General features: G+C 36.2%; 13 protein-coding genes, 1 long non-coding RNA gene and 2 other non-coding genes across 27 annotated transcripts; 6 read left to right on the forward strand and 10 right to left on the reverse strand.

Moving 5' to 3' along the window:
• Positions 1–13,320: 13,320 nt before the first annotated feature.
• On the reverse strand, positions 13,321–15,817 carry Pgk (phosphoglycerate kinase). The gene is made up of 5 exons (XM_083102581.1): positions 15,510–15,817; positions 15,081–15,429; positions 14,637–14,975; positions 14,327–14,546; positions 13,321–14,164 (listed from the first exon to the last, which is right to left on the reverse strand). The coding sequence occupies exons 1-5, from the start codon at positions 15,569–15,571 to the stop codon at positions 13,887–13,889; spliced, it is 1,248 nt and encodes a 415-aa protein (XP_082958707.1). The 5' UTR covers positions 15,572–15,817; the 3' UTR covers positions 13,321–13,886.
• Positions 15,818–16,361: 544 nt separating this feature from the next.
• LOC145973305 (cell division cycle 7-related protein kinase) lies at positions 16,362–19,072 on the forward strand. Of its 3 annotated transcripts, none has more exons than XR_014439397.1 (9): positions 16,362–16,594; positions 16,830–17,043; positions 17,148–17,241; positions 17,322–17,464; positions 17,545–17,671; positions 17,771–17,939; positions 18,018–18,167; positions 18,303–18,399; positions 18,719–18,856. XR_014439397.1 is itself a non-coding variant. In XM_083102583.1 (9 exons), the coding sequence occupies exons 1-9, from the start codon at positions 16,549–16,551 to the stop codon at positions 18,839–18,841; spliced, it is 1,182 nt and encodes a 393-aa protein (XP_082958709.1). In that variant the 5' UTR covers positions 16,362–16,548; the 3' UTR covers positions 18,842–19,071. The 3 variants fall into 3 exon arrangements, 2 of the variants coding, with proteins under 2 accessions (XP_082958709.1, XP_082958710.1); XM_083102583.1 differs by having other exon boundaries at positions 18,284–18,399; positions 18,719–19,071; XM_083102584.1 differs by lacking the exon at positions 18,303–18,399 and having other exon boundaries at positions 18,719–19,072.
• On the reverse strand, positions 16,641–19,824 carry LOC145973308 (uncharacterized). The gene is made up of 3 exons (XR_014439399.1): positions 19,742–19,824; positions 19,456–19,576; positions 16,641–17,000 (listed from the first exon to the last, which is right to left on the reverse strand). It is a non-coding gene; the product is annotated as an uncharacterized LOC145973308 (long non-coding RNA).
• On the forward strand, positions 19,784–167,593 carry LOC145973300 (pseudouridylate synthase RPUSD2). Of its 4 annotated transcripts, XM_083102578.1 has the most exons (9): positions 19,784–20,045; positions 21,287–21,399; positions 32,311–32,573; positions 116,041–116,145; positions 125,910–125,997; positions 142,012–142,234; positions 158,132–158,219; positions 162,102–162,278; positions 162,399–167,593. In XM_083102578.1, the coding sequence occupies exons 3-9, from the start codon at positions 32,433–32,435 to the stop codon at positions 163,173–163,175; spliced, it is 1,599 nt and encodes a 532-aa protein (XP_082958704.1). In that variant the 5' UTR covers positions 19,784–20,045; positions 21,287–21,399; positions 32,311–32,432; the 3' UTR covers positions 163,176–167,593. The 4 variants fall into 4 exon arrangements, with proteins under 4 accessions (XP_082958704.1, XP_082958702.1, XP_082958701.1 ...); XM_083102576.1 differs by lacking the exons at positions 19,784–20,045; positions 21,287–21,399 and adding an exon at positions 26,580–26,640; XM_083102575.1 differs by lacking the exons at positions 19,784–20,045; positions 21,287–21,399 and adding an exon at positions 29,969–30,233.
• Positions 21,372–26,293, reverse strand: Unc-45 (unc-45 myosin chaperone). The gene is made up of 5 exons (XM_083102574.1): positions 25,805–26,293; positions 25,034–25,473; positions 24,401–24,730; positions 23,844–24,284; positions 21,372–23,382 (listed from the first exon to the last, which is right to left on the reverse strand). Exons 2-5 carry the CDS (start codon positions 25,451–25,453, stop codon positions 21,754–21,756), a joined length of 2,820 nt encoding a protein of 939 aa, XP_082958700.1. The 5' UTR covers positions 25,454–25,473; positions 25,805–26,293; the 3' UTR covers positions 21,372–21,753.
• Nesd (SHC binding and spindle associated nessun dorma) lies at positions 27,525–29,734 on the forward strand. The gene is made up of 4 exons (XM_083102579.1): positions 27,525–28,593; positions 28,667–28,871; positions 28,956–29,225; positions 29,300–29,734. Exons 1-4 carry the CDS (start codon positions 27,683–27,685, stop codon positions 29,591–29,593), a joined length of 1,680 nt encoding a protein of 559 aa, XP_082958705.1. The 5' UTR covers positions 27,525–27,682; the 3' UTR covers positions 29,594–29,734.
• Positions 167,453–169,758, reverse strand: Nd-51 (NADH dehydrogenase (ubiquinone) 51 kDa subunit). Its single transcript, XM_083102582.1, has 6 exons — positions 169,613–169,758; positions 169,392–169,456; positions 168,532–169,200; positions 168,203–168,435; positions 167,941–168,144; positions 167,453–167,854 (listed from the first exon to the last, which is right to left on the reverse strand). The coding sequence occupies exons 1-6, from the start codon at positions 169,659–169,661 to the stop codon at positions 167,668–167,670; spliced, it is 1,407 nt and encodes a 468-aa protein (XP_082958708.1). The 5' UTR covers positions 169,662–169,758; the 3' UTR covers positions 167,453–167,667.
• Positions 169,759–173,249: 3,491 nt separating this feature from the next.
• Positions 173,250–185,386, reverse strand: LOC145973306 (putative G-protein coupled receptor Mth-like 1). Of its 2 annotated transcripts, none has more exons than XM_083102586.1 (5): positions 184,882–185,386; positions 177,632–177,710; positions 176,527–176,711; positions 176,218–176,383; positions 173,250–175,783 (listed from the first exon to the last, which is right to left on the reverse strand). In XM_083102586.1, the coding sequence occupies exons 2-5, from the start codon at positions 177,658–177,660 to the stop codon at positions 175,531–175,533; spliced, it is 633 nt and encodes a 210-aa protein (XP_082958712.1). In that variant the 5' UTR covers positions 177,661–177,710; positions 184,882–185,386; the 3' UTR covers positions 173,250–175,530. The 2 variants fall into 2 exon arrangements, with proteins under 2 accessions (XP_082958712.1, XP_082958711.1); XM_083102585.1 differs by lacking the exon at positions 184,882–185,386 and adding an exon at positions 178,220–179,184.
• Positions 180,966–183,794, reverse strand: LOC145973307 (putative G-protein coupled receptor Mth-like 10). The gene is made up of 4 exons (XM_083102587.1): positions 183,722–183,794; positions 182,524–182,714; positions 182,217–182,382; positions 180,966–181,797 (listed from the first exon to the last, which is right to left on the reverse strand). The coding sequence occupies exons 1-4, from the start codon at positions 183,775–183,777 to the stop codon at positions 181,527–181,529; spliced, it is 684 nt and encodes a 227-aa protein (XP_082958713.1). The 5' UTR covers positions 183,778–183,794; the 3' UTR covers positions 180,966–181,526.
• Positions 185,387–187,562: 2,176 nt separating the features above from the next.
• On the reverse strand, positions 187,563–189,282 carry LOC145973117 (G-protein coupled receptor Mth-like). Its single transcript, XM_083102314.1, has 4 exons — positions 189,210–189,282; positions 188,899–189,064; positions 188,344–188,473; positions 187,563–187,902 (listed from the first exon to the last, which is right to left on the reverse strand). The coding sequence occupies exons 1-4, from the start codon at positions 189,280–189,282 to the stop codon at positions 187,765–187,767; spliced, it is 507 nt and encodes a 168-aa protein (XP_082958440.1). The 3' UTR covers positions 187,563–187,764.
• A 5,372-nt stretch (positions 189,283–194,654) lies between these two features.
• Positions 194,655–199,142, forward strand: LOC145972662 (guanine nucleotide-exchange factor SEC12). 3 transcript variants are annotated; one of them, XM_083101429.1, is made up of 5 exons: positions 194,655–194,886; positions 194,958–195,158; positions 195,374–195,735; positions 195,814–196,508; positions 196,602–199,142. In XM_083101429.1, the coding sequence occupies exons 2-5, from the start codon at positions 195,021–195,023 to the stop codon at positions 196,685–196,687; spliced, it is 1,281 nt and encodes a 426-aa protein (XP_082957555.1). In that variant the 5' UTR covers positions 194,655–194,886; positions 194,958–195,020; the 3' UTR covers positions 196,688–199,142. The 3 variants fall into 3 exon arrangements, with proteins under 3 accessions (XP_082957555.1, XP_082957557.1, XP_082957554.1); XM_083101431.1 differs by having other exon boundaries at positions 194,655–194,825; XM_083101428.1 differs by having other exon boundaries at positions 194,655–195,158.
• Verm (LDLa and CE4_CDA_like_1 domain-containing protein vermiform) lies at positions 198,896–209,558 on the reverse strand. Of its 2 annotated transcripts, none has more exons than XM_083101427.1 (6): positions 209,441–209,558; positions 208,414–208,546; positions 206,575–206,687; positions 202,409–202,558; positions 200,101–201,023; positions 198,896–200,020 (listed from the first exon to the last, which is right to left on the reverse strand). In XM_083101427.1, exons 1-6 carry the CDS (start codon positions 209,490–209,492, stop codon positions 199,787–199,789), a joined length of 1,605 nt encoding a protein of 534 aa, XP_082957553.1. In that variant the 5' UTR covers positions 209,493–209,558; the 3' UTR covers positions 198,896–199,786. The 2 variants fall into 2 exon arrangements, with proteins under 2 accessions (XP_082957553.1, XP_082957552.1); XM_083101426.1 differs by lacking the exon at positions 206,575–206,687 and adding an exon at positions 206,760–206,890.
• Positions 209,559–227,878: 18,320 nt separating this feature from the next.
• On the forward strand, positions 227,879–227,979 carry Trnay-gua (transfer RNA tyrosine (anticodon GUA)). Its single transcript has 2 exons — positions 227,879–227,915; positions 227,944–227,979. It is a non-coding gene; the product is annotated as a tRNA-Tyr (tRNA).
• Positions 227,980–228,999: 1,020 nt separating this feature from the next.
• On the forward strand, positions 229,000–229,094 carry Trnay-gua (transfer RNA tyrosine (anticodon GUA)). The gene is made up of 2 exons: positions 229,000–229,036; positions 229,059–229,094. It is a non-coding gene; the product is annotated as a tRNA-Tyr (tRNA).
• Positions 229,095–231,852: 2,758 nt separating this feature from the next.
• On the reverse strand, positions 231,853–233,517 carry LOC145973392 (uncharacterized). 3 transcript variants are annotated; one of them, XM_083102729.1, is made up of 4 exons: positions 233,396–233,517; positions 232,991–233,063; positions 232,565–232,849; positions 231,853–232,449 (listed from the first exon to the last, which is right to left on the reverse strand). In XM_083102729.1, exons 1-4 carry the CDS (start codon positions 233,411–233,413, stop codon positions 232,418–232,420), a joined length of 408 nt encoding a protein of 135 aa, XP_082958855.1. In that variant the 5' UTR covers positions 233,414–233,517; the 3' UTR covers positions 231,853–232,417. The 3 variants fall into 3 exon arrangements, 1 of the variants encoding a protein (XP_082958855.1); XR_014439424.1 differs by having other exon boundaries at positions 231,853–232,849; positions 233,364–233,517; XR_014439423.1 differs by having other exon boundaries at positions 231,853–232,849; positions 233,310–233,517.
• Positions 233,518–237,552: 4,035 nt separating this feature from the next.
• Positions 237,553–242,874, reverse strand: Serp (chitin deacetylase-like protein serp). Its single transcript, XM_083101852.1, has 5 exons — positions 242,465–242,874; positions 240,224–240,622; positions 239,794–240,115; positions 239,232–239,531; positions 237,553–239,141 (listed from the first exon to the last, which is right to left on the reverse strand). Exons 1-5 carry the CDS (start codon positions 242,511–242,513, stop codon positions 238,613–238,615), a joined length of 1,599 nt encoding a protein of 532 aa, XP_082957978.1. The 5' UTR covers positions 242,514–242,874; the 3' UTR covers positions 237,553–238,612.
• Positions 242,875–253,458: the final 10,584 nt, after the last annotated feature.

Consider the following 253,458-nt stretch of genomic DNA (forward strand, 5'->3'; position numbering starts at 1 on the left):
TAATTAACGTAACGAAATGCTCCGTGATAAATTGTTTAATTAATAATCAATAAATTAAAGTATTTCTGTTATTTAATATATTTCGCGTTAGTGTATATTTTATAATATATAAAATATTTCAACGAATTGTCGATAACACGGTGTTCGACTTTGGCAATATAAAATATAAACAGTAGCACACTATACGTTACGGCTTTGTCATCATTCGCGCGGTGACTCTCGAGTAGTAAGGTAGTGGTGAGAAACGCTTCGTATATTGTAATTTTTCTACTAAATACGATTACGATTAGTATCGAAACATAATTTGCTATAAATATTAATAATTAAAAATTAATTAACTTTTGATAAACGACATGAAACTGTATCGCAACGATAAATATTTATCGAATCGTAATCAATCATTACTGCGAATAAAAATTGAAATAGGGGATACATGAAAGATGACAAGAGAATTAAATATATTATGATCTTTTGATCATCGATGCTTATTATAATATTTCTTTAACAATATTAGAATTAAATATATTTCTTGTTTAATTAACCAGGATTGAGAAAATTTAAAGCATTGGTCGAAATATATTTAATTCTAATATTGTTAAAGAAATATTATAATAAGCATTGATGATCAAAAGATCATAATATATTTAATTCTCTTGTCCCCTTTCATGTATTCCCTGTTTTAATTTTTATTCGCAGTAATGAATGATTACGATTCGATAAATATTTATCGTTGCGATACAGTTTCATGTTTATCAAAAGTTAATTAATTTTTAATTATTAATATTTATAGCAAATTATGTTTCGATACTAATCATAATCGTGTTTAGTACAAAAATTACAATATACGAAGCGTTTCTCATCACTACTTTATTACTCGAGAGTCACCGTGCGAATGATGACAAAGCCGTGATATGTATAGCGCGCTTACTATACGTCGCCAAGGCCAAACATGATATTATTGATAATTCTCTGCCGAAATATTTTACGTACTACATAAACACGCGGAATTTTAAATTATAGAGGTATTTTATTTTAAATTAATTATTAAACGATTGATATATCACGGAACCTTTTGTTATGCTAATGATTTGAATTTATTCGATTGTTTTACCGCGTTTTTCCGAAGTCAAATTTTATAATATTTAGTTTTGCATTTTAAAAGACTGACTTAGAGCGAACTAAATAAATAAATAAATGATGTTGAGAAAAAGAAAGAGAAGACACATAAATAAATAAATAAATAATAGCGTGAAAAGAGAGAACATACTAATATTGTTATATAATAAATTATTATTAATTAAATTATTTATATTTTTATTTATATTATTTATATTATCAGAGGGACATATGTGTTACCCTCTGAGAACATTCGTGGACATTGGTTTTGTAGTTCATGTCCACGTTTTTAGTGTCCACAGAGGGAGTATCGCTTCCAGGGATCATCTAAAAACGGGTCATGACATCTCTCAGTCTTCTCTCTGGCAGAAAATCTATAGCTTACGTTACGTACATTCAGAGAGAAGACTGAGAGATGTCATGACCCGTTTTTAGATGATCCCTGGAAGCGATACTCCCTCTGTGGACACTAAAAACGTGGACATGAACTACAAAACCAATGTCCACGAATGTTCTCAGAGGGTAACACATATGTCCCTCTGATAATATAAATAATATAAATAAAAATATAAATAATTTAATTAATAATAATTTATTATATAACAATATTAGTATGTTCTCTCTTTTCACGCTATTATTTATTTATTTATTTATGTGTCTTCTCTTTCTTTTTCTCAACATCATTTATTTATTTATTTAGTTCGCTCTAAGTCAGTCTTTTAAAATGCAAAACTAAATATTATAAAATTTGACTTCGGAAAAACGCGGTAAAACAATCGAATAAATTCAAATCATTAGCATAACAAAAGGTTCCGTGATATATCAATCGTTTAATAATTAATTTAAAATAAAATACCTCTATAATTTAAAATTCCGCGTGTTTATGTAGTACGTAAAATATTTCGGCAGAGAATTATCAATAATATCATGTTTGGCCTTGGCGACGTATAGCAAGCGCGCTATACATATCACGGCTTTGTCATCATTCGCACGGTGACTCTCGAGTAATAAAGTAGTGATGAGAAACGCTTCGTATATTGTAATTTTTGTACTAAACACGATTATGATTAGTATCGAAACATAATTTGCTATAAATATTAATAATTAAAAATTAATTAACTTTTGATAAACATGAAACTGTATCGCAACGATAAATATTTATCGAATCGTAATCATTCATTACTGCGAATAAAAATTGAAACAGGGAATACATGAAAGGGGACAAGAGAATTAAATATATTATGATCTTTTGATCATCAATGCTTATTATAATATTTCTTTAACAATATTAGAATTAAATATATTTCGACCAATGCTTTAAATTTTCTCAATCCTGGTTAATTAAACAAGAAATATATTTAATTCTAATATTGTTAAAGAAATATTATAATAAGCATCGATGATCAAAAGATCATAATATATTTAATTCTCTTGTCATCTTTCATGTATCCCCTATTTCAATTTTTATTCGCAGTAATGATTGATTACGATTCGATAAATATTTATCGTTGCGATACAGTTTCATGTCGTTTATCAAAAGTTAATTAATTTTTAATTATTAATATTTATAGCAAATTATGTTTCGATACTAATCGTAATCGTATTTAGTAGAAAAATTACAATATACGAAGCGTTTCTCACCACTACCTTACTACTCGAGAGTCACCGCGCGAATGATGACAAAGCCGTAACGTATAGTGTGCTACTGTTTATATTTTATATTGCCAAAGTCGAACACCGTGTTATCGACAATTCGTTGAAATATTTTATATATTATAAAATATACACTAACGCGAAATATATTAAATAACAGAAATACTTTAATTTATTGATTATTAATTAAACAATTTATCACGGAGCATTTCGTTACGTTAATTATTTGCATCTGTAATTCGATTGTTTTACTTCGTGTTTTCTCAGAATCCCTCCCCCCCCCAAATTATATTTAGATTGTCAAGTAGAGTGATAAAGTAACACGGATGGAATATATTTGTGACGCTAAGTATTAAAATAATAATTATTGTCCGTAAAGATCACAATGATCGAAGTGATTATTTAATATTTTGTATGCCTATCATTTTATCGATTCTCGATTAAATTGTATATTAATATACAATTTAATCGAGAATCGATTTAATGTGATAGGAATCCAACATATTAAATAATCACATCGATGTTTGCAATCTTTACGGACAATAATTATTATTTTAATACTTAGAGTCACAAATATATTCCATCCGTGTTACTTTATCATTTTACTTGACAATCTAAATATAATTTGGGGGGGGATTGTGAAAGAACACGAAGTAAAACAATCGAATTATAGATGCAAATAATTAGTATAACGAAAGACTTCATGATGAATAGTTTAATAAATAATCAATTAATTTTAATCAATAAATTAAAATGCTTCTATAATTTAATATTCCGCGCACGAATATTTTATATTACAGAAAATATTTCGGCAACGAGAGAATTATCAATAACACCGTGTTCGACCTTGATAAACAGTATCGCGCTATTGTTAATATGTTACACGGCTTTATTATCATTCGCACAGTGATCTTGAGTAGTGACGTGAGAGACGTTTCACATATTATCAAATTCTTTCTTTACATAGTCAACCTTGGCGATATAAACAGTACCGCGGTAATGTTTCTGACTTACGATCATTCGCTCAGTGGCTCTTGAGCAGTGAATATCTTGAGTAGTGATGTGAGACGTATCATATATTATCAAATTCTTTCTCTGAACACAATTGCAAGTGCAACGAGGAACTTTTCGTGAATGAATGTAAGTGCAACGAGGAATTCAAATGAGTGCAACGAGGATTCAAGTGCCACGAGGAAAAAGCGAAGAAAGCAAAAAAAAAGGAGATTTTGGAAATGGATGGACCAATGAAATATGATGTAAGTCATTAATATAAATTATTTATCACATTCATTATTTGTTATATTGTTGCGTCCCCGCGTCCCGTCCCGCTGTATTCGTCACCCGTTGAATTCTTTCGAAGAAGGTCGTTTCCGCGCGCGATGTCAAGATATTCTTATAAACAACGACTGTCAAAGAATCTGAGCCCAGCTGTCAAGCTGTGCGGACGCGCGTCTATTTGTGATCCATTTTACGATTATTCTGAATTCTTGTATGTTACTCGCGGTTTATTAAAATTCTTGTGCACCTTAAATCGCGTTATTATTTACGAGTGCACGAACGTCAGCGTATGCCGAAAAAAATATTCCATTTTATTTTAAAATATTTATAAAACATTTATAAAATTTTTTATTAATTAATATTTTCAGTTACTTCTTATATTTTATAAAACATTTCATATTAATATATTTCTTTAATTATTTCATGTATAAAAAAAATAGAAATTTTTTTATTTATCATATTTCTAAAAGTTTATATCTAAGAAATATAAATTATTTTGTAATTACGAAATTTATAATATTAAAATATAATAATTAGTTTTAAAAATAATTAGTTTTAAAATCAATTATTTTGAACATTGCTTTATATAATAGATTTTCTTTTATCTTTTATATTTTTATTTATTATTTATATTTGCGAATTTAAATTTATGTACTATATTACAAAATAAATTTCAAATTATGTATTATATTATATATAAAATTATATATAATATAACCCTCCCATGGGGTACACCTTGTCGCGGTGGGAGGGCTTAGTACTTGGATGGTGCCTTGAGGTTTATCTTAAATTTTTCTATTTATGATAAATTTTAAGGTGCCTGAATGGGAAGCTAAGTACCCTTTCGCGTCGTCGGTGCCGTCAACGTGCCGCGGACGGCAAGCGCTTCGTTACCGCGTTTTCGCGTTGCAGTATTCTCGCGTTGTCGCGTTTTCGCGGAACTTTTGGACTTTTTCATATAAAATCCCAATTTCATTTATTGTCACGAGTCTCTACTTCCGATGCCAACTAACTGGGATGTTTCGAGTTTGCACACGTTACTATACAACGTACACTCGCGCTTCGTGCTTCGTGCTTCGTCAAGTGATTCGGCCCGAATTAGTTAGAACTTGATCGATTGCTCGGAATGGTCGTCAATGGGTCCCTTCTCTTTGCTCGTCTACAGCCATACGCACTGCGTGTGTTAACCCTGTCGAGGAGTCGAGTGGATTCCCCTAAGCACGATTTTCGCTCGGTAAAAGGGGTTGCCTCCCCATTTTCTAAATTGCTGAATGTTAGCATTTAAAAAATGTGGGTATCCTCTTCTTTTGCCGTCTACTAGCCTGGTGTAGCATATAGCAACCGCGGGAGGCATAATATGTCCGGGCGGAGCACCTGAAATCGTGCTTAGCGGGTCCAGGTTCGATACGAGATAGGATAATTATGCGCGAAAAAGAGTTGGTGAACTTCATTTTCCTCTATTTCCGTTAATCGCTTCGTCTTTTTTCCGGTTTGGGCTTAGTCCTTGCTCGTTGTATCGTTGCATTCCCGACCTGTTGACTCGAAGCTGATTCTCGTAAGTGAAATGGGATTTTCGCTCGTACCGAAACCGGGAGTGCCGTTCAAAGTATATACATATTAAGTATATACATCGCGCGATCAAATAGAAAATTTTTTATTGTACCGAAATAGTGCGGACACCGTTAAGTATCGCGCGTAAAATAGCGGAAATAGCGATATAAAAATATCGCTCGCGAGTGCGGGAGTGTCGTTATCGCGCGCCAACAACATGAGAGGAGGAGGAGGCCTGGGAGAGGCATCTTACATCGGCGGAGCAACCTGATGGTGAATATCTATTATTTATATGTTAATTGTTATAAATCGTTAACTTGTTATAAACGAACAATAATTCGATCTTATTATTTAAATGAATTAAAGAGAAAGATTTTTATAAAAGTCATATAAAATTTTCTATTTAAAAAACGGTTTCAAAAATTTATAAAATTTTTCCATACGTGTTTATCTGCTTATTATTTTACATTTTTTGGGATATAAAATTCCGCGCGATAAAAATTTTTTTAAATATTAATTGCATTTTGTGAGCATTATTATAAATGAATTTTATATTTGTATGTTACAGACAACTAGCTTCGATAACAACAACTCCGCTGTTGCGCATCAGTGCCGGTGAGTGAAAAAAACTTTTATTTAACTTTAAGGTAACAGATTCGTAAAGATTGCAGATGTAGATGTAGATGTAGATGTAGATTGTAGATTGTAGATAAATCCGTTGCCTTAAAATGGATGAGCTAGGATGGATTAAATTAAATAAATTAAATTAAATAATTAAATTAAATTAATTCAATTAAATTAAATAATTTTAATAAGTTCTTTCGAACTTATGCTTTGCATCTATTGCGAAAATATATTGAAATATTAATTAAAAAAAGAAGAGATTAAGAAAAGATTTTTTTGTAAAGATTTTGTCTAATTTATTAAATAAAGGACACGCATTAACAATTACCAATTTTATCAATTTTTGATGCTAATTTATTCTTATAATACGCACTTATCTTCTAATTGCTCATAGCTCATCCATCGTAGAATTTGTTTGTAGATATTGTTTTTAAACTTTACTTTAACTTAATATAAAGCCAAATGATTAATTAATTAAATAATTTGTAATATGATAAATACACATATTAATTTTATATTTTACTATAAAATATAATTTATAGAAATTTGTAGTAATTTGGCTTTATTTCAGTTAAAATAAAGTTATATTCAATATTTAACGAACGATCGTGAAATCGAACGATCGTTACTAAATGAGCGTAAATATTTCACGCTCTTTTGCCGGTAATTATCCGGCAAAAGAAGGAGTAATTATCTCCTTCTTCGATCTCTGATTAGAGATCGAGAAAGAAAGTGGCCAGGATCAACGAAAGGTAGGTTCAACTGGCCTGAAGAGTACGGTTAGGGTACGCGGTTAGGGCACGTGACTAAAATATATACATGATTAGGTGAGGTGATGATTAGAGATAGGTTCCTCAAATCTCGAATAATTTTAGTTAATCAGGAAGTAGGGTTGTTAAGGCTATTAAGTAAAATCATTAGAATTCTTCTATTAATATTAGGGTTGTTAGGGCTCTTAAGATCATTAGAATTCTGTTATAGTAGGATTGTTGGAGCTATTAAAATTATTAGAATCCTTTAATAGTAGGGTTGTTAGGGCTATTAAGTAAGATTCATTCTTTCTTTTAATATTCCAATAATCCTAGGGGTAAATTAAAATTATTTTAATTAAGTTGAATTTATTTTTAAAAACGTAAAAATGAATATAACATGTTTTAAAAATGTTTTAAAAGGGAAATTTAAATTATCAAAATTATCTTCAGAAATATTAAAGAAATTGCATAATTATTAACGTTTAAGAAATCTTAACATGTTATATTTTATTTTAAAACTTAAAAATGTATGTGTATTAAATCGAATATAATATTAAATCCAAATGTTAATGCTATCAATATCAAATTATTATATCAATGTTATTAAATATTTGAATAAATGGAATTATTATTTGATATTGATAGCATCATAAATTTGTAAATTGTAAATTGTAAATTATAAATAGTTATAATTGTATTTTAATTATAATATCTAACATTGATATTTTAATTGTAAAATACAATACAATTATGACTATAATTATATTATATGAAATTGTATTTATGATTGTAAATTCTTATGTAAATTACACGAAAAATTATCGAAAGTATACGTATAATGATTACATAATAGTAATTAACATAATAGTAATTCATTAAATTAAAGTATTTGTTTCTGTAGTATATATTTTTGGAATATTCATAAAAGAGTAACTGTTTGTATTTTCATGTCAAAGAGGAACTGAATATTCTTACAATAAATTATTAAATTATGATTGCGAAAATACCGTGTTCTTTCCGCGTTCTCTTCGCGTTCTTATACAAGATTATCATTTTAACAGAAGAATTTTATCGCTGTCCCTCTCGTCAGATAATATTCCTAAATATTGCTAATTAAATATAAAGAAATGTCGAATAAGAGAGTGAAGATTCGATAAGATTTGTGATAAGTCAACGATTAAATATTAACTTCACAAAATTTAACGATCACCTTCGATATTATAGAATCGCGAGTTAATTATTATGAATTTAATAATTTATTTTTTTTGGTTATATTTGTATTTACGAATTTTTTTTTTCATATCGGAAAATATTCATAAATAAATTAATAAATTACCGTTGCGAAAACACCGTGTTCTTTTCGCGTCCTTTTTCGCATTCTTTTTCGCGTTCTTAGACGAGATTGTCGTTTTAATAAAAGAGTTACCATTGTTCCTTCCGTTAAATAAACTTTAATGAAAGTTGCGTGGCTCGTACCGCCAAGGAGTCAAAACGATTTTCATCATGGAGAATTATTTTTCATCGGTTCTTGTGAGATCCATTCGCGACGTCTAGTTCGGTGCCCTGTTAAAAATTGGGAATTTTTATTGTAAGATTGAAGGAACTAATCTCAGGTTTTCCTGGCAATTTCCGAAAGCAATGATTTCGGTAGTAATTCAACGATGATACGCTTCTTTAACGTCGAATTAATTTAAATAATATATATTTAGATGAGAGAAATGTATCTTTTCTTTTCTTCGTTAAAAATGTTCTATCATTATTAGGATTGGTATTATTATTGTCTATATATATAATGCTAGAAAGATTTAATAGTAGATTAAATATGGATATAGCGTTGTGTATAAATTTTAGGTTTTCAAGTAATTTCATATTGTAATTAATTTGTATAAATTTTTTGATAAAAATAATTACGAACGAATATATTTTTAATTAATATAATTTGTCTCTTTTGAAAAATTATTTTTAGATGCTGGGGATATTAACATTAATTTTTAGTTTCTTTTAAGAAACTATTTGCAGGTATTGGACATCCATCGGCATTTTGAAATATTAGTTTTTAGATATATACCATTTTATATATATGTATAATAAAATACATGCACAAATTTACGTATCCAAAATATTTTTATAATTTTTAATAATGTTATATATTATATATACGCGAAATTATACATGTATATTATATAAAATGTGCGAATACTTAAAAATTTCGAGACAAATCGAATGGGTACCTATATCAGTAAGATATTGATTAAAAGAAAAGAAATTATTAATTTAAACGTTATAAGAATAAGAATCTAGAGAATTAATCTAGAATTAATTGTTTAAAATTATTTTATTTATTTTATTTTGCACACTGTTCGAATTGAAATTTTTTAAATCTTGCTGATATCGGGTTCGATTCGTCTCGCGCGCGCGAACCGTACCCCAAATTATGTGTTCGCACATTTAACACAAACTCCAATAATGCATGTATTTTATTATTTATAAATATAATCGTTCGTAATCACATTTCAATAAAATAGGTCGTTATATCCATTTAATTTTCAATAAAGAAATATATTTCTTAATAATGGAAGAACATGTTTTCTAATGTGCATATCAATTTCGTGAATTGGAGATAATGACGAGGGATAATTGTGGTTGATTTATTACTGAAATCATTGCTATCGGGAATAGTCCGGAAGATCCAGGATTCGTTCCCTCCTACAGTGAAGTTCCCGACATTCAATGGATTACTTAACTTTTCTTCGCAGATTGATGTTGCGAAATCTAATGTAGACACAAGATGTTAATCGTTCTCCATTTTTAAGATCGCTCCTCTTTTTATCGGATATTACTGATATATCATTCGCGTATCTGCAATTGAATATTTTGAATATTATCGATTTATTTATTCGTCGCGTTTTATCGCGAATTTTAAATCGCGATTTATCTTATAAAAATTCGCAAGTAAATCGGTCGGTGAATTGTATATTCGCAAACATTACAGACCTCAAATGATTGTCGAAATATTTTTGATTTTCTATACTTACGTGATAGCAATTATATCGCGCTCGTGTCTATTGAGAGCTTCGATTATTATATTATAAAAATTACGTATCGCGATCAAATATTCCGCATATTATGGACTTATTTATTCGTCGCGTTTTCCCGTGAATTCGAGTCGCGATTTATCTTATAAAGATTCGCAATTGACTCAGACAATGAGTACTGTATTCGTAAATATTACAGACATCAAATTGTCTGTCCAAATATCTTCGCATTTATGTGATAATTATATCGCGCGCGATTATAATGTCTATTGAGACGCTTCGATTATTATATTATAAAAGGTACATATCACAATCGGATATTCCGAATATTATCGATTTATTTATTCGTCGCATTTTCTCTGGAATTTTAAATCGCGATTTATCTTATAATTTAATCGTTGACTTATGCCTGTTTCTACCAACGTCGTTTAACTTTAATCTTAGCTTAACTCACTCTTTGTCTCCTTCTAACTGTTCTTTTAATTTGCAATTAACAATTACATATTTTTTCTTCGAAACAACTATGTTTTCTTTACACCAATTGATTCCTCTCATTATTTTGTACATAAAAGTATTAAGGTAAGATAATCGAAAAATGAATATTTTACAAGATATTTTACGGTTTATGTAAAATTAAGAAATGATTTCAAGCCTCATAACTCGGAAAGTACTTAATTAAAACTAACTTAATTATAGTATTTTGGAAAGCTCTTGAGATGAGCTACAAGAATATGTAATAAAAATAGCGAGTTCCATTTAAAAAATCCAAAGTGATTTTGCCCTGATCTTGACAACACTCTTCAAGGTCATACTGATATCACCATGTAATGCGTTACTTGAAACCTTACAACTTTTGTTTGAAATATTTTTGTCTGCCGCGCTCAGTTTTTGAGATATTCGGCTGAAACGGGTGATCTGCGACACCCTGTATATACATATATATATATAATAAATTAAAATAAATTGTTTCACTGCACAATATATAGACCATTTAATATTAATTATATTGAACATATTTAGACCAGGAGACGTCATGTGAACACCACAATTGATAACATTGAAAATGTATTAGAAACTAAAATTTTTATATTACTTAATTTATCTTACTGAACATAATTTTAAAATTAATATGATTTTTACGACTAATTGTAAAATCACATTAAACCCAACATTTTATTCAAATAATTTTCAATTAGAAACATTCTTTTACTTATATAACAATAAGTAAAAGTTATCCGAATTATATTGTGTTCGATGTCATTTTAAACACAAGAATTTCATTAATCCCTTTTAATCAAAAAAGATCAAACAAAATATAAAAGCTTTAGTTTTTATTTTATGGCAATTTAAAGTCATATATTATTATAAATAACGAAAAAATTCCCGATGCCGCAGATTCCGAAATTTCTTACACGAGACTTCATTTATAATATTCACGAATATATGTCAAAAAATAAAATGCATTTTTTATTCATTGGAAAGTAATTTTAATAGAATAATGAGAATTTTGCGATTAAAATAATACCAAACACGATATAAATCGCATAAATTTAATTAAATATATAATTATAATGAAATATTTATTATCAGATTAATTAAAAATTACCCGATTTACGTCATGTTTGATATCATTTTAATCGCCAAAATCTCATTAATTCATTAAAATTACTTTCAAACCGATAAAATTAAAAATAAAAGTTTCAATTTTTATTTTATAAGATGTTTACATTTTCGTGAATTGCGAATGGATAGAGGAAGCGAAGAAACCGATTGTAAGAGACTTCGGAACTCTTTGATGATAGGTCATCTCGCTCGCTCTCTACTCATGGTCTTACTTTCTTTGTCACACTTGACAATCGTGATAGATAGCTCGGAAAGATAAGCGGACCCAAGAATCGAGAGCGAGCGAAACAGTAACAAGAACGAGCGAGACAATAATAGGAGCGAGCGAGACAGTAATAGGAGCGAGCGAGACAGTAATAGGTGCGAGCGAGAGGAAAATAATAGCGCGCAAGAAAAATCCGATTCTCGAGCTCAAGTCTCGTTGCTCGTGCTATTTCTATCTCGTTCGCTCTTATTGTTATTTTACTTGTCCTTCTCGCTTCCTCACGTAACTTTCGCATTGCTTTTATACATACATACGTACATACATACGTATATACCACACACACACACACACACACACGCGCGCGCGCGTGTGTATATATATACATATATATATATATATATATATATATATATATATATATATATATATATATATATATATATATATACATCTTTATTATTTAGAACTTTTATTCTTAAGAAATGTGTAGGATCTATATTGAAAATAATATCAAACTTTCTCTCTCTTTAAATATATAAATTATTTATTAATAGTCTGGTAAAAAATATCTTATTTTCAAGTATAGTCATATTATGAATAAATTTCTATATATTGTATATAGCTATTTTTAGTATAAATCTCGATATATATATATATATATATGGAGAAAGAGAGACCACAAATCTTATTTACATTAAAGATGTATACATAACTTGTCTTGCATTCATATTTTTGCAGTCATATTGCCGGCACTTTGTGCATATAGCACGGAACAGAACCACAAATCGTGGACATAGCATGTTACCCTTTGAAAAGTTTCATGGACATGGCTATGTAGTTCAATGTCCACGTTTTATGGACATAGAGGCGCTTCAAATACGGGTTCCACCTAAATCAGGGGCATGGCCGCTCTCAGACTTCTCTCTGATTATGGCAATATCACATTATTGCGCGACCTCTAAGTCCATAGAATATTAATTACATAGGGTCTGTTCTTTTTAGCTGCACTGCTACACTAGTGCAATAAGTTGGAAAGAGACAAACATACTTTCTTTCACTCTAACTAATTGCACTAGTGCAGCAGTGCAGCTAAAAAGAACAGGCCCATTGTCACACTTCTTGGAAAGATTTCTTTGTTTTGATTGGTCGATATTACTCTACCTCACGGCTGTTCTGTTCCGTGCTATTTTTCTACAAAATGTCGATAATAAAAATTTACAATGTGTTATGTCAATATTAATTAATTTCTTATGTTTTTTTTATAAAAATTATGCAATACATTTTAATTGCAAAAAATGCATTTATACATCTAGAAACATGTAAGGCGTCGTGTGCATTTTTCTTTAAGTATAAATTTATATTTGACGAGTCAGAGATGCAATAAAGATCGATCTTATTTTTAAATTCACTTAATTTTTGAGAAAATTTGCTGTAAAATTAATATAATTAAATGTCACACAAGTCATTAATAAGAGATACAACATAAGATTTTGGAATTTATTTTTGACACATTATATAAGTGATCAAAAATATATAATCACATTAATATTTAAATGAAACATAACATATTTACAATTTATACGATGCAATCTGAAATTTGTGTTGAAACTATGAGTGAACATTTTACCGTGCACAGACGATTATATTTAATAGCGGCGACTGTTCCATCTTACAATTATTTCTCCTTAATAATTAATATATAACATCAATTCAATATTTTTCTAATGTATTATACATTATAATGCATATATGATTGCATTGTATATCTATACTGTACACTAATATAATTGTAATATGGAAACCTAAATATCTGAAAAGATATATTTTTAACATTTCTTATCAAGGGACTCTGAAAACGAAACGATTGATAATTATGTTGATAGTTTAGAGAATGAATGTTTTTTTTATTTCTTACAATAATCCTATCAACATTAAATCTAACGAATAGTTTTATTCCTCAACAACTACTCGTTAAACTTCTATGAAAATGATTAATGTCGTAATTGTACATTTTCTTTGATAAGTTGTCCTTTCATTGGCATTATAAATTTATGACGGAGAAAGGGCAGCAACTCCAGGTAATACTTTACCCTCCAAAAGTTCCAGACTTGCACCACCACCAGTGCTTACATGACTCACTTTATCTTCTGTTTTCCATTTGGCTGCACACGTCGCCGTGTCTCCGCCTCCGATGATAGTGATCGTTCCTCGAGTTGTAGCTTCAACGACATTGTCCATCAAGCTCTTTGTGCCTTTGCTGAAGTTCTCAAACTCAAATACTCCTGCTGGGCCATTCCATACTATAACTTTTGCTCTCTTGATTGGTTCTATATCAAAATAATATAATCAATGATACTAATATGGATAAACATTTGTATTATATTTATAATGTCAGATATATATTTTATTTTTTTTTCTCATATATGTTTTTTAAAGTATTATATATATTGAATATATGAATTGTTATGAATGTAAAAAAACTTTATCACCTGCAAATAAATCCCTTGATTTTGGGCCAATATCTAAACCCATCCATCCATCAGGAATACCATTTTCTATATCTGCAGCTCCTACTGTTGCATCTTCCGCAAACTTATCAGCAGTTACAAAATCTACTGGCAAGTGAATTTGGACATTGTTTTTTTTTGCTTTGTCTAATAAATCATTGACGATTTTTGCTCCCTCTTCATCAAATAACGAATTTCCAATCTAGAATCATAAAGATATAAAAATTATAAATATATTGAATTACAACTATCGCTATAATGCTTATAATTCTTTTTGTTAAATGTTACATACTTTCATATCTTTGGATATTTTTAAAAATGTGTAGGCCATACCACCTCCAATGATCATTTCATTTACTTTGTCTAGCAAATTGTTAATTAATTGAATTTTATCAGCAATTTTGGCTCCTCCAAGTATAGCCAAAAATGGTCTTTCTGGATTATCTAAAGCCTTTGCAAAGTATTCCAGTTCTTTTTTCAATAGAAAACCACTTGCTCTTATGTCAAATCCATCCCCCATCATGGAACTATGAGCACGATGAGCAGTTCCAAAGGCATCATTTATATATACATCTCCTAGTTTTCTCAAAGATGCTCTAAATTCTGTAACCTTGTCTTTGTCAGCTTTAATCTACAATTGATTAGTTTATTAAGCTCTATATTTTCATTAGCATATTTAAAAATTGTCAATTGGATTAAAGTGAAAAATTTAAATTAAGAGAAAAATCTTATATACCTTACTTCCATCGGGACCTACTCCTTTACCTTCCTCTTCAATGTGAAATCTCAAGTTTTCTAATAAAATAATAGTACCAGGTGTTGGATTGGCACAAGCAGCTTCTACTTCAGGTCCAACACAATCATTCAAGAATAAAATGTCTTTTCCTAACAAAGTTTTGAGTTCCTCAGCCACAGGTTTCAGTGTATATTTCTCGTCCCTCTTTCCATCAGGTCGACCTAAATGGGACATTAGAACGATCGACTTGGCTTTCTTGTCACTGGCATATTTCACAGTATCTAATGCAGCGACGATTCTCTGATTATTTGTTATCTTTCCTTCTTTTAGCGGTACATTGAAGTCGACTCTGAAAAATCAATTTGTTATATTATTGTAAATATTACTTCTCTCCTTTTTCTCGAACTTTTCCTCGTGGAAAATACGTACCGTATAAGCACCCTTTTATCTGTCAATTCAACTTTATCGATACTGAGCTTGTTGAGCGCCATAACGACGATGTTTCTCTTTGTAGTCCTACTTGCCGCAAGATTTCTAAAGAGAAGACGAATATTGCCGGATATAACGAGACTCGTTAAGTCTTTATTGATGAGATAAGTAACGTCACGTAATTGAGTCCTGTTCGATAAATCCAATCGTGGGGAGGAGATGAAATCGCGACGAATCTGTGTTCCAAAGTCAAAGCAAGGTCGTCGAACGTGGCGACCCCCCGTAATTTTTCGCAATACACGACATATTCGATCTGATCGAATCGAAATCACCAACGTTGACATAGAATTACCGCAATTTGCGATAAGTTGACGTGCACGTCTTTTGAAATCTTTACATTAATTATATTATTCTTTTATTTTTATCGTATAAAAGAATTAAATAAAATATTACGATACATCTGTATTACATTTATTTAATTATGAAATAATTTTATAAAGTTTTATATTATGTCACACACAAGTAAAGTTGACTGATCGTCAATTGGAATATATTCTGCTTTTCAAGTTTTTTCTTATAAATTTTATAAAAATTTATAAGCTCAGATTTTTAAATAACCGCGTATCGAAGTTAACCAATCACGTGTATTATATAAACAAAAATATGATGCAGCTAAAAAAAGAACAAACTCGTATCATGAAAATCAGTCTTTGGCTGCGGTCAAAGTGACGCTGAGGATGCTTTGAAGCGTTTGATTGACCAATCAGGTTAAAGAAATCTTTACTCCTTTTACCCTGATTGGTCAATCAAACGCTTCAAAGCATCTTCAGCGTCCCCTTGACCGCAGCCTTTATTTCACTAGAAAATTGGCGCGAAATAGCGCCAATTTCTAAAGGTTATGTTCGTTATATTATATTAGTGATCACACTAATGATTCAATCAGTAATCGTCGATAATGAATGACAATGCTCAAAAAGTTGATACGTCGGTGTAATAATTACACGAGTGATTGAAAAAGATTCAGGAAAAATTTGACAGGATGGAAATTAACGACTTATCTCGAAAAGATAAAACTGACAATGATGGTATTCACACTTAAATATTTATATAGTATATTTTAATAGTAAATAAAATAATTGTAGATTTAACAAATGTAAATAAAATAATTTGTAGATTTAAATATATAGATAAAAATTGTACATTTTTATTTTAATAATTCAAAATATATTAAAGTACCACATCCTATCTGTGCATAGATATTTTAATTTTATTTCACAATGTTTCTATATACAAGTGACATGTATACTTATGTTGTTCTAGCAAAAGATAGCTGTTCAAATCTGAAAAAATCGATCCCACTTCTAAATGAGCTATTCCATATACATTGTAAAGTTGGAGAAGGTACATTTAGCTCTGTCTTTTTGGCTACTATGAAGTCTTCTAATAGACATAAAAAGTTTGCATTAAAACACTTAATTCCTACTTGTCATCCTGAAAGAATTGAACGTGAATTACAATGCTTGCAACAAATGGGGTATGATGAAATTGATAAAATTTCATTGATGAAATTTTATTCTAAGAAAAGAGGTGTATCATAGTTTTACATTAATTAACAAAAACAAATATAATTTATTTCAGAGGTAAAGATCATATTGTTAGCATAGACTTATGTTTAAGAAATCAGGGTTCTGTAGTGTTTGTAATGCCATATATGAAGCATGATAAATTTTCAGTAAGTTATAATTTGCATTTAAATTTGTAAAGTCTCAATTAGATTAATAAAATTAAAAATATAATAATGGTCATAATTAGGAATATGTCAAGGATATGACTGTAGAAGAAACAAAGGATTATATGAGAGCTTTATTAAGTGCTGTGCGAAGAGTTCATCAGTTTAACATCATACATAGAGATGTGAAACCCAGTAATTTTCTCTACAATCGTGCTAATAGAAAGTAAATTTGTATATCAGAATTTTTTTTTCTTAATTAAAAAAAATTACAATAATACGTAATTTAATTTTTTTTTTTTATAGATATTTATTGGTAGACTTTGGGCTTGCTCAGCAGTGCACTGAATATAATGCAAAGAATTTGAAAACAATAAAAACAAATGTAGGAACAACTGAAATACAAAGCATAAAGCGGAAGAGATCTGACGAAGTAATGTTTCATACAAATGCAATATCTAACAACATTTGATATTGTTTCTGATATTGTTTATTCCTTGTTGTAATGTTTTAAAATAATTTAAATTTGCAGTTTAATTCAAATGTAACAAAGAAGGATGCAGATAATAAATGTAACTGTTTTGGGAAACCTAAAGTGTGCGTATTATGTTTAACAAGACCACAGCAAACGGCGCCTCGTGCAGGCACACCTGGATTTCGTGCTCCAGAAGTTTTATTGAAACATCCATCACAAACTCCAGGTACTAATAATAATGATTTGATAAAGAACATAAAACAATTTTATATTTGTAATGAATGAAAAAAAAACAAAATTTCAGCAATTGATATTTGGGCTTGTGGTGTGATGATGTTATGTATACTTAGTGGTACACAAGTGTTTTTTCGTTCGCCTGATGACTGCACAGCTTTAGCGGAAATAACAACGATATTTGGCTCTTGCAAAGTACAACAATGTGCAGAAAAATTAGGTATGTTTTATTACCATGTTTATGATCAATAATTTATTTAAATTGTTCTTTTTCATTTCATTAATTTCTGTTACATGGATTAAGTTCATTATTTATTTTTATTTTATTTGAATTAGGTAAAAAAATTATTTTTAGTGAAAATTTACCAGGCATTGATATTATGTCTTTATGCTTAAAATTACGAAAAAGAAACAGAAGCATGATGCATAATAGAGAGAATAGTACATGCAAGGTATTGTTTTTATATTTTAAACGATTTTTATTTAAAATTATATAATATTGCAAAAATAGAAAGTATAATCAGACACAACGAAAAATATAAAATAAAATATAAAATAAAATTGTTTACTTTTATATGTTAAAATGCATCTAAATCATCTCAAATAATAGATTAGCTGTTCATTAATATGATTTAATCTCTTTATTTCAAAATTGTTTAGAATAATTACTTGTGAAAATAGAATGCTCAATTATATCAAATTCTTTTCTCTTTATTACAATAATGTATTTCTATTTTGCAACATTTGCAAATTATTCTAAAATTTTTTAAGGTATCGCCAAATATCGAGTATCCCAAGGAAGCATACCAACTTTTGATAAAACTTTTAAATCTAGATTATGAAACACGTATCACTGCTGAACAGGCATTATCTCATCCATTTCTAAATTTGTGATATATTGGTTTTTTTTATAAAGCATGTGTCTAAAGGTATTTAAAATTAAAGAGAGGAGAGTAAGTCTTCTATGCATTGGCTATATATATATAAAGCTAAATTATATTTTAATATCTATATGTGTTTATAATGATGTCCTTAAAATGGCAACTTTAATTATGTTATATTTTTGTTGAAGTTACTTTTTGATGGACTAATAAATTCTTCAAATTGTTGAAAATAAAAAATTTTTTCATGATTATTTCAAAGCATAATGATTTTTAATAAATATCTATATAACTTGATCTATAGTTATATAACTTGGTATTTCATATTATTATTAAGATTTATTTATTAATTTTATGTTATCATATATATTTCATCATGAGATATCCTAATAAGATATCACTCTCCAATTACAAATAATATGAAGCAATCTCAACATATAATGAAAATTCGAATATGTTCGAACAATGAATGAAAAAAAGCAAGAAGAATTCTTTCATTTGAGTATTAATATTAAAGTAAAGTATATAGATAAAATTGTTTTCATTTACATATGTGTATGAATGTACGAGACAAATATGATATAGGTTATTCATGATCTCGATGATCTTAATCTATTTATCAAGTACCTTTCAACCTTGCTATTGTGAATGAAATATTTAGATTTAATTTGTCACTCATTGAACACAGTCCTCGCGATTTTGTCACTTTTCAGCTGTTTCCTGTTAGAAATATTTGCAGCAACCATGACTAAGGGAGAGAGGTTATTGTTCTTTATATCGTGATACGAGACAATTGGAAATAGAGATATCGCTAAAATTCAAATGTGTATAATTATATTAAATGTTTTTACGTAATTTTGAAAGAAAGATATTAATTTTCGATATTTCATATTACATCAATTTGCATAATTACTTCAAATGGTTTTGAATTTTCGCGCCAAATTCTTCGTGGATCGCTCGGCGATTTTCGGTAGATTTTGTACGACTTCTTCAAACTGATTGGCTGAAATTAAAAATTTCGATTTCATGAATACGCGCGTCGATAAATTGATTGACCGAATCAATGAGACAGTTAATTTCGCGAATTACTACTGCAAAGCCTGATCAATTTTCTTGAGCAATCAAGACAAGGAATTTTGACGCCTTTAATCCCGATTGATTCAAGATCCTATGATTTCTTCTTTCTCTTTCGCGGATTCTGATAATTATCCGCATAGGTAAGCCAACAGAGATAATCGATAGGTGCAATTAATCAACATTGTCTTTTGAATAAGTTGTAATTAGCTTGTAGTTTTATGGTATATTAAACGAGAATTTTAAGAAAAAAAAATCAAGTGTCTTTTTCGGTTTAGATATATAGTCATTACGAATGCTTTTTCTTATTGGTCTTTCGATTATTTATGCATTTAGAGATGCGAGTTTAAACTTGTACATATATTATAATCGAATTTACACTATATCTAGTATCATTCTCGAACGAAGAAGCTAATTGAAAAATCTATTCTAACAATATTTTGGTTTTACATTATTCATATCTCATTTTTAATACAATATAATTGTACTTAAATTGTTACTTTTATACAAGTTGAAATATCAAAGTGATAAAGTAGAATTAATATAAATATTTATTTAAATTATTACAATATTTTACTAGAAATTTTATTGAATAAGCTTACATTTACATCATATTTAAATCAATATCCCTCTTGAAATTATTAAAAATTGAAAACAATATTAGAAATTCTATATGGGTGTATCTATATAGAAGCACGAAAAATTCTCTCTAAATTAAATAATCATATAGAAATATATTATAGATATTTTTATACATTTTTTATTAGACACACATACATAACTTCAAAAATAAATTTATATAATTTATAAAAGTTCTTGATTCTTTAAGTTTTGAAATTTGCTTTAATAATGCAGAATTTAATAGTTATCTTCAATGTTTAGTATTATTATTTTAACTTTTATCACAATATTGATTATAAATTAACAAAATTATTACATATAATGAAATAAAAAATATAATATAAATATATAAATCTTAATTTATTTTTAATATATTTATTTTTAAAAAATATATATTTTAATAAATGAAATGTTTTTATATTAAAGACTTTATAGACTTTTGATAAATACGATAGATATTTATTTTTCACAAAATTGCATGTATTTTACTTTGATTTCATTAAAACACATATTCATATTTTAATAAGGATAGTGTTTAGTCTTTCTTTTCCTACTCTCATTCTCTTAGAATATTTTGATAATTTTTGCTCATACTTGAAATGTAAAACTTAGATAATTTTTATGTGAGAAGTAAAGATAGCTTAATAATATATAAAATATCTTCACTTTATTTCATCAATATATGTACCAAGTAATAAGAAATCTATATTTTTGAAAATAATTTTCGACAAAAATTAATTTTAATGTATATATATGTATACAGATATGACAATTATGGAGAGTGCAGATATTTAGTGAGGATGCTACATATGACTTAGAGGTCTTTCTACAAACATTATCGTACATCATTCATTGCCAGAACAATTTATTATACAAGTAAGTTTAGAATATTTTAGGTTCTTTTATTCTATGAATTTTAATAATATAAATATAATTCTATGAATTTTAGTATATGATTTTTAAAATATATAATAATTTAAAATATATAATATATATATATAGTTTTTATAATATATACAGTAATTTATATTGTATAAAATTGACATAATTAATTTTTTATTAGTTACACTTTGATATTAAAATTTTTTTAATAATCTTTATCTTACGATATAATGAGCAAATTTAAAATTTATCAAATCTTTGATTGCATATAAATCATAAATCTTCAATAATAAACATAAATGTCACTTGACTTAATAAGTATATGCAACATGTTCATATATGATTTACTTAATCAACATGTTCAATATTACTAGTGCTTTCTGTTGATTCGTTTTCATCGTCGTTTTTCTTGATCAATTTCCATTCGGCAGCAGCATCTAAAGCAGTGGATGCTAATTCTTTAATTTTTTTGTTTTCCACGATATCATTTTTACTCAATGCCATCAGTATTTCCATTATATCTGTTTCGATGAGTTTTGCAGCGACATCTTTTGTGCTTCTTATCATGTTTAGTACGATTACAATACCCCTATGTTGTACATCGCAGTTTGGATTGGCAAGTAAAAAATGTAGAGACTCCAACCAATTTTTTGAATCAAAGATCTTTTCGCAAGCCTTTTTGCTAACTGATGTTAGCATCGCCAGAGCTCCAGCAGCTGCAATACTAGTATCTTGATCTTCATCTTCACAGAGTATTACTAGATACTTGATTCGGTCATTTTCTTGTTCGTAATATTGGATTGTTTGCTCACACATTACCAAGTTATTCATAACTTGCGTGGCTGCGCGTCTCAGCATATCATGATCCCCGTACATATAGGCCTCGATCTTGTGAAATCCTCCTTCTTCCAATATCCGTTTTCGCACGCTGTCGTTAATGCCAGCTAGATTGCACAGAGCCATTAGACTTTCGAAATTTTCGAGAGCAGAACATTCTGGATTTAGGAGATTTATGAATGGTCGAACAACCTCCATCATTCTCTGACCGGGAAATGCCACTTCGGGATTTATTGTGATTCCCAAACGAGCTAGAGCTTGCGAGGCTTGTTTCTTTCCTTTGTCCGTGCCATCCAGCGCTAGCGGTAATAGCGCTTTTGCAGCACCCTGTTGAACGATTATTCCTCTCACTTCCTGTTGACTGCATATCGCATTAAAGACGCGCGCTATCAACTCTCTGCTATTGTGACTGTCTGTTTTAGCAAGGCTGACTAGAGCACTAGTTACACCAGCCTTAGTTAACACGCACAATCTCTTATTCACAAATTCGACATCATCTAGTTCGTGTTCTTCAGGAATATGATGTTTTGCGAATTTCGCCAATTCAATCATTTCGGGTATGATTTCTTGCTTGTCGTAAGCATTGCACAAATTCACCAGTGTTGTGACCACGCCATAGAGAACAGACTGATCGCCAGTTTTGGCGAGCTCGATCATAGCTTGAATGGCCTGTTGATCTTCTACTAATGTCTCTTTAACTTCGGCGTCAAAAGTGAGATAAGATAGACCCTCTATAGCCCATTTTCTCATATCCTTTTGCTTCTTCGGGTTAATCAAGAATCGTCTACAGGCCTCGGCTAATTTTTTTGTTGCTCCATCCGCAAACGGCCTGATAGTTGCATCTGTGCCTCCTGAGCTTCCTAACTTACATAATCCCACTAATGCCCGAACGCGGATTGAGTCATCGTTAGACTGGTATAACTTTTTCAATATGTTTACACCTTGATTTATGATCGCGGTGGCCTTATCTTTTTTGGACGCTACGGCAACAATACATTCGCAAGCGACTTTTTGCTGTAATAAATCATCTGTTCCTGCCATAACGAGAATCATTTCCAAAATTCCTTCTTTAGCTACAATTGCATTCCCAACATCTAATGGACCCAATAATAAAGTTGTTATTGAAACTACTATGCGAACCTATAAAACAGTCAATTAATAATCCATGAATATTTTTGCACATTATATATTATGCAAGATAGAATATATAACTTTTTCAGAAATATTAAGATAGAGATTATTATCTTCAATATTAAGATAGTTATTATTTTCAAATATTTAATGATTAAAAATAGGAAATCTTTGATAAAATCTAAATTTTAATACAGATGATAGTCACATACAACATTGAAATTAAAATAGAATTTACTAGTAATAATAGGATTTCAATTTGAAAATTGCAAAGATACAATGTTAGGAGAAAATTGAATTAAAACAATCTTTCATTATTTCTGTAAAAAAATCAGTTTCAAATTGGTCATAGAAATTGTGGTTAAAATGATATGCAGTGATTTTATAAATATTCTATTATATAATTTAAATATTTATAGAAAATTATTTACATACACAAGTTATAGAATACAATGTTATAAAATGCATACCTTAGATTCTATATCAGGTGTAAGTAATTTATCTTTAATAAATTCATCAATAGCATTTCTAAATCGTTCCTTAGCAGCATCATAGTACATGTTCTCGTATATTCTAGCCAAGCATACACTGGTTATAGTCCGTGTGGAAGATGTAATGTCCATTGAGGATTCATATTTGTATTCTTCCATTTCACTGGCTACTTCCATCAATCTTTGCAAACCGCGAAGTTCGACCAATCGCTCGGCCCAGTCTAATGCAGTGTAATGAATATTACGCGTAATGAGTTCTATTATTGCATCTCTCGCAAGACCTGATATTGTTCTATTTGTTATGCTGTACAACAGACACGATAGAATTGTGTCTATTTCTTTTTTATACGTCTCGCATAAAGTCTTGTCAGGTTTTGAATCAGGCTTATTGTCCATTCCACTATAAGTATTTAATATGATCTAAAAAAAGAAAAAAAGAAGAAGATAAAATACATGTTTCAATGTATGCATAAATTCACATGTTAAGGCATTGCTGTCTCTGTGTGTAAAATAATATGTTTGATTAGTGTAATCACCTGTAAGCAGTATTGAGATGCATTGACTCTCTCTGCAAGTTTACTGTTTATCATTTCCAAAAACCAAGGCACACCGATATCTCTTATAATAGACTCAGTTTGACTAATATTATTTTTACATAATTCGCCTATAATCCGGATCGCATTGCAGATTACTTCCTCGTTCTTTTCAACTTTGACGAATTTTGTTATTTTAGATACACCTTTTTGTTTGAAGATCTCTTCTGCACCAGCTCTCTCACGTGCAAGCACAAGTAAATTATTCATAGCAGTTTCACGCTTTTCTTTATCCATGTTTATATCAAAGGCTAGGTCTAGCATTTGTGATACCTATAATATAGTATATAAATTAATTACACAAATTAATAATAGAATATATAAAATAATTATACAAATTAGACAAATTATATTTATATAACTATTTCTCATACAATATATCCATCAAAGAAAAAACGTTGAAAAATGTAACAAAAATAACAGGAAGTTTAAATCACATGTATTGACTAAACTAAAATTCTTATTAGAAAAAAATTATATAAAGTAGTTAGAAAATATTATGTGTTATAATTTGTATTAATTGGACAAATTATTAAGTGGGTGAAATTAAATTTCTTAACAATCATATATACTTACTTTAGCACTAATGCGTGACATTTCTTTATGTCGTTCTTGTACAATTTCGTGTAATCGTGCTGCTATAGGTTGAATAGATTTATTATTAGGGTCAGATAAAATAATATTTCTCGCATCTCGATATGCCTCCTCAAATCTCTCCAATGCTTCAAGTGCCAGACATCTACGAAATAAGGCCTTGGGATCATTCGAACATATCTTTAATGCATTATCACAGTCCTTGATCACTTTCTCATAATCAAGTAATTTTAAATAAGCAGCAGCTCGATTTTTATAGTATATCGCCTTCTCGGCATTATCTTCTTTTACTAATTTCAATGCATTTGTATAGCAATTTAAAGCCTCTGACCAGTTGCCTTTGTTAAACTCTTCATTACCTTTTTCCTTCCACTCTTGTGCAGTCATATCTGACTTCGTCATGGTGTAATTACAAGATAACTCTGTAAAACATAATATTATATTAAATATTTGAACATGAAAAGATTCTCTTATCTATAAAAGTACAATATATTATATATATTTTTTGGGTATGTGCAAAGTATAGATGTATGATACTAATGGATCAAATACATAGTTGAAAGAATAACAAATATAAAAATAACAATACAATTTCTAGAATACTATTGACACAAATCTGTACATAAATCAATTACGATAGTAATCTTATCAATTACGATAGTAATCTTTGTTATAAAAAGTTTATATCATTTTTGTCAAACATTAAGAAGCAACAGGTAACATAAAATATAATTCTAATATAAAACGTTTTACCTTTAAGTAAAAAAATTTCAGGAAGAACGAGATTTTAAGAGCACAATACAGTGTATGATTCACTTTATCACTTTCTCTAAATTTTACAACTGCAATTTAAAAAGGATAATCAGGTCATCCTCAGAATAAATGACGTTAGATTTAGTGCCGCTCGTATATATAAACGACGTAGAACTATCCAGACGCTATGACACATTCGTGAAGATTTATTTTTGGTAAAATGCCTTTTCAACATATGTAAGTGGGAGCATTAGAGTTAAAAATAGACCGAATGATGCTTCCGGTCTGCCGGCGTAATTTAATTATATTGCCAATCGAAAATTCTAGTTTGATGCGACGACTTGTAGCGATATGTACTTGTATATTTTTCATAATGTTTCGTTGTATCAATCATCTCTTCGATGTGTTTATCAAGACATACATTTCGAACTTTATGTTAAATAATTGCTTTATTTTTGTTCGTTTTATACAATTACACTTTTTGTATTTTCATATCTCAACCGAGTGCAACAAGTGCAAGTGAAACGAGCAGAATGTCATTGTGTCCTGTGATTGGCCGTCTCGATATTTTCGAGATATATCGTTAGCGGCAATTGCGATTCTCGAACGCAGTCGTAAGCGAAACATGAAACGCGCGCGTGTTGTTTTTCTCGTGATTGTAATACTGTGTAAAAATTCATTTTAGACAATAATCTGCGATAAAATACGGGACAGAAATTCTGTTTAAATAATTTTACGCGTCGTGTAATACATGTGTTTTATATAAAACACTTTTAGAGAAGTAATCTCTATGCATGCACAGAGATATATCGAGAAACATCGAACATATCAGATACGTATGTATATTTTAGAATATTAATTTTATAATAATTAATATAAAATTGTAAATGGAATTTTGTCGCGGATCATCCAAGGCGAGTTTTAGAAGTGAATCTTGTGCGCGAAAAATTATCGCGAGTATCTTTAAAGTGTCAGAGTTTTGTTTATCATTGTTAAAATCGCGTAGAATTATTAGTATTGCAACTTCAGCATCTGTTTTTGTGTGTCCGGAATCGGTTAAAGTTATCTCTTTTTATTTCTAACTCATGTTATTTTCTCATCAAAGTGCATTAAAAGGACACAGACTTGCAATCATCGCTAGGTATGTACATACAAACACAAATGTGTACACATATTGTCGTTCTTCTCTTTAATTAGCTATATAAATTATACTTTTGCAATAATATTTGAGCAGCGGTAAATAAAGAAGCGTTGTTTTCTAGTCACGTTATTTTCTGATTTTGCATAGTAATTTAAATATGTAATATATATAATATAATAGTAAAAAGATATTACATTAAAATAATTACAATAAAATTATATGTTATATTAAAAGGATCATAATTATAATAATTAAAATTAGAAGAACTTTTGTTACATTACAATTGTTTTTATTTTCTATAGAGCTTCCAGGATTGATATTAAAATTAAATTTAAAGGTAGACAAAATTGTCACTAATACTGCACTTAAAAGTCGAAATTTTTTATAAGCCTTAAAAAAGATTATTTATAACTAAAATTATGACAAAAATAATTCAATATGTGTTAGTGCAATATAATTGAATATTAATTAATGTGTTCAAATCTGCAATTCTATATATTACTTTATTGTGATAAATTTAATTATCGACGATCGATCATATCAGCGTTTGCAATTATCTCCAGATCCTACATTTGTTAGGCACGAAAATTTATTTTTAACGATACCTCCTTGGTGTCGCTTTTCTCTGATTTAAAAGTTGCATTTTGAATAATTTTAAATACTTTTGAAACGGACAGTGCGTGGTGTGGTTGGAATTTCACGTCTGCACGTGCTTGAGAACGAGTTTGTAAAGAAAAATGTGCGAGTACATGGACATATATATCTTTCACAAGACTTACACTGAAAGATTATTCGAGTATAAATGCATCCTGGGCGAACCGAGAAGAGTATTTCCTCCGAATATTCGTGCAGAATGGGCTTACGACTTGGAAACCGTTATGGAAGAGGCTGGTTGGGAAGCGTTATGGAAAATATCCCGTTCCAAGTGCGAAGCTTTTAACATTCCTTACCCGATAATAGTCCTCGTCAAGGTATTAGGGATGGATTTTCCCAAGTTAAATGCCCTGGTGAAAATTAAGGCTGTTCTGGATGAAAATATTCATTTGCCTGAAAAACATGAAGTACCATTAATTGAACTATATCCTACACTCAATCAAAAAGATGATACTTTGGATATAGAAGGCACTGCACATTGCATAGATCGAGTTCGGTTTTTCTATAATTATTTATGGATGCCGTGGGATGAAGATGAAGATGACGATACTATTTGGGTGAAACAGCACTTAGAATCAAGGCTCAAGTTGTATTATGATATGAAACAGAGAATTATTAATGAAGAAACATGTGAAATTATTAGATCATTAATTAAAGAGGCAAGGGAAATAAAGAAAAAGATTTCACAATATGAAGCTTTATTGCCCGAAGACATGCACGAAGAAGAAACACCTGAAGAGTTAGCAAAAGAAGCGTACGAATTGGTGAAGCTTCATTTTCGGCTTCAGCAAATTAAAGCAGAAATGGATCTTTTAGAAAACCCTTCATTGAGAAAGTTACTTGGGCAACAATCTTCTAAAAAAAAAGAAAAGCACAGTGATTGCAAGGATAGAAAAAATATATATTACTTTGTGTGGCTTGGTGGTATCGTGAAACAATTGCAGGAACTTTTTATTAAAATTCAAACAATGTTACCTGAAGATACATTTATTAAGTATGTTTTAATTTTTTTCTTTTTGAAGGGAAATAAATGAAATTATAACTTTTATATATTGTATATATTTCAGAATTTCTGGATGTCTTAGTGATGCTTTGGATATAGTTGAAATAGGTGATACTATCTTATTAAGTGAAGGACATCATTTTGTCAAGCATTATAATGAATTACAAAAAGGAGGATCAATTATAGGAATTTGCAATATAGAAGATACTGTTCTCTATCCAACAGAATCAGAAGCATCATCAGCTTTATTTGATTTTTCTGGCACAGAGGTATAATAATATAATACAGTTAAAATTTTTCTATTATTTAGTTTATAATTTTCTTTTTTATATTTAATTTATAAAACTTAACAGGTTTTGTTGAAAAATATCTGTATTGATTTGGGAACGCTTCAAGCAGGCATAATTGTCAGAAAAGATTGTACTGTCATTATAACTGATTGTAGAATACGTGTCTCTGATATTCCAAGTAATACTAAATGGGGTGCAATTGTTATGCCAGGAGGAAAGTTAATATTCGAGAACACGGTTTTCCAAGGATTAGGAACCGCTGCAATTATTTATGCGACCGGTGAAGTTACCATGAATAAATGCAGTTTTGAAGACTGTTATGAGGGTATACGGGTAAAATCACATTTCACAATTTTGAAGCTTGTGCTTTTAAAATATATGTATATATGAGTACGTTTTCTTTTCAGCTCAATGATAATGCTACTTTTACTGCCACCGAATGTTCTTTTAAGAATATTAAACATGGGTATGCTCTAGTGATGGAAACCGAAAAAGTAACCAGTCCAAAAAGCGTAAAAGTAAAAAGTGAATTGACTGACATATCTTCAAATAAAGTAATTTTAAATGAATGTAAATTTCCCAACGATGATGAGGAAGTTGTTACATTAAAACCAAAAGGCATTGCAGCTTTCGCGTGTACTTTTGCTCAGGACAGAGAAACAGAAGAGAATGTCCCCCAGAAAGAAAATTCTGAACAATGAATTCTGTATTATTTGTATAAATTAATCTGTTATCTTTGTCTTTTTGATTCAAAGTGCTTGATCTCTCGATGTACATTTGTATAAGAATGCATTTTCTAAACTTTTTCTATTTCTATCGAAATACAGTTTGCATAAAAACTTGCATAGTGTTTTACTTGTGAATAATTTTATTGCATTTTGCTTGCGTACTTTCGCAAAGATAATTTTAATTAAATTTTATTTAAATTAAAAAATTTTATTTAAAATAAGCTCCATCTCTGAATGACGTGATGTATCGACTAATACGTCGTTATGTTATCGAGCTATTCAAAAACGTTAGTAACTATGCTCTTTCCCATCAGATGTCGCAGTCGTTACGACCGCCGATCCGAGTCTGTCTGTCTGTCTCGGTTCATCAGTGCTGGACGCGTTGAGATATATCGTGCTTTCTTGTATATTGATATGACAATTCAAAGATTACGAATATCGATAAGAAAAGTGTCAGCTTATTTTATTCATCACGGAGTGCGTATTACATCCGCATTAACGTATTTCCGTCCATTCGTTTGGAGACACAACGTGACAATTAAAGCGTGCTTCGATTTGTTCCACAATCATCTCACTCGCAAATCGTCTAATCGGTCGCTTTTCGTGGACAAACGTAAGTAACTCTTCACTCGAGCCTCGCTCAGGCCCAGAGTATTAATTATCGAGTATTATAGATTTGCGAGTCGCCCAGATACGAGGTTTCGCGCAAGCCTAACCTAACTTAACCGGCCGCGAGTGTAATCGGAGTCACTGTCGTCGCATGCGCGTGTTGCGTTTCGTATATACGTACTCGAAGAAAAAAAAAGATCACGTGCATACAAATCTAATCACGATGCGATTCATTATAAGCGCTGTATTCTTCTGATTCTGGCCCGCTCGTATCTTGAACGGTACCACAAGTGCTCTCCCTCCCTTGCCTCCCACCCTCTTCTCTCGCTGCACGAGAGCCATGTGATCGGACACGTGCGCCCGTCACGTATGAATGAAACGTCATTCGCGCGAGCTTGTCCCGGGTCTCATCATCCCCATCGATCGAGATAGAAAGAGAGAGAGAGAGCTCGCGGCGATTCCGCGTGGTTCGTCTCGCGCCGAAATGATTAATCGCACGTTCCGTCGTCGAGCGAGATAAAACCGCGGCGGCCGTCACGCTTTGATATTGAGGCGCAGTGATTAATCGCGGGGGTGGGTAGCGAGGAGTCGGAGGGGCAGGAGAGCGAATTGTTGTTGGCAGTAGGGTGTATATGGTACATATATATACATACATATACAGGGTGGGCCATTTTAATCTATGCACCCAAATTTCTTTGTACCTAAGACAGATACGGAAAAATGATTCAGACAAAAGTTGTTTGGTTTCGAGGGGGCCATAAGATGGTATCATTGGTTTGACCTTGAAGAGTTATTTGAAGATCACATGAAGGTCACCTTCAATTTCTTAAATGGAACCTACTATTTATCATTGCATATTCTTGTAGCTTATCTCGAGAGCTTTCCAAAACACTATAATTAAGTACTTTTTTGTTAAGTACTTTTTGAGTTATGAGGCTTGAAATAATTTCTTAATTTTACATAAACCGTAAAATATCTTGTAAAATATTCATTTTTCGATTATCTTACCTTAATACTTTTATGTACAAAATAATGAGAGGAATCAATTGGTGTAAAGAAAACACATAGTTGTTTTTAAGAAAAAATATGGAATTGTTAATTGCAAATTACATATTTTTTCTTCAAAACAACTATGTGTTTTTTTTACACCAGTTGATTCCTCTCATTATTTTGTACGTAAAAGTATTAAGGTAAGATAATCGAAAAATGAATATTTTACAAGATATTTTACGGTTTATGTAAAATTAAGAAATTATTTCAAGCCTCATAAAGTACTTAACAAAAAAGTACTTAATTATAGTGTTTTGGAAAGCTCTCGAGATAAGCTACAAGAATATGCAATGACAAATAGTAGGTTCCATTTAAGAAATTGAAGGTGACCTTCATGTGACCTTCAAATAACTCTTCAAGGTCAAACCAATGATACCATCTTATGGCCCCCTCGAAACCAAACAACTTTTGTCTGAATCATTTTTCCGTATCTGTCTTAGGTACAAAGAAATTTGGGTGCATAGATTAAAATGGCCCACCCTGTATATATATATATTTGTGATGTATCGCGTGGTGCACGGACGTGATGCATATTCATGATGTAAAGGCATTCCGGTGGGGGCGGTATAACAAGGATGACGAATCCCGTACCTTGTACACGCCAACGTATATTCGGCGTTTTAAAACATTCGCGTCTGTTACATCGCGATAACGTTTTTACCATCCCATTCTCAACTCGTCCTTCTTCATTTCCCTTTCCGTTTCTAACACGTCGTACGAATTCCCATCTACTTTGCAAAGCTTAAATTGAGATTGTAAATACATTGATTTTCACTCAATTTTTTACAAGAATGAAGGATATTTCCTACAAATAACTCGTTACCTATTTAAAAGTATTGATCCTTAAATAGAAGTAACGTACACTACCGTTGTTGCAATCTCGCTTGTCAGCTTGTCAATATTTGCTAGTAAAAGAAATAACACTCTTAAGCCACAAAGTGTCACTGAAAATATTTGAAAAATAGAGAGAAAAAATTTCGAAAAAGAGAGAAATACTCTCCCTTTAAATAATTTCTCGTTTCTCTTTACAGCTTCCTGTAGCAAACGTGCATCCGAGTTGTCTCGACAAGTCAACGATCGCGTTGACGCGATTATCAAGATTGAGTGGACGCGCACAGCAGTGTCGGACACATTGACGGACACATCTATCGACATGGTGGAGACAACCGCGCCGACTCAGGCTGCCGATGGACAAACGCAATTCGGTAACGCACGTCACCTCGATCCGTCCGACTGCATCTTCGTCTTCAAAAGTACATTGTCGGATTACGAGGAACCGCCGTCTGACGAGGAGGTGAGTACATCATCTCGATTTTTGCCGCTTTGCAAATTGATGATCGCTTGCCGCAAACTTGATGAGAGAGATGTCAGGGCAAAATCGAAATGCCAATATATTTTTTTTCATATTGCAATTGCATTTGACATTTCCTGGCGTCAATTAAATAATATTTTCGTAAGAGAAACTTGACGTATGTATTTCGTATCCTTCTGATATTGCGAGATACATTGATATATTATTTATTTTCCGACACATGTGAGGAAAGGTTTCCGCATAACAATATGTGAAATTTTCAAACGAGGTAGAATGTACGGTTTTAATTTGTCGATTAGTAAATACCGTATTAATTCATTTCTCTCATCGCACTTGGATTAAATTAACTAGTTATTTATTAATTTCCGAACTAACGACGTCCAAATATTTGATATACCACTGCCCAATCAGGGTTGCAGTTTTATTTCTTTGCATATTACGAGATAAATATTAAATAAATTATGAATATATAAATAATTTTAATATATATATATATATATATGAATTATTTTATTATATTCGATTATATTTTAAGACAATAGTGAAATTAGAAATTAGCTCGGATAGAAAGAATTAGTTTTGATTGAGAGAGATCTTGAGCAACTATTAGAAACGCGCGTGTACATTAGTTCTTTTTAATCAAAAGTATTCGTTTTTTACGGGATAATTAAGCCTTCAACATAGCTGAAACGTGTATATTAATTGAATTTTCTGAACACGTTTGTTGCATTTATCTCTCTCTCTCTCTCTCTGATCTAATTCATACATTGGGACGCTGTGCATGACGTAAAAGTCACACGACAAGTGCGAAAGCCGCATGATGCTATAACATATTTAACAAATAATGGCCTATGTGTACGATATGTACGATGTGTTGGCGATTGTTGTGGGGCTGTGAAGAAGCCTTGGAGACTAGCTTTGGATCGATGTTGGGCCGCCGTTACAAAACGAGGAACGATAAAAATACGGGGGACGATTTTTAAAGCACGACTTTACGGTCGATCACATGGCGGCGAATTAAATTATTCCGCTCCACATTTTTTTTCCAGTCGCAGGGGACACTCGTGCGTTCTCTCTCCCTTCTTTTTCCTCTTTTTGATGCAGTAAAGTTACCGTTACCGCGTGATGCAAACCCTTTAATACCTGATTGCTTTTCGTCCTGCGTGCGAGACGTATCTCTCGTTTTCTGGAAAACCTTTGACAAAATATATATTATTCAAAGCTATCTCACACACATAATCGTTCTTTTTTGAAATATGTCTCCGGTACAGAGCGCTAAATCATGACTGAATTATCACCGCGATAAATTGCTCTTTCTGTTTGTATAACAGCGATGCACAAATGATTAAATTGTCATGTAACGTACTAAAATTATCGCGAATTATCCATTTATTCCGCTTTCCGAAGCGGATATAACGCATACAATGAAATTTATACTTTATATAGATAAAATATATTACAGTGGTTAATTTCGTACATTCGGTGTTAAATATGCATATCGTTAAAAGATCGTTAAACAAATCGTTTAAAATAATATTCGCCAATAATATTCGCTCGGGTATTTTCTCGAAAAAAGGCTCGCGATGTGGCCGACAGACAAGGATCTTATAAATCATTTCGTTACATTGTCGATTATGAGCGATTCGTGCATAATGCATAACGCTTTCGTCGGGTCACGATCGTGCACCAGGAATACTTATAGAATATCCATAGTGTATCTCGGCATTTGTCGCTTGTTCGCACCATCGCGCCTAGAGCCAAGATAAAATGCAGCAGCTGGACGCATGCAATGTGTCGCAATGTGGTGTTATTTCCGAAAATATTCTGCTCGAGTTGCGAGTTGTGCGAAAAAAAAAGCGAAATAACCGTTCGAGATAGTGGTCGGTTCGTGCGCGTGGGAATTGAGTATAAGTCTGATAAGAGTAGTCAGGCAGGTATGTATGTGTGTGCGAAACTGTTCAAGAATATTCAGGAAAATTATGCGGAGAGGGTTGGCCGCGCTAACAGCCTCGCGCGTTTAATTAACGTTGAATTAAAATCGAGATTAACGAAATGTTGAAATTAAACGGTGAAGATTTTGCTTTCGTAGACTATAATAACTGTTGATTTTAATAACGAATACTCATTACGAGGGTACAAATTCTGACGTTCACACGTTGACACGTTAAAATATAGAAAATAATTAATATCGCGTCATCTAATTAACGTGTACGTAGGAGTGGCAGGAGAGGCAAGATTGGATAATTGTAAGAGCGCCGAGGAACGAGGTGAAATTACGACGTGGGGTCGAAGAGAGGGACGAAACGTTGAAATGGAAAATGAAAGACGGAAAGAGATGTATAACGGTGAAAACGATCAATCACTCGAGAGGACCAGAATGGTTGTGCCACACGGCTGCAAATAACACCTCGTGTGTATGCGTGTGCGCCGGTCAAAAGCATCGGCGGGACGTATTACGAGTTACCGCTCTCGGCTGTTTCTCGTCGCTGCACCGAACGTGAAATGTACTGTTTCTTTCTTTTCATTTTTCCTCCCTTTAACAGCTCTTTAAATTTTCTCATTAAGCTTAACGCACACGCGAGCGCTTTTTTCACCGCAGCAAAAGATCGTCATCTTAACTAGAATGATGGACTTGCTATAATATATTGCATTAGAAGTTATTTTAAAATAATTATAGAGTAAAATATAAATTATATAAAATATTATTATACGTATTTAAAAACATTATATAAAATTATTATATGTATATAAAAAGTTGATTTATATACAGGATTATCTGATGCTATATTATTATTGAAATGAATTTTTTTTTCAAGTGAAATATATATAAAAATGTATATATTTTACATAAAATTATTTATATATTTAGACAAAAAGATAAAATAATCTTTTTTTTATTTTATTTTATAAAACACATGTTGGATTAATAAGAGTCAAAGCATAAAAAAGGGGAGGCGTAAAAATCTATATTTAATATAGTTTAATTATATAAATGGAACGGTTTGGCCCCATTTCAGTCATCTTCAATAAATGTATGTCAAAATTCACATTAAATTAGGACATTAATGTTAAAATGAGATACAGTCTGAAATATCTCATAAAGTTATGCATAAGAAACGACATATGCAATTCTCGTAACTACGTAACTTTATAAAGTATTTGAAATTAAATATTTCATTTTGACATTAATGTCCTTAATTTTATGTAAATTTTAACGTATACACATTGATATTTACTGAAAACGACTCGAGATAAAAATGAAACATTCTATTTGTATAATAAAATTATTGGATATAGATTTTTGCACTCTAACTTGTGCGCTCTCTGCCAAATGTTTCTATATTCTATAAATAGAGCCATTTCTATATATATTTTAGTATTGATTAATCTACTCTATTTTATTTATTTTATACATTATATTTTAAACAAAATGTCTTCTTATAGACATATTAGATTAAAAATTCTTCTAAATAATTTATTTAATTCTCTTTTTCTCTTTCTGACATAAGATTATTTCTTCTAAATTTTTTTGCGTAATATATTATTTTATAATTTTTTCTTTAAAAATAAAAAATGCTAACTTAAATATAATCCTTTAGTTTAAAATGTCATTATTTTTATCTTAGATCATTTATACGTATTTACATGTACGTTTAAACATATAATATATTTAGGTATTTTGCGCACTACGATTCCTTTGAATTTGGTTTCCAAAGCGGTTTCTTCACTGCTCGTGTGCAACAACATGTAGGTACGTATGTTTAATATGTTCGTATTTCATATGACTTATCGCCGCAAAGATGGTATATGTTGAGTTTTAAAAAATACTGTAGTAAGATAATCAATGTATTTTATTGATTTAACGATATTATTGTTTTATTCAGTAAGAAAATAGAAAGAAAGTTATTTTTATGAAAAAGATCAGATTGAAAATGTTTTATTTTAATCCTAAGTAAACATACCTATATGTCTGAAATTCCCTAAAGTTATTAGGAAAATTAAAATACATTATTTTAATAAATCATCATCAATTTGCTCTATCACAAAGTAATAAGAAATCTTGGCACATATATATGCTTCCTTAAAAATTTATATTTTGTTTCGCGATATACGTTTAGAGATGTACGATTTTTTTATATAATAGATCACACAGAGAGATTATGTGAATTTGAATAATTTTTTGTTACTAAATAAATGATAATAAAAATTATTATAGAATAATTACATAAATATAGAGTGCTGAACAATATATAATGCGTTTACCTAGCATATTATCGCTATCGCATCGAGCATCTATTCCTTTGCAGTTGCTCTTCGAGCAGGGATTGCTTTTAACCTTTGTATACTTATGTCAACGTATGTTATGAGGAAAGATAATGGACTTCCCCGGGTAAAACGTTTTAACGTCGTGTTCTAATCTACGTCGCGCCAACCACTAGCTCATAATTCTGTCGTCAAACAATGTATGGAGATTTTCCAAACAGGCTGATTAAAACGGTACAACAGTCGTGTTGCCAAAACTCATATAATGCGCGTGTTTCGATAGCCAAGTACAAGGGACGAGGGGAAAGCGACAGTCGTTCATTTTGCTTCACGAGCTCGACGAATCGTTCATTAATGACATGACTATCGAAGCTCTGGGCCATATCACTTGTTTGCCAGAAAAGCTAGTCATTAAATATACATCTCCCGTTTTCGTTCGAACCGTTCGTCGGATGACGACGACACGTGTCCCGTTCAAATTTTGATAACCGCGATCAGACGAATCCTATCCGCTTCTCTCTTCCGCCTCTACCGAGCGTGACGCGTTCGATGATGAAATGACTAAAGCCGCAACACGGCGAAATTTATCGGGCTTCTAATAATTAAAACACGCGAGTCATTAGCTTTATGAGGTTTTAATTACAGTTTAATTTTTCGAGTATCTCCTGTATCGCGAAACAACGCTTGTCAAATCAATTTTTAATCGAGCTGCTTATCTCACGAAGATATCTTTATCTTGTCTTATAATGATGTTGGATTAAAAATAGAACAAGGAAAATTCTATTTAGAAAAATTAAACAACGTGAGATGGAAGACTGAAATAATTCCATTAAAAATAGTTCAAGAGTTAATCGAATAAATTCGAAGAGTTTGACGTGCGTAGGCAGCTGTTTGTTAATACTTACACATATATATATCGTCTTCTCTTTCAATCAGCAAGCGACGATAGGTATGTCGTCTTGATTTAGTTTGCTTTTAAAATTAAATTAACTCACCTCGTGGCTTCGAGAATCGCTTAGCTATGAAATATCATGTCTCGAGTTTGCCCGCTCAACTATCGGATCGTAAATCACGGTATATTTCTATACACGTGCGTCCGATAATCCATGAAATAAATATACGTCAGCGTATATTATCATATATTAACGTATTATTGATTTAAACTTTTTTCATTCGAATAAAGTTTTCGATAGGAAGAGAGAAAATTGACTCTGACCTAGTCCGAGGTATTTTCATTATCTTCGCTTCCTCCGCGCAACCCACGTGACAGTAAAGATGATTAACTAACTCAAGATTATGTATATCAATGCTAAGAGGGGAGGTGCATAATTCGCGTTTACGACGTTTATGCGAAATTTTTCGAATATCTTTGCGCTACGATGAAATTGGCGGGCAATAGATCAATAAAAGCGTTGTTAATGGCAGCAAAGGAGGGATCTAGGCAGCTCCAGCTGTGGTTTATTTCGGGTTTTAGGTCCGTGGAGAGATGCACAGTGTCTCGTCTTTAGAAGCACACGCACACTGGGCTTCGGCGCGTATAAACGCGAGAGAAATAGATTATTTAGTGGCCAGTAAAGAGTGCTTTTCTTGTCGTTCAATAAGGCTGCGCACGACAATCGTAAATAATGCAATTTTAGTGCGCGCCGTGGACACCAAAATGGGATACGTACGCACCTGTCGCAATTCACCTGTAATTAATTATACGACTGTATTTAATTCGATAATCGAGAGAGCGTTCGATCTGTTTATTTTTTTTTTTTTTTCGCGATGAAACTCGATAAATTGCACAGGCGCGGACATATTCGCAGACAATTTCGCCTGCATTCGCACAACTAAATTTCATACAGTCTCGTGTTTTCGTGTTTCTCGCATTGTTGCGCGACACGATGTACCGATGATAGTTCACTCGCGATTTTTGGACACACAGGGATTGGACGAGGCTTGAAACAGCACGCGCGCGTGAATGCAATCGCATTCGGAAAAAAGTGGAAATTGGTTGGCTCAACGCGACGAGCAACATCGGCGGGGAGGCTTTCGGTCACTTTGTTAAGTTTTTACAGCCTGTCCGTTCTGAAAGAACGGTCTGTTGACTCCATTTTTTTGTTCCCTCTACCGGATCTACACGATCTCTAATGGCTAAAGAAACGCTTGGTTTCGTTGTAATGTATTTTTAATCCTTCCGGGACGATAGTGACATTAAGGCACGAAGAGGCCATTTGAAAGGGTTAATGATAAATCCATCTGCGTTTATATCGAGCCGTGCAATTTATTACCACTTTTCCGCACCTCATGAATAATACGTTCTCGCTAAATTATGCATAAGTCACACTTTGCGTGTGTCGGATAAAGCGCGTCGCAATTTCTAAAATAAGTTTTATACATGCGACGGAATGGCGTGATACCGTTCGCGAAATTAAAGGTTAATTAATCCTGCTTAGAACGACGAAAATCTCGCGACGGATTCCGCAGGAATGATGGATGACACTTCACATTGAAATATCAACTATGTAACATTTCGGAACGCGTCGCTAACAAAAAGAGGAAGAGGAGAAGAATGAGAGAAGTCGGCGATCTCCATTATTACTCCAATATTTTTTATTCAGAGAATAATGGCGCGCACGGCCATTTTAATGGATCTCTCGATTTCTTCTTGTCTCGAGATTCCGATCAGAAGATGCGACTGTCGGAACGATCAATGATAACGCTTAAAGCTGAGCGATGACCGTAATATCCGTCCACAAATCGCGTTCAACGACTGTGTTTAGATGACTATCTCCATCTAACGCGGATAAGGGAGGAGAGAACCCGTTAGACACATCTAGCAAGGTCACGTTCGCGTGCCAGCCGTCGCCTCTGGATTTTCTTAGGTGATATACGTATCCCGCCGTGCTTGAGTAGTTTGGAATCCATCTTGAGCCGCGGAAACCCTAAGCTCCCTACTTCGAGTATTGAATCGTAACTTTTGAACTGTAGATACCAAGCCGCGGATCAAGCCAAAGATCCCACCCTCAATCACACGTTTCGTCGCTGCGAGGCAACAATGTAAGACAAATGATTAAAAAGTTGACAACAGTTGATATTATTAAGAAAAAAAGTGACAACTTTCTGCAATTGTTTCCATAAAAGTTGAAATTGGCTGCTATTTCAATCACTTGGAAGCTCCATCGGGAGTTTATCAAATTATGAAATTATCGAATTTTCGATCGGTCCGGTTCTTCGGCGTCCTTGAGAGAAAACTCGAGCATCATCGGGCATTAAAATGTTTATATGGGGCACTGCACCTGCTAATTTTGGCCCATCGCGTCGACACCCCGTGGCGAAAGAGATTCAATCTCTGCGGTTCGCGAAATAGGGGAGAGGGGGCGAGGCGCGGGAGGGAACGTGGCATTGAAGATAAGCAGAGAAAGGTCGCGACGGATTAAGCATATCCTGAGTTTACATGAATACGTGACTCGATTTAGCATATGACGCAGGGCAGCATAAAAACCAGAGAAATTTTTGAGGGATTTTCAAGATGTTACGAGCACGTGCGTAGACACCGACAACTCGACGGTTATTATTATTTATAATAATAAAAATAAAATATTATTATTAATAATATTATTAATAATATTTTGACCGGTTAAAATATTATTATTATTTATAATAATATTTTAACCGGTTAAAATATTATTATTAATAATAATAAAAATAAAATATTATTATTAATAATATTTTAACCGGTTAAAATATTATTATTATTTATAATAATATTTTAACCGAGAAAGAGAGCAAATGGTCCATTGCGAAAATGGCAGTTCCTTCACGGATCTCAAGCGGAACTTGGCGGTAGAGATTGTTCGCCGGGGAATGTCATCGACGAAACTTGTCATTCTCACGAACATAAATGCATCCAACCGGAAGACCATTAGGTTACATATTTCAGAAACGACTACTTGGAATAGTTCTTTCCTTTATATCGCCCGCGCTCTAGTAACTTTATGCGATAGATTTGTTCAAATATATGTACTTCTGCTATATAGGCTCTCTTCTATACGTTTCGTGTCTCATTACATTAATTTTGTCATTTCCTTTATTTTATTTTTTCGATTATACGCTAACTTGTCTATCCTTGGTTTAATAGACGCGATCTTATTTCGCTTAATGTATGCTTATATATGCAGGCGCAGCTTAATCTTTACATGGTTCATATGTTCATTATTAATCCAGTGATGCATTTGTGTATGTGTGCGAAGATGTTAATTATGTAGCATGAAATTAGAACGTAATCCTTTTATCCGATATGCACGATAGAGCTTGCTTTCGTTCGTAATTTCCGTAAAACGAGATCCGTGGAAGCCGAGGAACACAAGAAGAAACGGAGTAGCGAGAGAAGCTCGCTGTCGAATCTCGCGAAAATCCAAAGCGAATACATTTGGCACGAGCGTCACACAAGCGTAACGTGTAAAGGAATGCGATGGGACGAGCTGATTTACGATCCACGATGGGACAGAGATCGCGTGCATTTCCGTGGGAATATCCTCCCTCCCCTTTATCCTAAATCAGTTTAGATGGTCCGGCGCGTAGGCGCGACGCAATCTGACTGCGATTGATGTCCGCGGGGAAGAATTTCGAATTTATCGCTCTATACCTGCCGGACTCGCATTATACAGGGTGGCAGGGAAATTTTGACAGTCCCGAAGTGTGAAGGTAGATTGGCTCAAATTAAGAAGGAAGCTACTATACTATTTTGCGATATTTGCAATAATTAACGAAAAATTAATTAAAGAAGATCGACCAATACGCGTGGCTCGAAGCACACGACGGCGAAGGCGGTCTGACTGTAACATAATGGCGGCGCGCGGCGAAGCGGTGATTGGGGAGGGGAGGAGCCTTCGCCACGCGCTTACACACTCATCGCTCCTCCCCTCCCCAATCACCGCTTCGCCGTGTGCTTCTAGCCACGCGCATTGGCCGATCTTCTTTAATTAATTTTTCGTTAATTATTGCGAATATCGCAAAATAGTATAGTACCTTCCTTCTTAATTTGAGCCAATCTACCTTCTTACTTCGTGAAGGTCAAAAATTGCCTGACACCCTGTATAATTGGACGATTACTATATTTACGCTCCAACCATTGTCGCACGCGCGTTATTGCATCGCGCTCGCGCGCATACGCGTGTGCGTTTACACCGCATTACTGTTTGATGTATGCATGTGCTCATTGTGTTGCGGCCGCGTCGCCGAAATTACGCCAACCAGCGCGAATTCCGCGCTCGCGTGGTAAACAAATTATTTTATTACGGTCCAAATGTTGTTTCTGTCCTCGCGATGGGATCGAATACGTTAATACGTAATACGGACTTTCGTTATCTCGTTAAACGATAACGCGCCCGCTGTCGATTCCTCTCGTCTTGCCCCTTCGATGCGAATAATGCGCGGGGGCGTCGATTAAATCCGCCGCGAGCATTAGGAGCAAAAGGGCGCGCGTTTTCGCGAGACTCTGTCGGCGGTGGTGATTCATGCCGGGCGATTTATTAAGTCGTATTAGCTAGAGACGCCGAGCGTTGCTCGGTGACCCGAAAGAAAGTTCTTCCGCGGGGATAAAATAGGAACATAGGACTCCCTTTTGTCGGACCGTGGCTGCGCCCTCGTCTCGTCGGTTTATAATTATCGCCGCCGTCGCGCTTTGCTGCGGTTCCGCGAGCGGAAGGTATGTATATTGTGCGTATCGCACATGCGGACCGTTTGTCCCGCGTCTTGGAGATGAGCGCCAGGCTATCTCCTTTGGTCCGTTACGTTCGACTATTTCTGTACTATATTCCGCAGTAATGGCCACGCTTCAAATGCCCAACTATTGAAGCTAACACGTGAGTGTATCGTTAATAAATCAAATATTGTTTTGAAATGTTTATTTTTTCGCGACGTTGTTATATAGCTACGAGAAGGGATATTTATTTGAAATGCATTATTTGCAATTATTGATTGAAATAATAGAGGTATTACAAAAATTCTCATGGGAATTAATGCTTAAAATTTTCAGACTGTCATTGAGATATTTCAAATATTTCATTTCTCGGATTTCAAATATTATTTCTAATATTACGCAATAAGGAAAATAATTGCAAAATTGATGAAACATGCTCGTAAGAAAGAATACAAATAATTAATAGGATAGAATTAATACGAATTCGTGAAAAAACAGTATATTTAAATGTTACTATTTATATAATAAAATGAGAGGAAATTATTATCTTAGTCATAAACACTTGTGAATTTTTTAACGAGAAATACATATTTGAAATATTTATTTCTGACCATCAAATCATACAAATTTAATCAGCATAAAATTTATTTTTATTTAATTTAAAATTTTTAGTAAATTAGAATTTTAGTAGCATTTATATAAAAATCTATCTATTTTTTATTTAAAATACTATTTTGTACCCACTTCTGAACATCTCATCTTTACGCGACCTATTCCAGTCGTGTCGTTAAAAAGATTTCAACGTCTCGACGCGAGACGTTGGAATCAACAACGAGATGAAGGCATCGTCCTTCGCTGCCAAAAAGCCTTCTCTCGGAAGACGTTTTCGTTTTTCCTGATTTACCCCTCGCGTTTCTCGTAATTTTCTCTCGCTGGCATCGGAATCTGCACAGACATATCATAACTTCCAACATCTACTTATTTCGGTTAGCCTCGTTTATTTGTTTTGACGTGTTCGCTACAATGTTACGTGCACGATCGTAAAACCCATATCATTAACACCGCAACGTGTACATATATTTTATCACATAATTAACTCTTACGTAAAAGTCTCGAAAGACTCTGACAGAGGTGTATTGCGTGTGTTACAAAGATAAATTTTACCGCATATTCTTGTCTCTCGACTCTATATTCCTATCTCCACCTACTTATAAAGTTACGTACGAATTGATGGGATCTGGTCGACGATGTCGCAAGAAGCAACGGAAGATGCGGAGATACAATAGATCTTACCTCCCGCAACAAATCGCCACGAGCAACAATACGTCTCAGCAATTATTATTGCCGGGGTAGTGTATACGTATATATGTGTATGCACCACTATAATAGTAATAATTGCTATAAGACAAGGATTAATTGCCGCAATAGAAACAGAGAGCTCTGCGTTTGAAATTATTTAATAGCGCGAATTTTGAGATGTAACAGCTTCATCTCTGCTCGCGATACACGAGAACGTTCGGAGAAATCAATATTTGGACAAGAGAGACGAAAGAGCGCAAATATCGTGCGTATCATTTTTACAAAAATTGTCTCTCCATTATTTATAATAATTTTCAACTCCTCGTAGAATTCATCCCCGAGATAATCTCGGGGCTCGGGAAAAATCGAGAGAAAAGCCGATGCAATCGCATGCAACTTCCCGGACAAACGTGTATTTTCGTCGCGAGTCCCGGTTATGATTTTCATGAACCATAATTCCAACAATATTCCGCGCGAGTTTTTTTTTTTTTTTTTCACGGAGGCTGAAAATAGTTCGTCTACGAGCGCGTGGCCGTGACTGCGCTGGATTTATGGGAGCTGCCTGAGCTTCTCGCCGACGCGGAGTGCCAACTCGGGCATTGTTATCATTCGCTTTAACGACTTACGGGCAAACTTTTGCCTCTCGTTCCGACATCGCGGATGAATCGACTACGCGCTTGGATCGCGCGATGGATTCTCTTCTCTCTCCTCTCGTCGACATCGTTTATATCCCATCCAAGACAAGGGGAGAGAGCTTTCGATTTCCGCCTCGCGCCCGGTCATTCCGACGATATGATCGGCGTGCGTCGCGCTTCGAAGATTCCGCGAATATCCGCTGCTCGGATTCGGAAACTCGTATCCAGGTCCTCTGCAATTCGATCGATTTATCGATCGCACAATCGTATATTTCCCAGTTATGAACATTTTTCTTGTCATTTTTAGATGGAGAGAATCGCGCACTCTCGGCTTCGATAATGTTACATCAGTCTTCTTTCCAAGTGTGGAAGATTGGAAAAGATTAGAGAGTAATGGCGATTATATCGGCGTGTTTCCGACCGAGTAATCCATCAAGAAGGTAATATCTTGGTTGCCACCGCGAATAAAACGTCATGATTACGCCAATGATTCGAATGTAAGTTTGCAGTCGAATAAGCGTATCTTTAGTATACTCTCTCGTGACGTTATTAGCACACCGAGCTTAGTTGTATCGGGAAATGCATGGTCGATTCTCCCCTACAAAATTGATTCACCACGTTTTTTTATAGACTTGTCAACGTTACCGATTTAAAGTAAAAATAACTAATTAACTGAATATATATATATAATTTTTGCGTGTTAAGCAAATTACTGTCAGAGAGAACAAGCGCTTATTAATGAAGGTCTCTGTAATTCCTATTATACGACGGTACCGAACTTGGTTAACACGCAAAAAAATTATATATATATATTCAGTTAATCGGTTATTTTTACTTCAACTCGACGCGACGTTGACAAGTCTATAAAAAACATGGTAAATCAATTTTGTAGGAGAGAGCAGGTCACGCAGTTTCCCGATACTAAGTCCGTGTTAATGACGTTACATCACGTTCGCGTTGTTTCACAGCGTTCCTCGCACGCAATCGGGTTGCCATACTGCATTCGAACATTCCGGGCGCAATTTGATTTCCGGTTTTTCTACTTTTGTCTCTTTTTTTTTTCATTTCGCTTATCTGCGCACGTGAATTTCGACGCACGAGAGCCGATCAACCTTGCGCGAATAGTGAAAGTCGACTGCCGATGCGAGGTTTCGGTCCAGCGAGTCGTGCTCCGCGCTCTTTTTTTAGCTTTCCGAATTTTTATTTTCTCTCTTTTTCATGCGGTAACCTGCGTCGGCGAAAGGGGAAGGAGTCATAAAGCGGTAAAATTGTTCTCGTGCGATTCCGCCGGACTCTACGCTTGTAGAGAATTGCATTTTATATATTTACGAGTGCAACGACCGGTCGTTCTGTCCACAACGGTTGATAGGACAAGATTCATGACGTCTTCAGACAAATGACTTTTGTTTCCAAAAAATGTCATGATAAATTTTCAATGGATTTCGGGGCCATCGAAATGCATTTTCACTTCCATTAATCGCAATAATTAGATACTTGCAGATCTGCTTGATTTGGAATTTAATTATTTACACTCTGAATAGTTTTGTTCAGTGCATAATTATTAACGTTTCGAAGCTTACATGAAATTTGCGCATTGTCCAATTTAACAATGCGCCATGTCATCAGGTGGATGATTTCGTCAATACTTTGCATACGAAGCGACAACTGTATTTGCGATTTGATTAATTCAGTTATCGAAATTCGACTTGTATGCTTAAGCGTTGAATTATTAGAGACGCTGAACAAAGGAGCGAAGAGGTAGTTCAAAGCCAATTTTAATATTCCTTTGTAAAGACGTATTACAGAACATGTACCGTGAATCAGTGCGATATATCGTTACGAATTAATCATAATTGCCGTGTTTGCAAATATACGTGCATCGTACAAAATTTCATCACGCGATCCCGCAGACCGAATGAAGCAATGAGCAGCAAATGAAGCCTGTGCATACATCGACAGTCGAATGTAATGCGACGGAAATTGTTTATATTTCAACGAGAGATTTGCGCTCGATCGGATGATGCGCGACGTAAAATATCGAAATCACTCCCGGTGATTGATCAATCGCGACGGTAAAAGGGTTTCGATATCCCGGTTGACATGTGAATTATGATCGTTCGCCGTGTGTCGAAAACAGCGCGCAATCGACTGTAATATGTCGGTCAAGATACGGCGGAGAGTTAATAGGTCATCGTGCGCGATGGGAATGTCCAGCTGAATTTCTACGAGGCAATCATCTCTCGGGTTCCCATAGGATTGCGCGTAGCAATTACTTTCGTCTAATCGGAAGCCTCGCGGGCCTCCCACCTGCGTAATGTCATCTCGATGTCCTTACGTCACTCGCTCGCTCGTTCTCTCTCTCACTCTCTCCTCGTCACCTATCTTATTATTTATCTATTTTTATCGTTACCTTGAACAGCAGCTTGTACACTCTTTCCGTGCAAATTTCCTTTCTCTCCTTCCGTTTAACTTTCGACGCCGTTCGGAGGGAAACGACCTTGCACCAGAAAGCGACAGCGATATTATGCTTCGTAAAAGATTTTAAATTTTCTCTTGACGGAAGGATAAGATTTGACAAACGCAGCGACGAGAACTTGTAATTTGCTTGTATTTTGGTACACGTTACTCTGTACATGACAGAAATATTTTCTGTATAAAAAGTTGTCTTGAAATATTATTCATCATTATTCGATACATTTGTGGATGGTGTTATTAATCATAAAGTACGAGATAACGTTTCTTATTTTCCCGCTGGCTCGATCAGCATTATGTCACGAGTGCGAACGAAGGGGCCGATGAAATGCGGATAAATAAACGGGAAATCGTTATGGACGTTGGTTGCGGCAGCGACGAATATGCCCGACGCTATGAATATGTCCGTTCGCGTATATTGGCTGCACCGCCGTACCGCTGGATCAAAGGGTGTCATATGCGTTAAATAAATAGCGCGTACATATACGTATACCCTGCGGATGATAGATATAGCCGCATTGCTAATTCGTCAGCGACCGACGTGCGGGATATTTCCGTTAAAATACGCTCCTTCGTTAGAACACGAAATAGCTGTTGATCGACGAGGTGAAAATTTCGAAACGTGGTTTTACTTTATCGAATTATACAGGCTGTCCCTCTAAATTACTGAATAAATGTTCCTTAATAGTAGTAGGTTCTCTGGCTAATTTAGAGAGATTTTTTATATTTGCGAAAAAATGTCAATAATTGTCATATTTCGAGCTTGAAAAAAAAAGCTGAAGAGTGAAATTAAAAGATTAATAAGGTTACTTTTTTTTAGTTAATTTCAGAAGTGGAAATTATCAGAATTTCAATTTAAAACCGTAGTTGACGAAGATGTATAATGGAAAATTATGAAAAAATTGGAAATTTTCGCAAAAAAATAATAACTTCTCTCGACATTTTCGCCGAGGAAAAATCGATATCTATATGTGAAATCTCTCGTCGCTCGAAAAGGCAAGGCTCATTTTCCATTTCGACTTCTCGACCTCCGATAGACGAGGAATCAAACGCCAATTGGACAATGTAGCTGATTTATTTCACCGTCTTTATTAGAAAGAACAATGTGCGATGTCATTAGTCGGAGCTATAATAATCTAGGGAAATGACGGCGCGGCTGTTATCATCGGAAACTGGCAATCAGTCGGTCGATTTCTCGATTTCTCACAAAAAGCGAGAATTAAAAGATTAATAAAGTTACTTTTTTTAGTTAATTTCAGAAGTGGAAATTATCAGAATTTCAATTTAAAACCGTAGTTAACGAAGATGTATAATGGAAAATTATGAAAAAATTGGAAATTTTCGCAAAAAAATAATAACTTCTCTCGACATTTTCGCCGAGGAAAAATCGATATCTATATGTGAAATCTCTCGTCGCTCGAGAAGGCAAGGCTCATTTTTCATTTCGACTTCTCGACCTCCGATAGACGAGGAATCAAACGCCAATTGGACAATGTAGCTGATTTATTTCACCGTCTTTATTAGAAAGAACAATGTGCGATGTCATTAGTCGGAGCTATAATAATCTAGGGAAATGACGGCGCGGCTGTTATCATCGGAAACTGGCAATCAGTCGGTCGATCTCTCGATTTCTCACAAAAAGCGAGAATTAAAGTCTGGACCCTGGCCAAGACGCGTTTCGACGACCGCATCTCACTCCTCTTCTTAGTTTGCGTTTTCGATCCTCGCTGATTATGAGGAGAGAGAGACGCGCGATGATGCTGCCGCTGCTGTTGCGGATGCAGCTTGCCTCGGGAACGAGTTGCAGGGAGAGTGCAGGAAGGAGAAGTAGTGAATACCGCGGAACGGGGGGAGGAGAGATGTCTGGGCGTCCCCAGGGGCAACAGGTACTCACACAACGCCATTAGCTTTTCCGAGAGACAGACAGACCGACCGACCTATTCGGGGGTTGGTAGGGGGAGAGAGATACCCGGCCACGTGCTCGCGCTAAATATAAGTCTGTTCACCGTCTGCCTCTTTCCACTGCTCCTTGTTTCGTTGAATGCGGCCGCGGGACCGTCTGCTCCGCAGAAGAGCAACATACTCGAGATATATCTATATATATATTACTTATTTAAATCCAAAGTTTAGAATATAAATATTTCTTGTGCATTCATTTCGTTAAATTTGATCAAAGGTTCTCGTCTCTCGAAAAAAGCTGCCTTGTCCGCATTAAAATATTGAATTCGACTGTCGACTACTGTATGATGTTGTTTACGAATGACATTTGTCTTATGCAGCTTGAAGGCATTTCTTTTTCACAGCTCGAATCTCATTTTATTTCTACACGATAAAAGAAAGTTTCAACGACACAATACCGGCGGGGTATACGCAGTAGGCCTCGATATTGCATTACCGTGTTGTCCTAGTTCGCCGGTTGCGGTGAACCTCCCCTCCTCCCTTCCTTCCCTACGCGATTCTCACCTCGGTACGTGCATTTTTCATACTTTCGCAGTCGTATAACGCCACTTTTCTATTTTCTTCGCACTCGCCGTATAATCTGAAAATCTCCGCAGTGGCGTCACTATATCGGGTAGTGAATCGTCACGCGAAATCGTAAGGGCAGTCAAATCATATACAGGGTTTACCAAAAGTGTGGAAACCCCTTAATATTTCGAAAAATACGCATTTCAAAAAAAAATGTTTCATACAAAAGTTATAGGGTTTTATGTGGCGCATTACACAGCAACATTATTATGACCTCGAATAGCATTGTCAAGGTTATGTGAAGGTCACCTCCAACTTTTTAAATGGGACACCCTATATGCTTTTGCATATTCTTGTAGCTTATCTCGAGAGCTTTCCAAAACACTATAATTAAGTTAGTTTTCATTAAGTACTTTCCGAGTTATGAGGCTTGAAATCATTTCTTAATTTTACATAAACCATAAAATATCTTGTAAAATATTCATTTTTCGATTATCTTAATACTTTTATGTACAAAATAATGAGAGGAATCAATTGGTGTAAAGAAAACACACAGTTGTTTTTAAGAAAAAATATGTAATTTGCAATTAACAATTACATATTTTTTCTTAAAAACAACTGTGTGTTTTCTTTACACCAATTGATTCCTCTCATTATTTTGTACATAAAAGTATTAAGGTAAGATAATCGAAAAATGAATATTTTACTAAATATTTTATGGTTTATGTAAAATTAAGAAATGATTTCAAGCCTTATAACTCGGAAAGTACTTAATGAAAACTAACTTAATTATAGTGTTTTGGAAAGCTCTCGAGATAAGCTACAAGAATATGCAAAAGCATATAGGGTGTCCCATTTAAAAAGTTGGAGGTAACCTTCACATAACCTTGACAACGCTATTCGAGGTCATAATAATGTTGCTGTGTAATGCGCCACATAAAACCCTATAACTTTTGTATGAAACATTTTTTTTAAAAATGCGTATTTTTCGAAATATTAAGGGGTTTCCACACTTTTGGTAAACCCTGTATACGGAATTGTTCTATATACTTTGTTACTTTTTTGCGATCTTGTACCAAATATGTCAAGATCACTTTATAAAACTTGAAAGTACTTTTTTCGATCTATTTCAACATGTACAATTGAAAAATCGTCGACTCTCTCTCTCTCTCTGTCTGTCTTCAAGAAGAGTCAGAAGAAGGCGGAGTAGAAAGGGAGAAGAAGATGGCCGCGATGGGGCTTGTCGGCTTACGAATAACTCGAGGTTGGCACGGTCAGGTTGCGGCTCTCGACTCCATGTTCTCCTCGTTCAAACCGTCCTCTCTTTCTCTCTCTCTCTTTCTCGGTCCCTCCCGTCTGTCTGTCCCGCCGCATTTATCTCTCTTTATCAATCGCAAGGAAATCTCGCGGAGCAAAATCGCGCTTCGAAAGAGACGCGCGCGTGGAATCACGCGAGACACACGTGGAAAGGGTGCTATTGTCGCTGCAGCCCAAAATCGGATGATGGGATAGCCAGCTCAACGATGGTACGGTCAACGATCGCGAGACTCCGATAACTCGTCACGCGCTCGCTTTCGTATCGCCGTGAGACGTGTCGCATAATTCGACCGAAATACCGCGGACAGCTCCTTAATTAAGTTTTACCCTCTGCCAAAGGCACGGGTGCACGACACACTGTGTGCCAAGACTAATCCATTTTCCTTCGGATAGAGATCGGACTTTCAGGAAGCGAATACAGTGATAGGAAAATTTAGACCTTCCACCAGAAGTTATTTCTTCACGGATATATAACGCGTTGATCTGTACGTTTAAAGTTATTCTTGGAGTAACGTGCTTCATGTCCAACATCCGCCCAGAAAACGCGCATGCATCGAGTATTACGTAGAAGGTTGTTAACGCCTTACAAAAGCGGATTATCTCCAGGTAGTTGTTAACACGTTGTTACGACGTGCGCAACATTCATATCGCGTTAAACGTCTGCGTGTAAATTGTACAGTAGAAGAGAGAGAGAGAGAGAGAGAGAGAGCGCACTCGTCGTCCCGAGACTCGGGTTTTGCTCGAAATACCGGCGCAAACTTCTTAATTAACGTCCTTCACCTGTTGCCAAGCACACAATGCACTCCTTGAGATCACAAGACATAAATTACGCACTAGCAAAAAAGCTTTTGTTCGTCTTATTGTGGCGAAACTATTTTAAACGTTAAACGAAACAAATATAAATTATGCAAAACATTATTTGCAAAACTTTTCAATTTTTCGACCGCGTATGTTACAACTCCAAGTGAGGTAAATAATGTGAAAATAGAGAGCTAGAGGAAATTTCTAATAGAAAAGTATACGTCATATCAAGAATATGTGTGATGTAAAAATATTTAGGAAAACTTAGGAAATAATAAAAATGTCGGTATTTATTTGCGAAAAATTTTCGCGCATTTCTTTTTCTCCGTACGCTCTATAAGAGATACGGCGCGCTGCCAGCTTATCGCTAATGCGGACGAAGTGCAAAGGGTTAAATGATGTAAGTATGTACCGTCGCAGCGTCCGTGGAATTATATCGCAGCGCCGGTGTCTTCGCGAAGATGAAAAATGACGTCTGTGTGTTTCGCGCGGCGAGTGAGATACGACGAGGCCGGCTAAAGCGGGCTAAAAGGGGACTAAGCTTAAGCTAAGACGATTCGGTAGTGCATCCCTCGACTGCAATGCAGAGCATTGAATCTCCCGAGGCTCGTCGCGGTCGGACCGGGATAAAATATCGCATTGTATTACGGTGTCATTTTTTTTTTAAGGCTGCGTTCGCGGTCCACATTCTCGATTTAATGCCGCGCAGCCCCGATAAAGCTGTTTACCTTCGCGGTTCTATCTGTGGATAAGGAGAGAACTGTTTTAGGAATTAACGCAATTCTGCTGACATCGATGCGATTGGTTTTCAACGTTGACAAATGTAATTCGTATATAGACGCCGGGATAGATAAAACATTTAAGTGCAAAATTATGCACGAACTGACGATTTCGAGTCGCAATTGGCAGTAAAAGACACTGCTGTAAATATATAACTCATGCTTCCTCTGATCCTCGAAATGATTTATTATTTGTCTATTTGTCGAAAACTGAATATACTTCACATATACAGGGTGTCCCGAAACTAACGCTTGATATTTTAAAGGCAGATTCTCTGGCCAATTTAAAAACGATTTTTCCTCAGCGAAAATGTCGAGGGAGATCATTATTTTTTGCATATTCCCAATTTTTGTCATCATGTATCTTTCTAACTAAGCCTTAAATTAAAATTCTATTAAAGTAAACTCTACCTAAAATTATCTAAAGAATGTGACTTTATTAATATTTTATTCCCATAAGCCTTAGATTGCGAAAAATCCTTTATTTTCAATCGTTTATAACTCGAAAACTCGAAAACTATTAGTGCCGCGACATTTTCGCTGAGGAAAAATCGTTTTTAAATTGGCCAGAGAATCTGCCTTTAAAATATCAAGCGTTAGTTTCGGGACACCCTGTATATACGAAACGTGTCTTACGTGAAAAATGATTAACTTCATAAGACATAATTGTTGTACCGTGCACACGCGATAATTTATTAAGTTTGTGCGAAATGAACGACTCCAAATTTATCCAAGACTTTGTAGTCGGAGATATATAAATGATGTATGACTGCAGATATGGCCGCGATATCTCGGATTATTTTTGGATCCATTTATTTTGCAACTATGTATACGCCAGCTCGTCGCTGAATAATTTTTTTTCGACCAACATTCGCGTCCGAGTTTGTCGCGCGACTTTATTCATCGAGGTCGATCGAATAAATGTTGCACGTTTTATTAACTGAAATTTGTTTAACCAAACGCCATAGCCGAGAATAGACAAACTCGATATATCAAGACGTTGTCATTATATGTTCGATAATAATTAGGTCAATTTTAAAAATTTAAGTTTGCGTTTCTCAATAATCTCGAAATAATCTCTTAAAATTAGCATCTTGAAAAAATATCGGACTTTTTAAAGTCACTGGGAAATTATCATAAATTTGTTTTTTTACGTAATTTATACGACGATTCTCTTGAAAAAGGATCAGCTGATTAAGATAATTACGTGCACGATTGCGTCATGTTAGTATGTTATCTAGGTTTTCGATGCGGAATCACTCTTAGATACGGTAGGTCATGACGATCGTGTAGCATCTGGTATCATCAGAGAGTCGTCGTTATTTTTACGTGAGAACTTTGTTCTCCCTTGATCTCATCCGAATGAGAACGTGTCGCGCGAACGCCGAAGAAACGAACGGGTTTCATTTCAAAGGAAGCACGTGTCGGCGATGAGTCCCTGAGGAGCGTCGTAAAATTTGTCGATAATGAAACGTCGAAACGTTAAACACATACTCGTTCACGGAGCCCGACTTTCGGCTGCGAAACTCGGTTATTCTTTGATGTTACGATATTAACGGTCTCGTTAGTAGTAATAGGGGGCCGTGCACGGCCTCGTAAAAACGTGTCGCGTGATAAACGATTAAGTGGGCGAGAAACCAGACTGTACATGTGAGACGTTCTTTATCGGTTTTTTATTCGTGCTATCTCTAAATGAACTCGCAAACAGTCCTGTCGTTTAAATGTTCGCGTTGCCATTACAATGACATTTTACTTGTAGGCGGAGGGAAAGAGTTATTTCGAAAAATATTATGTCGTTGTCTCGATGATAAAATATCGCGACGCAAAATTTCGACTTTTTTATTTCGTCGTTGAGAGAATGAAGTAGCGACAAAAAAGATATACTGTGGCAATAACGTACAACTACGAGAAATCAGCGTTATATACAGAAAACAAACATTGTTGCCTTGGGATATTTTGTGTTTAGAAAAAATTAATTTACTAACAGCCAAAATGACTCTGTTTAACCTAATATTTCAGTTGAATTAAATTGTAATAATAAAAAATAATTTGTCACTCAACGATATGAGAAATGCATAATAGCAGAGTTGTACTACATGTTAATTTGTAAAATGCAAATTCCTATTATAAAACAATGTCTAAAACAATTAATATAAAAAGTAATTATAGCGCGCAATTTAATTCTCTGTTGTTTTTAAATAGATGTTAAATAATTTAACGTGAAATTTTTACATAAATTCTGAAGAAAGATTTTTTAATATAAACTTTTATAAAAGAATCTTTTATATATATAGTCAAAATTTAATTCTCTTATGTATGTACATACATAATACATAAATAATCTCGTATATACATACATAATACATAAATAATCTTGTATATACATACATAATACATAATTAATGATAATCATAAATTTCAATGTAATATTGAAATATTTTATATAAAACTATTAATTATTTGTTATTATAAATATTTTAAAAGTATTTCATAAAATAAAATTTAAAAATATATATACACATTATATTATTTAATGATAAAAAAATGGATTACTATCGCGAAGCAATTATTTTTATAAAACATGACAAATAATTAAATAAATTATAAAGTATTCACCCTTATGGTTGCTCCGATGCCACCGAGCCTCCTTTCCTTCTTGTCCATTTTGATAGCCTTTTTGTGGCACTCGCACAACACTCATAAAAACACAGTTAATTGCGATCGCACGGCACTTTGTGTTCGAACGCATTGCCGTACGCGAATCTTATATTTCCACAAGAAAACATATACGGAAAATAATACGGCATCTACACGGAGAAATTTTGCAATACAAATTATATGAAAAATATCATCTCATTTACAATATTTATTTTAAAATTTGAATATAATTAATAAATAGTATAAGCTCTGTTTGATTGATTGTTATCTTGTTTGAATAAATATATGAAAATTTTGTAGAAGTTAATATTTAATTAAAAAATGTTAATTTTCTCGCGACAAATTACGATCAGACAATTAAATTATATATATAAATTATTCGAAATATATATATAAATTATTAAACGTTCAATATATTATGTTTTTTTCTTATGTAAATCGATGCGATGATTTACTCCGCGCTTTTAATCTGAAAATGATGAACATATTATACTTAAATAAACGAAAAGCGATGAGAAATATACTCGATTTCAAACATATTTGCAGATGTAATATTATCATCAATAAATTTTGCAATTAAATGATTTATAATCCCCACTCTTTGTCGAAGCGATTATATTTTCAACGAATATGCGAAATGTAGATGCTTCAATAAATAATCATCATCACGATACTTTTACGAATCATTTATCGCGAAAATTTATCAATCGTGAGCTGATAATCATAGTACGTGTCTCTCGGCACTTCACGCCATTCTGTCTCGAAAGATAACATAATAATACATACACAGTCGTGGGGGTCAACCACTACACAGAAAATGTATTTTGGCAATACAATACATTTTATTGCTAACATTGTCATTGTGTTGCTTTTGTATTGTTAATAATGTTAGTATTCCTATTATTATTTTAGTGTCAATATTATTATTTTATTATCAATATTGCCAGTATTGCCAGTACTGCCGCAGAATAAAAGTATTCCTAGTACATATTTTTTTCCTTATATTGCTAGTATTATTTCAATACATATTTTTCTAAAATATGTATTTCCTAAAATTATATTCGTTGTACCGCAATATATTTCTAATGAAATGTAGAATGATTGCCATACAATACATGTACTGTGGTTGACCCTTCGTACACAGCGTTTCTATTTATATATACCATTTGTATATACCATTGTATGTACCATCTCTACTATCCTACCATATCTACCATCCTACTGTTTTCAAGTTTCATTTCGTGAATGACAAGATGACCGCGTGATATCAACAATAGCGCTCTATACATAGAAAACAAAGATCGAACACAATATAAGGATTCTTTCTCTTTCTCTTTCGTTAACAAAATATTTAATGTTATATTATAAAATAAATATGAAATATATTTCATTTTCCCTTAAATTCTTCAAATTGATCTTTAATAAACTGTTAATGTTAATGAATTATAATTTTTTTTGGTTATTCAAATCTCTCGGTACGACTGTTTGCGTATTACTTTGCGTTTTTAACTTGAAAATAACGAGCAAAATACTTACAATGAAATATTTAATGTACGTAAACAATAGCGCGCTATACATTACAGAAAACAAAGAACGAGTATATAATATAATTTTCTCTCATTAATGAAATGTTATACTACAAAATAAATGAAGAAATATTTCTTGAGTTTCAGATTAATTACTCGTAAACTTTTAATTTAATTATTATTCGTAAATATATATCACAATGAAATATAATAATTTATCATTTTTACCCTTATACTTTTCTTACTTTAAATATATTTATTTAAATATATATTAATTATTCTTTAACTCGAAGTCAAGTAAATTTTGTTTCGCGCATTTTGAATTTTTCACGTAAATATTTATCTATCATTTCCAGATTGTGAGCGCGAAGTAATATATGAATTGATTTACATGGATTGACGAAAAGCCATAAATAAGTATATATTGATAACTAATTTGAAACTTAAAGAAATATTCTTCATTTAATATTGGTCATCAGTTCGTCGATAAAAATATAAAATATTTTGTAGTGGCAACAAATAAATAAGTAAATAAATAAATAAATAAATAAATGAATGAATAAATAAATAAATAAATTAATTAATAAATAAATAAAAAATAAATAAATAAATAAATATATTGTGAATAATAAAACTTGCATCGATAAATAATCGTCACCTTGGTTATTTTTATATATGACCTGTCAGTCTCTACAGTTAATCAGTCGTATTGATTATTTGTAAGTTTTCACAGGAAATAATCGCGATTAAATCTTTTAACATTTGTCACGTAATTTACAAGAGATAATACAAGAGATCATATATTTTTCGCGAGAGATAATGCGACGACACGCAGATAAAATTCGCCGCTTGTTTTTGTGACATACTCGTATGTTTACACGTGGTTACCTTGTTCTCATCCGAGATTCTAGTGGAAAGATATAACGACGCGAATCTCTCTCTCTCTCTCTCTCATATATATATATATATATATATATATATATATATATATATATATATGAGAGAGAGAGAGAGAGATTCGCGTCGTTATATCTTTCCACTAGAATCTCGGATGAGAACAAGGTAACCACATATATATATATATAAATTTTTGACTGTAACATTTTTTGGAGAGAACACTCTATCTGTCGTCTACTGAAATTCCGAAATTGGAAGATGCTAATTCCACATAGAAGTTTTATTTTAAATTAAAATGTACCAGATAGTAGTATATATGCGTTGCGGAGTGTACAGTATCTGCGAGCGGAACTTTTTGGATAAATTGGAAGGTTTTCCGGATTGTAAATAAAATATTTCGTCCAAAAAATATAAAGTGGACCGTTTGCTATCGCGCGGCATTTCCGTCGTATACGAAGTGTATCGGTATCGTTTGCTACCATGCGGAATTTTCGCTGCACTTGCCAATTCCGTGCTATATGAATGAGTTTTGCAAAAAATATAGATTCTGCTCTGCTTTACGCTTATAGAGAGATATGTGTATTCGTAATGTTATTGTGTCGATGTTATTAGATCGATTATGTAATATTATTAGACTGATTTTATAATTAAGTTGATTTATGAAATATGAATGTTATGCAGTATAATACAGAGATATTTTCTCTGAAAAATCAAAATACCATTCCAATATCATATCAGTTTCTTTATCAAAATTGAATTTAAACAGTGCGTTTACTGTACCAATTAAAATATTGAATAAATGTAAAAAGAATTGTATTTTCTCTGGTGACATTCAATAATTTAATTTTAATTAATATAGTCTGTTAATGTTAATTTTTTAATCAATGTAGTTTGTTCAAAATGTAAGCACGACTGACTGGTAATGTTTTGTGTGCCAACATGTGTGTACGAGTGCAACCCGTTGATCATTTTTTTTGTTAACGTGATAAAAGGAAGTGAAGTTCTCGGTATAGATCGACAAATTTACACTCGGCCGTTATCATAGCCGTTAAAATGCATCACTCCGGTCATCGGTTTATCGACAAAAATCAAGCATGCTAGTAGCCATTGTTGCAGCACGATCATGCATTCGCTTTAGCGACACTTGACTCTTTATCCGTAAGCATTTTCTGCGTCAGAACCCTTGTTACCATAAATGATTTATGTAAATTAAGATCGATGTTAAATTTACTTATATATCGAAATTTATTTAATTGTTAATATTAATTGTTAATACCACGTGCTTAGAATATCTTTCGAATATTTTTCCTATTGTTGGCACTTTGAAGACACATCGAGTATAATGAAGTTCTTCAAAGCACAAGAATTATAATCCCAGCCAATGTTACTCGGCTAGAGTTACGAAACTAAACACAGACTTCATCTCACGACTTCGTTCCATTTTCGTAAAATGGCAAAGTAGCATAAGGCTAGTTCGAAGCGAAGTTTGCTCTTCACGTCGTAGGTTCATCAGAGGAGAGATAGAGAGAGAGAGAACGTGACTCGGCAATAAAGATCGATTTGCTTCATCTTTCTCGCTACGCTTAATTTCGCAAGATAAATTAAACACCTCTTTAACGCAGAGTTTCTCTCGCGTGTAATATTACAGTGATCAAACACGCACGCATTCTTACTCAACCGACAAAATTTCGGATATTTAGGGCATCGATCACAATTTCATGCCTCCACCTTTCATTTAACGATGCGGTATGAAAGTGCGCTCGAGAAATTCCGGTTGCATAACTGATTACGGAATGGGATATCGATTCCCTTGCCATCAGCGATTATATAAAGTTGCGTAAAGTTATGTATTATAAGATATAGTTAATAGAATCATTTTTATAATTGCTCATTATGTGGGTATACCCGCGTAACCGGTCTTATAAGGAACCATAATGATTTCTAATAATCCTCATCGTATTGCAACTTATATACGCGTCTAATTCTCTTCGTTCGAGTGAGCACGTTCTCGCGATTCGCAATCGAGCTCATTGAATTTCGTAATAATATTAGTTCCGTCGCGATGAAATTCAGAAAAGTTCATCCAGGCTCGATCTAAATATGCGTCTTCGCTTTATGCGGAGGCAAATGCCGGCGCAACGAATGGTGCATTCCTTGTCGAAAGATCGTAATGCCGTTTCATGAATCTCATAGTAGCCATTAAGCTGCTCTCTTTTCCTACACGCGTACGCGTACGTGTTTAAACGAACGTGCTTGTAAATTATTCGCAGTCGGCCGAGTCTCGCGCGACGATATTCTCTTATATCGCGAATGACAAACCGACGACAGGTGCTTTTAAACAAGCGACTCGTCTTGCGCGGAGTCACCTCTCTCGCTCGCCAAAAACTCTTGCCATTTCTTGCGCGGCGCCATATTTCTCTACCCACCCCTTTTTAACAAATTACACCTTCGGCTGCTTTTCAAGGGAGCTTTGTCACGACCGTATTATTTATCAGCATGTCGAGAGACACAAAAGTGTTGTTTGTATTGTCGGGATTTTCATCGTCTCGGTGACATGTTTTCGTTGCTTTATCGCGTGACGAGAAAACGGAAGAGATCGCTCCAGCCGATCGAAATAACCGATGTAGCGTCGACGATGACGCGGACCACCAAGTTTTTCTTCCGGAACTGTTACGAGAAATCCGAGGCGCCGCGAGGCCTGTTTTTATTCGCAACAAACATCAACGGGGGTAAATAGCCTTGGGCGCGGCTCTCTTTGTCCACCTACGCGAGTTATAGCGCCAAGTAGAGAAGGTTCGGGCGACTGTAATTCACCCTGAGCCTCTGAGAGACGAGATTGCCGGCTGGAGAACCGCGGTCATCTATTTCGGTTTAGAAAGAAAGATTATAGAAAGAAAGAGAGAGAGAGAGAGAGAGAGAGAGAGAGAGAGAGAGAAAGAGAGCAGAATGCATATCTACACTTTTTTTCGTCGATTTTTTTGAACTTTAGCTATACTAATGACGTGATAATTTTATGATAACTTTGCAACTTTGCGCAATGTTCTCATTAAAAAAGATACAAAGATATTAGTGATATAATAAATTAAAAAAGGATTAAAAAAAGATATCGATGATATTATTATTTATTGGGAGATGTAGAAATTTATGTCATGTCTGATTTTTTATCAAGCTTATGCTCGAGTTGACCTGGGGATTCTTTTTATATCTTCATACTAGTCAACGCGTATAGAGAATATATCATTGCAAGATTATTGAGTGACAGTAATTTGACAGTTAACGTTTGTTTCTCGCGTAAGTGGATTATAATTTGCATATTCGCGTTACATACATGCAACTCAATCGGGTAAGTTGTAAAGTGCTCGTGGATCGATTGGTAGAATTAATATTACAATCTAAAAAAAAAGACATAAATGTGTCTTTTATAGCAATAAATTATAATTATATTTATAATTATATTTATAAATTAATTAATTTATAAATTAATATCGAGAGCAAAATTAATATATTAATTCGTCCAGTAATAATCTAAAAATTATTTATCCCCAGTTGGATAATACTCTTGTATATTAAACCACAGATTTATATCTCTTTTCATTTACATGTTCGCAAATATATCTAACAATAAATTATATGTTTATCGATTTGAATGAATGGATACTAAATGCCCGTAAAGTGGGACAAGGAAACATTTTTAATCAGGCACGCGATCCTGCGAGCGGTTTGTGCGTGTTCTTTCGTTCGAGAGTGATACGGCTACGTTGACGTGTGTTACGCAAAAGTTGGCCCCCATGTCAACGATCCATCGCGTGTCCCGTATAAAAATACATTTACACAAATTGTAACCTAACGAAAGGACTAGCTCCGAGATCGAGAATCTAAGTTCGCGTTTCAGTAAAACAATTCTTTCTTTAGTTCTTTTGTCTGGATACATTCCTTGTATACGTGTGTGTATACAAGCTGAAAGAACATGCGTTTTAGTAAGTAACCGCGAAATATGTTCACGACGATAATACACTTTACGATAATGCACATCGGCTTTTCGACTTTTATCTACGAGCGACGACTTTTTAAAGTTTCCGAGTCGAGAATCCGGAATCGAAGATGTAGCTTTTGCGACCGCATCACTGCTCCTTTTTCGCGATTTCATCTTTTTGCCCGAAACTTACTTGTACGTAAGGTCCAAAACTTTTTCGCGAGAATAAATGAAGACAGCGATTTGAATTTCGAAAATTCAAATCTTTGAGATATCGATGGAAAATATCAAAGAATTATTATAGATGTGATAGAGAGTTTTTTTTTTCTTTTCCTGATATATCTCACGAATTCTCGGAAACTAAAATATTGACTCGTGCTTCAGCTAATATTTCGTTAGATCCATTTCACTGATTCGGATGCGCGTGGCAATGTGAACTTTATTGTAGCATGAATGGAAAAAGTTTTGTCCGCGAGTTCGTCCCTTTGGTGATCCTAGGTAAAAGTTCGATTGGATTAATAAATGGTGTCACAGGTCGTGGATTCCTCCTCCTACCGAAGTTTCCAGTTGTTTTTCTCATTCTTTTTGCTGCTCCGTTAAGCCGAATAACAATGTTTGAAAAAGCTCTTCTTGTAAAAGCGCGAAACGAAGTATCCTTTTAGAGCTTGACCATAATTAAAGCGGGTTTGGATTATGCAAGAATAACAGGTTGTTTTTCTTGATAGAGTTCACGCTTATTTTTAGTCTTTGTGCGAGTTTGTGTTGTCTTGTCTGCGAGAAATCGAGCAATTAATGGAGTTGTTAATCGACGGCTTAGGAATTTCTATGAATGTGGTGAAATCGTCATTACCAAGTTGTCAGCGTCAGCGTATTAATATTAATATTCGGCGAACGCACGGTTAATCGCTTGTCAATATTTACTTTGACATATTGCATATATCTCGTGCACAGTTATTTACCAATGACTGTGTGGATCGCGGAAGACGAAGAACGATCGCTTATCTAGACGTTATTTTACGTATCGATGTATGATTTGTCTTTCGTAATACGACGTAGAAATCGCAAATACTAGAAACTAAACGAAAGAGAATGACAGACGTTTCGAGATGAACGAGCGTCGATCATATTTTGCAAAAGTTAATTCTTATTTTATAAAGGATCTTTACGAATTTAGGCGCGTCGAGGGCTGAAATAGAAAAGCCTGTATTTGCTATTGATTTCCCATCTTTTCACAAACATACCCCGCATATATTTCAATGCCATGGAAATGGAATAGCCGACGTCACTCGGCGCGTTTGAAAGTGAATGGGAGGGTAACATCGCGTGTTTACATGCCAGATATTTGTCTTTCTATCTCCTGCACGGAACAACATTGGCTGCATCAGTTCCATTTCAAAGATACCCCCTCAATCTATCTTGATATCAGATTAAATTACATATTGAACGGAACGTCCACTCGGTCTTTGTCGATTTACGATTGTACGAAACGACGGACTCGCTTGGAGTGTACATAATTTGCAAAGTAATGTCGATAAATAAATGATAAAATCGAGCCGATGGGGGTTCCATTACGACGGACATGAGCCATCTCCGGGGTTGAAGTTAGATGGGGTCAGTTTTCCCGGGTGTACACATCCAACTTTGGGACAGCCTAATTAAACTATACTTAATTATAATTCCACCGGATGCACATGTATTGCGGACACGAGTATCGAGGCCATAAATTTAGTTTCTAATTAAAACGTTATGCTGATATAATATCGAACGATAACGTGAATTTAATGTCCTCTTCTTATTTTGGAAATTTGTCTTTTCACCTTCGCGCCTGACACTAATTCCAAGAAATATAATTCACATTTAACGATTATTTTATCGCTAGATTTCTCTATATTTTTAATTATTCGTTAATTATTTCCACATCATTATCTTGGCATTAAAATTTCCATTTAATTATCTAAAGTAAACTTGACCGGCTTATGTCGAGTGTGTTTCTATTTCGTTACCGTTCATCTCTGTATATCTCTGGTTTCTCATTGACATTCGACTCGCTCTCGGTTCAGGTCTAAATTAATCGCGAATTGAACGTCCGTTATATCTCTGACGTAGACACGCGTCAAGCGCTTCTGTTCGGCGGTCCGGTTAGATTGCTCCGAAATCAGCGAGCCAGCGAACCGGATGATTCGGATTCAGCATAAGTTACCGTCCGGTGGATATCCCTTAATTCTCGCGAACAAGCTAACGTTCGTCGCGACGCGTTCCCTGACATCAAAGCTTGATCCTGTGATATCCATGCGCCATTAATTCCGAAATGAGATTTAAACAAAATTGTTTTCTTTGGAATACCTTGCTGTACTTGTCATCAAAATTCGGATTTAACTCTCTCGGTTTTTTCTATTGCGAATGCGCAATAAGAAATTTTGCGTGTTATATATTTTAGTATATTGTATATATTTTATTACAGATATATGTATAATATATTGTATTACAAGGATAGTTTAAAAATAATTACATAATTTTTATAACAATAAAAATGATATTGATTACACGATGAACAAAACACAATTTAGAATTTGAGAGTATTATTTTCTTTCTATATTTTTCGGGATATATTAATCGCAGTACTATTTACATTACAAAGAATAAATGAAATTAAAATGCAAAAGAATAAATACTTTTTAATTAGTTTTATAAGTATTTTATAAGTATTTTTTAATTAATAGTTTAGCAACAGGAAATATGTTTTATTGTATAACTTTCTTTTTATTGTGATAAGACTAACAGATAAACGAACTGATGATAAGGGAGAAAATGATGAAAATCTTTATATTTATCTTATTTATCTTTTTTATCGACACTATAATATTAGATTAAAATTGAAATAAAAAATAGTGAACTTTATGTCCTTATATTATAATACATAACATATTTGTATTTTTATTAGGATTTAGATAATTGTTTACAAAAAGTTACGTATTTCTCTTCTCACAAGTGATTTTAATTTCGACGTATAAAATATACACAGTGCTTACAATAAGCATACTCTTTGAATGAAACAAGAGCTGTTTTTAATTCAGACAGAGATATGGCACTTTGAAGTATGATTTTTATCTAATTTAATAACTGTTGTTGCAAGCGCACACGTATTTTTCGTACGAAGCAAGGTCAAGGTTATGCATTGTTGTCTACGCGAAACGAAATCCAACTTCGTTTCATAGAGAAAACAGAGAAACGATATGTGAATGATGGATCACTAGAAATTCGACGCAAAGCGGATTAACGAATTTATTCTTAAAGTTCAAACCGTGTTCATCTTTAATCATGTAATCACATACTAGCGTATATGAACACAAACTATGTAAACAAGGAAAGACAGCACGAATGATAAACGTTTCCAATGATAATGATAACAAAACAATTTAGTCTAATCACATAAAATAACTAAAGTATGATGAAGTAAATAGTAAAATAGTTTTAAAGAAAAAACGCTACATCCTTGAAGGTCGATCCTCACATATAAACTGTCTATGAAAGCTTAAAAGAAGCCTCTACATATACAGAGTGGGGCAATCTGTTCCCAAAAAAAGCTCTTGTAGCTTACCTCGAGAGCTTTTCCAAACACTATAATAAAATATTTTTTCTTCGAATACTTTTCGAGTTATGAGGCTTGAAATAATTTCTTAATTTTTACATAAACCATAAAATATCTAGTAAAATATTTATTTTTCGATTATCTCACCTTAATACTTTTATGTAAAAAAAATATGTAATTGTTAATTGCAAATTACATATTTTTTCTTCGAAACAATTATGTGTTTTCTTTACACCGATTGATTCCTCTCATTATTTTGTATATAAAAATATTAAGGTAAGATAATCGAAAAATGAATATTTTACTAGATATTTTATGGTTTATGTAAAATTAAGAGATTATTTCAAGCCTCATAACTCGATGAAAAAAATACTTTATTATAGTGTTTTGAAAAGCTGTCGAGGTAAGCTACAAGAGCTTTTTTTTGTGAACAGATCGCTCTGACACCCTGTATATAAAAATTAAAATAATCCACGAAATGTAAATCTTCGTAAACAATTATATGCTAAAGAAAAGAAAGAAATATCGATATGTAAAACTAGATTTCAAACCTCATTCTTCGTCGTAGCTCGTGACGTACATACGTTGCCGACTCGGAGCCCGCTGATCTAGCGGTGATGGTGGGGGATGCCGTAGATGGTGGGAGGAGTGGTGGGGGGGAGTCGACGCGCGCGGCCATGTGCTCGCGTCGTAGACTCCCTTGATCAGTCGACGCCGCGCGTTTCTATCAGACACGTGTTGTCGAGAGGTATCTCTTCGCGTTTCGCGAATCGAGCGTGTTATATCGACGACACGAGCACGTATACGCACATTTAGTATATACACGCATATATACGGTGCGTGACATTCGGTGTGTCACGACTCCGAAGAGCGCGGCATCAATTCCTAATGCACTTTCTCTAAGCGCACGCGCGATGACGAGGTTAACCGCGCGTAATCGTTTGTCGTATCCTTCGCGCGTGTGACGTGCTCTTGGTCGCGAGGATTAAGGGGATTGTTTTTTTTTTCGAGAAAATTAGTTTATTACCGAAGTTCATCTCGGTAGCGGACACGGAGTTGGCTTGGAAAATGCCAAGGTGATCCTCTCTTTCCTCTCGCTCTGCCCTCGTCTCCTCCGGCTCTTCGAGGAAAAGAAAAAGAAAAAAAAAAAAACATCGTCGGTTCTTCGTCTCTGTTTTCCCGATCGTCTCGTCGATCGCGAGGTGAAATCGCACGCTGGATCCTCGATCGATTTGCATCGCCGATCGTGATTGAGAAGAACCCCCGATCAGGATGCATCACACGGCGCCTTGGTATCTGCCCTGGGGCCTGAAGCTGGTGCCGCTGCCGATACCACCGGGACACCCGGCTTCTGGTATCCCGAATCCCGCTGGTCTGCACCTGCTGGCGCCCTTGCCTGGAATTTATGCACCGGAACCGCGTAAGGTAAGCCTCGCGACCCTTGTATCCCTTGCCTGAGCGTCCCGGAAGTCGACTTCGGAATTTCGTTCCACTGACATTCTCCGCTATGTATGTGCGTATATATATATGTATATGTATACATGCATATTTCCATGAGATGGAAAATGTTGAAAGTGAATTACCGCGCAATGTTCGCGCAAAAATCGAGTTAACTAGACTATATAGAAGTTGGAAATTGGTTCCGGGTCCCTCAAGCGCGAGACAAGATCCAGGTATCTCGGATGAGATACATCGTGTTTCTGTATTCAAGCTGCGAAGTTTTAATTTTACTTTGAGTCTTCGAGTTCTCCAAGTTGGTTATCGCGCGGTCGTTTCTGTTCATTATCGGCGAACGAGTTGGCGTTCGTGCTCCTCGCAAAGGCTTTGCTCATCGAGAACCGTCCGAGTCGCGGTAATTGAAAAGTTGCGAACGCTGTTTCGCGCAACAGGAACAGCGTCTCTTCTCCTTCGTAAAATCATTCACAAAACGCGATTTCGAGCGAACTCGATTCGTCAATGGAACACGTAGATATTTCCCGAGGGGGGCACGATTTATTTTTATCTGATGATGCCGCGAACGATCTATATACATATCGGAATAGAGATCGTTTATGAGCGATGATCCGCTGATGAGACGGGTTACAGGCAATTGCATCGAGTGTTATACGCGATGACGTGATCAGCACAAGACGATGCGTTGCGTTCTTCTTCGTGAATCACTCTGTTCGGCGATCGAGACATTGGATTGTCCTCTTTTAATCAAAGCAAGGAAACTAAATAAAATGATAAATCGCTTTTCGATTTAAACAATAAATGTTATACGCGCTCTCTTATCGAAGTAGTTAAGTAGTTTGCATCTAGGGGAAGTTTGATCTAATTTAAATAATTTTAATATATTATAATATCATGATAAATTTGAAATTTTCTCTACATTTTCAATACACATCGAACGCAAGAGAGAGAGAGAAAGAAGCTTCGCCGATATTAAAGAGATATGTCGCAGATGTGTTTTATATTTTATTATAATATATTTATACTATTACTGACAATATATAAGGGGTGGCATATATAGTGAATCCTTTATATGTATGAGATCCATTTATAAATACATAATTAGATCTGTCTGTGTGCCAAATTCGATCCAGTTATCTGGCCCGTCTGTCCCTAGCGCGCTTCTATTCTAGGTAAAATCTAAATAGTCGGCGCGTAATAACACGAGAGCGAATGCATCTAAAATAACCCATATAATGCTGGTCGCGTGTATTAGGGTTAGCACGACAAGTATTCATACATGCTACATACGCGTCGGCGAAGAGTCGGCAACCCTTTGCCAGGTTGTTTGAATTTATTCGCGATACGCGTCGGGATTAGCGGAAAAGAGGCGTTGAATATTTTACGCTGTTTTGTGAATTATGAGTCGATATTGGGGAGGCAAAAATTGGCCTGATATCGGTGATAAGTGAGCGAGCAATTTGCACGCGGTGGCCTCCATCAAGTTACATGATAAATGAATGTTCTTCCTCTCTCCCTTCTTCTTTATTTATTTAACAATTTTAAAAAATGAGATGAAACTAAATTATCCTCCTTCTTTCTCTCTCTCCCTCTCTCAAATGAAAAGTTCCGATAATAAAAGACGTGAAACTTTCGCCGAGCGCGCGCTTCGTCAATATACCTGTACGTAAATCTCTTTCCACGTGCTCGATACGTACTAATAGCCTCTTAATGCTGTCGCGCTTGAAACATGCATTATTGATGATCTTGATGGGATGCAGCGAGAGAGCCTTTTTAATTCGGATCGAAAGTGATTCCATATATTGCTCGGGAAATTTACTCAGAATTATAGGACGAGTATTTTCTGTAATCTTCGCGTAGGAGAAACGTAATCTTTTATTTGCGAGTTCATCACGCCACCGTTAATGTGGGTTAAATAAAGACGTCGTGACATCTGCGCACGATCCCGAGATAATGAAATTACCGGGGGAAAGGTGAATCCTCTTTCCTGCTCTCTTTCTTTCTCCCTCTCTCTCTCTCTCGTTTTTATTTCTTCTCGCTCCGAATGAGTCGCTTAGGAGAACCGGTACCGCTCTCGTAGAAGGAAATTTATCGAGCAAGTACCGTCGTAGTCGTATGCTTCAACGACAGGGTAAACGTTTTCCCCGAGTGCATATCTATAATTTGACGAGCACTTTGCCGTCACTTCGCCGTGTTCGCATTTGCGGCGGGTGCATTTTCTGGAGCAAACGTGCCTCGCTCTCGTGCCCATTCGCGACATTATCGTAATTCGTGAGGTACGTATAAAGTTAGCGGGGGACGCGAGAAAGAGGCCGACGCACAATAACGCCGACCAACGAACGTCGGAGCGCAGGTTGACGGAGACTTTTAGGGTCGAACCTGGTGCAATTACGATGAAATAGATTTTCACCGTGGGACAAGTAAACGTTGCAACGGAAACGGCGGTGGTTTCCTCCTGTATCATGCTCGAGTTTTCCGAAATCTATCGCGCGGATCGCGTGGTCGAGATAAAGCATGCAGCCGAAACGAAACGGTCGCCAAACGTGTCGTTACGTCACCTTGGACGTCAAGTCGCATGCACATTTGCGAGAAAACTCGGAGTCCTTCGCGCACACACGTAACCCAAAACACTTTACGAGCAAACAGGTGCGCCGCGTCGACCGATCCGGGGATTCGTTTGCCCTCCATTTCCTTCTCTCGCTGCGGAGATCTACTCGATCAATCGTGTTAAGTCGAAACATGGTCGCTTACAAACGTTTTCGCGGCGTCTCGTCGAATTTTTCGGGAAGCGGTAGATGAATAACGCGAAGCGACGTTGAATATTATCGAGGCGTCTTTTATTTCGACATTTCATTATTCATATTTTCCCTTTGATATCCGATGATTTTGACGTGGCTCATTTCTACTTCGTTTTTGTTAGATTTCATATCATTTCAATTTTCGACGTGTCCACGATCGACGCGTTTAATATCTTCGTGTCTATCGTCCAAACAATATCGTCGCATCGCGAAAATGGAACGGCAGTCGATCATTGTGTGTCAATGATTTTTAGCGCGTGCAGCGAAGCCGTAATTGAAATATTTGGTTTCCATCGATTGCTTTCATGAATTTTGTAGAATATCGGCAAATATTTTATTTATTTACGGCCGCGCTGAATCTTGATAATTGAGACACAAATACGGGAATTTACCGTTTCGCGACTCGACACATTCGGCTTGGACGTCATTCGAGAATCGCGGCGAATGAAAATTGTCCGCGACGTATCCGCTTGATTTATAATTTGTTTGCTCGCGCTGACAATACGCTGCATTCAATACTTCATTGCTTCGCGCATTAAATAACAGGCATCAAATTGTTATCTTTACGATCATTCGATCGAAGTTACATAAGTGTCTATTAGTTTCCATAGAGAATATCTCGCGAAGCATGTATACGCCAGATGCGCGAGCTCTCTGTTCTCGAAGGAAGTTGAAAAGAGTTTTTTTCCCGAGAGAAGTTTTAATTTCAAGTCGTTTTCGTAACTTCTGTATCTTCAGCGCTGAACACCCTGATTATTAATAAGTCTCCTTCTCCCTCCCCTCCCCCCTTCTCTCTCTCTCTCTCTCTCTCTCTCTCTCTCGCGGATTAAAGTTTTCTTAAGATAGATGTTAAATGTTAGAAAATGTTTCCATTAAACGTCCAGTCGTAAAACTGGATTTGCGAGAGCTCTCTTTTTCCAAATTGTCGAGTTTAAAATAACGTAGTCAATCAAGCCCGATTAAATCCCCGCAGAACAAACAAACTCGGACGCAAATGTAATTCGAACGACTATATTTTCTTAAACGAATATACAGGTGTTTCTTAATAAGTGCGAAAAATTTTAGGAGAGGATTCTTTCGAAAATTAAGGGGGGTTTTTCATAAACATTAAAAAGTTTTAATAAAAAATTAAATAGGGGTTGCTAGTTTCATCCCCTTGTAACAATACGAGAGAAGACTGAAAAAAATATTAATAAATAACCTTTTTACTAGTAGAAAATATCCACCTAATTTCATTTCTTTAACTAGTTCCAAATTTGAAAAAAAAAAAAAAAATAAAAACCTAATTTTTACCCCCATTTTTGGAGGAGTGTAACTCCACAGGGAGGGATGTAGGAGTATATGTTTATATGAAAAACCCCCCTTAATTTTCGACAAAGAGTCATCTCCTAAAATTTGTCGCACTTATTAAGAAACATCCTGTATAATACACATGTACCCCGATAATTTCGCAAACGATAATGAACGTTGTATGAGTGTTAAATCTCGATAGTCGAGTTATCGCGTTCGCGTAACGGAGGATCTGTCAATTGGATCTTTCGTCGCGCGTTAAACGACGAATCCACAGCGGCTATATATAATACATACATATATATATATACACATAGGCGGCAGACGTATCCGCGCCATTAATTCGCAATCTATTTATTTACCGCGATATCGCGCGCCGCACGTATATAAACGTGGCGGCGTTTGATCCTCTCGCGCCTATATGCATAACAATGCATCTCTGCTCGCTCTCCGGGCCCGGACTCTCGCGAGATAAATGCGCTTCTCCGCTCGCGCTGAAGCTGCCGGTGCGGAGCTGCGGTTATTCCGGGCGCTCAATTATCTTCGCACAATGAGCCGATCGCAGCTACACAGCGCCGTGTTTTGCGAATTCGGATCGGCTAAATTTAATTCGCAGCGAGATTTAATACAATTTAATGTTATAGATACCCGAGCGAGAGAACTTTAAAACAGAGAACTTTAATTTTTTTTTTTTAAATAGATATATATTATTAAACGCTTCTTAAATTTCTCTCATAAAAAAATTCCTCCAAGTATCTCGATATAAATTTTTTGTTAAATTTTTTTTAGCCGGTTTAAATAACCAGACGGGGAGATTTTCGATATCGCAAATAGCTCCGGAAGAGCACGTCGGCTCCCTTCTATTTTTCGTGAACGTCGAACGAGGAATGAACAGAGGGGGACAGAGGGGGAAGGGGTGGAGGAAATGGATAGAGAGCGAGGAAATGGTGGGCGAGAGAAAGAACAAGAGCGATGCCTTACGTAATGTATAGACCTCCGCGTCGTTGACGGATGACAGGAGCGTCTTCTCCGCTGCCAGAACAACCGAGGCTGAATCTCTCTGTGTGTATGCACGTATTTATATAGCGAGAAAAGAGTATGACGGCCTCGTTCGACGAAGCCACTAGTTTGGCCGACAGCGGTGTCGGAATTAGAGAATGGCGGCGGTATAATATCGATGTTCGAACATGTCGATGATGATTGATCGAGCGGGGAATATTGATCATCTCGTCTCTATTCTCCCTTAGATATAAATCAAGCTTCGCGTCGGTCTCCGCGTCCCATCTTTCTTGAAAAATGCAACATTTCGCAATCGTGCGAAATACCGACCAATTCTACCGATACTTATAAATGGCTGGAATGTTTCTCGGAGAATAGCGATATTTACTATCGCTGTAGCCGCGATAGTAAATCGTTTTAGCCGAGCCCAGGATATCCTCGTTCTCTCTCTCCCTCTCGTGAGAGCGAGCGGATTTTCTGGGATGGAGATTGATGTGAATCGTACGTGTGTAGATCGAGCAACGGGGGCAGCGCGTCGAGAACCGGTGAAAGTGCTTGATGTTGCAATAACACACGAGTCCGTTGTAATATCTGCCTGCTGCTGCAACAGCGTGCACACGTGCGAGAGCAAGATTGCGCGCTCGGATCCTTAGGCGACGTCGTCGCTAACGATGTCGTTTTTATCACGTTCGCTGAGGTTTGACGATACCTTCTTGTAGTATCAATCACTCTTATCGTGTCCTCTCGCATGATTGATACCCTGGGGAAGGAAATCGTAACAGGCGTGAGACGACATGTGGATAAAGCGACAGGTGTCGATTCCGCGAGAGGATGAAGGAGTAATAAAAGATTGCGGATATACATCCGGCGATTTGTTCCCTCCTTTTTACGATGAGGATATCGGCGATCGATGATATACAAAAATTCTCATTTAGCTCCTCTCGCGAAATTGCTCCCCCATTCTCGACTAGCGAAAAGGGAATTGTCGGCGCGAGGCACGTGCTCGCTCGTCAGACACGCGGATAGACTTCACGAACCTGCACGTATTTCGGTCCCTATTAAGCGTCCCGATTAAAGAAGATCGGCAACTCACGGCGGTTTTCAGTTGCCTCCGCTATTTCATCGAGAGAAGGCATCGCTCGCGTAGTCTCGGATGTTCCGCGAGCTTCGATTTATCGGCGAAGCGGGAAGAATCGCGAGGAAAGTCTAGATGAAATTTATAACACGCTCTTCTATTCTATCATTTATGTTGGCTGATGATATGAGAGCTCGTACTGACGTCCCCGTCAAGCGCTTGATTTCTCCTTATTGCTTCGACGATGATTATCGTAGATTGATTAATTATGTACGCGAACAGTAATGTTATCTTCTTTAATCGAATTTCTTATCATGAAAATAGCGTAGTATATATCTTGTGAAATTTTTATGTAACATTGAATAATTTACTTGGTTCATTTAATTCCGAATAAAATACAGGGAATATCATAAGTCACGTCCCAGTTAAAATAAGTCAAAAATAAAAAATGATAAAATTACATCTAAATCTTCTTTAAAAAATTATTCTCAAAATAAATGCGTTTTAAATATTCATCTGAAAATTCTGTTACAAACAATTCCATTATACAATTATACTTTTAAATCCGATAAAAATAATAATCCAAATAAATTTTTCGATTATTTGTAGCTCTTTAAAGAAGGTAATTTCATTATTCTTGATTTTCAATTTATTTTGATTTCAACTCATCCTTCAGAGATGGGACGTGACCTGTACATCTGTTAATATGATTCTCCATCTCAAGGTATCTCGCCGTGGAATATCGATATTCTTACGATCTTGGATGTTAGCACAAAGAAGAAAATTAGAATAGACATAATGCCATTTGAAAATTGATCGAGAGAGTAAGATTTAAAAGCTGCCGAGGGTTCGCTTTCTTCGCGTCGAGTAATTACGTAATGGTACTACGAAGAAAGGACACGTCCGCACCAATAGAAAAGACGGTTTTTTTTTCGCTTGCAATTTTTCGACCGTAATGAATTCTCTCGCACGTAAAGACTGATTCAGGAAAAAGATAGTGACTATTTTCTCGAGTCTAGAGTGTACTTTGACAATTCATCATTTCACCCATCACGTACATATATTTGCGCGCGCGCGCGCGCGCGCGCGCACACACACACACACACACACACACACACACACACACACGTAAAATATACATATATGTATATATGCACGCAGTATAAAACATGTTCTTTTTGTTACACTTTTATGTGGATTTCTGTCTTGAAACGCAGCACCATGGCTTCGTAAAAGATATACATAAAAATATAAACAGGCTATATTGAGGAAGTAGGCAAAAACTCTTTATGGTAAATAAAAGTCAAGGTATAAACTCGACGCTTGCCCCAAGGGGTGCGCAAATCTCCAAAGTCGACCCTGGCTGCACGCACGTGCACACGTATATTTCTGCAATACGGTTGCATTGCCATTAACCAAATGAAATTTCAGATATATTATACGTGCATACGCGGTATATTGGCTGTCTCTCTTTCTCTCTCTCTCTCCCTCTCTCTGATGCAGCCTTGCCATCCTCTGGAATATTATATACGTAGTATATGCCTGCGCGCACGGTGCATTAAGTGCATCATAACTGATATAGATGAACCAATAATTGAAAAACCGATGGTTGATTACTAAAGGAGAGTGTTTAATTACATAAAGCATAGGAATATTCTACATATGATAAATTAATAAGTTTACAAGATTCTGAATCGATCTATTTCGGAATCAGAAAATACTGCGTATTGTTGATAAAAATTATATAAACAAATTGAGAGATTATTGATGAACTAATAATTGAAAAACCGATGGATGATTACTAAAGGAGAGTGTTTAATTACATAAAACATGGAATATTCTACATATGATAAATTGATAAGTTTACAAGATTCTGAATCGATCTATTTCGGAATCAGAAAATACTGCGTATTGTTGATAAAAATTATATAAACAAATTGAGAGATTATTGATGAACTAATAATTGAAAAACCGATGGATGATTACTAAAGGAGAGTATTTAATTACATAAAGCATAGAATATTCTACATATGATAAATTGATAAGTTTACAAGATTCTGAATCGATCTATTTCGGAATCAGAAAATACTGCGTATTGTTGATAAAAATTATATAAACAAATTGAGAGATTATAGATGAACCAATAATTGAAAAACCGATGGATGTTTACTAAAGGAGAGTGTTTAATTACATAAAGCATAGAATATTCTACATATGATAAATTGATAAGTTTACAAGATTCTGAATCGATCTATTTCGGAATCAGAAAATACTGCGTATTGTTGATAAAAATTATATAAACAAATTGAGAGATTATTGATGAACTAATAATTGAAAAACCGATGGATGATTACTAAAGGAGAGTGTTTAATTACATAAAGCATAGAATATTCTACATATGATAAATTGATAAGTTTACAAGATTCTGAATCGATCTATTTCGGAATCAGAAAATACTGCGTATTGTTGATAAAAATTATATAAACAAATTGAGAGATTATAGATGAACCAATAATTGAAAAACCGATGGATGTTTACTAAAGGAGAGTGTTTAATTACATAAAGCATAGAATATTCTACATATGATAAATTGATAAGTTTACAAGATTCTGAATCGATCTATTTCGGAATCAGAAAATACTGCGTATTGTTGATAAAAATTATATAAACAAATTGAGAGATTATAGATGAACCAATAATTGAAAAACCGATGGATGTTTACTAAAGGAGAGTGTTTAATTACATAAAGCATAGAATATTCTACATATGATAAATTGATAAGTTTACAAGATTCTGAATCGATCTATTTCGGAATCAGAAAATACTGCGTATTGTTGATAAAAATTATATAAACAAATTGAGAGATTATTGATGAACTAATAATTGAAAAACCGATGGATGATTACTAAAGGAGAGTATTTAATTACATAAAGCATAGAATATTCTACATATGATAAATTGATAAGTTTACAAGATTCTGAATCGATCTATTTCGGAATCAGAAAATACTGCGTATTGTTGATAAAAATTATATAAACAAATTGAGAGATTATAGATGAACCAATAATTGAAAAACCGATGGATGTTTACTAAAGGAGAGTGTTTAATTACATAAAGCATAGAATATTCTACATATGATAAATTGATAAGTTTACAAGATTCTGAATCGATCTATTTCGGAATCAGAAAATACTGCGTATTGTTGATAAAAATTATATAAACAAATTGAGAGATTATTGATGAACTAATAATTGAAAAACCGATGGATGATTACTAAAGGAGAGTGTTTAATTACATAAAGCATAGAATATTCTACATATGATAAATTGATAAGTTTACAAGATTCTGAATCGATCTATTTCGGAATCAGAAAATACTGCGTATTGTTGATAAAAATTATATAAACAAATTGAGAGATTATAGATGAACCAATAATTGAAAAACCGATGGATGTTTACTAAAGGAGAGTGTTTAATTACATAAAGCATAGAATATTCTACATATGATAAATTGATAAGTTTACAAGATTCTGAATCGATCTATTTCGGAATCAGAAAATACTGCGTATTGTTGATAAAAATTATATAAACAAATTGAGAGATTATAGATGAACCAATAATTGAAAAACCGATGGATGTTTACTAAAGGAGAGTGTTTAATTACATAAAGCATAGAATATTCTACATATGATAAATTGATAAGTTTACAAGATTCTGAATCGATCTATTTCGGAATCAGAAAATACTGCGTATTGTTGATAAAAATTATATAAACAAATTGAGAGATTATAGATGAACCAATAATTGAAAAACCGATGGATGTTTACTAAAGGAGAGTGTTTAATTACATAAAGCATAGAATATTCTACATATGATAAATTGATAAGTTTACAAGATTCTGAATCGATCTATTTCGGAATCAGAAAATACTGCGTATTGTTGATAAAAATTATATAAACAAATTGAGAGATTATAGATGAACCAATAATTGAAAAACCGATGGATGTTTACTAAAGGAGAGTGTTTAATTACATAAAGCATAGAATATTCTACATATGATAAATTGATAAGTTTACAAGATTCTGAATCGATCTATTTCGGAATCAGAAAATACTGCGTATTGTTGATAAAAATTATATAAACAAATTGAGAGATTATAGATGAACCAATAATTGAAAAACCGATGGATGTTTACTAAAGGAGAGTGTTTAATTACATAAAGCATAGAATATTCTACATATGATAAATTGATAAGTTTACAAGATTCTGAATCGATCTATTTCGGAATCAGAAAATACTGCGTATTGTTGATAAAAATTATATAAACAAATTGAGAGATTATAGATGAACCAATAATTGAAAAACCGATGGATGTTTACTAAAGGAGAGTGTTTAATTACATAAAGCATAGAATATTCTACATATGATAAATTGATAAGTTTACAAGATTCTGAATCGATCTATTTCGGAATCAGAAAATACTGCGTATTGTTGATAAAAATTATATAAACAAATTGAGAGATTATAGATGAACCAATAATTGAAAAACCGATGGATGTTTACTAAAGGAGAGTGTTTAATTACATAAAGCATAGAATATTCTACATATGATAAATTGATAAGTTTACAAGATTCTGAATCGATCTATTTCGGAATCAGAAAATACTGCGTATTGTTGATAAAAATTATATAAACAAATTGAGAGATTATAGATGAACCAATAATTGAAAAACCGATGGATGTTTACTAAAGGAGAGTGTTTAATTACATAAAGCATAGAATATTCTACATATGATAAATTGATAAGTTTACAAGATTCTGAATCGATCTATTTCGGAATCAGAAAATACTGCGTATTGTTGATAAAAATTATATAAACAAATTGAGAGATTATAGATGAACCAATAATTGAAAAACCGATGGATGTTTACTAAAGGAGAGTGTTTAATTACATAAAGCATAGAATATTCTACATATGATAAATTGATAAGTTTACAAGATTCTGAATCGATCTATTTCGGAATCAGAAAATACTGCGTATTGTTGATAAAAATTATATAAACAAATTGAGAGATTATAGATGAACCAATAATTGAAAAACCGATGGATGTTTACTAAAGGAGAGTGTTTAATTACATAAAGCATAGAATATTCTACATATGATAAATTGATAAGTTTACAAGATTCTGAATCGATCTATTTCGGAATCAGAAAATACTGCGTATTGTTGATAAAAATTATATAAACAAATTGAGAGATTATAGATGAACCAATAATTGAAAAACCGATGGATGTTTACTAAAGGAGAGTGTTTAATTACATAAAGCATAGAATATTCTACATATGATAAATTGATAAGTTTACAAGATTCTGAATCGATCTATTTCGGAATCAGAAAATACTGCGTATTGTTGATAAAAATTATATAAACAAATTGAGAGATTATAGATGAACCAATAATTGAAAAACCGATGGATGTTTACTAAAGGAGAGTGTTTAATTACATAAAGCATAGAATATTCTACATATGATAAATTGATAAGTTTACAAGATTCTGAATCGATCTATTTCGGAATCAGAAAATACTGCGTATTGTTGATAAAAATTATATAAACAAATTGAGAGATTATAGATGAACCAATAATTGAAAAACCGATGGATGTTTACTAAAGGAGAGTGTTTAATTACATAAAGCATAGAATATTCTACATATGATAAATTGATAAGTTTACAAGATTCTGAATCGATCTATTTCGGAATCAGAAAATACTGCGTATTGTTGATAAAAATTATATAAACAAATTGAGAGATTATAGATGAACCAATAATTGAAAAACCGATGGATGTTTACTAAAGGAGAGTGTTTAATTACATAAAGCATAGAATATTCTACATATGATAAATTGATAAGTTTACAAGATTCTGAATCGATCTATTTCGGAATCAGAAAATACTGCGTATTGTTGATAAAAATTATATAAACAAATTGAGAGATTATAGATGAACCAATAATTGAAAAACCGATGGATGTTTACTAAAGGAGAGTGTTTAATTACATAAAGCATAGAATATTCTACATATGATAAATTGATAAGTTTACAAGATTCTGAATCGATCTATTTCGGAATCAGAAAATACTGCGTATTGTTGATAAAAATTATATAAACAAATTGAGAGATTATAGATGAACCAATAATTGAAAAACCGATGGATGTTTACTAAAGGAGAGTGTTTAATTACATAAAGCATAGAATATTCTACATATGATAAATTGATAAGTTTACAAGATTCTGAATCGATCTATTTCGGAATCAGAAAATACTGCGTATTGTTGATAAAAATTATATAAACAAATTGAGAGATTATTGATGATTGTGCCAGTGAATTATTATGAATTAACGTAAAGAATAAATGCTCCAATATTTTACCTTGTTTACCGTGCTCTGTTTAACGTTTACCGTGCTGCAGGCGATCTTTTCCTCTTGTTTACAATCGTAGAATATATATTTTCATAAACCGGGACTTGCTTTCCGTGTACATATATACACTTAGCGATATATGCATAGCAGTATGCAATCGTGTCACTCAAACGTCGCGTCTTACAGGCGGTTTCAAACGACGACGAAAAGCTGCAGTTCCCGTCGCGATAGATTTTACCTTTTCTCGCGAATCTTAATCTATAAACTTGTTTCTTGGCATCGGCCTTTAACGCACGTGACTGCTCATTTTCGTGTCGTTTCGCGCGAATCTTGCAGCCGACGTGTGCTTGCATGTGTCTTTCTCATCCTTTCGCGACAGCTGAGAGCCTTGATCAAATATTTACGATCGGTATCGCATTCATTTCGTCATCTCTCGTTCTTTCGCGCGCCTAAAACAGTTTCATCTTTTTATTAATATGCCGTGTTGCAGAATGTTTTCGATCTTCGTGATATAAATCATAAAAATAATTACGCGACGAGAAGTCGATGTGCGAGGAGTTAATCCTTGTGTCACGCAAGCGGAACATCGGCGCGAAATTCCAACGGGATACGCGGCAGGAGATTATCGATTTTTCCTCCCTCACCCCTACATTAACCATTTATAAAGCGCCGTAAATGCGAGTCCTCGCTGCGAGGTTTTCTTAATATCCGCGTGTCACACGGAATTCTCTATCAATGACACTCGCCGCTTTCGGGACATTAGCCGGAATTACTCCCTCGACGAGAAAGAAAGAGAGATTAGAGAGCGCATACGTGCGGCAAATGTGTGCGATTCTCGCAGTAAATTCCCGGCAGAAAAATATCACGCAATTGTACAGGAATTCTCCTTTCGCGGAAATTATTTATATTATCTGTAATTATGTGAAATTGTCTCGATAATCGTTGTGAGAAATGAAGAGTTTGCTGCGACACTTGTTTGTTGAAAAAATATTAAATGCTCTATAAATAATATATAATGTACGCTTTTCTTCTCAACTACTACATCGATCTTTTCACGTTTATTTTACTTGTATTTTCACTTTTTTTAATATACATGTAGCTCGCTTATTAATTTGCTAAACTATGTCTAGTCTAGTATCAGATTTCGTGGTTATGTTATAATAATTTGGGAACACATGTTATCATGTTAGCATAATGTTAGCATAATCGATATCGTTAAAAATGTACTATTTAAAGGATTAAATTATTTTTAGATCGCGATAATTATATGATTTGTATATACAATTTTATTGAAAATAATTATCTTATACAAATTTATTTTAGAAAGATAACTTTGAGATAAAATAAATTTTTAAAAGATTTAATCGTATAAAATATAAAAATTCAGAAATGTCCGAAATTTAAGAAAATTTATTGGTTTTATTAAAATTTGGCTTCTTCAAAATGCATTGAACGCTGTACGCGACGAGCATGAGCAGCTTTTAATATAGAATATTACATGAGATCGCTAAAAATGTGAAGCGAGTAAAACGACTTTGTGATTAAATGAAGGCTTAAACATGCATTAGGAGATGCGCTGCTCCCAATTGCTCCAAATGAAATCGTTAATGTAACGACAGTTTTTTTCGATTATGGAGCCGACTGCTATATCGCTAATGAGAGCCATTTGTACATTCTTTCGCATTAATATCTCGCTGGAGAGTCGAGCCAATTTCTGTCATGCGATCACATTAGATCGTGTCGGGATCTTGTAGCTATTCGTCACATGTCCGCAAAAATATGACCGCAGTCACGGAAGTCGCTCGTTTCTTTTCGACACCATCGTGACATCATGATATCGAAATCATTTTATCGTCTCTCTCTCTCTCTCTCTCTTCATTTTTTACGCAATCGATACTCGCCGCAATACTTGTGTTTCACGTAACGACTCATGCATTTCCACGCAACATTGTCCATCCCATGGAACAATTGTCAGGGGTACACTCGGGGCATCTCATTTCCGCTATATTTAACGCCGTAATTAGCGCGAAATGTGCGCATCTCTCGAGAGTTGACGGACTCGTGCCGGGTCGTGGACGAGTGGACTCAAAATCTTTCCGCGATAATTGAACCATCACGGCTCATTTACTGTCGTTCCCATCTCCCCGAGACACGGTCTATGTAAGCGCGTCGCGGGTTTACGCAACAGGGCACGGCACGGCACAACAAATATTTTGGCACGGGCTGGTAACCGCTGCCAAACACGACCGTTTCGCAATCGTAGAATTCGCCCATCATCATCGTCGCCGTCTTGGTCGTACCGCGTGCGCCAAATGGCGGGGCCAGGCACCCTCCCCCTTTCGGAAAGCGTTCTCGAATAATTAGTCGCGGGTCAAGGCTCGCGCGATGCTACGGGCAACAAAACAGCGCCTAGCTGTAACAAAACGAAAATAGGAGGGACTTGGAGCGGCCTCGAGCCGTCCAGGCCGTTTGTCGCTCGAGGAGACGAATTCGATTTTTTGTCAGGTCGTGCACATAGCATGGCCTATATTTAAATTCTTTAATTGATAGATGTGCCATGTGAATCGCGTGCCTTGGACGCGCATTGTCGGCCCGGGGCCGCCGAGCGACGGAGAAGGATATCAGCTCGGTCGTGCTGGTCGTTTAGAGGGATTGTCGCGCTTGCAAAAATTGATTTTCTCCCGCCTGGTATTTGTCGCAGTATTTAGGCTATGTTTATCGCGCAAAATAATGCAGCCGACGAATAATGTTGGCTCGCGCGAGGGCTATTAATCGTCGCCGAATTTATTCTAAATAAACGCGCCGCTATTACTCTTTGTCTCCCCTTCCCTCTTTTCGAGCCTCATAAACGCCAACATTTTTATTCGCTTATTTTAGACTGTATCGTTCATTGCGACGAATTATTAATTAGCAGTACATACGATATATTAGAAAACAAAATATTTTGCAGTAGTTGTCTCCTATCTTTAAAATTATTTATTAGCAGATATTCATAGATTGAGTCTTTCTTCAAGGTTTTTACAGCAGTTTTTCTTATAGCGAGATATAAGAAACTTGGGTTTGTTTGAGGGGTGAACCGCTGAGGGCATTGCGGTGTACAGATTTGAGGCATTACTAGGCATTGATTGGGAATTACTTGGGCATTATTAGGTTTTATTGAAGTATTAATGCGTATTATGGACGTTATTAAAGTATTATTAAGTCTTTTCTTCCAAATAATAATTTTAAATTTATTAAAATTTAAATTATTAAATTTTAAAAATTTAGCAGTAATGCCCAGGAATTGGGCATTAGTAGGCATATTAGTGTACATAATTTTGATCAGCGGTTTACCCCTCGGGTTTGTTCTGTAGAAATGTTGGGGTTTTACACGTTCTCTTTTTTTATACGTGCTTGTAGATATATTTACTAGAGTTATATGACACATTTTGCATAGTTTGCGAGTTATATTTCATGCATGCCTCAAGAACTATATATCAAACTTAATGCAGTCAACTTTATTCGTTTATTTCCGAAATATAGTATAAACTTTATTCGTTTATTCATTTATCTTCTCCCTTTCTCTTTGTATGTAAATAACGCCATAGTTTGGAATAGTTTTCTTCGATGGGGAAGAAACGCAGTGACTCGCGCGAGTCTTTGGTTGATATATTTTTCGGCACGCAACTCGGCTTGAATTTCCACGCGGATATTTCGTGTCTGTCGGCGAAGAAGGAAGATAAATCCGGGATCTGGCGGCGGTTTTTCGACGGACTTAGCGCTCGCGGGGGAGGGGGCGGGCCTCGGCGGGGTTTTGCATGTGAGCAGCCCTCGACGAGAGATCGCATTATTCTATATCTCCGGTGATCTCCAACGCGGAAACTCTCGTGTTTCCGTTCGAATTTTGGTCAGCCGGCCAAGCGGTGAAAATGTGGGTTCGTTAGAACGTAGTTAGATGAGGAATTAAGGGCATCCGAAGATATTCAGGCTCGCGATCGCAATCAGCTGATTCGGTATGTCGGCCGAGCGGCTGGATGCGTGCCGATCTCGTTGATTAGATCGCGTGAAAGGTTGTTTCCACGGGAAATTCGCCGCAATACATACATATTAGTACGAAATACCTAATCCAACTCAAAGAGGACGGGAACTCTTGAAAGAGAATGTAAAAGAATCGCAAATATATATCCGGAATTTTAGAAATAATTTATAAATTATTTTCTTTTAATTTTCCATAAATTATTTTAGCCTTTCATAAGATTGCCTTTTTCTTCGTATTTTTATTTTCCTCCCTCTCGCGATCTCCAACGATCTATACGAATAAGCTTTTCGCAGTGAATGTCAATCAATTTAATAGACAGGCTCGTCGTCTAATTGCTTAGAATTCGAGCTACCTGGGAAAAGACGCGTTTGCTGAGTACGGGAAAAATGAGCTCGGACATCCGGACGAATCGATTACTTTTGAAGGAGTTAAGTCGAATCGTGCGCAAGCGTTCGCTCGTAATTACGGTGCCGATAATGATCGTCTCTTCGTCTCGAGATTCGCGCAATAATGAGTGCCGCTTAATCCCATCTTCGTGAAATTATCCGGGATTGCACGGTACGCTCTGATTATCCGCTTTTAATTCTGAAAGTTTCCCAGAGCAAAATATTCGTTACGCCGACGGTAATTGTGAATTTTGGTTGCAACATTCTGAATATTTTAAAGTTCTCTTTAATATTTATGCAGGCAAATTCTGTCATGTAATGTAAAATGTGAACGCGCGGCAAGGCTTTGACAGAATTTTGTAAAAATTAATAAGCGTGTAATAGGTAACATATTTCCTTTCTTCATAGAGTTTCTATAGTGTCAATCATTACGTCTATTGTTGCATTCGAATGTAATTAAAAATAGCAAAAACAGATCGAGCCGAACGATTGATATTCAAATATGTACGTGCTACATATATTACTCATGTAAATTTCGCGTTTTCCCTCTGTCGGAGATAATGCTTTCCAATAATGTAGTAGAGAAACACGTTGGTAGTTGCTGAAATTTTGCTGTTTATGTAAATGGAATTGCAACGGAGAGATAAAAAGTTTCCTCCAAGTTCTCTCTGTTCGTCAGCTCTTGCCAACAAACTTTTTAAATTTATACGGATTGCTAATTATCTTTGTAATCGGTGAAAACTGCGGATATTTCTACTCTGCTTAAAATGCGAAAAAAATATCACGAGTGAGAAACATGCATATTTTTCCGTGTCAAAGAGACAGGGATAATATTAGTTGGATAATTTCGATGAACTCACGACATGTGCGAATCGCAGAAAAATAACACCGTTCTCGATGTACGTCTCGGGTACAGAAATACGTCGATATCACGAAGAGGAACATTCACCCGTTGCATTTACTCGATTTGACGATGACAATTGCTACAGAGAAAGTATCTTAAAAATCAAAGTTCCATCCTGGAGAGTTTCAAAGTTTGTTTCCGACCGATATCACAAGGCGCAGTTCCACATCGCACTTTCCGTCTTCCGTCTATCTCTTTTATTCGCGTTTCGATGAAGAAAAAGCGCCGATGAAGAAGTACTTTGCACGCGAATGCCGATACAGCAGCGTAGATACATAATATTTTCTTTGGAAGGCGGCAGTTAGCGGAAAGACAGGCGGAAAACTTGTGCATCGGGGATGTAAATGATGGATGATAAGGACGCGTAGAGATTTATCCTCGAGATTTGCATTATTATATCTAAGATATTGAACGATTTTGAGGACAATGTGGGAAGTAGGTTGCGGCTTGACAAGCTAGACGGCTTGTAATATGGCGATATTACGACAGTTGGAGAGAGAGAGAGAGAGAAAGAAAGCGAGGGGACGGAAGAGCTTGCGTTTTAACAGCCTGCCATTGAGTCACCTCGTTGTCGCTAAAAAGACTCTTCTCGAGATGAACGCGATGCTTAAAACGGCCTCGTTAACTTTCGCGGTATTTTTGGTAAAACAATGAGATCTCCGAGATATATCGCGCCGACGTTTATCCCGCGCTTGACTCACGATAATGCACGTATCTCATTCCGGTTTTCGCGCTGCGAAACACGGCAATTTCGCTGCACGAGTGTTTACGAGCGTGCAATTAGCGGGCAACGACAAATGCCGGACAAAAATGTTTACTAAAATAGAAAAAGATATAAACTGTATGCAAATGAAGCGCAATGTACAAGAATAAACCAACAAATTTATCGCGTTTTTAACACGTTGTTTAGTAATTGAAATCGTTTATTTGAGGAAAGAGAAACCTCGTCCGTCAATGAGCTTTTTTTTTACGAGATGTGCAATCTTTATCACTTATCGATAGGAGTAAAAACTATCTCTCTATAATCTGAGACTGATGAGAGCCCCATTCTCGATAATGAGACAGAATCGACGCGCTCGAGGAGGGGTCCCCGATGTCCCTTCGGGTTAGTGCGAGGGGTTATTTCGAATAACTATAGGGAAGCCGTTGTCGGGGGAGAGGGGGTGAGGGATGCACTGTTGCGAGGGTCTAAGGGAGAATGTTACAACCGGGACGGACAGACATACGGCGGTATTATAGCGATGAGACCGCGCGCCACGTCGCGTATTTTATGCAGAATGTATATGCGCCGAGTCACGCCAGAGGCGGGGGCCAGCTTGTCTATGCGTCGTAAGATTTCCTAGGGGATAAGACACACGGCGGTAGCGCCGACGTTAGGTATATCGACGTCGTGGGCGAGATATCTCGCCTAGAAAGAGAGAGAGGAAGAAATAATGGATCTTAAATAATTCAAGTCAAACTTATATTTATCGCAGAAAGCTCAACTAATTGGGGTCTCCCTCGGGGAAGGAAAGAAAAAAGGTAGAAAGATAATATTACATATATTAAATATACATATATGAAATATTATAACATACAGTTTATTATAATATATTCTACTTTTACGTCGTGAAAATAATTTTTCTCAGGCGACAGTAAAATTCCGCGCTGTTTCGATTATTTTTTAATCAAGTATCGAACGAATATCTTTGAGGAAAACTCGAGAAGAATAGGAAAAAAAATTTGACCGTTGTACAGGTAGCCTTGGGCTTACTTATCACGCGCTTCTTACGCGCCGCTTGTTGTTTAATGATCCTCGGTTGCTTCATGGCATTTGCATGCGCGACAAGGAGAAAGGAGAAGTGCAAATCGGTCACGTCGAGTATTTGCACGTGCCTTTGCGCGCAGAGACACGATTGCTCCAGACCCTTAAAGTATATAAAGCGCGGAAATCCAATAATGCCGACTAATCGATCGTAATTAGAAGATTGCGATATTTTTCGTTACGAAAATTATGAGAAAAATTGCATTTATCGAGTATCATAATGTAAAAATATCTCTCAATAAACTCCATTAGATATCCCACACGAGGATTATCGGACGAATCGCGCCGTTTTTCAGATAATTGTCCGGCTGAAATGAAATTCCCCGTTGAACAAGCGACTAGAGACAATGCGCTCTTTCCGCATGGCGAAGCGAGAAAAAGCCTTTCTGCGATCCTTCCGTCTTATTCGCATTTATGAGAAACGCGGAATCGGATTTATATACGTCGATAGAGTCTCTGCGCGCTCGCGCGCGGGATTATTTCCGGGAACTTGGTTAAGCCGCAATCTCTCTCGCGGTTTGTTCCCGCGCGGATCGCGGAAGGGTGGATTTTGTGCTATATACTTTTCAAAGAGCGCACGTCAAATCGGGTTTTTGAACCGCGATTACGACGAACGCGACAAACTTATATCATATTACGATTATACAGGGTGAGCCATGTTTCGAAAAAAAAAATGTAATTGTTAATTGCAAATTACATTTTTTCTTTCGAAACAATTATGTGTTTTCTTTACACCAATTGATTCCTCTCATTATTTTGTACATAAAAGTATTAAGGTAAGATAATCGAAAAATGAATATTTTACAAGATATTTTACGGTTTATGTAAAATTAAGAAATTATTTCAAGCCTCATAACTCAAAAAGTACTTAACGAAAAGGTACTTAATTATAGTGTTTTGGAAAGCTCTCGAGATAAGCTACAAGAATGCAATGAAAAATAGTAGGTTCCATTTAAGAAATTGAAGGTGACCTTTATGTGACCTTCAAATGACTATCCAAGGTCAAATTTTTGCCACCATCTTCTGTCCCCCTCGAAGTCAAGCAACTTTTATTTGAAACATTTTGTTGTACATTCAAAAATAAAAAAGTTATTGGGGTGGGTAACTTAAAATGGCTCACCCTGTATATAACGCGGGGAGGAAATAATAAGATTGAAAATTTGATCGAACAAGCGTCGGAGGGGAAATATTCGCGGGCGAGGGAAATAGCTTTTCTCGCGCGGAAGACGGAAGAAAATTTGGAGGACGGAACGAAATATGTGACCAGACGAAACACACAGTTATATCACTTCCAGCTGCGCGAAAGCTCATTACTCTTGAATCTTGCGTAAAGGCAGGAACGGAAGATCATCTTTCAAAGTTTGTCTACGCAATCTGCAAAACGCATACACATTGGTGACGATAAAAATACGCACGTGGCGATTCGTGGGCAGCGTCGGGCAGCGTTACATTTGGCCGACGGCCACCTTACCTGCGCTTATTAGACATATGCTCTATTCGCGGTACGGCACGTGAGGAGAGCCTCAAGGCGAGTAACTACGTACACGCGACGAATGCTCGACGGTGACACGTGTGGGGACCGTGACCCGTCATCGGCCATCGCGAGATTCGTGCCAAGCCAATAATTTTTCGGCCGAAGGCGATTAGCTCCAGATGAGCCATACAGGGTGGTCCTGAAATGGTTGGTCAAAATCAGGGATTGGATTGGCCTCGTCATAAGGATGAAAAAAGTTCCCATAAACGTTGGTCCAAAAACGCATCCTTCAGGAATTACGACTCATTTAATTATCATAAATGTGCTTTTTTAATTAATGTGTTCAATAAGTAGCTACGAACTGCCAGAAAATACCTAAGTGCACGCTCGGTGGATTGGACGAGGTGGACCAATTCCATGACCTTCGCGTTCCCCGGATTGCAACCCTCTAGATTTTTTCTTATGAGGGCATATTTTTTAGATTTTTTCTTATTAGACTCTTTTTGTAACTCCAATCAATAATGTAAAGGAGTTACAAGATTGCATTAGCTGCGAAATTATAAGAAATACGCCAGGAATCTTTGAGCGTTAGACAGTCAATGATTAGACGGATGGAAGTGTGTTTTAGTTAACGGTGGACATTTTCAACAACTGTAAATGAAAATAAAATTGTTTCCTTTCATGGCCTTCCATTTTTCTGAATATTAATAATTAAATGAGTCGTAACTCCTGAAGGATGCGTTTTTGGACTAAGTTTATGGGACATTTTTCATCCTTATGACGAGCCCAATCCAATCCCTGATTTTGACCAACTATTTCAGGACCACCCTGTATACCTCGCGAAAGATCGAATAGATAGGAAGATAATATCCGCGCCGCTGTTTATAAATATTTGACTCTTCGACGGATATATGGCGTCTAATCTATGCGCGTGTTTTATGGGAAAGGAACCGATCGGTGCGGCGGCGAACACGCGTTTGCTACATGCGAGTCGTTCGAACGTGCATGTATTTTTGTTGCTAACACATTGCGGTTTTCTATAGCGCACATGACAGTGATGACTGCTGTCTAGCCCGAGAGATGAAATAACGTATAGGATTACCGACGTTTAGAAATTGAGGAACGATTTTGTTTTCCCCCCTGCGGGTATAAACGAACGTCAGGGCTGTTTTATGGGCTCCGACAAACGGGTCATGGTTCGATATAGATGACGAACGCTACGGAATGTTTTTAGAACGCAGGATTATTATTTTATATAGCCGAGATATGGCGTTTTTGTTTTTACCTCAGCATTTTTATTATTCGTTGAGGTACAATCGCGAAAGTTATATTTGGAATTAAAGAAATCTTTTCGAAATTAGTCGATATGTATGAGGGGATTATGAGAGATAGTTGGTAATAGTCTCCATTATCAATTGAAAAGGGAACAGAATTCTCGTATAAAGAAATGCTTTTACCTCACATTTTTAATTTTTAACGAGACATTACAGAGAGAAAATCAATTCGAGGCTATAATTGTCCCGAAGCACATTACGGTTTTTGTTCCTTTTATTGCCAAATCTTCATGAATCTTCTGAAAGGCGATCAAGGGCGTGGCATAAAGATTCACTTCTAGGACGAATGATCGTCCATCGACAATGCGAGATGCGCTCTATGCGCAGAAGAAAAGCCATTGGATCGAGCTTTTCGACAGACCGATCGCCTTCAACGCTCGCTATCTCGGTTCCGTCTGTCGATATCACTTTGTCGTTATTCACGCAGATGATGCTGAAACGTTCGAGAAAGAAAGTAGAACGACGTTTTCGTCTTAAATTCGAGAAAAAGTCGCGCCGGGGAAAAACCAATCGTGACATCGACGTGAAATCAATTAGAGTTCATTGCGACAGTTTTTCTGATTGACCGCTCCTGCATCATCGTTATCGATAAGTTATCAAAGTATATTATTATGTCGCTCGAATTTCATTCGAAGCGAATTTCGAGAGAGAATCCGACTTTGTCTGCCTCTGCCGCAGTTCTATTGTAATAAAGTCTCCAGCGCAATGATCTATATATTCCGTCCATTGAAAGAAGTAACTCGAAATATTAAGTTTTTTTAGTTTAGACTATTAAATGATACCTTGAATCTCGATGCTGTAAATATAATAACTTCTATCGACGATTCCAGTTTTTTTAAAGGAATATTGTCTGTAACAGGATGTCTACTCCTTGGAAAGATATGAAAACCTGGAATTTTCTGGGAATTTTTTTGTGCCTGAAAAAATTTTCAAAAAATTTTCGTGAAATTTTATTGGGACTCGGGAATTTAAAAAAAAAATGTCTTTGTTCTTATACTGTAAACAGTCCGCCGATTATAAAGCCATTTGTAAGTTACATGTGATTAAAATATATTATAAATATATATTTATCTATTTATATATATTCAATATCAATATTGAATATGTTGAACATATTGAATATGCAGTACAATTTACTTTAATGTTTAATAATAAAAAATGGAAATGTATGCAAGTTAAAAATTTTTATTTTAATAAAAATATTTATTTACTTTTTTTTGCAGTACATTTATGAATCAAGCACTTCTGTAACTTCAGTGGCTTTGTGTTTTCCCTCCTGTATGAGTAAAAAGCATTAAAAAATACATATAAAATTTACTTATATTTTAACAAATTGCATAAAGAAAAAATCTGTAAAATATTCTCTTTGCCTGAAATTTTAAATGAAAATACCTAAAAGATCAGAGGGAATTTTTTTTCAAGATTTGAGTAGACACCTGTAATTTATTGGTCGTATAAAAGATAATGAGTTTAAAAATGATAATGTGTATCTCTCGTATGGAGAACAGCGGAAGTGAGGGTCGATTTTATTACACGTCTATAAATCTTTATCTCGCGCGTTCTATCTCGTTATGTATATATTGGTCGCGTCAATATTTTTACGATCTACTTAATATGTTACGCAGTCACCTTTCACGCATGGTGGCTCCTAATCGCGCCAGCAATGGATTTTAAACACCCACGTTATCGGTCGGATAATTTATATATTCCCATTATTCGCTTAAATTGCCGAATATACGGAAAGTGTCGCGAATGTTCACGCAATAACGCATTTTCGGTCGGGGCGAGGGACGGGAGAAAATTATTATTTGTCGACGTGAGTGCAGCTGGGGCGACACACATTGGTCTGCGCGTTACTAATTAACTGTTGCGTTAGCTTCAATTAATTACAATGAATACCTCGCGGTAAAGTGATATCGTTACAAATGCTACGTCCATTGTGGATGAGTTCGGCCAATCAGATAGAATATCGTACATATCGAACGTAAAGTTTGTGAAAAGCTGGACGTCGCGTGACACGCTTTTATCCCACACGTCAAATGATTATTTTCATATTTATAAATGCGTGCACGTCGCGCGGGATATATACCTTCTCGTGTCTCTTTCGATGCAGAAAACGGAAATAAAAAAATTAAAATTTAGTTTCGCGATTGTTTCACAAAACCGAGATGCACCTTGTTGCGGGAGACACGTTGCGCAAATTTGTCGCGATTTGAAAAAAAAAGAAAAAATTCAATCAACAGCAAGACTCGATCGGGATCTGAACCTCGCGAAGGCTTCCAGGTCACCCGGGAAAATATCCGCCGCGTCATCGCCGCAACTTTGATCGCGGCGACTTGCCGTTAACGCTGTTATCGCGATTGAAGCGGCGACGGGATAAATCGGAGCGTGCCCTGGGTGTCGGGGTCCTATCGCGCGGACAGCGGTTAATGCGCAACTGCCTTGCGTTTACGAGCGCGACGTGGCGTAATCGCACCTGCGACCGAGAGGCGGATTTTGCCGCAACACCTCCGCGCCGCATTTTGCGGTCGATAGACAACCGCGGGGGCGTTTACGGGCGCGCACATTGCGCGACACGTTATGTTCTTGTTCCCTCCGGCGGACGAAGAGCCCGGCGATTAGCGTCGCGGAATTTCTGCGTTTTCCTCGCCGCCACCGACGATCCGTTTGCCCGCGACGAGCCCGACACGAGCAATTTAACGTAGGCGGAAGATCGCCGGGAAGATTGGCGGATATATACAGCGGACAAGGGGAAATAGCAGGGCGTAATTCCACTGTCCTCTTTACGGCGCGTCTCCTCGCGTAGGATCTTTTTACGACCGACGTAATACGACGTTACATCGCGTAAGAGATAAGACGCGGATGAAACATAAATGAAATTCTAACGAAGGCTGCCCCCGACTCGCGTATCCGCGAATGTTGATATCTTTCTACAGAGGCGGAGTTTCACGGTGAAATTGCTTTTGTTTGCCTTCCCCTTTTCCTCTCGTCGCGCTCCTCGTTTTCTATAACTACGGCCATTTTTTTTCCCGTCGTACTAGAGGATCCCGTATTCTCAATGCTGTGTGTGCATTCGCTCGGGGCGCAGTTTTCGCAGCGCGTTCTTCCGAAGAGACGAGGAATATCTTGAAATTAATCTCGCTTACGAATCCCATTTCTCACTCTTATAATATGTATACAGGGTGATTAATTTTAATCTTAACAGGCAAATATTTTGAAAAATATGCGAGATACGAAAAAATGTTTCAGACAAAAGTTATATGGTTTTAAAGGAGACATAAGATGGTGTCATTAATTTGATCTTAAATAGTTACTTGAAGGTCTCATGAAGGTCACCCTCAATTTTTTAAATGGAACCGCCTACTTTTTATTACATATTCTTGTAGCTTATCTCGAGAGCTTTCCAAAACACTATAATTAAGTTAGTTTTCGTTAAGTACTTTCCGAGTTATGAGGCTTGAAATCGTTTCTTAATTTTACATAAACCGTAAAATATATTGTAAAATATTCATTTTTCGATTACCTCACCTTAATACTTTTATGTACAAAATAATGAGAGGAATCAATTGGTGTAAAGAAAACACATAGTTATTTTTAAGAAAAAATATGTAATTGTTAATTGCAAATTACATTTTTTTTTTTCGAAACAACTATGTGTTTTCTTTACAGCAATTGATTCCTCTCATTATTTTGTACATAAAAGTATTAAGGTAAGATAATCGAAAAATGAATATTTTACAAGATATTTTACGGTTTATGTAAAATTAAGAAAGAACGATTTCAAGCCTCATAACTCAGAAAGTACTTAATGAAAACTAACTTAATTATAGTGTTTTGGAAAGCTCTCGAGATAAGCTACAAGAATATGTAATAAAAAATAGGCGGTTCCATTTAAAAAATTGAGGGTGACCTTCACGTGACCCTTCAAGTAATTATTTAAGGTAAAATTAATGACACCATCTTATGTTTCCTTTAAAACCATATAACTTTTGTCTGAAACATTTTTTCGTATCTCGCATATTTTTCAAAATATTTGCCTGTTAAGATTAAAATGAATCACCCTGTATATATTTCGCTCGGGTTTTATAAATCATTCCCTTCTCGGAAAGCATTTCTTTGTCGCTGCACTCATTCGTACTTGTTGCGATGTAACTCCTGTTGCACATTCGCGCCCGTCTCCTTTGCTAATGTTATTTCTTACGTAGAGCGAATTGTTACGCGCGGGAATGGCTGTGCGAGGCGGCGAAAGCTGCTTCAACGAACTCGTTTAACTTTGTACGTAGGAAGCGCGGGATCGCGAACTTGGCCCGAGGAACAAGTTTCTCAGTACTTGTTCTTGGTACATCGGTGTTTGCGCGCGCTTCCTCTTATCTACCTGGAGACTCGTTAAGATGCGCATATCGTGACATCCCAGCTGGCGTGAAAAATCCGAACGACGCGATCGTATCGGCCTTATCTCGCGGTCGAAAGTTTCACCGAATTCGACTTCCTTACCACGTAACCATCTTCGTGACAGCGCGAAGCGGTTCATCCTCGATGGGAAATCTCCGAGTTGCTCTACCCGCAGAGAAGCGACGGTGTAGTTAAGAACTTTGTTTCACGTGTAACGTGTTGTGTAACGCAAGAATCAGGACGTTATAACCACTCGGGGCTCGAGCGAAATTTTGCCGGAGTCTGCTTTGAAAGCGGGACTGTGCCTTTCAGCGCGCTTTTGTTTAATAACGCGCCATATATTACGTACAAGATAGCGTGTGAGATCCAAAGGAGGATCGGCAGCGGAAAGACTTGTAAAGCGCAGCGAGATTCGAGGCAAGTTTTCGCGAGAAACTTAGCATTAGTTTCACGTGGCTGCGAATCGAAACTTACGAATGAGCCCCAACGCGATTATAACGACCGGCTTAATCCGGATATATCACCATCGGGAATAGATATTTGGAATTAAACCGCGATCGCGCGCGATATGTTTGTTAAGAGGATACCGATATCGCGTTTTCTGCCAGGGAGAATTGCATTAGGATATTCGCGAATAACGATTGAAAGAGAGAGAGAGAGAGAATAAACGCACAATTTGTCCTATTCATCTATTTTATGCGCGCATCGGTGAATTTTCCATTATCCGTGTGATTCAACCATGGTATTTGATATGGTGCTCATCGAGAGAGAAAGAGAAATGTTGTCTCGTACGAGACAAACATCTTTCCCAGACGTTTGTTTCGCACAAGACTAACTTTCGATCGCGGCAAGTATCGTCGAATCTTTTTCTTGCTTTCTTTTTTACGGTGAAACTCGAACAATAGTCATAGATACGATTGTATTTGACGGAAATTTAATTTTCTTAAGCCGTAATATAATCGCGATACAATCCAGATGGGAGATTTTTTTTTCACTTACAATTCATATCGGCAATTCGCTCGCGGGATACTAGAATTAACTAGCGATATAGCGTTGTCGTAGAATCGACCGAATGGCTTTTCGCGGGCTTTACGGCTTAGAAGGATTAAATGGTCGTTTTTACCTCCGTAACCGACTCTGGGGTTTACCGCAACGCGCTGTCAATTAAATCCTTTCACGTAGAACGCCGTGAAATCGTGACGCGCCGTTAATAGGGAATTAATTGCGCCCGGTAGCTTCTCTGGCCCACGAATCACCTTATAACGCGCCTCGATATCGCTTAAATATTCCTTCATTTAAAGAAAATTATGTAGCGTATACAGGGTGTCCGATTCGTGAGGGATCAAACGAAAAGTGATGATAGATTGGGTCAAACTAAGAAGAAAAGTCCTCTACCATTTTGCAAAATTCGCAATAATTATTAAGTAATAAGCAAAAATGTCCCGGCGCATGAGAAGCGGTAAACCGCTTGTAGTGTGTGATTATTAAGTGATCAAACGAAAAGTGGTGGTAGATTGGGTCAAACTGAAAAGAAAAGTTCTCTACCATATTGCAAAATTCGCAATAATTATTAAGTTATAGGCAAAAATGTCTCAGCGCATGAGACGCGATCTGTCTACCGCTTCTTATACTCTGAGACATTTTTGCCTATAACTTAATAATTATTGCGAATTTTGCAATATGGTAGAGAACTTTTCTTTTCAGTTTGACCCAATCTATCACCACTTTTCGTTTGATCACTTAATAATCACGCACTACAAGCGGTTTACCGCTTCTCCTGTACCGAGACATTTTTGCTTATTACTTAATAATTATTGCGAATTTTGCAAAATGGTAGAGGACTTTTCTTCTTAGTTTGATCCAATCTATCATCACTTTTCGTTTGGTCCCTCACGAATCGGACACCCTGTATATGACAGTGACAGAATTATATTGAATATTAATATAATTGATCAATTTTATTTCCTAGTTTCAACTCTCCTTAGTTTTAATTAATTCAATTTATTATCTAGAAAATATAAAACAGTTACAATATATACACATACAGTACCGGCCAAAAATGTATCACCTTTATATGTTTTTCGATAACTTAATTCCAAGTGCATATATTTAATTAATTTTTTTAAAATTGCTATTTTTATTATTTAATGAAAAATCTATTATTCAGTAATCTATACATCTACTATTAAAACGTATGTGACTAGAGAGAAATATATGCATTTTGAATTAATTTAATTAAGTCCTTAAAAAAACATAAAGGTGATATATTTTCGACCGGTACTGTATTTATTTTTTAATATTATTATTCAATTCGTGAATATCGTGCAATTTTTGGCGAGTAGGTTTTCCTCTCTTTTAGCGCCAGGTGAAGAAAAAGTAATAGCATGAAAGACGATGTAAATTCTTGGGGCGATTTCGCGCGATATTCCGGAATCGTTGGCTGTAAAACGGGACTCTGCGAAGCGCCGTTCGTGCTTCGGCGGATGACTATCGTAAAATTCCGGGGTCCTATGCAGTTTCGCCGATAATAGTCGGAAGTTGCGGGAGAGAGCGTCTCCGGCGCGATTATTACCGCGTGTCCGCGATATTCTTGCTCGTTGTTACTGCAACCTTGTCGGGGTTATCGGCCAAGAGCTTAACGGGTGCACCTGCCTTACCACTTGTCTCGGGGAGGAAGGGAGTGAGAATTATTGTGCTCGTGCATGTTTTGTAACGGGGAGCTTGCATCGTCGATGCGGTTTGCACGCGCGATGGCTTATGAATAGTAAATGCCTGAATAGTGATCGTCTCCTTACGACATTCTTGCGCAAAATTTGCGGACAACTCGCGGGTTAAAATACGTAACGATTAACGAGACAGTGCATCTCGTTATTTTAAAACGTTAGCGACGTGCATCTTTCAGTTATTCTAGATGTGCTGGAATATATCGATTCGCTGGAAGCGAGACTTTTTAATAAGAAAAGTAATGTCTTTAATATTGCAGGATACTGCGCGCACATGCACAACACACACATTTCTAAAAATCAATATTATTCCTCGTTATCGCATCATTTACCGCGACATGTCGGACAGCATCGTTGGCAATTTTCGAGCGATGCGTCTTTCTATCGACATTTTTAAAATAGTATCCTTATACGAGGCTCAATAGCGGGATAAGGTCGCTATACTTCTTCGGCAGGTAGCTTTATTATCCTGCAGGGCATAAATTTAGTTCCGTTAGGGTGGAGGGCGAAAGGGTACACGTTGGGTCACGCGTGTACCGCTTTCAATGGCAGGTGAAATATCGCCGCAATGGTGAAACTATCTGGGGCGAGAAAGAATGACTTTCGAAGGAGGGTAGTTTCTCGAAAAACGAGACATTTCTGTTTATTGCGGTACATATAGGGGAGGAAGAGGGGTCCCGTGCCCGTTCTCTCCCGCCTTTACAACCGAGCGCATGTACGAGCACGCGAGACGGAATATCAAGTGGTTTTCTGCTTTTAATTATCGGAAATCGATCGATAGTTGCCGCGCTAAATTAGGGAAATGTGAAACTACGTTTCACGTTGGATGATGAGATTGGCTACTTTGCTCCCGTCACGATGGATCTTCTCATAATTGATAGTGTCTGTCGCATGATTAATAATCTGGAGGTATCTAGTAATTGCAGACCGTAGTTGCATGTCTTTCAGTGCATCTCGATCTACTTTTCGCGAAAACGAATCGTTATATTTGTCTAGTGAAAAAAAAATACTCTGCTCTTTTGGGATTCTTCGCGACTTTAGTTTGAATATTTCAACTCGAAACTCGTTCTCCCGGTCCTCCTATCCCTTGCATCACCGGTGTAATGTCAAAGTTAATACCCGCTCCCAGTTATTTCAGCTTAATATTGATCACGTTTGGTCGCGTGGCCTAATCACAGTGCATTGCTCGATTAGCGAATTAGCGGTAGCCTAAGAGAGCACTAGGAAGTAATCGCTTCCGCTTCTCTGCGCATAACCTCGTTTGTCCCCCCCGTCCCGCTATTCCATACCTCTGTTCCCTCTCACCGCCATCGATCAGCTGATCGTGCTCTCCGAGGTAGAACGCCGCAGATACCAGAAAAAGATAATTTATATGCCCAGGGTCGGTTGTGGCTGCCATACATCGAGCGGCAGTTTCGGCTTTCGAGAAGATTACAACCGGTTTCTCCTCGCGATACGCATCGCAGGTTTTTCGACAAACGAACGCGAATATATGCCATTCGCGAAGCGGAATTTCCAGTCGGTTGAACCGTGTGTCTTTAAGTTTTAATTAATCGCTTACCTCGCTTACATGATTCGCGTTGTTGATATATACGTAGAAGAGATTAAATAAATTTAGATAAGTTTTAACTTGGATTTTTTGCCTTAATTAGCGCGAGTTTGAACTTATGATTATGGATTGGTTTGTGTAATTCATTTTAAACTTTGTAAGCTACCGAGATATTTTTGTGCGATAATGATATTCGCAATTCAAGGTTTACACGCTTAAACACACAAACACATATTTCACAATATAATAAAAAAAAATATCTGCAAGATATGCTAATAACTACAAGATCCTCAATTCCTGAATATTAATGATAAAAATGATCGTTTAGAAATGACATTTTGTTTTTCTCTCTTTTATATTCATTACATCGGAGAAAAAGATGTTCTTTCTTAGAAGTATGGAGAAAAAAAGTCCTGCTGCATAAAGAAAAGAGACAAATAAGAAGGTGAACGTGAAAAAGATAACAAAAGCGTCGAGAATTATATTATTCGCATACAACATGATAGATTTCTTCTTTTATTCATGACGTTTCAGTTTCGCACTAATTAATAGTTTTAAACGATGCAAGCGCCAAGAACTTTTGTAGATTTATGGAGCGTCTAATTTTTATTCATAATTAATTCACAGGTTTTTACGCACGGATTATTGCAATTATTTTTCTAATTTTTACTTCTCGTTACTCAGTTGACTGACAGTATCTTTTGACATTGAAGAACAGAATGGAGTTAGAATGATCCTCGTATCCGTATTAATAGATAGAAGACTGCCTTGTAAAATGCGAAATATGTGAAATAAGATAATTAATACTGTGCATAAGATCAAATAATGCACATGACTAACATCTTTCTTAATCTTGTTAGAATCCTTAGTTTAAAAGCGATATTTGACTCTTGAGAGATCTTTGCGTGAAAAATGATTCGCGTTTATAAGCTAGTCGGAGTCGCAGCGAGTTAGCGAGATTTACATAAGATTAGCACATTTATGTGATAAAAATTACCATATATGAATTAAATACTCCATGTGAATTTTAAAAAACATCTCTCCGAGAGACTTTTTATTACGATTTCAATATTTTGAGACCTTAACATCTGTCACTCAATTTATTCCTCGCGACGTTAAACGTGTTAGTGCTCTCTCCAAATTCCTCTCTAAGAATACGATTGCAAAGTATTGACCTTTTCCATCTCTTTCTCTCTCTTTCTCTCTTGCGCATACCTGACCCGACCCCGGTTTAACGGCCAGAAGATTACGCAAGCCAAGGGTTGACAATAAAAATCGGATTCTCGCTCATTACGATTAAAACTCGGGAACGCGAGGACTCGCGTCGTGTCGTCCACTCCGAGGAGAGACCTTCATTATTTTATTCTCGAGGAGCGCAACAAATAATATCTCTGAATGATTCGATCGAGCGCTCGCGACAACGCGTTGCGCAACGCAATTATTGCCGCAGCTTCGTCACAGGTGGTGTGACGCAACTATATAAATAGCCGCTGCGGTTGGTGTTCGCTGCACACGTGAAAAAATTTTGTCATCCTGTAAGAGAGCCAAGCGTACTCGCTCGTGCGATCCGGCTAAGCCCGAAACCGGACTTTTGCGTAATCTCTCGTCGCGACCTTGCCTCGATAGGAATTTTGTCCCGTCCTTGGAATTTTCGTTAATTAAAAAGGCCACTGTCTGGCCTTTTCGACGACGATTGACAGGCGTACCTACCTGTGCTCCGCGAGAAATTTTATCGTGACCTTTCGTGAACGATCCTGCGCCTCTCGTGTATCGATTATGCGGGCGTGTGAGGCCAAATAAATGTGCAGCCGGTAGGAAATGAAATAGTCAGAAATGTCAGCGTGTGACTCCCTGATTAATTCCCCATCAATCATCGCGGTGCGCAAATTTTGCTGCCGCGTAAGAGGCACGACATGCAATGCGCGTTTCGAGTTTATTTTAAGAACGTCGCGCGCCTTGATTCGACGAAACTTTAGGAGAAAGAGAGGCGAATGATTTGATGTGGATTTTTCTCGAGCGAAAATTGTCGGCGCTAACATTGGGCGTAGTACATACGATGACAAAACTGTTTTCACCGTATCTAAATTGAATCTCGGAGTTTTGCTCTTGTTCGACCTGGTTTATTCCACGTGATTCAAACGCGACGCGAACCAAATCGCTCGAAATTTCGCGGATATTGAACTTGTGGGCTTAAGGTTAAAGGAAGGTCAACGTGTGCACCCTCGCGAGGACAGGCAGCAGACAGTGACCTCTCCAAAGTTCAAGATGGGGACGAAGTCCATCCACCGATATTGATTTTGCAGCCATTGTGCACGATTTTCATCTTCGATTTTATTACTCTGGCGTGCGGAACGTCTGACGTAAATTAAATTCTCCATTTCTAATTGACAGTTACATCCCGAGCTACTTTTTCCACCCTTCTCTCGTCTCGTTTCCACCATTCGCCACCACTACGCAAGAGTTTGCCCTTCAAACGGCCAGCCAGACGGTCGTAAACCCCGATTCCTCGAAATGTAGCCGAGTCTCCCTTCTTCCCTCGCCTATATTTTCCATCCTCGCCCTTTCGCTTCCCCCTGTGCAGACGATATCCCACCCTCGCGGTCGTCCACCGGCGGCAGACGCTTGGTTGAGAGCAACAGGCCCTCTTATCGACCGTGCTTTGTGCGTGCGTCTCGTCCTTTCGACCCTCAGTTTCTTCTAGGAAGGGATAAGAAAGGGTAGGCGAGCGAAATCAGGGGTTGTCCCAGTGATAGGTATTACCACTTTTAGCTTTTAGAACGATGAAACACGCAAGCAGTCGGTACAAAGTGTAATGTTGGTGTTTTGGAGATTCGGAAATTTATTCATTTGACATTTAAAATATATTAGGGAAGTTTGGAAATATCTCGCTGACGTAAAAAAATAATTTTCTATTAGCTGATTAATTCAGAATTATAATGTTTCACGAACAAACATATAAATATTTTAATCCTTATGCAAAAGAAAAATAAAAATCAGAAAATATGAACATTTGGAAATAAAATCACTTGATGTTCGTGAATATAAACTGCCTTCTCTTCATTATATTAAAAGAAATCTAAATATTTGGAGAAAATAACTTGAGCATTACGCAAAAAAGTAATATATTTTTTGAAAGTGTACAGCTTATGAATATTTATATAAATATATTTTATATAAATGAATAAAATTATCTAAAGTACGTAAAATCTAGTTCTTCCGAAATGAAAATTATATTATATACTTATATTATATAATTTTTTTTGTAGAATTACATTTGACATGCTCCATGACACTGTCCTCAATTTTATTTATTCACATGTCGTAATAAATATACTCCAGAATAAATGTCAACACTTTTGAAATCACAACTTTCACAATATTGCAAAATTCTAAAAATATTGAAATGTCTTACATCGAAATGTTTCTAAATTCTCTTAATATAAACCTTGATACGCAGATGTGAGATAATGTTACAAAGAAGCGTGAAACAGATTCGCCAAGGATTAATTTGAGAGACAGTTCTAGCAAGTCCTTTTACCAAACGTTATCTTTCTCGTTCTCCGTTTCTCTCTCGAATCAGAATCTGGCGACGGACTCGTGCGAGTTGTATGTATCACGGTACAAACCGCAGACAGGCAGAGGAAATTAAGCGTGGTCCGACAAAGAAACGCGCCGGATATTAGCTACTAGCAAACGCTCCTCTTGCGCCCTTGCAAAGTGAAAGGAACAGATGGACGGACGGACGTTACGGGTCGTTCCTATTACGGAGGGGAAAAAAAGGAGAACCTAATTTACTCGCGAGCAAACAATGTAAATTCAGCCTTTCTTTCGCGAGTTTTACTTTCTCACCGACGTTGCTCGTATTCTCCGTGTCTAAGCAATCGTACCTTTTTACCGCTTGCCGTAACAGAGTTCTCGTTTCTCGCTCGCGCTAAAGCCAATTTAGAATTTTCCCAGCGCGACGAGATGTGCGCGGTGGAAGCGCATACCTCGCTAACATTCGCTCCGTTTTATGCAAATCGCTGACGAGAGCAGTCGAGTCGAGTTAACATGGTTTTTGATCCGCGACTCTGTTATGATATAAGCTACGTATAAATTCTCTCTCTATATGCGGATTTATTTATACAGTTTCAATCAAATTTAAAATACATATATTTTACAAAATGCACCATTTACAGAGAAAGAGAGAGAAGGAGAAAAGGAAAAGGAGAAATAGTCTTTCAACGAAAGAAATTCTACTCTCTCTCTCTACTTTTATACAAGTTTCCTTCGTGTACTTTAATACACCGGTCTGAAAACATCTTACGAAGATTGCTGTTGCTTGCTTTGAAGCAACAGAGCTCCTTATCGATCATTCGTTGTGCGTAAGCCACTCCTCGTTCTAAATCGCCCCTTGTTCCTTCGTTCCCTTCATAGTTGGCAAAGTTGAATTTTCAGTACTTCTTCCCATTCTAATCTTTCCCAATTTGCGGCAAACTCGAGGCAGATTTAAATGCGAATTAAAATCGAGCACAGATTCGCCTTTCATCCTACGCACGAGTTGTTTGTTTACGAAGCTCCTATTCTTTTTAATTACAGTTAGTGTTGAGTTTAGTAATTATTTTACCCGCTTTTGTGTATCTCGAAGATATTGATGAATAAGTAATCTCCATCATATTTTGGATTCTTGCTCAAAGAGATGTCGCATCACATGAAATTGCATTTTATAGTAGTTTAATCACTTATTCACATCCATGTTTAAAGATACGAGAGAGAGATCAGTTACTTTGAACTACTTTATATATATATAGACTTTGGAGTACCTATATAATTTCATGAAAGCATCAACGTGATTACTTCCCTTTGTAAGAGAGCCTTTCAGTTTCTTCGTCCCTACGTGCGCGTAAAACAGCCCTGTACTTTCTGAGATTATGATTCCGCAGGTCGACAACCTCCCGCGCAACCTCGTACGAAACGTCGCGAAGTACAATATTTATGATCGAGATTATCGCGGTCTCGCGTCCTTCCGCCTCTTCCTCTCTCTTCCGTCCGTCTAATTTACGAAAGACTCGGGTTGCCGCTAATCTGTGCGAAGCCGCGTTTCCGCGATCCCTTATCGTTTTATCCTGCAATATTATCGCGAGCGTTTCGGGAGCGGCCCGGCCCGTCCCTCATGGCCGAGCTCACGAAATTCTTAGGCGAGGTCGATCGAAATCAACTCGCCGCGACGTATAGCCTCGGTTTCGTTTGAGTTTACTTGAGGATCGGCTATACCGCAGCCAGGTCGAAACGACGCCCGTAGTTTCCGACTTTGTGCACACACTGGGTGTGCAGGGGAAATCAATCGACCGCGAGATCTTACGACCGACAGAGTGAGCGAGTCAACGAAAGATAAAGTTTGTTATTTATAAAAGTTTTATTTTTCTCGAAAAAGGTGGGAAAACGCTGGCGCGAGGAAAAGTTAATCTTGGTGTACAGATTCGATCTCTCGAGATTCATGTTGATGATTCTATGGTAGAGACACCGTGTATGAGCGTACAATACACACACACACACACACACGAGGGGTTGTGCATTCTCACGGCCGTGGCTCACCGAGTTCCGACGAGTTTGCCTTCCGGGTGCATTATCGAATATATACTTTCGAGAAAGAGAACGACCCAAGTTTTAGAGCACGGGTCGGTCATGATATTTCGCGGTTATCACGCGAAAAAATATACTCGACGCGAATTTCTCGCGCGAGCCGGCAACATTCTTTCACGCTGCCTTAAGGCTCGTTGTCGTCCTTCGAGATGCATCGTTGCCGCGATAAGAGGCGGATAAAATGTCGTCGGAAGTGTGAATTATTAAAGACACGTTGCAATCTATTAACCAGTTCACTGGTAATGGCGCATATATGGCCAAAAAAAAAGTGCCACAACTGATAATGGCTCATATATGTCCACTGTGAATAACTTTGCCAATTTTCAATGAATTTGCATGAAACTTGATACACCCACATTTTTCGGGTCGCTGATGACAAATTTGGGATCGAAATTTGAAAATTCAAAATGGCGGATTTAGTATGGTGAATTAATTTTGTTATTCTATTATTATATTTGTTATTCCATTAGAGAAGATTCAAATTCGATATGTTCAAGTTTGAATGTCTTGAACTAATCCGTTATCTGCGACCAAAAACGTACCGAGTGTGATATATTTCCATAATGGAATATCAAAGTTAATCACTAGAAACCGCCATATTGGATCTGCCAGTTTAAATTTTGCAATTTTGTCTATAGATTCATCATAAGAGACTCGAAAAAACGCGAACATATCGAATTTGATCTTCTCCATAATGAAATAAAATTAGTCCGTCATATTGGATTCACCATTTTGAATTTTGAAATTTCGACCCTTGATTCGTCACCAGCGACGCAAAAAACCGCTTACAGATAAACTTTCATGTAAAATACGAATTTATTTGCTCTCGCCAGTTTTGGCACAAAACGTTGATTTTGGGTGTACCAGTGAACTGGTTAAAAAAGCTATTTTTCGAAGAATAGAAATTTTTCAAACGCGATTCTTCTAGTCTCCTTAAAGCAAAAATGTCATTTTGAATTGAAAAATGATATAAAGTTTTGTAACGCGGTACGTATTTTACAATATTTTGAAATTCGTAAGGCAATCTCTTTGAGCTCGAGTCCGTTTAACCAACAAACTTTATATGGCGCGCGTGCGAATGTGTATGATAGTTTGAAAAATAATTGTGCGATGCGAGGGGCGGCACATTTAAAGTTTTTAATTAGTACAAACCGCCGGAGGTTTAATTACGAAATGTGCGCAATGGTAAAACGGAGTACTTAAGTATGCTACTTTATGGAACGCGCGCGGAACAATAAACCTACTAAATTACAGCAGCAAACGTAGCAAAGTAGTAACAGCTATTAAAACTTCAGTCAGACGGCGCATAATGAAGTTCCCGAAGCTGCGAAACTTGCGAGGCTTAACTACCATTGTTAGGTGGTAGATCTTATATTGTTTCAGTAACGATTAACTCTCTTTCTCTCTCTCGCTCTCGATGTTGATTGATGCTGAAGAGCCCGATGATGAGATAGATAAAATTAATTCACCAACAACATAAGAGCCTCGTGATTGTTGAGATTGGATCATCGATTCAACCATCGTTATCGAGGAAGGGGGTTTCCTTCGAATTCGACTTTGGACATGTCGGTAGAAACAGATGAGCCTCGAATTATCGATGAAATAAAATTTGCTCGCTTCCTACGCGACAGGAGGGGAGGTGGATGACGACGAGTCACGAGTCGCGCTGGCAGGAGCCTGTTACTCGCGAAAACGAGGGCAGGGTGAAAAAAAAATGTTTCAACGACTGCAATTGCGCGCACCGAGGAGACATGACTAATATACACCACGGCACGTGAAGACGAAAGAAGGAAAAGGAGAGATACGATGCGTGCCCGTGTGTAATTCTTCTTCCTGTCGGCGAGGTGAATACGCAGGGGGAGCGCGGTGGAGGGAGGGGAGAGAGAGACGTAATAACCGCGAAGGACAAGAGATACGATTTGGTCTAGATCTCCACGTAATTTCCAGTTATAATTAAACATTCATTACGTCGCTAATGGCAAGCACGGCAGCGACCTTTCTTATTTAAAAATACGATACCTCGGTCTTTTTTTCTACACATAATCGATGTAATTAGCGTCACCAAAGTACGACATTATTTTTTTCTTCTTTTTTTTCAATGCCGCATTTCTCAAGAGAGGACTTACCGCATAGGTCACGTCGAAGACGCGCTTATAGAACGGTTGGCCTAATTAATAACGTACATGTACAGCTTCTCGACGCTTGTGAGAGACTCCTCGTCTTCCGCAGTCGATATATTCGTGAAAAATCTATATAAGTGAGAGGGCACTCGTGACTGTGGAATACGCAGTAAACTGATATTGCAAAAGTTTTTAATTGCCGGTACCTCTCTCGATGGTTTTTTTTCTCCTTCCTTTCCCGGTCTTTTTTCTTCCGCCTCTCTCCCTCGCGTTTACCGTTCACCGTCGACCTCCAACTTTACTTGCTCCATTCGCGAAGATTGCGCGACTATCCTTCCCTATCTCTCTTCCTTTTCTTTTTTTTATGAACAGGAGCATCCCGGAACGCGTCCTCTTGCGTGGAAAACCGCGTCGGGACGAGGAAATTAATTAAAGCGTCTCGTTTTCCTGTCGCGGTGCATCCGCGACACGAGAAGGCAAGAAGAGGGAAATTGACGAGGAGACGAGAATCCCGAATCCGAGAGAAGAAGATGCGAATGTTATATTGGGGGCGTATTGTCGCGACAATGTAATTGTAATTACCGTTAATGACAGACGCTTTAACGGATCCGCGGTCGCTTTTTCCCCGACGCGACCAAAGTTCGACGGGGCGAGTAATGACGCGGATTTGGGACTCGCGCTTCGGTCAAAGTCAATCCAAGCTCCTCCGTCTCTCTCCTCCCTGTTACACGGACACCGGCGCCGTGATTGATCGTTGTAACTAACTCGCCGCGCGAGCGGCTATTGAATTAAATGCATATTACTTGACCACACGCGCCGCACACTCTGGTCGATCCTGGAACGTCCGACGCACAGGAACAAGCGCGCTCCCGGCGTCCTCGTTATTCTGAGTGCACGGCGGTTAACGTCGGCGTGCATACCTACCTACCTACCGATGACGTTAATTAATGCACCGGCGTTTCACTCCCGGGGCACATTCACGGGAGCCGTCAACGTTGAGTGCACGCCGATGCGCTTGCGGCCCCCGTCATGTCATAATATAGCTATCTCGGAGGGATGAAATGCATCGTCTTTCTTATCCGGAAGATGCCGATGGTTTCTCGAGGAATCCTCGTTTCCTTCCAACGATTATATCGAAAAGAAGCCAGGCATTCGGATATTACAGATTTAGAAGAAACGAATCTAATCTTAATTGATTAAAGATCAGGGTCGGTTAATTATTAAGTTGATCTTGATCTTTGTGAAGGTAAAATAATTTTATTTAGGAAGAGGGAGAGAGAATCTTGCACACAAATAATTTTATAAATCAATATCTACTTTTTTTTTGTAATAACGGAGGATTTTTCTTCTCTCGCAGAAGAATGCTCGTTCTTTTATTTCGTACTCTCGGCTTTTCATTCGTCGTACAAGCGTGCCTGTCTCGGTGCTCTTGGGGGAGCAAGATCGAGCGGCGAGGCAGCGTGCATAGCGAATACGAGAAATATGTTCCACGCGGAATGGAAGTCGAGGAAATGTGAAGGGACGCCGCTGCCGCGCTGAGTTTTGTTAAAAATAAGAGCTCGAGGGACACGTAGAAATGGGAAATTATTCCGACGTCGACGTGATATTTCAACAGCTGATGCAGGGCGAGCCGCGAGAATACGCGTTTCCGGATATTGTGCAATACTAAATTTATATGTACGTTGATGTACTATATGACCCGTGGCATTCCGTGCTGGAATAACGAGGAAAAATGATTTCTTTGCGCGTAAGTTACTTTGCGCGACTCTTAAAAATGTTTCGAGCTCTGGTGCAACTAGAGAATGCAGTTGCGTATGATCGTAATGTTAAATTATCCATTATTCGATAATATTTTAAGCGCACATTGTTTTGCAAATTGTGGCTCGCGATACGTATTGCATACTAATTGCCCGCCACTTTGATATCGAATCGAGGAATTAAGGAGAGCCTGATCGTTATCGAGCGCAGATTGCGCGTGTCGAATACTGTAGTAAGGCAGGAGAAGAGGCAATTAATATTTTCTACGACATTGCTTCCATTTTAATCTTAGGCTCTGGATATGCGCCATTGGGTGTGTGTCCAGAACGGTTGTACGAATTGTACATGCCGCGGAATATACGCGATATTGGCACGCAATCCAACCCTTCTTTGCCATCTCTCCCTCTCCTCGCGAGGGAGATAGAGGGGTGCGCGAAAGGAGAGTGCAGAGACCGATTAAAAGGACATCGCGTGTTGCCCGATCATTCCGTTTCTCTCCCGATTCGTGCCACTTTTTTTTTCTCGTTATTCGCATTTCAATTAACCTTGTTGTTTTCCCGGCGCTCTTTTTTTTTTGTCGCATATGTCATTCCGATGCGACGTACCTGTCGCGTTGTCCACATTTCGTTCACGTTGGGTGGGACTGTATCATTTTGTCTTCTTTTTTTCGATAAATTTAGCGGCGAAAAAAGATTAAAAAAATTTATTCGGCTTCTTTTCTCACGTTTCGTGCGTTAAAGGATAATATGCATTTCCAAGAAGGGTGTGTTAGCCGCTGATCAGGGCGTTGCGTGTCGCACGTTCATTACGCCAGGCGTCACACCACTTTTTTTTTATCCCGGTATAATTTAATTAAAGCCGCGGTTACTCACTTATAACGCGAATGTTGCGTAGCATAAATTTCTTCTTCACCCTTTTCTCTCGGAATTCATTCCAATCCTATTACGCACGATTTATCGCGCATCATGCGTTACCTCGAGCAAAAAGGTTTTCCGCCTTATCGCCAATCTCTTGGAAGAACAAATGATTTTTGCCGTAATGGCTCGCGCAGTTACAACAAACTTTCTCACGTATCGTCGACTCGCATTGAAGTGGAAATGTCTGATTGCTCGAAGACACGCGAAGTTTAACATCTTGTTCGATCCGGGACGCGTACATGTGTTGGCCATCATAAACGGGAATCGATATAGACATTTAAACAATGCCGATTTTCCCGTAAAAAATGAATCGAAGAAGCAGTGATAAAAATGTCGAAGATTGCAATTTTATGTACATGCAATTATTTTGGCACGATGTAAAATTGAAAATTCTCTCTTTGCGAGAAACTCGACGGAATATATTCCAGGAGGAAGTGAGCGGTTGAATAAGTTAACCTGCACCAGACGTGAAGATATATCATCTTTGTATCTTCTAGCCTGATGCAACGCGACTCTGTTATATCGACGTACTTTATGCATGTGGATGATTCTCTCAAGCCACTCGAAGAGAGGATTCTTCGGCCGTTTGCGAAATATTTATGGTAGCTAGGTATTGCGCTACCAACGTTTTGTTTTTGCATACTTTATGAGCATGTGCCAGAGATGGTCTAAGCCAAGAACCGACAAACGTTTCTAATGCTGCGAATATAATATATATCTACGAAAAAAATGGCTCTTTTTCGAAACCGACAATTCTACAAGTCACATTACTCGATTCGTCAACCGTATTTTAACGTAACGCTTTCAGATGCCGCGTATGTGTAACTGAATAAATCCCAATGGAGACCAAGCATATACACGTTCGTTCGTAATTTGCTTCCATGACCGATCGCAATTTAACTTATTGATCGTGTTAGGAAAGTTTCGCTCGTCTTGTGTGCGCATTTAGCGTACATGTCGACTCGATTCGATTCGAATTCGCGAATGCACGACGTACATCTCGAATCGTAAAGCGCGGTGATTATATCGCTTTGCGGAATTTAGTTTGTCACTTTGAGGGAGAGAACGCATCTCTCTCTCCGCAAACTGTATGCGCGCTGAAACTGTGTGCGCGATTTGACGGAGGAGTCGCATCACGGATGTCGGGTCTCAGTTTTCGTCGGCGACATCCCGTCGGAAGTCGAGATGAGAATAAATTAGCGCTGACTTGCAGATTGCGTCGCGTCGACATGTACAATGAAAGGACGCGACGCGACAGTGGCGATTTTTTTTTTATCTTCCCTCGACACGCCGCCGTGTTCGTATTGATAAAACAGTTTCAGTTTTATACCCGGGATGGACTCGCCGCGAAAGGTCAAACTGTCCAGGAGAGAGACTTATATCGTGGACGAATAAAAAGTATTCGCATATTTTGCAACGCGACGTTATATGCTTTGTCGCTCGTGATTTTGCGAATCAATTCTTTTCACGCGGTCGCGGAAAATATTTCGAGGTAGCCTTTTCAAAATTAACTTAGATATACAGGATGTTTCATAAGTGGTGGGAAAAATTTCAGGAATGGATTCCTCATGCTTAGAGAAGAAAAAAAAGTTAATCAACATAGGTCCGGAAATGATTAGTTTTTGAGTTATTAAGATTTTGGACAATTAGAGGAAATGTTCAATATGTCCACCTCCTGTCACAATACATGCCTCAGCTCGTCGTCTCATTGAGCCCCGAACTTGAAAAACATTGTTGATGCCTGTAAAAGGACTTCTAAGACGAGAAATGAGACCAAATTTTGTATTACAAAAATCTTAATAACTCAAAAACTAATCATTTCTGAACCTATGTTGATTAACTTTTTTTTCTTCTCTAAGCATGAGGAATCCATTCCTGAAATTTTTCCCACTACTGAAACACCCTGTATTTGTTGAGTACTTTGAAACGTAAGACGTAGGATGTTATTACAAAGATGACGGTGTCTTTTATTTAATGCTGTATTTCACGAAATTTTGCTTTGAAATATTTTCTAGATGAAAGAGATGTTAATTTATACATCTTGTGACGAAAGATTGTTTTACTTTGCCAAACACCGAAGCGTAAATTTTGCTAATAAAAACAAAGATGTTTTACGTGGCAAAATATTGCGGTAATGATCAAAATCCGGTATATGTCTAGGACAATGGACTTCCGTGATGCGCGCGTTGCTTTCGCGTAATTTTCTCTCGTACATGCATTAATATTTTAGAAAAAAGAAAGAGAGAGAAGCCATAGTTTTCACGGTAAACTACAGAGATAATCAAACAGAGCAGTAGTTGGTCTCTTCGATTAACCGTAAATGGCGACAGTAAATGATCGCGTGCCACTGGACAAATTGTAAGTTTGTTGTAGTTACAGAGGGAATTTGCGACGAAATATAACGCACATTCGAAATAATTTATTACGATATTACATCTTCTAAAGGTAAGTAAAAATGTCTCTATGAAATATACAAGGTACATTAAATGAAATTACGACTTTTTACTACCGCTTCGTTTAATTGCTCGTATAACGAGTAATTGCGAATTGATCCACGAGTTCTGCGATCAATCTGAAATTCCTTGATCAACGAAGAATAAAATGTTTGCGGAGCCCAGCGACTCTTTCGTTCAGTTCCATTGTATTCCGAATTAATCAAATCGATTCAAAATTGATCAAAGAGTCCTCACACCTCGCGAATGTAATCGCCGTGAAAAGTTTCGTCGATCTAATCGCGGAATACGTCTATCGGAGTAATGCTTTAACACATCCTTTCGCGCGCATCGCATGGTATTTATCGGATGGAGAAAGACAGAGAGGAAAAGAGAGAGACTAAAGGACAGAAAAACGTCCATTAGAAAATGAGGTATCCCCGAGCTTAACGAAGTCGCGACTATAATGCTTTCGCACCCGCTCGTTGACTCCCACGCTCGCTTTGTCTCGAATTATTCTCCCGGACTTGGAGAATAAGACAAGGACAACCGCATCTTTCCTCGTCGTGCCATTTCGCGTTTAATCTAATGTCGTCGCCGCCGCAGGAAACAAGGATAATTCGTCCGTTCTCCCCGAAATACCTTTTACGTAATCCCTCCATACATGTATCCTCATCATAAATATGTGCCCGACATTCGTTATGATTCTTTAACATAGAAATTGCCTGGCTTTTAGCACGATTGCGGTCCTCCTACACGTTTCTCCCTCGTGCAATATACTTTTAAACGCCAGTGCTTTTACATCGACATATTTCGAGATTAATATTTATATCTCTGTAATATTATTGTGTTACATGTATGTGTACAGCTCTCTCGTGGTGTCGAATTTCTTTGTGATAAAGATTAACGAGTGGTCGGTTATAGTGCGACGCAGCGGCAAATGATAAATCTTTGTCAGGCCAATGGCTATTATTGCTACCGTTGTCGATGGAACAGTCGTTTTACCCGGAGCGACTATTAATTAACGCGGCTCGATGATACCCGACGCAAATATTTTTTTTTTTCGCGCCGCTGAAAAATTGAGCCTGCGAGTTCCTGAAGTTTCACGGTTACGATGTAATGGTTACGGTGTAAAAATTAATATCGTCTTATACGTATTTACATATTGACGTAAAACAACATTTCCGTGATTGATTTATTCAACACCGATAAACGCTGAATCAATTAACGGCTACAGCGTCACGAATCATTAATCCGGTCATGCGTACCTTGAAATATGCACGTAGATATTAACAGAGGACGCATTCGCGTCGTTAATGATACGATCTATCGCCGTGATAACCGACTTAATAATAACGCCGTTCAATCATTTCGAAGCGCGTTGTATCGTCAAAGCTTGTTTCCCAATTTCACGCGATCTTTGCCATTGAACGCCGGAAACATTAATTTGGAAATTATGTATCGAGACGCTGTATTAACGCGTTAACGAGCCAGCACTAAACGCAAACCCGGACGATATAATTGCCGATTGAACGTCCATTGTAATGCAACGTTTGTATCTGGATTAATCGAATCGTAGAATTATATCGCGCTCGGTCAAAGCGGCGGTGAAAGACGAGTTTCTAGGTGACGGCTTATTCAAGGTACGATCAAAGTAGCGCGTGGTCATTCCGCTAAAAACACAATCGTCATCCTTATTAATTATGTGCAGCGTACAAAAGTCCAAGAACTCACCTGTCGTTTCTTTCTTGTTCATTAATTCTGACAATAAGCGGACGACGATTCGAATTGGATCACTCTTCACGATCTTTTCTTGGACGAGTCGCATAAATAAATATACACAGAGAAAAATATCATTCTACTGTCAAGAGAAGCGATTACTCGGTTTATTTTTCTTTTTTTAAGCAATAGTTTTCTTCGACAAAGAATATATTCTTGATAATAATCGTAAAATATACTCACCACAGGTGTTAGAAAATCTCATTATCATGTACTCAAAAGAAGAATTTATTTTCTCTCTTCAAGAATATTGTAAAGTTGTATCAAAGAAAAATCAAACTTACTTTATGTAGCAAACCAAATTTTTTTTTAATTTAATATTTTTGACTACAACACTGCACTTACTAAAATTCAGAATATATTCAATTAAATTTAATGCTTGTGGTGAACTTGTGATATATTTGCGGATATATACAAACTTATGATATGCTTAAAATACTTAATGATGTATTTAAAATAAATAATATTTACTTGAACACAGTATACATTTCTCTCTGTGTAATCTCTTGCGAAAATTTGCAAGCTGAATATTCAGATAAACATTTAATACAACACAGCAGTCGTTAACACAGTCGAACTTTCGATGTCGAAAATATGGCGCTTTTTCGTTTTATGGATTGCGCGAGATATAAGCCGATAAGCGCAGCAATTTGGTTGGACGCGAAATGGCGGCTGCGGAAATTGATGAAAAATTCGTGGCATCGCGGCGAGGACACAAAAGCCGGGGACTCCCGCTAATGACTCGGAAGTGTATTAACTCCGCCTGTCCCTCGTTGGCGGGACGCGCGGATAAACGACTAGATTGAGTCCCGGCCGCGGCGGCTAAAATGTAAATCCTGGAATGGAGGCTTTCTCAATTATATCGCTGGTGATGGATGAATCCCGCAACGGGGTGTCCCGTTTTCCCCGGAAGAACGGGAAGCGACGCTTCCGTCCTCTTTTGTCGCCGATGCCGACTAAACTTTATTCATAAATACGTATCGCGAGACGTTCGCTTTTTGTCGGAAATCGTCTTCTCGAGACGAGTCGATAAATTTAGCCCACCGCGTAATATAACAGGTACGTCGTTATTACATAATTTAGCTGATTTTTTTTTTTTTTCATGAAACTTGATTTCGCAAAAATCGATTCTCCACGACTGAACGTCTTTGCGTGAATTTGAGCGGGCGTCTGCCTGAAATTTCCATCGAAAATCGGATTCGCTGAGGAGGAATTCACCGTTAAAATGTGACGTAATAATAGCGGCTTTGCAGAATCTAACGGAGGGCAGAAACTTGGTGGTGCGACGTCGAGCAGTTATTCGTCATCCTTTCCGTCTCATACAGAGAAGAAAGTTTTCAAGCTGCCATCGTGTAGTTGTACACGCACACATACAAATGAGACGCGGCGCAGTCACGTACCGTGGAAACTGGATCTCTTGGGTCTTGTTTGCCGCGTTTTCGGCTATTTTAAGGGAGACGAATCGCGTCGAGGATTCTAAACCAATTCCGCGGGCAAAGAGCGAAAACGCGAAAGAGCATCTCAGATGAACATAAATTACTTCCGCCTCTCGAGGCGTCCATTTTTTTTTACGCTCTCACGTTCGAGTACATTTTCACGGTATCGGAATTGCTCGGGATCGTTTACGACTCGCAAGATCGCATATAAGGCTCTTATCGTGTATAAATTTGCTCGGTCCTCTCCTCAAGACATTTCCGGCGGGCATTATGGTGGAAGGATATTGCCAGGGTGGATAGAAAGAGCCGCAATGCAGGCAAGGGCGTTGTCAGGGGCGACCCTAGCGACCTTAAAGCCTCATTCGCACTGAATTTGCTGCGATCCGTTTGCGAAACGGCACCCGCGCGTCCGATCGGTCTTTCGAGCCTCGATTCCATCCGCCGGCCATGCGGATGCAATTCGTTCGGTGCATCGGAGCGAGCCTCGAATAGTGCCGCCATTTTTCGGCCGTACCGATTGATGCTGATGTGCGCGATGAATTTCGAGATAGAATTCCGGGGACCACGCGATATTAATGATATCGCGACGAGAAGAAGATTCGAACCGCGTCTTAACCAGTTCACTGGTAATGGCCCATATATGGCCAAAAAAAAAAGTGCCACAACTGGTAATGGCCCATATATGTCCACTATGAATAACTTTGCCAATTTTCAACGGATTTGCATGAAACTTGATACACCCACATTTTTCGGGTCGCTGATAACAAATTTCGGATCGAAATTTTAAAATTCAAAATGGCGGATTAATATGGTGAATTAATTTTATTATTCTATTATTATATTTGTTATTCCATTAGAGAAGATTCAAATTCGATATGTTCAAGTTTGAATGTCTTGAACTAATCCGTTATCTGCGACCAAAAAACGTACCGAGTGTGATATATTTCCATAATGGAATATCAAAGTTAATCACTAGAAACCGCCATATTGGATCTGCCAGTTTAAATTTTGCAATTTTGTCTATAGATTCATCATAAGAGACTCGAAAAACGCGAACATATCGAATTTGATCTTCTCCATAATGAAATAAAATTAGTCCGCCATATTGGATTCGCCATTTTGAATTTTGAAATTTCGACCCTTAATTCGTCACCAGCGACGCAAAAAACCCCCTTACAGATAAACTCATGTAAAATACGAATTTATTTGCTCTCACCAGTTTTGGCACAAAACATTGATTTCGGGTGTACCAATGAACTGGTTAACATCTTCAATTTTCCGTTGGGTTTTGGGTTCCTTCCACGGAATCTTTCGCATTATTTTTATTATTCAAAGTCTCATAAAGTCTCACAATCTCGGTGACAGCATTACAAATGGCTAATTGGACGTGCGACGTAATCCCGTTAATTTGTCATTATGCAAATGGCGAGACATGCGATTGCGTAATTGTATTAACCTCAGCTGAACTGCGTCTACATTTGAGAGAAGGAGGGGAGGAAAGGAGATACTCAGGATTGTAGAATTCTTTCACGTACTCCATAAGTCTCTTCGTTTTAACTGCACTTTCTGCAATTACCTACGTACGATCTTTTTGTTTCCCATTTCCTTTCTTACGAGTATTAGCCTTGTTTCGTTTTGAATGCGGAAAGCGTAGGAAAGTGGAGCGCTGAAAGCGGAGCACATCTCACGTTCGTCATTTAATTTAATTACCGAGACTAAATTATATACGCTTCTAACGTAAGCGAGGTGAACGCAAAACGCAGCTACTTAATTAGGCATTCTTTGACTCACTCTCCCTCTTTCTTTCTCTCCTTCTTTTGCGCGCGCGCAAAGCCAAGCTTCGAGAGTTACGTTCGCGTTAATGTCCATTTAATATTCGATTAAGATTTCGTGCAAACTCTCGATCGGCCGATTGATTGTCCTTCCGTTTGTCCCGCCTGTACTTTCGCGAATCGAGTAATTACCGAACGAGAGAAGGGTGGAGGGGGAGGAGGGAACGTTAGCAATGTCGAATTATCAAGCGCCAAATCAAGCTCCCTCCGGGCTCTCGGGGGGACCGCTTTCTGTATTTACTCGTCCCATTAACGCTTGATTAGTATGTAGAACGTAAACGCGTCCGTAAAATAGAGACGAGTTAACTGGATTACCATAAATCGATGCACCCGAAGCTTTTGGCGCGTGCCCGCTCGCATTCGCGGCAACATTCGGGTACACAATGGCCGATGATGCCTCGTTCGTGTCCATTGTGTCCGAGGAACATCATCCCGCGTCGCGAGCCGTTAAATCCATCGCGAGTTATCTCGGACGCGAGGATGTTTGGAGAATTAAGGCCACGTCAGGGGCTGCTTTAGCGTCCCGCATTATGCAAGGTACACGGAATAATAACCATGTTTGTTTTCTCGTTGCAGGTCGATCTAAAGCCGTTGCGAGAGGCGACGGTCGCGGTACCCGCGCCCAAGATCACAGAAAAGCGAAAAGCCGAAGATGCTGACGCTAGTAAGGATCTAAAAAAGGTAAGCGTAGCCTTTCGTTTGCGCAGACTGTTTGACGAGCCATTTAATAGATTAAAGTGCAGCCAGAGTAATAGAGGTGGTTGCGTTGAAATTAGGGGATGGGGAAAGACGCTTCAAGGACACTATCGAGTTACGAATTATTTGGTACCACAAGTTATTGGGTGCCTCCCAATCTCCCTAGGAACTTGAATTAGTTGGGAGCGGAAGAAGAGAAGATTGATCGCCTTCTCGTGTGCCGACTTTTGTAACGACGCCTTTACAGCGATTCTCGATCCGATGGCATCCGATACTCCCGTTGTTGCGTGTGCGTATTCCGTGTTATCTGGGATAGTTAACGTAATTAACGCGTTACGCGGTCAGGTAGCCGGAGAGCACCCGTACCTACCTATCCGCTCCGATTCGACGTCCATTTTCGTGCCCTCGTAACTCATGTGGAGGGCCGGCCGGGAGAGTCGGGAACAGATTACCGTGTGTACGTGTACGGTACACCCGCCTACCGTCTATCCATCGCCTCCTCCATGTGCTCCTCGTCGTTCTCGTCGATATTCGACGCGCGGGAGCGTCAGCCGCGAGGCACGGCCTCATTAATCTGTTCGGTGCGCGCGAGAGCGCCCGCTCATTAACGAAATAAACGTTGCCGAGAGAGAGAGAGACGGCGAACCGGAGCGTCGCTCTTTGAGAAACCCGAGTTTGCTGGCGTTACTGTTGCCGACAAAAGTCACCGTCGGACCTTTGACGTTCAGCTTCGCGCGAATTTCTAGAGTTAACGACGTTGCGCTGATAGTCGTCGCGATGGAGTTAACTCGTTCTTGGTGTAAAAAGAATTATTTATATCTCGGTATCTCGTCGCGGAATCATCCTCAGCTCGTATATCATTTGTAGATCTGTAGATTCGCTGACGTTATGCAATCTCTTTCTGTTTCTTCCTTTTTTCTTCTGTTTAGATAGATTGCTTCGTGGAATGCTGATTGCTTCGTTGTATCTATTCGTTAATCTCTGCGCACATTCGCAGGAGGTGTTTAATCGATTGGCTATATAACGAGTGGAAACATCGTGGATAAAAATAATTGAAATTAATTTTATTCGCGACGCACGTCGAGAAAAAGACGCGCGATTTACCCCGCGTTCTTTCGAATAATTTCCCTGCGATTAATCCGCCATTATCGTCACTACGTTGCTTTTATCTTTCTTTACTTTGTTTCTTCTTTATCCTCCTTGTGCAACAGTAGTTTACAGTTCGCTTCGAGTTAAGCTAAGATAGTCAGGAAATTAATTGCCCAAGGCAGCGCTTGGGAGCCTCGAGCGACTACTTTGGTCGAGCAATGGCTCCGTTAATCCGCCAGTGATCTAAGTAAACCCGAAGCTGCGCGCGTTTAAGTTCACACTTGGAGCGTCATTTTTCCCCGCTGTTTTATAACGCACTTAAAAATATATATTTTCCCGTGGAAATTATTCATTCTAATGGAGATAAACTCGCGATCGCGAATGAAGAAAAACCAACGAGAGGGAATACCTGAAAGCCTAGGGAGACATGCGCGTCCTTGCTTTTTCCAATCAAACGTGACGAAGCTGTTCGATCTCGAGGAGACAATCGTCGTCTTAAGCGGAAGTGCAGTAGCAACAGGCGGCGACAAGCCGTGCCAGAGACTCGGGGCGATGTGTCTGCGTGATTTGTGCGCGTGCAACCAAAGTGCACGTGTGCGCGCGAAAGGACGACAGGGAGGGCAACATTCTCCCCATCTCGTTACTCTTTTTGCTCGGCAACGGTGTGACCCGAGAGAGTACATTACGCTCGAAGTCGTATCCGCCCTGCTATCCGACGTCGCGGATTTATTCCCTCTCGCTCGAATGTGCTCCGTCTCTCGCCCACCCGCGAGATTCCTTGCGCGTCGCTGGTCGAAGGAAACATTCCCGCGCTTGCGGGCGAGAGGTGAGATGGGCGATACGTTATATACCGGGGCGCGAAAGTAATTTATCTCGCGTAGGCTTTTCTCGTCGCAGCCTGCGTTGTAAATTAGATACGCGTGACGCACGCACGATGACAGGTCGCGGCGCGAGTCACCCGGCGACAGAACGCTCGCGATACCTAGTCTCTTAACCACTTCACTGGCCCATATATGGCCAAAAAAAAAAAGTGCCACAACTGATAATGGCCCATATATGTCCACTATGAATAATTTTGTTAATTTTCAATGGATTGCATGAAACTTGATACACCCACATTTTTCGGGTCGCTGATGACAAATTTGGGATCGAAATTTGAAAATTCAAAATGGCGGATTTAATATGGTGAATTAATTTTGTTATTCTATTATTATATTTCTTATTCCATTAGAGAAGATTCAAATTCGATATGTTCAAGTTTGAATGTCTTGAACTAATCCATTATCTGCGACCAAAAAACGTACCGAGTGTGATATATTTCCATAATGGAATATCAAAGTTAATCACTAGAAACCGCCATATTAGATCTGCCAGTTTAAATTTTGCAATTTTGTCTATAGATTCATCATAAGAGACTCGAAAAACGCGAACATATCGAATTTGATCTTCTCCATAATGAAATAAAATTAGTTCGCCATATTGGATTCGCCATTTTGAATTTTAAAATTTCGATCTTGATTCGTCACCAGCGACGCAAAAAACCCCTTATAGATAAACTTTCATGTAAAATACGAATTTATTTGCTCTCACCAGTTTTGGCGCAAAACGTTGATTTCGGGTGTACCAGTGAACTGGTTAATAAAGGGACGATTAAGTCGCTCGTTATTTCACGACGACCGTTAATCTTATCGCGGGCGTAAGATCGAACTTTGTCGTCGCGGCCTACTCGTGGACGGTACGTTACGATATAATAATGCGTGTCACGCTGCATTATATGCGCTCGAATCGCGGCAGAATTCGCCGTGTCCGAAATCGGAATGCACGCGCCCGCGGATCGCCTCTGGTATGCCTCTCTTTGTCTTCCTATGTCGTGTACATTCCATCCTGCGCGTTTGCATTCGATATTACAGCGTTCCGTCTACGTTACAGAACATATACATACATTGTCTCTCTCTCTCTTGCATAAATTCCGCTAATATAAATATACCTATCGGTTAGTACTTGGTGAGGACTTCTACCAAAGGCTACGAATGCAGGCCGGAGAGTCGGCGAAGCATGGGTCTTAAATGGCATATCGCCGAAGAAGGAAAGAGAGAGAGAGGGGAGGAAGAGAGAAAGAGAGCGAACGAGCTTCGGGACTTCGAGGAAACCCTTAGACGATGAAAGCAACGCGGTCGATCGTTCTCCAGGAGCAAGAGAGACCGTCGCTAACTCGCGGACGAAGGTAGATTCAGACTCGAGGAGGCAGGGCGAGAGAGCGAGGGGATCGCTCGAGGCTGGAGAGTGAAAGGGAGGGATGTTTTAGGGCCGGTCGATACAGCCGAAAGTCCAGAGAGCGAGCCGAGTGGCGCGAAAATTCGTGTGGATGAGGATATATCGTCGCGCAAGGGACTTAAATGGAGAAACCCAGAGGGTAGTTTTTATCCCCCTTTCCGTCTCCTTTCTGTCGCCCTTCTTCTTTACCACTTCGCCTCCAGCACGTCCCTCCTGCGTCGCGCCTAGTAACTCTGCTCTTTGTGGCTCTGGAGAGTCTCGTGTTTCCTCGTCCTCGTCATCGTTGTCGTCGTCCTCGTCGTCGTCGTCATCGTCGTCGTTATCGTTGTTGTCATCGTCCTCGTTTGCCCTCACGGTTGCGACGATGACTAACATTTTCACCCGAGATCGCAAACAATACATAACGGAAGCGTTAATTATTTAAGCAAAAATTTCAAGTAGCCTCGTTACGGTTAATGAGGCACTCGACCGAGTCGAAGTTGAATTGTTTTATTGTTTCATTATTTTACTTTTTTTTTTTAAAGCACATAAGCCGAACGAACACGCGACTGTCGTTGGATTAAAAGCGATTTACCGTCAATATAATGAAATGCCGCGTCGCGAATTAATTTATTATACTCCTATTGTCGCGATGGAAATTTATCCCGTAACGCATGATTTTGATCATAGAATATCTACGTAGAATTTCGTCGTTTGATATCGCGAATGATTGATTGTTTCGTTAGATATGGTCAGAGACATGTTCCTCCAGAAACCTCATGATCCTTTTAGTGCACTTTACATTTGACTTTTATGACTTCTTGTCTGTACTTTTCATTACACGAATTAAGCATCAATCTTTGATTCCTCGTGAATATTTTTCACACGTAATCAATTACGCTTATGGCAATCGATTACTTGGAGTTATCGTCAATTATGAAATAATTGTTTCCAATGAAACGTTGCAATTAGCACCACTCTTGAAACAAGCTGTTTGTTGTCCTCCTCTTCCCAACAGTATGAATATGCGCGCCGACTCATAAATATATATATTAATTTTCACAAATGTTTCCATTTAATATCCGTTGTCTCGCTCTCGCGAGGTTAAAATGGCCGGTCATTATTGCAAATTACAATTAACTAGTAATACACACGATGATGCATCGATGCAAAAACGCGAACGTGCGATCTATGCATTACGCGGCGTAATGTTTTGCCAAAACTATTATAGTAGGTTAAATTGGAGAGCGAGAGGTGCTTGACATTTCTTTTATTAGACTACAAAAATAACCTCAAATTACAATATACGTATCGTGTGTCTCTCTGTAATAATATCGCTCTCTAATACAAACGTAATTCGATTTATGATCGATATTATCGCTCCACGAGAGATTTTCTATCGCTCGCGATTCTGCGGCAGCCTTAATTACATTTCTATCATCGGTCCGCAACGTTCATGCTGGCCGATAATCATTGATGAACACGTAAGCGCAAGAGAAGTCTTTTCCATCGACATATCGGGCGATATCAAACGCGATCGCGTCGATCGAAAATTCATCGTTCAACGTCCCGTGTAATCCGATTTGCCTCGGTCCGATGCATCCGCGATTTCGACTAATTATGTCTGCGTTAATTAAAACGTGTCGCGTACAGAAATATTAGGATCCATTAACGTAATGCGCCGGTTGTTTCGAACGAAAGGCGCGGCCGGCCAGCGCGTCGCGCGCATGAATGTCATTTATTAATTTTAATTAACGATCTGAAATTAAAATGATTCCTTCGTGTGAGAATAAGGCCTCTCCTTGGGAAACGAGCGCTATTGTTCTCGTGGGTTTCCGTTGCTTTATTTACGCGAAATATCTGACGGTCAATCGCGGAGTAGGGAACTTGTAGGTCACTTGTTACCATTTTGAATTTGTTTGTGAAATTTGTGATATATATCTTGATATTCATGAATTATATAACAATATTTCAATGTATCTCGCAAGAATTCTTGCAACTATGGAGGAGTTCGAAAGCACTTTGGAGAAGCATTTGAACGAGTGGATCTTCGAGTCATCGCACAGAAAAAAATGGACATTCTTGTTTTGAAAATATATTTAGTTTTAAGATGGAAATCTTGAAATGAGATTATATTGCGTTAATTTAAAACAAATTTAATTATTTAAATAATTGCTTACTAGAATAAAGCCATTTTAAACAGTTCAATCAAGAAAAATATATTCTTATGATCCAAGATTTAATTTTCTTGAATGGAAAAGAAACAATGTTGGATAAAAAATAACATTTTTAAATCAAAGATTATAATTTTCTTAAAGCAGAATTAAATAATTATATAATATTCTTGAAATGACAATTACAATATTTAAATAAGATTATAATATTGTTGAAATTTAAAATGATTAAATTCTTCTAAGAAGATTATAGATTGTCGCGTATATACGAAACAATGAACGCGTTAGTTTAAGTATACAAGTTTTGATTTGACATTTATTTTTTTTCTGTGTATGGTCAAATGGAGGAATTCGAAAGCATTTTGGAGAAGCATTTAAAGTTGACCTTCGAATCATTGCACAGAAAAAATGGACATTCTTGTTTTGAAAATATATTTAGTTTTAAGATGGAAATCTTGAAATGAGATTATATTGCGTTAATTTAAAACAAATTTAATTATTTAAATAATTGCTTACTTGAATGAAGCCATTTTATACAGTTCAATCAAGAAAAATATATTCTTATGATCCAAGATTTAATTTTCTTTAATGGAAAAGAAATAATGTTGGGTAAAAAAATAACATTTTTAAATCAAAGATTATAATTTTCTTAAAGCAGAATTAAATAATTATATAATATTCTTGAAATGACAATTACAATATTGAAATAAGACTATAATATTGTTGAAATTTAAAATTATCAAATTCCTCTAAGAAGATTATAGATTGTCGCGTATATACGAAACAATGAACGCGTTAGTTTAAGTATACAAGTTTTGATTTGACATTTATTTTTTTTCTGTGTATGGTCAAATGGAGGAATTCGAAAGCACTTTGGAGAAGCATTTAAAGTTGACCTTCGAATCATTGCACAGAAAAAATGGACATTCTTGTTCTGAAAATATATTCAGTTTTAAGATGGAAATCTTGAAATGAGATTATATTGCGTTAATTTAAAACAAATTTAATTATTTAAATAATTGCTTACTTGAATGAAGCCATTTTATACAGTTCAATCAAGAAAAATATATTCTTATGATCCAAGATTTAATTTTCTTTAATGGAAAAGAAATAATGTTGGGTAAAAAAATAACATTTTTAAATCAAAGATTATAATTTTCTTAAAGCAGAATTAAATAATTATATAATATTCTTGAAATGACAATTACAATATTGAAATAAGACTATAATATTGTTGAAATTTAAAATTATCAAATTCCTCTAAGAAGATTATAGATTGTCGCGTATATACGAAACAATGAACGCGTTAGTTTAAGTATACAAGTTTTGATTTGACATTTATTTTTTTTCTGTGTATGGTCAAATGGAGGAATTCGAAAGCACTTTGGAGAAGCATTTAAAGTTGACCTTCGAATCATTGCACAGAAAAAATGGACATTCTTGTTCTGAAAATATATTTAGTTTTAAGATGGAAATCTTGAAATGAGATTATATTGCGTTAATTTAAAACAAATTTAATTATTTAAATAATTGCTTACTTGAATGAAGCCATTTTATACAGTTCAATCAAGAAAAATATATTCTTATGATCCAAGATTTAATTTTCTTTAATGGAAAAGAAACAATGTTGGGTAAAAAAATAACATTTTTAAATCAAAGATTATAATTTTCTTAAAGCAGAATTAAATAATTATATAATATTCTTGAAATGACAATTACAATATTGAAATAAGACTATAATATTGTTGAAATTTAAAATTATCAAATTCCTCTAAGAAGATTATAGTTTGTCGCGTATATACGAAACAATCAACGCGTTAGTTCAAGTATACAAGTTTTGATTTGACATTTATTTTTTTTCTGTGTATGGTCAAATGGAGGAATTCGAAAGCACTTTGGAGAAGCATTTAAAGTTGACCTTCGAATCATTGCACAGAAAAAATGGACATTCTTGTTTTGAAAATATATTTAGTTTTAAGATGGAAATCTTGAAATGAGATTATATTGCGTTAATTTAAAACAAATTTAATTATTTAAATAATTGCTTACTTGAATGAAGCCATTTTATACAGTTCAATCAAGAAAAATATATTCTTATGATCCAAGATTTAATTTTCTTTAATGGAAAAGAAACAATGTTGGGTAAAAAAATAATATTTTTAAATCAAAGATGATAATTTTCTTAAAGCAGAATTAAATAATTATATAATATTCTTGAAATGACAATTCCAATATTGAAATAAGATTATAATATAGTTGAAATTTAAAATGATTAAATTCTTCTAAGAAGATTATAGATTGTCGCGTATATACGAAACAATGAACGCATTAGTTTAAGTATACAAGTTTTGATTTGACATTTATTTTTTTTCTATGTATGGTCAAATGGAGGAATTCGAAAGCATTTTGGAGAAGCATTTAAAGTTGACCTTCGAATCATTGCACAGAAAAAATGGACATTCTTGTTTTGAAAATATATTTAGTTTTAAGATGGAAATCTTGAAATGAGATTATATTGCGTTAATTTAAAACAAATTTAATTATTTAAATAATTGCTTACTTGAATGAAGCCATTTTATACAGTTCAATCAAGAAAAATATATTCTTATGATCCAAGATTTAATTTTCTTTAATGGAAAAGAAACAATGTTGGGTAAAAAAATAACATTTTTAAATCAAAGATTATAATTTTCTTAAAGCAGAATTAAATAATTATATAATATTCTTGAAATGACAATTACAATATTGAAATAAGACTATAATATTGTTGAAATTTAAAATTATCAAATTCCTCTAAGAAGATTATAGATTGTCGCGTATATACGAAACAATGAACGCGTTAGTTCAAGTATACAAGTTTTGATTTTGACACTTCTTTTTTTTCTGTGCGCGTGTATCGGCGATTTACGCTCGTTTCGTTAATCGCGCGTATTCCTTATCGTGAGATGTGACGGTTTACTGGATTTCAGAACGAAGCGAGGTAAACACGAGTCGGATAAAAATGCAAAGAGAATGCATTACATGCGCGTGCACGTAGTGCACGTTGCGCTGAGTTTGTAGCCAAGTTTTACTTTTTAATTAGGCGTCACGCGCACGACGCGATTTCCTTCGCATTCTCGCCTCGCCCGTAATCGTTCCGCGTTTCTGCAAGATTGTACGTATTTCGCACTTATTGTTAGTAGCTACGCGACGTCGACGTTTCGTAACACTCGACTTTACGACGTTTCGAGTACGATTTTCGCCATGTCGTATGTAAATTTCAGCGAGCATGTGTGGCGCGTCGCTTTGTCGAGAAAATTTCACGCGACTTTGCGAGCGGAACGTTGCGGGCGAAACTTTCGGCGGACGGAAAGAGATTTATCACCGGTATCGCGAGATTCATGGTTGGCGCATCTCTCCTCTCCGAATTTGAATTTTTACGCATTATGAGAATGCGTTATACATTGCCTTTCATCCCGCGTGATTAATCTGTATTTCGATGGACACAATCTCGCGAGACTCTTCTCGAGTCATCATAAATACACGTCCGCGTGATAATTCAATAAGCCGGGCCAGAGCGACAAGAACCGCGTCGCAAAAGTGCGCTTGCGAGTTTTCACTTTCTGCGCGCACCGCGATTCCGCGCCCCCTTATTGTTCCGGGGATGCGGGGATTTTTTTGCACGATAAATTTATCGTCGCCATACGTCAGCTCGCGCGCCTCCGGCGCAAAGTCTGACCAGCTCGTCCACTTATCTACCGCGCCCTTTATTTCAGTCGCGTAGTGACAAATCACGCCGGCTTGTGTATATCTCCGTTTTTAATCGAGGGTCCGCCATAAATTCGCCGAATAACCGCGATTTTTGCCGGCTTTTGAGGATAATCCAGCGGCGCGGCCGGTAAAAACTGTAGAGCGGTCGCTCCGGAACAAAATAAAATTTCCATTCTGGAGTTAAGGATGTTCGATAAGTACCGGGGCACTTTTCCCGGCGTACTTTTACGCCATTATCATCGCAACGTTATATACTTGGAAACGAAATGATATTTGTTCGTTTTCTATTATTTTTCGCTATCTTTTAAAGCGTCGCGGCCACTCTCTATTGTCTCGTAAAGTTCTATTGTTTTATATCGTTTTTGTATGTGTCATGTATAGAGAAGCACGCGGTTATTCCATATACATTGCGGAGTCGCATGTAACCGTGAGCTGACCCCCCACAGGGCCGGTCACTTATCTCTACTACGTTCTTTGTTCCAGGCGAAATTGGAAACGAAAGCGCTGAAAGCAAAGAGGCCGGGATTCACGGACGAGCGGTACAACGAGACCAGTTATTACGTGGAGCACGGTCAGTATCTTCTATTAGACGTTTCGAATTTAATCCCCTCGCGACCCGAGGCCGCCTTTAATGCGTCCGCGGATTTAATGCGCCTCCCCTGTCCCGTGATTCGCGTCTCGCATTCCGGGTCGAGGGATCGCGACACAGAATTATTCGCGCTCGTAAAATTTGCTCGGTTCGTCCTCCGTCCGCTTTTCGAAAGCGAATCAAGTCGAGAGATAGCTCTCGACGCTAAAAACATGCCCGGTGCGGGCCTCTAAATGGGATTGGTTAATTTTCAGCAACAGTGTTGGCTTTACACTCGCGCACGCCGGTTCGCCAACCGCGAATCAAATAATCGCGGCTAATCCCCAAGATAAACACAACCGGCTGCGATAATCCGTCGACTTGTTCGCCCTCTTCGGAAACGAGGACGAGTAGGAAAATTGAATCCGAAAAATGAGGACGGAATGGAGTGAAAACTACGATGCAACTGATTTTACGAAGCTCCGACGTATATTTCCTTCCGTGGTTAGGTATCATCGATTTCCAATTTCTCCATTATTTTCGAATTTCCAAGCAATTTAGATAAGTTAAACGACGATCGTTTTCGAATAAAATTCTTATTTGATTGACAAATTTTTAAGCTGATAAATCATATTCTTCAAATATGATAATGTAATGTGCGCGTCGAGAAAAAAATATATCTTTTACAAAATATAATATATACTCTTAAAATAATATCTTATCCTTTGACGATCTATATTTAATTTTTTGAGCACTCGTTGCAAATAAGACAAAAAATTCTGTCAGCTATAAATTTAAAATTTCTTTATATTATTTTCGAATTTCCAAGCAATTTAGATAGATTAAACGACGATCGTTTTCGAATAAAAATTCTTATTTGATTGACAAATTTTTAAGCTGATAAATCATATTCTTCAAATATAATAATATAATGTGCGCGTCGAGAAAGAAATATATCTTTTACAAAATATAATATATACTCTTAAAATAATATCTTATACTTTTGACGATCTGTGTTTAATTTTTTGAGCACTCGTTGCAAATAAGACAGGAAAATCTGTCAGCTATAAATTTAAAATTTCTTTATATTATTTTCGAATTTCCAAGCAATTTAGATAGGTTAAACGACGATTGTTTCCGAATAAAATTCTTATTTGATGGACAAATTTTTAAGTTGATAAATTCTTCAAATATATTAATGTAATGTGCGCGTCGAGAAAAAAATATATCTTTTACAAAATATAATATATACTCTTAGAATAATATCTTATACTTTTGACGATCTGTGTTCAATTTTTCGAGCACTCTTTGCAAATGAGACAGGAAAATCTGTCAGCTATAAATTTAAAATTTCTTTATTATTTTCGAATTTCGAAGCAATTTAGATAGGAACGACGATCGTTTTCGAATAAAATTCTTACTGATTGATAAATTTTTAAGCTGATAAATTCTTCAAATATAATAATGTAATGTGCGCGTCGAGAAAAAAATATATCTTTTACAAAATATAATATATACTCTTAAAATAATATCTTATACTTTTGACGATCTATGTTTAATTTCTTGAGCACTCGTTGCAAATAAGACAGAAAATTCTGTCAGCTATAAATTTAAAATTTCTTTATATTATTTTCGAATTTCCAAGCAATTTAGATAGATTAAACGACGATCGTTTTCGAATAAAATTCTTATTTGATTGATAAATTTTTAAGTTGATAAATTCTTCAAATATAATAATGTAATGTGCGCGTCGAGAAAAAAATATATCTTTTACAAAATATAATATATACTCTTAAAATAATATCTTATACTTTTGACGATCTATGTTTAATTGTTTGAGCACTCGTTGCAAATAAGACAGGAAAATCTGTCAGCTATAAATTTAAATTTTCTTTATTATTTTCGAATTTCGAAGCAATTTAGATAGGTTAAACGACGATTGTTTCCGAATAAAATTCTTATTTGATTGACAAATTTTTAAGTTGATAAATTCTTCAAATATATTAATGTAATGTGCGCGTCGAGAAAAAAGTATATCTTTTACAAAATATAATATATACTCTTAAAATAATATCTTATACTTTTGACGATCTGTGTTCAATTTTTCGAGCACTCTTTGCAAATAAGACAGGAAAATCTGTCAGCTATAAATTTAAAATTTCTTTATATTATTTTCGAATTTCCAAGCAATTTAGATAAGTTAAATGACGATCGTTTTCGAATAAAATTCTTATTTGATTGATAAATTTTTAAGCTGATAAATTCTTCAAATATAATAATGTAATATGCGCGTCGAGAAAAAAATATATCTTTTACAAAATATAATATATACTCTTAAAATAATATCTTATACTTTTGACGATCTATGTTTAATTGTTTGAGCACTCGTTGCAAATAAGACAGGAAAATCTGTCAGCTATAAATTTAAATTTTCTTTATTATTTTCGAATTTCGAAGCAATTTAGATAGGTTAAACGACGATTGTTTCCGAATAAAATTCTTATTTGATTGACAAATTTTTAAGTTGATAAATTCTTCAAATATATTAATGTAATGTGCGCGTCGAGAAAAAAATATATCTTTTACAAAATATAATATATACTCTTAAAATAATATCTTATACTTTTGACGATCTGTGTTCAATTTTTCGAGCACTCTTTGCAAATGAGACAGGAAAATCTGTCAGCTATAAATTTAAAATTTCTTTATTATTTTCGAATTTCGAAGCAATTTAGATAGGAACGACGATCGTTTTCGAATAAAATTCTTACTGATTGATAAATTTTTAAGCTGATAAATTCTTCAAATACAATAATATAATGTGCGCGTCGAGAAAAAAATATATCTTTTACAAAATATAATATATACTCTTAAAATAATATCTTATACTTTTGACGATCTATGTTCAATTTTTTGAGCACTCGTTGCAAATAAGACAGGAAGTTCTGTCAGCTATAAATTTAAAATTCAAATCGAACGACATAAAGAAATGCTTATTCTAATCTTTCGATCGCGTAAGGGTGCCCCGTGGCGAACTCAAAGGAAAGCTTCAAAAGGCTACCATATTCGCTTCGTATGCTGGTACGCCCCTTGTCGAACAGTTTTAATATATCTCTTTGTAGAATAAAACTGTCGCGTCATATATAAACTCGGATATAACTCCGATACGCGAAAGATATTATTTGTATGGCAGTTAAGTCAATATATTTCGATTCGGCTGGTTTATCTTGCCAATATGTGTCCCGCGATTGGAATAACCGGATACTTGGAAGGGAGAGAGCTGGAGGGACGCAACTTTTCCGTAGTCTCGCTTCGTGCAAAATTGTCAAACGCAGACACATCCACAGGCAGACACGAGAGCTCATTATCGCCATGGCGGGTAAATCCGCGATAACGCGACGGAAGGCGAGGAACGCGAGAAATCCGAGATTGCTCGCTGGAAATGGAAAAGCTGACCGGGAGATAATTAAATTACCATTTCGACGAGAGGGGGACTTATCGTGTGCCAATACGTGTGCCCGATAATCGATGCGAATACCATAGAGACGTCGCTCCATTTCGTTTCGTTTTCGCGAACTCGCGCCACCGCGACATTTTTCCAGTTTCACCAACGGATATCGTTTTGAGCAGAAATTTAACGATTCTAATCTGTTGAAGCGAATCGAATACTTGTGCGAATATTTGTTTTATCCCGATGCCGCAATATTATGAAGTCAGGAGATAAAGATTTTTCTTTATTTTAACATGAACGACATTTTACGTTTGCAAGTAATAGGAAATTGGATTGAATTATAAGCATTCTTAAATTTACATACTTATTGTTAGAATATGAATTTTAAAATGTTATTTTGAGATGATGTAAGAAAGAGTTCTCTTTACAAGTTTTTTTATACAAAAAATCCAAGTTTTTAATAAAAGACTGTTTTATAAAGATTCGGTTTTATGAAAAAACTGACTTTAAAAAAGTTTCCATTATAGATGATCTCTTATAAATATATACTTTATCGATTAATACTAATTATTAGGAAAATAAAATTGTGCCTTTTTAACGTTCTAGAAAATCTAGGCAGGATAGGAAATTAAAATTATTTTTGAAACTTTACGATAAACGATAAATTATATGGGCCTTCCAGATCCATTATCCCGATATCCTTACAACTCGTGAACAATTTTTCACTCGTCTAATTTTATTCTTATCGAGTAAACGAAATATTAGATCAGAGGACGACACGTCGCAATTTTAGCGCTTTTATCTCGAGAAGGGGGATCTCGTGCATCGTGCAGGTCGCGTACGGAGCGTTCGGTTAACTTTTCAGTAGTTCGAGTCGACGTTTCTCTCGCCGCGCCGTCGGTGGGCGCGATTAACGTACAGTATATCCAGCGCGAAGAGAAAAGCTCCGGTGCCGTCTCGGGTGGGAACGATCGGCCGGCGTTGTCGGATCGGGCGATACGTGAGGCACGCCGACGTGAGCTCATTATCGCGAGTTAGGGTTGCCGTTGGCGATAACGGCCGTTTGCGGTGCGCAAAGAGAGAGAGAGAGAGAGAAATGAGGAGAAGGAAGTTGAGGCGAGAATACGGAATTGCCGTCGGCGGAAGACGCACGAAGAAAGGGCAAAGGGGTAGAGAGAGGGAGAGGGAGATAGGTGGCGAAGGGTAACGGGAGCTGTTACAGAGAAAGGGATCGATCGATTGGATATTTAGACGGGCGACTGGCAATATCGACAACCAATATCTGCTCCACATTCGAATAATAGAGCTGCGCGAGCGACGCATCTCTCTCTCCCTCTCTCTCTCTCTCTCTCTTGTCGGCGAAACAAAGACCTATTAATGCCACTTGGAAGATAGACAGCTGCACGTACGTTCTCCATGACTACGCCTCCGCCATTCTCTCCTATTCCCCGTGCATCTTGTGCCCCTTAAATGCACCACGCTCGATCGAGCCCGAAGACGCCGCGGGACGCTTTAGGTATGTGTGAGAATTAAGGGCGGCGCATTGTCCAGAGTAGGTCAAAAGAACTTGCCTTTCCAAGTTGTACACACGCACACACGTATCCGAGGAATAATTTCCCGTTTGCCTCCTTATTTCCTGAGGAGAAAGATTCGAGCAATTTTCAGTATTTGCTCGTAAACAAATATTTGAAGAGTATCAAAGATTTTCGGGTAGTGGTATCACTTGGAATTTTGATGGAAGTTACAGGGTCCCATTTTGCCGAGTCTTATTCGGCAGAATTGCGGCTTTTACCATGTCGATAGTAGTAGCAGGCACTTCGTAACGGCACAAACGCCGGATTTGGAAGCTTTGAAATCCAAAACGTCGGCTTATACCGTCGTGCGCTGTACACGATGGGATCTTCGCCATCTGCGATCAGCTATCCCGGGCCGACACACGTATACGCGCGCACACACACACATACGCATTCGCGTACACTTACGACATACAAGCAAAGATTGGGAAGGCCACGGGTTTCTACGTGATTCAAATCTAGATCCGACCCTATCCCCAAGTTAAGAAGCCCGGTGTACGTTATCGAGCTGAGAAATCCTGGGTCTCGGTAATTCGGCCTCCTCTTTCCCTTTTCCACCTCGTTCGTATCTCTTCTTCGCGAAGGTCGCATTTATTCCCGGTTGAACACCCCGGAGAGATCATTTCAAGATAAGCATCATATTTTGTGTGTATATTATTTCAAGCGAATTAATTATAAATTATCGTTGATTCGTTTGGAGAAAAATGTAATACGTAAGAGGGAGATGGTTCCTTACTCGAGGTCACATGATTGAGATCTTTCGAGAAGTATTGTACCGTCCTCTTCATATTATCCGCCAATGTGCGGCGCTCTAATTGGCCACGAAGACACTCCTCGTGGCTTTGTACCCGCCTCGTCCAAAGACGAGTCTTGGCACCTTCTCATCCGGTGCTTTTTATGAGGAGAGAATATGTTGGCAGCCCTTCGCGATTGCGGGAACACGAGCTCGTTCGATGGCCCATCTGTCGGAAGCTCTCGTGCGATATTTCCTGGGTGTCCTCTCCGGTAGACGATGCTAGAGGCTCTCGAGTTATAGCGCGACAACCGCGACACGTGACATATTCCATTGTTGGTGATTCCATCATATTCGGTGCATCAACGACAACGAATCGCAATTCTCTTTTTTTACTTCATTCAAATTTTTTCTGGAAATTTGATGATTTATTTTATTGCGATTTTTTATTTAATTATAAGGAGTTTTTTATCCAACAGTCAGAAAAAAGAATAGATGACTCGCTCTAAGAGAACCAGCAAATATTTCTGTATGCTATTATATAATTATTCGTTGATGCTCCCGGGAAAAAGAGTGATATTTTTCTCTTGCTCGTTCCTTCAATTTACTTTGCAATATTGGATTTCGTCATCATGTCACGCGAGATGGATGAATTTGATGGTGGATATCGGAAATCAACGCGAACGAAGGTCGGCTGAATCATTTAATTGGTTAATTAACGAGATAGAAATGGCATCGGAAACGTAACGCGTTGTTGAAACGTGTAACGTCGCGCGACATGAAAGCGCTACATCCCGAGATTCCGTAACTCGCGATGTAATATAGTCGGCGGAAGATAGTGCCTGTAATAGAAGTCAGAGGCCGTCGAATCGTGATATAGAACTGCAAGTTTATTTCATGTTTTACGATCTTCCTACTTTGATGTCTACCAACTTCTTCGATCGCGGAAAAATGGGAAAGGAAATGGGCAAACGGAATGCATATGTCATTCCCGGTAACAAATTTTTCCCTTCTGCACCGTGCTTAAGAATAAGACGTATAAATATAAATCTATAAAGCTTTTATTTTTCTATTCAAGAAAAAAAACGAGAGGAACCAATCTCCCTTCAAGATGAAAGAATCGCTCGCGATAAGCGATCAAGCTGTTCGAGACGACCTAATTCATATTCAACGATCTTCCCTTGTCTTGCATATTTAATTGACCATGTAGAACCAACGAAAACAAGCTGTGCGTGACGAAGAATTTGTCTAACTTCGCGACCGTGTGTGCTGGTTCACGACAGTTTGTGCTTCGACCTGTACGTGGCGGAAGACAAACAGATTATGTGCGTGATAAACATCGGTCTATGGCAGAGTTCACGTATATTATACATTGATTATCTAACAATAATGATGAACTATTTGCCGCGTAATGATCCGCTTATAAATCGCTGCATGCTGTAATCATTAGATGGACGCGTCGGATTTAAATGATAGATTTAGTACGCGGATTAAATGCTCGGGCGAGTATAACGAATATAGCGTGTGAAAAAAAGAGAAAAACTATTCGTTATTCCACACGGTCGGCGTTTTAAAATCTCGCACACAACAATAGAGTTTTGCGATTTAAAAATAACGGGCGACACGCGTATTTTTTAATTAACCCGAGAATAGACGTATACGCAAAAGCATTTTGATGATGTATCGCGTTTTATATTTTCTACTTACGAATCAACACGGCTTATATGCGATGTGCAAAATTTTCCATTGATGGAAAGAGAAATACTTTACTTTATGAAAGCACATGATACATTTTCGAGATTCGTGTAAAAGACAAAAGAAAAACTCGTGGCCGGTTTTTAACGGTACGTAACTCCTACGTGAAAGTAGTGACGGTCGATTCGAAGCCAGCCCGTGCCAGTAGAAAATTCTGTACGCACACATGTGTAACGTCACAATAATTGGAGTACATGATTGACATTTTTAAACAGGAATTTTGATAGCTTTTTTTTATTTGATTTTTCGCAGGCAGCCATTTGTTGACTCGTGAATGAAGATTACAATGTATGTATACAGGATGTATCTGAAATGATGCACTAAACTTTAGGAGCGTATTCTAGAGGTCAAAATAAGACTTTTTTTTCTTATGAACATGGGTCCGCAAATGAACTCCCCTCCGAGCTAAAATTCGAAAATGTGTGAAATTGACCAAACACCCGCAACGCAAATTTATTTATCTCTCAAGAGAGGGTGATAAATAACGTCAAAACTTTTTTTTTTCTGAAATACAGCCAATTTTTAATTTTTTCCCCAAACTTTAGGAGCCTCTAGCTCGGAGGGGAGTTCATTTGCGGACCCATGTTCATAGGAAAAAAAAGTCTTATTTTGACCTCTAGAATACGCTCTTAAAGTTTAGTGTATTTCAGATACACTGTATATTCGTGAGCGTTTAAATCCCCGGTTCCGGTGAGAACGCGGTGCATCGATCGCAGCTGCGATTAATTTTTTACAATGCCTTATTATCCGCTTCTATAACGATAAATCCTGCCTGTATCTCAGACTCGTCTCGCACACCGCGTTCCATTCGCGTCTAATCTTATCTTTCCCCGCGAATTACATACGTCCGCCTGTGCAGATGGCAACATAAGTCTCAAATTTACTGGCGAACGTTGGGGGGTATATCGAGATTACACGAAATTCGCGTGCGGTGCGATGATTCGCGGAACAATGCATCGAGCATCGTCGTGTGAATCGTCACGTACACTATTCGCGGTGGCAAATTCGCACACCGTGTTTCGCCGTGTTTCGCCAACGTAAGCGCGCTTATTTAACATTGAATATTTAAAAAAATCGCGCGAGAGAGGGAGAGAGAAAAAAAAACGGAATTTAATCAGATTTTCGCGAAGAAGAAATTTGTTTCGATTTATTCAACGAGAAATATCGCTCGCGCGAAATTTGCCCGCGAATTTATAGTTTACCCCGCGATACGCCGGATGCATTCTCCGCATCTAGTATTCAGATTTCAGTCGTGCGAGTTGATGCAGCTTCCTTCCGTTGTCCGCTCGCATGTAGATATGTGTTTTACACGTGTTACGCGGAATGAACGGTCGCGGTTTTCACTTGGCAACCATAATAGGAGCGGCGATTATTAAAGACTTGCGATAACGCGACACATGCACATGATTGTCGCGTGAAACATATGTGCTTGGCAAAATACGTGCGGAGAAGGCGAAACGCGCAAAATGTATTATAAATTATATATATATATATATATATATATATATATATATATATTGGATGTGAAAGGGAGATCGATACAGTATTTCGAGAGTAGAATCGCGGACCGATTTAAGTCATATTTTATTATTGCCGTTTGTTCGGCTGTTCGAATGCCACACGGAATAAGAATGTGACAGGTGGATGTGCCGCACGCCGCTCGATTTTCGCGAGATATGTGATAAATAAATGGATAGATTTTTGTACTATATGAAATAAAATTGAATCGGTAAAATCGTGTACACACACACATACACATACGCGCGCTTTCACGAATTCAGCTTCTTTTTGTAAAAAGCCTAAGCTTTCTAGAAAATTTTTTGGCCTGCTTTAGATGTGGCAGATATGGCGTTTTATAAACAGGTTAATTTTACAAAAAGTTCGCTTTTTCTCCTGTGAAATATAGAGAGTATGTGTATATTACGTATTAAAAAATATACGCGGAATTTAAAGAGAAAAAATCTTTTAGCACAAGTTGAAATATGCAGAGGCATGTATTACGAGCGTGAGTTATATTCTGTAATAATAATTTGAAGATCGTTTATATATACAGAGTGTATCTGGAATGATGCACTAAACTTTAGGAGCGTATTCTAGAGGTCAAAATAAGAGTTTTTTTTTCCTATGAACATGGGTCCGCAAATGAACCCCTCTCCGAGCTAGAGGCCCCTAAAGTTTGGGGAAGAAATTGAAAATTGGCTGTATTTCAGAAAAAAAAAAAAAATTTGACGTTACCTATCACCCTCTCTTGAGAGATAAATAAATTTGCGTTGCGGGTGTTTGGTCAATTTAACACATTTTCGAATTTTAGCTCGGAGGGGGGTTCATTTGTGGACCCATGTTCATAAGAAAAAAAAGTCTTATTTTGACCTCTAGAATACGCTCCTAAAGTTTAGTGCATCATTTCAGATACACCCTGTATATAGAAGCATTCGCCGCAGCTTACATTTCACTCAACGCACGAATTTGGATATCGGAAATAGGATAATGCGCAGAATTATAATGCACAGAATTCTATATTTAGATCATACAAGGTTATCAAATGAAAAAGTTTTTTCGTGAGAGGGATAAAGTTGATATTTACGACAACTCCTCAATAAAATTCGTTGTCAAATATTTAGCGATACCCAGCTGCCTCTCACATCGCACCGTTCATGAATTTCACAAGAACGGACGATTATTTTCGTTGGATTTCTCCCATAGGACCTTCGGGCATGAGGTCCTTCGATCGTCTTTCGACTGCTCGTGAATTACTCACGCAATAATAGTTAAATAAATAAAATCTACGCGAAGGATAAATAAATTTTATCGGCTAATTTATCATGTAAATTAGAATGCTAAGCGCCGGAGGATACCATTATATATTAATAACATCGTAGCAGAAAAGAGGATTTAAGTTTTACTTTTTAAAAGGATTAAACGCGCTTGCTCACAATCTTTTGCATTCTAATTAATTAATTAGGTATAATATACATATACATAATAATTCTATTTAAATACAACTATTTACAGTAGTGTAATATCAAGATTTTTATATTATATATAAATCTGTGTGAAACGGAATGACAGAAAAAAATTACATCTATTACGTATACATAATTTAATAAAGAAAACGCGAGAGAGAGCGTCGCCTTATCGCGATGATCTATGCAAAGTACCTGAACGAAGTCGCGAGGGGAAAAAGAGCGGCAGAAAAAGCGAGTCGAGTTGCAACTCGGGGGATGGTGTTTACTCCCGCTGTAAAAGCGGCCGTGCGTACATAAGCACATGTGTTGTGCGATCGATAGCGAATGAAACCCAAAGCAGCCCGCATGACGACACCGCCATTGGTTTACTACTCGTAAAACAAGGCGTCGTTCCAAACGGGCGAGATGTTGGGGCTTGGGTCACCCCTTCGGATTCCCTCCTCTCGGGCAACCCTCCGGAGGTGACTCACGACGACAGCAACGGCAGCTTTGTTCCCTCCGACTTTCCGAAGGCACGGCCGATAATCGATACCAGGAATCACTCTATTTTGTACAAAATTAGTACCGTTCCTTCGATACTGTAGCACTTAATATTAGGTCGGAGTTTGAATATATATTATATATAAAGTATACAATACGGGATCTCATTCTGGGAAATCGGAAATTCGAGATGGATTTGACTTTTGCATGCTGGCTTAATATATGTCAGGTATAATTATATATATCTAAATCTATATACGCGTGAGAATAATTTCTCTTACATTTTATAATAATATATAATATATTAAATATAACATTAAAATAAAAGAGATTAAAATCATATATAATATATTAAATATAACATTAAAATAAAAGAGATTAAAATAATATATAATATATTAAATATAACATTAAAATAAAAGAGATTAAAATAATATATAATATATTCAATATAACATTAAAATAAAAGAGCGCGAAGCTTTTCCGTAATAAACGAAATGGATTTTAATGCGGTTAACTATACGTATAATCTCTAATATATATTCATTTTACTTCTTTTATTCGATATATCGAGGATTTTTATGACTAATTTTATTAAAATCCATCTCGGGATTGGCCGGGGCATCAAATATTAAAAAGGATACTATTAAAAAGGAATAAAATTGAATATTGAATAAAATATACCAGTCATAGAACGGTTTCAGCTCTATCTTTATGTATTTCAAAGTTGTCGAGGAAAAAAGAGCTTTCCTTTCAAATTACAAGCTTGCATCAGATGGTTTGATCCTTCCGGGTCGAAAATCAACTTCTATGTACATCTTACGTCGACAATGCGAGAGCTCGGGAGATCTCGGGTCGACGAGGGAAAAAGATTTCCGCGGTGAAATTCCGTGGGCGTAGCGAGACGGATCTTCCGTGCCGAGTATCGACGGGGAAACCGAGAGCGTGGAATCCGGATGATGTTACGGAATAAAATGGTAAGACGCGCGCGGGGATACTCGAAGGGGTGGGAAGAAGAGAGAAGGAGAAAGGGGGTAGCAAAGTATACGGTACGATGTCGAGGGTCCGGGAACAACCTCGACATCGGGGGCAATTACTGGCCCGCTGCAATGAGCAAGACGGTCGTGTCCCATTGGTGTGTAATAGCATCGTAATTACTTTAAGCCACGATCGCGGTCGATCCGACAGACTCCGCCATCGTCTGAAAATAAACGAACCGAGGGAAAAGCGACTTTATGGTCAATTGCGACACCGTCGAACGATACCATCCGGTAATATTATGATCTCGTTAATTGAATTTTTTTTCTCATTACTATTATGTTGGATCAAGAGGAGAATCATGTTTGCGCGTCGGTCAATTTTTATATTTTTACATTGCAATTGGGCACGTTTGTTATATATATCTAAGACAGAATCGACAAGCATAATACGAACTTCTGGCTGAAGATGATTTATTTTTTCGATGACGTCGAGAGGAAGTTTTCTATTCTTACGATACGTAAGGCCGTCTTTTCCCTCCCTTTTTTGCTTGCTCTTCTCTTTTTTCTTGCTTTTTTCTCCCGCCTTTCTTTTCTCCTCCTCCGCAATCTCGTTTCTTTTTTCCCCCCTTTTATGCGCGAAGACGATTTCCTTCCGTTTCTCGAAAAGCTCTTGGCTAACCGACCGCGTCCGGACGGTTCTATTTCTGAAAGCTCAAGAGAGATCAATCGTTCCCTCAGTCGTGCGCGGTTACTTCTTTCAGGAGGCATTTCGATTGTCAAATGACCTCCCTCGTCTCTTGTTCCGGCGAAGAGTAGCACACGAATAATACACATCGTCGACGTTTCGGCGTGTCGAGGGCAATTTAATTAAAATAACGAGCGAAGTGAACGAGAATCTTTTCTTTCGCGAACTGTTTCTGTTTATCCGGGATTTCCTCCGTCGTTCTGTTCTCGATCTTACACAGGTCAGCTCTTGTCGGCTTATCTCCGACTTTTCCGCAGATGTGAACCGCGCGTGCCGCCCTTTGACGCGAATGTGTTTTTGCTCTTCGCTACCAATTTTCCTCCGCCAACCACTCGAGAGGTCTTTGTATAACGATCATGCTTCCGTTATTTCTGTTCCCGCAAGTACTCGACTTTGACTGGAATAAATTTATTCCTTTAGAAAAAGAGAGAGATATATACATATATTATATATAGGGTGTATCTGAAATAATGCACTAAACTTTAAGAGCGTATTTTAGAGGTCAAAATAAGACTTTTTTTTCTTATGAACATGAGTCCGCAAATGAACCCCCCTCCGAGCTAAAATTCGAAGATGTGTGAAATTGACCAAGCACCGTCAAAACCTTTTTTTTTTTAAATACAGCCAATTTTTAATTTTTTTCCCTAAACTTTAGGGGCCTCTAGCTCGGAGGGGGGTTCATTTGCGGACCCATGTTCATAGGAAAAAAAAGTCTTGTTTTGACCTCTAGAATACGCTCCTAAAGTTTAGTGCATCATTTCAGATACACCCTGTATATATACAGTTAGAAATCATGATAATACAATTCTCTTCGTCGAGAAAAATAAATCTTTTTTTTTTGTTCTAACGTAACGTTTATGCGATGTAAAGCGTCGAGTAATTGTACGCTTTTTTTCATTTTAAATGTCAGACGTTCATTAATTCCCTACGGGAAGGATTGTTTCTTAAATGACGTGTTCTAGCGATACAAAATCGGAAAAAGCGCCTTTGATTCGACTAGACGCGCGGCAGGACATTAATCAAGCCTCCTTTCGGTATTTATGTTCTTCTTCCGTTGGTCGAGAAACAGCGGGGAAATTGCTCGACGTGAATGCCAAAGCGAAAGACCCGCTCAAGTGAGACGGTGTATTTGAAATGGCGAAACTACTCTCCGGGCGATCGGCGACAATGACGGAAGCCATTTTGATGTCGTGAAATTCTCACGAGTATTTCTCTTAAATTGTCACGACGAACTTAAGGAACGTTCCTTCCTATCCATTCGATTTTATTTGTTCCAATATTGATGCTGGTAAATGATATTAGCGTGGAACAACACGAGGCTAAGGGCGTCGAAAGGGCGCGTTAAGTGTCCGAGAGCATAATTTTTAATTATATCAAATTATTCTATGAAACGCGCGTGAGAATGACGTGGCACGCATGAATTTATAAAGCGCTGTATATCTTTCATTAACCTCTCGTCGAGAATCCTCTCGCGCGCGAAAATTGAGAAAATTGTTCCTCTTATCCTGGCATATTAATCAAGCTGCCGTTCGCTTTCCTCTTAGGGCGAGAATCTCGTTTGAAGATTTAACGGAGGCTCGACGGATTAATTTCCACTTAATATGAGGAAGGAAAAATGAAATATCCACGGAAATATATATATCGTGGACTCCCATTGCGTAAGGGAATGTTTAAAGCACGAATTTCCAAGTCAATTGCTATCCGAGTAACAGGATGTTCCAGAAATTTAAATATACCCTTTTCTTCTTTTTCTCCTTCTTTTTTGTCCTTTTATTGGAGACTACGAAAGAGAAGGATGCGATCGATTTTATGTTAATCTTGACGTAAATTTTGTTCGCAAAAGCAATCACTCTTGGAGCGACACGATTGACGGTAATAGATTAGCAAATAATTGTAACGACTTTAATTAACTCTCTCTAATGTGACTCAATTCTACCATATTACTTGTCTATTCCTTTTAAAAAATAAACATCTTTGTTAATATTCCCGGAATCGTTTTCGAGATATCTTATTTTTGATGTCGTCCGTTTACCGATAATAAAAATATTATAAAAATTATCATTCATTTTCTTTTTATTAACACTATGCAGAGTTGGGAACGTTACTTCAAAAAAGTAACGCGTTACCGTTACCGTTACTTTTCGTGAAAAGTAACTCGTTACCGTTACCGTTACTAAGAAAGTAACGATTCGTTACTTTTTCGTTATTTACTTTTTATAATATAAAAATTAAATTAATTTATTTTAAAATATAATTATTATTTTATAGTATTTATTATAGTTGATTTTAAAATATAATTATTACTTTTATATATTTGATAATTATAAATTATTCCATCATTGATGTTCTTCATATTCAATTTTTCATTTATTGTAATTTAGAAATTTTAGATTTATGAATACAGAGAAAAACATCATGCATGTATATAATTTTCCAAAATATTTGCAAACTGTTTTGTAATAAGAATAGATTTTTCAATTACTAAGGGGATACTATCCAGGATTACAGAATTAAAGTAACGATAAAAGTAATGGTTAAATTCGTTACCGTTACTGTAAAAATGTAACGACGTTACCGTTACCGTTACAGACAGAAAAAAGTAACGATCGTTACCGAAAAAAAGTAACGGTAACGGTAACGACGTTACAAGTAACGCGTTACTTCCCATCTCTGACACTATGCAATACGTAATGTTAAATAATTTAGAGAAGGAACTTTTAAAAATTTTATCAAATCTTCGCCAGATAGACACTTTGCTCATAAGACAATTTGTTTTATATCAACTTAAAGTTTCTTTGTGTTTGATTAAAAAGCGATTAAAAGTAACAACATTATTAAATATTAAATTTAATTACAACAGATTTACCAAACTTTATATACAAATTATTTATACGAAGAAACTTATTAATTATTAAACTTATTAAGAAAATTATTATTTATATCAAGAAACAGCGAATGCATCGTATGTAAAAATAAAATATTTCGAAAATGATGCATTTCTCGAATTGTGCTGGATAAGAAAAAAGATGTTTATTTTTTTTTAACAAGGAATATAATAATATCTGTGTAGATAGTCTTACGGGACACTCTGTATATATTCTCGTATAATTCCTCGCGCATTCATTTAACGCTACCTGGCTGCTTAATCTCCTATTAATTGCAAGAGAACTCTCGCGGCACATCGTCGCGCGCGACTAGGTTTCGTAACATAACGTAATATAGCCCATTAAGCCCCCGTGACATTTAAAGGCGACTTATAGAGGAATCAACGATAGTTATCGTTTTCTCTTATCGGTCCTAACGCCGGTCTCCCGTGCGCCGTGTATGTTCCAGGTCTCCGTAAGGTATACCCGTATTACTTCACTTTCACGACATTCACAAAAGGTCGATGGGTCGGCGAGAAGATCCTGGAGGTGTTCGCGAGGGAATTCCGCGCCCACCCAGCCGAGGAATACGAGAGGTGCATACGCGCCGGCACTCTGACGGTCAACTATCAAAAGGTGGACGTCGATTACAGGTTACGACACAACGACCTCCTGGCCAACGTCGTCCACAGGTATGTGATGCAGAAACGTTCGGCCGCCGTTCCGGAAGCGGCCGCCTTTGACCGCGATTGATTTCCGTCACCGCGAAGAGGGCTTATCCGAAATTCTCGCGGAGTTGCCGCGACTATCGCGCGTGAGAAAAGCGGCGTTTTTCCACTCGCGACGAAAGTTTGATTGAGTCGCGGTGGGAGGGGATCGAATTGGCGCCGAGATGCGGAATAAAACGAGGCAAAGTCGCACTCGCGCGAGAGCGTTAGACGAGTTTCGCATCTCTATTATAACACCTTGCTGCTTATTTAGTCGCGGAAACGCAATCTTGCGCGACGCGTAAAAAACGGATACTATATTTCCGGCAGATTTTTCTCCCCTCACTATTCTTCTTTTTTCTTTTTTTTTCTTTATTTTTTTATTTATTTTTTTCCCAACAATGTCCGGTAAATTGGTGGTGCATTTTTAAAATGGCATTTCATAACACTAAAGTGCTATGTTTATTATTTAATAAAAGGCAACGTTTTTTTTTTTATTTATTAACACGGCGTTCGACGCGTACAGTCAGATTCTCTTAATGCTTAATCCACTTTTTTTTTTCCTCAGTGGAAGCTTGTTTATCGGTCGAGGTCGGAATTTCGACCGACGTCGAGAAAGCCCGATGTACATATTTAACGAAGCCTATTGGCCCCTTCTCCTCCCCCTCCCGAATAAATCCAGGTTAGCTTCGACAGGAATTTACTTTGATTTCAGAAGAGCTCCGGGAATTTGGCGTGCCTTGCCCGAGCGCGCGCAAATGAGATTGGGTCTAATTTGGGGAATTTCCGAGTTATATCGGCTTAAGAGCTTGTTTCGCCCGCGCACAAAATGCGATGTATCATTGCTATCGACATGTTACTCCGCTGCCGAACAGGATTATCCCCGTGTTTTGTACACCTATAGATTTCTAATTACCTTCTCTTTTGCGTGCGAGATATCGGGCGTTAGGACTCGCCGAGGTTTTATCGAGATATCGCCAGTTTAGGCGATATTTCATTCATATTTGTATTATACAGGGTGTATCTGAAATGATGCACTAAACTTTAGGAGCGTATTCTAGAGGTCAAAATAAGACTTTATTTTCCTATGAACATGGGTCCGCAAATGAACCCCCATCCGAGCTAGAGGCCCCTAAAGTTTGGGGAAAAAATTAAAAATTGACTGTATTTCAGAAAAAAAAAAGTTTTGACGTTACCTATCACCCTCTCTTGAGAGATAAATAAATTTGCGTTGCGGGTGTTTGGTCAATTTCACACATTTTCGAATTTTAGCTCGGAGAGGGGTTCATTTGCGGACCCATGTTCATAGGAAAAAAAAGTCTTATTTTGACCTCTAGAATACGCTCCTAAAGTTTAGTGCATCATTTCAGATACACCCTGTATATTATATGCGATATCTAATGCGGATCAAATTTAGTTGATTTACGCGGGACGGAAACGTATGCGCGGAAAGCGGCTCAGCTAAAGCGGGCAGCGTCGGATTAGCGCCGGATTATGGCGGGGTGCTCGAAGCAGAAGTCTCAAATGCATAATCCGCATATAAACGGTTTAATTCGCGCATGCTAGAGCGCACCTGTTATTCGTAATGTGGAAAGGTGGACGGAACCGGAGATGGAGTATCCGTCCCCTTCGTCGCGGATGTCGTCTGGAGTATCCGGAAAATATCCGGCGCCCCGATACCTTTCCGAATAAAACAATTTTGACGGTACAATTTTTTCTCGAGGTTCACGCTCGAGTATTCGCTCGCACCGATGTACAAGGGAAATGTAACGCTCGTGTGTGATCGATACGATCGAAAAAGTGCGGTGGATTGGTCCGATAAGCTCGTAAATCATTCGCCTCTCCTCACGAGAGCGTTAGATAAGGGGATCCTCGTACACGCGGAGGAACCACATGGCCGGGACTCGTGCGATTATCCTTGGCATGGATATATAAGAATCTATGCCCCTCTCGTCTCTGCCTCTTGGCATTTTTAAACGCACCAACGCTCAACGAGGCTCGCTATCGGTGGAGTACATCATAAGAATTTGCCGACGAGGATGTATGCCGGATATACATAGCTCCCGCTTCGTCATTGGAGATAAGCGCGAATGGGACATTCTTGGAATTCCGCGAATACTCTTTGCAGAGACGAATCGTATTTCGAATCGAAGAGGGGAAAGGAGAAGAAATAAAAAGAAGAGAGAGGAAAATACGTGCTTTTTCTCTGCTGGAAGCTGGCTTAAATTATTTCGCGTCTCGTTAATACTCCTCGTCCGCTCGCTTGCACGTTAATTCCCTAGCAATTATCCCGGTAATTGTATTTTTCAGATGTGTGCGCGCGCGACACACACGGAATGCCGTGTTGTCCTACATTTCGTCTGTCGCTATTGTAATGGTGATTGTAATGACCGCAAAAATTTCATGGACCTCGAGTCTTGATACGATTTTGGTGGTAAATGATTGTATATCATCAAACATTCATCCCCTAAAAATTTCGAATTGAGCATACCTTTTATTGCTGAGATATGAAGGGTTGAAGTTGGTATTATTCACGAATGAAGGGTACGCCATTTTACACGTTCAACACAAGATACTTTAAGGTTATTCACAATTTTGACTTAAACGTCGATTTGAGGTCACGATAAATTAGTCTTCTAACAGATAAACAAATCTTATCTGAAACATTTTTTGATATGAGAAATAACCTCGAGGTATTTTGTGTTGAACGGATAAAATGGCATAGCCTTCATTGATGTATAGTGACCAATTTAACCCCTCGTATCTCAGTAATAAAAGGTATGCTCAATCTGAAATTTTCAGAGGATTGATGTTCCATGATGTACAATTATTTACCGCCAAAATCGACTCAAACTTGTCCACGAAACGGGCGATTTTAGGCCTGTTTTTGCGGTCATTCACCGCGGCTGGCTCATTATTCGCGAATATAACTATCTTACGTTGATCTTTCATGGCATGTAAGATGTAACAACACGTGGAACCTGCGTTTCTCAAGCGGGTCTCTACGCGACGACAGAGTTTTCGATGAGAGAGCAAAGTTAACCGGGTGAAGGCCGACCGGATAGACGTTTAGTTTTAGTCGCAGGTAATAAACAATGACATGCGTCGACCGCAGAGATCAAGGAGAAGCTCGCTTCGCAAAAGATGAGCAACTTCTCCCACCGGTTTACGGGTCTTCTTTGAAACCGGCGATAGAAAACAAGTTACTTTCGCAACGCTAACCATTTGGCATTTACTATTGGGAACTTTATGATTATAATGGCGGATTATATAACGGAGGATATAATGGATATTTGCGTGGACGCGGACAACAGCGGACTTCGCTAGTTATTATTGTTCTTGCCGCGCGCGCTCGGACCCTCGCAATTAAAATGGGATCGCGAAAATAATCCAGGTCGTGGCGGCGGAACTGCAGCGGTGCAGTTTGTATTTGCATTATCGGAGCAATCACGTTACGCGCGCAATAGTCCGTTCGTGCGCGCGTTACATAAAGATGGAATACAAATATAGAGAAGCGAGGAGGAACAACATCGCGTCGACCGTGGGTTGTTACGATAGGCGACCAATTGCAGGGACGGATGGAAGGTAAATTGACGACCTCCGCGGTGCCGTTATGACGTTTCGATGACGGCCGCACGTGGGGTACGTACGTCGTGTTTATTATACGCTCTCGGGAACGTTACGTGCAAAAATTTCGCGCGAGCGCCATTGTTGCGCTCGTGGAAAAAACATTTCCCGACGAGAGAGTGCACTTAAGGGAAACATCGTCTCGTGGTCGCCGCAAATTTCCCGCGCAGAAGGAAGAAATGGCCCACTTGGCGATTCACATTAGCGATACTCTCGTGCCGTTTTTTTTTTTTTTTTTTTTTTGTAAAATCGTTGGTGGAAAAGAAGCGCTGTTCACCTCGGATCGGAGCGTTTTCGACATGTTAATTATCTGAAATTTATCAATTAAACTGATTTATTCGTCAATTTTGTTTCCTCGCGTTTCCTTTTTCCGGCCGCTGAAAAACAGCTGATTTTTTTCGAAAATTTTCTTGACGTCATTCGCTCGGATCGTCATTGTATCTAATCGCTGTGGAATTTATTGGATTCATCTGCGACTCGAGGACAAGGGAAAGGCCTCGCGTCTCTCTGGAGGAGAATTCACGCCGATCGAGAGAAGAAAGGAAGCGCGAAGAACAACTTTGACGAGCTCGCCTCGAGGGCGAGAAAGCTAAAGACGAATGACGGGTCTCGAAGGACACGACAGGTATACATTCGACGATACGAAGGACGCCGCGTTTTCGTAATCCGCGCTTCGGCGATGCGGCTGGATTAACGTCACGGATCTTTCGCAATCGGCAATCGTTCGAGTACGTCCGTTATCTTCGCTGATTGCAATCAGTCCGAGAAATCCTTAAAGTTACAAATTGCGAATTACTCGGTATATAATTACTTGCGAAAGATAGCGCATCGTTTTTTCCATGCCATATCTCGTTTCTATTTTATCGCTAAAGGATCATCATCCTGCATTACGGAATATTTTTTATTATTATTCAGAATTTTTTTATTATTATTCAGATATTTTTTATTATTATTCAGAAATTTATGGAAAGTCATAATGTGTGTTTAATCGACTTTATATATCGTTAAATTCTGTTCTATAATTTTTTGTTGATAATTGGTGCTAATACAATTACCAGCAAGACTTTAATAAAGTATTTATGTATCTTCTATTTATAACTTAATGCGTCTGCAATATTGAATTGCTGGTTCTTTCTCTCGCGAAGACGTGGATTAATCGATTCCTTGAGCGCTCAATTGCCACCGTGGTAATTGATACGTGTGCATTATCGAGAAAGGCGTCGTAGCGCGTTATCCTGTTTTTACTATCACTGTTGACGTCATACAACGTGTCCCAGATCCACCGCGAGCGTAAGACGAGTCTTACTTTCTTACAAGGGACAAGAAGCAGAAGGTTCCTTCGTATAAACAGAATGCAAATTACGAAGATTCTATTATCTATAGATTATGGCTGAAGGCGAGTAACTAATTATTAACTCGCGGAATACCAAGATAGAGATCTGAAGGTTCGCCAGCGAGAAACGCTCGTTCGCGATGTATATGCGGTATTATTAGAAATAATAGTTCCGTGAGATCAGCGGCTTTAACCCATTCAGACTTGAATTTTTTCTGGTAATGTAAAAAATTATATATTATTATTATTATTATTATTATTATTTTATTATTATTTATTATTTTTTTTATTATTATTATTTTTATTATTATTTAGTCCACCGAGAGATCGCAGGGAAACTAATTCTAAAAAATAACTTTCACATGATTTTAAAGTTTTTGTGCATAATTATGTACATAGGGTCTGAATGGGTTAAGGGGATGCCGGAGTTCTGTTTTACCAATAAAATATCATATTTCATTTTTGTCCGAAAACATTTTATTAATTGCACAGAATAATAAATGCCCCTCCATTAAAGTACATACAGAAACAAAGCGGGAACCTCCTGATTTTATGTTAAAAATTAAGAGAAAATTGAAAAATTGCAGTTTTTTATCGACTTCTGGGGTCAAATCGTAACAATATTTGCTTTGTATGCACAAAATAAGATAGGTTCCCCCTAGAGATTGTATGAAGGAATATAAATGAACTTTTAGAAATGAGTTTAGAAGCCTAATGAAAAAGATTTCGGTTTATTTACCGCGGTAAATAAACCGAAATCTTTTTCATTAGGCTTCTAAACTCATTTCTAAAAGTTCATTTATATTCCTTCATACAATCTCTAGCGGGAACCTATCTTATTTTGTGTATACAAACTGCAAAACTTTTATATTAAGCAAATATTGTTATGACCTTTTTACGATTTTCCAATTTTTTTTTAATTTTTAATATAAAATCAGGAGGTTCCCGCTTTGTTTCTGTATGTACTTTAATCGTGGAGGAGCATTTATTATTTTGTGCAACTAATAAAAAGATTTCGGACAAAAATGAAATATAACATTTTATCGGTAAAACAGGACATCCGGCATCCCCTTAAGTGGACGATTTCAACGGCGGCATATTTTTCGCTCTTCCATTTTTTAATTAATGTCCGCGCGGTACCCGGCGTCGAGATAGATGGTCCGGAATAGTCTCTCGAAAGGGGGTCTTTGGAGAAAACCCATGGGCGTGACGAGAGCTTGCTCGCCCACGGCCTTCATTCCGGAATCGTCCCATCTCGCGCGCTCCCTTCTATCGGCGATGCGGGAAATTGGGTAGGATGATTCAATTAGCCGGAAGAGCCCGTCTGTAAACGGGCGACCCGTCGGGGCCCGCCGTGTAATTTCGCAGGAGAGCGGTCCCCCCGTACCGTTGCATCGCATCGGTAACATAGCGGTAGAATCGATGACGCACATCCGCCCACGAGCCATCCGTCCGCGCGATTAATCTTGCAGCGCTTCTTCGCAGCATCGATCGAGTCTCTTCTTCTGGCGAGCTCGTTCCCTCGCGGACGATCGTAACGTTTGTTGAAGAAGCGCATAATCCGCTTAATATCCGCTTTTTGATCGACTCTCCAGGCGAACTATTCGGAGCGGCAACAGTAATCACCGCCAAGATCGATCGCGAAGATGCGTGCAAGAAGCCTAGAGCAGGGGTGCGCAAACACTGGCGCATAACGGAAGCGGAACACGAACTGTAGGACATGGGAGAAAACATTTCAATCGAAGAGGTATGGGTTATAATATCGAACGGAAGGAGGGAGATTTTTTTTTTTTTTCTTTCTTTTCACGAATTTCGCTCGTCAGACCCGGGAAATAAATCGGAATAAGCAAGGCGGAAACGCGTCAGCGCAGGAAGTGCGTCAGGTGTGTCGGGGCGCACCTCTGGAAATTCTCCGTGCGCGATCCGGACGCGATAAGGCAGGACACCCGCGGGCGTTCTTCGTATTTTGCGAAGCGCAGAAGGAGGTGGCCGACCTCCGACCTCGCCCCCGAGCCGATATCATCGTGCAACCCGGTTCACGCTAATAAATCAACCTGTCGCCGGGGCCTGCAGTCCGCGCCCTCGACCCGCGACACGCTTTCTCTTTATCGCCTACCCTGGCATCACTCTCTCCGCCGCCGCTCGCTTTCTTAAGCCTTTGGTCTCCTCGAAGGCGCTCGCTTCCGGTTAGTTCGCGTGAAAATTGAATCATTTTACGCGATGGCAAAAAAAGATAATTGCTTATTTCGATGCGTTCGTAAAGATGCGTATATTTCTATAAAAAATTGGACAAGGACTTTGATTGGCCTTATAATTTTTTTATATTGATTTTTTCGAGAGAAAATATTATAAAGCGTTGTCCGTCTCAAGAGGGGAAAATTGCGTGAAACGATAGCGTTTGTTTTTCACGATGAAAACCGACAATGTTTGGCGAGTTTAATTTGCAATCTGGATTAATCTCCGAGTGGATTTAGCGGTCGCGACGTTGTAATTCAAAGTTGGCGAGAAGGAGTCGGCGCATCTATTACCGGAGAAAGTCACCGACTCGTCTTACGGCCTGTTTGTCTACGACCCCAAAGTCCCGCGACCAGCTACCTATGCATGCTCAAACTAACTGAGGATTCTCATGAAATTCTAATTCAATGTCCCCCGATCGAGTTGCAATCGGAGACCGTAATGTTATCCGGATCAGCATAATCTGTGCGCGTCTTTTTGCCGCATCTCTCTCTGTCATTTTCTACTCGTTTCCCTAATGAAGTGTCAGAAGCACTTTTCTCGGACGACGTTGAACAACCGGCGGATATCGGTTTATCGAAAAATGTGGAACGAACGAACGAACGTACGTACGAATCCGGCTCGCTGTTCGGGATTTTAAATCGACGACGAATAAAATTGAAAAATAATACTTTCCGCAAACAACCGCTTTAAATAACTGGCATAAAAAATAATATAGAGATTAATCGATTTACATGTAAAACAATTACATTTACAGAGTTATACAAACAAAGGGTACACGTGTCAAGAGCTGCAATCGATATTCATACGTCACATTCATGTAAACATAACGTTACAACGTTTTTTAGAGAGTACTAGTCTAGGGAAATATGTCTGAAACTCGGACAGTTTCTAACTGCAATTAACCCGGCTCGTTCCCGGCTGCGGCCCTTCGTGTCAATCGACCTTGCTCCTTTCGTGGCGAAGTGGCCTCCGCTCGTGTCGGGACTGCCGGGGTGTCTCTAAATTCCACGTTAGCCCCGGTGTGTCCCGAGAGCGCATTCCGTCGCTGACAAGAGCTTCGCCGAGTTTCGTCTTGCAATCCGGCGGAATTAACGCGATTACCTACCTATCTACTTGCTGCCCCGCTGAACTTTACCGTGCCGAAGTATCTATCCCGCGGTTTTGATCGCTCGATAATCGTTTTACGTCCTCTTTGTGCCTTTGGGAAACTTAACCGTTGCTCGAAATCGAGCTGTCGGTTCGAGCCTAACGAAGCGAAATTGCACGATGCTACTGCAGAAAGTAGCTTAATGAACTCTGGAAGAGATTCTTTCTCGAGAGATAGCGGAGAAAGATTCCGCCAACAGTCGGGAATTGCGGTAATTTTACGATAAGAGAGAAATGTATCTCGGAATCAAATTTAATATTCTTTTAGAAAATTAGATATTTAAGGTATCAAAAATATATGCATAATATACAGGGTGTTTTTTAATAAATGACAAATTTTAGGACATGATTCTTTGTCGAAAATTAAGGGGAGTTTTTCATATAAACATATACTCCTACATCCCTCCCTGTGGAGTTACACTCCTCCAAAAATGGAGGTAAAAATTAGGTTTTTATTTTTTTCTCAAATTTGGAACAAGTTAAAGAAATGAAATTAGGTGGATATTTTCTACTAGTAAAAAGATTATTTATTAATATTTTTTTCAACCTCCCGTATTGTTATAAGAGGATGAAACTAGCATTAATTTTCTATAACTATTCAAAACTATATAATCATAAATTAGCTCGTAATAATTAATTTTATTTCATATGAATGATACTTTAATATATACTGGTGTTTCTTAATAAGTGCGAAAAATGTCAGGAGATGATTCTTTGTCGAAAATTAAGGAGGGTTTTTCATATAAACGTTAAAAAATTCTAATAAAAAATATATAATAACCCCTATTCAATTTTTTATTAGAATTTTTTAATGTTTATATGAAAAACTCTCCTTAATTTTCGACAAAGAATCATCTCCTAAAATTTTTCGCACTTATTAAGAAACATCCTGTATATATTAAAGTATCATTCATATGAAATAAAATTAATTATTACGAGCTAATTTATGATTATATAGTTTTGAATAGTTATAGAAAATTAATGACAAATCGCGACAAATAAAGTATGATAACGTAATTGAATAAAGCTGATTTTGATCGATTTGCAAATCTTGTGGGAAGTGGACGTCGCTCGATAGACAATTGACTGCGAGAATCCGTCCGCAGTTGACCGATCTGTATCTCGGTAATGACATTATACATTACACAAGCTTTTGTCCCAATAGGGCCTGATATTTCGCACGGGTGGATTCAAATAGTCACTAGCCAGGGCAGGGATCGCTTTGACACATTAAAGCGTATCGGACCGAATCGATGTTTCATGCATGAAGCTGTTACTGGTTCTATGACGGAAGCTGGTAGCAACGTGCGTTTACATCGATCCTCGACGAAGGGCTGCGAGCGTATCGAATATGTCGTTAAGTTAAATTAACGATCGTTACGAGAAGACAAAATATTACCATAAGCGCACGCATATGAAGCGGAATTATAATAAAAGCGTAATAATTATTGATTTTGTACAAATAATATTATCCGAAAAGGATCATCAGTATCTTTATTTTTTAAACTTTTAGCCTCCAGAAATGCGCAAGCAACGAAAATTGAGGACAAATTAATGCGCAGTTTGCTAATCTGTCGCTCAAAGGCTAATCTCGCGGCATTAATAATTCGTTACGTAAAAGAGTTAATCGTCGATAAATTCCAACTTTGGACTGGTTGATTTCGTTAGAACATCGTTATCGTAAATTTTAGTCGAGTTGGCGAAATCTCTCGTCGCGGAAGTGGATCTCTCGTTCCGAAACATGAAATGATACGGTTACGGGCAAAGCCAGGTGTTGCTTTCCCTTGCCATTATGGTTGGTCGCGATGGGAAGACTGGAACCGCGCCGCGATTACAACACATTCGTATTACGTGAATTATATATTAATTAGTATACATACACATATATATATGCGCAATCAAAGGCAACTGTGTCTCGTGACCGTGTAACGTGACGCATTTATCACGCATGTCGCGTATTATAGGCGACGCGTAGAAATTATGCACGTGAACCGAAGGTTTGATATCGCAATTTTGCAAGTTTTTCATGTCATCGCTTCATACAGATTGAATCACGAGTTTAAATAAATTTTTCGACGAGCGCTGATGTGCAAAATGTAACGCACATTTTTATACGCGCGCACGCACGTACGCACGTATGGACCAACACGCGTACCGAGTCGGTAGGTAAAATTCCCACGTCACCATATATCGCGAAATGGAGAAATAAACGTCGGGCTACATAAATATGAAATCGTACGGCGAGCGGTAATGCGTTGATTGTGCGAGAGCAGTGTCAATATTATTCAGAGGATGAGAAGATATATAATATAAAATTATATATATAATGCATATATATGTATACAGGGTGTCCCATTTTAACTTTCACACTCGAATATCTCGAAACCATGGCGGTTTCGGTGAAAATGTTTTAAACAAAAGTTGTATGGTTTTAAGGGGGCCATAAGATGGTGTCATTGGTTTTACCTTGAAAAGTCGTTTGAAGGTTACGTGAAGGTCACCTTCAATTTTTTAAATGGAACTCCCTATTTTTTTATTACTTATTCTTGTAGCTTATCTCGAGAGCTTTCCAAAACACTATAATAAAGTATTTCTTCATTGAGTACTTTTCGAGTTATGAGGCTTGAAATAATTTCTTAATTTTACATAAACCATAAAATATCTAGTAAAATATTCATTTTTCTATTATCTTACCTTAATACTTTTATGTACAAAATAATGAGAGGAATCAATTGGTATAAAGAAAAAACATAGTTGTTTTTAAGAAAAAATATGTAATTTGCAATTAACAATTCCATATTTTTTCTTAAAAACAACTGTATGTTTTCTTTACACCAATTGATTCCTCTCATTATTTTGTACATAAAAGTATTAAGGTAAGATAATCGAAAAATGAATATTTTACTAGATATTTTATGGTTTATGTAAAATTAAGAAATTATTTCAAGCCTCATAACTCGAAAAGTACTTAATGAAAAAAATGTTTAATTATAGTGTTTTGGAAAGCTCTCGAGGCAAGCTACAAGAATATACAAAAGTATATAGGGTGTCCCGTTTAAAAAGTTGGAGGTGACCTTCACGTGATCTTCAAACGACTTTTCAAGGTAAAACCAATGACACCATCTTATGGCCCTCTTAAAACCATACAACTTTTGTTTAAAACATTTTCATCGAAACCGCCATGGTTTCGAGATATTCGAGTGTGAAAGTTAAAATGGGACACCCTCTATATATATAAATCTTTCCATATATTTAATCATCAAACAACATGATAAAAAATGGAGCATAATGGGAGTAACCGACGTGTTTTGAGAGCGTATATATTTATGCAAGCGGATGTTGTATATAATTCACAGAGAATTTTAAAATTGCTAAAATAAACACATCATTTTAAGTGAAATATATATACGCATACACACTATGTGTGAATAAATCAGACGCGCGAGTGCGTCAACCGCATCGATTGCGGCATGTGAGTCGAGTCAATATTATTCTATTATATATCCTAGAGACTACCTGTGTGAATGTAAACCTCCGTGTATGTATCAAAATTTCCCGCAAAATTCCTTCATTATAAAATAATCCTCATTTCTCGCTTGTTCGGGATTCCGTCAAGTTTACGGTTACGCGTAATATTCGCGTACAATGCTGTAATAATGATGACCTCCGGCATGATCGAAGATGCGATCAACCGCATTTATATGAAATGATATTCGGTGGTATCGAAGCAGACTTTGGGAACAACAAAGGCGTCCTCGAAAGCGCCGTTCAATCTTCTCTCCACGTTCTTCTCTCTGACGCTCGGTTAAGTAAACGCGCAATATTTTACCGTGCAACTTCTCGATCATGTCTCGCATGGTAAATCGCTTGACGCGTTTACGAGCGTCGTCGAGAACTGGCGAGTGCATTTTCGCTATTGCAACGGCACAGCCGCGCCGAAAATAAATTTGCACGCATCACCCCTCTTCCCGTCTGACAAACAATAGCTCCCCCTCCTCCCTCCCTCCCCTCGCGCGCGGTATTGTCTTTCTTGGGGATCCGTATATAATAATACCGTCCGCCGATTTGTCAATGCGGTCGCTTTGCACGGACGCGTATATCTTGCGAAGACGCGCGTGTCACATCGGCATGTGACCCGCGTTAAATTTGGAAGAGACACTTCGGGGGTCCGCAGTTGTCGCCGTTTCTCGATGTGCGCTACGCGAACTACCGATTGTGATGTCGCAAGAGAGAAACAACGACGACGGATTCGCGAATGCATCAGGACGCGAAGCAGATTCTCCGATTAGACCGTTGATTTTGACGGATACGCTACACGTCGACTATATATCGTTGGTTCGTGAACCAACACTGACTGAAAAGTGACGAATTTTTTTTTTTTTTTTGATAGAAAAAAAATTGTGTATAAGAGAGAACTTTATTCGAAAAATTTTATTATCCACAGGTCGATTCGATATATGAAAACGAATTTTCTATCATATATATTTTGTTTAAATGTTATTTATCGCCTAACGTTAAATCTATTTGCAATAACTCCATAAATGTATTTTGTGTGTTTTGTGGGTCTGAATTAAAATGGAAAATTTATATCTTCTATTGGATTTTATATATATCTTTTATTTGGAGATTGAATAAAATTAGTAAGGAATGGACGGTAAAAGGGGAGAAAAAGAGGGAGAAAGCGAATCTCTCTCTCTCTCTACAGAGGCGACAAAGCACCTGGAATAGTTGCCAGCGTTACTAAAGATAGGATAAGAGAAGCATTACATTTCTCTGCGAAGCACATTGTGTTATCCACCGCCATTTCGACAGGATCGAATATATATGATTTAATGTTCCCCTTTATGTGACACGCTTCGAAATTCTGTCGCGAACTTTAAGAGGCGAGAGGAGATATATATGCGTGTATGCATGTCTGTATATGCAAAGATACTTTGAAAGTGGCGAAGCCGAAATGTTGGGGCGGAAATGTGATTTACGAGACGGAAGCGATTTATTACCTCTCGTTGTGAGGTTGCATAATATCGTGTCAGCCAATTGGAAGATAGAAGTTACTTATTCCGGGTTTCGTATGCACAGTACATTTGGCCCTCGTGAATTATTCGCCTTAAAGAGAGACTCGTGGGCGAAAAGGGGAGAGGAATATGTCGAACAAAACTGTAAAGGGCACAGGATAAGTATACAAGCCTCGATTATTCGTTTTTCAGTGATTCACTTTCCGTTTTAAGGGGAAAGGACGGTAAATACATGTACGTAACGTCTGATAGAGCAGTGCTGAAACATTAGAATAGTGCGTGACTAACATCATGGTTTTGTTGTTAATGTTATGCACGTGATGTAATGGACGACTCGAGGCGGCCTTAGAGACGTCGTGTCCCGTTAATTAAATTTACAATTTAATTAAGCATATAATTTAATTATGCATAATTAAATTATAAATTAAAATATGCCTTTTAGAAAAGTACTACCGTAGATATTATTTTCAAAGAAAATAAGCTTGTCTCATTTAACTATGAAATGCCATTGTAAATGTACCCTCGATCTATTTTTATGACTTACATTAGTATTTTTCGCGATTCACCCGGCTCGTCTCCAATCCACTCCGAAGACCGATTCGTCTAGAGCTCTAACCGATGCATCGATTCGCGATTAGCCTTCGAATTTCGGGAGCCGCCATCCGGGATTTTCTCCGCGAAAATCTGTAAAGTTTACGAACACGTCTTGCTCGCCGAATTGAATTCTGTTTTATTCGATATTCGCAGCTATCGCAAACGCCATTTACCGCGAACGTGGCACTTTGCAAGGTGACGAAAAAAGATTTCGCAAATTCAATCTCGAAGCGCCGAAGGCGCTCTCTCTTTCTCTCCGCGCTGTTCAAGTTCCCTTATTGCTCGAGTGGAAAAAAATGCACATACATAGGACACGTTCGCGGTCCTGGTAGTTTCGCCAAGTGGAAATGCATTAGGTAGATGGGATGCATAATTGAGGCCGTCGCGGATAGACGCACCACCTCTGCCCCGCATATTCCTTTATTTTTCATATCTCCTTCTCCCCCTCTTTCTCTCTCGCTTTCTACCTCGCCCCTTCCCTTAGCCGCGGATTAATTTGTTTACCTTAATGTTGGATAAAAGCGCAACGCCGTGTTTGAATCGCCGTGTCGGCACTTTACGTTATCGGGCTTCGCTCTCGCACGCGCGTGCGAAAATGCCAGCCGGTGCAACTTTTGCGCGCCTCGTCGCCATCGATCCGCGGAATATAGCGAACGTAAAAGCGCGAATATCCCGGCGTCCGCGTTTTAAACGCAGCCGGCAACCGCGAAAAATCGGTAACGACAATCAAATACGGCTGGCGGCTCGCGATTATCGAATCGAACGATCGAACACGGCGCTTGTCTCCCTCCTCCCGATATTACACATCGGTGATCACCTGTCGATTAGCTTCTATCCGAGTCGGTCGACACACCTATACACCCGTGCTTCCCACAAGTAGTGTAATACTCTCTGCCTGTCGCGCGAATATCATCGCGATATACGAATTTACGCACATGTACGAATATGTATATATACAGGGTGATTCATTTTAATCTAACAGGCAAATATTTTGAAAAATATGCGAGATACGAAAAAATGTTTCAGACAAAAGTTATATGGTTTTAAAGGAGACATAAAATGGTGTCATTAATTTGACCTTAAATAGTTACTTGAAGGTCACGTGAAGGTCATCCTCAATTTTTTAAATGGAACCGCCTATTTTTTATTACGTATTCTTGTAGCTTATCTCGAGAGCTTTCCAAAACACTATAATTAAGTTAGTTTTCATTAAGTACTTTCCGAGTTATGAGGCTTGAAATCGTTTCTTAATTTTACATAAACCGTAAAATATCTTGTAAAATATTCATTTTTCGATTACCTCACCTTAATACTTTTATGTACAAAATAATGAGAGGAATCAATTGGTGTAAAGAAAACACATAGTTATTTTTAAGAAAAAATATGTAATTGTTAATTGCAAATTACATAATTTTTCTTCGAAACAACTGTGTTTTCTTTACACCAATTGATTCCTCTCATTATTTTGTACATAAAAGTATTAAGGTAAGGTAATCGAAAAATGAATATTTTACAAGATATTTTACGGTTTATGTAAAATTAAGAAAGAACGATTTCAAGCCTCATAACTCAGAAAGTACTTAATGAAAACTAACTTAATTATAGTGTTTTGGAAAGCTCTCGAGATAAGCTACAAGAATATGTAATAAAAAATAGGCGGTTCCATTTAAAAAATTGAGGGTGACCTTCACGTGACCCTTCAAGTAACTATTTAAGGTCAAATTAATGACACCATCTTATGTCTCCTTTAAAACCATATAACTTTTGTCTGAAACATTTTTTCGTATCTCGCATATTTTTCAAAATATTTGCCTGTTAAGATTAAAATGAATCACCCTGTATATGCGTCCACGTTACGTACGTATGTATATGCGAGACGTGCAAACGGAACAAAGCCACGTTAAGCTGGTTGCGATTGGTGTGTTGCAGACACGAGGTGCCTGTCACCTCGGAGCCGATCACGGTGATACACATGGACGAGGACGTCGTCGTGGTCAACAAGCCCGCCTCCATCCCTGTAAGTGGTGTACTGCCAGAACTGTACTGCCAGAAAATTGTTTGTGTCGTATTGTCTACCGAATTACACGCACCCATACATTCACGTACACACGCATACGTACGCATTATTTGCGGGATCGCATGCTATCTTGCATGAATGACACCCCTCGACAATCTCCATGCATGCGATCGCACGGACGTTCGCTTGACACTCCAAATACGCTGAATCTCAATTTATTCTTTTGCGACCCCATCTTTGTACACGTATATAACCGTCTTTTTATACTGAAAATTATTCCTAGAGCAAGCTCCCGATGTTAGAAATCCGTTAAATTTAGAATCCCCGAATTATACTCTTTTGCATTTTATTAGTGAAGAGACTCTCGTTTCGTCTAAATATACATTCGAGTGTTTCCTCAAATTAAATTTCACCTCGTCGACAATCGGAAGCGCGGACGTTCGCTTCTTCGGGTCGAGCGTCCCGATTTCATTAGCGGTCCCTTCTTCTCCCGCGGACTAAATCGTCGTTAACGAGTCAGTTTTTTCTCAGACCGACAAACAAAACGGCACGGTTAACGGACGTACGCCAGATGCCAGGAGCCTTCGACAAAGCTCGGCTTTTTAAAATGCAACGTTTCGGCTCTCATCGATCTCTCCTGATACCTCTGGATGTGGGACACAATCGCGACGATACAGAGGGAAACGAGGAAGCGAGGGGGTTGGCAGGAGAGAGAAACACAAGAGGAAAAATGTGCGCACGTGTGGGCGATTCGCACAAACGACCCCAAGTCGCGCGACGAATAAAACTCGCTATTAAAATGTTAATCGCGCGCATTACGCCGCTCGCAAATCACGGATAATTTACTTTCCGCGCTATTATTGCCGTCCGCGATAATGTCGCACTCGGCGAATGCTGTAAAAACACGTGACTAAAGGACGCGAGCACCGGTGGCGATGCAATTCCACGAATCCGATGCATTAAACCGTGTATCGGTGATTCATTGGCGTAACTAACGGTTTTAAAGGCTTACTCGCCGAGGAAATATCGCGGAGCTCTCTCTTTCCTTTTGTATTTTAGCAACACTTTGATCTCGGCTATTCTCATCCGTGACATAATCGTAATAACGTATGTGCGCGCGACAATACACATGTCTCGCGGTCTCTTTGTAAATTCGATCCTTTCACAAAAAAGCTCCCTTTCATGAAACATCTGTCCGCAAAGAGGTTTGGTGCTTTAAAAAAAAAAGACTAAATCTTTTTGTGCGAAGGGAGATTAATTTTACAAATAAACCTGCATTATATATGTTGGAGAAATAAAAGGTAAATCTTATCGGAAAAAAGACGAGAAAGTCTAGAAAATTTTAATGCGCCTTCCTTGTCGTTTCTTCTCATCTTTTTTTCCTCCCTTGCTTCGTTCTCGCGAGACTGTTAGTTATACAACATTAATGCAGCGACTGCAAGTTTTATTTATCTACGACAATCCGTGATTCGCGATAGGTACTGCGAGAGCTCGGCGAGCTCGCTACTTTTTTTCTCTCAAATGTTAACCGAATTCATGTCGCGTCGGCGGCCGCGTTTTCCATCCCTCCTCGGGGCTCGTTAACAAGGGCTCGCGTAACAAAACGCCGGGCATTAATGCAAAAATAATTCTATGCGCGAGTACCCGGTGGATGGCACAGGAGCGATTTAATGGATCGCTTTCCGCCTTGTTTTTCCTTTTTTCTCGCGAGTACCTTTTTTTCCCCTTTTTTCTAGACTGTCAGCAAGTGGTTCCGAGGAGACCTCTGGTTGACTGACAATTGGCCGAATTAATTTTCGCGTGCAGACGTTTCGTTGAAGCGTTATGCAATCGGAAAGACAGCAGTATTTTATCGCATCGTCTTCGTTTCCTTGTTCTTCCGTTATTTCATACAATGATAATAAAATTATTCGACCTTTTCTCCAGCTCGTAAAATTTTTAAGTTGTTTCAATAGTATAATATATTATATCATAACTTTTTATAAAATTGTAATGATAGAGATATATTAGAAAAATATTAGAAATAATAAAGAAACAGAGATTTTATATTATTCGATAAATATTCAATATAAAGATGCTAAAATATCGTACATTATAATTGCATAGTAATGATACATTAGAAAAATACATTAGAAAGATATAATAAAAATAAGCGAGAATAATTTTAATTTAGCAAAAAAATAGCACATTATATCATAATTTTATAAAATTATAATCTAGAAATATTTATTTTATAGAAAGATTACTATATAGCAGGCAGAGTTGGGAACGTTACTTCAAAAAAGTAACGCGTTACCGTTACTGTTACTTTTCGTGAAAAGTAACTCGTTACCGTTACTAATTTTGAAAAGTAACTCGTTACCGTTACTGTTACTAAGAAAGTAACGATTCGTTACTTTTTCGTTACTTTTTATAATAGAAAAATTAAATTAATTTATTTTAAAATATAATTATTATTTTATAGTATTTATTATAATTGATTTTAAAATATAATTATTACTTTTATATATTCGATAATTATAAATTATTCCATCATTGATGTTCTTCATATTCAATTTTTCATTTATTGTAATTTAGAAATTTTAAATTTATGAATACAGAGAAAAACATCATGCATGTATATAATTTTCCAAAATATTTGCAAACTGTTTTGTAATAGGAATAAATTTTTCAATTACTAAGGGGATACTATCCAGGATTACAAAATTAAAGTAACGATAAAAGTAATGGTTAAATTCGTTACCGTTACTGTAAAAATGTAACGACGTTACCGTTACCGTTACAGACAGAAAAAAGTAACGATCGTTACCGAAAAAAAGTAACGGTAACGGTAACGACGTTACAAGTAATAACGCGTTACTTCCCAACTCTGATAGTAGGTGATATTTTTGAATCCAAAACAGAAAAAATTAGTAATTGTGTATTTATCAGCAAAACTTTGAGATTACACAAATTTAAAATTAAATTATAAATTCTTTTCTCTCTTAATCAATTAAATTATAAATTCTCTTCTATCTTAATAAATTACAAATATAATGTCATGAATATTAAATTGATTCTCAAAATTTATCTCTTCATCTTTTTCAACCCTATCATATATCAAGATCATTCCTAACCGAGTTCTGGAGCAAAAACGGCTATATAAATACGGGCTTGATATTCTGAAAAATTTACTTTACAGTGGAAGAAAATTGGAAAGAATGGTACTCTTGCGAGTGGAGAAAAGTGCCTTCAATCGCTGGATTATCGTAGCGGTTCGCCGAGATTCGATAGCGGGCATGCATTATTGCGGATACGTGCCATCGTTTGTAACCGGTGTTGATAGAAACGTGGACTTACCGGCCCCAGAAAGAATCCGATACGATCCGCCGACCGGCCAACCCATCGTTTGTACATACAAATCCACATTGTTGATCCGAACATGTAAAGTGTGCCGTTTCCCGGGCCGCGTCGATTCGAAACCGTGTCATGAATCTATTCTCCTTTGTGGGCGCGATCGCTTTTTGTCCCGAATTCGCCAGGAGAAATGGGCCGACCGCGTTCCCTCGCATGGATGTTGCATGGAAGCGCGCGCGCGAACGTATTTACGTACATTCAATTTACATTGGCCACATGCCGATAAGCACAACTCGTCAAAATAGCGTGCACTTCGTAAATTTAGCGCCTACAAATTTCACTCCTGCAGATATTCCTGGTTACACGGTGAAAAAGTTTCGCGGAGGAGAGAAATATCTTAGATGTCTAAAACTATCCCGGGATGAAGTTGATCATGTTGCTATCAATCTTCCTTTTCCACAAGTTTATATTATTATCTTCAATGCTGCGAACCAAAGTGCAATACGAAAATAAAGTTTGACCGTTTGACCCGTTTTGTGATCGCAGGTGCATCCGTGCGGCCGTTACCGGCATAACACCGTGGTCTTCATCCTGGCGAAGGAATACAACTTGAAGAACCTCAGGACCATTCACAGGCTGGACCGGTTGACCAGCGGCATACTCCTGTTCGGTAGAACGCCGAAAAAGGCGAGGCAGATGGAGCACCAAATAAGAAATCGACAGGTAAGTGTTGCATAAGCGCTCTACACAAGACAAACACGGGCGTTGCAGCTGGTGTCGCTCGTTTGTCGTTAAATGATTCGGAAATATAGCGAACGTACATGTCGCGTCTTCACATTTCAGGTCCACAAGCAATATGTATGCCGAGTGGAGGGCGAGTTTCCGGAAGAAGAGGTCATCTGTTCGGAACCGATCGAGGTAGTCTCCTACAAGATCGGCGTCTGCAAGGTCTCGGAGAAAGGCAAGGACTGCGTCACCCGCTTCAAGCGTCTTAGCTACAACGGCAAGTCGTCCGTGGTTCTGTGCAAGCCGCAAACCGGCCGCATGCATCAGATTCGCGTCCACCTGCAGTATCTCGGCTATCCCGTGGTAAACGATCCGCTCTACAACCACGTGGTATTCGGTCCGCACAAGGGTAAGGGCGGTAACATCGGCAAGACCGACGAAGAGCTCGTTCGTGATCTAATCAGCATCCACAACGCCGAGAATTGGCTCGGCATGGATGGCGACTCCGACATGAGTCTGTTCAAGCCGAAGCTGGAGTTGGAGGAGCGCGTGCTGGGTAGCGGCAACGATAAGGATAACGGCTCGTCGCCGTCATCCACTCCGGGCTTGGTCGAGGACGAGCAACAGCAGCCGCAACAACAGCCGCAGCAGCAGGAGTCCCTTAAAGTCACCGTAGGAACGCAGACGGGCTCGGAACCGCCGGATTCTACCTTCGCCAACGACAAGGTCACCGTCGATCCGCACTGCTACGAGTGCAAAGTCAAGTACAGGGACCCGAAGCCGTCGGACCTGGTGATGTATCTGCACGCGTGGCGTTACTGCGGCCCAGGATGGGAGTACGAGACGCCACTGCCCGCGTGGGCGGCGAGCGATTGGGCCGGCGACGATCGATAGTTCGTACGACGAGATCGAGGATGATCGACACGATCACGATCACCATCGCCGTCGCCATCGCCGTCGTCGTCGAGTCTCGAATCCCCTTTTGAGATATCCTTACCCCGTGCCTTCCATCCGCCAACGAGCGATCTTTTGACCATTGTACACGTACAAGTACACGAATACATAGACACTTACGCACACATACACACACGCGGACATGCGATAAACAAAGATGCATACCCCTGTAACTTCGGCCGTCGAATTTCTCGAGGCTGCAATCCGAGAGAAATGGGATTGCTGGAACAATCTCGTCGCTCGATTTGCATTTCTGCGATTTCTCGCCGTCGATATGTAAATGACAACTCGGCGTTATTGTGACGTCTCTGGGAGGGCGGAAACAATTTCAACGTGCCGTCGTTCGCGCGCAGAAATGTACGTTTCGATTCTCTAGTTTGTGTGCGTTCTCATTCTGGTCATACGTTCTGGCAGAGTCCCCGTCGGATTTGCAAATCCCACATGCGGACGAATCTTACGCGGGAAACGATCCGAGACGACGTTATATTATGCGAATTAATCATAGCGACAAAAGACATGTTGTATACCGGCTCTATTATCCTAATATTATCCTGATTTTGCGAGCCAAATAATAAATCAGAGCATCATTATTGTTATTTTTATCCTCCACCGCGGCGTGTTTCGAATTCTATAATCACATTTCCCTTGCGTGAACGGACATGAGACGCGTTGTATCTCAAATTGTTTGCAAATGCAGCGCAAAGTCACGCCGACCAATGAAGTGTAATAAAGCACAACGATTGTTCCTACGATCGTTTCTCTCTATAACAGCTTTCAAAGAAGATCTTTGTACGGTCAATCGATCAAATGTTTACAAGTCGCAGGACTTCGTTGTAACTTACGGAAACAATGGCGTTCTAGTAATCTTTTTTTTTCTATCAGAGGAATATTGTAACAAATATATATAGATGATCTGTGATTATATTATAATATAATGCGATATTTATCGACTAAAACGACTTAACGATCAAGAAACGGTTGCGAGGCGATAAAAAAGGCTAAAGATAACTTCCTCTTAATTTTTAATACAGTGGACAAATATAGGTAATTGAATAATCCTTCACATTTTTAATTATAATTCGAACGCAATTCGCGTAAGCGCAACTCTGTGCAGTGTATCGCGCGTATATAACTCGTATATAAAAATCACTTATGCGAACGTTTTATAGGCAGACTGAGACAAATGTATGTTTTGTAAAAACGCGAGTCTCAGCCGCTTTTATGTGCGACGGCAGTCAAAAAGTCACTGCCACTGGAGCGAGAGATACCCCTAACACGTGACAGAAGATTGATGTATCTGTCGGAGGTGGCACGGTGGATTCCGATGGATCGTATCGTTCGTCTTGATTTATGACGTACAGAAATGTAGAAAGCCTCGCGGTTTCCTCTTTTATTTTCTACGGCGACGAGAGTCGCCTGCAACTATTACTCTCCGATCTTGCGGGACATTTTGATTCACGAGAGATACCGCTCGATCCATTTCTCAAAATTCCGACGCTCTTTGCAGAAGCGTCTTATCATCCAAGAATAAACGACAGCGCGAAGAGTAAGTATCCGACACGTTTCGCTAGCACTCGGTCGCGCGACCAGCGACGTTCCCGAGAATGGAACGTACTTGGTAACGTAAAATGATCATCGCTGGCTCCGGATTTGACCTCGGGATTGACTTCGAAAACGAAACCGAAATGAACCGGTGATATCGGTTATATTCGCGACTGCCGCTGTTGCTTTTGGCATCGAACCACTTCGGCACTTTGGCCTGACAGAAGTCAGTTAACTTGGCGATAAATTTATCTCCGTGCTTCGACGACTCGTTCCTGGAACAATTTCAACGAAGCCCTGCGATTTCCGCGTATTATCGTATATATTTTAGTGATGTATCGCTAATATACTCGTTGCGTGAAAAAGCGAGATCCCGTAGTGAATGTCGGTGAACCGAGAAGACGAGTGGGAATGAATAACGTCGGTATCAATCGTGCATTAAATGTTATTAGATCGTCAGTTTCTTCCTATCGCGACCAAGTTCGTCTGGTTTTCAAAGGATGTCACGTTGCACGATTCTCGAAACCTGGGAAACATATGATACGCATCGCGCAAGCAATTAGCATCATTTCCTACCTACTTATACTCGTCGACGATGAGAGACACCCGGTTAAGGAACAGTAGTTCGATTCCCATTGACATGTAACGCGAATGTTTCGGATGGTTTCGAGAATAGATGTCTAGGAACCGGGACGATTGGCGGAGGAGATGGAATTGTATCCTCCTCCTGTGTAGAACGTTACTATGTAGGCAGGGGACTGACGTGTGGTAACTGCGATAGAGAGGCGCACATCTATTTTTATGGCAAATACATGTATTAACGCGAAACTGGATGCGCGATGGCGCGAGTCCAGCGGCAGGGGTCTCCAACAATAAGCGTGATCTTGCCGAAAGACAGCCAATGATCATGCCAAAGAGCGAGCGACCAGCGAGCTTTTAATCATATCGTGTATAATGTACCTTTTCTCGAGGCTTCTAGAAAAAAGCCTTTGCGAAAGAAGAAAGAAAAGCGCGACTCGTCCGGGGAGAGGACGGGAAGAAGACAAAGCGTTTCGCAACAAGTACAATCCAAAAGCGAGTAAAATGCGAGAGTGCTATAATTTTATTTTACTATTACAAGTCACGTTCTGATCGCGATTGATACCGATATCTATATATATAAATATATGCATATACAGTGTGTTTCGGAACGACATCGATAAACTTTCTCAACATATTCGGCAGATTATTCTAAACAAGAAGATTCATATATTATCGATTCGTTATCGAGACATTGATAGTTTAATAAACCAAAATTACACATTTATATTCATACTTTATAATTTACCTGTAATTTTTCTTTAATGAGATTTTATATTCTTTACTTAAAATGACATGCAGAACACACTGGTAAAGTTGATTAATTTCACTCTGAAACACTCTGTATATATATGAATATGTATTAAAAGAGAATAAAGAGATAACAACGGACCTATCATAAAAGACAGTGTGTGCGCTTACTAACTCGACCAGGATAGCTCTCCGAAATAGGCGGGCTATCCCGAAAAAAATGTAACGGCTAACTTAAATCTTATTATTTAAGTAACTAACGATAATTCGAGAAAAAAAAAATCGCGAAAAAGACAGTTCCGATTTTAGCGGCGCTAAGGAGCGAGAGAGAGAGAGAGAGAGCGAGCGAGAAAGAGAGCGAGACAGACAATATCCGTCTGTTGTATCCGTGAACGAATGAGTGTGCTTTTGTATATATGTATTGTATACGCACATTGTACCGTATCTTTAAAGCCACATTAATTATCCGTACTGTAGTCGGCGGAAACGTTAGCGCTAGCGAATTCTCTTGTATGATGAACGAATAAATGCAAAGTATCGTTCGATAAGAACTTGTAGTGGCGAATATTTTTATCGAACGGTTGCGAGCTCACTTCTTACGTTTCGCTCCGAATTTCCCCCATAAATAACGAGCGGATCGTATGCATGATTCATGGAGAAAGGAAGCGGTTCCCCCTATCCTTCATTCCGAATGCGCGTTTCCGTGGCAAAAATATTTCTCATTCGATATAATGGTATCGTTTGTCTCATCGTTACCTGCATAATACACCGCCAGTGCCGTTACTATAATTCGTGTATTTCCAGCACCCGCATCGTGCGCGATGTACCATAATTCCCACGAAGACTACGTAAAAGTATGTACGCTGTTTGCAGGGGAGAGTGCAAATGTTAAAAAATAAATGTTAATCTTAGGGCCCTAAGTAAATTCGATCGATATTTGAAGATGAATCAAATTTTTGTTGTATTTTACGCATGCGATATCCCCAACGTTTCTCTCTCTGACATCGTATATTTTTCTAGAAATCTAAAGTTGGCCTGCTGTCTCTTGGCATTTCATTTCAGGGATATTATTATTGAAGAAGAAGTGGATTGCTCATGTAATTCACATAAGAGCTTCCTTAATGTCTAGCATCGTAACCAATTCTGATATTGATGACATCAATTTCCTTCGCGCTAAACCGTCCGAGATAAGATATCACACGAGTTTTGACCCGAAACGCATCGCTTCGCAGACTTACTCTCCTCTCTGAATGCGTTACGAGCTTCTTGGCCTAATTTGCAATCTTTCTAAGGAAAAGGAATATCTACTTGCGATCTACGTACATATATGTATATATATAAATATATAAGTTTTTTCTCTTATGTTTCTTTTATTAATCGAATCATCAGGGTGAACGATCAGCCCGGGTTCGAAAGACATCGTTACATGAGAATCGTGACTATCGCATGTAAATTCACTTATATACACTGAAAATAAATATATAAAATCTTACCGGGATTGCTCTAAATATTTTTTTTCTCTATTACATGTTAATCTCCGGTTCCTATATTGCTCGACTTTTCAATTGGACATGGCATGCTTTTGTTCTTTCAAGCGCGCCTCGATCTCTGGCCTAAAATGCCTGATTAAACCTTGTACGGGCCACGCGGCGCCGTCCGCCAGAGCGCAGATTGTGTGCAGTTCTATTTGTTTCGTAAGCTCCCATAGCATATCTATCTCGTGCACTTCGGCGTTACCATCGACGAACCTAAGAGAAAAAAGTTTATATATTTGTATGATAAAATCTAAATAATAATTTTTTCGAATTGGCAATTTATAAGTTTGTATACTTACCTCTTTAGTATTTTAAACATCCAACTGATACCTTCCCGACAAGGTGTGCATTGTCCGCATGATTCGTGCTTGTAGAAGCTTATCAAACGAGTGATAGCTTTGATTATATCCGTCTGCTTATTCATCACAATTACCGCGGCCGTGCCGAACGAGCTTTGCACTCTGATGAGGTCATCAAAGTCCAGCAATACGGTGTCGCACGCACTGAAAGAACATTTCAATCATGATTTTTGTTGGATCATCGGAGAAGCCGGATGTTTACCTCTTGGGAATGACGGGAGTTGAAGAGCCTCCAGGAATGACACCTAGTAAATTATCCCATCCGCCGATTACACCTCCTGCATGCCTGTCAATGAGCTCTCTTAAAGGGATGGACATTTCTTCCTCGACAGTACAGGGATTGTTTACGTGTCCAGAGATGTTGAAAAGCTTAGTTCCATGATTGCGTGTGCGACCAAATGAAGCAAACCACGCTCCACCTCGGCGACAAATTGTCTGTTGTGAATAAATAATATTATGAAGGTAAAAAAATAATGATGTATAATAATATATGAGTATAAAAAAATCTAAATATCAGTATGTAATACGTACAGGCGCAACTGCTACAGTTTCGACATTAGTGACAGTCGTAGGACATCCAAATACACCGACATCGGCCGGGAAGGGTGGTTTTAGTCTCGGTTTGCCTTGCTTGCCCTCGATGGATTCGATAAGAGCGGTCTCCTCGCCGCAAATGTACGCGCCCGCTCCTCGTACAGCAAAGATGTCGAAATCATATCCGGAGCCACAGGCGTTCTTTCCGATTAGACCAGCTTGATAAGCTTCGGCTATGGCGACTTGCATGTTGGACGCCTCGTTGTAAAATTCACCGCGTATGTAAATATAAGCGGCACAGGCACCCATAGCACGACCGGCAATCAAACAGCCCTCCACGAGCTTGTGCGGATCGTGTCGCAGAATCTCGCGATCCTTACATGTTCCTGGTTCACCCTCGTCGCCGTTGATCACCAGATATTTGGGTCTACCATCCGCTGGCTTGTTCATGAAGGACCATTTCATCCCAGAAGGGAAACCGGCTCCACCGCGGCCTCTCAGACCGGAAATCTTGATCTCGTTGATGATCCAATCGCTACCTTTGTCCAATATCTCCTTAGTTTTGTACCAGTCGCCGCGGCTCATGGCACCTTTCAACCGCCAGTCATGCCTGCCGTACAGGTTTGTAAAGATGCGATCCTGATCAGACAGGGGCGAACCCTGTTTCTGTAAAAGAAGAAAAAAAGATGCTGAGATGGATATTGACATTTAGCGTAGTTTTATATTATCATGCTGTTTTTAATTATATTTTTTGTAGTTAAAATAATATAAGCATATATATTGAAACTATGAAACAAAAAAGATGAAAGATGTAAAGTACAATTAAGAAATAGTTTAATGTTGAAAAAGAGTCTAACTTTTCCCTCAGGAGCGGCATCGGCGAACGTTCTCTGCTGGCTGCTCAAACTAGATCCGAGGAGACCTTTAAATAGTGCAACTTATTTGATTACATAACCTCGCACCCATGAAATATATCTCAATAGATGAAAATATTATTTTTGAAGTATAACATACGTTCACGACATCGGCGATTTATGACAATGCGCACTTTGATGACGAATGAATGCTCGAAACTCACCTAATTGTCTCCTCGAAATCTGCAAACAACGCACTATGGTACTTGCCATCTTGCCACCATTTTGCAGGACACGAACCGTTGAATCAGCTGATCGAGAAATGCCTCAGACATTTACTCAATCGGTCAAAGGGTATCGATCGTCGATATACTTATGTGTTGACATCAATGCCGCCATTTGCGTCTCTGTTATAGGAAATTTATGAATCGCACAACTCTCAGCTGTGGTCTTGAATAGTTTGACATTTATAGATGACATCAGAGAGAAGACTGAGAGATGTCATGGCCCGCTTTTATTTATTTTATTTTTTTTTTTTTTTATTATGCGAAAGGCAAGGCATTGGCTCATGGGCCATACAGCGCATGTGTTACAAACTTCCTCATCGACACTAGATACTAAAATTGTACTATAGAATGTACATTATTTATACATATAAATATCACTACACATTTAATTATCATTTATACATATTATAAAAATCATTTATACATATAGATAAATAAGTAAATACATAACAAGATAAGACAAAATAACATAGGAATTATTACTAGAAAACATTCCAGACTTTGAACTATATTAATAAAAACATCTTAAAATAAAAATAAAAATAAAATTAAAAATTAAATTAAATTAAAGATAAATTAAATTAACTTAAAATTAATAAATTACGTTAAAATAAATTACATTAAAAATATTGATGTAAGAAAGCATCTATACGTTACTAGTAAGCCCGCTTTTAGATGATCCCTGGAAGCGATACTCCCTCTGTGGACATTAAAAACATGGACGTGAACTACAAAACCAATGTCCACGAATGTTCTCAGAGGGTAACATATATGTCCCTCTGATAATATAAATAATATAAATAAAAATATAAATAATTTAATTAATAATAATTTATTATATAAAAATATTAGTATGATCTCTCTTTTCATGCTATTATTTATTTATTTATTTATGTGTCTTTTTTTTTCTTTTTCCCAACATCATTTATTTATTTATTTATTTATTTATTTAGTTCACTCTAAGTCAGTCTTTTAAAATGCAAAACTAAATATTATAAAATTTGACTTCGGAAAAGCGCGGTAAAACAATCGAATAAATTCAAATCATTAGCATAACAAAAGGTTCCGTGATACATCAATCGTTTAATAATTAATTTAAAATAAAATATACCTGTATAATTTAAAATTCCGCGTGTATATGTAGTACGTAAAATATTTCGACAGAGAATTATCAATAATATCATGTTTGGCCTTGGCGACGTATAGCAAGCGCGCCATACATGTCACGGCTTTGTCATTATTCGCACGGTGACACTCGAATAATAAAGTAGTAGTGTGCAAAACGCTTCGTATATTATCAAATTCTTTTTCCAACCCGATCGTGATTAATATTGCAACATAATTCGTTATAATTATTATAATTAACAAGTATCTTTTGATTAAATTTTTCTAAAAAGCAAGTATAAATTAATTATTAATTAAACAATAGTTATATCACGATTTTTCATTACTTTAATTTTTGATCTTACGAGATTTGTATTTTATGCATATATACTATATATACATACATCAACAGTATTAGTGCTACTCGCTCTGCTTATTACTGCTATATTATTAATTTAAATCTCGTATAATTGTCGCTCTTATGATATAATAAAATGCGAATTTCATATAACTATTCCGCGATCGAGAATAGCATGCAAAATGTCCCACGTATTAGACTATGGTAATTAATCGTATTCTACTAATTGTAATTAATCGCATTTACGCGGATGAGTGTCACCAGGAAACAGTGAAGAATATACAAGGGAAAAAAAAAAATCTAGAAAAGCATTGGACAACGTACGGAACACACACACATATGCGATAAGTAATTTTATTATTTATCATATTTATATATTATTTTCACACATAATAAACATTGTTTTTTTTTTTTCATTGTCTGGATAGTGATTCATTCTAAATTATCATGCAATATAACGTATATATAATATATAAGACACATATCATATATATATAACATACATTCCACATTTTAATTTCAAATATTTAAAATTATAAAATAAAATAAAATATTTTTATACGAGATACATGAAAACTATGGATATATTAACATTTAATAGATACATTATAATATATTAATATTTAATTATAATAATATTAACATTTAATAGATACGTTATAAAATATTTTTTATAATATATTTATTTAGATATTTTATATATAAGAATTAGATTTTTTATTCATTACACTTTTTAAAAGTTATACTCAAGAACAATTTTTTCGATAATTGTGCAATTGATGATATTAAATATCTGTTCAACGGATAAATAAAAATATAAATAGGGCGTAATAATTTAGTTTCTCAAAATCATTTATTTTGGACACTTTGCTTTATATAAAAGGGATCTGTAAAAGTACTGTTTGTTTGCATGCTTAATTTGTGCTTGGCGTTTATATTTATAACAAATAATCAGAGGAAGTTCTCGGAATTGTAATTAATATTACTGCGAGTCATTTTCCTCTTTCTCTCTCTTTCTTTCTTAAAAAAACGAAAATTATTTAAATGTCTTATTTATATAATAATCATAACATATATGTAGATATTATACAAAAAAAATATTAACTTGACTAAATATGCTTATTTCGTTATTGTTTTCAGTCTGACAGTCAAATCGCAAAGTCGAGATTAATATAAAGATTCGTGATACATCAATCGTATAGTAAATTAATCAATAATTTAAAATACTTCTCTAAATTAATTTAATATTTCGCGCGTATATGTATACTGTATATAAAATATTTTTGCAACAAATTAATAATAATACCGCGTCCGATCTTTGCAACATATAACGCATTAATATTTATATGTTTTAGTTATATTATCATTCGCGAAATGAATTCGAACAAAATAGTGATGCGAGGAGCTTCATCAAATTCCTTTTCTAAATGCGATTGATTTGAGAAGTATATTAAGAAATAATTTGATATGATTATTACTTAATTTTATATATGCTAAATAATACGCAAAATTGTATCGCGACGATAGATCTTAAAATGCATATTTAGCGATGTGTACAATTTAATCAAAAATCAAAGTGATAGAAATCTAAGATAATAAATAATCATTTCGTTGCAATTTTTACGGACAATAATTATTATTTTAATGCTTAGAGTCACAAATATATTTCATCCGTGTTACTTTATCGTACTTGACAATATAAATATAATTTGGATTCTGAGAGAACACGAAGTAAAACAATCGAATTTATAGATGCAAATAATTAGCATAACGGCTCCGTGATAAATTTTTTAATAAATAATCAATTTTACTCAATAAATTAAAAAATACTTGTATAATTTAATATTTCGTGTTAATGCATATTTTATAATATATAAAATATTTCAGCAACGAATTATCGATAACGGTGTTCGACTGTGGCAATATAAAATATAAACAGTAGCGCGCTACATTACGGCTTTGTCATTATTCGCACGGTGACTCTCGAGTAATAAAGTAGTGATGAGAAACGCTTCGTATATTGTAATTTTTGTATTATACTAAACGATTACGATTAGTATCGAAACATAATTTGCTATAAATATTAATAAGTATTAATTAATTAAAAATTAATTAACGACATAAAAGTGTATCGCAACGATAAATCTTTATCGAATCGCATTCATTCATTACTGCGAATAAAAATTGAAACAGGGGATACATAAAAGGGCATAAGAGAATTAATTATGTTATGACCTTTCAATCATATTGCTTATTATAATGATATTTCCTTAACAATATTAGAATTAAATATATTTCGACCAATGCTTTAAATATTCTCTATCCAGAAAAAGATAGGGATGTATGTGGGAGGAGGTCGGACGTGTCTTTACGCCCATTTGATCAACAAGCGACAGAATCCATCTGTGGCAACGGCATTGACGCATATCCTGTGGAGAGAGCATTCACACATTTTTCAGCCTAACGAATAATTGCTAGAAAACAATATTCGCAGACTAGAAAAATATGTGAGGCGCAAGTGGTTGGATCGGGAATCGAACCCGAGTCTTTCGCTTTCCGGGCAACTGCTCTAGACCACTGAGCTCTCCAGACCTCACACCTAATGCTGCTTTTTAACACAGTGATATGCGACTCCAGAGCGATGTTGGAATCTCACTCGATGGATGCAATGCCGATTGCCATGGAGGATTCCTGAAAGATCGCTCGCTGACCAAATAAGTGCCGGTGGAGGTATTCGCGTGCATGCTGGCTTCCGACTGGCCTTCCGTATGAAACGGCACCGACGAGCACAACGCCGTAGAGTGACTACATCCCCCAAGATCCCTCTAGTATATACTAAAATCCCCACTGTACCAAATAGCAGTGGCGGATGGACCCTAAGATAAGGCCGGGGCAAGCCTCCAGAAAAACAATAATTGTTAATTAAACAATATACAATTTAATCGAGAATCGATAAAATGATAGGAATACAAAATATTAAATAATCACTTCGATCATTGTGATCTTTACGGACAATAATTATTATTTTAATACTTAGAGTCAAATATATTTCACCCATGTTACTTTATCGTACTACTTGACAATCTAAATGTAATTTATGAGAGAGCATTATGAGAGAACACGAAGTAAAACAATCGAATTACAGATGCAAATAATTAACGTAACGAAATGCTCCGTGATAAATTGTTTGATTAATAATCAATAAATTAAAGTATTTCTGTTATTTAATATTTCGCGTTAGTGTATATTTTATAATATATAAAATATTTCAACGAATTATCGATAACACGGTGTTCGACTTTGGCAATATAAAATATAAACAGTAGCACACTATACGTTACGGCTTTGTCACCATTCGCACGATGACTCTCGAGTAATAAAGTAGTGGTGAGAAACGCTTTGTATATTGTAATTTTTGTACTAAACACGATTACAATTAGTATCGAAACATAATTTGCTATAAATATTAATAATTAAAAATTAATTAACTTTTGATAAACGACATGAAACTGTATCGCAACGATAAATATTTATCGAATCGTAATCATTCATTACTGCTAATAAAAATTGAAACAGGGGATACATGAAAGGGGACAAGAGAATTAAATATATTATGATCTTTTGATCCTCGATGCCTATTATAATATTTCTTTAACGATATTAGAATTAAATATATTTCGACCAATGCTTTAAATTTTCTCAATCCTGGTTAATTAAACAATATACAATTTAATCGAGAATCGATTTAATGTGGTAGGAATCCAACATATTAAATAATCACATCGATGTTTGCAATCTTTACCGACAATAATTATTATTTTAATACTTAGAGTCACAAATATATTCCATCCATGTTACTTTATCATTCTACTTGACAATCTAAATATAACTTGGGGGGGGGGGGAGATTATGAGAGAATACGAAATAAAACAATCGAATTATTGCCAAAAAATTAGCAAACATTACATTATAAATTTGCCAAAAATGTTAATTTTTTCTATGAATCGATTAGGATATTTTTGAAATTTTTGTCAAAAAAGGTAATCCGTAAAATTTTTATAATCAAAATTTATTTTTCTTAGGAAATAATAATTTTTAAATTGCTCAAGCTGCAAAACAATTGACATCATATTTAAATATGTACAAATTAAAATTAAAAGATGAGATATACACATCTAATGGAATTAGAGATATATGAGAGATACATAAATGTACACACTTATGCATCACATATCAAATTAGATATTCTAATCTTGACAAGTATAAATATATATAAGATTATATATTCTCATTAGACAAACTTTTTGTGTGACGGTTCGCTTTTCCATAATGAATGTTTTTCCATAAAAAAATTGTTTTTGACATGGTACAGTTATTCAAACCTGTAACCGTTTCATGTCGAAGTTTTGGAAAAACATTTGCAATTCTGACAGAAACGCTTCAATAGCTGTTGCATGATTGTCTTCTTACACACGAATATGATGAACATACCGATATCTTGCATGGTTTCCATCACAAACATATTACGTAAGATGTACATCATTGTAATATCATCAAACGGCCAAAATTCGTACGTTGCTGATATAATCCAATCTATGGCTATTATGATAAACAGCATGATAAACAGTCTCAGATACAGATTTAACCTGCAAATGAATATATATGTTTTACATTTTCTGAAGTTATGATATATTTGATTCTAAAAATATATTATGAGCGGACGCATTTTAAGTAATTTGTTTCATAAAGATAAATATTTCCTTCGAAAAAATCATTATTATTTCACATTATTAAATATATTTAAATAACTATATAATAAATACTACTAACTTAAATTAAAATTGAGAACAACGATGTGTTTGTACAAAAGAGTTCGTATTTATGAAAATATATTGTCGCGAATAAAGAAGTCTCAAAATGATTATCTCTCTCTTTCTCTTGTATCGGAAATGATTAAAAAAGCAATTGATTTTATTAAAAGCAATACCGTTGACAAGTGAATATATAGCATTATGAGGCACATATCTCATTGTTAAACAAGACTGATTATACATTGATATAAAAATGTTTGTGTACAAACCATCGCTTGTTGTCATTGTATAATTGGCCCTCTGAATCTCTCAGATGACGGGCTGTGTCCTTTTCATAACGCACAATTTTCAATGCAGTGTAAATAGATAAGCAAAAGCTACTAATAACACAGACACTATCCGGCCCGTAAAAATACAATCGAAACGCCGCATCCTCTAAAATAAATAATAAACTTCTTTACATCACGTGTTGCAAATAAAACAAAAGAACATACTTCTATTTTTAAAATGAATTCTCAAAGGGTTAATTAATAAGATGTTTTGTTAATAGAGTTATGTTAATAGTGGCATACACTCACCATAAAACCAAGAGCTATCGACGCAAAATTTCGGTCGGATTAAGTTTTCCGGCACGTTGGGAACGAAATCCATGATAATACAAATGATAGTAAAAATGAAGGGACCTCCCCAAGCAAAGATAGAATATATTAATTTTTTTCTCTCTTGTTTCGCTTTCTTGTCTTTTGGTAACAAGCGAAAATCTCTACGAAATGCAGAGTTTACTTTACAATTAATTAGTAACAAATAAAACAAATTGCGATGCAAATATTAAAATAAATATGTCTTCTATCAAATATCTTGAATGTCTGCTTTATATAAACTATAAAAAATGATTTATGCTATATAATGTCTTAAAATAATAAATATTACCATATATTGAAATATATTGAAATATATCGATATTTTACTAACATTAGATTAATTTTGATTTAGCAAAATGTTTAATAAAAAAATTAGAAATCAATTTCCGTTAAAAAGCTTGAGTATTTTGTATTATTATATAAAAAAAAAGAAAAAAAAATTTTAAATGATATTGGCTTAAGATTTATAAAATTTAAAAAAATGAAAAATCACAAAAAAGTTAGTAATATTATATTATGAATTTTGAAATTATATTATGAATTTTTTTATAATTTAATATAATTTTATTAATAATTTAAAATATGCTATTATAATAATATATTTTCCCTTTAACAATTGAATGCTTATAAAATACACATCAATTTTTTGTTTTAAAAACAGCAGATTAGAAATTTCCAACAAAAAAATGTATATGTTTCTGAAATGCAACCTGTGTCATATCTGAATTAAAATTATCGTTTCTCAAGCCAAATAATTATTTTTATACTACCAATTAACAAGACACGATATATTCTTTCTAATCAATGCAAATCATTATTCTTTTTTATCTTTATGGGTTGTTATAGACATAATCTGAATGTATTATTTATATACATATTACACATGAATATTTTATCATATCATGTTCGCGTCGTATAAAAAATATCACAATCTTATAAAAATAAATTTATATTATAGATAAAGTACAGCATATATATATATATATATATATATATATATATATATATATATATATATATATATATATAATAAACAATTTACCTAAATGTCCACCAAATGTCGAAACTCATTGCACTTAACCAGAAAGAACTTGACAAAAAACAGAAATAGATGACTAAAGCTGCAACAATAAAATAAACAATTTTAAAATGTCACTAATTGACAAATATTTTGTATATCATTAAGAACTATATTACATTATAAAAAGTTTTCCTTCAACTTTAACAGTAAGAATTTATCGCAGAAAACAATATAATATAATTAATATTATCAAAAAAATATTAGGCGAAGTAATTTAAATTGTGTTTTACGTTAAAGTAAAATCAAATATTATTTTAATTTTTTTTACTATTAATTCTTGTTTACAATATTTTAATATATCGTACATTCAAGTTTTATCGTAAAAAAAATTAATAAAAATTAAATACCAATGTACTTTTATTAATGTACGATTCACTAAAATTTTATAAACACAGGAATTAATAGTTAAAAAAATTAAATATTATTTTATTTTATTTTACGTACAATAAAATTTAAATTACTTCGCCTAAATGTTTTTTACAAAAATTAACAAAGAAACTTGTACACATTGCATTGACTGCATTATTACATGATTTGGCTGTACTGTACCAATTATAACACAGAGGAAATGTGAAATATCCACTACGTTGATTGGATATAATGATTGAGAATTTATAGTTTCAATTATGTGTCCGAAAAATAATAAACTGCAGTATTTGCGCAGCATGAAACTATGTATGTTACAAAGCTCCGGCAGTATAGATTACACCACAAATATTGTCAGCAAACACAACAAAGATACTATACGGCAACTCAAAAATAAAATACTCAATTTGTTTGAAATTTCATTTATCAGATCGTTTTTCATGTTATCCTTTTCTTTATCGATGGTTTCGTTCACAGCCTCCCAGCAGATAATTGCATCAAATTGATTATGATCCACGACGGCCAAACAATAAGATGTTGATTCGACATATATGCCGAAATAAGGAAGATACAGAGAGCTGTTTATGAACATATACTTGAAGTACTTGAGATAATAGTCCGGATAAAGAAAGAAACGTATAGTTTCCTGGCACGGATTTTGAACGATTAGTGGAAAAAGCTCATCCACCTTCTTATTTCCGCTCTGTATTGAATTGTTCGAGTAGATATATATGTTTGGGAAAACATATTTATTTTCACTAGCAATGCAATTCTTGCCAACCAAGCGATCACCGAGTGGACAACAGAGCTGAATGCAAGTAATATTGCTGCATTTTTCGTATGGAACGGTGTGATTTTTATTATTATTATTATTCGTTTTGTTTCTAATAAAGTTCGTATGATTATATGTCTCCTTCCATATGCTGTCCTCTTTGTTGTCACTTGTGAAGTTTCGCGGAGTCTTTGAAGATGAAGTGAAAAGTAAAACTATGCAAGGCCAAAATGCAAAACTTTCACCGCACATCGTCAACAATTTGAGAAATCAATTTAATTTTTTTTAATCTGCAATTTCTTAATCTGCTATGTTACGACCGCAACGAATTTTTCAAAATACGCATGATATTGTTCGTCTGCGATGCTTAAGTCCCGACAACAACACTCTCCTTTTAAAGACAAAACTTGTAAAACTAGTTATTATACAACAAAAGACACATTCGCGCGAATAATAAGACGCGATCATCATTGATTTGCTAATGAAACAACTTATCTATTGTAAAATATATTGTATGTATAGGATACTTCGCAGAAATAACTTTATTGCTAAGCTACAGTTTCAAAAATACTATCATATTTAAGAATTTTATGAAGCAACGGATAAATAATGAAAATTTTTTTATTTATATTAAATATATCATACGATTGAAAAATGGATCTCGAAAAACAATTAAAATCACAATTACGGAAGTAAAAAAGAATTTTATTAATTTTTTTATCTCACATTATAGATGGTAATATATCTATTTAAATGGAAATTGTGGAATTTTATGCAAAATGCGGTTTGCAGTTATTTACATCTCACGTACAATCGGAGGATTTACACCCGGAACCAATTAATTAAGTATAATTTTAAGATATTGTGTGTGGAGATAGAATGATAATTCAAAAGATGCCGACTATCTTTGATTGATATTTTTTAATTTTTCTTTAAGGAAAACTTTTTCATTTGCATAGAATTCTTCAAAATAATACAATTATACAGGAAATGTAATGTACAAATTGTGTACAAATTGTACATTATTAATGTACAAATTGTGTATCATTCTAGATATAAAAATCGTGCATCCAGAAAAATATAAGTCAATTGCAAATTTATACCATTTATTTATATTCGATATTATGGTAGATTAAATGATTTATGTATTTAATAACTCATTTATACATTATGATGTATTTATATGTGATATATGATTGATTATAAATTTGATATTTTTATAAATTCATATAAAAAATATTTATATGTAAATATACATATAGATATTAATGAAACATGTAAAAGGCTTAAAAAGAAGAATAAAATTAAATGATGACAGTTGTGTGTGGTCACAATAAAATAGTCAATAGACTCATAGAAAAGAAGTAACAATAAATATCGAGATTTTCGAGAAGAATTTGATTCAAATATCAACTTAACATGCTTTTTTTAATAATTAATTTGTGGAGAATTAATTTTTCAAACATATCATATACACTTATAAATATTATATTATTTAATGCAATTTACAAAAATATTTAAATACAAATCGCTCAAAGTACTAAATAATAATAAACGGTTAATCATCATAAAAGACTAAAAGAGATAGAGAGTGTAATCTATCTTAATACGAAATCTATCTTTAATTTTTTATTTATGATCGCTACTTTTAATGAGCAAGAGACATAAAATTGTAGTATCATCTCATTTACACAGAACGCTGTCTTTTGCTTTAATTTTGTTATCTTGATACATTACTAATGTTACAGATCACTCTAACGAGTATTTAGAAAGAATAGACTATTGATACGTGATAGAAAGAGTTGAAATAATTTACATAATTATATGATATAAAATAATTTTATTACGCTTATTACTATTTCTCATGCTTCCGCTAACAAGTTATATCTGTTTACCTTATAGCGTTCTTTTAGCGATAAATATTTTATCTCCAGAAATTATTATAAAACAAGACTGCAATTTTATCGTACGATATCCTATACGTTATATTGCATTTTAGCAAAATACAATGTAATACATGAAAGAGGAAGGTATGAATATATTTGTTTTATTTCAAAATCTACTGTATTCCAAAATCTGTTATTTATTATCTTGTCACTCATATATCTATTTCAACTTTTTTTTTAAAGTTAAATTATTTTCTTTTTCAAACCTGTTTATGCATATATTTCTGGTAGTTATATGTTTTTAAATTTGGAAAAATGTTCTTTATAAGTTATTTATATATATTATCTGTAATATCACTTTCTCTCTCTCTCTCGCTCCCTGTTGTTCTCGTTCTTTTTTATACATTAAGTTTGCCAAAAATATTAATTTCTATAAATCGATTAGGGTATTTTTGAAAAACTTTTTTTTTTTCAAAAAAGTAATACGTAAAAATTTTATAATAATGCATAAAATTTGTTTTTTATAAAAAATAATAATTTTTAAATTGCTGCAAGACAACTGACATCATATTTAAATATGTACAAATTAAAATAAAAATATGAGATACACACATCTAATGAAATTAAAGATATATGAGAGATACATAAATGTACACACTTATGCATCACATATCAAATTAGATATTCTAATCTTGACAAGGATAAATATATATAAGATTATATATTCTCATCAGACAAACTTTTTGTGTGACGGTTCGCTTTTCCATAATGAATGTTTTTCCATAAAAAAATTGTTCTTGACATGGTACAGTTATTCAAACCTGTAACCGTTTCATATCGAAGTTTTGGAAAAACATTTGCAATTCTGACAGAAACGCTTCAATAGCTGTCGCATGATTGTCTTCTTACACACGAATATGATGAACATACCGATATCTTGCATGGTGTCCATCACAAACGTACTATGTAAGACGTGCAACAGTTTAATCGACAAATCAACATCGCCATCATCATTCGGCCAAAATTTGTACGCTGCTTCCATAATCCAATTTATGGCTATTATGATAAACAGCATGATAAATAGTTTCAGATACAGATTTAACCTGCAAATGAATATATCTCTTTTATATTTTTTGAAGTTACGATATATTTGATTTTAAAAGTATGTTATGAGCGGACGCATTTTAAGTAATTTGTTTCATAAAAATAAATATTTCCTTCGAAAAAATCATAAATATTTCACATTATTAAATATATTTAAATAACTATATAATAAATACTACTAACTTAAATTAAAATTGAATACAACGATGTGTTTGTACAAGAGAGCTCGTATTTATGAAAATATATTGTCTAATAAAGAAGTCTCAAAATGTTTATCTCTCTCTTTCTCTTGTATCGGAAATGATCAAAAAAGCAATTTTATTAAAAGTAGTACCGTTGACAAGTGAATACAGCGGCACATGTCTTATTGTTAAACAAGACTGATTATACATTGATATAAAAATGTTTGTATACAAACCATCGCTTCTTGTCATTATAAAATCTGCTTTCTGAATCTCTCAGATGACGGGTTGTGTCCTTTTCATAACGCATAATTTTCAATGCTGTGTGAATAGATAAGCAAATGCTACTAATAACACAGACACTTTTCGGCGCATAATAATACAATCGAAACGCCGCATCCTCTAAAATAAATAATAAACTTCTTTACATCACATGTTGCAAATAAAACAGAAGAACATACTTTTATTTTAAAATGAATTCTCAAAGGGTTAATTAATTAGATGTTTTGTAATAGAGTTATGTTAATAGTGACATACACTCACCAGTAAACCATGAAAAATTGGGGTTCACACAAAATTCCGGTCGAATTAAGTTTTCCGGCAAGTTGGGAACGAAATCCATGATAATACAAATGATAGTAAAAATGAAGGGACCTCCCCAAGCAAAGATAGAATATATTAATTTTTTTCTCTCTTGTTTCGCTCTCTTGTTTCTTTGTAATAAGCGAAAATCTCTACAAAATTTACTTTATAGAGTTTACTTTATAATTAATTAGTAACAAATAAAACAAATTGCAATGCAAATATTAAAATAAATATGCCTTCCATCAAATATCTTGAATGTCTGCTTTATATAAACTATAAAAAAATGATTTATGCTATATAATGTCTCAAAATAATAAATATTACCATATATTCAAATATATCGATATTTTACTAACATTAGACTAATTTTGATTTAGCAAAATGTTTAATAAAAAATTAGAAATCAATTTCCGTTAAAAAGCTTGAGTATTTTGTATTATTATATAAAAAAAAGAAAAAAAAATTTTAAACGATATTGGCTTAAGATTTATAAAATCACAAAAAATGAAAAATTACAAAAAGGCTTTGACAAGTATTTTGTATATCATTAAAAACTGTATTATATTATAAAAAATTTTCCTTCAACTTTAACAGTAAGAATTTATCACAGAAAACAATATAAATAATTAATACACGCTAATATTATATTATGAATTTTGAAATTATATTATGAATTTTTTAATAATTTAATATAACTTTATTAATAATTTAAAATATGTTATTATAATAATATAATTTTCCTTTAACAATTGAATGCTTAGAAAATACACATCAATTTTTTGTTTTAATAAATGCAGATTAGAAATTTTCAACAAAAAATGTATGTTTCTGAAATGCAACCTGTGTCATATCTGCATGAAAATTATAGTTTCTCAAGCCAAATAATTATTTTTATACTACCAATTAACAAGACACGATATATTCTTTCTGATCAATGCAAATTATTATTCTCTTTTATTTCTTTATGGATTGTTATAGACATAATCTGAATGTATTATTTATACATATCACACATGAATATTTTATCATATCATGTTCGCGTCGTATAAAAAATATCGCAATCTTATAAAAATAAATTTATATTATAAATAAAGTATAACATATATATATATATATATATATATATATATATATATATATATAATAAATGATTTACCTAAATGTCCACCAAGTGTCGAAACTCATTGCACTTAACCAGGAAAAGCTTGACATAATACAGAAATATCTGACTAAAGCTGCAACAATAAAATAAACAATTTTAAAATGTCACTAATTGACAAGTATTTTGTATATCATTAAGAACTGTATTATATTATAAAAAGTTTTCCTTCAACTTTAACAGTAAGAATTTATCAAGAAAACAATATAATTAATTAATACACGCTAATATTAAATTAAATAATGTTTTTATTTCAGAAATATATAACTCTACAGAATTTCAATAATATTATCAAAAAAATATTAGGAGAAGTAATTTAAATTGTGTTTTACGTTAAAATAAAACAAAATATTATTTTAATTTGTTTCACTATTAAGTCTTATTTATAATATTTTAATATATCGTACATTTTCAAGTTTTATCGTAAAATAAATTAATAAAAATTAAATACCAATGTAAATGTAAATGTAAAATTAAATACCAATACTTTTGTTAATGTATGATACACTAAAATTTTATAAACACAAGAATTAATAGTAAAAAAAATTAAATGTTGTTTTATTTTATTTTAACGTACAATAAAATTTAAATTACTTCGCATAAATATTTTTTTGGTACAAAAATTAATAAAAGAACTAATGTACACACTGCATTGACTGCATTATTATATGATTTGATTGTACTGTACCAAATATAATACAGATGAAATATGGAAAATCTAGTATGTCGATTAGATTTAATACATGGGATATAATGTCAATTATGTTTCCGAAAAATAACAAACTGCAGTATTTGCGCAGCATGAAACTATGTATGTTACGAAGCTCCGGCAGTATAGAATACACCACAAATATTGTCAGCAAACACAACACAGACACTATACGACAACTAAAAAAAGATTTTGCCATTTCATTTATCAGATCGCTTATCGGATCGTGTATCACGTTATCGTTTATCATGTTATCCATTTCTTTATCGATGGCTTCTTTCACAGCCTCCAAGCAGATAATTGCATCAAATTCATTATAATCCACAACAGCCAAACAATAAGATGTTGATTCGACAAATATGTCAAAATGAGGAAGATACAGAGAGCTGTTTATGAACATATACTTGAAGTACTTGAGATAATAGTCCGGATAAAGAAAGAAACTTACAGTTTCCTGGCACGGATTTTGAACGATTAGTGGAAAAAGCTCATCCACCTTCTTATTTCCGCTCTGTATTGAATTGTTCGAGTAGATATATATGTTTGGGAAAACATATTTATTTTCACTAGCAATGCAATTCTCGTCAACTAAGAGATCACCGAGCGGACAACAGAGCTGAATGCAAGTAATATTGCTGCATTTTTCGTATGGAACGGTGTGATTTTTATTATTATTATTATTCGTTTTGTTTCTAATAAAGTTCGTATGACTATATGTCTCCTTCCATATGCTGTCCTCTTTGTTCTCACTTGTGAAGTTTCGCGGAGTCGTTGAAGATGAAGTGAAAAGTAAAACTATGCAAGGCCAAAATGCAAAACTTTCACCGCACATCGTCAACAATTTGACAACTCAATTTAATTCTTTTTAATCTGCAATTTCTTAATCTGCTATGTTACGACCACAACGAATTTTTCAAAATACGCATGATATTGTTCGTCTGCGATGGTTAAGTCCCGACAACAACACTCTCCTTTTAAAGACAAAACTTGTAAAACTAGTTATTATAAAACAAAAGACACATTCGCGCGAATAATAAGACGCGATCATCATCGACTTGTTAATGAAACAACTTATCTATTAAATAACTATAAGAACTTATCTATTGTAAAATATACTGTATGTACAGGATACTTCGCAGAAATAACTTTATTGCTAAGCTACAGTTTCAAAAATACTATCATATTTAAGAATTTTATGAAGCAACGGATAAATAATGAAAATTTTTTTATTTATATTAAATATATCGATATATGATTGAAAAATTTATCTCGAAAAACAATTAAAATCACAATTACGGAAGTAAAAAAGAATTTTATTCATTTTTTTATCTCACATTATAGATGATAATATATCTATTTAAATGGAAATTGTGGAATTTTGTGCAAAATGCGGTGTGCAGTTATTTACATCTCATGTACAATCGGAGGATTTACACCCGGAAACAATTAATTAAGTATATTTTTCAGATATTGTGTGTGGAGATAGAATGATGGTTCAAATGATGCCGACTATTTTTGATTGATATTTTTTAATTTTTCTTTAAGGAAAACTTTTTCATTCGCATAGAATTCTTCAAAATAATACAATTATACAGGAAATGTAATGTACAAATTGTGTACAAATTGTACATTATTAATGTACAAATTGTGTATCATTCTAGATATAAAAATCGTGCATCCAGAAAAATATAAGTCAATTACAAATTTATACCATTTATTTATACTCGATATTATGGTAGATTAAATGATTTATGTATTTAATAACTCATTTATACATTATGATGTATTTATATGTGATATATGATTGATTATAAATTTGATATTTTTATAAATTCATATAAAAAATATTTATATGTAAATATACATATAGATATTAATGAAACATGTAAAAGGCTTAAAAAGAAGAATAAAATTAAATGATGACAGTTGTGTGTGGTCACAATAAAATAGTCAATAGACTCATAGAAAAGAAGTAACAATAAATATCGAGATTTTCGAGAAGAATTTGATTCAAATATCAACTTAACATGCTTTTTTTAATAATTAATTTGTGGAGAATTAATTTTTCAAACATATCATATACACTTATAAATATTATATTATTTAATGCAATTTACAAAAATATTTAAATACAAATCGCTCAAAGTACTAAATAATAATAAACGGTTAATCATCATAAAAGACTAAAAGAGATAGAGAGTGTAATCTATATTAATACGAAATCTATCTTTAATTTTTTATTTATGATCGCTACTTTTAATGAGCAAGGGACATAAAATTGTAGTATCATCTCATTTACACAGAACGCTGTCTTTTGCTTTAATTTTGTTATCTTGATACATTACTAATGTTACAGATCACTTTAACGAGTATTTAGAAAGAATAGAATATTGATACGTGATAGAAAGAGTTGAAATAATTTACATAATTATATGATATAAAATAATTTTATTACGCTTATTACTATTTCTCATGCTTCCGCTAACAAGTTATATCTGTTTACCTTGTAGCGTTCTTTTAGCGATAAATATTTTATCTCCAGAAATTATTATAAAACAAGACTGCAATTTTATCGTACGATATCCTGTACGTTATATTGCATTTTAGCAAAATACAATGTAATACATGAAAGAGGATGGTATGAATATATTTGTTTTATTTCAAAATCTACTGTATTCCAAAGTCTGTTATTTATTATCTTGTCACTCATATATCTATTTCAACTTTTTATTTTTTTTAAAGTTAAATTATTTTCTTTTTTACACCTGTTTATGCATATATTTCTGGTAGTTATATGTTTTTAAATTTGGAAAAATGTTCTTTATAAGTTATTTATATATATTATCTGTAATATCACTTTCTCTCTTTCTCTCGCTCCCTGTTGCTCTCGTTCTTTTTTATACATTAAGTTTGCCAAAAATGTTAATTTCTATAAATCGATTAGGATATTTTTGAAAAATTTTTTTTTTTCGAAAAAAGTAATACGTAAAAATTTTATAATAATGCATAAAATTTGTTTTTTATAAAAAATAATAATTTTTAAATTGCTGCAAAACAACTGACATCATATTTAAATATGTACAAATTAAAATAAAAATATGAGATAAACACATCTAATGAAATTAGAGATATATGAGAGATACATAAATGTACACACTTATGCATCACATATCAAATTAGATATTCTAATCTTGACAAGGATAAATATATATAAGATTATATATTCTCATCAGACAAACTTTTTGTGTGACGGTTCGCTTTTCCATAATGAATGTTTTTCCATAAAAAAATTGTTCTTGACATGGTACAGTTATTCAAACCTGTAACCGTTTCATGTCGAAGTTTTGGAAAAACATTTGCAATTCTGACAGAAACTCTTCAATAGCTGTCGCATGATTGTCTTCTTACACACGAATATGATGAACATACCGATATCTTGCATGGTGTCCATCACAAACGTACTACGTCCCTGGCGAAAATAAGAAACTTTATAAAGCGTTAACAACCGTTGAGTGAGGGTTTTCTGAGAGTTTATATGCTTTTCAAACTTTGTAAGAGCACTTACATAACGCTGTTGGGTTTTGAATGCTTATCAAACGCTGCAGTGTTGCAATTTTTGTTCTACAAACTCTTTATATAACATAATATTTTTATGTTACATGAAAGTTTTGCAATGCTGAGGTAACATTTTTCAGAGTACGTTCAGTAAACGTTGATACATCTTCGTGTACAGAGTTTACTAAGACTTTTCAAACGTTTACGCTATAACGTACAAACGTCTTTTAAACGCTGCAGTGTTGCAATTTTTGTTCTACAAACTCTTTACTAATCGTTTTTAAACTCTCAACGAACTTCCACAAACGTTCATGTAAACGCCAAACAAACGTCTCATTTTTGCCAGGGGTAAGACGTACGACAGTTTAATAAACAAACCAACATCGTAATCATCAATCGGCCAAAATTTTAACGCTGCTTCTATAATCCAATTCATGGCCATTATGATAAACAGCATGATAAACAGTCTCAGATACAGATTTAACCTGCAAATGAATATATCTCTTTTATATTTTTTGAAGTTACGACGTTTATTTGATTTTAAAAGTATGTTATGAGCGGACGCATTTTAAGTAATTTGTTTCATAAAGATAAATATATTTTCTTCGAAAAAATCATAAATATTTCACATTATTAAATATATTTAAATAACTATATAATAAATACTACTAACTTAAATTAAAATTGAAAACAACGATGTGTTTGTACAAGAGAGCTCGTATTTATGAAAATATATTGTCGCCAATAAAGAAGTCTCAAAATGTTTATATCTCTCTTTCTCTTGTATCGGAAATGATCAAAAAAGCAATTTTATTAAAAGCAATACCGTTGACAAGTGAATACAGCGGCACATGTCTTATTGTTAAACAAGATTGATTATACATTGATATAAAAATGTTTGTGTACAAACCATCGCTTCTTATCATTATAAAATCTGCTTTCTGAATCTCTCATATGACGGGTTGTGTCCTTTTCATAACGCATAATTTTCAATTCTGTGTAAATAGATAAGCAAATGCTACTAATAACACAGACACTTTTCGGCGCGTAAAAATACAATCGAAACGCCGCATCCTCTAAAATAAATAATAAACTTCTTTACATCACATGTTGCAAATAAAACAGAAGATTACATACTTTTATTTTTAAAGTGAATTCTCAAAGGGTTAATTAATTAGATGTTTTGTTAATAGAATTATGTTAATAGTGACAAACACTCACCATAAAACCAAGATCTATCGACGCAAAATTCCGATCGGATTAAGTTTTTCGGCACGTTGGGAACGAAATCCATGATAATACAAAAGATAATAAAAATGAAGGGACCTCCCCAAGCAATGATAGAATATATTAATGTTTTTCTCTCTTGTCTTTTCTCTCTTGTCTTTTGGTAACAAGCGAAAATCTCTGCGAAATGCAGAGTTTACTTTACAATTAATTAGTAACAAATAAAACAAATTGCGATGCAAATATTAAAATAAATATGCCTTCCATCAAATATCTTGAATGTCTGCTTCATATAAACTATAAAAAAAATGATTACTATATAACTATATATACTATATACTATATAATGTCTCAAAATAATAAATATTACCATATATTCAAATATATCGATATTTTACTAACATTAGATTAATTTTGATTTAGCAAAATGTTTAATAAAAAATTAGAAATCAATTTCCGTTAAAAAGGTTGAGTATTTTGTATTATTATTTAAAAAAAAGAAAAAAAAGTTTTAAACGATATTGGCTTAGGATTTATAAAATTTAAAAAAATGAAAAATTATAAACAGGTTAATAATATTATATTATAAATTTTGAAATTATATTATGCATTTTTTTTATAATTTAATGTAACTATTAATAATTTAAAATATGTTATTTTAATAATATATTATTTTTCCTTTAACAATTGAATGCTTATAAAATACACATCAATTTTTTGTTTTAAAAAAAACAGATTAGAAATTTACATCAAAAAAATGTATATGTTTCTGAAATGCAACTTGTGTCATATCTGCACTAAAATTATCGTTTCTCAAGCCAAATAATTATTTTTATACTACCAATTAACAAGACACGATATATTCTTTCTGATCAATGCAAATTATTATTCTTTTTTATCTTTATCGATTGTTATAGACATATGGGTCTATTCTGTAAGAAGATTTTCGCTCTGTAAGCTCTGTAACTTTGAAAAATGTAAAACTGTAACCAAAACGCTATTCTATAATGACAATCAATCTCTGTAAGATGTTACATAACTGCAAGTTAGCACTGTAAGTTTACAGTGACATTTTTCTCGCTGTAAGCACTACATTTTAAGGTTAAAAACTTGTTTTTTTAATTTTGACAATTTTAAGACACGATGAATGATCCAAATTTTGCAATATTTCTGTATTTTCTCCTGGAAGAAGATTACAACAGATAATTTTAATTATATTCAGTATATACACAAAGTTATCTTTTTTATTAATTATTACTAATAATACTTGTTTCAAATCTTTTTTACTAGAACACATTTGAAATTTTACACGCAGACACAAAATTCTATAAATTTTAATTTATACACAAATACGTTTCAATAATTAAATTAATTAATTATTACTAGCTTTTTCTAGAAATTATATGTGCTTGGAAAAGAAACTCATACGAGATTCGCAAAATCCATTTCAAATACCTGAAGTACAATTTATTAAATATTTCAGATTAACTAAAGATATATTTTATAACTTGGTGATTCATTTAAGACCACATAATGCACTTGAAATAAGAGGATCAAGAATACCATTTCATTTAAGAATGTTGGTCACATTATATTTTTTGCAATGGATCATATCAAACAACAATAGGTAGTCATAACTTTAATTGTGTAAGTCAATCTGTAGTTAATAAATGGATATTCGAAATATGTACATTGATTACGCGGCATTTAATGCCGCAATATATCAAGTTAAAGCTATTTTTCCAATATAAACATATTCTTACATATAGACACACGATTAATTGCTCTTGGATCGATTTTGTTCAGTCCAAAATACTTACATAAATCACCTATATATTACTTACATAGTGCAAGGTTATGGAAACTGTTATAGAATACCAAATATGTTATACTTACAGAGTTCTGTATCTTCCGCACATACAGTGCAATGTAAGCTACATAGCTTACAGAGATACAGCGTTACAGAGCATTTTTACAGAATAGACCCATTAATGATATGCTTTCCGTTAGCTTTATTTATTTATGAATTCCATATCGCGCGGAACTGAATATTCTTAAAATAAATTATTAAATTATGATTGCGAAAATACCGTGTTCTTTCCGCGTTCTCTTCGCATCATTATACAAGATTATCATTTTAACAAAAGAATTTTATCCCTCTCGTCAGATAATATTCCTAAATATTGCTAATTAAATATAAAGAAATGTCGAATAAGAGAGTGAAGATTCGATGTGATAAGTCAACGATTAAATATTAACTTTACAAAATTTAACGATCACCTTCGATATTATAGAATCGCGAGTTAATTATTATGAATTTAATAATTTGTTTTTTCAGTTATATTTGTAGTTACGAATTTTGTATCGGAAAATATTCATACATAAATTAATAAATTATGGTTGCGAAATCACCGAACAAATATATTTTTAATTATTATAATTTGTCTCTTTTGAAAAATTATTTCTAGGTGTTGGGGATATTAACATCAATTTTTAGTTTCTTTTAAGAAACTATTTGCAGGTATTGGACATCCATCGCCATTTTAAAATATTAGTTTTTAGGTATATACCATTTTATATATATGTATAATAAAATACATGCATAAATTCACGTATCCAAAATATTTTTATAATTTTTAATAATGTTATATATTATATATAAGCGAAATTATACATGAATGTTACATAAAATGTGCGAATACTTAAAAATTCCGAGACAAATCGAATGGGTATCCCTATATCAGTAAGATATTGATTAAAAGAAAAGAAATTATTAATTTAAACGTTATAAGAATAAGAATCTAGAGAATTAATCCAGAAATAATTGTTTAAAATTATTTGATTTATTTTATTTTGCACACTGTTCGAATTGAAATTTTTTAAATCTTGCTGATATCGGGTTCGATTCGTCTCGCGCGCGCGAACGATACCCCAAATTATATGTGTTCGCACATTTAACACAAACTGCAATAATGCATGTATTTTATTATTTATAAATATAATCGTTCGTAATCACATTTCAATAAAAAAGGTCGTTATATCCATTTAATTTTCAATAAAGAAATATATTTCTTAATAATGGAAGAACATGTTTTCTGATGTGCATATCAATTTCGTGAATTGAAGATAATGACGAGGGATAATTGTCGTTGATTTATTACTGAAATCATTGCTATCGGGAATAGTCCGGAAGATCCAGGATTCGTTCCCTTCTACAGTGAAGTTCCCGACGTTCAATGGATCACTTAACTTTCTTCGCGGATTGATCTTGCGAAATCTGATGTAGAAACAAGATGTTAATCGTTCTCCATTTTTAAGATCGCTCCTCTTTTTATCGGATTATCGGTATGTCACTCGCGCATCTGCAATTGAATATTCTGAATATTTTCGATTTATTTATTCGTCGCGTGTTATCGCGAATTTTAAATCGCGATTTATCTTATAAAAATTCGCAAGTAAATAGATCAGAATTGCATATTCACAAACATTACAGACCTTAAATGTTTGTCGAAATATTTTCGATTTTCTATATTTACGTAATAATAATTATATCGCGCACGTGTCTATTGAGAGCTTCGATTATTATATTATAAAAATTATACGTATCGCGATCAAATATTCCGCATATTATCGAATTATTTATTCGTCGCGTTTTCTCGTGAATTCGAGTCGCGATTTATCTTATAAAGATTCGCAATTGACTCGGACAATGAGTACTGTATTCGTAAATATTACAGTTATCAAATTGTCTGTCAAAATATCTTCGCATTTATGCGATAATTATATCGTGCGCGATTATAATGTCTATTGAGGCGCTTCGATTATTATATTATAAAAGGTATACATATCACAATCGGATATTCCGAATATTATCGATTTATTTATTCGTCGCGTTTTCTCGGGAATTTTAAATCGCGATTTATCTTATAATTTAATCGTTGACTTATACATTGAAGCTTTGTTTATCTTTCCACGTCTTTGAATATTGTTTTTAATAGTTCGTGCAAAATGCTGGTAGTGCAAATATTTTCTTCTATAATTTGAAAGACGATCGATAACTTTATTAATGACTGTTTTAAACGTGATTCTTTACATTATTTAAATCTTATTAAACTCTACAATTATATCGATTATTAGAGGGACTTTGAAAATCATTCGTTCCGTTATTTTCTATTAAACGTGGCCACGATTTTTAATTATATTTTAAAGCGTTTTCTCACGAATTTTAAATCGTGATTTATTTAGTAATTTAATTGTTGATTTCGAAGTTTATTCTGTCTTTTCATTTTGAATATTTCCTTTGATAATCTATACAAAATGCGCCAGTAATGCAAATACTTTCTTTTACAATCGAAGAAACGATCAATAATTTTATTAATGACTCTTTTGATCACGATTATTTACGTTATATAAAATTTATTAAATTCTATTATTGCATATCTATTATTAATAATAAATGTCGCGTAATTAATCTTCGCTGATCAGTCTCGTCTGGACTATGTAAAAATTTTTAGTAAATTTTATATTATACGTATATTTTGGACATTTTCGTGTAATAAATTATTCCATGTAATAAATTATTTTGTATTAAATTTCGAATTATATTTTATATTAAATTTGTATTATATTTTGTCATATATTTTGCAATACGTATTTAGCATAAAAATATTATGCATAAAAATATTATATTAAGCATAAAAATATTATGTTGGTATGAAAATAATAAAAATATATTAAAAATATATAAAAATAATATTAGCTATATTAAAATGGAACATATGAATTCTTTATATTTTATATAAAGGAAGAGACTTAAAATATTTTGCAACATCTATATTTTTCGAGTCTTAATTATAAAAATTTCAGAAGAATCAGTGATTAATTTGACAAATTCTATACATGTATTAATAATAAAATTTTTAAATAATTAAAAAAATAATTGATAAATATCAAAGATCAGTTTACTGCTAATTAAGAAGATTTATAGAAATACGGTTAAAAATGTTTTTTATCCCACAGCAGGCATTTTGTGTTTTGTAAATAAAAAGATATAAATATGACAATGAATATAGAAAAATATTTATTTCATCTTTGAATATTACAGTATCTTTCGCGATTGAATAATTTATTTACTATCAATTTATATACATACTTAAGTATCTTGTTATACAGTACTAGTGCTACCGGCATTTCGTGCACATAGCACGGAACAAAACCAGAAATTGTGCACATTATATATTACCCTCTGAGTACATTCATGGACATTGGCTTTGTAGTTCATGTCCACGATTTCAATGTCCATAGAGGGAGTATCGCCTTTAGGGATCACCTAAAAGCCATGACATCTCTCAGTCTTCTCTCTGGTATATATCTTTCTTACGATTTCTCTCTCTCTTTCTTACAATAATCTTTCTTCTTCCTCTTTCTTTGTAAATTTCAGAGAACACAACTGTTTCATTTCTAGCAACGGAATTAGAATATCTAATGCGTCGGTACACATGTCAGGAATGCCTTATATAGTGGCGAGATCTGTTGTTGGGGAGCTCAATTACTCCGCCAGTTTAAAAGGACATACGTGTGCCTCGTACAAAATTCCCGTATTGTCACTTGGTGAGTGCACGCGAGCTGCGTGCCGTCGTGGCTCGTTATAGATCGTTCGTACGAGACGATGGTACGCGGACGTGAAACGTGTAGATGTGATCCCGGACGGTGCTGATTCTTCCCTCTCTCTCTGCTCTTCAGGTTTATCGTCCTCGGTGAGGACGAAACGTGCACTGCAACTGGACGACGAGAATCTGCAGCATCATGTCTTCTAGAAGGAGCAAAGGCGGTCTCCTGGCTAGGGTGAATTTTCCTCTCTATACCGTGCAAATGATAACCAACAGGCACATCCTGGTAGGAGGCGGAGGCGGTTCCTCCAAGACTGGAGTTGCTAATGGATTTGTGAGTTTAACGGATTGTTTTAGCAAGTTGCATCTAATTATTAAAATGATTGATTGATAACTTGGACCTAAACAGTTTGTTGTGTTATGTAATTTTTTAAATATTTATTATTACATTGAGAAGATTTTCTGATAACGATGTTATCAGAATCTTGATAAACATCAAATGATAAACATCAATGAAATTCATATTGATTGTGTATGCTTGCGTTTTAGGAAATTTTTGAATTATCGCACAATGGGACACATTTTGTCGCCGAAGAAGTAACTAGGCACGAAACAGGTCCCAGCGTCGTCATGAATTGTGCTTCGTATAGGAGTAAAAATAAGACATGGATTGTTGCTGGTCAGGAAAGTCACTGTCAATTGTATAATTCTAAGTTAATTTCGGAGAATGAAGAATTCATCAAAGGACCAACAGCACATAATCTTAGACACAGAAAAAATAGCGAAAAAGTTAAAGAATCTCAATTACAACAGGAGAAGATAGAAGAAATCAAAAACAACAATTTCAATGTCAAGAGCAAGAAATTGCAATTAGTCCTGGAACCTGCTGACAGCATACAGACAACTTTTGGGTAAAATACTTTTTTGCATTTATTAAATCAAAAAATATTACAAGAACTGATTTATAATGAGAATTCTTTTGCTTACAGGAATAGTGAACCTTTACAAAGAGTTGTTAGAGTGAGCCCTTGCGGAAGTATTATGGCTACAGGTGGCACAGATGGTAAAGTTAGATTATGGAAATTTCCACAACTGGAGAATCTGTACGATTTTGATGGACATGGGAACGAAATAGATGATATAGATTTCAATCCAATTGGCACTCTCTTAGTGAGCATTGCCAAAGATGGAAAGGCCTTTGTGTGGAACATAGAAAACAAAAAGAGCACAGAACTTAGTTGGAAGCCACCGGACGGCATAAAGTACATGTACAAAAGATGTCGATTCAGGGGATTAACAGAGGAAGTGAAGAATGATCTATTTATGCTTACTAATGCCATGACGCCGAAGAATCCTAGTTTCCTTCAGTTGTGGGACACTAATAGTGGTGTAATAACCAAGTCGGTTCCTTATAAGGAAACGTTATCAGCATTAGCTGTTTCTAGTGACGGTAAATTTGTGGCCGTCGGCACAATGACCTCGGGTAGCGTCGATATATTCGTGGCGTTCAGCTTGAGAAAAGCGCTCCATGTTCCTGGAGCGCACAGCATGTTTGTAACTGGTCTAGAATTTCTTCCAACGGACGACGAACTGAACGGTGTTGCGATCACCAGTAACACGGAGACTGCGGTCGTTAGTATCTCTGTAGACAACAGGATCTGTATACACAGCATACCATTCAGACGTAAGTATATATAGCAAGGAAATTGTCTTCTCTTGATATTATCTTTAGAAACAAGTTTATGAAAAGTAATAATCTTCTTCTTTCAAATGTCAGATACACTGCCATTTTGGTTCGTCATCATGCTAATAGTCTTGTGCATATGCGGCGCATTCATTTTCTGCAGTTATCTTGGTATATGACCTGAAATGCGCGACCGAGACGATAAAGCCAGATATCATATTCTTTTAATTATCATATTAGATCGATTATTGTTCGTGCGTACGAAAAATTGAAAATGAATAAGAGCTTAAAATTAAACGCACGATTTGTACGAGTATGTAAAATGGTGAGTGCTCAAAAATCTTACGTACATAAGCGAAATGTAGAAATAAAAGCAGATGTAAGTCAACACAATACGATATAATTAAGTGAAATTCTGAGTGCATTAAATTAAATGAAATTAAATAATAATTATAATTAAATAAATTATAATTAAATGAAATTCTGAGTAACTATGGATATGCGGGATATTAGAATAGGAATATTCTCGGATCGTTTAGCAATCAGAATTCACGTTTAATTACCGAACAATAGTTGTATTCGTTACTATACACAAGATAAATCTTCAGGAAATGCGATTTAGATATGAACGTGACGTCAGTCGAGGTGCTACTGTGATAAATAAACCATGTTAGAGTGCTTACAACAGATTAGAACCGCACTAATTAGCATATTGATGTACATATAGATTACATTTTATCACTTTTTAATTGCGCAAAGACAAGGATTTAATATGTATCACATCGCGATTGTCTCTCTTTCGTGTGCGTATATATTTAAATATAATTTCAATTATGTATATTTATCATGTATGTATATTTAATTTTATATATATACATATATATTATATATATATATATATATATATATATATATATATATATATATATATATATGTATGTATGTATGTATGTATGTATGTATGTATGTATGTATGTATGTATGTATGTATGTATATATACACGTATATATAATTCATAATGCATGCGCGTTTTTATCGTACTTGCCATGTGAATGACCAATCTCTATTTTTTCTTTTGTATCACGAACGGAGACATAATATGCATTTATGTATCACTAATTCTATATTCTTTCCTAGTTATATGTTATTGATTGTATTTTCTCTATAAAATACATGACAAATGTTAAAAAAAAGTATTTGTATCGTTTCATACAAATACTTGATACTAACACAAGACAGTCAAGGAATCTGTCGTGAAGGGGTCATACAAAAAAATCTATTATTAATATATTATATTATTTACTTTCTTAACAATAACTAAGTAAATTTGGTCGTCTTGTCATATTGCGTCAATCGCTGTTTGTATGCAGATTCAGTATATGTTTGGCACAATGATGAAGTAAAAAAAAAATGTATCTAGAAAAATCTATTTTTCATCTATTTTGTAAGTAATCCATCACTCGAATTTTTTAAAAATTTTTTTAAAGAGTTTGTAAGAATATTCAAATTTTTAGAATATTAAAATTCCCTATGAAATTTATTTATTTATTAAACAATCCAAGGTATATTAGGTGCTTTCCATTTACATCAAAACTCAGATAAATCTCACTTCTGTCCTTCTTCAACATTCATGTTAAAGAAAGACAGAAGTGAGATTTATCTGAGTTTTGATGTAAATGGAAAGCACCTATTATTATATGCAAAAAGAAAAATATAAAATGAAGAAAAAATATAAAATAAAAGAAAAATATAAAACAGCAGTAAATACTGTTGTTATTCAAAGAAAGCCTATAAAAGAAATTAGAGTATTATGAATTCAATGGAACAAATCTATCCGATGAAGTAAGTTATGGTAAATTTATGAAAGAACATTAGATATACGATAAAAAACCAAAAAATGAAGTTTTCATGTTATGAAGAATTGCTTTTTATATAAAAGATTTGTACTTGATAAATGTAGCAAAATTTTCATCTATACCATGGAATTGATGCATGATAAAAATTTGTTATATAATTTAAATATATATATATATATATAATTTATATAGTAATTGTGTGAAGAATTTTCATATTTACATAATCGAATTGATTATATGATAAAGGTTTTAAGAAGCAGTATTAAAAATCTCTTGTTAATTTTTTAATGATTACCTACTCTAGGTTATTAATGAATAGAATTATTAATCTCTTTATTATTGATCACGTGAAAAATTGAATTAGTACAACGAATATTTTATTTCATTGATTTTCGATTATGTTAATTATAATCTTCGATTAAATTAATCAACGTTTGATCTATATAAGACGAATGATATAAAATGTTAATTCAACGAATAAATAATTCGGGATAAGTGAGAAAGAGGAAGAAATAAAGTATAATAACCGATTGTTTTTTCTACGTACGAGTTTTATATTCGGAAATACTTTTAGATTACTAAATATTTTATATATAAATTTTCGCGCGTCGCTTAAATTCTAAGGAGTACATGTTCAAGGAGTGGCACGGGATGATAATGTATATTTATGCTTTATTTTTCGCTCTATTAACCACAAGAGTCCATTATCGTCACGCGTACATGCGCCTCTAGGAAACAATAGGACTTAATTCGGCAAGGGAGAGGAAGAGGAGGGAAGACAGAGCAGGAAGAATCCGTTATGATTATTTACAAGTGGGATGTCTCCATGGATCGTCTTGGCCTCGTCGTCGAACGTCGCGATCCTCGCGAGAGACACAAGCGAGCTCTCGTTTCGTGGGTGCGAAAAAAAGAAGAGGAGCACTTGTCCTGCTTTTTCCTCTTTCGCGAGTGTCATCGGCGATCGTGCCCAAGAAATCGACGCATCCTCGCGACCGCATCGCGACTTTTCTTTTCCTTCTTATTCAGCGCGATTCTAATTTACATAAATAATAATAATAATAGTCGAGACTATCGCGGACTTGGAGAAATCGGATGAGAACGCGTTTTCGAGAGCAGAATGCGCTTCGCTCTACTTTACGTATTTGTTTAACGACCCTATTTTCGGCCAAAGTAACGCTTTCTAATCACGATAAGACGATTCCGTGATCTCACTTCGAGAATCGTCGCGATTGTTCTTTGCTTCCGTATCTTCTTCCTAGAGTCACGCTTATTAATCATCTCGGCTAATCACCGGCGATCGGCGGCGCGCGATTTCGATGTCATCACGTTGACGTGATAACGATTGATCGACGATCGTCTCCGAGCGATCTATTTAAAGATCGGATCGCGTGACCGGCGTCGCTCGTTTCGCTGATGATGGATCACTTCCTTGCGGAAAAGCCGTCGCCGGTTGGGTCCAGCAACCACGGATAATTGTTGGGACATTCCATGCAAGTGAAAAGACGCAGGGTCTCGCCGGGCAACTCTCTGGTCGTCAGAGGACAGGCATTGGGCAGCGAGCAATAGGGTAGACCCTTCTCGTCGCAAGTTTCCTTCCAATCCTGGAAGTCTCTGAGACCGGACAGTTCAGTGGGCTGCTGCATCCACTTGATCACCTGGAGAGGAAAAGTAAAATATAGAAAAAAAAATCTGCTTTACACGGAGACATTAATAGAGAAGCGAATCGATTCCTCACCTGGACCATGGTGACGAAGTACACATCACTCCTGGCGATCATCTCCTCGATGAACTTGATTAACTCATCCTTATACTCCTTCTTGCTCTTTAACCAGGATGCGTGGAAGTGCAGACCGAGCGGTGCCCGATTGCTATTGAAGTGCCTGTTGAAGTTATGCCTGAGCAGTCGGGCAAACTGTTCGCCGCTCTGTATGTTGGAGCATGAGTCGACCATATGACAACCTGGCAGCGATTCGTCGAAGGTCGGATCATCTCTGCGGTCCAATTCGTTCATCACCATCTCCCAGACTGGATGCGACCTCGACGGACAGTTGCCACCGTTGCCGTTACACTTGTGAGGCATTCTGAAGTACAAGGTGTACGGCCAGATGGGTACACGTCCCAGGGACGCGGTGATGGACGCGTCGTAGACGAAGAACTGATCGGCCATCATCTCGAACTGTTTGTTACCGCCGACTCTGAGGTAAGGAGCGCGCATACCGATGATGGAGCCATCGGTGATGTTGGCGAAACGCTCGATGATCAGCCTGGCACCGGCCATCTCAGCCAACCAATCGTCGTACGTTCCCTGGCTCCAGTACTGCGGATCCTCCTTGTGCGTTAACGAGAATACGGCGATCTCATGGCCACGTCGATGGAGATCCTGCACGGCCGAATAATTGGTGTACTTGTGCGAGACGAAGAAGGTACCGCGGATCTGGCAGCCGTTCGGGTTCTGACGTTGCCCGTTGAAGATCTCCTCGTACAGATCGATGTTGTCGACGTTCACGGCGCCGTTGAACGTGATCGTGATCATTTGCGGCACTTGTTGAAGATCGATGTTACCGGGGATGCGAGTACCGTCAGCGGAACAGTAGCAATCGGGCAGGACGCATTGCGTGGGATCGCAATCGGGAGCGCGATTAGGATCGGTCTCCACGGCTATAATAGAGGTATGTTTAATAACGCGTTTTTCAATTCAAAATATTTAAAAAAATTAGTTTTATTTTTTATTTAAAATTCACTTTTCGTCGCCATTAAAGTGAGCGTGCGAAAAGCATTAATACAGGGTGATTCATTTTAATCTTAACAGGCAAATATTTTGAAAAATATGCGAGATACGAAAAAATGTTTCAGACAAAAGTTATATGGTTTTAAAGGAGACATAAGATGGTGTCATTAATTTGACCTTAAATAGTTACTTGAAGGACACGTGAGGGTCACCCTCAATTTTTTAAATGGTACCACCTACTTTTTATTACATATTCTTGCAGCTCATCTCGAGAGCTTTCCAAAACACTATAATTAAGTTAGTTTTTGTTAAGTACTTTCCGAGTTATGAGGCTTGAAATCGTTTCTTAATTTTACATAAATCGTAAAATATCTTATAAAATATTCATTTTTCGATTACCCCTCACCTTAATACTTTTATGTACAAAATAATGAGAGGAATCAATTGGTGTAAAGAAAACACATAGTTATTTTTAAGAAAAAATATGTAATTGTTAATTGCAAATTACATTTTTTTTTTCGAAACAACTATGTGTTTTCTTTACACCAATTAATTCCTCTCATTATTTTGTACATAAAAGTATTAAGGTGAGGTAATCGAAAAATGAATATTTTACAAGATATTTTACGGTTTATGTAAAATTAAGAAACGAATTCAAGCCTCATAACTTGGAAAGTACGTAATGAAAACTAACTTAATTATAGTGTTTTGGAAAGCTCTCGAGATGAGCTGCAAGAATATGTAATAAAAAGTAGGCGGTTCCATTTAAAAAATTGAGGGTGATCTTCACGTGACCTTCAAGTAACTATTTAAGGTCAAATTAATGACACCATCTTATGTCTCCTTTAAAACCATATAACTTTGTCTGAAACATTTTTTCGTATCTCGCATATTTTTCAAAATATTTGCCTGTTTAGATTAAAATGAATCACCCTGTATATCTGAAAAGTTCGTAGCAATTCTCGCATCAACAAATGGATTATGTCAAAGTTAATAAAAACGTATGACATGTACATTACTCGTACATGTATTCTGAAAAGTTTTCTAAAATATTTGTTGCATCTTTAATGAAAAAATATTGTCCGGATTGATCAAGCTTTACGAATTGTGCGCAATTTCAAAAATAAAGAAAAGTGAATTTTTAAGTTGAGTAAAGGTCATTGAGGGAACGATTTATATGTATATTAATGAATACAAATCTCTGTCTCTAAATTGTACAATAAATACATTGCCTTTCGGTGAAAATCGTTATAAATTGTAAATGAAGTCGATCCGTGTCACGATTGCATGTTACGAACGTAATTGCGATACTCACTGCAGGCATTCTCGTCGGACTCGTCCTTGCAATCGGGCGTGCCGTTACAGAAGAGATCCTTTTCGATACACTCGCCGTTACCACATGACAGTTTCCCCTCCGGACAAATGGGTTCATCGGTCTTAAGGATGGGCAAAACTTTACGCGGTTCTGTAGAAAGGCAATTGTCCGTTAGATCCCTCTCATTTGCAAATTAGCTACCGTTTGGGCTACTCGATATACTTGGGAATTCATCAGGATGACTAATAAAACATCCGGTACGATAAAGCGTCCATTACATTTTCAAATCAATGATCGTTAACGCTAATTAACGCTAATTAATTCAAATATCATTAAAATCGTCAAATTTCATTAAAGGAATTTCTTTATTAAGGATCGTTTTCTTGATCTTATTAATCGATGTCGTTAATTATACCAAGATAAATTTTGTAAGAGACATTCTTGCGGCCGGGTATCGATTAATAATGAGATTCTTATCGTTTTATCGGTGTTCACGCAAACAGCCAAGGGTGTGATTGAGGCAATCGAGATTTCGTAATAGACACTTTACGCCCAGTTTACTGCACGAGAGATTCTCATTGGCTGTATTGTATATAATTCAGGTGATTCAGCTACAGGTGCAATCAAGGCCCGAATGCCACTATCTCCCGTTTATTTACACGCAGCAGCGTAGGAACGTGTATTGCGTGGACATTTAAAGGGCATGTATTACAATAAATGCAAAATATGCATGTAACACTGTTAAGTTGGGGGATCGTGCTGAATTAATTCGTGCCACCCAATTCCCGCAGCCTACTTCAGCAAACAATGTGATACATCAAATCTCTACTATATATATATTTTTTTTCAATAGATATAGATAGTGACGGAATATATATACAGGTAATTCAAGAGGAGATCTCTCTCGAGCTCTCGCGTTTCTTTTCGCAAAAGAGAAAAGAAACGTTTCGACGAACGCGTTCCTACGCCACTGCTTTTACCCGTTTATCCTCCATCGGAATGGCTTTCGTCTCGTTTGTCGTCCCTTTCGTTTACTTTTGTATTTTTTCGGTCTTTTTTCTTTTTCTTTTTTTTTTTTACCCTTGTCTACATTTCGTCGGTCCGTCAACGTATAATAGCTTTCCGTTTAACTGTCCGCGAAGAATATATGTATATGTATGTCTCGTCCTCTGTGCAACTTCCCTCTATCGTAGAAAAACTATTTGTCTTTCGTCCGACGAGCGACTCGAAGATAAACTTTGACTCTGCTTTGTCGACTGGCAGCGATGCACGCAAGTCGTTATTCATGTATATGAGAACAGTGAGAAAGAAAAATAAAAAAGAGAGAGAGAGAGAGAGAGAGAGAATGATTAGAAAATGAGTTTTAAAAATGTGTTTGTGCGAGAGAAACGGAGAAGAGCGAGACTGTTGCAAGATGAAATTAATAGAATAAATAGAATGTGAAGCAGCATGAGTGGTACAAAAGGAGAATTAGCCATACGTATATCTACCGATGCGACTTTGAGAATCGATCAACGAAAATAATTCCATTTAGTTGCATCTCTTATCTTCGTCAAAAATTAAGCAGCTTTTTCCTTCGACAAAATTTGCAGAAATGCATTATATCTCATTTTTTTGAAATATACCAATATAATTTGCTTGATTCTTCGTGTAAATAATTTTTTGCGTAAGAATTTTGTTGTAATTAAATTTATATAATATTTGCATTTTATAAGAAAATACTTGAAAATAGAAAATTAATAAAAATAATAGAAATAAAATTTCAAGTGTTTTATTATATGTAAATATTAAATTTAATTATAACAGAATTATTAAAATTTGTAGATAGAATTATATTCATGAAGAAAAAAAGCAACAAATGCATATTAAGAAATATTTCAAAAATATATATAATACATTTCTGGAAATTTTGTTAAGGGAAAAAGATGCTCATTTTTAACAAGAAATACGATAGTCTGTATCCTATTTATATAAAATATCCTGTATATCTCAAGATTGTAATTTTTTATTATTTAAAAATCAATGACTCTCTTTGTACATATATATTTCATATTCTTAGTTTGATCGCTATCGCTTTTAATCCGAGAGAAAGCGTGCGACGTCCTACGTCCCGATCGCAACTGCGACAGATTGTGAAACGGAGGCGAAAGAATCTCGAAGCTATTTTTCGTCGTCCTTTATTCAGTCGTGAGACGAGGATCGGCGAAGAAGAGAGAAAAATCTGCCGTGAAGATTAAGCTGACTGCGCGCGTGCTTCGAGATTTCAGTAGTAAAAGCCAGCTGGCCGGACAGGAGTCTGGCCGAGTAGCGGGAAGCTCGTATAAGGAGGCCAGATCCGTCGAAGCGAAACCGATCTAGATGCGGAGAGAAAGATCGGCGAACGAATATGTGCAACCTCGTACCTGGAGCGAGCGACAGATGCAGGTGGGGGGAGGGGGGGAGCGAAATGGAAAAGGGAGAGTGCTAAATGTGTTAGAAAATCATTGCGTGCCAATGTTGAATCGTGACATTTGAGGCTTGCATCAACGGGCGGTAATGTAAAAGAGATCTTCCGATTGATTTCATCGGTTTGTTTATCGGGCGTTTAATTAATAGCAATTGGATGTCGGAATTAATTTGTCCAGCGCCCGTGAAGCCTGGATACACTATTCGATACGAGTATCGAATTGAAACGCAGCGATGCGTTAAATGGAATTATATTTTGCAACATCGGTGCAAAGATTATCGGGATTATCGTTGATGTAGAACGATTATCAAAGCGCGAATTACAGAATATGTTTGTGTAAAGGTCGCTTTATCGCGATAATCCCTTACAACGAAATGATTTAGTTAATGCGAAATCTGCTTATTCGGTGATTTCGAGCGCTGTCGTTCAAAACTAAGTACAAGCAAGTACTTCAAGCTGATAAACGAGATACGTTTGACACATATTCACGAGCGAGAAATATTTCGCTATCGTTTACCGCCTCTTGCGAGGGAATAGTGTCGTAACACTGGCACGCAATTCGATGTCAATGATTCAACGATAGGCCGATATTAAATAAATCTGATGAAAATCGGAATTGGATGAAACAACAAAAATACGACAAAAGAAATATTTTATTAAAATTATTTAAATTTATTTAAATCTGTTGTAAAATTTGTCATCGGTCAAAATTGCCTTTTATGACAAACAAGAGAAATTCTTCCATGAGAGACATTTTTAATCCGAAATTATTTATTATTAATAAAAAAAAAAATATATAAATATTTTCTTTATTATAATTTATTTTTACTAATTATAATTTTTTAAATAATTTTAAAGAATAATGATAGATACACTTTGGAAATCACGAATAAAAGAAGACTGCCGGTTCCTTCATCCAATTCCATTGGAAAGTGCAGCTTTGTTAATCGGTGATGCGTGAATATCCCGTGAGAAAAATAGAATGATAGATTTCGAGGATTCTCTCTCGAAACCGGATTAACTCGCGATGTTCTCGCGATCGTGGCGTCTCTGAAGCGTTCCCGTTTCATTTCCTCTCTCGTTTGAGACGACGAGACTCTGCTCGATCCCGCTCACACTTTCGCTGAAAATCGAAACCAGTCCCATCGACTCGTCTCGGAACGAAAGTGATCGAGCGGAGAATTGATCTCTCGAAAGTACCTGGATTCTCGGGTATTTTTGATCGTTAATGCAGCCATTAAAAGTTCAAGCTCCCTTTTCTACTCTCCATTTTAAATCCATTTCGCGTCGTATCTCGCCATGTTGCGTGTATTCTAGCTTAATGACCGCATGTCGCTGGAAAGTTACGTTCGATTCGCGAGATTCTTTTTCGATCCGCGAGACTCGTTTACGCAACGGGACGGTTGCGTAATATCTCGATTAAGAAAGAATTTCTTATTGATAATTGGGTAACTTTGAAAGAATTTCTTATTGATAATTGGCAACTTGTCGAGAGATTTATGTTTGATTGCGACGGAGACTCTCGAAGAGTTAAAAAAAAAATTTCATTTCCAACGAGAGGTTTTCAGAGACGCAGGGGATCGCTACGCATCGCGGTCGGGGATTGCAAAAGGTGCGCGAAGAAGATGATTTCTCATGCGTTAGTTCTAAATGATACACGGATGGTGCGTGCTACGTTGCGAGTCTACTTAGTCAAGGAATCGGCGATGCACAGCCTTACTCTCGAGCTTGTCACAGTTGGTGACTTTGCCCTTCCAGTCGCAGGTCTGTTTGTCCACGTCAAAGGCCAATCCGCTGGGGCACGTGATTTGCTTCAGGCCGGACCTTGTACACCTGGCGGAACCGGGACAGAAAACAGAGGGTGCTTGCGTGAGTCTAACTCTGGGAAAAAGACGTGTCGCTTACTCTCGAGCTGGTCGCAGTTCTTCACGTTCGTCTTCCAGTCGCAAGTCTGCCGCTCGATGTCGAAGGCGAGACCCGTGGGGCATCGTACCGTCGCCAGTCTTGTTACCCCGATCTCGCTGGCCTTGTCGCACCTAGGATCATTCTCACATTCGCACAAGCCTTTTTCGCATTCGCGCAAAGCGGATCGTTCGAATCCGCTCTTTACGAAATAACACAAGCGTGGAATACAACGAGGAAGAGAAACGATGCGTTTAAAATACGCAAAGTCTAAGTGCAACATAGTTATAAAAGTTATTATATAAGTTATAAACCAAACACAAACTACTGTTGTGTGTTACATAATATAAGTGAGCGATGTTTCCCCATTGTATTCTATTAATATGATTTTAACTTGTGATATAATTTTATATACAGGGTGTCCCGAAACTAACACTTGATATTTTAAAGGCAGATTCTCTGGCCAATTTAAAAACGATTTTTCCTCAGCGAAAATGTCGCGGCACTAATAGTTTTCGAGTTATAAACGATTGAAAATAAAGGGTTTTTCGCAAACTAAGGTTTATGGGAATAAAATATTAATAAAATCACATTCTTTAGTTAATTTTAGGTAGAGTTTACTTTAATAGAATTTTCATTTAAGGCTTAGTTAGAAAGATACATGATGACAAAAATTGGGAATATGCAAAAAATAATGATCTCCCTCGACATTTTCGCTGAGGAAAAATCGTTTTTAAATTGGCCAGAGAATCTGCCCTTAAAATATCAAGCGTTAGTTTCGGGACACCCTGTATATTCAAGCGAGTTAAAGTTGAATGTAAATGAAAAAATAATGATGATGCTATAATTATGCAACAAAAACAAGCTCTTCGTGGCAATTAAAAGAAATATCAAATGCCAGGAGAAATCTTTAAACTGGTCTCGGTTCTTGCGTCTACCGGATCACCTTGAGTCCTGGAAAATCCTAGGATCACATCCTGATTCAATAGGTGAAACAGTTGATGCTATTTTTAATAATCAATAGCTTATCGTCAACTTCATTCTCGGGTTATTATGCCTGTCCTGTCAAAACTGGATGTCCTTGAGACTTACATTCTCTGCATAAGGAGTTCTCGCGAAAACTTAATACGTGCTTCTTGCGTTTCGTGTAGAGGAGGGAGCATTTATAGAATTTTAATGATTTTAATAAATTTTCTAAAACATCAAAGTAACAGCGGGTAAACGGGATTAAATTAATGTGAAGTTAAAATTGGTGCGCCAGCCGGAGAAAGTTTATTCATTGAACGAGCAAGTCTAATTACTTGCCGGCGACCTGTAGAATTAGTAGAACAAGTCGTGGTGTGCAGGCGGAACCGAGTCAACGCTGAGTGAGCGAGTTTTTTCACTGGAAAATCGATTCACACTTAACACGATTCCGTTCACCCGCAGTTTTTACTGTGGATTAAACGTTCCATTATATAAAGCAAGATATATTGCGATAATACAAAGCAGACAAGTAGCCAAGATGTCGAAAAGCAATGCCGAAAAAATTTCCCTCACTTTCTGTGCGCAAAATAATAGAAAAAAATATTATGTAAAGTGATTTCGTGTTCGAAGGATGTCCAAGTGGCTCGATCCGATCCTGCATTCGCGGGTAGAATAACGAGATACGACTTACCTCACGACATCGCGACAGTCTCCTTCAACGTTCAAGCGAAAGTACTCGTCACCCGGCCTGTCCTGACAAAGTTCCTCGGCGTTTGCGTCATTCCCGTCGCCGCCTTCTTCATCTTGTGCCTTGACCTGTGTCGCTGCGTCACAAAAAAATAATTTATTAAGTAAATTCATATCGTTTTCGGATCAAAATTCGATTTCATCTTCTTGTCACAGTTATTTTATTTAATAACTATTATAACAGATGTTACATACACAAGATGCAGTTAGACGACTCGATAATAAAAGTATATTTTTTGATGAAAAATTTTAATTGTCTTGGTCTTTAAATTGCTGAGATTTTTTGGAATATCTCTTTCGAATATTTCCGATAGACAATGATGTAACGTACGCAATCTCAGAAATTGGGAGCGGTCGGCGTGATCAAAGGTACATTTCAATCGAATGTGACATTTCGCGCCGGGACAAAGCAGAGGTGAATTCGATTAATCGTTGAAAATGTCACGATCGGTTCACGACATCCAGCTCGCGGTTTGCGATCGGCGATCGAAGAAGGGGTCGATGAACTCCGGTAGAAGTAGAAAGTCTTGGAAATGTCAGGGCAACGGGGGGGAAAGCGACAGTGGTTCTCCAAAGTAAATTCTATCTCTCTCTCTTCCACTTCGCAAATATTGTCGATTTCGAAAAAATTCTTCTTCATCTTCATTTACAATTTTAATTTCTTTTCTTTAATTTATTTCAAGATGTTCTCCTCGATAAAATGTTTAATCACTTTTGCATAATGTAATAATTTTCTTAATAATCTCTCACAGTTTGGAAACTAATTTCTTACAGTTTCAGCGATGCGTCAGAGCTTGCTCCATCAATTTTGACATACTCGACGCGGATTAAGTAAGATTCGAAAATTAAATTTTAATGTGATCGAAAGAGAGAGACTATAAATGATGTAATTTTAATAAAAGCGAGAAAATCGCGACGCGAGAAATTTTCGCGGAAATTATTTAAATATTAATTACAGAAATTGTACATACCAGCAAGTAGACACAGGGATCCTAGCAAAAATATCAACTTCGGCGACATCATCGTCGTCGTCGTCGTCGTCGTCGTCGTTGTCAGGACAGAGAACGTCTGAACAAGCCGCGCCCTCTCCACCCCTCTATATGTGCACCACCACTCCTGCCCACTTCATCAGGGAAAACTTTCACCTTCTGGTTCGTGCTGCCATCTTTTTCAGGTGGGCATCAGGTAAATGGCAGGAGCGAAATGCGTGCTGTTCTTTACTGAGAAGATGTATGCGACGAGCAGCGGGAGTCCAGCTTCCCTCTCTTCCCCATGATTGGAAATTAAATTTACAATTAGTATTATTTAACTATAAAAATGATTACGTATGATGATCGTTTGCTGAAACGATAATTATTGTAATTCTCGCTAATATTGTCGGTTTTTTTGGTTTGGAAAGGCATATGAACAGAGTATAGTCTGTGTTCAAATATTTAAAGACTTTGATCATTGAATATTGATGCGAGAAGCAACAAAGATTTAGTGCTTCTGGAGAGTTGGACGTGGGATAGAATGCAGAATTAATCGCTCGAATTCTGTTTTCTCTACCTGGCTCCTTCGGAAACCATTATTTACCGCTTATCTTTGCACCACCGACTCTTGTCCAACGCGAGGACCATTTTTAACTCGACCGGCTCGACGGCTAGCTTCTTCCTCGAATTGGCATCAGGAATGTTGTTATAGTCCGAAAACTCGATTCATCGTGACAACCAAAGAATCGCGTGCTCTTTGAAAAACTAGGACTCTACGTGTAAACAACGCAATCGATCATCACGAGAACAATTTTTCCGTCATACGAGCGCGATCGTTTATTAAATGATTAAGATCCAAGTCGTGACTTTGGTCGAAGAGAAGTGAAAACGGGACCTTTTACAAAGTTTCATTTTTACGATCGTCATGAAGACATCCTGGAGGCGTTCGCGAATAAAGTGCTCGTAAACCTGAGAAAGTGTCTCTCCCGCCTCGTTACTTTCATCAGGAACTGCGTTCAAGCTGGGCCGTTATCGAGGGGAATAGTACTTGACGTATGTTCGATGTTTGGTATTAAGAGGTCGAGTGTTACGCTCGAGAACGAAATGTAAAAAAGAAAGTCATTTCGATGAGGGGGACACTATAATTCCGTAAACGAACGTAATGTTCGTGCATGCACGACGGAAATCGCTCGCAGGAATATCGCTCGCAGCGTGCGAATATTAACCGCCCCCGCGCATTTCCGTGAAATCGCTAACGCGATTCAATCCCTTTAAGTATATAAACCGTGAGATGTGAATTCTTCCGGAAGTAATATCATTTGCATGCGCAGCGAGGTGCATGCAATTTCCGCGAGTCGAGAGGCCTTTTGACCTTTCGCGACTTTTAAGCGGCGCTCGCGGAAACAGCCTTGAAAACGCATTTTCTCGAAACAATAAAATGCATTTCGACAAAATGAAAATTGAATCTCCGGAATACAGGGTGATTCATTTTAATCTTAACAGGCAAATATTTTGAAAAATGTGCGAGATACGAAAAAATGTTTCAGACAAAAGTTATATGGTTTTAAAGGAGACATAAGATGGTGTCATTAATTTGACCTTAAATAGTTACTTGAAAGACACGTGAGGGTCACCCTCAATTTTTTAAATGGAACCGCCTACTTTTTATTACATATTCTTGCAGCTCATCTCGAGAGCTTTCTAAAACACTATAATTAAGTTAGTTTTTGTTAAATACTTTCCAAGTTATGAAGCTTGAAATCGTTTCTTAATTTTACATAAACCGTAAAATACCTTATAAAATATTCATTTTTCGATTACCTCACTTTAATACTTTTATGTACAAAATAATGAGAGGAATCGATTGGTGTAAAGAAAACACATAGTTGTTTTTAAGAAAAAATATGTAATTGTTAATTGCAAATAACATATTTTTTTTTCGAAACAACTATGTGTTTTCTTTACACCAATTAATTCCTCTCATTATTTTGTACATAAAAGTATTAAGGTGAGGTAATCGAAAAATGAATATTTTACAAGATATTTTACGGTTTATGTAAAATTAAGAAACGAATTCAAGCCTCATAACTCGGAAAGTACTTAATGAAAACTAACTTAATTATAGTGTTTTGGAAAGCTCTCGAGATGAGCTGCAAGAATATGTAATAAAAAGTAGGGGGTTCTATTTAAAAAATTGAGGGTGACCCTTACGTGTCCTTCAAGTAACTATTTAAGGTCAAATTAATGACACCATCTTATATCTCCTTTAAAACCATATAACTTTTGTCTGAAACATTTTTTCGTATCTTGCATATTTTTCAAAATATTTGTCTGTTAAGATTAAAATGAATCACCCTGTATATATTTTAATAAAAGTCCATGCAAGAAGGGAGAGGATTATTTCTCTCGCATTAATCGAACAAATAATGATAGTCAAAATTAATCAGAAGATTACGAACGAGGGGAAATATGTGTGTTACAAGGAAATACAGATCCTCTTCAATGGATGATAGATTGGAGAAAGAACTTATGTACACAGAATCAGATAGGTAACGCGAAATCGCGTATTGAACACACTCTCTGGTACGGAAAATCTCACTTCCTACTTGATAATTGCACATCTCGAGGCACACGCCTGACTTGCGATATGAGAAATTACACAACGTTAATAGTGTAGAGAATTCAGACGATTATAAGTAAATTAAAAGTCATTATAAAAGATTAATAAAATTCCATCTCGCGCACACGCACACATACACAATCAGAATTAATTTCTCCGCGTATTACACCTCTTCGTTACGCAATGGGGAAAACATATGCATTTGCGTTGCCGGCTGATCGGAATAGTGGTACAGGTCGGCAATAATGGACACATGCAGTTGACGTGATATAATGCATAATTATTTTACGCGTAACATGACACTTGTATGGGGGACCGTTTCTCTTTACGAGATCTCTCTCTCCGCGAGAAGCAGTATAATTTATTTCGGCGATGTTGTCCTCGGGGGTATTGTGTGCGCGACACGGGAGGATCCAGTGGCATTTTCTAAACGCGAGTCCTTGGCGAGAAGCACAAACGTCGAGATGCCGACGGGGGCACACGTTCACCGTACACGAGCGCGTGTAATAAATATGGGGAGCCGCATGGGAAACCAGTTTTCGTATTTCGCGTATACAACGGCCTCTCCTCGTCCCGTTCTCTCCCTACCTTTCCGTCGCCTCCGACCTATGCCTCGTCGTCGACGCGTCTCTAGGAGAATCCCAATCCTCGTCTCTGAACTCGATCGCGAGTTCGAGAGCGACTCCGCCAAGTAAAAGTTGGCGAGCTAAAAATCACGCGGCTGCTCTTCTAGGTCACGTTGCGGAGAACGGCTATTAATTGTACTGTTGTTTTTCGGATTTTAAAGACGTCGTTACTCTAATTTTATCGGCCAAGTTTATACCGCGAGGGAACTGCCAAAGTAATTCGGCAAATTTATAAGCTATAGCTCGAAGCTACGTGAAATCGAAGAAATTGTTTGGACCGCGCGCCATTTTGCCCGTGGCGCCTGGACCTCTAAAGTTTATCGCCGCGATTGCGAAATGCAGATTGTTCGTGACGGACGACGAGGAAAGTTTTTATTATATCTTATCTACGGCCGATGATAAATGTCAATTGCCAATCGGCATTTCGAAGGTGCACTGACCCGCAGCTTCTCCCCGTCCGCGCCTTCCCGTTCTCCTCATCTTTCCTCGATTGCACGCGCTGCATTCTCATTCGGTCTCTCCTTGAACTACTGCGGATCCTTCGTTCACCGACGTTAAGCTTCACCTTCGACTTCTCGGATGCTCCTAGAAAAATGTGAACGAACGTGTCGCACGAAGAAGCGACGAGAAATAACAGCTGGAAAATGCCTCTCCCTCTTTTTATGCGCTCGTTTTTCTCGCTACGTCGATCATAGTGTTACAAGAAATGTCGTAATTACTGCAATAAGCATCGTTGCTTAACCCTTTCGTACCTCCAGCTTTCCCAAAAGAGATGTGTTTCATATGAAGACAGTTTTACAGGTTTTTGGAGGTGCTGATTCCAAATTTACCATCAAAATTTAAATTCAAAATGGCAGATTCAAGATGGCGACAATGAAAAGCTTAAATATCAATATATTTAAAATATGAGTATTGATTTTATTTTGATTTATTTTTAAATATATATTATGTTTTTTCCTGAATATACACACACACGTTCGACTCATAGCGTTGTTATACATTTTTTTTGCAAGCCGCGCATCTGCCGCGAGACTTGGATGTCCGTCGCACGCGTCGTCTTACTTTGATTACACATATAAATTATTATAATATTTATCATAATAAAGTTGTAATCACATTTAAATAAAACTTTAAGTTTATAATTAGCGCATAAATTTTATGATTTTTCAATTAATATGCGCTTAATCTTCATTCTCTAAAAGTTTGATTTTTTGCAAAGTTTAGATAATTATATTGTACTGTAAACATTACATTTCAAAGTGCGCGATTTTTTTTACATATAGCTTGAACCTTCTTCTTTAAAACAAGCCAAGGTAGAAGTCGGTAGGATTATTTGTTTAAAAGTTATGAATTTTTTCGTAGGTGGGACATATATGTCCCGGAGGTACGAAAGGATTAAATTACACATGTAAGATTGATGGAATGTATTCTAGAGGTTACACTTCTACTCTGGAATAAATAGAAATTAACTGCGGAGTAAATATAGGATTATGAATCTAAACGTGAAGATTGTAGCCTTAAAGATCTATAAAAAGAAAATTGCAAGAAATTAAATTCGAGAGCTGTTAAAGATAACTCGAGGAATCATGAAGCATCTGACAGCATCTCTGATAGCATTTCAGACATTTACCAATCTCTCGATAATAATTTATTTTTATTTTATAAATATCAGATGTATGATTGACCTTTCTTTTGACATAAATATTATATGTATGTGTGTGAAATCCTTGGTGAACGAAGGTCCTCGCGATATAATCGTATTACGGCAAATTGACCCCGCACATTTCTTTCATATTTTTCGAGAATAGCTTCTTTCTCCAGGAGATTGTCATTGTATTTAGCAACTTGTTATTATAAAGCTTAAAAGACTTATTTATATAAATTTATGAGGGATTGATGTTTTCGCCTTGAAGTTCCACATTATCGGAAACGTTTTATATCTTTCCACAAAAGTCATTAATTTTCATTAGAAGTAATTTAGTAAGCTTTTTTGATTTTTACAAATAAAAATTCTGACATTTATTAATATTCATTAATATTCATTTAATGTATTTTTCAAATTTATCGAAATCTGCGTTTCGAAAGCATTTGTCAAATTCAAATTCGATTGGATTAATCCAGTTTTCGTCGTTTGAAAGTTAAACACGTGCTAACTCATCATAAGAGTTGGACAAGCTACTCAGAATTTCTGAAACAAAATATAATTTACAGTCTAGAAATCTTAATTCACTCTGTCGAGAGATTCTATAGAGAAAGACTTCAATATGTTTTAATTTATAATCACTTTTGAAACTTTGAATAATGTTCAAGTTTTATTCACTAACAAAGTTTTGTATAAATTGGTAAATCCAATTGTAAACGAAAGCTTCGCAAGCGAAGCCATCCACGTACGAAAATCAATTCGATAATCTTTTCTATCATGAATTATTTAATTTCAATTTTTTGTTTTAGCATATATCATTTTAATTGGAATATTAAAATAAATACATTTATTTGTTTCAGAACAAACAGCGTGTGTTCCAATTAATCGGATCAATTCGAACAATCGACCATTTCGAAATGTTAGAATAACCAGTGGACGATGACCTGTTCACGGTCAAGGTGAAAATCACATTGTTCCTGGTGTGCGTCCATCATACGAACGAGTCCTCTTTTGCTACGCGATCGGAATTCAATCGATTAAATCGTGCTTTGATCGACGATCATTGATCTGACCTGTTTACCTCTACCTTTCAATACGCGTGAAACGATATGAGTTTCTTTTCCGCAACATTTTGATCTTTAGATTATATTCGATTAAATTTGTCACATGGCGTGAAAAGTTTAAAACTACCGCATTACAATTATAAATGTAACGCTTACATAAAACATACGGCAAATTTATTATTTATAAGTTATGACATTGAACGGATAAATCGATAAAAATGATATCTTTCCAGCGGGATCATTTGACGTTCTCTCATTAGATATACATTGCATTACGAAATAAGATCGCGAAATATTCAGATCGCTGCTTGTTATGTGCGAAATGTATTTTTATAATGTTTCGTAAGCACAAAGATATAAAGTTGCAATTATATATAATATAAAATAGGCGAAGTTCGAGGTGAAAATTCGGCGGGATCATTTCACGTTTTTTCATTAGGTATACATTGCATTGCGAAATAAGATCGCGAAATATTCAGATCGCTGCTTGTTATGTGCGAAATGTATTATTATAATGCTTCGTAAGCACAAAGATATAAAGTTGCAATTATATATAACATAAAATAGGCGAAATTCGAGGTGAAAATTCGGTGGGATTATTTCACGTTTTCTCATTAGATATACATTGCATTACGAAATAAGATCGTGAAATATTCAGATCGCTGCTTGTTATGTGCGAAATATATTATTATAATGCTTCGTAAGCACAAAGATATAAAGTTGCAATTATATATAACATAAAATAGGCAAAGTTCGAGGTGAAAATTCGGTGGGATCATTTCACGTTTTCTCATTAGATATACATTGCATTACGAAATTTTCAGATCGCTGCTTGTTATGTGCGAAATGTATTTTTATAATGTTTCGTAAGCACAAAGATATAAAGCTGCAATTATATATAATATAAAATAGGCAAAGTTCGAGGTGAGAATTCCGCGGGATCATTTCACGTTTTCTCATTAGATATACATTGCATTACGAAATAAGATCGCGAAATATTCAGATCGCTGCTTGTTATGTGCGAAATGTATTATTATAATGCTTCGTAAGCACAAAGATATAAAGTTGTAATTATATATAATATAAAACAGGCGAAGTTTGAGATGAAAATTCGGCGGGATCATTTCACGTTTTCTCATTAGATATACATTGCATTACGAAATAAGATCGCGAAATATTCAGATCGCTGCTTGCTATGTGCGAAATGTATTTTTATAATGCTTCGTAAGCACAAAGATATAAAGTTGCAATTATATATAACATAAAATAGGCAAAGTTCGAGGTGAAAATTCGGTGGGATCATTTCACGTTTTCTCATTAGATATACATTGCATTACGAAATATTCAGATCGCTGCTTGCTATGTGCGAAATGTATTTTTATAATGCTACGTAAGCACAAAGATATAAAGTTGCAATTATATATAATATAAAATAGTCAAAGTTCGAGGTGAGAATTCGCGGCGTGATTTCTCTTGCGAAATTTTCCCGTCGACGAGGAATCCCGCTTTGTTTGGCGACGACGACAACGAAAAGACGACGTCAGTGCGCTCCCGCAAGAAACGCTATAAACGCCGATCGAAAGGTAGAAACGACGAGGGCGTGCCAGAAAAACGGAGGACGTCTCTGCATTCTCGATGCAGCTATAAGTAGGCGCGCATAATTATGCGCATCTCGTATTTCGAAACGCTTCTTCTTCTCTCTCGGCAGCGTCGTTATTGCGCTGCCGTGCGACTCGCCTTATCCAGAGACTTTCCCATCGAAAGACACCGACGCTTTCCGACCCGGAGAGAAGCGAAGGCGGAATAATCGGGACGCTTCGCCTTTGTGCAACGTGTCAAAACTATCGATATTATGCAGAAATGCTAGAGAAAATTATTCGTGCGTACTCTCACGCAAAATTTAACGAGGATTCTTCATTCTTAACGTCGAATATCAAACGCATGTCGAGTCTCGTTCGTTCTCGCGTATCGGTGACTAATAACGATTAATCGATATGAATGATTTCTCAAAAGGATCGTACGTCGATTGTGAGTAAATTTCTTTAGAGTACGAGAAAGACTACGATTGAGCTGACTTATATGTCTCGGCAATTTAATTGCAAAATCGTTGCACGCGTGGCAACGAAAGCGGTTTACCTTGTGACGACAATCTTCCGTTTCAATAAAAAAACGACTGTTGAGCAGCCTAATAAATGTATGTATATATTTTATATATATAAATATATATGTATATATGTATGTATACTCCTGGACAAAATTAATGCATAATTTTTTTTCACTTTTTATTTTTATATATATATATATACAAGGTGTCTCAGACCATCCGTACACCCCTTTTAAAATGAAAATAAATGGCTTTTACCAAAAATCGCGAACAATTTTGAAGTAAATCGGGTACGCTCAAATGGTGATATTTTTAACTTTTGATTCCGACCGGAAATACGCCATGCGGATCGGAAGTTGAATTTTTTGGGGGGAACATGGTACTTTTTATTACAGATTCGAATTGTACGTGAAAAAATAAGAAACTTTTGTATCAAACGTTTTTTCTAAAAGTGCCTCTGTCAATCTTAAAATTGACCTTGAAAGTAACTGTGAAAGTAACTTTTTTCAAGGTCAATTTTAAGATTGATAGAGGCACTTTTAGAAAAAACGTTTGATACAAAAGTTTCTTATTTTTTCACGTACAATTCGAATCTGTAATAAAAAGTACCATGTTTTTCTAAAAGAATCAACTTCCGATCCGGATGGCGTATTTCCGGTCGGAATCAAAAGTTGAAAATATCACCATTTGATAGTGTACCTGATTTACTTCAAAATTGTTCGCGATTTTTGATAAAAGCCATTTATTTTCATTTTAAAAGGGGTGTACGGGTGGTCTGGGACACCCTGTATATATATATATATATATATATATATATATATATATATTCCGCACAAATTTAGTATATTATATAAAATCCCGTTTCACAATGTGACAGCTTGAATTTTCGGAAAGAGAAAATTTTTATCGCAAAAAGACGAGTCATCGATTGGTAAAAATTTATTCTCGAGAGATTTCGAGCGAAAAAACAAAGTTAGTAAAGAAATACATTAGTAGGATGTAGCTATATTCTTATATACACATGTTCGCTAAGTTTTTAAAACTATCGTCGAGAAAAATTTTAATAATAGATTCTCTCGTGATATTCTGCTGGAGCGATCTACTGACGACGTATATATCGACAGTCGCGATCTTAATGTATGCAGAAAGTGCGCATTACGAGAATAGTTGAACGAGAATGCGACGGAAAGAATTATTAGCCGCTTCCGCGTAAAATCTCATGCGAGAGAGGGAATTTATTCCCTCGTCCTATTAAATAGAAAACTTTATGCGCGCGCGAGAGAGATCAACTCTCGTGCCATATTAAGCCGATAATTGCCGACCTCTAGCTAATATCTCGAATCGCATTCGCGAGGGAGTTCATTAAGAGGATGATATTACAAAGAATAATTTTTCTATATGTCGTCCTGAGGAAGATCCGGTTTATTAATCTCGCGATAAAAGAGCCTCTTTAAAAAGAAAAATTCATAGATTTTTTGTCGACAAAATTTCAAGATCGATTAAACATTTTTCCCGCAATTTCTTCTTTCTATTTTAATCGGAAAATTAAAATTATTTCGTTATAAATCAAGTGTTGATTAATGATCCGATAATTATTTCTTATCTCGTAAACTTTCTGAAGGAGAATCGCAGGAGAGAAATTCCGCTTGGAAAGGTATGCCAGCCATATCTGCTCTCTGTAGGTAGGTAGGTGAGAAGGAAGGTGGTTCACCTTGCAGAAACAGCCTTCCGTTATTTACCGTAATCCGCTCCACGGCCAGCGACGCTATCGATTCTCGCCGATAGGAATGCAATCGAGCACGCTTTCGTCGAATTAGCGCGTACTATGTATCATACCTCAGGTGTTCATTCCTTTTCACTTTTCCGCTATCCGCGCGAAGGACACGACACGTATTTGGTGCAGCGTCAGATTGTCGTTTTCACTGCAGTTGCAGCTGATGAATCGCGCTTACCATTCGGGGAAATCAGGGAATCATCGAACAGAGAATCGAGATATAATTTTACACAGGAAAATTTGCAACTCTCAATGCATAATAATTATCTTTATTAATTATTAAGTAATTAATGCTCATTAATTGTAAAGTTGTTTTGCTGATGCTCCTGATTATTCTGTGCCTCATGGAAGTTCAACATTTGACTTTACCTGTTTCGCACGTCGTTTCTTATGCGATTCACGCGTCATCCGGATACTTATTATGCGTTGAGTCATTTCGAGACAAAGAAAAATAGCGTCTATAAGAATTCTACATAAGGTTAAGGAGTTAAAAATGTACATTATCATTCTTCATTATATGTCGCGCAGGAATTCTGTTCTTCGAAATGTGACTTTGCGTGCACTTTTTCAGTTGAATTAAAAGGCGCTAATTAAGGAGGAATCGATAAGAGGTACATTTGCGCGATTCGAAGAAAGTCTATCTGATGGCGACCCGAATTTTGTGATCCACCTTTCTAAATCGATCTCTAGATCGTGTTGTCGATCTATCGACAGGGCCGTGTTAAGCCAACACGTGATTAAAAACAAGCGATTTCCCGACAGGGAATTAAATTTTCTAAAATTCGAAAATAATAAACAAAAAAAAGAATGCGAAGAATATTAATGCAATGATAAAGATTTCTATTTTTATTTTTATTATAAGATGCATTGAATGTCTGAAGTCGATTTTGTTTATTCGTATCACAAATTTATGAAAATGATTCTGAGCGAAAGCAAATATCGAGCGTCGATATTCGTATCGTAAATCCATCGTACATTAATATTGCTATCACATGGCTTTAGAAATTCAACATTGATCCATGTACTCCGTTATATTATTTGGCTTACATTCCTTTACCACTGAGTTGTATGCCATTCAAAAAGTCAAGGTGATTTAGAATCACTTGTACAAAATGGTGAAGATGACGAGTCCTATCGAGAGAAAATAATCATTTATTTTCTAATCGAAGATATCGAGTATGCAAATTAGTTGCTAATTTTTTAACGCACCGCGAATAACAGTTTAGCATTTTTCTCATACTCTAAAAAAAAAGTTATATCTCTAACTATATAAAATATTTAGAATAAATAATATTTAGTAAGTAATATTTTTTTATCGTACTTGATTTATCATTTTTTTTGCGCTAAAAAATTGTATATGACATTGGAAAACGTTCTTGTAGCTGTATATCTTTAATGTCGTTTGCGATAAACCCGACACGAACACGCTTATCTATCGAGGAAGCGGTCGGTCTTCGCGCCTGATCAAACGGCTATGATAGATCATGTACGGTGACATCCCGGAAATCCGTCCATGGACGATTATTTCTGCGCCTTTCTCTCCGCGAAAACCACATAACTTTATTGCCACTCGTTACACCTTACGACGACATGCATATGCAACGCTCATAGTTAGAACACGCGCACCTAAGAAGTGTATCCCGTTTTCCTCAGGCTGAACAAAAATGTGTACACGTCTCGCGCGAAAGCGTCTCTGATACACAAAATGAAATAGATTTATTCGAAATTATTTTCTCCGGATTAATAGCTCTTCTCTGAATCGTCTTAACTTTATTCAAAATTTTTCTGTAGGATATCAGTCGCATTATTAGATGTGTTTAAGGACCTCATATCTGTTTTGTAATCAAATGAACGACCACTTTTGTCACGCTTTCGTGAAGATGAACGACACATCTCTTCGAACTGTGACGTTAGAAATCGCCGGTGAAATTTAATTGTTTATTGGAAATATGAGTCAAGCGAAAATGGAGCGTCAGAGCCGCGTTATTATTTCTTTTTTTATTTGTTTCAGTTTTTCATGCAAACTCGTCCGGTTACATTCTCTTCGGAAATATTCATATATCCATTCGCGATGTCCACGCAATCAATTTCAATCAAGTGTTTCAATCAAGTTTTTGGAAGAAATTTTTATTTTGAAAAAGACCTGGACAGGATATACAGGGTGTCCCATTTTAAGTAATACGCTCAAATATCTCCGAAACGGTGCGTTAAATAAGAAAATGTTTCAAACAAAAGTTATATGGCTTGAAGGGGGCCATCAGATGGTGGCAATGATTTGACCTTGGAGAGTCGTTTGAAGGTTACGTGAAGGTCACTTTCAATTTTTTAAATGGACCCCCTATTTTTTATTACTTAGTCTTGTAGCTTATCTCTAGAGCTTTCCAAAACACTATAATAAAGTATTTCTTCATTGAGTACTTTTCGAGTTATGAGGCTTGAAATAATTTCTTAATTTTACATAAACCATATAATATCTAGTAAAATATTCATTTTTCGATTATCTTACCTTAATACTTTTATGTACAAAATAATGAGAGGAATCAATTGGTGTAAAGAAAAAACATAGTTGTTTTTAAAACAAAATATGTAATTGTTAATTGCCCCCTTCAAGCCATACAACTTTTGTTTGAAACATTTTTTTATTTAACGCACCGTTTCGGAGATATTTGAGCGTATTATTTAAAATGGGATACCCTGTATATCGCGACATTTTTTTTTTCTAAAATATATTCTTGCAACTTGTTTGTGAACCCCCAAAAGGATTGCTTTCTTTATTACTGGCGCAAAAGAATGTTTCACGTACTAAGTGACATTAAATGTTGTTCTCTCTCGATCCTTTTAATCCTTAATTTTTACGAACCTTGCGCAAGTTATCCTCGCGCGATCGGATGAATACCGATATGTGGCTCCGAGCAATGTGGAGTCACAACCGTGTCGTTCGGTTTTCGAGGAATTCCTGATTTTGTAACTCTCTGGCGGCCTGAGATGACCTTGCCTCCTGTCACTTTCACCAGTTTGGCCGCAGGGTTAGGCTGGATGAGTTTGTGATACACGGTGCCCTGGACAAAATAATGAAAGAGAGTGAGAGAGAGAAAGAGAGAGAGAGACAATACAGACACGTGACGAATTTGACGTCGATATTTGACAGGAATCGTCGAATTTCTAAGCTTGGAAAATGTTCGATAACGATTGAAAATACCGTGATTCGCTATCACTAATAATATTATCGAATAATACTTAAACATCCAGAGTAAGCTAGATATTCGTTAAACTACGAAGATTACAATGTGCGTAAAATCTAGTACATATAAGATTCAGATATATCGTTTTCATGCGAATGGCATGAAAGAACTTTGTAAGATGTCAAAATTGTATAATTTAGAATATCATTATTATATTTCCAAATGCATATCAGACCATTATTAAATAATGATACATATAATGATATAAATTCTCCAAAGAGATGACATCAGGATTTACAAAATATGTTATTCCTTAATAAGCTTATTATATTATACTGTTGTAATATTATATAATATTTACTTTTTATTATTTTCAAATATCGGCAATGAACTTTTATATAAATATATCGAAGATTAATATCTCTCTTATAAGAGTTTAAACATTTTTCTCTTCACATTATATATTTGGGAGACATTACATTTAACAATATGCAAAATGAATAAGCATGTGACAAGACTGAGTACATAAAAGCTGAGTATCAAAAACGAGAGAAAAATTAAGGAGAGGAGCAAAAAGTAGATCGGGCTCTTCCTCGGATGATGAGGACAATAATAAAGAAAAAAATAGAGAGAGGCCATCAGAAGATGTAGCAGAATAAATGGAAGAAAAATTGGAAGCTGCGCAAGCAGATCAGAAAAATTCTCTTTATAGTTTAGGTATAAAAAATGTATATTATTTATTATTAAGGAATAAATGGAAATAAATTTAGGCATATTATAATGCAGAAATATAATGTAGAAAATCCTTCCGGCGCATGTACACTTAATACTTTTATGTACAAAATAATGAGAGGAATCAATTAGTGTAAAGAAAAAAACAACTATGTTTTTTTCTTTACATCAATTGATTCCTCTCATTATTTTGTATATAAAAGTATTAAGGTAAGATAATCGAAAAATAAATATTTTACTAAATATTTTATGGTTTATGTAAAATTAAGAAATTATTTCAAGCCTCATAACTCGGAAAGTACTCAATGAAAAAATACTTTATTATAGTGTTTCGGAAAGCTCTCGAGGTAAGCTACAAGAATAAGTAATAAAAAATAGGAGGTTCCATTTCAAAAATTGAAGGTGACCTTCACGTGACCTTAAAACGACTTTTCAAGGTAAAACCAATGACACCATCTTATGGCCCCCTTCAAGCCATACAATTTTTGTCTGAAATATTTATTTCTAAAATGCATAGTTTATGAAATATTCGACCGTTTCCAGACTTTTGGTACACTCTGTATACATATATTCACATGTTTGTATGCGTACACGTGCGTGTACAGTGGTAGGGAGCGGTCGACCTTGCCCCTGAAGAGGTGCAAGGAGGCGGAGTGCGGTCAGAGTGTCCCTGGAACAAGAGCTATCGATCCGCAAAATTCATAGCTCTTCATGGACGGATCCTTAATAATTTTCTGGACTTATCTGCGACCTCGTGTGAGTTTCGAGCGACGAGGAAAAACACACTGAAGAACTTGGCGCATTACTGAAGAGAGTCCTAAGAATTAAGCGAGAGAAGATTCTACTTTCCTCTTATCCGCATTGCATTTAAATCTTCATTAGACAGGTTTTTCAATCGCTCCGTAAGAATTCGAAAACAATTCGCGACTTCTTTTTTAAATAATCGCGAACAACTCCGGACATGTCGTTTCGTTGATGCGTGACACGTGGTTTGGATTGTCCCTGGGGAGGAATCATAACTCATGCCGATCGTGTCTATCGCTCGTTTAGCTGACATGGACTTTCTGGAAGCCGATAGCTCGGAGGATCGTGTCCTCCGGGCGATTAAGGCCTCGGGGCAAGTATACCTGTGCGGTTTTCGTGTCGTACTTATCGACACTTCGAGGGAGCAAGTACTCGCCCAAAACTTTCACTGTCAAACCGTTATATATGTCATGCAATCCAGAGCTAAAATCGAAAAGCTAGGAAGGGGTAGGCGAAGAGATGCGAGGGATGAAAGAAGGGATGAATATTTATCTGACGAAATCTCTCGATGAGATTCGTTATCAGGCTTTTGGTGAGATTCGTGGACTATCAGCCCGAGAGACTCAAAGATTCTCGTATGCATGAGAATGACCCCGGTTAAGAATAATGCGGTGATGTTGCAACGAGATGCAGCTGGAATATCCCGTTAAATGGCTTGTACGTACAATACGGCCGACGATATGACTGTTAGATAATGATTTGCATTTGGTGCGAATTACATTTAATTTTCTCGCACATTATTTAATTAGAAATTGATATATTATAAATAAATTTTCATGTAAGGTCTCTGTATTATACTTCATTTTACGATATACAGGGTGTATCTGAAATGATGCACTAAACTTTAGGAGCGTATTCTAGAGGTCAAAATAAGACTTTTTTTTCCTATGAACATGGGTCCGCAAATGAACCCCCCTCCGAGCTAGAGGCCCCTAAAGTTTGGGGAAAAAATTAAAAATTGGCTGTATTTCAGAAAAAAAAAGGTTTTGACGTTACCTATCACCCTTTCTTGAGAGATAAATTGCGTTGCGGGTGTTTGGTCAATTTCACACATTTTCGAATTTTAGCTCGGAGGGGGGTTCATTTGCGGACCCATGTTCATAAGAAAAAAAAGTCTTATTTTAACCTCTAGAATACGCTCCTAAAGTTTAGTGCATCATTTCAGATATACCCTGTATATACATGTATAATATTAAAATATTTTTTTCATGTTAAATACTTTTCAATTAGATATATTATTAAAGTTATGATTTTATTATTCTATTTAATATGTAATTATAATTAAATTAGTAAACAATTGTTATGATATCTTCTACAGAATGATATGCGCGCGTAATGTTAATAGTACTTTATTATCTAGTCCTTCAAGTAAGAAAATAAAGAGATAGTCCGTTACTCGGTAATCATAATCCACTTTATTCATGATCGATTGGATAATGCGAATATGTAGTTAAGAAAATCGCGGACTAAATAATGCTTCTGAGCACAGTATTCAATCCAGATGATTATACACATATCGTTTCTCTCTACATATTCTCTACATTTCTCTCTCGCAAAATGCCCCTGTACATAATAAGAGGTGTCGTAATAAACGTGTCGTAATAAACGTGTCACGTTACATCGTTGATATATATTCAGTGACATTAAAAGGAAGAACTCATCGAGCAGAGAGAGCACGATGGTTACGGAGAAGTTGAAAGTTGAAAGCGATAGTGGAAGAAACTCGAGTGTTTTCTTGCATCATTTTTAAATTCAATTTCGTTTTCATTTTCACGATTCTCTGTGAAGCCGATAAAAATATTTTTCCATATAATTCCTCGTATACTTTTTATAGAAATCTCTATAACATCTGATCATCGAGTAATATCGAGAAATTCTTGCAAACATAATATAAAAGCAGGAATAGACGCGCGTTGTTCTTCCTGGAAATATAAATGAGTTAATTAAGAAAATATCGTTAATTATAAGTATCTTTGATCAATATTTAATAAAAAGTACCGTGACATTAAGGAAAGAAAGAGAGAAAGATATCAATCAGGAATCTATTAACAAGCGCTGGCAAGTCTCGAAACAAAAAGGCGTTCTTTGTGCCTTTCACTGTAGAAAAATTCTTTTGATATCGCGTCTCTCAATCACTGTTAAAACGCATGTAATAAGAGCTCGTGAAACGAGCTGATAGCAAGGACGATATCGAATTATCGATCGCGAGAAATTTGCACTCTCGTGACACTGACGAGACAGTCTCGAGGTCGAGCAATGATTGTTCGTTCGATCGATCTTCCGGTCTCGTCCTTGCTTGCGTCCGAAGGAAAACACGTCGGTCCATTCGAAAGGGCCACTCCTGTCGATGAAAGTTGTAACGATTCTATTGTATTTTAAGGGGATGCCGGAGTTCTGTTTTACCGATAAAATGTTATATTTCATTTTTGTCCGAAATCTTTTTATTAGTTGCACAAAATAATAAATGCTCTTCCACGATTAAAGTACATACAGAAACAAAGCGGGAACCTTCTGATTTTATATTAAAAATTTTTTTAAATTGAAAAATCGTAAAAAGGTCATAACAATATTTGCTTAATATAAAAGTTTTGCAGTTTGTATGCACAAAATATGATAGGTTCCCGCTAGAGATTGTATGAAGGAAGATAAATGAACTTTTAGAAATGAGTTTAGAAGCCTAATGAAAAAGATTTCGGTTTATTTACCGAAATCTTTTTCATTAGGCTTCTAAACTCATTTCTAAAAGTTCATTTATATTCCTTCATACAATCTCTAGGGAGAACCTATCTTATTTTGTGCATACAAAGCAAATATTGTTACAATTTGACCCTAGAAGCCGATAAAAAACTGTAATTTTTCAATTTTTTCTTAATTTTTAACATAAAATCAGGAGGTTCCCGCTTTGTTTCTGTATGTACTTTAATCGTGGAGGAGCATTTATTATTCTGTGCAATTAATAAAATGATTTCGGACAAAAGTGAAATATGACATTTTATCGGTAAAACAGAACTCCGACATCCCCTTAACGGCTAATAATCGGAGCACACGCTTTCGTTACCAGAAAACAATCTCCTCCTGGAGAAAAGCGATTGGAATGCACGTGGGTGAGGCAACGAGGTGTGGCGCGTGCTTCAAGAACAGTGCAGCTTTATTTTAGGACTCTGAGCTATCACTTGAAACAGCGTGAATCTCGACTAGATGTCAAATGCGATAAAATTAGCAGACAAATTAATCGGACAGAGTAAGAAAGTCAGATGCGAAACGTGTCAATTAAACCGTTCTAGGAGTCTCCAGACGGGAGAAGAGGAAAGGGTTAACGAGAATGTAACGGGAGTTACGATCTTATCGCGAGTTTTGCCGCAGGTGAAAATGCCGTGACTTGCTTCTGCTTTGGAGAATGGAATCTGCATAATCGCTTTCCATTGATTGAGTTTTCGCTTCACCCAGAGGCGGGTTTTCCATCAGGTGGAGTCTGCTGTTCGCCACCAGAAGGCAATCCACCTGGCAATTTGTCCCTCGTTACCATAACGCGGTTTATTTCGCATAAACGTCGACTTGGCGATAATCTCTCCCGCGACTCACAGACTCGGCGGAATCGGGAGAAGGAAATTCTGCTCGTTCAGGCGGAACGCTCGTGTAACGCCGGTAGCGGAACATGTTTTATTATTACGATCTCTACCTGTCTTACGATGAAAGTGTTACATTAATATCACGGTCGCAAAAGAAAAAAAACGACTTATCCGTCCCTGCCAGCGGTGTCGTAAATTTTTATTGCTGTTGTTTTGTAAATTGCCATTCTACCAGTGGTTGATTGAGGCCCAATCCGGACTATCTGCTCGCTTTTATCAATTTTTTTTTATAACGATACAATTAAATGAAATTAGCAACAGCCTTCGATAGCTCAGTTGGTAGAGCGGTGGACTGTAGTTGTTTGATTGTTTGTGTGATAAAAGACATCCATAGGTCGCTGGTTCGACTCCGGCTCGAAGGAAAATTTTTGCTTTCAAAACTTTTGATTTCAAAATGTAATTTTGGGCGGAGGTAGATTGTTGAAATAAATCCGGTATTTTAGATTTTTTATTACTGAAGATTATTCAACTCTAGCTCGAAGCGCATTTTTTCCTAGAAAGCGAGATTTCTTCGAATTTAATTTCTTTCTAATGTGTATTTTAATTCGTTATGGAAAAATTTTTAGAGGCAACAAGCATTTATTATATTTCAATAGTTTCAAATTAAAATGTGATGTAATGTTAAATAAAATATTTTTGGTGCCAAATTTGCCTGAGGCAGTTACAAATGTCTTCCAGAAAAATAATCAATTACAATTGATCGCATGCCTGAAACTCTGCAAGATATAGATGTGTGATAAGATACACACGTGAGAAAAAGATATTTAATGTGCTAGATAGATATAAAAGATACACTTTCAATAATTTCACCGATAAAAATAATAGAATATTGCTTGTAAAGATCATTTTCACAGATCGCTATATCAAATCTCTCGGATCTTACGCATTAAAATTAAGATCCTTTATTTGACTTTAAAATTGCCATAACATCTCACTGTTATTTGTGTAAGCTATTCGATAAAGAGATGATAGCAATTAAGATTATTTTCAAAAATAATCATTCATAAGTAGCTGAAGTAGATTGAAAAAAATTCAGTTTGAAAAACTTTTTATCATGTCTTTTTCAAGAATTTTTTCTTTTGAATCTATTTAATAATTATAATAAGACCGCATTATAAATAATTGTTTATATTCCTGTAGAAATGTACGTATATCTTCAATAGCTTCATAGAAAAATAGTGCACGCACGATGACTTGTAATAATTATTTTTCTAGAGGGCATAAATTCCATAAATTATTTCTTCAAATTTGATTCCAAGGATATTTTATTTTACATTACACTTTGTCTGTATTTAAGATTTTGCGAAAATAAGTGTGTTATTTATAGCTATAGATAAAGGCTCTTGGAAGATGTGTGTTACCTAAGCAAGCTTCATCAGAAGCCTTCGATAGCTCAGTTGGTAGAGCGGTGGACTGTAGAGGTAGCTTCATTAAGGTAGATATCCATAGGTCGCTGGTTCAAATCCGGCTCGAAGGACATTCTTTTTTGTATCGCCAGGATAGTGCAGCCTTCAAGCTGATGCCCAAGCTGATTGCATCTCGTAATGATAGAAATCATTATCATACTTAATTCGTTACATTTTGTCATCGCTTTCTTTTATAACAATAATGACATTTTTGGAAATATTTTATTCGTATTATCATTTAATTAATTTCTTTATTTTTCGATCAAGTAATAATTTCACATCATGCGTACTATAATTATAAATAAATAAAACGCATGTATAATTTATTCCATACACTTTGCAAAATCACTGGAGACTCTCACATTCCGCGATGTTTATTCATAAATTCGTTGTTTTCTCTCTCACTAAGTGGAACTTATTTTTAAATGAGCCATCGTGATATCTTCACCGGTGAAATTGAGCATTGCTCCGAGAAAATCTCCGGTCCTGTCCCTCCCTCGAAGCCTCGAACGGCAGGGAGAATTTCAATTAACGGCGTAGAGATAGGAGCTGCTGCCGGATGTTTATCTACATTGGCGCCGACTAAAACAAGTCGCGGCAAAATAGATAGACGAATACACGTCGTACTCGTCTTCCGTCACCCACTGACCTAGTAGGCGTCAATTTCACCAACTCGCTCGATTTCTTCGTTTCGTTTCGTTTCGAAGCGCGCCGCCAGTCGAGCAACGAAATTATTAAATATTCCATTATCGGGATTCTTGCGCTCGTATGCGCCACGTGCTTTATTTAGCCCAGGAAGTGCAGCGGGCCAGTCACCGAAATCGCATCCCCTATCTTCGTTCTCCTCGGGATCGCGAATTATCGTTAATAATGCAGCATACGCGACTTTGCATACAGAGAACCTTGCGATTGCATTGCTGGTAGATTGCTTCACAAATTGCGAGTGCTCTTCTTAGGTATTTTTCATCCAAAATTTATAATCGACAAGATACGAATATTCGTTAAGAAGGAAAAAATTTAACTAGAATAAAAAATATGTAATAATTAATATACATGGCACGCATTCAACACACACGCTGAACTAAGTACATTTCAGTTGAACGTAATATATTGAAATCTAATATATTGAAATTAGAGACTTAATCAATGTAATTTTACTTAGTACAAAAGTACGAAATATTTTTAAACATTCTTATATAATCGCATACAGATACGTCGAACTGGAAAAAAATATCGCAATATTTATGAAAGCGATAAACTCGGGACCTAACGATAGGGGACCTCGTTCACAGGGTCCATGAAATTTTTATTACGTTCGAAGATAATCGATCTGGTGCGCGCACATGCGATTAATAAATACCCAGTGGCCCATCTGGAAGGCTCGCACGTGATTCTGCCATCTGGATGGCGCCGTTAGGCGTGTTTCATCTTTAAACAGCGGCGGCCTTGCTCGTGGCTTCACGAGATACGCAGCTTTCTCTACTTTCGCTTACGCGAGATTTTCAGGCTGTCGTTTAGCGTCGTTGTATTTTATTGGGAGGTAATGCATTCTACAGCAAAGTAGAAGAGAAAATTCGTCCTACCCGGTACGTAGGAAACCAACGTCGTCTTTCCATATTCGATCATTAAGCTAGCTGTATGCATTTCCATTAAATTACCTTTAATTAAGAGCAGTTAATTTATGTAAAACGAAATTTTTTGACTGATTGGAAAGAAAGGTTCACTTGATATAAAAAATTGGATAATAGAATATTTCTCTAATAAATCAAGATTAATGTAATCTATTAAAATAACTCATAATTATTAAATATTTTAAAAGATTAAACGCTTTTCCAATGTTTGCCATTTATGATAGTCATCAGTTGCAATTGTATCTTAACTGATTCGACATTGTATAGAAATTTTTATCGATTTCTATTAAATATTTAGTGTGGAGAAAGGTTGATCGATGAGTGCTATCAGGGAGCTATTTTAAGGATGCCGCCTTTATTGTTGCGAAAACTATCGGTATTCTTTCCGTGGATAAATGGCACTTGATCGTGGGTGGGACCTCCCATTCATGCGTGACGCAGAGAAATTATCTGACAAAGAATTTACACCAAGCATATATATATAAAAATACTTGCCACCGATTATGAAACGTATTATAGACACTTGAGTGAACAAAGGAAAAATAATGCGGCCGCGTTTATTGTTGTAATTTATCGTATACAATATACAATCAAATATACACTAATTTTGAATATAATAGCGTTAAAATTAAGAAGCGGATCAGAAAATAAAAAAGATACGCAGTTAATCATGTGTAATCTGTCGTTTACGATTATGATTGAAAATTGCAGCCGCGTTTATTGTTGTAATTTATCGTATACAATATACAACCAAATATACACTAATTTTGAATATAATAGCGATAAAATTAAGAAGCGGATCAGAAAATAAAAAAGATACGCAGTTAATCATGTGTAATCTGTCGTGTACGATTGCGATTAAGAATTGCAGTCGCGTTTATTGTTGTAATTTATCGTATACAATATACAACCAAATATACACTAATTTTGAATATAATAGCGTTAAAATTAAGAAGCGAGTCAGAAAATAAAAAAGATACGCAGTTAATCATGTGTAATCTGTCGTGTATGATTGTGATTAAGAATTGCAGTCGCGTTTATTGTTATAATTTATCTTATACAATATACAACCAAATATACACTAATTTTGAATATAATAGCGTTAAAATTAAGAAGTGAGTCAGAAAATAAAAAAGATACGCAGTTAATCATGTGTAATCTGTCGGTTACGATTATGATTGAAAATTGCAGCCGCGTTTATTGTTGTAATTTATCGTATACAATATACAACCAAATATACACTAATTTTGAATATAATAGCGATAAAATTAAGAAGCGAGTCAGAAAATAAAAAAGATACGCAGTTAATCATGTGTAATCTGTCGTTTACGATTGTGATTAACAATTGCAGTCGCATTCATTGTTATAATTTATCGTATACAATATACACTATTTTTGAATATAATAGCGTTAAAATTAAGAAGCGAATCGGAAAATAAAAGATACGCCATGGACCTAATAAGCGATTGGTATTTTCCATGATTGATTTATACACACCACACAAAAAACTAAAGCTTCCTTTGCAAGTTTTGTTGTATCAGTTTCTATATCACAACCATAATCTACGTAACCAATAAATTTATCCCCAGAATAATCTACATGCTGCCGTATAGCCATTTCATCAAAAACTAAAGCTCCAAGCAATTTATATGAGGCGGAACGAACATGCAATTTTATGGCCTCTAATGCTTCTGTGTTAATTCCAGGCTCACCATCAATCGAGTAATACCATTTTGATAATATTTTCGGATGAGGCAAACAATTTAAACATTTTGAACGAACATAATTATATGCCCTCGGTGAATAATAATGCAAAGTTAGTGCAAATTGACGCATGCTTGCATTGTATGTTTTAGACACAGGCAAACATTGCTGTTTTTTTATTTGACGCTTAACTAATTCTTTTATACCTTTTTGTAGATTTTGAAGAACGTTAGAATCATCTTCTGTAATTAAATTGCGTTTCTGTAAATTTTTTATCATATTTTTTAAAGTAAGATGTTTTTCTTTCATCTTTGTCCATTTATGATTCACATCATATAATTTTTTTTTCAAACTTCTTAATTCTTCTGCATGAATTTTCCGCATCCTACATTTAGTAGGAGAATTAAATATTCGTTCAGGTGAAATACTTGTTGAACGATGCTTCATTCTTAGAGTATTTTGTTGTAATTCTCCAATACTAGTACTAGGTTCTGTAATAAATATTACTTTTATTATTAGATAATATATTATTATTATATGTAAATAGAGAGTTATATGTAAACAGAGAGATAATTAAGCAATTTATTACATAGATAATTATAAAATGTATAATACAAGTAGATAATACTAACCAATGTCACAATTTCTTGAATTGTCAACATTAGGAATTGTATTCTGCTTTTCTGAATCTTCTTTGGTAAATAACTATAAAATAAAGCTGTTAATATAAAATTATACAGAATGTACACTGCCCGTCACTAATTCGTTCCATTTTCCTAGCAAGTTTATATAGGATATGTTACATATCCTATATAAACTTCCTAGGGAAATAAAACGTATTAATGATGGGCAGTGTACATACACCATAAGTAGAAATCATTTTCAATGATTTAAAAAAAAATAATTTAATCAATTATTTTAACGTTTTTAAAATATCTTTAAAAATGATACATTTTTGATATATATATTTTTGCTGATTATGTTAAACTGTGATATTATATGTACAAATGGAATAGCATCTTTCTTTAATCTTTTACACTCCAGATGTGATTCATAATCTTCCTTTCTAAAATGTGCGGAACACACGGCTGCAGATTTTGGTGGACACCAATCTTTCAAATAAAGGACTTCGAGCCATTTATTTTTCCTATTTACATCCTGTGGTAATCTAAAAAAATTACAAAAATTATGTATTATTTTCATTATAAACATATCCTTTTATCAAATAATAAATTTATAAAAATTGAATTAAAATAACTTAAATTTTATATATTAAGTTTTACTTACAAATGAAATGAATATTTCTGATTTTTATCTTCTTTTTCTAATTGCTCGCAATTCTTTCTTTTTTGAGAACTTCTGTTATTGCATCCAGGTACAATACAATAACCCATTATTAAGAAATTTATCTTTTTAATTGTATTATCTTAATACTTTAAATTGCAGGCTAGCTGTCACAAGAAAAGCACAAGTCGAAAGTCGAACGGAATCGAACAAAACACGAGCCGAATAATACCGAGTTTAACCGAAATGACTCGATCTGCGCCTGGTGTCCCCTTACCGCTAAACTTGTACCTCCCTTGCCCTAATCAGTAGCGTATGCTCCGTCCATGAATTCTTAGGTCCATGAGATACGCAGTTAATCATCTGTAATCTGTCATTTACGATTGTGATTGAGAAATGCGGCCGCGATTATTGTTGTAATTTATCATGTACAATATACAATCAAATATACACTAATTTTGAATATAATAGTGTTAAAATTAAGAAGCGAGTCAGAAAATAAAAAAGATACATAGGTAATCATGTGTAATCTGTCGTTTACGATTGTGATTAAGAATTGCAGTCGCGTTTATTGTTATAATTTATCGTACAATATACAACCAAATATACACTAATTTTGAATATAATAGCGTTAAAATTAAGAAGCGGATCAGAAAATAAAAAAGATACGCAGTTAATCATGTGTAATCTGTCGTTTACGATTGTGATTGAGAATTGCAGTCGCGTTTATTGTTATAATTTATCGTATACAATATACAACCAAATATACACTAATTTTGAATATAATAGCGTTAAAATTAAGAAGCGGATCAGAAAATAAAAAAGATACGCAGTTAATCATGTGTAATCTGTCGTTTACGATTGTGATTGAGAATTGCAGTCGCGTTTATTGTTATAATTTATCGTATACAATATACAACCAAATATACACTAATTTTGAATATAATAGCGTTAAAATTAAGAAGCGGATCAGAAAATAAAAAAGATACGCAGTTAATCATGTGTAATCTATCGTTTACGATTGTGATTGAGAATTGCAGTCGCGTTTATTGTTATAATTTATCGTATACAATATACAACCAAATATACACTAATTTTGAATATAATAGCGTTAAAATTAAGAAGCGAATCAGAAAATAAAAAAGATACGCAGTTAATCATGTGTAATCTGTCGTTTACGATTGTGATTAAGAATTGCGGCCACGTTTATTGTTATAATTTATCGTATACAATATACAACCAAATATACACTAATTTTGAATATAATAGCGTTAAAATTAAGAAGCGAGTCAGAAAATAAAAAAGATACGCAGTTAATCATGTGTAATCTGTCGTTTACGATTGTGATTGAGAATTACGGCCGCGTTTATTGTTATAATTTATCGTATACAATATACAACCAAATATACAATAATTTTGAATATAATAGCGTTAAAATTAAGAAGCGAATCAGAAAATAAAAAAGATACGCAGTTAATCATGTGTAATCTGTCGTTTACGATTGTGATTAAGAATTGCAGTCGCGTTTATTGTTATAATTTATCGTATACAATATACAACCAAATATACACTAATTTTGAATATAATAGCGTTAAAATTAAGAAGCGAATCAGAAAATAAAAAAGATACGCAGTTAATCATGTGTAATCTGTCATTTACGATTGTGATTAACAATTGCAGTCGCATTAATTGTTATAATTTATCGTATACAATATACAACCAAATATACACTAATTTTGAATATAATAGCGTTAAAATTAAGAAGCGAGTCAGAAAATAAAAAAGATACATAGGTAATCATGTGTAATCTGTCGTTTACGATTGTGATTAAGAATTGCAGTCGCGTTTATTGTTATAATTTATCGTATACAATATACAACCAAATATACACTAATTTTGAATATAATAGCGTTAAAATTAAGAAGCGAATCAGAAAATAAAAAAGATACGCAGTTAATCATGTGTAATCTGTCATTTACGATTGTGATTAACAATTGCAGTCGCATTAATTGTTATAATTTATCGTATACAATATACAACCAAATATACACTAATTTTGAATATAATAGCGTTAAAATTAAGAAGCGAGTCAGAAAATAAAAAAGATACATAGGTAATCATGTGTAATCTGTCGTTTACGATTGTGATTAAGAATTGCAGTCGCGTTTATTGTTATAATTTATCGTATACAATATACAACCAAATATACACTAATTTTGAATATAATAGCGTTAAAATTAAGAAGCGGATCAGAAAATAAAAAAGATATGCAGTTAATCATGTGTAATCTATCGTTTACGATTGTGATTGAGAAACCTGTTGCTCGGGGGGAGATAGAGAGAATTCCCTTGGAATTAACGATGGAATATCCTTTGCTATCGTTGATTAAGCTCGTCTCGACGCGTGGAAGCGATGAAACGGCAACGAAAGAGTGGCTGCATCGGAATGCAATCGTTGCCAGTCGACGCTTGTGGTATTTCACGAGATTATCATTATTTTTCTGCCGTTCTCTGCCGCTCGAATCCTTTCTTTTTCTTCGATTCCTGGCGGATAGTGAGGCGTGATGGAAACGATTTGTAGGCAAAACGACGTCCTGCATTATTGTCGAATGTATGCTAACGTTGTTCCCGACAACGTCTGCCGTAACGGCATAATCCTGCTGTATAATCCGCCTTAATTAGCAAGGCAAATTTGATAACCGCTTAAGACAGGAGGAGCGAAGAGCCATTCAAGAATCATCTACTTCATTGTGAGCTATTGTGAATGCGCTTCTCGCTTTATCGCGATTTAATTCTTGGCGTAGAAAGAATGGAAGAACTTCTTCTTTCAGGATGTATTTTTATTTGCTGCGTCTCGAGTTGTATCGATTTGAAATTCCAAACTTTTATTTACTTTGCAAACTTTTTTAAATTATGGGTAAGGAAAGATACGTAAATATTAAATTTAAGCATTGTTAAGAATTCGGAAATATCTCGTAGAATATTATTGCCGATTGTGAGAAAAAGATGTGAAAGAGCAATAAATTTCATTCGTATCGCAATGGATTTAGAGTAACGCTTATTGTTTGCAAATTATTCTAATAATAGTAATAATCAAAGAAAAATTACGTAATTATGCTGAAACACGACCGACAGTTAAAAATATGCAAATATAATCGGTAGGACAATACAATCGGTTTCTCGACACAATCGGATCGATAAACGATCGCTCGGATTATCGCCGACGCTCTCGAAATTCCGAGTGCTTTCTTGGGGCGTTTTCTTAAAGCGTGGGAGGATCGGGTCTTTCTTAATTCTTCGCGTCATCAATATCATCGCATTCAGATCAAGGCCGCGACGGCGGCTGGATGGCAGCCGAGACACGCGAGCGAGATTTTCAGAGCAACCACGAAACCGGAATGAGGTTTTCGTCATCTCATAAATCGAACATCGGTCTCTCGTATTCGCGATGTATGTATGCATGTGTGGCACGCATTGCGATCTCACATCGGGACATTTAACATCGAACAGACGCAAATTGATTAAAAAAAATTTTCGTTTTTTTGTGAGAGAGAGAAAGAAGATAGATCGGCGAGATCGCGATTTGAACGAGATTTCCGGCGCTCTTTCCGACACACATTATTAATTCCCGATTAACATTCAGAAACTGGTGTCTTTGATCTTTACGAGGTGTCCTTACGATCGATCGCGTATCGACAACGATAAAGTAGCGAGAAAATTAACGAACGAATGAACGAAGAACGTCCGTCCTCTCACTTGCCTTGCATTTTAGAAACGAATCTTGACCCGGTTTGGCGGTCAAGTTTGCGAGGTCTAAGCGTACTCCACTTTCCATTCCATTATCGAACGATCGTAATGAATAATACGACGAGCGCGTGCAAGGGGAAGAAGAAAGAACGAGACAGACCGCGTTGTGTGTGAGATTTCTCAGAATTTTTTATTCAAAGGTTCACATCGAGAGAACGCTAGGTTGGTAGTATCACTTACTTTTACAAATATACATATACAATATTTAATTTTCATATATATATATAAATTTATATATATAGATCGGCGGAACCCTTAAAAAAGTAAGGGCACACTTCGAATCGGGGAACAATTAATCTGGCGGCCTTCGTGTATTACTTCCGTCGAGGGGGGGAGAGGATTAAAGGAAGACTCATATTCGCCGATAGATCGATATCGGCCGAGAAATCAGAGGTTCGAGAAAGAAAGAGGGAATGAGAAGGGGACACAGATTATATTACACACGGAATCCCACTCGCGGATCGCCAGTCGCCGCCATCGAAGGGGATCCGCGATTTCTCCTCATGGGATCGGGTGGGGCGACATTTTGTTTTGCTTGCTTTTATGCCGATTTCGAATGGAATGCGCGCGAATCTCGTTGTCGTCATCGTCATCGTCGCCTCGAGGGCTTCGAGAACGCCGTCTCTCTCTCGGGAGTCTATCACAGATTGCTGGTGTATGATGAATGTTAATTTAATTATCTGATAACGAGGTACGCGTAAAAAAAACTTTTTTTACGAGTTTCTTGAATAATAATACAATAATCTTTTTAATAATATTTTTTATATTTCTGATAAAAATTAAGTTAAACGTCAACGTCGAAGAGAATGTGTTGTGAATGCAAAGTGGATAGAAAGCTTCCTTTCATTTTATTCGTCTTCAATCCATTAGACTCCACGTAGTGTTCTAGTTCTTAATCGAACAGAACTTAATCATCACAGATACATTGTTCTCAACAATAAAACAGCAAAATTATTGACAACTAGAGCGGAGTTGCCAGAGTCTAACAGGTCGACGACGATATTTTCTCTTTTCTCTGGTATGCCTCATCGTTATTTTCGAGGATACTGATGCTTCTTCAAATCGAGATTGGAAAAAAGAAAACCTACATGATCGAGAACAGAGAAGAAGGAAGAAGAGGAGGGACTTGACTTAGACGAGAAAGAGGATCGCGCTCTCGGCAGCTTAGAAGAAGCCATCACCGGTTGGATCGTTCACCCAAGGATAATTGTTGGGGCAGCGTACGCAAGTCTGGAGGTTAATGGTCTCCCCGGGCACCTCCTTGGAGGTCAGCTTGCAGGTATGAGGCACCCAACACGCCGGTGGACCCTCCACCACGCACTTCTCCCGCCAAGGCTCGAAGTTCTTCGATTCGGTGACGGTGCGCGGATTCTGAATCCACTGAATCACTTGGGTCATCGTCACGAAGTAGACATCGGTGTGGCTCTGCAGGATCTCATCGATCCAGTAAAGGAAGGCGTCTAGAAACTCCGGATTGTTCTTCAGCCAGGCAGCGTGGAAGTAGAGGCCGAGGGGCGCGCGATTCTGCTCGTAGTGACGGTCGAAATTGTGATTGAGGAAATTGTAGAACTGGTCACCGGTCAAAATGTTGCTGCAGGAATCTACCATGGCGCAGCCAGGGAGGTACTCGTCGTTCTGCGGATCCTCGCGCCGATCCAATTCGTTCATCACCATTTCCCACACAGCGTGCGACCTTTAAAGCATCATTTGAAACGTTCTTACTATCATCTACATATTCATATGAGAAAACTGTTGATCCAGATTATATATATACAGCGCTGACCTAGTAGGGCAGTGTTGAAGATTTCCGTGGCAGCGGTGCGGCATCCGGAAGTACATGGTGTACGGCCACAATGGGGGATTGTTCAAGGCCGCAGTGATGGTGGAATCGTACAGGAAGGCTTGCTCCTCCATCATGGTGAACTGATTGTTACCGCCGACCCGCAGATACGGTGCTCTCACGCCCACCACGCTGTTGTCCGACAGATTGGCATACTTCTCGGCGATGATCCTCATGCCGGCCATCTCCTTGGCCCAATCGTCGACGGTCGCGTCCGACCAGAAGCGCTCGTCGTCATTATGCCTTGCCCCAAAGTTGTCATGTAAACATTTTATGTAGTGACCGTGTTCTGATTTTTAACAATTATGACTATGGTCGTGAGCGAGACGTGACGATGCATCGCAGGAACCTGTGCTCGTGTACCTGTTTTCCAGTCTATGAATGGTTTGCCTGGAACCTCGCGCTCGAGAGAGTCTTGTAATCATCTCGGGCGGAGTATGGCTTTCGGAGATGGCGCATAAGCGAGAAACATGAGAGTGTTAAGATAAATAAAGTTAATACTTACGAGATGGAGTGGACGGCGATTTCGTGGCCCTTTCTGTGCATCTCCTGGACCGCGGAGTAGTTGGTGTACTTATGCGAGACGAAGAACGTGGCTTTGATGTCGCAGCCATTCGGGTTCTTGCGCTTGCCGTTGAAGATATCCTTGTAGAGACCGATGTTATTGTTGTTGATGGCATCGTCAAAGGTAATCGTGACCATTTGCGGCACGTCCTTACCCGGGAGATCGCCGGGAATCGTGGTACCGTCCTCCGAGCAGAAGCAATCGGGCAGAACGCACACAGCGGGATCACATGGAGGAGCTCTATTGGGATCGTTGTCCATGTCTGAAATGGCGAAAAATTACAAATTGCAACATTTACTCATTTTTTAAATGACATTTCTGTTTTGCAGGAGTAAAGTATCGCTTTCGCGCAAACTTGCGTAAATTTTACCGCAAATATTCTCGTCGGAGCCATCGGTGCAATCCTTCTCGCCGTTACAGAAGAGACCTCTCTCGATGCAAGATCCGTCGCCGCACGCGAGGAATCCATCTTGGCAAAGCGGTTCCTCGGTGTAGAGCAGGGGCTTGGCCTTTCTCTCCTTGTTCTTTAGTTTGCAATTGTTGACAGAGTCCTTCCAATCGCACGTCTGCTTGTCGATGTCAAAGTACAGACCGGCCGGGCATCTTATCGCCTGTAGACCGGAACTCGTACATTGAATAACATCCCGGCAATTATCACCCTCGCCGGCGACCAATCTGAACCACTCGCCGGCATCTTTATCCTTGCAGATCTCATTTTCAAAACTCTCCTCCTTCTTGTCTTCTTGTCGCTTAACTCGATTCGAGCCCTCTGAAAATGGATAGTGGAATTTGTGATGTGATAAAGGACTTCATCTCTTCTAGAAATAATTATTCAAATAATTTGGCTATTTTTTTTCAATTCTTAGAAATGTGTTCCAAGAAAATAAATTTGGAGAAAGGATCATATTATAATAAAAATCTACTGTTTTATAATATATATAATTATTTCTAAACAATTGCAGTAGCACTTTTTAATTATATTATTACGAAAAATAAAAATATTTATTTTATTTGAGATCGAAACATTGATTGGATTTTTTTTGATAGGCTAAATATCAATTCAATATCATCACTGCAGCATTAAGATCATTTTTTTGAAATTACTTTGTTTTTTTTTTACGAAACAATCAGAAATGTCTTATTGCATATGATATTATCAATCTTATTCGAAATTTTCAGATTAAAGTAGTACCGTACTTGAGTTATCACTGTCGTAATTTCTATACAACTCACATATCTGCATCGTTAGAAACGACAGTGGTTATTTCAGAGTAATAAAAACTTTGTACCACAGAGATTGATATAATCTATTTCTTTAAACGATTGTGGTTAATAAAATTAATCCAAATCAGGACTAACATAAGGATCATATTTTTATAAGATTTCTATATATTGCTTAAACAATTTGTAATCGTGCGCTAACAAGCTTGTTAAAAAAAATTTGATTTTTTACAAAATTTTACATTAAAAAAAATAATGCACAAAAGAAGAAGGACGAGATTTACGTTTAATGATTTGATCAATTAATTAATTTCATTATTAATGAAGAATATTATAAATTAATGTCTCAATCTCATAAAGCTTGATTTTTAAAGGCGCTTATTGAATTTTGTTATCTGCAGTCTATAGAAATAGTCATTAATAGTATCGGATAAACATTTAGTCCCCCGGGCTTGCGAGACGATTTCATGGTGGAACGACAAACGGGGAAAGTTGTACCCCCACCCGCGCTATTTCCAGACCGGGGCACGGCAGTGACGTCACCTATCCGGGACCGACCGGACCGAGAAGCTTTCACGCTCTAATCTCTTATGCAACTTGTCGTCCCGACGATCGACTATTAGATTATTTTTCTTGTTGTTATAAATATCGCTCGTTTATGTAAAAAGAAAAAAAAACAGAACAACTATTCTCATGATCAAAGATACCGGAATAGACCGAAGAAATCTCAAATGACCAGATTGCAGTGGTACTTTCGCCATTTTGAATGACTGTCACTATGCACGATCTCACACGTGTCCATCTGTGATATATATATTTGAAATATCTCTCAATTAATTTGCATCTGGTATAATCTTTGCAATTAATTAACATTTTTCTTTTTCAATATAAAAGATATTTCTTTATTCGTCAAAAAGTATCGAAATGTATTTATGATTTAAATAGATAATTTCTAATTAATTTTGATACATAATTTATGTATCAATATATTTATATATTTATTTAATATAATTTAATAATTTAACATAAATAGGTATAATTAATTAGTATATAAGAATTCCAGAGAATTTCTTATCGGCATTTTCCTCCAAGATTACACATCATATCGCAGATCGTGTTCAACGCGATTCAGGAATTAATATAAAAAATAATACAAAAGGCGCAAAAAGAATCGGTGCGTTTAATCGATGGAAAAAAATCAGTTCGAGTCGAACGGTTGTTGGTAAGCTTCGTGAGAAAAATTGTCTCCCACGCGTTATATGACCGGAAAGGCTCGTAGAACTCTCACGCGTCCCGCCATGCAAGAAATTCGATATACGGTCCCTCGACGTGTGAAGCGATACCTTGGCATCGGCCAGCGAAAGAGCTGGTAGAGAAATCTGGCACTCACCGGCAAGGACAAAGGCTGCTACCAGGAGCAGCACCAGCGAGGACCTCATGCTGATCCTCGGGGGATATGATTTCTTCTCCTCGACGTCGTCGTCGTCTTCTTATTTTTCGTCTTGCACCTAAATCTCTCCACTCCTTCAATCACTTCCGCTCAACTGATGTTTGCCCGACGCTGTCGATCAGCGAGGGTTGAAAGAGTACTTGATCGTAAAATGGCGATGTGTCCGTCCGTAATTTTTGAAGCAGGGAAAATGCAAGAGAGGGAGTCGGGTGCAAAGGAAGATCCAGCTAGAAATCTCGGCAGCGATCCTTTAACGACACACGGGACGACAAAAAAATCGAGGACGCCTTCAAGGACGCGGACCTTGAAGGTGTAGATACCGTTCAACGGACTGGCTGAGGCTTGCCACCCGTTGGGCCTTATATTGCCACCACCACGACGACGTGGTCCCTACTGCGATCGGGTCCCCTCTTTCTCATCTTCGAGCATTGCTGTTCGCGTAGACGGTGCCACCGATCCAGGTACGTACGAGTCGAAATCGTCGATTTTCCGAGATGCAGCGAGAACTCGAAATATATTATTGTCCGCGGGATAAATGCAAATTCTCAATTCTTGCTGAAGAGTGCTCTATCAAATTCTCTGAATCGCTAGCTACAGTTCTTGACATTTAATGTGACTATATCAGTTGCTTCGAAAACAATATAGTCTCTAGATAATGCATTACAATAATTTTTAAAAAATCCAATTCGTTGTATACAAGTATAAATTTGTAACGTCAGAGCAAGATACAAGTCTGCAGCATCATGTAAAATTCACCTACGAAACTGCATGAATCTCTAGATGTCTCCTTGAGGATATTTTGATCTACGACTATCATTAATCATTCGCTTATAAGAAGGGATACGAAGAACAACCTGTCAATACTTTCTCAGTGGTAGGAAAGTACAAGGTACAGCTATTCTTTTAGTGTGTCAGTGTGGTAGGTTCGTAACGTATGACCTCGACCTAGGAACTTAAAGAGAAGTATCTATGGCAACTTATTTCTCGACTCTGAGTGATTAAACGCTCACATAAAATTCTCATGCGGTATGTTATCGCCGATTTTATCTTCATCGCCATTAATTGAAGATACATAAATTGCGCTCAACGATGCGAAAATTTACGGCAAACGATATAGGAACAGGAATGATAAGATAATTGCTGCATAGAACAGCAGTTGATGTACGTAGTTGATGACGTGAGAAATATTGTAAAATTAATAAAGCCAGCGAAGGATGGGCGATCAGGGTAATTTTATTGACAGTGACGACTAATATTTCAATTTCTCTGTAGAATATTGCGCGTTAAATTTGAAATTTCGATATCTTCTTGGAACGAGAATGAAACAAGGCTAATTTATGGATTTTTGTATCGCTTACGATTATACGTGCATCGTTGACATTTTGGGCGGGTTTACGCCGACAAAATGAGAAAGTGACGAGAGACAGCGATGACGTAAGTTTGTCAAGGTCGCGAGAATAACGACCCTCCTTCGATAGATCGGCGTTTCGATAAGCGAGATGAAGAAATGAAGGAAAAATTGATCGCGCGAGAACTGAACTCCCTCAAAGATACGATTAAAATGTCGAGATTGCGGACGCGGTCGAAAAAATGATGAAGATACCTGTCTTTCTCATCGCGAGTTTCTTAAATACTTCCTGGTTGATCGGTTTTAAGCCGCAAAGATCGCTTCCTCGAGAGGGAAGTCGGGGATCCTTAAGCTCAACTGCCTCTTAATTGGCGCGAAACATTGTGATTTCGAAATTATCCTTGGATTTTTATAATCGGGATTTCCTTCTTTTTTATTTTCTCGACATCGTCAAGTAACTCGTATCGTATAAAGTGCGTTGCGAATGAAATCGAGTACACAGAAAAAAAATAAGTGTCAAATCAAAACTTATATACTTAAACTAACGCGTTCATTGTTTCGTATATACGCAACAATTTATAATCTTCTTAGAAGAATTTAATGATTTTAAATTTTAACAATATTATAGTCTTATTTTAATATTGTAATTGTCATCTCAAGAATATATAATTATTTAATTCTATTTTAAGAAAATTATAATCTTTGATTTAAAAATGTTATTTTCTATCTAACATTGTTTCTTTTCCATTGAAAAAAATTAAATCTTAAATCATAAAAATATATTTTTCTTGATTGAACTATATAAAATGGCTTCATTCAAGTAAGCAATTATTCAAGCAATTATATTTTTCTTTAATCAACGCTTTAATTATTAATATAATCTCATTTCAAGATTTTCATGTTAAAATTAAATATATTTTCAAAACAAGAATGTCCTTTTTTTCTGTGTATGTAGGTGTAAAGTTTACGTAGAAAATTAGGTGTTTTCCAACGTAACTAGTGGAAAGTCGCGCGAGCGATGCTATCAATGTATTATCGCTAACGATCGTTTTACGTAATATTTGTTTATATCGATCGACAGTCGCGAAAATCTGCCTGCAAGCCGCTTTCTACGATGACCTAAGATTTTTACATAACGCCGCGAAATGAAGCGAATAAATATTCCGCCATATCGTCGATTTTGCATCTGCTTTTGCGATATTATTTTAAACGCAAAACAGACTCATCGTCGAGCTGCACCGGGTTGTCTGTTGTGGTGCATCTGCGGTCGAAAGTGAAACAATCGTGGATGCAGTCTCGTTTGTTGGCCGAGTTGTCGCGATCGGCGCTTAATGATAGACCGAATATATCGAAATATCACAATATCGTGACACAATCGTGTCTCGAAAGCGGCGGCGCCGCCTCTCGATACAATGCCATAATCACCCGCGGGCCATAATATTCGGTTGAATATTCGTGTGAATATTTTTTTCCAAATGTCAGAGTAAAAGAGAGAAAGAGAAAGAGAGGGCAAGGGCTCGCTTGGCATTTTGGGCGCGCAACTCTTCGCACACGTGATTATTGCACCATCGTCACCGCCCGAGGTAAATGCCAAGCATGCTCGCGAATGATCTCTCCGTGGATCCCGGCTTGGATCGCACTTCATTATACGAATCCATGGCTCGGCGAGGAAACCATCGTGGATCCAGGAATGTGCCCTTTGCCAATCGTAAATTTCACAGCGATGATCAACGTGGCTTGCGAGCGCTATCGCGTAGGTATATTTTTGTAGATTTTCGTTTCTTTCAAAAGTACAAGAGAAAGGAAGGCAGACTTCAAAGTGTGCAACTTTATTATTTCAATTATCTTTGATATATCGAATAATTTACTGGATTAAAAATTACACGAGTTTCCTCGAATAATACAAACTCGTCTCGCCGCGAACAGAAAAATGATGCGTTTCCGAGTTTCGTTTCGTATTTTCCGGCAACCTGATCGCGCGCACCTCTCTCGTATGGCGCAATCTTGGACACAATGTTCACTGAACGGCAAATACGAAACTGCTAGAAAGTATGCCTCGACCTAACGCACGTTTTCAGCACGCGTTTTAAAATTAATGGCCTTGCGATATAATATTCACCTCTCTCTCGCGTTTCGTTTACGGCAGTGACGCCTATTACATTCGCCTCATCCCCGTCGTGAGACTCATCGTGACTCAACACGCGCAAGAATTTGCCCTTTGTCGGATGAAGAAAAAAAGGAAACCTGTCGACCGTGCAAAATGCTGTTTTACTCCGCGTCTCTGCGACGCCATCATCACCGTTCAATTACGCGATTTGATGGCGATGCGATTCTTATTGGCATTTCCTCCATCTCGATTGATTATGCGCGATCGATCGATCAGCTCAACCTGATGTGTCGAACATTATACGTCATCGCTTTCGCGAATTCGTCGTCACGAGAAAACGCACCCTCCTCCTGCGTTGAATTTTTTGGATGCATTTCCTCGATCGTGATCCAGAGTCGAGGATCTTGGCTCGATCGCGAGAGTAGGAAGCGTTAGGATACGCTCGATCCTTCATCCTCGACCTCTTCTTCCTTCCCCCGAACGGCAGGTTACGTTTTCCCGGGTCTCGGCTGCGATCTCTAAAGCGCAGCGATGATTCACGTAATTACAACCGCTTTGCTTTTCGCCTCGGGACGCGGTTAGAAAGCGGACGGATCGCGATCTATCCTTCGATCCTCTCGCGAGAAAGATCGTTCATCGATGAGGATTGTCGACGTGCTTTCGGAAGCAACAAAAATCCGCAAGATTGCAAATGATGACGACTGTAAAATTAATTTGCCGCAGAGCAAAGCAAACGTAAGCAATCGACCCGATTGCTCGGCGGACGAGATATAAAGGAAGGATGAAACGAAATGTCAATAGTAATGGCATATGAGTATAGTAATCGTCAAGAAATCATATACAGGGTGATTCATTTTAATCTTAACAGGCAAATATTTTGAAAAATATGCGAGATACGAAAAAATCTTTCAGACAAAAGTTGTATGGTTTTAAAGGAGACATAAGATGGTGTCATTAATTTGATCTTAAATAGTTACTTGAAGATCACGTGAAGGTCACCCTCAATTTTTTAAATGGAACCGCTTATTTTTTATTACATATTCTTGTAGTTTATCTCGAGAGCTTTCCAAAACATTATAATTAAATTAATTTTCTTTAAGTACTTTCCGAGTTATGAGGCTTGAAATCGTTTCTTAATTTTACATAAACCGTAAAATATCTTGTAAAATATTCATTTTACGATTATCTTACCTTAATACTTTTATGTACAAAATAATGAGAGGAATCAATTGGTGTAAAGAAAACACATACTTATTTTTAAGAAAAAATATGTAATTGTTAATTGCAAATTACATATTTTTTTTTCGAAACAACTATGTGTTTTCTTTACACCAATTGATTCCTCTCATTATTTTGTACATAAAAGTATTAAGGTGAGATAATCGAAAAATGAATATTTTACAAGATATTTTACGGTTTATGTAAAATTAAGAAACGATTTCAAGCTTCATAACTCGGAAAGTACTTAATGAAAACTAACTTAATTATAGTGTTTTGGAAAGCTCTCGAGATGAACTGCAAGAATATGTAATAAAAAGTAGGCGGTTCCATTTAAAAAATTGAGGGTGACCCTCACGTGTTCTTCAAGTAACTATTTAAGGTAAAATTAATGACACCATCTTATGTCTCCTTTAAAACCATATAACTTTTGTCTGAAACATTTTTTCGTATCTCGCATATTTTTCAAAATATTTGCCTGTTAAGATTAAAATGAATCATCCTTATAATTTAATCGTCAAATATATGAAATACATATTAATTACATTTCACATATCAAAGATAGGCAGCGCGTGCGAATATCATCTTTGACAAGATTCGAAATGCACTTTCAATTTCACTACTGATCTTAATTTTCAAGGAATTGATTGCGACAGAATGGAGCAGAAAGAGACCTTTGCTAGACAGAAATGCAAAATATCCCGTTGACAATTTTTCAGCGAGATAGAAGCGGTTCTTGGGCAAGATTCGGTCTGTTTCTTATTCGAAAAATCGGGCCTTCGAGTCGGTGCGGCCCTGACGTGACATATGCCACGGCGGTGAAAGGAAACGAAGACGAGGCAACGGTACGCGGCGTGTCGGAGGCAAAATCAGCAGCCAGGCGCCGCCAACTTGCAAAGCCTTCGAGGCGCAAAGCTTTCTCTGCCCGCGGCCAAGGCATCGCTGCTGTTCGCGGTTGCTGTGTTTCACGCATATTCTAGTAGAGCCACTTTGTTATACCGTGGGCTCCATCTCTCGTTGATCCAGCACATCGTCGATCACACATCGTCGATCCTCGATGATCGAGCAAGGATCGAGACGATTGATAGATTTTTCGCGAATTTATTTCGTAAAGCGTTCCAAGTGAAAAGCGATTAGAGCAACGGTGATAAATGACCTTTATGAGATATAAATGAAATGTGTAATTTGCTGAGTCAATTACTGAATAAATTGATCGAATAATCTCATTCATTATAGGTGCGAAAGTGTCCTTGACAAGTCGTCATTATCGCGAATCGATCATAGAGATCTCTCTTCTTTTATACCGATTTTATATTAATTTAGTAATAAATTACCTTTCGTACAATAATTAATAAATCATACCCTTTTTTAAATTGATCGATTGCCCTCCGTAAAATTGAATAAAGCTAAGTTTATAGTACATCAGTATTTATACTTTCTTTTTTCATTTTTTACCGCACTTTAGAAGATAATTATAATTAATATTCAAGAATAAATAGTTTTTTCGTGAAATTTCTTGGATATTAATAGTCGCATTAATATTGTTTGTAATTTGTATAGAAAAAATTAAATAATTATTTGATTGCTGAAATAAATATTTTACACTACAAAATTTTAATAAATTATATAAAATTTAAATATATTATTCTGTTACCGTTAATGGCAATATTTAATTTTATAAATATTTAATTTTATTTTTCAGATGTATGAGAACCGCATTTATATTATTTTTATTATACCCACGTGGCATACGATTCACCTTGCTGTTTGTTTCATGCAACATGGCATGAGACACGACCGTGTCTCTCGATGTGCGTGAAATTTTACCGGATATTCTCCTTTTCGTTGGAACAAAATTACGTACATGTTGATTTTATTTATTTTTTCACTCTTTCGGCTTTCTGTCTATTTTACTTTCTGTCGCATCTTGTACGCTAACCCGCGTTCTTATACACTCATACATGGAAATTACGGTGGCATAGACACGCGAATTGTCTGAATTAATTAAAGCGAAAAGCACGAAAGTGCCAGGCGACAGCAGATGCATGACACATCATGCGATGCAGTGGGACGCCGGGGAATTTTGTCAAGTTTTCGATTTCTCGGGGGAAACGACAGTGATAGCGAGATAATTTTTATATATCACGAATATATAAGAGAACAGTACGGTTTGATAATGCGGCTAAATTCATCGATCGGCGATTAATGCCTACATAAAGCATAAGGATTCGAACAACGTTGACAGCATATGTGAACAGCGACAATCGATAAACCTTTGGCCAATCAGAAAAATTGATAGGATACCTTTCAACTGAACATATATACATATATTGTTTTAATTTAATTGCGAGAGTTTAATTTCTCGAAGGTACCTTGAAAATCGCACCTTGAGCCAACGTTCTCCTTCCTTTCAAGGCGGAATTATTTATAGGAATTATTTATATTCCTCGTAATTGAAGCGAATGAAAATAGAAGTCCTTTAGGAGTGTATTACGTATTGTTGAATATTCAGAGGTTCGCATTCTGTTTTACAGAACGGTGGATATCGTGTGCATATCTTGCGGAATGCGCAGTTTATTCGCGCAGTTGACCGAATGGCCTTACTAAATCTTGCTTACCAAGCGCTTACAAAAATCCGTTCGATCCTATTACCGCCTTAAAGCGCGTACCACCGTAATCTCTCTCTTTGTTACTCATCGCATTAGCTACGCTTGAAACCGAGCCGGAAGTTAATCCTGAAAGAAGAAACGTGACTTCTCTTTGAGACAAATTCAAGCTTAAGGGGATGCCGGTGTCCTGTTTTACCAATAAAATGTCATATTTCATTTTTGTCCGAAATCATTTTATTAATTGCACAGAATAATAAATTCTCCTCCACGATTAAAGTACATACAGAAACAAAGCGGGAACCTCCTGGTTTTATGTTAAAAATTAAGAAAAAGTTGAAAAATTACAGTTTTTTATCGACTTCTGGGGTCAAATCGTAACAATATTTGGCTTGTATGTACAAAATAAGATAGGTTCCCGCTAGAGATTGTATGAAGGAATATAAATGAGCTTTTCGAAATGAGTTTAGGAGCCTAATGAAAAAGATTTCGGTTTTATTGACCGAAATAAGATAAGTTCCCCCTAGAGATTGTATGAAGGAATATAAATGAACTTTTAGAAATGAGTTTAGAAGCCTAATGAAAAAGATTTCGGTAAATAAATCGAAATCTTTTTCATTAGGCTTCTAAACTCTCACTTCTAAAAGTTCATTTATATTCCTTCATACAATCTCTAGCGGGAACCTATCTTATTTTGTGCATACAAACTGCAAAACTTTTATATTAAGCAAATATTGTTATGATCTTTTTACGATTTTCCAATTTTTTTTAAATTTTTAATATAAAATCAGGAGGTTCCCGCTTTGTTTCTGTATGTACTTTAATCGTGGAGGAGCATTTATTATTTTGTGCAACTAATTAAAAGATTTCGGACAAAAATGAAATATAACATTTTATCGGTAAAACAGGACTCCGGCATCCCCTTAAAGGATGAATGACAATGTATTCTATACATTATAAAAAAGCAACAGTCGATGATTCGAGCAAACTTTTTAACAAAGTTTGCGTGTAAAGACACGACTTATGTCACTCTCGGAATAAATGAATCGTACATCAACTGGAAACGCCGATGATCGATAGAACATCAATCGCGAACAATTTCGCAAATACATCCCCGAGGTGCTCGTCGTCTTCCATGTCTTTTCCGACCTTGACTGTCGACTTTTACATCATCTTGAAAGACTAAATGGGTAGCGTGTCCTCTCCGATATTCAATTTTCCGGATACGGATCTGTCTCACAGGACTTGCGACATAATATCGATCATGTAATATGAGATGCACGTTATATCACCGATTCTTCCGCGGATATAAAATAACATCGGACGTATCGCGTCAATTTGGAAGATGAAGCTCCCCTCTTAAAGAAATAAAATTTTTAATTCTCTCGATCTGCCATGAAAATGTCACGTCATATGACGCTAACATGACAATGACAAATTTTGCTCCTTGGTGACATCAGACCGTGCGTTATTACGAGCCGCACGCGACGCAACGATGTGCGGCACGTGTCGTACGCATCGAAATTGCGTTGTAGCCGCATTACGTGGCGCATCAGGATGCCCTGTTTTGCCTGCGCGCGGATCGGTCGAGCTGTCGAGAGTAGGTAGGTAGATATATCGATTTCAGGGGAAGAGAGGGATGAAGGGACAAAGGTGGCGAGAGGGATGAAGGGGGTTCGAAAGATCGTCCTGCACGAGGCTCGCTCGCTCGCTCGCAGCCGACGTTTAGGAGCGGGACTCCAGGGCCGTAACGGCTACCCCTTGGTTGGCCCTCGATGATGGCCGATGGTGGGTAACCTTGACCTACGGGATTCCTGCCGCGCCGGCGTCGCGTCCTCGCCTTCTTCCTCTTCCCTTTGTTCCCCGCTGCTGCTCCATCGCGTGGTCGCGTCCTCGTCTCGCTCACTCGTTTCATCTCGCTCCACCTTGCAAGGTGCATCTGATCCGATACCACCTGGTATCGTGATAGTCTAGCGACCTCGCGGATCGTATCTCTTATTGAAGTCGATGGACTGAGAAATCGAGCGTCGAGACGCTGAGCGAATTGCGATTCGCTATTGGGGCTGTTTGATCGCGTCAGTTTGGTCCATCAGTTTTTTTAATATCAGATGCGAATTTTTCTTGTCATTTGTATCGCCTTGTAAGAATATTATATACGACAAACGAGGCATCTGTCAACGTTCACGTTTTTCTCCCTTCGTCCTCCTCGTTGCATTCTCGATCTCCCAGCAATTGTCGCTAAACATTCCACTCTCGTCGCAGCAAATCTCTTTGAAATCTCTTGAAAATTCTTATTCTCTCGTGATCCTTTTCCGCGCTATTTTCCCCGATTTTTCTGCTTGGCGATTTTGATTTTTTCTCAAAGATCAAGTTTGCCCGATGCACTCCAGCCCTGTCCTTTCCTCGCAATCATCCTCCATCATTCCTCGGCAATATTAATGGCCGTTACCTTTCGTTCTCGTGTAAGGGTGCATTATTCTATACTTTTATCCAATATGCGTCGAGATTCTTCTACGTGGCATAATAAATTACTGTCTATCCGGAGACAGAACGCATTTCCTCTTCGTTTCCTCTTACATTTATATGTGTGTGCAGAGAGTATTCCATTATCTCTTCCGAGTATCTCATTTCTAGACGTTTTCTGCGCGTTTCCATGTTAATTTCGCCAGGTTGTCAAGACGAGCGGGAGGAGCGACAGCTAAAGCAAATAGGACAGCGTTTAACAGTCTTTTGTGTAGCTACTATTCAATTCATCATGATACAAAATTCGCCAACACGAGAATCAAGAGGTATTTTCAAATCAAAATGTGCCCTAAATTCTGAAGGATCTTGATATTTTGCTCATGCTTTTATCCTCCGGATGCCAGTCTTGACAGCTTCCTCGAGTACCTTCTTTGTCACCTGTCGCGATTTCTTGTGCTCCAGTCTTCTGTATCAACGACGTTCGTATCTCTCTTTATTCTTATCCGATTTTCATCCATATCCTGTCTGATACTTGTGTATCTTTCTAGTCGATAGAAATATAAGCTACTCTTTTCATTTTTTTCTTTCTTTATACGAAATATGTGCTCGACAGAGAGGATTACATTTTTCGCAGTCTGGATTCGCGTTCCTGAAGCGGGAAGCTCAATCGTCTTTTTCGCCATCTTCTTCTTTAAAATCCCATTAAATCCGAACTTAACGTATCTCTCTTTACTTTTCTCGTCTAGATGTGTACGCTTTTTAAAAGCTCGTATATATAGCTCGTACATATAAAGCTTATTTCGTGACGATAAGGCAATATCAACGAATTTTAATCGATTTAATTTCCGGTTCCTGATAGATATATCAGAATACAGCACTCGTTGGATTATTCGTATTCCTATCTGTTACAGGCTACGCAATTAGTTTAATTGGCAAAATGTAATTGAAACGTAGTAGTTACCGGTAGATTAATTAATCAAGTCGATCAAATAGGCTGCTATAAAAAAGATAATAAAGTCGATTAACCGATGAAAATAAAATTATTAAGAGTTTATATCTCATTATAAAAAAATTAGATATTTATCTTTAATACTAAAGTTATTATATATTTAATAAATTATTAATTTATTTAATTAAATTTTAATTCTTCTCTCTAATAATATATTTATCAAAGTCACAATTATATAGTTGA

The sequence above is a fragment of the Camponotus vicinus genome, unplaced genomic scaffold, assembly GCF_025532165.1.
Source record: "Camponotus vicinus isolate PSW18456_S1 unplaced genomic scaffold, iyCamVici1.0 SCAF_6, whole genome shotgun sequence".
Taxonomy (NCBI): Eukaryota; Metazoa; Arthropoda; class Insecta; order Hymenoptera; family Formicidae; genus Camponotus; species Camponotus vicinus.

Coding starts and splice junctions, on each gene's coding strand:
- Pgk (XM_083102581.1), bottom strand. CDS start 15,571: ATGGCGCTCAACAAGCTCAGTATCGATAAAGTTGAATTGACAGATAAA. Junction 14,976..15,080: donor TAGGTCCCGATGGAAGTAAG/GTATATAAGATT, acceptor AATCAATTGTAG/ATTAAAGCTGACAAAGACAA. Junction 14,547..14,636: donor AAATATCCAAAGATATGAAA/GTATGTAACATT, acceptor TTATGATTCTAG/ATTGGAAATTCGTTATTTGA.
- LOC145973305 (XM_083102583.1), top strand. CDS start 16,549: ATGGAAATTAACGACTTATCTCGAAAAGATAAAACTGACAATGATG. Junction 17,672..17,770: donor AGCGGAAGAGATCTGACGAA/GTAATGTTTCAT, acceptor TTAAATTTGCAG/TTTAATTCAAATGTAACAAA. Junction 18,400..18,718: donor GAGAGAATAGTACATGCAAG/GTATTGTTTTTA, acceptor AAATTTTTTAAG/GTATCGCCAAATATCGAGTA.
- Unc-45 (XM_083102574.1), bottom strand. CDS start 25,453: ATGACGAAGTCAGATATGACTGCACAAGAGTGGAAGGAAAAAGGTAAT. Junction 24,731..25,033: donor TGTCACGCATTAGTGCTAAA/GTAAGTATATAT, acceptor ACTATATTATAG/GTATCACAAATGCTAGACCT. Junction 24,285..24,400: donor CATCTCAATACTGCTTACAG/GTGATTACACTA, acceptor TTCTTTTTTTAG/ATCATATTAAATACTTATAG.
- Nesd (XM_083102579.1), top strand. CDS start 27,683: ATGTGCGAGTACATGGACATATATATCTTTCACAAGACTTACACTGAA. Junction 28,872..28,955: donor TTGATTTTTCTGGCACAGAG/GTATAATAATAT, acceptor AAAACTTAACAG/GTTTTGTTGAAAAATATCTG. Junction 29,226..29,299: donor ACTGTTATGAGGGTATACGG/GTAAAATCACAT, acceptor TTTTCTTTTCAG/CTCAATGATAATGCTACTTT.
- LOC145973300 (XM_083102575.1), top strand. CDS start 30,035: ATGACAATTCAAAGATTACGAATATCGATAAGAAAAGTGTCAGCTTAT. Junction 30,234..32,310: donor GTCGCTTTTCGTGGACAAAC/GTAAGTAACTCT, acceptor TTCTCTTTACAG/CTTCCTGTAGCAAACGTGCA. Junction 116,146..125,909: donor CTAGTAAGGATCTAAAAAAG/GTAAGCGTAGCC, acceptor TCTTTGTTCCAG/GCGAAATTGGAAACGAAAGC.
- Nd-51 (XM_083102582.1), bottom strand. CDS start 169,661: ATGGCAAGTACCATAGTGCGTTGTTTGCAGATTTCGAGGAGACAATTA. Junction 169,457..169,612: donor GATTTCGAGGAGACAATTAG/GTGAGTTTCGAG, acceptor CACTATTTAAAG/GTCTCCTCGGATCTAGTTTG. Junction 167,855..167,940: donor ATGTTTAAAATACTAAAGAG/GTAAGTATACAA, acceptor TTTTTCTCTTAG/GTTCGTCGATGGTAACGCCG.
- LOC145973306 (XM_083102585.1), bottom strand. CDS start 178,337: ATGCTGCGCAAATACTGCAGTTTATTATTTTTCGGACACATAATTGAA. Junction 177,711..178,219: donor TTTCCTCTGTGTTATAATTG/GTACAGTACAGC, acceptor TTATTGTTGCAG/CTTTAGTCATCTATTTCTGT. Junction 176,384..176,526: donor CGATAGCTCTTGGTTTTATG/GTGAGTGTATGC, acceptor TATTTATTTTAG/AGGATGCGGCGTTTCGATTG.
- LOC145973307 (XM_083102587.1), bottom strand. CDS start 183,777: ATGTCAAGCTTTTCCTGGTTAAGTGCAATGAGTTTCGACACTTGGTGG. Junction 182,383..182,523: donor CAATTTTTCATGGTTTACTG/GTGAGTGTATGT, acceptor TATTTATTTTAG/AGGATGCGGCGTTTCGATTG. Junction 181,798..182,216: donor TATAATGACAAGAAGCGATG/GTTTGTATACAA, acceptor ATTCATTTGCAG/GTTAAATCTGTATCTGAAAC.
- LOC145973117 (XM_083102314.1), bottom strand. CDS start 189,282: ATGGATTTCGTTCCCAACGTGCCGAAAAACTTAATCCGATCGGAATTT. Junction 189,065..189,209: donor CGATAGATCTTGGTTTTATG/GTGAGTGTTTGT, acceptor TATTTATTTTAG/AGGATGCGGCGTTTCGATTG. Junction 188,474..188,898: donor TATAATGATAAGAAGCGATG/GTTTGTACACAA, acceptor ATTCATTTGCAG/GTTAAATCTGTATCTGAGAC.
- LOC145972662 (XM_083101428.1), top strand. CDS start 195,021: ATGTCTTCTAGAAGGAGCAAAGGCGGTCTCCTGGCTAGGGTGAATTTT. Junction 195,736..195,813: donor AGCATACAGACAACTTTTGG/GTAAAATACTTT, acceptor TTTTGCTTACAG/GAATAGTGAACCTTTACAAA. Junction 196,509..196,601: donor ACACAGCATACCATTCAGAC/GTAAGTATATAT, acceptor TTCAAATGTCAG/ATACACTGCCATTTTGGTTC.
- Verm (XM_083101426.1), bottom strand. CDS start 209,492: ATGATGTCGCCGAAGTTGATATTTTTGCTAGGATCCCTGTGTCTACTT. Junction 208,547..209,440: donor ATCCCTGTGTCTACTTGCTG/GTATGTACAATT, acceptor TTTGTGACGCAG/CGACACAGGTCAAGGCACAA. Junction 202,559..206,759: donor GAACTGCGACCAGCTCGAGA/GTAAGCGACACG, acceptor GCCTTTCTACAG/AACCGCGTAAAGTTTTGCCC.
- LOC145973392 (XM_083102729.1), bottom strand. Junction 232,850..232,990: donor TTCAAGAAATTGTGACATTG/GTTAGTATTATC, acceptor TATTTATTACAG/AACCTAGTACTAGTATTGGA. Junction 232,450..232,564: donor TCTTCAAAATCTACAAAAAG/GTATAAAAGAAT, acceptor TTATTCACCGAG/GGCATATAATTATGTTCGTT.
- Serp (XM_083101852.1), bottom strand. CDS start 242,513: ATGAGGTCCTCGCTGGTGCTGCTCCTGGTAGCAGCCTTTGTCCTTGCC. Junction 240,623..242,464: donor AGCAGCCTTTGTCCTTGCCG/GTGAGTGCCAGA, acceptor ATCCATTTTCAG/AGGGCTCGAATCGAGTTAAG. Junction 239,142..239,231: donor CTTCAACACTGCCCTACTAG/GTCAGCGCTGTA, acceptor GATGCTTTAAAG/GTCGCACGCTGTGTGGGAAA.